General features: G+C 35.2%; 14 protein-coding genes, 3 long non-coding RNA genes and 5 pseudogenes across 20 annotated transcripts in view; 9 read left to right on the top strand and 13 right to left on the bottom strand.

Annotated features, from left to right (window-relative positions):
• Window positions 1-53391: 53391 nt before the first annotated feature.
• Window positions 53392-55212, top strand: LOC122604633 (probable sugar phosphate/phosphate translocator At5g25400). Its single transcript, XM_043777511.1, has one exon. The coding sequence runs from the start codon at window positions 53643-53645 to the stop codon at window positions 54690-54692; it is 1050 nt and encodes a 349-aa protein (XP_043633446.1). The 5' UTR covers window positions 53392-53642; the 3' UTR covers window positions 54693-55212.
• A 37250-nt stretch (window positions 55213-92462) lies between these two features.
• LOC122586078 lies at window positions 92463-93383 on the top strand. The gene is made up of 3 exons (XM_043758182.1): window positions 92463-92534; window positions 92617-92691; window positions 92975-93383. The coding sequence occupies exons 1-3, from the start codon at window positions 92493-92495 to the stop codon at window positions 93251-93253; spliced, it is 396 nt and encodes a 131-aa protein (XP_043614117.1). The 5' UTR covers window positions 92463-92492; the 3' UTR covers window positions 93254-93383.
• A 607-nt stretch (window positions 93384-93990) lies between these two features.
• On the bottom strand, window positions 93991-97468 carry LOC122585828 (pentatricopeptide repeat-containing protein At5g42310, chloroplastic-like). The gene is made up of 4 exons (XM_043757950.1): window positions 95639-97468; window positions 95386-95538; window positions 95221-95292; window positions 93991-94485 (listed from the first exon to the last, which is right to left on the bottom strand). Exons 1-4 carry the CDS (start codon window positions 97373-97375, stop codon window positions 94369-94371), a joined length of 2079 nt encoding a protein of 692 aa, XP_043613885.1. The 5' UTR covers window positions 97376-97468; the 3' UTR covers window positions 93991-94368.
• Window positions 97469-103056: 5588 nt separating this feature from the next.
• Window positions 103057-109953, top strand: LOC122602162 (3-hydroxy-3-methylglutaryl coenzyme A reductase 1-like). Its single transcript, XM_043774887.1, has 4 exons — window positions 103057-104076; window positions 107851-108032; window positions 108171-108517; window positions 109379-109953. Exons 1-4 carry the CDS (start codon window positions 103199-103201, stop codon window positions 109619-109621), a joined length of 1650 nt encoding a protein of 549 aa, XP_043630822.1. The 5' UTR covers window positions 103057-103198; the 3' UTR covers window positions 109622-109953.
• Window positions 109954-112593: 2640 nt separating this feature from the next.
• LOC122590820 lies at window positions 112594-113927 on the top strand (annotated as a pseudogene).
• Window positions 113928-118728: 4801 nt separating this feature from the next.
• Window positions 118729-121073, top strand: LOC122584235. Of its 4 annotated transcripts, none has more exons than XM_043756456.1 (4): window positions 118729-119045; window positions 119129-119203; window positions 119780-119865; window positions 120879-121073. In XM_043756456.1, the coding sequence occupies exons 1-3, from the start codon at window positions 118878-118880 to the stop codon at window positions 119831-119833; spliced, it is 297 nt and encodes a 98-aa protein (XP_043612391.1). In that variant the 5' UTR covers window positions 118729-118877; the 3' UTR covers window positions 119834-119865; window positions 120879-121073. The 4 variants fall into 4 exon arrangements, with proteins under 4 accessions (XP_043612391.1, XP_043612396.1, XP_043612403.1 ...); XM_043756461.1 differs by having other exon boundaries at window positions 120866-121073; XM_043756468.1 differs by lacking the exon at window positions 120879-121073 and adding an exon at window positions 120197-120470.
• Window positions 121074-122044: 971 nt separating this feature from the next.
• Window positions 122045-124651, bottom strand: LOC122607586 (germacrene A synthase short form-like). Its single transcript, XM_043780597.1, has 7 exons — window positions 124419-124651; window positions 124045-124315; window positions 123555-123930; window positions 123207-123425; window positions 122971-123109; window positions 122602-122850; window positions 122045-122484 (listed from the first exon to the last, which is right to left on the bottom strand). The coding sequence occupies exons 1-7, from the start codon at window positions 124548-124550 to the stop codon at window positions 122191-122193; spliced, it is 1680 nt and encodes a 559-aa protein (XP_043636532.1). The 5' UTR covers window positions 124551-124651; the 3' UTR covers window positions 122045-122190.
• A 3390-nt stretch (window positions 124652-128041) lies between these two features.
• Window positions 128042-130513, bottom strand: LOC122607613 (annotated as a pseudogene).
• A 6767-nt stretch (window positions 130514-137280) lies between these two features.
• LOC122590802 (secreted RxLR effector protein 161-like) lies at window positions 137281-137907 on the top strand. Its single transcript, XM_043762973.1, has one exon. It carries the CDS (start codon window positions 137281-137283, stop codon window positions 137905-137907), a length of 627 nt encoding a protein of 208 aa, XP_043618908.1.
• A 418-nt stretch (window positions 137908-138325) lies between these two features.
• LOC122607596 lies at window positions 138326-140785 on the bottom strand (annotated as a pseudogene).
• A 5441-nt stretch (window positions 140786-146226) lies between these two features.
• Window positions 146227-148615, bottom strand: LOC122607603 (annotated as a pseudogene).
• Window positions 148616-152089: 3474 nt separating this feature from the next.
• LOC122607632 (AT-rich interactive domain-containing protein 6-like) lies at window positions 152090-158337 on the bottom strand. The gene is made up of 14 exons (XM_043780652.1): window positions 158092-158337; window positions 156342-157518; window positions 156119-156252; window positions 155993-156032; window positions 155597-155649; window positions 155198-155243; window positions 155012-155107; window positions 154392-154499; window positions 153622-153664; window positions 153466-153538; window positions 153236-153302; window positions 153097-153147; window positions 152675-152767; window positions 152090-152571 (listed from the first exon to the last, which is right to left on the bottom strand). The coding sequence occupies exons 2-14, from the start codon at window positions 157509-157511 to the stop codon at window positions 152467-152469; spliced, it is 2079 nt and encodes a 692-aa protein (XP_043636587.1). The 5' UTR covers window positions 157512-157518; window positions 158092-158337; the 3' UTR covers window positions 152090-152466.
• A 5582-nt stretch (window positions 158338-163919) lies between these two features.
• On the bottom strand, window positions 163920-166140 carry LOC122579861 (cyclin-dependent kinase B2-2). The gene is made up of 8 exons (XM_043752122.1): window positions 165885-166140; window positions 165239-165380; window positions 165093-165154; window positions 164894-165005; window positions 164718-164811; window positions 164556-164625; window positions 164328-164466; window positions 163920-164227 (listed from the first exon to the last, which is right to left on the bottom strand). Exons 1-8 carry the CDS (start codon window positions 166100-166102, stop codon window positions 164135-164137), a joined length of 930 nt encoding a protein of 309 aa, XP_043608057.1. The 5' UTR covers window positions 166103-166140; the 3' UTR covers window positions 163920-164134.
• A 1624-nt stretch (window positions 166141-167764) lies between these two features.
• Window positions 167765-169751, bottom strand: LOC122585117 (cyclin-dependent kinase B2-1-like). The gene is made up of 8 exons (XM_043757215.1): window positions 169534-169751; window positions 168899-169040; window positions 168744-168805; window positions 168548-168659; window positions 168364-168457; window positions 168205-168274; window positions 167957-168095; window positions 167765-167857 (listed from the first exon to the last, which is right to left on the bottom strand). The coding sequence occupies exons 1-8, from the start codon at window positions 169749-169751 to the stop codon at window positions 167765-167767; spliced, it is 930 nt and encodes a 309-aa protein (XP_043613150.1).
• A 1647-nt stretch (window positions 169752-171398) lies between these two features.
• Window positions 171399-178132, bottom strand: LOC122590793 (annotated as a pseudogene).
• A 1918-nt stretch (window positions 178133-180050) lies between these two features.
• On the bottom strand, window positions 180051-181016 carry LOC122587589. The gene is made up of 3 exons (XR_006322152.1): window positions 180946-181016; window positions 180753-180826; window positions 180051-180233 (listed from the first exon to the last, which is right to left on the bottom strand). It is a non-coding gene; the product is annotated as an uncharacterized LOC122587589 (long non-coding RNA).
• Window positions 181017-181347: 331 nt separating this feature from the next.
• LOC122597815 lies at window positions 181348-182528 on the bottom strand. Its single transcript, XR_006323469.1, has 5 exons — window positions 182464-182528; window positions 181769-181852; window positions 181643-181696; window positions 181483-181552; window positions 181348-181391 (listed from the first exon to the last, which is right to left on the bottom strand). It is a non-coding gene; the product is annotated as an uncharacterized LOC122597815 (long non-coding RNA).
• An 8814-nt stretch (window positions 182529-191342) lies between these two features.
• On the top strand, window positions 191343-192750 carry LOC122590783. The gene is made up of 4 exons (XM_043762957.1): window positions 191343-191628; window positions 191808-192143; window positions 192227-192420; window positions 192511-192750. The coding sequence occupies exons 1-4, from the start codon at window positions 191343-191345 to the stop codon at window positions 192748-192750; spliced, it is 1056 nt and encodes a 351-aa protein (XP_043618892.1).
• An 8140-nt stretch (window positions 192751-200890) lies between these two features.
• Window positions 200891-202106, top strand: LOC122597312. Its single transcript, XR_006323417.1, has 2 exons — window positions 200891-201090; window positions 201889-202106. It is a non-coding gene; the product is annotated as an uncharacterized LOC122597312 (long non-coding RNA).
• A 17831-nt stretch (window positions 202107-219937) lies between these two features.
• Window positions 219938-226204, bottom strand: LOC122605080 (pyrophosphate--fructose 6-phosphate 1-phosphotransferase subunit alpha-like). Its single transcript, XM_043777961.1, has 19 exons — window positions 226042-226204; window positions 225226-225398; window positions 224662-224774; window positions 224442-224516; window positions 224242-224355; window positions 224076-224143; window positions 223920-224003; window positions 223669-223722; window positions 223390-223470; window positions 223212-223305; window positions 222715-222788; window positions 222526-222636; window positions 222400-222444; window positions 221910-221966; window positions 221700-221804; window positions 221496-221612; window positions 220952-221055; window positions 220627-220792; window positions 219938-220356 (listed from the first exon to the last, which is right to left on the bottom strand). Exons 1-19 carry the CDS (start codon window positions 226129-226131, stop codon window positions 220237-220239), a joined length of 1845 nt encoding a protein of 614 aa, XP_043633896.1. The 5' UTR covers window positions 226132-226204; the 3' UTR covers window positions 219938-220236.
• A 1421-nt stretch (window positions 226205-227625) lies between these two features.
• LOC122609794 (signal peptide peptidase-like) lies at window positions 227626-231316 on the bottom strand. Its single transcript, XM_043782738.1, has 13 exons — window positions 231219-231316; window positions 231034-231106; window positions 229992-230120; window positions 229778-229893; window positions 229521-229672; window positions 229321-229406; window positions 229070-229197; window positions 228873-228923; window positions 228701-228787; window positions 228541-228610; window positions 228274-228410; window positions 228002-228079; window positions 227626-227875 (listed from the first exon to the last, which is right to left on the bottom strand). Exons 3-13 carry the CDS (start codon window positions 230029-230031, stop codon window positions 227807-227809), a joined length of 1014 nt encoding a protein of 337 aa, XP_043638673.1. The 5' UTR covers window positions 230032-230120; window positions 231034-231106; window positions 231219-231316; the 3' UTR covers window positions 227626-227806.
• A 52391-nt stretch (window positions 231317-283707) lies between these two features.
• LOC122585759 overlaps window positions 283708-288358 on the top strand; it is a 10072-nt gene continuing 5421 nt past the window's right edge. Inside the window, exons 1-5 of the mRNA XM_043757916.1 lie at window positions 283708-284008; window positions 284188-287126; window positions 287221-287379; window positions 287476-287655; window positions 288221-288358. The exon at window positions 288221-288358 is cut by the window's right edge and continues 57 nt beyond it. Of these exons, the coding sequence (XP_043613851.1) occupies window positions 284202-287126; window positions 287221-287379; window positions 287476-287655; window positions 288221-288358 (3402 nt within the window). The 5' untranslated portion in view covers window positions 283708-284008; window positions 284188-284201. The remainder of the gene's footprint in view (window positions 284009-284187; window positions 287127-287220; window positions 287380-287475; window positions 287656-288220) is intronic.

Genomic DNA, 288358 nt, shown 5'->3' with positions numbered 1-288358 from the left:
TAGGATATTTACATTCTTGTATTATCTTGGTTCCGCAACAACCTTGTATTTTATTTGAACAAGTAATAAATAAAATACACTTGAAAATTACATATTGTCTCACCAGTTTATATACTCGTCATTATATTATTGCACTTATTTATATTCTGTAACTCCAGTTAACCTGGTACACGATCAATCTAAACTGGTCACTTCCAGATTAATTGATCGTGTTGCAAAGTTCACTCACCATCGACATAGAGGTGTCTTCAGCACCCATCTAGTAATAGTTGGGACTTAAAAGTGGTATCAGAGCGGCAGGTTGAATTGTTTCAATTCTATAACCTAGGTCTGCTTCGATGGCTGCTGAAGGTGAGAATGGTTCTGGTCCAAATGAATCTAATCCTAATATTGCTACTCCTTTAAATACTAACCCTCCTCCTCCTCCTACTCTGGGGCTAACCACGTTCATGTACATTACTCCAACTCTCCTGTTCCCAAATTCGATGGGAATGGTGAGACATTTGGTACATGGAAGGCTAGAATGCTCTTGCATTTTGGTGGGATAGAGAGGTATATGTTGAAAATCCTAAGGATGGACCATATATACCCATGTCCAGTGGTGTTAGCCCTCTTCTCGACCCCACTGGGAGAAGAGGCACCAGGGAAAAATCTGAGGAACATTGGTCAGATGAGGATCGCAGATTGGTTGATCTTGATACCAAACTGAAAAACATGATTCTTCTGCTATACTGAGGAACTAATCCCTACTCTTGTGTTGTTTCCAAGTGCAAATCTATGTGGGATGAATTAGTTCTCCAGTTTGAAGGAGGAAATGACACCATTGTCACTAGAAAGGTTGCTCTCACAAGAAGTATGAATCTTCTTTGCTCTTCCCAATGAAAGTTTAACTGGTACTTATACCAGATTTACCGGCCTAATTAATCAACTTAGAGGCTTGGGAGTGGAGAAGGATAAGGATATTCTTCTTGAAAAATTCTGTGATGTTTTGCCATCCAAATGGGCACACATGGTTCTTGTTAAGACAAGGAAAGACCTTGCACAGCCATACCTTGCTTTCCTTTATGGAGCCTTCAGATTCACTGAAGATAACGATGCTGCAAGATTGCTGGCTGAGCAAGATGCTTTAAACCATGCTCAGAGTTCCAAGGCTGCCAATTTTTCTGGGCAACCTTGTGCTGCTTTAATGTCTACTGAGAATGTCCAGTCACATTTGTGAAGGAAATGTTAAACAACCTTTTGAACTCTGGCCTGACCACTAATCTCAGTGATGGTTGTGAGGAAACTGACGATGATGATCTGGTAGCCATGATTGCTAAAACCTTTAATAGGTTTAAGCATAAATCTAATCGATTTAATGGGTCCAATAATGCTTCCAGTTCAATTTCTATGGATAAGGCTAATCTTACCTGCTACAAATGTGGTAAGAAAGGCCATTTCATGAAGGAATGCAGATCTAGTCAAATGAACAACCAAACTGGTCCTGTTGTCCCAAACTTTGTTAAAACTGATGACTATAAGGCCAAATACAAGAAACTTAAGGCCCAGATTGCTCTCATGTCTCTTGATCAAAATAATGAGAAAGAAAAGAACAGGTGCATGATAGCTCAGACTGAAGGGAAATGGGAACTCTCTGATGACTCATCTGATGATGAAGAAGAGATTAGAGATATGTGTTTATGGCATTGGAGAGTCAACAACCAGTGGTGAAAGATGATGTTGTGTCTGGAAGATGGGTTGATATCATCTTAAAGAAGGTAAGGGATTATGATATCGAAATTGATTCAGATTGAACTGGATATTGCTGAATCATTGAATGATGACTTATTATTTGTTGAAACCATGAGAACTGACTGTGAAAGATATTTAGAAACAGTTTGGATGAATTAAACAACATGAAAAGTCAAGTAAATGATTTGCAAAGTGTCCAGTTGGCTCTTAAAGAGTCAGATTTGAAAAATGAGGCATTAGAAAGAGATAACCAAAAACTAAAACTTGATCTTGAAAAGGAACATATGGTTATCAACTCATGGGTACAAGCATCTGGCAAAATTATGACGCTTTTTCTAAAACCATTGATGCTCAAAAAACTGCCTGGAAATCTGGTGATCTTCAGATGGCAGCTGTTTTACCATAATTCACCAATTGCCAGAATCTGTCAGAATCGAAACTCCTTATGATTCTTCTGACACACTCAAATCTGAATCAATTAAGACCAACCCTGTTGAGGTCAAAACTGGAGCCAAGAAGGCTAAAGCTCCAGTTAAAAGGAAACTGGTGATAATCCTTTACCTCATAAGTCGAGTGAGTCCTCTACTCTAAGACTAAAACCCCCGCTGTGCCAAAGTCCAAAGGCCAGCAGCCTGAAGAAAAAGACATTTTGGTTAAAATGGAAAATCAACTCCAAAATTTGTCAAGGCAGGTACAAAGTTGTACTGCCAGAATTAAAAATTTGGAAGGAGGTGCATCCTCTTCTGTTGAAAAACAAATTGTCAAAACTCCTCCTCAAAAACAAAAGATAAAACAATCTGCTCAGAAAGGAGCATACATCGAAAAGAAAAAGGAGGTCAATGTTCCACTGAAACCAATTGTTTTTATTCCAGAAACTGGAGAGAACCCTCCAGTTTCCTCATCCAGTTCAACACCTAGTCAAGCACATGGGACTTCTCAGAAGAAGTCTAGTGGACCCATCAAGAAAAGATGGGTTCACAAAAATAACTGATCACTAACTTGGGTGTGCAGGGCGATCGAAACAAAAATATTTGGTATCTGGACAGCGCAGCTGGCCGGACTATGACCGGATGTAAGCCCTGCTGGAAGAGTTCACTGCTTGTGATGGACCTGCAGTGACATTTGGTAATGATGGAAGTGGGAAAACTGAAGGATATGGTGTTGTTGACAATGGGCAGATTCAATTCACTAAGGTTGCATTTGTAAATGGTTTGAAATATAACCTGATAAGTGTCAGTCAACTTTGTGATGATGGATATAGGGTACTGTTCGACATTGCTCAAGGCACTGTTTTTAACAAGGATTGGAAGGTAGTAATGATTGCACCAAGAAAAGGGAATGTGTACATCATGAACATGGAGCCTGCTCCAAAAGAGCATTGTTTCTATGTCAAGGCTGATGAGGACACCAACTGGCTGTGGCATAAACGGTTATCCCATCTTAACTTCAAAATATTAACAAGTTGTCAAGAAAGCAACTAGTTGATGGGATACCTTTGTTTTCCTTTAAAAGGGAGAAGCCAGTTTTAAGAAAAGAGCCAGTTTTAAGACCAAACAGAATTTCAGCATCACTGAACCTCTTCACATGCTTCATATGGATCTTTTTGGTCCAGTGAATGTTCAAACTAAAGCTGGTAAGAGATACACTTTAGTTGTGGTCGATGAATACACCAGATTTTGTTGGGTGATATTTATCAGATCAAAGAGTGATGCATCTGGTGAAATTATCTCTCTCATCAAGCGAATTGAGCTCAAGTATACCAAGAAAGTGTGTCAGTTGCGAAGTGATAACGGTACAGAATTCATGAATAAAGAATTGGAGACATTTTGCACTGACACTGGCATCTCTCAAAACTTTTCGTCAGCTCGTTCTCCAGAACAAAATGGTGTGGTTGAAAGGAAGAATCGCACATTGATTGAAGCTGCCAGAAGTATGTTATCTGAATCTGGTCTTCCCACCTGTTTTTGGGCTGAAGCTGTGGCAACTGCATGTCACACCCAAAACCGGTCAGTTTATGTCAAGAGACACAGGAAGACTGCCTATGAAGTCCTCAGGAATCGTAAACCAAATATTGGATACTTCCATGTATTTGGTTGTCCAGTTTACATTTTAAACGATTCCAGTCAGTTGGGAAAATTTGATGCAAAAGCTGACGAAGGTGTCTTTGTGGGGTATTCAAATATTAGAAAAGCCTATAGAGTTTATAATTATAAACTCCAAAAGGTACATGAGACAATTCATGTCACGTTCGATGAATCAAATGAAGCAATCTACAAAAGACCAACCCTTGATTTATCTTCAGTTGTTCCAGTTGATTTTGGTGTATCTGATCAGGTTCATCAATCAGATAGTGCACCAGAAAATGTTTCCAGACATCAAGTTTTGGAACCAGTAATGGAAAAGAAGAACATGTGTGACACCTCGTTTTATCCTTCTATCAGTTTTAACCTACCTGAAAAACTGGTAATTGGATCTGATGTGCGTGCCACAACAACATCAGAACCAGTTCAAGCTTCTCCAGTTCTTCAAGATATACCTTTGTTTGAAGATAATCATGTCAACTCTTCAGTTGACACTGATGATGAAGTTGAGGTAGTTTGGACTGATCCTCCTCCAGTTGCTGAACCTGTTGGAGATCGTCATGTGTCTTGCACTGATGTTGTATTATACCAACCTAGTCAATACACTAAATGGACTGCTGCTCATCCCATTGAGCAGATTATTGGCAATCCAGATAGTGGGGTTCAGACTAGAAGAGCCACAAGTGATCAATGCTTGAACGTCACCTTCTTATCACTGATTGAACCGAAGAAGATTGACGAGGCTATGGCAGATCCAAGCTGGGTTGAAGCTATGCGAGAAGAACTCAACCAGTTCGACAGGAACAACGTTTGGGAGCTTGTTCCTTGTCCTCCAGGGTTAAAGAGAGAACCCATTGGAACGAGGTGGGTCTACCGGAACAAGATGGATGAAGATGGCAACGTTATCAGGAACAAAGCTAGATTAGTTGCCAAGGGTTATTGTCAAGCAGAAGGTGTTGATTTCGATGAAACTTTTGCTCCAGTTGCAAGACTTGAAGCCATCAGAATTTCTTGGCTTATGCTGCTCACTTGCAATTCAAGGTTTTCCAGATGGATGTAAAAAGTGCGTTTCTAAATGGCACATTGGAAGAAGAAGTGTATGTTACGCAGACTCCAGGCTTCATAAATGAAAAGCATCCACATTGGGTATATAGACTAAACAAAGCCTTATATGGTCTTCGACAAGCCCCAAGAGCCTGGTATGATACTCTAACTAAACATCTTCTCAAAAATGGTTTTCAAAGAGGTGCAATAGATAATACCTTGTTCGTTCTGAAAGAAAAAGGCATATCTTGTTGGTACAAATTTATGTTGATGATATTATATTTGGGTCAACTGATGATGGAATGTGTAAAAGGTTTTCGAAAATTATGTCTCAAGAATATGAGATGAGTTTAATGGGTGAATTAACATTTTTCTTAGGTTTACAAATCAAACAAACCATGGATGGTATTTTTATTAACCAAGAAAAATATGTCAGAGATTTGTTGAGAAAATACAAATTTGATTCAGTCCCATCAAAAACCACACCTATTTCAGCTCCATTAAATTTGGACTCTGACCCAAATGGAAACCAGTGGATCAAAAAGAATATCGTGGAATGGTTGGTTCACTGATGTATTTAACTGCCAGTCGACCAGATATAATGTTTGCAACATGTTTATGTGCCAGATTTCAGGCAAATCCAAAAGAATCACACTTGCATGCTGTTAAACGCATTTTTAGGTACCTGAAAGGGTGCCCTAGCCTTGGTCTTTGGTATCCCAAAGGCTCAGGGTTAGATCTAATGGGTTATTCAGATTCAGATCATGCAGGTTGTAAGATTGATAGAAAATCCACAACTGGTGGATGCCATTTCCTAGGGGGAAAACTGGTGAGTTGGACCAGTAAGAAGCAGACTTCGGTCTCAATGTCTACTGCTGAGGCAGAATACATTTCTGCGGCCAGTTGCTGTGCCCAGATTCTCTGGATCAAAAACCAGTTACTTGATTATGGCATGAAATTCACAAGAACCCCAATCTTTTGTGACAACACCAGTGCTATTGCTATATCTCACAACCCAGTGATGCACTCAAAGACAAAGCATATTGATATCAGGTATCACTTCATTCGTGATCATGTTATGAAAGGAGATATTGAAATACATTTCATCCCCACTGATAAACAGTTAGCTGATGTTTTTACAAAACCTCTTGATGAAAAGACCTTCAAACATCTCATCAGTGAACTGGGTATGTTAAATCCTCATTAAACTGAAGAGGCCCTTCAGTTGAGGATGGTCCAGGTGATCCTTGATTGGTTGGAGATTGAACGCCTTGATGTACTCAAAGACTAGTCACTGATCAAATGGATCACATTTTTAGGGGGAAAAAGACTCAAATATTTTTTTCAAATAAATTATTGAAAAATACAACTGAAGGTCATCAGTTGAAACTGGCATCTAAATTTTTCTTTTGGTTGCCAGTTTGGTCTTGTCTCAAAATGGTGGTCAGCCAGATTTCATAACGTTGTGTTTTACTTGGTGGATACTTGTGACACGTGATGTTACTCGAGTGCTTACCTCGCACTCACGAACGTCACCTGACATGTCTTACGTGTCAAGACTTTTGCTGAAATGTACTGCACTTTTTATGGGTATTGGTGAAGTTAGTGGGTGAGTGGGAATACCAGCCGTCGTAGCATTAAATGCTTGATGGGAAGTATTAAATATTTTGAATTTCAAAATTTTGGAAAATAACTTTTTACAAATTATTTCAAATTTTTGGAGACTAAAATATCTTTTCGTATATATTTGGCAATATTTTACTGCCTATATATACCCCCACCAATTTTCCGTCTCATTTACTTCTCTCAAAATTCCTTCATTTACTCTTTCAATCATTCACAATTCGAGATCCTTTTCTCTCTTTCTTCTTTAAGTCCAAAACCCTAAATCAAAATTCACAAATGGCTCCTAAATCTTCTTCTTCTTCATCTCGTTCTCGTGATGTGAATCTACTCACTGCTGAGTACATTCCATCACAAAATGTTGTTCGTGCCACTGGCGCTCCCATAAGCTCTAAGCTTATTAAACTAAATCCAAATAATCCAATGGCATCTCTTCAAGGGCTCCAGGCCGCTGACTCTCTTATCGGGAGAATCCAATCCTTTCTTCGGATTTCTCCCCTCAGTGATGCCTTCTCTTTGAATCCACACAAGCTATTCCATGATTACTTGTGTGAGTTTTGGTACACTGCCTCTCTTTCTGAGGACTGCTCATCCATCTCCTTTTCTCTAAAGGATGGGTCAGTCCCGTGTACCATCACCACTGGAACGTTGAGGGAAGCCCTTAACCTCAACTACTGGAGACATAATGAAACTCCAGTGGTGATTTCCTCCAATATCAATTTCCGCCAGGTCTTCCTTGATATGGGAAATAAGGAGATGGTGGAGGGGGACGTTTTGAAGACCAAGGGGTCCATTACAATGAAGGGGCTTTCACCATCCTGGAAGTTCTTTATGGTCCACTTGGTGGAAAGTCTGGGAGGGAGTTCTGGTGGATTGGACCAGATAAACTCCTTCCAGGCAGAGATGGCGTACTGCCTTTGGAATGGGCTGAGGGTGGATTTTGCAGGCATTTTGTTCAGAAGCCTGGTATTCAAGTTGAAGGGTAACAGGGGTCCTTGTGTTCCCTTTTCAAGGTTTCTGTCCCTTTCTGGGCAGAGACGAGTACAACAACATAATGATTTTTGTCCACTTCTGAACAACCTGTTAAGGAATCTGGACAACCTGGTGTCCACTTCTGATGAAGTCCAGATGTCCCCAAGAATGATTTTTGCATTCTCTCGAACTGATGCACCACAATCTGGTGAGTCAGAAAGGCAACTGGGTGGGCCTCAAAATAATGAGGGACCCACCGGTTTGCCTACAGAAGCGGTAACTGTGGCAGGAGCAGGAGTTCAGGCAGTTCCTAAAGCTAGAAGATTTTCCAAGAGCAGGAGATCAAGATCTGAACTCGCTGCACCTGACCAGTCACAATCTGTGACTGTGGTCTCTGAAGCCACTGCCAGTGACATTGCAACTGAGGATAGAGCAGTTGTAGTTGAGGCACCAGTCACCTCTGTCTAGGGAGAAGATGCTTCGGCAACGGATCCCAGAACTGATGATACCATTGAGGCAACTCAAACTGGTCATCAGGAGTCTGAACAACTTGTTCAGCCACCCCCAACATTTATGGATCTTGGCATAAATGAGGGTGTGTTTCAGCTTGAGTCTTCGGACTCATCTGAGACAGAATCTGACCAGGAGATGGCTGATGCAACTATACTTGATCAGCTCCCTTCTCTCCTTGGTCAACCCCAAGAACCACATGTTTCAGTTTCCCCAACTCTTGTACAAAGCTTAGAAATACCTCCAATATTCACCTCTCGCCAATCACCTTCTTCTATGGGTGTGCCTAGAAATAGACACATCCTAACCCCACCGTCGCCGTCGTTCACACCTGAGCATTCTCAGCATGAACGACACATTGAATCTCTTCCTTTCATTTCTACAACCACTCCTCTTCTATCTACTGATGCTACTGCAACTGGAGAACCAGATATTGTCATACCTCGTCCAGTTGCACCTGTAGCTTTTTCAGCTGGTCCAGTGACACCTTCTCCTCCGTCATTGGACAGCCAGTTCGTGTCTTTTCAAACCGATCTCTCGAACCTTCTTGCGAGGGTGGAAGAGATTCAAAAGACACTGGAGAAGAACACCAAGTCCCTCTCCAGGTACCACAAGGATCATCTGCAAAATATTAAAGTGGTTGACCTGGGGATTAACAAGTTCTCTGCTAATGAGGACTTGGTGTTTGGCAAGCTGAACGAGTTAGTGGAATCCTCCAATCAATTGGCAATATCTTTAAGGGAGGCATTCGCACTGACTCAATCTGGAGTCACATCCTCAATATCCAACCTGCTGAACAATACTGTCAGATCTTCAGAGGTTGATATTAAGAATCTGGAAAGGCAGGTGCAAGAGCTGTGTAGCAAACCTGGCCTAGATGTGACAGAGCTTGGAAGTCGGTTGGCCTCTTCAGTGGGTCTCAAGATCGAAGAAACTTTGGCTGCCAGTGAGAGTAACTTGATAGAAAAGGTGATATCTGAGATCACCAAGATTGCAGTGCCCCAGGTCGATCTCACTCCAATTACATCTGAGATTCATCGGTTGAGGTGCAGTCTGGATACGCTGGCTAGCAAAGTGTCTGACCATTCAACTGCCATATCTGATCTGACCACTGAAGTTGGCAAAGGAAGGGCGGTTGAGCCTGACAGTGCTCAGGAAGTCCCTGCAACTGGGCTCTCTTCAGATGATCTCTCCATTCTCAAACAAATTTTAAAGAGTCAAGAGCAGACAAGTGGAAATGTAATGACTCAGTCTCAAGAGATAAATCATCTTTGGAGGACAGTTCGCATGCTTTGTGGAGTCTTCAAAGAGTGTAAGACAATGCAATCATGGCAGCCTCTAGATCGTCTGCCCTCTAGTCATGCTGATTTTGAAGCCATCAGGCAGGGACTAGATGCTGCCAAAGGGGAAAGGTCGGTATATGCCCCTCACACTCTTGTGAAGACTTCAAGTAAAGGGAAGGAGATTGTGGTGGCTACCAGTACTGAGGCTGGTGAGCAAGGGTTTGAGGTGTTTGATGATGTGGTGGTAGGGAGTGTTGACAAGGGAAAGGCCATTGCTGATGAATCTTTGGAACCAGCCACCGATGCACCAATGTTGGAAACTGGCAATGTCGATTTGTTGCCTCCAGTTACTGAAAGCGAGAGTCAGAAGTTAGCAAGAGTGGGATACCTGGTCAAGGAAAGGAAGAAACAAATGAAGGTGAACCAATTCGAATCAAGAAGAAATCTTCCAACCCCTCTTGTTGATATCACTGATGCTCAACTCCTTGGCTTGACACTGGTTGAATACAAGAAGATCAAAGAAGATCCAAGAATAGTCAATGCACTGAAGGAGATGCTTGAAGTAGAGCTGGACAAACACTACCAGAATGATGAGGCTGAACTGGATGCAAAGTGTTTGAATGTATCGGTGGAAAAGGCCAGAGAGATCAGATCTGAAGGGATTCTCAAGAGGACTGATCAGGTAAAGAAGGCGGTCACCAAAGTATTGAATCCACCCAAGTCCAAAGGAAGAAAACAAAAGGTCTTGCCAAGAGATGCAAATCTGAGGACTTGGGTAGAACCATCTGAACCCACAACTGATGATATTCGAGCTGCTACACAAAAGCTAAGCACGAGCAAAATCAAATTGACAAATGAATCTGAAGCTCGCACATATTTGTCAGATGTACAGCGTCGAAGGCACAATAGAGGCAGGATTACTGATGTTAAGGTTTCGATTAAGCCTGGTGCCAAGCATTTTGTTGTTGAGGTACAATACTTTGGTGGACCTAAAAGGACTACTGAGAACCCAGATGTCAATCAGTATGGTCATTCCGAGCATGTTGAGATGTTGAGGCTGTTGGAGGGGAGGCAGAGGAAGAATAAAGTTGAAAGAGGCTGGGAGTATGTATTGCAAAATCTTATCAAGTTCAAGGAAAACATTGAAGAAAGATTAGGCCTTGATCCTGAGGATACTCAGCCGATTTCATCAGTCTCAAAGAGAAGGAAAACTGGCGAATGGCCATCTGTTTAAGTTTTCCTTCTAACTATTATCTGCTTGTAATTTTGTGTACTCTCTTGTAATTTATTTGAAATTGTATGTATATACAAGTTGCCAGATTGTAACCTACAAGTAAGATATCTGATAAGATCTACAAACACTTAAAACAAAATCCAAGACATTTGATGATCTATAAAAATGTCTTGGAAACTTAATAGGTTTTATCAAATTCAAGTATTTCAAACTTAAACTTGTATAGAAACAAGTTTGAAAATACTTGACAATATTTCAGGACAATTAGGGGGAATTTGTTAGGTCCAGTTTAAGCTAAACTAGAGCTCTCCAGTGACATCTGGAGAGCATGAGGAATTGTCCGAAATATTAGAGATTGGCAATGGCAGCGAAGCCCAGTTGACAATCTACCAGATCAATCAACTGGAGAATCCTCCAGTGTAAATGCTCTTACAAAGCTTTACACTGATTACGAGGAGGACCTTTTTACTCTACATCCTTTTAACTGGACAATGATATTGTCTTTGGATAAAGATACAAAGATGTAGAGTGGTTGAATAAAGTAACCTTTTGTCTTACTTTATTTAACACACACAAAGGATTATTTAAACAATACTTTTGTGTGCTGTCAACCATATTTGTACATCGAAGTTGAGATCCCCATGCTCAATCTTTGACTATAAATAGAGGGCCTTGCACAAGCTGTTTCGACAACTTTGCAAATACATATATTCTGCAATATTGGTGAACTTGTGCAATATTCTCTCAATCGTAAAAAGGAACATTTCACAACTCTAAGTGTTTCGATTGTTAAGGAGAATTTCCAAGTTTAGATCAATTGTAATTCATGGGTTGTTAGGATATTTACATTCTTGTATTATCTTGGTTCCGCAACAACCTTGTATTTTATTTGAACAAGTAATAAATAAAATACACTTGAAAATTACATATTGTCTCACCAGTTTATATACTCGTCATTTATATTATTGCACTTATTTATATTCTGTAACTCCAGTTAACCTGGTACACGATCAATCTAAACTGGTCACTTCCAGATTAATTGAGCGTGTTGCAAAGTTCACTCACCATCGACATAGAGGTGTCTTCAGCACCCATCTAGTAATAGTTGGGACTTAAAAGTGGTATCAGAGCCGGCAGGTTGAATTGTTTTAATTCTATAACCTAGGTCTGTTTCGATGGCTGCTGAAGGTGAGAATGGTTCTGGTCCAAATGAATCTAATCCTAATATTGCTACTCCTTTAAATACTAACCCTCCTCCTCCTCCTACTCTTGGGGCTAACCACGTTCATGTACATTACTCCAACTCTCCTGTTCCCAAATACGATGGGAATGGTGAGACATTTGGTACATGGAAGGCTAGAATGCTCTTGCATTTTGGTGGGATAGAGAGGTATATGTTGGTCACTTCCAGATTAATTGATCGTGTTGCAAAGTTCACTCACCATCGACATAGAGGTGTCTTCAGCACCCATCTAGTAATAGTTGGGACTTACATGTATGTTGAAATGACTTATGTTGATATGATGATGTTTAAAGTAGAAGTATATATGTGCATATGAAGTATGACGCTTATAATGACGTTGCTATGATATGTTTAAGATATGTGTTGTTATGTTGGTAATGTCGTTGATATGCCTTGATGTTTATATGTGATGGCTTATATTTGGGACTTAAGTATGATATTTCTAGTTCACTAGATACACGTGGGAATTGTTATGAGTTATGCACGTTAGTGGGATTAAATGAAAAAGTAGACGTGGGACTAATTAGGTAACGATTGTACCTAGTGTTAAAGTAAAATGTGTGATGTGGGAAACCGTTCTAGCCCTAGTGTTAGTGCGTAAAAAAGTAAGAAAGATATAAATACGTGGGAAATGCTATAGCTAAATATGTGAGATTGATTTGGGAAGTGTTAAGCTTAACCTATGTTAGTTTATGTCAATGTGAGTCCACCTACACAAGATGTTAATCAAGTACAACATATAATACGAGTATAATAATAATGACAATTATATAAAGTAACCCGACTGGCAAGTGATTCTAATCTAGATGAAGACTAGTTAAGAATCACGATCCAGATGATGGATATGAACAAGATAATTAAGAACAATTGCTTAAAACTATATAAATACTAAATATAATCAAGTATTATGGCAATGAGTTAAGATGTATTTTTTCAAGTATTTTATTTATTGCTATAAACAAAATACAAAGGTTGTTGCGGAACAAAGATAATAACACTTGTGAAAATATCTAAACAACCTAGAAATACAAATGATCTATCAACGAGGATTTACTCGTAAGAATACTTAGAGTAAATAACACACGTTGCAAATGCCAAAGTTCCAAGCATTTTTGCAAGTGTGAGAAGTCTTATATTTATAGGCAAACATGTCTTGATGACATGACAAATGCCGTACAAATATGGTTGGGTGCATTTATGGATTTGTTGGACAAATCCATAACATGTTTGTTATGGTAAAGTATGTAAGATTCTTTGATGTGACTTGACATACTTTATTCCCAACCTTTTGCTAAAACTATCACAATCCCATGTATAAAGGTATTAACCGGGTAAAGGTAGTTTAAAGTCTGCAAAAAGACTTCCTCGTAATCAGTGTAAAAGTGTTGTAAATACTTTTACACTGAGCCTCTTCATATTCGTCTTCAGATAAGATCTTCTCTGAGTTCTGCTTCTGAAATGATCTTCTTCTTCAGTCTTCAGTCTTTGACTTCAGTCTGAACGTCTTCAGTGTTGGTTGATTCTGAAACTGAAGTGAAGCTTCAGTGAGCTTTATTCTGAATGACTTCAGAATCCTGAGCAAGCTTCATTCACTGAACTTCAACTATTTTGAACAAATCATACTTAGTCGATTTTCGACGTAACAAATTCCCTCTATTTGTTCTAAAATAGTACATGCATTTTAGACTTCTATCTATACAAGTTTGTAAGCCTAAAAATGGAAGTTTTGGTTTAAGTTGTAAAATATTTATAAGGACATCTTATAGATCATTGATGCCTTAAGAAAATTTTCTTATTGTTATTCTAACTTAAACTATTTCCTATCAACTTGTTGTAACTTGCAACTATATAAATGATACTGAGATGAGTTCAGTTACAAGTACATGATAAAATGAAAAATATTTACAAGTACAAATATTTACAATGTAAACAAGCTACTTCTTTGCAGGCCTTGAGCCAGAAGGTGCATTAGTAGCCTTCCTCTTGGGCGAACCAACCTTGACAAACAACCTTCGTTCCATCTCCACCTTGGCCTTCATTTTTTGTTGAATTCTTGACATCCAAGCGCCAATCAGGTGAGACTTGGGCTTTCCCTTCAGAGCATGTATCATTTCTTTATGCTCAGAGATCCCAAACTCATGTACAGAAACTTGCTTATATTCTTCTTCTGCCCTTCCTTCTCTCCTTACAATCAAATCAAACAACCTCAGACCATCTTCTTTAACAACTTCAACATCCATAATCTTTGCAGGACTAGACATGTGTTTCATGTAATACTCATATTGATCTTTCTCATGTTTATTCTGAATCTGAACAGTGTTTTTAGAAATTGGTATGAAAGGTCGAAAGGTCAGAATCACGAGCATGTTTCCTTGATGATCTTGGGCCAGTAAGCTTTGGCTTCTGGGGTGGCTTGTTCAGTTGCCTCTCAACTTTCTAAACTTCAGCTAGAATTTCCTTCTTCTTTATCTCCATCTCACTCATTCGATTTTTGACCAAGTCCTCAATATACATCTTAAATGTGAGACTTTCTAGCTTTTGTTCCAAAGGTGAGTAATTCTTCCCACACTCATATTCTTCCATCTCTGCCAAGGCTTGTTGCACTCTTGGATCATTCTTGATCTTCAGATATCTTTCCAGTGAAAGACCAAGAGCTGCAGCATCCAAATGATCTAGGGTCCCCATCTTCAGATGTTGTTCCCTTTCTTGTTTTCGATTATCCCTCCACATAACAAATTGGTTGGAGACTTGTTTCTGCAAAGCCTCCAACTTTTTGTTGTCTACATCAAGATTATGCAGAGGGTAGCCTTGTTCATCAACCACAAGTCCAGAATCCTTGGACTTGGATTCTTCAACCATCTGGGCCTTGCCCTTATCCTTCTTTTCAGATAGTTGTTCCCCCTGAGTATGTCCAGATAGTTGTTCCCCTTGGGCACTCTTCTTTGTCTTTTCAATCATTTCCTGAGTGCTAGACAATAGACCAATTCCCCCTTTGGGGAACTCTGCAGGCATTTTGGAATAAGCATCAATTATGGCCTTCATGACCTTCAGAGGTTCCCAACTCTGTTGTTCTAGGCAATCAGAAATGCCTTTGCTCATGGTTGAAAATTGTGCCCTTAACCTGAAATTGGAGTTAAAAAGCAACTTCTCATGTTCTTGCACATCTTTGAGCATGTTTCGATCTTCTTCAGAGAACATAGCAGATGGAGGTGGGGCAACAACTTGTGGTTTCTTGATAATGGTCAGAATTTCATCCAACTGTTTTGACTGGTTCTGAATCTTTTGATCAAGGCTTGACATAGAATTCTTGACTTCAGTAACAGCTTTGTCAACCTTATTATTTATATCTTTTGTAAGTTCAGAGACCATCAATCAGACCTGCTCTGTAACCTTTTCTGTCACTGAAATTGAAATCTGAGAGATTAATTCCTGAGAGATTGCAGACTTCAGTTTCTCAGCCACATTTTCACCAAAAGAAATCCCCAGTGCTTTAACATCGAAACTTGGTTTCTTCACCAACTCATTGACTTTCTTCCCGACTGCCAAGACATCTTGTTTCATCATTTCAACTGAGGAAGTCAGATTTGCAACAATAGAATTCTGAACATCCCTTTTGGTCAGTCTGAAGGCTTCACCAATAGCCCTGCTGATGTTATTACAAGCATACACCAATTCATTTAGCTTCCCAGCCACCAATCCTTCATTGCCATCAATCTTTGTAAGTTCTGTACCCATAAAGATCTAGGCACCCTTAACATCTGCCAAGGACTCGGTGTTGGCGGTCAGAGATTTAGATAAGCCCTCAACTTGAAGAAGTAGGTTTTGGACTTCGGCATGTTGTTTCTCTAACCGCGCTTGCATGCTCAGAGGAGGAGGAGGTTGAGCAGAAACAGAAGCAATAAAGGGAAGTGTATGAAGACCAGTCAGAGTTTTATCCAACATAGCATCTGAAGGACCATCAGATTCAGTCTCAGAATCTAGTTCCTTTTCTTGTTCTTCTGGTGCATCGTAATTCCTTCTTGGTGGTACATCATGAATTTGTGGGTGAAGATGTAAGAGTTGTGGTGTGAATCTGGGAGATGTGACATATGCAGGAGTTATATTTGGTGGAAAGTAGGGGTGTTGGTGTGAAATTGGAGGTGGTTGATATGGAAGATCATCTTGTTAAAGTTGTAACATTTCTTGGTTATTTGGGGGAGGAGGCATAGGGCATTCAAGAGGTTGAAGGTTGGTTCAGAATCCGAATGATTCTCCTCCAATAAATCCTCATCGAACTCAAAATCAGTAAGAGAATCCAGATTCTCCTGAGTTGGCACATCTTCTTCTCAGATATTAGCCGAAGCTGCTATCTGATCAGATATGCCCTGGTCTAGATGACTAGCATTTGAACCAGCACCTGGTTCAACATCTGCAGCAGCAGTTGCATCGTTACCAGTCAAAGTAGACTCCACCGAAGCATCTTGGCCTGCAACAGTCGATACCGGAATTGCCTCAGTAGTTCTTGTGCTGTCTCCAAGAATCTCTTCATTGGCCGTAGAGGTTGAAACTTCAGTTTCCCTGGGTATCACCTGAGAAATATCAATAGTTTGTGCACAGAGAGAGTGTAAGATTTGTGAAGTTTCAAGGGGTGCTTGTGCAGACTCAACCTCTAACGTGTGTTGGGCTGACACACTTACATTTACTTCACCATCTCCTCCTAAAAAAGTTTTGGAGATGGTTTCTTGTGGGTTTCCCTTTTGACCTTCTCCTGAATCTTGTTGGGAAGATACAGAAGGCTGAGCTTGGGTACTAATATCCTTGGGTTGTAAGGATGGCTTAAATTTACGCAGTTTTAATAAACCCTTTGGTGATCCTGAGGAGTCTTTTGGGAGATCCTCAGGTTAGTCAGTGGAAGATGTAGGTGGAGAGGTGGAAGAACTTGATTTGGATTTAAACAAGTTCAACATTTTGCCACTAGATGCACTGGTGGGTCTCACATTCTTTTGTGACCCGCTCAGTGATCTTTCTGAGCCAGCTGGTCGTGCTGTGTTAGTTTTAGTTTTACCAATTACCTGAAGCATTACAGGAGATAGCTCAGGTTCTTCCTCAGATGTGGAGAGTCTGGAGAGATCTTTGCAGAATTCAGTTGCAGAGCTCTCCTGAAGATCATCTGCATATGCGTCTCCCAGAATATTGATAAAACAAATACTTAGGAACCTTGAGAACGCAATATGCACACTTCTTTTCCCTTTCAATTTTGACACCAACTGGGAAAACAACATTTCGGCATAATCAACATCCATTCCATGCCACAGATAATATCCTATCTCAACTTGGATCAAAAAGATCTGATCCAAACCACCATGGTTTCCACCAAGACATTCAACAATTTGAGTCCAGAAATACCTCCAACAATTTTTAAAGCGAGATAGAAAAATATGTCCAGAGGTTTTCAAATTTCCATCACCATCAAGCATTTGGTCATGGCCCATGTTCCACAAAACTTCCCTGAAGTTTGTTCCTTTCTTTCTCTTCATATATGTAGAGGATGGAGGCAAGTAGTTCAGATGTAGAGCCTCTCTGAACCTATCCAAAGTGATACTGCACTTCTTAGTTCCATCTTTAAGAGTGAAGGAGATAGATTTTTCATCTTTACTGATCTCCGCAGTGTACCAGAATTCTAATAGATACCTATGATATAGATTTTGGGGATCTGCAGTCAAAGCATAATGTAAAGGGCATAATTCAAGAAATCTGTTTATTCTGCCCATGAGAGTTTTGGATTTGGCATTTAGAGCCGCCTTGAAATTGTTCATATTGCACCTGATGGTTTTAGGTTCAAAGTTTTCCGGCCATGATGAACTTACCTTCACCGCCAGTTTAGGATGAGAGAATTCAAATGCTATTAGAGATTTGGGTTCCTTTGATTGTTTAGCCATTTGAAGATTGTGAATAAAAATGAAAGTGAAATGGATTTAGGGTTTGGGAATGTGAATTGAATGAAGGAATTTTGAGAAAATTTTGATAGAGAGAGAATGATGACTGGGGAGTGAATGAAAAATGAAATAAATGATGGAATGATTTTAGGAAAAAGGTGTTTATATTTTCAAGAGAATACGAAAGGATTTCCACGAAAATAAAAATAAAAAGATTTTGAATTTCAAACCTAATAAAATTTAAGTAATATTTTATTGAAAAGTAATTTTGATCGGGTTTGAAATCCGAAATAATTTTGGGTATACGTCCGCATTTAATGCAACAACGGTCACGACCCCACTTTTTCGAAAAGTATTCAATCGTTTTTAATGCAAAAGTAATGATCATTTTTCTTTACGGCGCAAGTGGTATGACACGTCAGCAAAAAGGTATCTTTGTACAGTAAAAATCACGTGTCCACTTGCCAACCAGGTATCCACTTATATAATAAAAGGTTTTGAAGGACTTCAGATTTAATTTATTTAAATTCTAAGAGAGGTTAAGGAAGTGCAATCTGAACCTTCTCATTTTCTAAAGTTCTGAAGTCTTCTCATACTCTTAGCTATTTCAGACAAAATAATTTATGAGGCAAAAATTCCCCCTTAGAGAAAAATTTCCTTTATTTGTAAAAATATTTTTGTCAATTCCCCCTGAGATGCTACACAGGATTTAGCATTCCTAACTCGCTGATGAGATGTCTAAAAGTTTTAACATCCAAGAGTTTTGTAAAAACATCAGCTAGTTGTTTGTCAGTGAGAATAAAATGTAGCTCAATGTCACCTTTAATAATATGATCTCTGAGGAAATGATACCTGAGATCAATGTGCTTGGTCTTAGAGTGCATGACAGGATTGTGAGAGATTGCAATAGCACTTGTGTTTTCACAAAAGATTGGAGTCTTTGTATAAGTAACACCATAATCAGTTAGTTGGTTTTTCATCCACAAAATCTGAGCATAGCAACTGGCTGCAGAAATGTATTCTGCCTCTGCAGTGGATAGTGATACTGCAGTTTGTTTCTTGCTTGTCCAACTAACCAATTTGCCACCAAGGAAATGACAACCACCTGTGGTACTTTTTCTATCTATCTTACAACCTGCATGGTCAGAATCTGAATAACCCATTAGATCTAGACTTGATCCTTTGGGATACCAAAGACCAAGTCCGGGGACACCTTTCAGGTATCGAAAAATCCTATTTACAGCTTTTAGGTGTGAATCTCTGGGATCAGACTGAAATCTTGCACAAAGGCATGTCGCAAACATTATGTCAGGTCTACTTGCAGTTAAGTATATGAGGGATCCCACGATACCACGATAAAGTGTGGGATCCACTTGTTTTCCATTTGGATATGAGTCAATTGAAAGTGGTGCTGAAATAGAAGTGTCTTTGGATGAAATTGAATCAAATTTATATTTCTTTAAAAGATCTCTGACATACTTTTCTTGATTTATAAAAATACCATCTCTGGTTTGTTTCACTTGAAGACCCAGAAAGTATGTCAGTTCACCCATCATACTCATTTCATACTCAGAGGACATGATTTTAGAAAACTTATCACACATTTTTCATTTGTAGACCCAAACACAATATCGTCTACATAAATTTGTACAAGCAAGATATCACCTTTATCATGTAAGATGAATAAAGTGTTATCTATGGTACCTCTAATAAAACCATTTTTCAGAAGATGTTTAGTAAGAGTATCATACCAGGCTCTAGGTGCTTGTCTCAGACCATACAAAGCTTTGTTCAGTCTATACACCCAGTGAGGTTATCTTTACTTTCAAATCCTGGTGGTTGATAAACATACACGACTTCTTCCAATTCTCCATTTAGGAAGGCACTTTTAACATCCATCTGGTAGACTTTGAACTCATGATGAGCTGCAAATGCTAAGAAAATTCTGATAGCGTCTAGCCACTGGTGCAAAAGTCTCATCAAAATCAACTCCTTCTTCTGGTGCATAACCCTTTGCAACAAGTCTTGCCTTGTTTCTGATTATATGGCCATCTTCATCCACCTTGTTACGAAAGACCCATCTTTTCCCAATTGGTTCTTTCTTCAGATTGCTGGGACATGGAACAAGCTCCCAAACATTGTTCCTTTAAAATTGGTTAAGCTCTTCTTGCATGACTTCAACCCAACTTGGATCTTTCATAGCCTCGTCAATCTTCTTCGGTTCTATCAGTGATAAAAAGCTGACATATAAGCATTGATCGCTTGTGGCTCTTTTGGTCTGAACCCCTCTACTTGGATCGCCAATAACTTGATCAATTGGATGTGATCATGTCCATTTAGAGTAATGACCAGGATGAACAATGATATCAGTGCAAGAACTCCTCTGGCTTACTTCAGGAGATGGTTCAGAATAAACCATTTCAGTTTCATCATCTTCATCATCTTGTAAATCACGATTTGCATCATGAAATTCTTCATTCTAAGGCATTTCAGGGGAGACTGATATCTGAGGAGTAGCACACACATCTGATCCAAAAGTCAATTAAGAAGGTAGTTTGAAAGTGACTGAAGGATAAAATGGAGTGTTACTTTGCTGATTATTAATTGGTTCTGAACTGAGATGATCAGAAACACGTTCAGGTGATTGATCAGTTTTATCATTATGATCAGATTCACCAAAACTGATAGGACTTTCTAAAGGTGGTTCAGAGACTAGTTTATTGAAAATTGCAGAATTTGATTCATCAAAGGTAACATCAATTGATTCATCAACCTTTTCAAGTCTTTTGTTGTAGATTTTAAAGGCTTTGCGAGTTGTTGAATACCCTAAGAAGTAACCTTTATCAGCCTTGGCATCAAACTTGCCCAATTTGCTGGAATCATTCAGAATGTATACTAGACATCCAAATACATGGAAATATCCAATATTAGGCTTTCTGTTTCTGAGCACTTCATATGCAGTCTTCTTATGTCTTTTGACATAAATTGAACGATTTTGGGTGTAGAAAGCAGTTGCAACAGCTTCAGCTCAAAGACCTGATTCATTCAACATACTTCTGGCAGCTTCTATCAGCGTACGATTCTTTCTTTCTACAACACCATTCTGTTCTGGTTTGTGTGCTGAGGAGAAGTTCTGAGATATGCCAGTGTCAGTGCAGAAGGTTTCTAGAGTGGAATTTCTAAATTCAGTGCCATTATCACTTCTGAGCTGACGTACTTTTCGCTTGTGCTTGAGTTCAATTTGTTTGATGAGGGCAATAATTTCAGCAGCAGCTTCACTTTTGTTTCTGAGGAAGATCACCCAACAATATCTTAAATATTCATCAACTATGACCAGATTGTATTTCTTCCCAGCTCTTGTCTGCACATTCACAGGACCAAAAAGATCCATATGAAGCATATGAAGTGGTTCAGTGATGCTGAAATTTTGCTTGGTCTTGAAGGATGCTCTCTTCTTCTTTCCCATTTTACACCCTGGACATGGCTTGTCTTTGTTGAAGGACATTGCTAGTATCCCATCATCAAGTTGTTTTCTTGACAACTTATTAATATTTTTTAAATTGAGATGGGATAATCTTTTGTGCCATAACCAGTTGGTGTCCTCATCTACCTTTGTGTCGAAACACTGTTCAGAAGTAGCACTATTCATGTCTACTATGTAAATGTTTCCCTTTATTGGAGCAATCATCACTACCTTCCAATCTCTGTTGAATATGGTGCCTTGCGAAATATCAATTAATACCTTGAAGCCATCATCACAAAGTTGGCTGACAGTGATCAGGTTATATTTCAAACCATTCACATATGCAACTTTTGTGAATTTAACTTGACCATTATTCACTACACCATATACCTCATTTTGTCCATTTTCATCATTACCAAAAGTTATCGAGGGCCCCTCTTGCACCCTATATTCCTCTAGCAGGGTCTGGTGACTAGTCATGGTTTTGCCAGCAGCACTGTCCAGAAACCATATATTCTTTTTCCGGTCACCCTGCACATACACAAAGATTAGTTCCTTTTGGGAACCCATCTCTTGATGGGTCAACTGGGCTCTCCCTTAGAAGCCTCAGATTTCTTTGGTACATACGGAACAGAAGGATCAAAGGGGATGTCGGTCATGATCTCAGATGAGATAAAAACAGTTGGTTTAATGATTTCTTTAACCTTTTTCTTCTCAGATTTGTCTTTGTTTTGTTTGACTTTCTTTGAAAAAGGTTTTGAGTTTTGTTTAGGATTCACAGGAGTGCTTTCAACATTCTTCAAACGTGCATTACAACTTTGCACTTGTCTGGCTAGAATTTGAAATTGATTTTCTATCCTTAACAAAATAGACTCTTCATTAGACACCTGAGCCCTACCAGAATCTGAGGTAGAAGGCTTAGCAGGGGAGACAGTTTTCTTCTTCTGATGGTTTTTGGAGACCATAGATGAAGACTGAGGGGAAGATTTCTTGGTCTTAGCTTTCTTTTCTGAAGCACTTGTCTGATGTGCCTCAGATTTACCCTCAGGTTGTTCCTGGGCTTGTTCAGTTACAATCTTTTGTTTACCAACTTCTTTGAAAATAACTTCAAGCCTCATTTCTTTAAGAAGAGCATCTAAATCAGTTATAACAGATGCAAGATGAAGATCACCAATGGCATATGCAATTCTTTGATTTTCAAAAGTTTTCTTAATGGCAGCTTCAGGAAAAGGTGATTTCATCGACGATTTAATTATTTTTTGTTCTTTTTCCAAAATAATTTTTAATTCTTCGTTTTCCAATTCAAGTTTGGAAACCAGAGATTGATAACTTTTCAAAGCCAGTTGAACATCTTTTAGTTCTTTTAGCCTTGCCTGACTGGCGTTCGGTTCAGAAGAATTTATTTCAAACATTTTAATGCTTTCTGAACGCACAGTTTCAACATATAAAATGTCAGCCTCTATCAGAGCTAAAAGATCCAATTTTTGTTTCTCATCTTTCTCAAAACCAAAAGCACTAACCTTCTTCATTATTATGTCCACCCATCGACCAGATTCCACATCAGCTTTCACAACATGACCTTGATCTTCACGAGCCACGAAACACATGTCCCTCACTTCTTTTTCATCATCAGAGGACACATCAGAATCCTCTCACTTTTCTGAGTCTGCCACCATGCAGCTATTCTTGTTGGATTCTTCTTGTGCCATCATTGCGATGTGTGCCATCATTGAAAAATAGAATGGTTAGGGGCATTTTGTGATGAAGAGGGTTGTGATGCTCTGCATTCCTTCATAAAATGTACTTTCTTTCCACATTTAAAACATTCCAAGTTGGACTTGTCAATGGAATTATTTGAAGAAAATTGTTTGCCATTTCTTTTGGATTTAAATTTGAAACGATTAAAAGTTTTGGCAATCATTGCAACAAGATCATCATTATCATCCTCATCACATTCATGTGATGCATAATCAGAAATACCAGCTTTCATTAATTCAGCTACCATCTTCTTCAGAGAGTCAGAATGATAACTCTCAGAAGATAGTAGGGCAGTGTCTTGGGGTTTAGAATAATGAACCAATGCAGAACTGGTTGAAGTATGATTCTTAGCATCTTGCTCAGCCACGGCTCTCTCAGCTTTATTCTCCTCATTGTATCTAAAGGCACCATACAAAGAGGCAAGAGTGTGACTGTCAAGGGTTTTTCTTTGTCTTAACACCATGATCAGATTTTCCCATTTAGAAGGTAAAATATCACAAAACTTTTCCAACAAAATTTATTTGTCCTTTGCGACACCAAGAGCTTTCAATTGATTAACCAAATTTGTGAATCTTAAATACGTGTTTGTCAAACTTTCATTTGGTAAAGCAAAGAAGGCTTCATATTTTTTATTCAAAGAAACTTTTCTTGTGACAATGGTTTCCTTTGTACCTTTAAAGTGAGTTAATAACTCTTCCCACATTAATTTTAAATTGTCAAGTAAAACTAGAGTGGGTTTTAAACTTTCTGCGACAACAAAGAGAATCATATTTTGCAATTTAGAGTCTAGGTCAGCCAATCTGTGGTCTTCCTTTGACCAATGATCTTTCTCTTTGGGTGTTAACCTAGGGGTCCCATATTGGTTAAAAACAACAGTTGAAGCATTCATTGGTACATAAGGACCTTCTAAGAGAACAGAGATCAAGTGTCTCTCAACCCCAGCGATATACTTGAGCATACAAGCTTTCCATGTGATGAATGAGTCACTATCCCCATTGAACTTAGGGACAGGGTTGTTAGGAAAGTGAACGTGTACACTGGGTTGTGCTGGTGGAGGTGGTGGTGGATTTTGATTCATATTGACATTTGGGTTAGGGTTACCATTAGGATTTGGGTTTGGTTGTTCGGTTCCAGACATCTTGTAGGATCAAACAGGTATAACAAGTTAATGATTTTAACCTTTGTGGCTCTGATACCAAATGTGAGTCCACCTACACAAGATGTTAATCAAGTACAAGATATGTTAGAAATCCAAAAATAATGATAAATTGTAATTTAAGTTAGTGGACTTACTTGTTGTTAAGTAATAGTTAAATGATTTCTAAGGATGAGGGACTAGATGTTATAATTAGCATAAATGTATAGTTAGACTATAAATACTCCCTCTCACCTTAGAAATCATAACCTTTTCACCCATTTTCTTCATACCTGTAACAATTACACACACTTAATTCCAATCATTCCCCCCCCCCTCTCTCTCTCTCTCTCTCTAGAAACACACACTTAAACACCAAGAACACACACACACACACAAAATCTGCCATTGAATCTGTGAATCCAGTGCTGAAATCGTGTTATCTGCATGTGGTATCAGAGCAAACATCATTTTTGATATCGATCCATCACTAAATTTGATCTCAGATTCATCCAAAAATCAAAATCAAAACCGTAGTTTATACCGTCGATTTTTAACCGATCAAATCGCATAAAATCATAGATTTTTGTTCATCAATAGATTCCTGAAAGTTTAAAACATAAGCTTGTCAAGTTTCAAGTTCCAAATCAATCTAAAACTCGAGATTGAAATTTTCAGTTTTTGGCACTAAAACTTGGGATTTGATTCAATTGTGTTTTTTGCTGAATTTTGTTTAAGGATTTGTTGCGGAGGTGAAAACAAACATTTTGCAAGTTATTTCAAGTTCTAACTCCAAGTAATTCAGAAGATATTTAAGTTTTAAGAAGTCATTAATGGAGTTTTTGAAAATGACTTGTTTCCTGATGAAGAAGATGACCACAAGACGATCCTCACTAGGACGATCTTCCCAGGATCCTCGTAGTGCTTGATACTTCATTTTTCATACTTTGTGATTTGTGGCTTGTAGGACGATCCTCACAAGATCGTTCTAGCAAGTGTTGTTGTGTTGAGAAGTGTTGGTTGTGGCTAACTAATCCTTACAGATTGGTTTGGTCAATTCAAAGTATTTTACTTTGAAAATTTTAAGACAAAAAGCTAAGACGATCTTGCCAAGATCGTCTCAGCTCCCTGGTACTAAGACGATCTTCATCAAGATCGTCTCAGTATTCTTCTAAAAGTTGGTGTGTTTGGTTGATCATTCGAAGTTGTTGTGATTGGGAATCACACACTTCTTGGGTAACTGATCTTCTAGATTGGTTTTGCTCAAATTCCTTTCCTTCCAATTCATATTAACACTCTGTATGATTTTGATCAAAATACTTAGAATTTTTTAAGTACTCTGAGACGATCTTCATCAAAGACCGTCTCATTTTCAAAATTCAAAACGATCTTCCTCCAAGATCGTTTCATTTCCAAAACAATTTTCTTTAATTCATTTCAATTTCCATATCTGAAATCCAAAATCATACCTCAATTTCAATTTCATTTCATACTTAACCAAATTCCACTCAAATTCTCCAAGACGATTAACTTCAAAATCGTCTTACTTCTTTCATACTAGGACGATCTTCTAGAACGATCTTGCCTAGAACGATCTTCTTTCAAGATCGTTTCATTTCCTGATTTTTCCAACTCTTATTTCATTTCAATTTTCAAATGAAATCAAGTTCAAATGGCTTCTCGTGAAGCACTGGCATTAGGTTCCGATACAAGACCTCCAGTTCTTTACCCTGGTTCCTATGGACTATGGAAGAAAAGATTTATGGACTATGTGGAATGTCGACCAAATGGTCACCTGCTTAAAGATTCCATCCTTAATGCACTTGCAGTTCATCGCCATCCCACTACCGATGCAATACTCACTCTTGATCTTTTGAATGCTGAACAAAAAGATCGAATAGTTGCAGATAACAGAGCTAGATCATGCTTATACAAAGCACTACCAGATGAAATCTATGGCACTGTGGATTCTTATGATACAGCCAAGGAGATATGGGATGAGGTGACAAGACAAATGGAAGGATCTGATGTGACTTCAACAATAAGATTGACAAATGTGTTGACTGAGTTTGACAATTTCAACAAATTGCCAAATGAATCTTTAGAGGCTGTCTACTGTAGGTTCTGCAATGTCATAAATGAACTTAGGAAGAACAATGTGAAGAAATCAGAGATTGAGTTAAACATCAAATTCATCAAAGCTCTTGGTCCAGAATGGGAAGATTTTGGAACACAGATTAAGCAACATCAAAATTTGACCAAGTTCACCATCCATAATCTTCATAAATCTTTCAAACTCAATGAACATCAAGTTCTAAACAAAGCTTCATCAAGCAAAATGCCAGAAGTTGTATCTTCTGATCCTTTGGCATTGATTGTTGAAAAGAAGGTTTTCGAAGCTCTTAAAAGGCAAATGGTAGTTGTTTCTTCATCTGATGAGGAGGGAGATGATATGATGGCTACAAGAGATGGTGTCTCAGAGGAACTATATCAAGCTCTTCCCGCGGTAACTAAGCATTTCAAGAATAAATTCTACAAAGTGAGGCCAACAAACAACAATCTCCGCACTTCTTCTACAAGTGCATTTCCAAAGAAGGAACACTATCATTCAAAGAGTTATGAGCAAGGTGAAGGAAGTGGATCAAATCATGGTGAGAAGAAAGAAGGATTTGAGAAACAAGTTGTTGAGAAGGGTAATTCATCAGATAAAAAGTGCTACAATTGTGGAAAACCAGGTCATTTTGCTATTGATTGCAAGCAATCTCGGAAGCGGAACTATAAGTATTACAAACAGAAGATGTTGTTAGCCAAACAAGTAGAAGTCGGTCATGCATTGCTTGCTGAGGATGACAAATGGTTATTACTCTCCGATGATGAAGATGAAGATCTCTCTGCTAATGTTTGCTTTATAGCAAGGTTGGCCAAGGACAAGGTTTTTGAAGCAGAAAGCACTGATGATGAGTACCCGGATGATGGGGTAAATCTCGACTCTACTTTTTCATCAATTAAGGATAAAGAGTCATGTAGATTAGCTTTGTCAAACTTGATAACTCATATTAAGTCTTTAGCCAACAAAAACAAAAAGTTGCAAAATAGTATTTCATTGTCTAAAAGTGAATTTTCAAAACTTCTTGAAGAACATTCAAAATTAATTTTTGAACATGATGCTATTAAACAAGACTTTCAATCATATAAAGACCAACTGTTGGTTAAAGAATGTGAGTTGAATGCCTCTCCTGATTCTAAGTTATTGAAAAAATGTTATAATCTTGAAAAGACCATTCATGATCTTGAAAAAGCCAATCAAGATCTTGAAATTCAAAAAACCAATGAATGGCTTCGGGCAAATTCTAGACAAATGGATGTTGATATTCTTAATAAAAAGCTCCAAGAAGCTAAACCAAATAGTGTTGAACTCGAAAGAAAGATTTCCGACTTAAATCACCCTTGTTTTCTAAAAGGCGTTGAGATTGAAAATCTTGAAAAACAAGTTGAGGAATTTAAAAATAATATATTTTTCTATCAAGAGAAGTTATATAAAGTTGAACAAAACCCTCTCTTGGATTTCACTGCCTATTTTAACAAGTCAAAAATTGACAAAACGGATCTTCTTCTCGGGTTGGGATTTGAGAATATCACTCCATTACAAAAAGCCAAAGAGGAAATCCCCCTTTGTATGATGAAAAATTTCTTCGACTTGGTATGGTACAACAATTTATTCGTCCATTGGATAACGAATTTGAGACTGATGAAGTTGAGAAAATACCTAAAGATGAATTTTTGATTAATTATGATGCTATAAACGCTTCATATAAATTTAAAGAATCTTCAATTTTTAAATTGGAAGAAATAGCATCAAATTTTCAAAATCAAGAGTCTGTTAGTAATTCACCTAAACCAACTAAAATGTATGTTCCAACCACAATTTTGGAAAAACAAATAGAAGGTTTGTAACAAAAGGTGGAATCTCAACAAAATGTAATTAATCACCTAAAGTCTCAAAGTTCGAGTTCAGAGGATTAATTTATTGTTGTTGATACTAAGAAAGTTTGTATGAATGTTTCTACTCAAAATGACCTAAGTTCTTTAGTAGACCATTCTACCCAGACTACATGTGTTTCATCTATCGATACCTCCACTCATACCTTGACTGATTCTCTTGAGTATACTTGTCAAAATACTGCTACATTTATAGCTTATAATTATGTGCAATCTGATTTATCTGATGAAGAACTTGCGCTTAGTTTAGTTTTGATATGGTACTTCTATAGGTTTTTCACATGCAATACTCTTGAAGCATTAGTAGTTCACCCTAAGCTTAGTGCTAGTATAGGTGTTGATACTTCTACTCATTTTTCTAGTGAAACCAAAATGTGTCAGTTCAAGTTGACCTAATTTCTGAGACTACTCGTGATGTGAAGTTGGAAACCAAGATCTCTAATTGTTCAAAACTTTTGAAAAAATCTAAAACAATTCACTCTCCAGTGCAATTTAATTTTACAAATGATTTCACTAAAGATGATTTTGATAAATTCATGGAGGGAGAACATGTTTTTGATTCAGAAACAGAGAAAAAGATTGAATCTACCAAAATCAAAGTTGAAACAAAAGAGAAATTGATGTGACTAATTTATACCCATTACCCACATCGTTATTGGCCATTTTACTATATGTTTTTAGTCGTTTTTGTATGCATTTGGCGCGTTTATGGTGTTTGTTAGTGTTTACAGGCTCTAAACAGGTTACGCGTCTATTTGGTACATTTTCGGGTGATTATTGGCCAGGAAGTATGTTATGTTGATGAGAGTTGATTTGAGTGGAAGATACGGCAGAGTTTGGCGAGTAATCGAGATCGAAATAAGTTGTCTCTATATAAGCTCGTGACTGCGCCGCAGTGGAGGTTGCCATGCCCACTGCACCGCAGTCCTGATCCACGGAAATTAATGGGCAAACCCCCACTGCGCCGCAGTGGGGATGGCTAGGATTAGACTGCGCCGCAGTCTGGTTAAGAAGAAAGGAGGTCGTGGATTCATACTGCGCCCCAGTGGTGGTCACACAAGCCACTGCGCCGCAGTCAGCCGAAGTCAAGGTCAAACAATACCCCACTGCGCCGCAGTGGGTGCACGGGAGAACAGACCTTGCCTTGTTTCTGCATCAGATTTTGGAGGAGTATAAATAGAAAACCCTAGGTCGAAAATCAGGCATCAAAAATCTTTCTATGAGCTGTTCTACAAGGGTTCTTCTTCCTCCAATCAAGATAATTTCTTAGGAGGATTCGTTGAAGATTCACGGGCACCCATCTAGATCGTATCTACTTATTGTCTTGCATTTTATTTTCTTCAAACAATTGGTACATCATGTTTCTCCTCTATTTTATTCAATATTGTGAATTGATCATGAGTGGCTAACTGTTTAATCATCCACCTTGATGAAACTAGACGGATAATGTGATTGCAATATTTTTAATTCAAAAGGTTTTATTTAATTATCGTTGTTCTGTGATCTTGATGATATTAATTCTTTTCATTAATTAATTTCGATATTGGTTGCATATGATTTTTCGTTGGTGGTACCAGTTGAATGTGTATGTGATTTTAAAACGGTTACTTGTTTATAAGTAATTATCACTAGTTCATGGTATGATAGTGAATATCGTTTTAAGAAAAGATTAATTTTGTCAACGTGATTGATATCGGTTGGTGGTACCACGTTTTTGTCACATAGGTTCAATTGATAATTTGATAGTCAATAAAACTGATTGTTAGAAGAATTGTCTTGGTTTTGGTGGTACCGGCTTGGTTAATTCGACTAGCAGTTAGGTGATTCGATAATTTGTTCACGGTTGGTGGTACCACGTGAGTAGCTTAATCTTGTCACGATTATCTTTAAACTTTAGAGAATTTGTTCTTCGTTAAATGCAATCACATTTGAAGTCGAGGAAAGTCAAGGTGGATGACTTTTAATTATATTGTCTGAACTGTTCTTTTAAATTTATGAAATCATTTTGCAAACCAATTTACTTTATTTGTCAGAAGGATTTCCGAAGCAACCCCTGTTTTTCAAACCATTTTACAAACAACTAATAATTTCTCAATCCCTGAGAACGAACTCAAACTTACCTCTTAACTATATTACAAATGATCGGGTTCACTGCCCGTGAGTGCGTAGTAGAAAGTTTTTGGGTAGTTTTTAGTTTTATAAATTTAAAGCTTGATTTTGCACATCAAGTTTTTGGCGCCAGTGCCGGGGATTGTGTGCCAATTTAGTTGTTTATTTAGTGGTTTGATCCTTCCTCACGCGTGAGGAAGTTATTTGCTTTATTAGTTTAGACTTGTTTTATTGAATTATCACAGGTGCATTTGACGTGTGGTGTTAGTTGTGATTTGCAAGATACTTTAATAGTTGATGATTTTGCGTTCTTCGGGGAAACCTCTTTTTAGTCCATTGAAAACTCCACCTAGACGCAGGATCAACTTCACAGCACCACCAGATTCGAACGAAGAAAGATTCTATTTAGAGGAATTCTTTGAGCTTGCACTTGTGAAAGAAGAAATGGGTGACAATCCACCAAGAGACCCAAATGACATCAAGTACGGGGACCGAGCCCGCAATATTCCTTCGGCTCATGGTTCCGCTATTAGAACACCGGCGGTTGATCAAAGCTTCAATTTGAAACCGAATCATCTAAAGAGCATTGAAGAGCAAAAGTTTGATGGAAAGAAGAAATGGGATCCATATAAGCACTTGGAGAGGTTTGAAAAGTTGGCACGGCTTTACCAATATGGCCAAAACCAAATGAATGCCGTGAAACTTGAAACCTTTCCTATCACTCTTACCGGGGACGCCGAAGATTGGTTTAATGATCTTCTCGAGAACTCGATTACAACTTGGGATCAACTCAAGGAAGCGTTTATTGGTGAGTTTTACTCGATTAGAACTCAAAGGCAATTGGAAAATTTGATAAGCTCCTTCATGCAAGAATATGGGGAAGATGTGGTAGATGCATGGATCCAGTTCAAAGAAATGTTGAGAAATTGCCCGGGTCATGAATTGACCAAAGAGAAGTATGTGGAATTGTTCTTTGATGGATTGACCAAGGCTTCTAAAAGAGAGATGGGATATGCGTTTGGTGGTAGTTTTAGCAAGATTACTCCAAACGAAGGTTTTGACATTTTGGAGCGTATGGTGAAGGATAATGCGGCCATGGATGATAAGAGGTTTGTGAAGAATGAGAGCCGATTCAAGCAAAGTAAAGTTGCAAGGGCCGATGGAAGCAACAGTTCTAGTGTCATTGATGAGATTCAAGCTTTATTGGCAAGAATGGATAAAGGGTTTGCTAACCAAGAATCACGGTTTGGATATTTAGAACGAGATGTGAAGGTACTTGCGGATGGGGTGTGATCATTGTGGAGAGACACACTATTCAGAAGAGTGTCCCAACCGGGGACCTGAAGATGTTAGCTTTGTTCAGAATCAGCAAGGAGGTTTTCAGAGAAACACCGGTTTTCAAAATCGATCATCAGGTAACAATTCTTATAACTCTTCTTTTCCTGTTAATACTTCTCGTTTTTCTGGTAACAGATGGTAAAAGAGCAATTATCAAAGTCAGCTAAAGCAGTAGGAGACTCAGCAAAGCCAAGGATCGGGTTCTTCCTCTTCTATTACCGATCCTAATGCCGAGTTGAGAGAAATGATGAAGCAGATGATGAGCAATCAGATTGAGACAAACACAAGTATCCAAAATATAAGGAGGATACTAGGGAGTTGATTGAGAGGCTAGACAGGATTAATGGTAAGGTGGAAATGAATGCCAAAAATCAGGATATTAATTTTAAGGATCTTGAAAGTAGGATGGCTGCTCTAACTAGGCCCCAGGGTGCTTTGCCTAGTAACACTCAGCAAAATCAAGGGTCCAACAATGGTCAGAAGTACACTCCACCGCCTGTTCGTCAGGAGCAAGCGAAGGCCATTACTACTCGTACAGGTAGATCCTATGCCCCTCCTCCTAATCCTAATGTTATTGTTTCAGATGTGCAGGATACAGGAAATGAAGAAGCTGAAGATGTTGATGAGGAGATTGTGATCGAAGATTAACCGATTGTGAAGACTCCGGTTACTCCACCGAAACCGGCAGTGACACCCGAGGCTAAGCCATATAAGCCTAAGGTTCCGTTTCCACAGCGGTTCAGGAAGGCCAAATTGAAGGAACAGTATGACAAATTTGTTAACATGATTAAAAATGTTCATATTAATGTGCCTTTAGTTGATTTGATACAGGGAATGCCAAATTATGCGAAATTTATCAAGGAACTTGTTACAGACACAGGAAAGATGGATGAGGTGAAGGCGACATATCTCAATGCTGAGTGTTCTGCTATCTTGAAGAATCAACAGATTCCGCCTAAGCTTGAGGATCCAGGGAGTTTTCTTATAACTTGTTCTATTCTTACTTTGACTTGTAAGGCATTGGCAGATTTAAGTGCAAGTATTAATTTGATGCCTTACTTGGTTTGGAGTAAGTTGGCTTCCGGTATTTTGAGACCTACTCGTATGAGTATTCGTTTAGCTGACCATTCTTTTCAGTATCCCATTGGGATTGCTGAGAACATGACTGTCCAAGTAGGTCATATAGTTTTTCTTGTTAATTTCGTGATCCTAGAAATGGAAGAAGACACTAAGGTGCCCTTGATTTTAGGTAGACCATTCCTTAACACCGCAGATGCTATCAGCGGGGTGATAGATAAGGAAATTTCGTTGGGTGTAGGTACTGATAGGATAGTATTTAATGTTGAATGATCTATTAAGCATTCTTACTCCACTGATGAATCTTGTTTCAGGATTGACGTTATTGATGATGCTTTGGATCAAGAATTTCAGGAATTCATGGAAACAGAAGTTGATGAAGAGCTCGTTTGCTTAGGAGTTGGAGATATTGGTGATGATGATTTGTTTGCAGAGGTGATGGCACTTGATATGGAGGAGACACCTCCAGAAGATGAGAGCTTTGAAAAGGTTGTTGTTGATGGAAGCTCGAGGGTACCGAATTCGGTTGATCTACCCCCTACTGATCTGGAGCTTAAGCCATTGCCTGCCCACTTGGAGTATGCTTACTTAGCAGGTAAATCTTCTTTACCCGTTGTTATCTCGTCCGCACTTTCGAGTGATGAGAAAAATCTTCTTTTTGGCCGTGCTTAAAGCTCATAAGCGGGCTTTTGCTTGGAAAACCACCGACATTCCAGGTATTAGTCCTGATTTTTGCATGCATAAGATAGATTTTGTTGATGATGTTAAGCCCGTTGTCCAGAGACAAAGGAGGCTTAATCCTAATATTAAAGAGGTGGTTAAGAAAGAAGTGATTAAACTGTTAGATGCAGGGATCATTTTCCCGATACCGATAGTTCTTGGGTAAGTCCCGTCCACTGTGTTCCCAAAAAGGGGGGCATGACGGTAATTGAAAACGAAAATAATGAACTTTTGGCCACTAGGACTGTCACGGGTTGGCGAGTTTGCATAGATTACCGTAAGTTGAATGATGCCACCCGCAAGGATCACTTTCCCCTCCCATTTATTGATCAAATGTTGGAAAGACTTGCCGGTAATGAATATTTTTGTTTCTTGGATGGGTTCTCCAGGTACTTCCAAATACCCATCGACCCGAAAGACCAAGAAAAGACCACTTTTACATGTCCATTTGGTACCTTTGCTTACCGGCGAATGCCTTTTGGCTTGTGTAATGCCCCGGGCACCTTCCAAAGGTGCATGATAGCTATTTTCCAAGACATGCTTGAAACCTCAATGGAGGTTTTCATGGATGATTTCTCGGTATTCGGGGATTCTTTTAGGTCTTGTTTGCATAACCTAGATAAGATGTTTACTAGGTGTGAAAGGGCTCGTCTAGTTTTGAATTGGGAGAAGTGTCACTTCATGGTGACCGAGGGAATTGTTCTAGGTCATAAGGTGTCTAGGGCCGGGATAGAAGTTGATAGGGCCAAAATTGATCTGATAGCCAAGTTACCCCCGCCGTCCAATGTGAAAGGAGTACGTAGTTTCCTTGGCCATGCCGGTTTCTACCAGAGATTCATTAAGGATTTCTCTAAGATTACTCGTCCGATGACCCACTTGTTGGAGAAGGACGTCCCTTTTGTTTTTGATGAATCTTGTTTAAGTGCTTTTCAGGTATTGAAGGAGAAGTTGACAAATTCTCCCATTATGGTGGGACCGGATTGGAATTTGCCTTTTGAGCTGATGTGTGATGCGAGTGACTATGTTGTTGGAGTTGTGCTTGGGCAAAGGGATGATAAGCATTTCAAGCCGATTTACTATGCTAGTAAAACCTTGAATCCCGCCCAGCAAAATTACACCACTACAGAGAAGGAGTTGCTTGCAGTAGTCTTTGCATTTGATAAGTTTCGATCATATCTAGTACTAAGTAAAACTGTTGTTTTCACTGACCACTCTGCTTTGAAGTATTTGTTTTCTAAGCAAGATGCAAAGCCTAGACTAATTCGATGGATTCTGTTGTTGCAAGAATTTGATATTGAAATCAAAAATAAGAAAGGTGCCGAGAACTTAGCAGCTGATCACTTGAGCCGGTTGGAGGACCAAAAACCGGGAGGAGCTTCAGGATAGGGAGATTAAGGATAACTTCCCCGATGAATATTTAAATGTCATTTCTAATTCTGATGAAGGTCCTTGGTTTGCTGACATTGCTAATTATTTGGTTGCATGTGAAATACCAAATGATTTTTCGGGTCAACAGAAGAAGAAGCTCATATCGGATGCTAAGCATTATTTCTGGGATAATCCATATATGTTTCGTGTTTGTGCAGATGGTATGGTCAGAAGATGTGTTGCAGGAGCTGAAACGAGAGAGATATTGGATGCTTGCCTTTACGGGCCAACCGGAGGTCACTATGGTCCGTCAGTTACAGGTAGAAAGGTTTTTGATGCAGGTTTCTATTGGCCGACAATCTTCAAAGAGGCCCAAACGTTGGTCGAAACCTGTGACATTTGCCAACGCCAAGGAAGCATCACAAAACGGGATGAAATGCCACAGCAAGGAATTCAGGTATGTGAGGTTTTCGATATTTGGGGCATAGACTTCATGGGACCATTCCCACTGTCTAACAAGTTTCAATACGTGTCTAAGTGGGCCGAAGCCAAGGCTTTGCCTACAAAGACACGAGGGTAGTCATTGAATTCTTCAAACAGTTGTTTAGTAGGTTTGGTTGCCCTAGAGCCTTAATTAGTGATCGTGGAATACATTTTGCTAATCATCAACTAGATAAGGTTCTTAAGAAGTATGGTGTTTGTCATTACTTTTCAACTTCTTATCACCCACAGACCAGTGGTTAAGTGGAAAACACCAATAGGGTATTGAAAAGAATTCTAGAGAAAACAGTCGGGGATAACCCCAAGGTTTGGTCGAAAAAGTTGGATGACGCCTTGTGGGCGTTTAGGACCGCCTTTAAGACGCCTATTGGCACCACGCCATACAAATTGCTCTATGGTAAGACTTGTCACTTACCGATTGAATTAGAGCATAAGGCGTATTGGGCGTTGAGGAATTTGAACCTAGACATGATGGAAGCCGGTGAACTTAGGTTGTTGCAACTTCATGAGCTCGGTGAGCTTAGATTAGGTGCATATGAAAATTCAAGACTTTATAAAGAAAAAACCAAGGTTTACCATGACAAAAGGATCCGTAGAAAGGAGTTCAAGGTTGGTGCAAAAGTTTTGTTGTTTTTATCGAAATTTAAAATTAAACAACCAAAGTTAACTTCTAGGTGGATAGGTCCTTTTGTGATTAAACATGTGTATCCATCCGGGTATGTTGAACTTCTTAAAAGGGATGGAAATGGGTCTTTCATTGTCAATGGTCATAGGAGGAGGGGATGGTTGAAGAAATCCCCATTTTTGATTCACAAGCTTGAAATGGTGATCGAGTCTAGCTCACGACTCGTAAATAAATTAAGCGCTTCTCGGGAGGCAACCCGTGTTTAATTTTGTTTTGTCAAATTGATTTTCATTTCGTTAGATAGGTTTAATTTGTTTTGTCAAGAATGTGCAGGTTCTAATGTGGTGTGAAGCGGATTGAGGTAAGTTTGTATTTAAAACCGAAAAATAATTTTTCTGGAAATGTACCCACTGCGCCGCAGTGGGGGTGGTAAAACTGACTGCGCCGCAGTCCATTTCCATGGCCTAACTTGACAATCAGCCCACTGTGCCGCAGTGGGGGTGTGAGAAGACGACTGCGCCGCAGTCCAAAAGCTCGGCCCTTATTGAATAAACCCCACTGCGCCGCAGTGGTGGGAGACCGAAGCCCACTGCGCCACAGTGGGCGTATTGACTGGTCAAGAGGGGGAGTTGGTTTTAAAGTAAAAAAGGAAAGAGGGTAAGATTTCACCACATATTCAACATTCAAAAACTCTCTTATCTTTTTCCTCTCAAAAGCAAAAACGATATCCCTCCCCAAGACACCCTTGATTCCGGAAATTACTCTCTAATCCACCAACACTTTGCACTTTTCTCTCTCTATTCTCTTAGCTTTTCATCTTTCAATCACTACCATGGGAAAGAATATAAGTTTTCCTTCTATATTTTGCTTTTAATCTTGCAAATTTTGATTTTTAGATTTTTGGGTGTAATTATTGAATTGGTTGGTGGGTTTTGTTAATTAAGGGGTATGGATGATAATGTAGTGCTCAATTTCACGAATCTAACACTTGTTCATCCGGATTTGAGTCTAAATCAAACCTAGGGTTTTTTAAAAAAATTGGGGCTTTTTGATGAACAAGTGTGGGGGAGGTTAATGGAAGGTTTTGTAGTTATAAATTGTTGAAAGATTGCTATGTAATTGGAATATTGCTCCCTGTTTCTGGAAATTCGTGATGAACACAATGAACCTGCCCAGAACTTCAAAATGACTGCGCCGCAGTGGTGGTGGGTTTGATCCACTGCGCCACATTCCATAGCTCGTGACCCGCACGTATTTAGAACCCCACTGCGTCGCAGTGAGGGTTGCTTCAGACCACTGCGCGGCAGTGGTAAACCTCGGTCAACTTTGGACTTAGCCTCATTGCGCCGCAGTGAGGAGGTAGTGATGCCACTGCGTCGAAGTGGGGCACTTACCTACACGAATTTTCTTTGATTTTAATACGGTTCCTGGTTTGTATTCCGCATTTAACATGTTTATTTGTCTTATGATTTGTGCTTGTCGGATGCATCAGGAACCGACAAGAGGAAGCAAGTTGAGGAGGGCCAAGGAAGCGGGTCGGCCCAGAAGCAAGCCAAAGCTTCTCGTGAGGCAGTTGAAGAGCCAACACTAAAGTTTTGGCCAGGGCAGTTAAATGAGAAGCATACATGGTTGGAATTTAGCAGGGTGAAACAACCCCACAAGAACAACTTCCTTAATGAGTTGTTCTCCATCCACAAGGAGGTGGTTTGCCCACCTAGATATCTTGCTCCCACTGCCGCTCAGCATTTCGGCATTCAAGCCAACATTAATGGGTGGTTTAGGATAGATACTCAGGTTGGTGATAGGTTGGTTGTGAGCGATATGTGGCATAATGTGTTCAACAACCGGGAGCCTGTGTATAGGGAGTTGTGTTTGGAGTTCTATTCAACTCTGAAGGTGACAAAAGAGTTGAATAAGGTGAAGGACATTTTTGAGGAGCGCTGTATGACATTCTACTGTGGGGGTGTTGCGAGAAAGATTTCTATAGCCCAGTTTGGCTATTATACTGGCATGTACACTCTGGACCAGTTGAAGAGCAGCGAGTTTCGGAGTTTGTTGAGACAGGGCCTATATGTTAAGCAGGCCTTTGATGGTGAGTCCATTCCTCAGTATTAGACTCGGATTACTAGTGGTGAAGCTTGGCCGTCTGGTGGGTCAGGTAGTGTTTCTAAGATCAGGAGTGTGCGATTGAGGATGCTCCATCGTAAGATTGTCACATTTTTGGTACAGCGGTCCACTCACTGGGACAAGGCGTACCAAACTGATCTCTGGTTGATGAAGTTGTTTGCTGAGGGGGCGCCTAGGAGGTTTGCTTTAGCCCCCATTATTGTGTTGGATCAGGTGTGGAACCACTCCGACTCAGAGCTGGTTTTGGGCTACTTTGTTACTATGATCTATCGGCGCATGGGAATTTTTGATACCGATGAGTGCCAGACCGATCTTTCGCCCCCTATCTTTCAGGAGACTTTGACTGAGGCCGAGTTGGTGAGGGCCAAGATTGTGAAGAAGATGACGCAGACGGAGAACTCTAGACTGCTGGATGACACTGGGTTTGTTGCACCGCCTCCCGTTGTGGAGGGAGCTGAGGATGTTGAGATGAGGGATGCTCCAGAGGAGCAACCTAGGAGGCGGGCTTCCACTGGTATAGACTTGACCCCGTTGAGCACCCAGCTCCAGCAGATCTACGATGGGCAACAGGCCAGCCGCCAGGCGTTCGATGACTACCAGCGGCGTATGGATCAAGAGGTGAGTTGGTTAGCGTCACAACAGGCCCATACTAACTACACTCTTGATTACTATCAGCCGATGTGGCAGGCCCAGTACACGGGGACGGAGTTTGTGCGGCCTGACCCGATTCCACCTTTCAGCTCTCCACATATCCGTGTCCCATCGTATCGACAGGATGGCAGTTCTTACTTCTTCACGCCAGCCTAGATATCCCCACGGGCCCATGACTTGGGAGGATCTCCCCGAGGGCCAGTTCAGTTTGGTCGATACACAGGTGGTGATGCTGGGATTTCCTCCTCCATGCCTAGTTTCTTTATAGGTGCCAGTTCTGGATTTGCTGATTTTGCTTGAGAATCAGGAGGATTCGCTGTTGGAGGTTCTGGACAGGGAGATGATCAGCTGGGTGGCGGATATGGCGGCTCAGGTTCAGGAGGTACACCAGAGCAGGCTACCAGCTGGGTGGATGATTTGTTTGGCCCACCAGGCGCTCCGTATGGTTATGATGGACAGCAGCAGTGATGAGGATGACTTCCATCTGGTACCATGGGATGGGGTCATATGTTGATTGATATTTATTCATGCTGATTGCTGGATTACTGTACTTAGATACATTATTTTCTTTCTTTATTTGTGTTGGTATCCACCTTACGAGGTGATGAACATTGTATTTGTTTCTGTTTCTTTTTCTTTTAGTTGTTGCATGAACAAGTAGATATACGTATTGCTTTGATCTATTTTGGGTTGTTTGATGGAATTTGAGCAGGTTATTACATTCGATGGCTATAGCGCAACTCAAGTGTGGGGGGAACCCCTTGGATTCTCTTCTCATCTATTCTATGGCATCAATGTGTTGATTGTGTGATGTGTGCATATGCTGGCAGTAAGTTCAGCGCCTTATTTGTATTGCTATGTTTGATGCACACACTACTCTCGCACCTTCCGTTTTGGCACAAGTTGTTTATCCTGCCAACCAAAGTGTCCTTCCTTTTTCGGAAGTGCCATTTGTGACATGGGGTCGATAACTTGGTTCAAAACGAAATGTGTCCTCATTCCGGTATGTGCTTTTATTTTTCTATATCGCTTACCCCTATTTACCTTTGTTTGACCGAATATGGACATTGAGGGCATTGTCCATCTTAAGTGTGGGGGGGTGGCAAATAGGTTTAAGCTACCGGGTAAATCACTTTTGTTGTTTTGACATTGATATTTCTATCAGTTTGGTTGATATGTCCCTCTCGTAGGCCTTTGGATTCTATCTAGGGATTTGAGTCTCTCTTTTGAGCTCTTAACTGTGATGTGCATGTTTGAAACTGGTGCTATCAATTTGGCGGGATAATAGAAGTTGATATTGATTTTTAAACTTGAGTGAACTTGTCCTTGTGGTAAATTGCTTTTGACACTTAATTGATTACTTATTAAGCAATTTTACTACAAAATGTTTCCTTGACAAAAAATTTTAATTGGCGAAGTGTGTCCTGAACGGTTATTTGGCTAGTCCCTCGGGATTGACAACATTACTTGCATACTCATATATATCCAAAACACCTAATTGTGAGATTTCATCATTTCATATATAGTGTGTCAGGTGACGGTTTTGGTTTGTTTGCTTAGTAAATACGTCCCTCTCTTAGGCTCTTGGATTTATTCAGGAGTAAGGGTTTTCATTTTGATGCCTTGCGCTAAGATGTGAGTGTTTGAGGTATTTCTAAGCCATTTCCGGGGTGTTTTCTTGATAAGAGTATACCGGTGATGTGTTGATTCTAGAACTTGGCCTGGTGATCGTGACGAGTACATTGGATGACGAATTGGCATTTAGGTTTGACCATACTTTTTATTTCCTTCTTTTCATTTTTCTTTTGTATATCCATATCCCTAATATACTACCTTATACTTATACCTATCTATATTCACACAATTTTCTTTTCTTTTATACCTTAGCAACATATACATCATTGTAACTCAACCATTTCACTATATAAATCCACTTATTCATGTAAACTTTACCTCATTATACCGTTAGTCTAATCTTCGGGGCCATTGATTGTCATTGGTTTGTTTGGATGGTTTAGGAGAGTTTCGATGGGTTGATTTGTGGAATATTCTTTTCTATGAGAATATGTTAATGGGTTAAGTTATTGAAGATTTTCTTGGATTGTTCAAACAAAGAAAGTGAAGTGTTATAGGCATGTTATTTATTGTAAGAGGGTATCTACTAGTAGAGTAAAAATAGTTCAAAAGGAATAAATAGAAAAAAAATAAAAATAAAGAGGAAAAGAAAGAACTTGGGCTACTAGTAGATATTTCTCAACTTTAAATGTCTAGAAAGTTGTTGTATCATTAATTTTGGAACATTTGGATGATTATAAGTTGTTTGAAGTTGATACACCACAATGGTGTCGGGCTTGCTTGGTATTTTGGAGGTGTTCTCGGGAAAGCATCTTATGGGTTAGTGGTTTGTTGGCAATCAATAGTATGGGTTGATTAGACTAATTTGTTCATATTCATTATAATTTATACTTTAAACTCTTACCTTTCACTTTAAATCAATAAACTTCCCATATCCTATTGTACATATTCCTTATACATAGTTTAGTTTACAACTACCCTTAATGCCTATTTTGACGATGTACTTGATCCTTGCGCCTTAATGGAGGAGTGACGATCCTGGTTCAAGCCTATGGTAAAAGAGTATACATCACAACTGAGCTATGAGTGATTCTTCATATATTCAACCCTGAAAGTAAGTTTGTTGGAGTAGAATGATATTGATAGGATCGTTTGTTTTCATTTATGCTTAGTTGATTATCGTGGCTTGCGGATTGTTCAGGTATGGTCAAACATTTCGAGTTTTCATTTAAGATTAAAACTGCTTCACCCATTTTCTGTTATTTGACATGCTTGGTGTTGCTTCTTTTTGATACTTGTCATTTGTTTGATAGTTTGATTGTCAAGGATTACTTTTTCTTAAATTCTGGATTTGCTTGAGGACAAGCAATGCTCAAATGTGGGGGGATTTGATGTGACTAATTTATACCCATTACCCACATCGTTATTGGCCATTTTACTATATGTTTTTAGTCGTTTTTGTATGCATTTGGTGCGTTTATGGTGTTTGTTAGTGTTTACAGGCTCTAAACAGGTTACGCGTCCATTTGGTACATTTTCGGGTGATTATTGGCCAGGAAGTACGTTATGTTGATGAGAGTTGATTTGAGTGGAAGATATGGCAGAGTTTGGCGAGTAATCGAGATCGAAATAAGTTGTCTCTATATAAGCTCGTGACTGCGCCACAGTGGAGGTTGCCATGCCCACTGCGCCGCAGTCCTGATCGACGGAAATTAATGGGCAAACCCCCACTGTGCCGCAGTGGGGATGGCTGGGATTAGACTGCGCCGCAGTCTGGTTAAGAAGAAAGGAGGTCGTGGATTCATACTGCGCCGCAGTGGTGGTCACACAAGCCACTGCGCCGCAGTCAGCCGAAGTCAAGGTCAAAGAATACCCCACTGCGCCGCAGTGAGGGAAGGCTCAACCCCACTACGCCGCAATGGGTGCACGGGAGAACAGACCTTGCCTTGTTTCTGCATCAGATTTTGGAGGAGTATAAATAGAAAACCATAGGTCGAAAATCAGGCATCAAAAATCTTTCTAGGAGCTGTTCTACAAGGGTTCTTCTTCCTCCAATCAAGATTATTTCTTAGGCGGATTCGTTGAAGATTCACGGGCACCCATCTAGATCGTATCTACTTATTGTCTTGCATTTTATTTTCTTCAAACAATTGGTACATCATGTTTCTCTTCTATTTTATTCAATATTGTGAATTGATCATGAGTGGCTAACTGTTTAATCATCCACTTTGATAAAACTAGACGGATAATGTGATTGCAATATTTTTAATTCAAAAGGGTTTATTTAATTATCGTTGTTTTGTGATCTTGATGATATTAATTTTTTTCATTAATTAATTTCGATATTGGTTGCATATGATTCTTCGTTGGTGGTACCAGTTGAATGTGTATGTGATTTTAAAATGGTTAGTTGTCTATAAGTAATTATCACTAGTTCATGGTATGATAGTGAATATCGTTTTAAGAAAAGATTAATTTTGTCAACGTGATTGATATCGGTTGGTGGTACCACGTTTTTGTCACATAGGTTCAATTGATAATTTGATAGTCAATAAAACTGATTGTTAGAAGAATTGTCTTGGTTTTGGTGGTACCGGCTTGGGTAATTCGACTAGTAGTTAGGTGATTCGATAATTTGTTCACGGTTGGTGGTACCACGTGAGTAGCTTAATCTTGTCACGATTATCTTTAAACTTTAGAGAATTTGTTCTTCGTTAAATGCAATCACATTTGAAGTCGAGGAAAGTCAAGGTGGATGACTTTTAATTATATTGTCTGAACTGTTTTTTTAAATTTATGAAATCATTTCGCAAACCAATTTACTTTATTTGTCAAAAGGATTTCCGAAGCAACCCCTGTTTTCCAAACCATTTTACAAGCAACTAATAACTTCTCAATCCCTGAGAACGAACTCAGACTTACCTCTTAACTATATTACAAACGATCGGGTTCACTGCCCGTGAGTGCGTAGTAGAGAGTCTTTGGGTAGTTTTTAGTTTTATAAATTTAAAGCTCGATTTTGCACATCAGAAATCCAAATCTCAAAATCCAATTTCCAAAGCTCCAACTTCATATTATTCAAAGAAACGAGTTAATTTCACACTCGTCAAGACTGAACCAAAGACCATCACAAAGATCATTAAGACTGAATCAAAGTGTCCTACCCCGGTTAAAAATGTCAAAAAGGAACAAGCTGAGACCAAACAAGCTGAGACCACTCCTAGAACAAAGTACACTAAAGTGAAACTTCCAAAAGACAATCCTAATGTTTCTTCATCTAACTCTCAATCTAGCTCATTACCTAAGGTGTCTAAGTCTAGCTCAATTTCGCTAACTAGGGATCCTTCTAATGGTGCAACTAGATATAGGGATAGATATGGATGGTTTTCTCATGATAAACCAAAGAAACAAGAAGTTTCCTCACCTCCAAAAGACTCTAAAAAGATGAAAGTTTTCAAAACTCCTCGTTCTAATCTTCTTAGTGTCAATTCAACAGGTGGAAAGAGCATAAATAGTGATAATAAATGGGAAGGTAGTAAGAAGAAGAATGTTTTCGTTAATTCAAACAATTCATCTTTTAAATCATCTTTGTTAGACAATGTTAATGGTACCAAGGCAAGGCCTTGTGTGTTTGTAAACAATGTTAATTCCTGTTCTCGTGTGATTGGTTTGAAAGCTTGTGGACATGTTACTTTTAATTCATGTGTGAATGTTCGTACTTTTTATTCAAATGTGCTTATTAATGATGTGCTTGTTAATGCTTATGTTGATTATAAAGCATGTTTGAATGCAATTCCTAAGTTATATACCGTGCCTGTGTTAACTAACCACAAAGGACCCGTCTTCAAGTGGGTACCTAAAGTCGGTTAAATTTCTTTGATTGCAGGAAATAACCATCTGTGTTTGGATACTCGATTCCGGGTGTTCAAAACACATGACTGTATTGCTCAAGAACTTTATCGAACGATTCATGGGAACTGTTCCATTTGGGAACAATAATTTCGCTCCTATCTTAGGTTATGGAGCCATTTAACGCAATGGAATTGTCATCAAGAAAGTTCATTATGTTGAAGGATTAAGTCATAACTTGTTCAGTGTTGGACAATTCTGTGACAACAATCTTCAAGTTCTTTTTGGGCAATCTCTTTGCAAAGTCCAAACTCTAGATGGAGTTGACATTCTTTGTGGCGACCACAATGATAATTTTTTTACCGTCAATCTCGATGATAACCAACCAACCGATAATATTTGTCTCATTTCAAAGGCTACGTCAAAGAATTCTTGGTTATGGCATAGAAGGCTTTCTCATCTAAATTTTCCAACAATCAATACTTTAGTCAACAAGCATCTTGTTGAAGGCTTGCCGGACTATAAGTATGAAAGTGAGTATGTCTGTCCTTCTTGTACTGTTGGGAAGATTAAGCGAGCTTCTCATAAACCGAAGAAATCTCCAAATTCGTTAGCACCTCTTCATTTGCTTCACATGGATCTTTGTGGGCCGATAAAAGTACAAAGCCGAAATGGGAAGAAATACATCTTGGTTATTGTTGATGATTATTCAAGATATACTTGGGTCAAGTTTCTTGCATCCAAAGATGAAACAACTCAGATTTTGATCGATTTCATTACTTCTACTCAAGTAATCTTCAACTACCAGTTCGTTACATCCGTTCGGATAACGGTATTGAGTTCAAGAATGCCGTTTTTGATGAGTTTTGTAAATCCAAGGGCATTACTCACCAATTCTATGCGGTTCGAACCCCACAACAAAACGGTGTCGTTGAAAGGAGAAATCGAACGCTAGTGGAAGCAGCAAGGACAATGCTTGCTTATTCCAAGTTACCATCAAATATGTGGGCTGAAGCTGTTGACACTGCTTGTCGCACTCAGAATCGGTCCATTGTCAATTAGCGTTTCAAGAAGACTCCTTATGAGGTTGTTCACAAATGCAAACCCAACATCAACTATTTTCACATCTTTGGGTGTGTTTGTTATACTTTGAATGATCGGGAGAACCTTGGAAAGTTCGAGAAGAAAGGTGATGAAGGTTACTTTGTTGGTTATTCCAAGACATCAATTGCCTACCGAATCTACAATCGTCGAACAAACACAATTCAAGAAACAATGAATGTTTGGTTTGATGAGATGTCGGGCATGATCTTTGAACAAGAAAGTTTGCTACCAACAAGTAATGGTGCAAGTGTTTCAAGTACTTCTACAAGGACTTCTACTTTAGCATCTAGATTCAACAAGTTTCCAACTCCAACAAGTGATGAATTAGATATTCTTTTTGAAGAATTCTACAATTCAAAACCAATTCATGATGAAGAACCTCGACTCATCGTTGAACCAATTCAGACAAATAATCCAGTTCCTGACAACAATCATGAATCATCATCAAGTTCTTCTAAGCAAGGTGCTACTTCTTCAAGTAGTAGTTCTTCATCCTCTTCTAATGATTCTTCTTCACTACCCTCTCCTAATAATTCTTCTCAAGTGAATGTTCAAGAACAACCTACCCAATTTTCTCAGACAACAAATCCGATGAACACTCCAAATGTGTATGTGCCACTTGACTTCGATCATCCATCTTATGAGGAAGTAGTTCTACCAAGCTATGATTTCATCTCTCAACTAAACTTAGGGTTTAATGATGATGATGTTGATATTCATCAACAAGATCCTCTTCCTCATGATCGCAAATGGTCACGTATGCTGAAAGATCATCCTACTGATCAAATTATTGGAGATCCACAAGCCGGAGTAACTACTCGTACTTTAGTTAACAAGTGTCTTATTGCACTTTCTCTTAGCAACAATGAACCCAAAGCTGTCTCTGAAGCTCTTTGTGATCCAGAGTGGGTTAAGGCAATGCAAGAAGAACTCGCACAGTTTGAAAGACTGAAAGTATGGAGATTAGTTCCAAATCCGAGAAAAGATGATCCAATAGGCACTAAGTGGATTTTCAAGAACAAAAAGGATGAGAATGGAGTGGTAGTAAGGAACAAAGCTCGACTTGTTGCAAAGGGTTATTGCCAACAACCTGGTGTTGACTTCGACGAAACTTTTACTCCTGTTGCAAGAATGGAGGTCATTCGGATTTTCTTAGCTTATGCCGCATTCCGAAACTTCACTGTGTTTCAAATGGATGTGAAGACAGCTTTCTTGAATGGTGACCTCAAAGAAGAAGTTTACGTTAAACAACCAGAAGGTTTTGTTGATCCTATAAGGCCAAACCATGTCTACAGGTTAGACAAGGCTCTCTACGGTCTTAAGCAAGCACCCCGTGCATGGTATGATTCCTTAATTACTTTCTTACTAAGCGGTGCCTTTACCAAAGGCACAATTGACCCTACCTTGTTCATTCGCAAACAAGGTAAGCATGTTCTTCTTGTCCAAATATATGTTGATGACATTATTTTTGGGTTAACCAGTCAAACATTTTGCCGAAACTTTTCATCTCTTATGGTTAATCATTTTGAAATGAGCATGATTGGGGAAATGAACTACTTTTTGAGTCTTCAAATCAAACAATTACCAACTGGTGTTTTTATATCACAAGGTAAATACATAAATGACATGTTGAAAATGTTTGATATGACTTCATGTTCTTCAATTTCTACCCCAATGGCTGCTCGAACAAATATAAATGCTGATAAAAATGGGAAACCATTTGACCAAAAGAGATATAGAAGTATGATTGGTTCATTGTTGTATCTTACAACATCTCGCCTAGATATAATGTTTGCAACATGTATGTGTGCTAGATATCAAGCTGCTCCAACTGATTTACATTTTTAAGCTGTGAAACGAATATTTCGTTATCTGAAGGGTACACCCAATTTAGGTCTCTGGTATCCAAGGGATACTGGATTCAATCTAACTGCTTATTCAGATGCAGATCATGTAGGTTGTAAGCTTGATGGCAAGAGCACTTCCGGTACTTTACAATTTTTAGGTGATAAAATTGTGAGTTGGTTTTCCAAGAAACAGAATTGTGTGTCACTATCAATAGCTGAAGCTGAATATGTGGCTGCGGCTAGTTGTTGTGCTCAAGTGTTATGGATGAAGACTCAATTAACTGATTATGGTCTAAAATATGATCATATCCCTATCTATTGTGATTCTCAGAGTGCCATTGCTATTGCTGTCAACTCAGTAAACCACTCTCGATCAAAGCATATTGATGTTAGATATCATTTTCTCAAAGATCATATTGAGAAAGGTGATATCGAACTCTACTTTGTGGGAACTGACTATCAACTTGCAGATTTGTTCACTAAACCATTGGATGAAAAGAGGTTTAACTTTCTTATCTCCAAGCTTGGCATGCTAAATCTTGTACCTTAAATTATTTTGTTCTAGATACATTCTAGAAAACAAAATACAAAACTTGAAAAGATAAAAGCAAATACAAAAATAGAAAATTTTGAAAAACAAACAAAAAAAATTTTTCAAAGTAGTTTACATATACTATGTATGTAACCCGAACTTCATAGTTTTATTTATTTCAAAGAGGCTTACATATACTCTATATGTAACCCGCTCTTCAAATACTTTATTTAAAGTTATCAAATTTTAAATCTTCATGAATTATTCATTTTTAAGATTCTATTGTTATACATATAGATTGGTATAAGAAAACAAGGAATAGAACGCCTTTGTGTACTTCTAAGTGATCTTATATCAAGATGTATGTGTCATAGCAGTTGATTGCTTTCGAAACAAGTTTGTTTAAATGTTTTATTGCATCCAACTTGTTAATGTAAGATGCGAAGGATTGAACGCTTTTGTGTACTCCCTAGCATTCTTACTATGAACATTGTTGTTGAAGCAAAACTTTATGTTTCTTAAAATTTTGTTCACTTTAGACTCTCAAATTTATCTGTATATATCACAACAAAGATTTTACTCTTTTTGATTTCAAATAAACCAATTTTTTCTCTACCTTTCTATGAAAAATATTCTTGATCTACTCTTGCATACATTAAGGGAGAGTTTGTGATTTCAAAACTTTTAAAATTTCAAATGTGGTTTAAATCTTTTTCATACACACATTTGATGATTTTCAAATGATTTTCAATCAATTGAAGTCCGGTGATTAGTTTTCACATGAGCGATTAAGTTCTTCTCAAAATTTACTCCATGAACTTCATCATCGCCAATAAGTTCTAACCCCGGAGTATTCACTTCTTTCATTAGATAGTGAAGGTATTTTGAGTGATGATGTTTTAGTGCAAATAGGATGGAGAGAGTAAAGTCGAAAAGTGAGAGGTTAAGGTGATATGTTGTGAGAAAAGGGTTAAAAGAAATGATACCCTTCCCTAAATTCTCAAATCGCCGGGTTAAACACATTTCTATCAGATGTCATTTGTTGATATCTTGATAAAAGACTTCATGGACCCAGTGAAGCGATGCACATCTTTACCTAACTACTCAAGTGTTTCTTAACAAATACTTGTTTCAATTCTCACGGAGATTTTCACACTTCTATTGACTCTTCACTTGGAAGATGTTGATATTGAATAAGGGCGACAGTCTGCTCCACTCCCTGACTTCATTTGATCACGTTGTGTTTAGAGCTATCTTGATTGATCATTATTTTGATCATTATTCATTTCTTTAAGACATACTCGAGTCATATCTTTGTGATATTATTGCTTATCTTTGTGATATAGCCGGAACATTTGTAGTGATATCTTTTGATATTCCACGATGATCAAATGAAAATCCTACCAATGCTAACAACTTATCCAACGTTGAACGTAGGTCTCATAATTACATTTATGTGATTCTTGAATTACAGAGAAGTCTAACAGGGACCTCGGATTTTACCTAAAAGTCTTTTGTTTTGGATTTTTGAACATTGATTTTTGAACATGTTAACGGATCATTCTTATCCGGTTTCATCTCTCATCTCACAAACACAAAAACCACCAACACCATACTTCATAAGAGACTTATCCAAAATTCATTCAGATGTTTACTCTCCAAAGTGTTCAAGTCAATGTGACATAGATCAAAGCTACAAAAAGTTGTAAGATTGGTTAGAAGATTCAAGACAAAGAAGTAATGCTTCAAAAGAGTCTTCATCAACATACTTCATTGAAGATCTTCAAAGTCATACAATAACACTTGTTCAAGAAGCTCCAATGCATATATCAAAGGGGAGAGTACAAGTTCATGATACTTTATTTCAAGAAGTTGATTTTCACTCAAGAATTGAAGATTGAAGAATCAAAGACAAGTTCATATCTTCCGCACCTCAAAAGACAACTCTGATTCATGATTCAACAATCTTCAAAAGTTTCAAGACACACACACACACATTTTATTCTCTATTCAAAAAGGAACATTGAGAATCTCTTCATGATTTAACTTCAAGAAGTCCAAGACCAAGACTGAATCAAGTTCACCAAAGACTTGTGTCTACATACCAATTGTCTTCACCACCAGGCTCATCAAATTCATTCCTACAAGACAAAGATAACACGTACTTCATTCATTACAATATATAACTAAGGGGGAGATTGTTAGAAATCCAAAAATAGTGATAAATTGTAATTTAAGTTAGTGGACTTACTTGTTGTTAAGTCATAGTTAAATGATTTCTAAGGATAAGGGACTAGATGTGATAATTAGCATAAATGTATAGTTAGACTATAGATACTCCCTCTCACCTTAGAAATTATAAGCTTTTCACCCATTTTCTTCATTCCTGTAACAATTACACACACTTAATTCCAATCATTCCTCTCTCTCTCTCTCTCTCTAGAAACACACACTTAAACACCAAGAACAGACACACATAAAATCTGCCATTGAATCTGTGAATCCGGTGCTGAAATCGTGTTATCTACAAGATATAATACGAGTATAATATTAATGACAATTATATCAAGTAACCCGACTGGCAAGTGATTCTAATCTAGATGAAGACTAGTTAAGAATCACGATCCAGATGATGGATATGAACAAGTAAGATAATTAAGAACAATTGCTTGAAACTATATAAATACTAAATATAATCAAGTATTATGGCAATGAGTCAAGATGTATTTTTCCAAGTATTTTATTTATTGCTATAAACAAAATACAAAGGTTGTTGCGGAACAAAGATAATCACACTTGTGAAAATATCTAAACAACCTAGAAATACAAATGATCTATCAACGAGGATTTACTTGTAAGAATACTTAGAGTAAATAACACACATTGCAAATGCTAAAGTTCCAACCATTTTTGCAAGTGTGAGAAGTCTTATATTATAGGCAAACATGTCTTGATGACATGGCAAATGCCATACAAATATGGCTGGGTGCATTTATGGATTTGTTGGACAAATCCATAACATGTTTATTTAAGGTAAAGTATGTAAGTTTCTTTGATGTGACTTGACATACTTTATTCCCAACCTTTTGCTAAAACTATCCCAATCCTAGGTATAAAGGTATTAACCAGGTAAAGGTAGTTTAAAGCCTGCAAAAAGACTTCCTCGTAATCAGTGTAAAAGTGTGAGTCTCTTCAGTTTCGTCTTCAGATAAGATCTTCTCTGAGTTCTGCTTCTGAAATGATCATCTTATTCAATATTCAATCTTTGACTTCAGTCTGAACGTCTTCAGTGTTGGTTGATTCTGAAACTGAAGTGAAGCTTCAGTGAGCTTTATTCTGAATTACTTCAGAATCCTGAGCAAGCTTCATTCACTGAATTTCAACTATTTTGAAAAAATCATACTTAGTCGATTTTCGACCTAACAGCCAAGCTTGTGTGTACGTGGTCACTTGAGTGGCTCCTTGCAGCATAGTTACGTGGGACTAGTATTTCCGGGTGGAGTGACTAACCACTAATGTTAAAAGCATGACGGGATACTATGGAAATGGCATTGCCTTTCCTAAAAGTTAAGAAGTGGGAAATCGTGCTAGTTGTAAAGCTAGTGCGTAATATGTAAATTGATTAAAGATGTAAGATGTGGGAATAAGTTGATTAAGATAGCTATAAGAAATGTGAGAAAGATGTACATGTAATTTAAGACGTGGGATTATAATATGACGTGAGATTAAGTAAGATATGTGAGACGTATGATTTAACGATGGATAGGCAAATTTAGGAGTAAATATTGTACATGTGCTATACGTATATATGTACTATGTTTATATGAGATATGTAAGTCGTGACATATTGATTAAGTTGCAAGTATATGTTAATATGATACGAAATGTGAAGGGATGTGGGAACAAGTAAATATGGGATTATCTTACGGTGTTTGTGGATGATATGTAATGTGATCATGTTTTGATATATATAATACGAAGAAGTTTTGTGAAATTAAAATGAAGAACGTTTTGTAAAATGTGTGTATCTTACTTAGCTAATTTATTAGCTAACACTTGTTTTTATGAAAATGTTGTGTCTTTTAGGATAAGTAGGTTTGAGCTAGGAAAGGATTAGCTCGGTGAGATGGTAGATGCAATAAAGAAGACTAGCATAGATTGTTGAATGCTTAAACTTCCCATAGCCTATGTTTCGGCTACCATATTTACGTTTATGATGCATGTAATAATGAATGGCATTTATGTTGGTGCCATGACTTGGATTTCATTTATATTATTTTGATGATACACTTTAGTAACACCATTTAATGAAAGGTACCATCCGGTTACGGATGAGCAATTTTTAAGTGATCTTTTCCGCTATGTTTAAACGCCGTTTGACAAGTTTTTTTGAAAATCCAGGTTTTTATATTGACGAGTGTTACAAAAACACCCGAAAACGTAAAATCGGTAACATTTTGATCAAAAACTCAATACATCAAGTGAGTTTCCAATTAACCACCCGGAATAGCTTTAATACATCTAATCAACATAATTCACCATTAAAATTTGCATCTCGATACAGTTAATCATCTCAATTAACGATTTTACTCACGAAAGCGTCGTTTTTAACTGAAAACATCAACTTTAAACAACCCCAACCCTCGAGGTCGAATCTACAGGGACCAAACCTACTTTAAAACTTAATCAACAATCAATTGATGATATAATAGCTGTAGGGTTGATTAATGGATCGAAAAGCAAGCGAAAACCCTTCCGAAATCACCCGAAATCGACTAGAAATTGTGGAATTGACCTAGGTTTTGTGTGAAAGACTTTTCTACGGTTTTAATCTGATTTCCCAGCCTTTAGGTCGCGGATGAGGCCATATATATACTGAAGCAACTTTAAAAACTTTACATCTAGGCCTTCGCACTTCCTTTTAACTCGTTTCGGCACTAAACGACTCGTTTAACGCATTCAGAAACACTTAACAACCCTTATAACTTATCAGGAACACTAATTGACTTTATTAATTTTTATCAACTTTTATTTCATTACTTTACATCACTTTAACACATATCTCATGTTAATCATTTAATTCACATAGGCACATATAAAACACATAGTAACTAACGGTCACTAACGACAAGTTAACGGTCAACGTAAAAAAGTTTTGGGATGTTACAAAAAGATTAAAAATAAAAATGGTAACCGACAACTTGTTTCCCATCCGGTTTCTTACATTACATAACCCAACAAACAAAGCTGGTTACACTAAATAGCTAGTCGAGTAATTGGTTATATCACAGAACCTTTTGGTTATATTTGGTTACACTCAGGTGCCATTATCCCATAAAAATAAAAGTGGTAACCGACAACTTGTTTTGTATCCGGTTGCTTACATTACATAACCCAAAAAACAAAGTTGGTTACACTACATAGCTAGTCGAGTAGTTGGTTATATTACATAACGTTTTGGTCATAGTTAGTTACATTCTCGTGTCATTATCCCTTTTTTATTTAAATGGTTAACCGAAAGTAACCGAATTTTTCGCGTAATCGAAATTAACGCTTCAAAATTTATATCTAGCGGAACCAAACCAAAACCGGAAAAATGGTTTAATGTTTTTATATCACCAAACAAAACCGTTTACAGCCCTAACATCTACCCAGCCCACACCTTAACACTTGTTTATTATTTATACAATCTAGTGTAATAACTCTAGTAGTGTCTCTTATATAATTGTTATTAAAAAATTACTTAACTAATCTTAATAAATTAATTTATACCCTTAAATTTTTACTTTTAAAACATGTTTACTACCGGTTTAAATCAATTACATTTATATCAAATATCTACATCCACCATCATCATGAGTCGGTCACCACCAATAGCTGCAGTCGGTCCCCCTTTTTCCTCTCGAAAACGCCACCTGGGGCGGTATTCATAACGTTCCCTAGACGTTTCCTAGCGTTTTTGAGCACTTTTGGACGAGTAACTCCTTACTCCTATCTTACGGATTATTATCGGTGTCAAAAAGCCATCTGTGCATCAGTCATTACCTACCCCGTATACAAAACGCAGACACAGACACCACTTTCACATTATAAAATCACACACTTCCCCCAAATCAAACGTTTTCTACTTCAACCCGTCACATCTGTTTAAAACCCCTTCCATCTCTCTCATTCTCAGATCCAAAACAAATTTCACAAATTTCCATCCAGATCCGACCCATTTTCAGAATGGGCAAAGGCGGATCATTAAGCGAATCCGTTCTCAAAAAGATCATCTTATCGTACACTTATGTCGCCATCTGGATCTTCCTTAGCTTCACTGTTATTGTATACAATAAATACATCTTAGATCGCAAGATGTACAACTGGCCATACCCAATATCTCTAACAATGATCCACATGGGTTTTTGTTCTTCTTTGGCGTATGTTCTTGTTTCTGTTTTTAAGGTTGTTGAACCGGTTCAAATGACCCGCGATATCTACCTTAAATCTGTTGTCCCCATTGGCTTGCTATATTCTTTAAGTTTATGGCTATCTAATTCTGCTTATATATATCTGTCTGTATCTTTTATACAAATGCTAAAAGCCTTGATGCCTGTTGCTGTTTACTCTATTGGGGTGTTGTTTAAGAAAGAAGGGTTTAAGGGTGATGTCATGGGTAATATGCTGTCGATTTCTTTCGGGGTTGCAATTGCCGCTTATGGTGAAGCTAAGTTTAATACTTGGGGGGTCATGTTACAATTAGGTGCTGTTTGTTTTGAAGCAACTCGATTAGTGTTGATTCAGATTTTGCTGACTAGTAAAGGGATCACGTTTAACCCCATTACTAGTTTGTATTATGTTGCCCCTTGTTGTTTTGCGTTTTTGTCTATTCCTTGGATGATTGTTGAGTTTCCTAAGTTGAGGGACACATCGAGTTTTCATTTTGATTATGTTGTGTTTGGGACTAATTCATTGTGTGCATTTGCGTTGAACCTTGCCGTGTTTTTGCTTGTTGGGAAAACATCTGCATTGACTATGAATGTTGCGGGTGTTGTCAAGGATTGGTTGTTGATTGCGTTTTCGTGGTCTGTGATTAAGGATACTGTGACACCGATTAATTTGTTGGGGTATGGGATTGCTTTCTTGGGTGTTGCTTATTATAACCATGCTAAGTTGCAAGCGCTTAAGGCTAAAGAAGCCGAAAAGAAGGCTGCTCAGGTTGATGATGAGAGTGGCAAGTTGTTGGAAGAACGAAGTGGGGAAAAGACCGTGAGAAAGAGTGAATCTGATGAGTGATATATGCAAGTTCCTATTGTTTTAAGGCTGATTACTACACAATTGGGGTTTTAAGTATATGAGGGTTAGCAAGTCCTACAATCTTTTTTGATGTATTTTATAGATGGGATCTTCTAAAGTTTTTTCAACTTTACTAGTAATGTTAAAAATCATTTTGACTTTTGAATGGAAATCAAAAGTCAAAATTCAAAGATCATCTTTGAATTTCAACCTTTGATTTTAATTCAAGTTTACCAATAAAGTTATAAATAACTTCAGGGGATCCCAATCCGTATTTTATAGTTTAGCTAAATTTACATGTGTTATCTGTCTATTTATTTAGAGGTAACTCATTGAGCCACTAATAAAATGTACTTCTTTGTGATAAATGGTTATGGAATTAAGTCTTGGTCTATTCGGGCAAAGACATTCCTTTCTGTTTGTTACAGAGTGAAGGAACTTTGGTGTGCCAGAGTCACCTTATTCTATCTTACTTATTTTACATTTTGCACTTATATGCAGAAAGATTCATCTTTTAGTATTTGTAATTAGTATTTACAGTTATGTTTATACAGATCCTAACATTTTGGTGATAGAATGTGGTTTGCCTAAGACTCGTCTATATCCCAACTTCCTCCAACATTGTCAAAAACGTTGTCAAATATTCACCATTCATCACTTGCTCATCAATGTATCCATGAATCTTCAACTGATGCCCAATGAATCAATGTATCCATGAATCTTCAACTGATGCCCAATGAATCCGTGATTCTGATTCTTTAAAGGATTAAAAGAAGAATTCAATAAATTTTGTTTAAAATATTTTCTTTCTTGATATGGGAAAAGAAAAATTCACTCCTCTTGCATCATCTCTTCTTTTTTTCCCCTCCTTTATAAAAAAAATTAAAAAATTAGCTTCCTGTCGCATCCAACACATGTATCAAGTAATCCAATAACTACAAAAAAATTTGGAAAATATAACATACTCGCTCCCCAGCTGAAGATTATAGTCCAACATGAAAATAAACCTTTATGAAGGAAAACCTCTTTACCGAAAGGCCTTCTGTAAACTGTTTTTTTTTTTCGAACGGCAAAAACAATTTTATTAAATAAAAACACTCTAGCAAGGTACTAGAGGTCTAAATTACAAACTTACAACAAAAATCTAGACTATATGCACTACCAAAGACTAGATTCTTCCCGAAAACATTAACTGCGAAGAATGCAAAAGGGTTGAAAAAAACTTGTGTCAAACACTGAGACACAAGAAAAAACCCCAAACATGAAGGCCGAGCCACCGGTTTTCACTTCGCGTTGTTTTTTGTGCATTCCCATACATGTTTCGGGGGAAGAGCCAACTAACTCGAAACAAGTGAAAAAAACTAACAGATCAAAAAATCTAGACAAAGAAAACCGACCAGCCATTAAGTTGAAGAAAAAGGAGACTCAAGCCACCGTTTCGACTCCATTTTACTCTTCTTGTCGCGGTTGTGAATCTTCTTGTCGCGGTTGTGAATCCACAAATGAGTTAAAGAGACTATTTCATTGAAGATGTTAGTAGATGAATCTTGCACATTGTTGTGAACCTTATTATTTCTAGTCTTCCACAAGTACCACCACCATACATAAAGGATTGCCTAAAGCATTTTTCTAGTCTTATCAATTACCTTAAGATTTTCACACCACTCGAGCACTTCTTCGGGTTTCCTGTTGGGAATATTAAAACCGGTCCAAGTACTTAGGGACCTAGTGTCTCTTGCATACTTGCAAAGATTGAACAAGTGGTTGATTGTTTCAACCCCATTTGGGCAGAGAGTACAACGAAAGGAGTTAATATCAATGCCCCTGGTGAAGAGATTAATACTAGTTGGAATGCCATCTCTTCTCATTCTCCAAACAAATAAATTAACCTTCTTGGGGACCAACTTGTTCCATTTCGATTTGATGACATTGAGACAATTAGATTTATCAATGTAGGTACGAACTTGAGCAACAGAGTAGAGAGACTTACCGTTAAGGTCCCAGATCCATTTGTCATTGTGGTTTTCCAGCCAGTTAGAGAGCAGCCTAATAAGTTGTTGGAGTTATTCAATCTTCCGGATGGAAATAAGGGGTCTTCGCCAATTCCAGCTCCAACCGTTGTTGCTGTCAAAACGGTCACTGATCGAGCATTTGCTGTCAACATCAAGCGCCTTAAGTCTCGGAAATCTGACACCCAATGTTTCGTCACAACACCAAACATCATCCCAGAATTTTGTGTTCCTTCCATCCCCAATTTTACGTTTCAAGGACTTTGCTACAAGAGGGACAGTTCTGTGTATGTCACGCATACAGTCAATCATACGGGACTAAACACCATTACTTTTAGCGATTAGAGATTCAAAACTCTGCTGACCATGGATAGCAGATAGAACCTTAACCCAAAGATTATTTGGAGAAGAGAGAGCGCGCCATCTTCACTTGTAAATAAGTGCTTTGTTCATTGCATCAAGGCTTCCAAGTCCGATGCCACCATCATTCCTTCTAGCAATCACCGAAGCCCATTTAAACCAATGGATTTTTCTTTTATTTTTAGTACCTCCCCAAAAGAAATTAGATCGAATAGGCTCCAGTATGTTGATCACTTTTTTTGGCATCTTGTAAATAGAAAAGAAATAAATACCCACTGAGCTGAGAACCGACGAAATGAGGGTCGATCTTCCACCTATGGACAATAAATTAGCATTCCATTCTGCCAAGCGTTTCTGGAATTTTGTAATGATAGGATTCCAGGTAGCGACCCTGGCTCAACTCCCCCAATAGGAATGCCAAGATAATTAAATGGTAAGGTCTCAACTTTGCATCCAACTCCACAGGACATTGAACGTACCTCCAACTCATCCACCCCAATACCAATGATAGAGGATTTATCAATAATAATCTTGAGGCCAGAGATGGTATAGAAAAACTTCAGGGCATTTGTGATAACCCACAATTTCTCTTTAGACCATTCACCTACTATTATAACATCATCCGCGTAGAAAAGATGAGAAACATTAACGTCCTTAATTTTTGCTCCGTTAAACAAGCTACCTTTGACCAAGTTTTTAATAGCCACATGTAATCCTTCCATTACAATGATGAATAAAAAAGGAGCCATTGGATCTCCTTGTCTCAAACCACACCGAATGTCAAACTCGTCAGTGGGACTGCCATTAATAAGCACCGAGGATTTAGCGGATGTAAGGCATGCTTTAATCCACCCTATCCATCTGTTACCGAACCCCATGGCTGAGAGAATGACAAAGAGATATTCCCACGAGAGAGAATCGTAGGCCTTTGCAAAATCAATCTTAAAAAGCATCAGTCTTTTCCGCTTATGCTTGCACCAGTCGATTAGTTCATTTAACAACAAAGGACCATCAATGTAAACTGTTGATATTAATATCTACTATATCTATATCTGATACTATATTTTTATTATATTATTTTTGTTAAAAAAATTGATTTGAACCACCCAAAATACCCTTTTTCTTATTCACTAATTACTAATTTAAACATCTCTACCTAATATATATATAATAAACTTGAATCTTAACCATTTATTTTTCTCTCTCCTCCATAAATCATTTTATTCCTCTAATTCATTCAAAATCTTTTATCTCAAAAATCGTATATCGATAAATTATAAAAGTTATATGGTTGTTATTAAAGTTTCATGTTCTTTCATTAGAGATGTCATTTGATATACTTTCGACGAATTTTTAAATCCGACGGTGGAGCCCGTACCGCTAAAGCATTTGGCTCACACTCTATGACTTATCACATCTTATGACCTATCACCCCACCGTAACGCACGAGCACTATCTCTCGTTATCTTATAAAGAAGGATCTTTTTTTTATTATGAAAAGATGATTTAAACTACATAAATTACTATTATTCTTTATTCACTAAGTTAAACTTATCTACCAAATATACCTAATATCTAATCTATCTATCTTTTATAAAACATTTTGCTTTTTTTGAAAATCTCAATTCATGATTTGAAGTACCTAATTTTTTTATTATTATTTTATTTTAGAACAGCAAGGGCCGGATCACGGGTATCCGGACTGGATACCGTGGACCTACCCGATCCCCTGCCTCCGCCCACCCCACCCGGTAAAAGCTCCACGAAAGCTAGGACAAAATCCTGACGGGCAATCACAAGCTGAGAGTATCGAAACTGTGACCTCTTGTACAAAAGTCCGGGTGTCCAACCAGTGAGGTAATCAGTGAAGGACTTGAAGTACCTAAAATACTCTCTTCTTTATTCACTAATTTAAACATTCTTAGCTAATATGCCTATAATACTCTTAAATCTCAACCACTTATTTTCTTCCCTCTTCTTAAATCTCAACCACTAATTTTATCTTTCTCTCCCATAAATCATTTTATTCATCTAATTCATTCAAAATCTTTTATTTCAATAACCATATATTGATAAATTATGAAAATTGTATGAGTGTTCTTAAAATTTCATGTTCTTTCATTAGAGATGTCATTCGATATACTTTTGACGAATTTTTAAAATGCGGGGGCGGAGCCTGTACAAATAAAGCATTTGGCTAGCAAACTCTATGACCTATCACCTCCTATGACCTATCACCTCTACAATTTCACCGTCATAATGCGCAGACACTTTCCCTCGTACTATCTTATAAAACATTTTGCCTTTTTTGAAAATCTTAATTCATGATTTGAAGTATCTAAAATATCCATATTCTTTATTCACTAATTTAAACATCTCTACCTAAACCTATAATACCCTTAAATTTTAACCACTCATTTTCTTCTCTCTCCTAAAATGTTAACCACTCATTTTTTTCACTCATCCATAAATCATTTTATTAATTTAATTCATTCAAAAAATTCTATCTCAAAAAATGTATATTGATAAATAATAAAAATTGTATGGGTGTTCTTAAAATTTCATTTTTTCTTTCATTAAAGATGTCATTCGATATACTTTCGACGAATTTTTAAATGCGAGGGCGGAGCCAGTACGGATAATGCATTTGGCTATCACATTCTATAACTTATCACCTTCTATTATCTATCACCCATACCATCTCATTGCCGCAACGTGCGGACACTTTCCCTCGTACCTTCTAATCTAAACCATTTATTTTCCTCTCCCCCTTCAAATCTCAACCACTCATTTTTTCCGTGTCATTCATTAATCATTTCTCTCCTCAAATGTTAACCACTCATTTTTTTCACTCCTCCATAAATCATTTTATTAACATAATTCATTCAAAATATTTTATCTCATAAATTATAAAAATTGTATTAGTGTTCTTAAATTTTCATGCTCTTTTGTTAAATAGGTCATTCGATATATTTTCCCCTGAATTTTTAAATTTGAGGGCGGAGCTCGTACGGCTAAGGTATTTAGCTATCACACTCTATGACTTATCATGAACTGGAGAATAGAAATAAACTGAAGGAAAGTGAACTGGTGATGCCATCTGAGCAAGCCATGTTGATTCTACCAGCAGTGGCTCATTTTAGACAAGTCTTCACTGAACCAGTCTAGTCGCCAGTGATAACACTTCTCCAGTGGAAGGGAGTTCCAGTGACAATACGCCGTGACGTGCCAGTAAAGTCCACTGAAGCACTCCAGTGGTACTGAAGCACTCTAGATGAATGCTCCAGATTTATATTCCAGTTTCCAAATAATAGAATGGTTCTGAAGTCACGTGACTGGTGGACCCAATAAGAGAAGGTGGATGACAGTTGTGATAAAGACAAAAAGAGGGGCGTGTGACAACGTTATTCCTAACGGTTTGTGGGCCTGGTTGCAAAAGGATTATTTCTAGAAGCTTTATGTGTGCTCTTTTTATTGGTCCATTTTGTTAGTGGTTGTCCCCACCATGTGTCAGCCTTTTATTTATTTTATTTCCTTATTATTTTTATTATAATTTTAATGATTCCTAGACAGGTAGTTATCTATAAATAGGGGCTCATTTTCCTTGTAAGAACAAATTATGTTGAACTGAATGAAATTAATAGAGCAACCTCTATTTCTTACAAAATCTTCATTTACCTTTATTGATTTTTGATCTTGGTGGTTTGAAGTGGCCCCTTTATCTATATTTGTGGTGACTTGTTCTTTATCAAATATAGTGGTGAGGTCTTAAATCTTAGATTCCTTTATCTGTGTTTGTGGTGGCTAGACCTTTATCAAACATAGTGGTGGGTTGAAGTGTTTCTTTTATCCTTGATTCCGGTGGCTTAGCCTTTACGAGTCTTGGTGGTGGATTCTTTATCTATCATTTTTACTTTTATTGTCTTGTTTGTTGTTTGTTTTCATACAAAATCAGAAAATACCAAATATAGTTGTTTTAAATTCCGCTGTGCTTAGTTTTTCGCGTGATTTACGCATCAAATTGATATCAGAGACAGGTTTGAAAAAGGTTTCTTAATCTTTTTATCCGTGGGTTTTGTTATCTTATCTGTTGGGTCAGATTAGATATGTTGGGATTGTGGTTTGTTTTGTCTAAATCTGTTATTGTTGGTGTTATTTTGTTGAATATAAATGGCTTATAGAAGAAATATGAGTCTAGAAGAAGCTCATAATGCTAGGAGGGATAGGCAGATTGCAGATCTACAAGAAACACTTAGTAGAGTTATTAACCTATTAGAAGAGGGTGGTTTAAGGTTGAATAGAGAACGTATTGTAGGTGAAAGAGATGATGAGTCTCCAGGTCCTAGTGAGAGATCTGATGACACTGACAGATCTTCTAGTGATTCTGATGAGTCTAATCAATCTAGAAGAAGGCATAGGAGGCATAAGGTTGATGACACGAAAGATATTAAGATAGATTCACCAGATTTCATTGGTTCTTCTAACCCAGAAGAGTTCTATGGGTTCAGGTGATGGATAGCATAATGTAGATAAAAAGGTATGATGATAAGAAACGATTTAAGGTTGCCATTATTAGGTTGAAAAAGTATGCTTCATCCTGGTATGATAATATGAAAAATGAAAGAAATTATAAAGGGAAAAGCAGAATCAAGACCTGGTCCAAGCTGAAAAAAGTCATGCAGAAGAGATTTGTTCCCCAGTCGTACAAGCAAGACCAGTATCTTTTGATGAATAATCTGAAGCAAGGTACAAAAGAGGTTGTGGAATATATTAGAGAATTCGAGCAACTGAAGACTTGAACTGGTGTGAAAGAAACTAAAGAGCATACTATTGCCAGATTCATTGGTGGGTTGAATGCTACCATTTCAGAAAAGATAGAGTTGTAGCCCATCTGGATGTACGAAGGAGCTTGCAAATTGGCTCTCCAGATTGAGAAGAAAGTCCAGTACAAACCTTTCACTAAGGTTTCGTCCAGTTCCAGTCAACCAGTTCTGAAGCCCAGTGCGACTGGTCAACAGTCCTTCAGAGGCAAAGAAAAAGAAACTGGAGGATCAAAAGAGCCAGTTGGAAGAAAATGCTTTAAGTGTCATGGGTTTGGTCACTTCCAGGCACAGTGCCCCAACTAGAGAGCACTCACTGCTAAGGAGATTGAAAGCTTACCAGATGTTGACACTGAAGAAGGTGAACCAGTGTATGATGATGATGAAAGTGAAGAAACATATGTTGGTGCAGATATTGGAGAAATGTTGGTCGTGAGATGAGTGATGCATGCGAATGAAGTTGTAACTAATGCCGCCCAGAGAGAGAATATTTTCCATTCCAGATGTACTGTTAAAGGCAAGGTGTGTGATCTGATCATCAATGGTGGGAGTTGTGCTAATGCTGCTTCTACTTACATGGTAGAGAAACTAGAGTTGCCAACTGTAAAGCATCCTCGTCCATACAAGTTGCAATGGCTAAGTGAAGGATCTGAGGTAAAAGTCAATCGACAAGTTACTATCCTTTTTCCATTGGATCTGTTTATGAAGATAAAATTGTCTGTGATGTTGTCCCTATGGATGCTTGTCATATTTTACTGGGTAGACCTTGGTTATTTGATAATTATGTATTTTATAATGGTCGTGCAAATTCTTATTCATTATTTGTAAGTGGGAAGAAGGACACTTTGACTTCTCTGAAACCCAATGAATTATTGAAAATTAATGGGAATCAACCTAGCAAGTCTTTATTTATGTCTCAAACTGAAGTTGAAGAAGAGTTAACTCGAGGCTCTCCAGTTATGATGATACTGGTGCTAGAGTGTTAGGTCCAGTTTAAGCTAAACTGGAGCTCTCCAGCGACATCTGGAGAGCATGCAGAATTGTCTGAAATATTAGAAGTCCAGTTGCATTGTACAGGTTTAGCAACTGATGACTTCCTCCAGTTGAGATCTGAAGACTAGAATCTGAAGACCTTCCAATTGAAGTCAAAGACAACAAATGGAAGACAGAGATTGGCAATGGAAGCGAAGCCCAGTTGACAATCTACCAGATCAATCAACTGGAGAATCCTCCAGTGTAAATGCTCTTACAAAGCTTTACACTAATTACGAGGAGGACCTTTTTACTCTACATCCTTTTAACCGGACAATGATATTGTTCCTGGATAAAGGTGCAAAGATGTAGAGTGGTTGAATAAAGTAGCCTTTTGTCTTACTTTATTTAGCACACACAAAGGATTATTTAAACAATACTTTTGTGTGCTGTCAACCATATTTGTACGTCGAAGTTGAGATCCCCATGCTCAATCTTCGACTATAAATAGAGGTCGCTGCACAAGCTTTTTCAACAACTTTGCAAATACATATATTCTGCAATATTGGTGAACTTGTGCAACATTCTCTCAATCGCAAAAAGGAATATTTCACAACTTTAAGTGTTTCGATTGTTTAGGAGAATTTCCAAGTTGAGATCAATTGTAATTCATGGGTTGTTAGGATATTTACATTCATGTATTATCTTGGTTCCGCAACAACCTTGTATTTTATTTAAACAATCAATAAATAAAATACACTTGAAAAATTACATATTGTCTCACCAATTTATATACTTGACATTTATATTATTGCATTGTATTAATTTACGTATTCTGTCACCTTATTACATTTACTCCAGTTAACCTGTTACACAATCAATCTAAACTGGTCATATCCAGATTAATTAATTGTGTTGCAAAGTTCGCTCACCATCGACATAGAGGTCTCTTCAGCACCCATCTAGTAATAGTTGTGACTTACAAGTGGTATCAGAGCAGGCAGGTTGAATTGTTTCAATTCTATAACCTAGGTCTGCTTCGATGGCTGCTGAAGGTGAGAATGGTTCTGGTCCAAATGAATCTAATCCTAATATTGCTACTCCTTTAAATACTAACCCTCCTCCTCCTCCTCCTCCTCCTACTCCTGGAGCTAACCACGTTCATGTACATTACTCCAACTCCCCTGTTCCCAGTTTCGATAGGAATGGTGAGACATTTGGTACATGGAAGGCTAGAATGCTCTTGCATTTTGGTGGGATAGAGAGGTATATGTTGAAAATCCTTAAGGATGGACCATATATACCCATGTCCAGTGGTGTTAGCCCTCTTCTCGACCCTACTGGGAGAAGAGGCACCAGGGAGAAATCTAAGGAACATTGGTCAGATGAGGATCGCAGATTGGTTGATCTTGATACCAAACTGAAAAACATGATCCTTTCTGCTATACCTGAGGAACTAATTCCTACCCTTGTGCTATTTCCTAGTGCAAAATCTATGTGGGATGAATTAGTTCTCCAGTTTGAAGGAGGAAATGACACCATTGTCACCAGAAAGGTTGCTCTTAACAAGAAGTATGAATCCTTCTTTGCTCTTCCAAATGAAAGTTTAACTGGTACTTATACCAGATTTACTGGCCTAATTAATCAACTTAGAGGCTTGGGAGTGGAGAAGGATAAGGATATTCGTCTTGAAAAATTCTGTGATGTTTTGCCATCCAAATGGGCACACATGGTTCTTGTCTTAAGACAAGGAAAGACCTTGCATAGTCATACTCTTGCTTCCCTTTATGGAGCCTTCAGATTCACTGAAGATAACGATGCTGCAAGATTATTGGCTGAGCAAGATGCTTTAAACCATGCTCAGAGTTCCAAGGCTGCCAACTTTTCTGGGCAACCTTGTGCTACTTTAATGTCTACTGAGAATGTCCAGTCACATTCTATGAAGGAAATGTTAAACAACTTACTGAACTGTGGCCTGACCACAAATCTTAGTGATGGTTGTGAGGAAACTGACGATGATGATCTGGTAGCCATGATTGCTAAAACCTTTAATAGGTTTAAGCATAAATCTAATCGATTTAATGAGTCCAATATTGCTTCCAGTTCAATATCTATGGATAAGGCTAATCTTACCTGCTACAAATGTGGTAAGAAAGGCCATTTCATGAAGGAATGCAAATCTAATCAGATGAACAACTAAACTGGTACCATTGTCCCAAACTTTGTTAAAACTGATGATTATAAGGCCAAATACAAGAAACTTAAGGCCCAGATTGCTCTCATGTCACTTGAACAAGAAAAGGAGAAAGAAAAGAACAAGTGCATGATGGCTCAAACTAAAGGGAAATGGGAACTCTCTGATGATTCATCTGATGATGAAGAAGAGATTAGAGATGTGTGTTTCATGGCATTGGAGAATCAACAACCAGTGGTGAAAGATGATGTTGTGTCAGGAAGATGGGTTGACATCATTTTAAAAAAGGTAAGGGATTATGATGTCGAGATAGATTCAGAATTGAAACTGGATATTGCTGAATCATTGAATGATGAATTGTTATTTGTTGAAACCATGAGAACTGACTGTGAAAGATACTTAGAAACAGTTTTGGTTGAATTTAACAACATGAAAGGTCAAATAAATGATATGCAAAGTGTCCAGTTGGCTCTTACAGAGTCAGATTTGAAAAATGAGGCATTGGAAAGAGATAACCAAAAACTAAAATTTGATCTTGAAAAGGAACACATGGTTATCAATTCTTGGGTACAAGCATCTGGTAAAAATTATGACGCTTTTTCTAAAACCATTGATGCTCAAAAAACTGCCTGGAAATCTAGTGATCTTTAGATGGCAGCTGTTTTACCCACAATTCACCAATTGCCAGAATCTGTTAGAGTTGAAACTCCTTATGATTCCTCTGACATTCTCAAATCTGAATCCACTAAGACCAACCTTGTTGAGGTCAAAACTGGAGCCACGAAGGCTAAAGCTCCAGTTAAAAAGAAATCTGGTGACAATCCTTTACCTCACAAGTCAAATGAGTCCTCAACTCATAAGACTAAACCCCCGCTGAGCCAAGTCCATAGGCCAGCAGTCTGATGAAAAAACATTTTGTTGAAAATGGAGAGTCAACTCCAAAATTTGTCAAGGCAGGTACAAAGTTGTACTGCCAGAATTAAAAATTTGGAAGGAGCTGCATCTTCTTCAGTTGAAAAACAAAATGTCAAAACTCCTCCTCAAAAACAAAAGATAAAACAATCTGCTCAGAAAGGAGCAAGCATCGAAAAGAAAAAGGAGGTTAATGTTCCACTAAAACCAATTGTTTTTACTCCAGAATCTGGAGAGAACCCTCCAGTTTCTTCATCCAGTTCTACACCAAGTCAAGCTCCTGGGACTTCTCAGAAGAAGTCCAGTGGACCCATCAAGAAAAGATGGGTTCACAAAAATAACTAATCACTTACTTGGGTGTGTAGGGCGATCGAAAGAAAAATATTTGGTATCTGGACAGCGCAGCTGGCCGGACTATGACCGGATGTAAGCCTCTGCTGGAAGAGTTCACTGTCTGCGATGGACCAGCAGTGACATTTGGTAATGATAGAAGTGGGAAAACTGAAGGATATGGTGTTGTTGACAATGGGCAGATCCAGTTCATAAAAGTTGCGTTTGTCAATGGTTTGAAATATAACCTGATAAGTGTCAGTCAACTTTGTGATGATGAATATAGGGTACTGTTCGACATTGCTCAAGGCACTGTTTTTAACAAGGATTGGAAGGTAGTCATGATTGCACCAAGAAAAGGGAATGTTTACATCATGGACATGGAGCCTGCTCCAAAAGAGCATTGTTTCTATGTCAAGGTTGATGAGGACACCAACTGGCTGTGGCATAAACGGTTATCCCACCTTAATTTCAAAAATATCAACAAGTTGTCAGGGAAGCAACTGGTTGATGGGATACCTTTGTTTTCCTTTAAAAAGGAGAAGCCATGTCCAAGGTATGAAATGGGAAAAAAGAAAAGAGCCAGTTTCAAGACCAGGCAAAATTTCAGTATCACTGAACCTCTTCACATGCTTCATATGGATCTCTTTGGTCCAGTGATGTTCAAACTAAAGCTGGTAAGAGATACACTTTAGTTGTGGTTGATGAATACACCAGATTTTGTTGGGTGATATTTATCAGATCAAAGAGTGATGCACCTGGTGAAATTATCTCTCTCATCAAGAGAATTGAACTCAAGTATACCAAGAAAGTGTGTCAGTTGCGAAGTGATAATGGTACAGAATTCATTAATAAAGAATTGGAGACATTTTGCACTGACATTGGCGTTTCTCAAAACTTTTCGTCAGCTCGTTCTCCAGAACAAAATGGTGTGGTCGAAAGGAAGAATCGCACATTGATTGAAGCTGCCAGAAGTATGTTATCTGAATCTGGTCTTCCTACCTGTTTTTGGGCTGAAGCTGTGGCAACTGCTTGTCACACCCAAAACCGGTCAGTTTATGTCAAGAGACACAGGAAGGCTGTATATGAAGTCCTCAGGAATCGTAAACCAAATATTGGATACTTTCATGTATTTGGTTATCCAGTTTACATCTTAAACGATTCCAGTCAGTTGGGAAAATTTGATGCAAAAGCTGACGAAGGTGTCTTTGTGGGGTATTTAGATATTAGAAAAGCCTATAGAGTTTATAATTATAGACTCCAAAAGGTACATGAGACAACTCATGTCACATTCGATGAATCAAATGAAGCAATCAACAAAAGATCAACCCTTGATTTATCTTCAGTTGTCCCGATTGATTTTGGTGTATCTGATCAGGTTCATCAATCAGTTATTGCACCAGAAAATGTTTCCAGACATCAAGTCTTGGAACCAGTTAAGGAAAAGAAGAACTTCAGTGACACCTCATTTTATCCTTCTATCAGTTTTAACCTACCTGAAAAACTGGTAATTGGATCTGATGTATGTGCCACAACAACATCGGAACCAGTTCAAGCTTCTCCAGTTCTTCAAGGTATACCTTTGTTTGAAGAAAATCATGTTAACTCTTCAGTTGACAATGATGATGAAGTTGAAGTAGTTTGGACTGATCCTCCTCCAGTTGCTACATCTGTTGGAGATCGTCAGGTGTCTTGCACTGATGTTGTAGTATATCAACCTAGTCAATACACTAAATGGACTGTTGCTCATCCCATCGAGCAGATTATTGGCAATCCAGATAGTGGGGTTCAGACTAGAAGAGCTACAAGTGATCAATGCTTGAACGTCACCTTCTAATCACTGATTGAACCGAAGAATATTGACGAGGCTATGGCAGATCCAAGCTGGGTTGAAGCTATGCAAGAAGAACTCAACCAGTTCGAGAGGAACAATGTTTGGGAGCTTGTTCCTTGTCCTCCAGGGTTAAAGAGAGAACCCATTGGAACAAGGTGGGTCTACCGAAACAAGATGGATGAAGATGGCAACGTTATAAGGAACAAAGCAAGATTGGTTGCCAAGGGTTACTGTCAAGCAGAAAGTGTTGATTTCGATGAAACTTTTGCTCCAGTTGCAAGACTTGAAGCCATCAGAATTTTCTTGGCTTATGCTGCTCACTTGCAATTCAAGGTCTTCCAGATGGATGTAAAAAGTGCGTTTCTGAATGGCACGTTGGAAGAAGAAGTGTATGTTACGCAGACTCCAGGCTTCATAAATGAAAAGCATCCTCATTGGGTATATAGACTGAACAAAGCTTTGTATGGTCTTCGACAAGCCCCAAGAGCCTGGTATGACACTCTAACTAAACATCTTCTCAAAAATGGTTTTCAAAGAGGTGCAATAGATAATACCTTGTTTATCTTGAAAGAAAAAGGTAATATCTTGCTGGTACAAATTTATGTTGATGATATTATATTCGGGTCAACTGATGATGAAATGTGGAAAAGGTTTTCGAAAATTATGTCTCAGGAATATGAGATGAGTTTAATGGGTGAATTAACATTTTTCTTAGGTTTACGAATCAAACAAACCATGGATGGTATTTTTATTAACCAAGAAAAATATGTCAGAGATTTGTTAAGAAAATACAAATATGATTCTATCCCATCTAAAACCACACCTATTTCAGCTCCATTAGATTTGGACTATGACCCAAATGGCAAACCAGTGGACCAAAAAGAATATCGTGGAATGGTTGGTTTACTGATGTATTTAACTGCCAGTCGACCAGATATAATGTTTGCAACATGTCTATGTGCCAGATTTCAAGCAAATCCAAAAGAATCACACTTGCATGCTGTTAAACGCATTTTCAGGTAACTGAAAGGGTGCCCTAGCCTTGGTCTTTGGTATCCCAAAGGCTCAGGGTTAGATCTAATGGGTTATTCAGATTCAGATCATGCAGGTTGTAAGATTGATAGAAAATCCACAACTGGTGGATGTCACTTCCTAGGGGGAAAACTGGTGAGTTGGACCAGTAAGAAGCAGACTTCGGTCTCAATGTCTACTGCTGAGGCATAATACATTTCTGCGGCCAGTTGCTGTGCCCAGATTCTCTGGATCAAAAACCAATTACTTGATTATGGTATGAAATTCACAAGAACCCCAATCTTTTGTGACAACACCAGTGCAATTGCTATATCTCACAACCCAGTAATGCACTCAAAGACAAAGCATATTGATATCAGGTATCACTTCGTTCGTGATCATGTTATGAAAGGAGACATTGAAATACATTTCATCCCCACTGATAAATAGTTAGCTGATGTTTTTACAAACCCTCTTGATGAGAAAACTTTTAAACATCTCATCAGTGAACTGGGTATGTTAAATCCTCATTAAACTGGAGAGGCCCTTTGTTAGAGCACATAAAGTGCACAATTTGTTGTCCGATGCAATAATTCTAAAAGGCTGAGAAATTCGTACAATTATGCTTACGAAGTTTAAGTTCGTAAGAACTATTAAGTTAGTAAGGCCCAGCCCGTTTGTACGAATTTGACAGCCCAGTCTGTTTGTACAACCTATAAATATTAGTCTTAGGTCACGAATTTAGGTTGATGATTTAGTTGCAACATAAAGTCATTCACTAGGTTCTCGAGGTAGAGATCTATACCTCGAGATACCGCCCAAACTATCACGATTCGTCTCAATGATTGTAATCCGTAATCATTGTAGATGTTGTTCATACGGTTTCGGCATATTGATATCAGGTATCACTGAGTAAAAAGGCGGGAAATCTCGAGTAAAATTTACTTTCTTCTATGGTCTTAGAAGTGGATTTTTACGTAAGATTCAAAATTTGGTAATGGTCGAAAAATTTTGGTCCGTTTTCGCGCATATTTGACACGGTTTCGGCACAAAATTTCGACAATCATCAATTTTTTCCTAATTTATGTGAATACCAATGTTTCACATAAAGGTGTTTTTCCCAGAAAATTTGGAGGGAAAATGGTGTACCCTGTTACCGGCGAAGAGTTTGCAGTTGTTATATGCTCTAGGCCATTTGGAACCTCATACAGGATAGGAGATACCTAAGACAGGCTGAAGTTCAAGATTTTTGCAGAGAAATGGGGGGGATAAAACTTTCAGTCCTCGGTATTTCTAAGCAAAAATATGAACTACTCGACATATATTGAAGATCAAAGGTTATTCTGTTCATTCATTCATTTTAACGGTTGATGGTGATTAAAGTATTATAATGTTCGAGTTTGAAGATCATCATGTTATTATTGGAATATTATTAGAAGTTGATCTTTTTGATATAGCGGTTTGAACTGTTGAAGTGTTGGTGCAATGAAGCTGGTTACTTGTTGTTGAGTATTTGAAGATTGAATCTTACCTATATTCCAAGACATAAAGATGATATCAGGTGACTGAGAGGAGCAGTCACGAAGATAAAGATCTTTGTATATGGCAGCGTATACAACTGAAGAGGATATCTGATTAGAAAGGCTTCGGGTGATTGGTAGAGTTGTGAAGATACAAGACAGAGTCAGACACTGCTAGATGAGACAGGATTCATGATACTACAGTTTGTGATTCAAGCTACAGAGTTTCTTATTTTTGTGAGAGCTGATTGATTTGATGTTGATTGTTGGAAATTCAACTCCGCTATTACATGCCAATTAAGCAAGATGAGCAGAGTCTCCGGCAATAAATCCTAGGGTGGAAGATTGCTGATGTTTAATTTGGAGGTGCTAGTACTGAGGGGGAGAACTACAGCGAGAACTGTTGGGATGGTTAGTTTTCATGAAGATATAGAGATTTTGCAGGTTGAAGATCAGATTGCAGTTTCAGAAGATCGAGTCTCAACATTGAAGATCCGATATCTCAAGTTAAGGGGGAGGCTATTCATTTAGACTTTCTATAATTAATATCGGTTTGTGAAGAATTGATTGCACCGGCCAAGGGGGAGTTTGTTAGAGCACATAAAGTGCACAATTTGTTGTTCGATGCAATAATTCTAAAAGGCTGAGAAATTCGTACAATTATGCTTACGAAGTTTAAGTTCGTAAGAACTATTAAGTTAATAAGGCCCAGCCCGTTTGTACGAATTTGACAGCCCAGTCTGTTTGTACAACCTATAAATATTAGTCTTAGGTCACGAATTTAGGTTGATGATTTAGTTGCAACATAAAGTCATTCACTAGGTTCTCGAGGTAGAGATCTATACCTCGAGATACCGCCCAAACTATCACGATTCGTCTCAATGATTGTAATCCGTAATCATTGTAGATGTTGTTCATACGGATTCATCTTGTAATCATATGATTAATGATAGTATTTTTGTGTTTATCTCCTGTTCTTATTATCTTCGTGTGTGTTTATCATGATAATCATTAATTAACCCTAAAGACGATCATAGACGGATTCCGCACATCTATGATTGTTAGATCTCGTGTTAATCGATCCGGGAACGTGCTGAAACACGTTTTCACACCCTTCAGTTGAGGACGGTCCAGGTGATCCTTGATTAGTTGGAGATTGAACGCCTTGATGTACTCAAAGACTAGTCATTGATCAAATGGATCATATTTTTAAGGGGAAAAGACTCAAAATATTTTTCAAACTAAAATTTGTTTTATTGAAAAATGCAACTGAAAGTCATCAGTTGAAACTGGCATCTGAAAAAATTTCTCCAGTTTGCTAGTTTGGTCTTGTCTCAAATTGGTGGTCAGCCAGATTTCATAACGTTATGTTTTACTTGGTGGATACTTGTGACACGTGATGTTACTCGAGTGCTCATCTCGCACTCACAAACGTCACCTGATATGTCTTACGTGTCAAGACTTTTTTGCTGAAATGTACTGCACTTTTTATGGGTATTGATGAAGTTAGTGGGTGAGTGGGAATACCAGCCGTCATAGCATTAAATGCTTGATGGGAGGTATTAACTATTTTTGAATTCTCAAAATTTCTGAAAATCAATTTTTTACAAATTATTTCAAAATTTGGGGACTAAAAATATCTTTTCGTATATATCTTGGCAATATTTTACTGCCTATATATATACCCCCACCAAATATCCTTCTCATTTACTTCACTCAAAATTCCTTTCATTTACTCTTCCAATCATTCACAATTCGAGATCCCTTTCTCTCTTTCTTCTTTAAGTCCAAAACCCTAAATCCAATATCACAAATGGCTCCTAAATCATCTTCTTCTTCATCTCGTTCTCGTGATGTGAATCTACTCACTGCTGAGTATACTCCATCACAAAATGTTACTCGTGCCACTGGTGCTCCCATTAGTTCAAAACTAATCAAATTAAATCCAAATAATCCAATGGCATCTCTTCAAGGGCACCAGGCTGCTGTCTCTCTTATTGGGAAAATCCAATCATTTCTTCGGATTTCTCCCCTCAGCGATGCCTTTTCTCTGAACCCAAACAAGCTGTTTCACGACTACTTGTGCGAGTTCTGGTACACTGCTTCTCTTTCTGATGACTGCTCATCCATCTCCTTTTCTTTAAAGGATGGGTCAGTCCCGTGTACCATCACCACTGAAACGTTGAGGGAAGCCCTTAACCTCAACTACTGGAGACATGATGAAAGTCCAGTGGTGATTCCCTCTAATATAAATTTCCGTCAGGTCTTTCTTGACATGGGGAATAAGGAGATGGTAGAGGGGGATGTTTTGAAGACCAAGGGATCCATTACAATGAGAGGGCTTTCACCATCCTGGAAGTTCTTTATGGTCCACTTGGTGGAAAGTTTGGGGGGGAGTTCTGGTGGATTGGACCAGATAAACTCCTTCCAGGCAAAGATGGCTTACTGCCTTTGGAATGGACTGAGGGTGGATTTTGCTGGTATCCTGTTCAGAAGCCTAGTTTTTAAGTTGAAAGGAAACAGGGGTCCTTGTATCCCCTTTCTCAAGATTTTTATCCTTCTATTTTATTCATGTTCTGGGCAGAGAAGAGTACAACAATACACCATCCTTGTTCTGTGCCAGAACTTTTAAGGAATCTGGACAATCTGGTGTCCACTTCTGATGAAGTCCAGATTTCCCCAAGAATGCTTTTTGCATTCTCTCGAACTGATGCACCACCATCTGGTGAGTCAGAAAGGCAACTGGGTGGGCCTCAAAATAATGAGGGACCCACCAGTTCGTCTGCCGGTGTTGTGACTGTGGCAGAAGCTGGAGTCCAGGCGGTTCCTAAAGCAAGGAGATCTTCTAAAAGTAGAAGGAGATCCAGATCAGGACTTGCTACATCTGACCAGTCACAGCCTGTGACTGTGGTCTCTGAAGCCGCAGCCAGTGATATTGCAACTGAGGATAGAGCAGTTGTAGTTGAGGCACCAGTTACCTCTGTCCAAGGAGATGATGTCTTGGCAAAGGATCCCATAACTGATGAAACCATTGAGGCTACTCAAACTGGTCATCAGGAGTCTGAACAACTTGTTCAGCCACCCCCAACATTTATGGATCTTGGCATAAATGAGGGTGAGTTTCAGCTTGAGTCTTCGGACTCATCTGAGACTGAATCTGACCAGGAGATGGCTGATGCAACTGTACTTGATCAGCTCCCTTCTCTCCTTGGTCAACACCAAGAACCACATGTTTCAGTTTCCCCAACTACTTTACGAAGCTTAGATATACCTCCTATATTCGCCTTTCGCCAACTACTTTCTTCTATGGGTGTGCCTAGAAATAGACACATCCTAACACCACCGTTGCCGTCGTTCACACCTGAGCATTCTCAGCATGAACGACAAATTGAATCTCTTCCCTTCATTTCTACAACCCCTCCTCTTCTATCAACTGACGCTACTGCAACTAGAGAACCAAATATTGTCATACCTCGTCCAGTTGCACCTGTAGCTTTCAGGGCTGGTCCAGTGACTCCTTCTCCCCCGTCACTGGAAAGCCAATTTGTGTCTTTCCAGGCCAATCTCTCAAACCTTCTCACGAAGGTTGAGGAGATTCAAAAGACACTCGATAAAAACACCAAGTCCCTCTCCAGGTACCAAAAGGATCATATGCAAAATGTTAAAGTGGTTGACCTGGGGATCAACAAGTTCTCTGCTAATGAGGACTTGGTGTTTGGCAAACTGAACGAGTTAGTGGAATCCTCCAACCAACTGGCAACATCTTTAAGGGAGGCATTCGCACTGACTCAATCTGGAGTCACATCTTCAATATCCAACCTGCTGAACAACACTGTCAGATCATCAGAGGTTGATATTAAGAATCTGGAAAGGCAGGTGCAAGAGCTGTGTAACAAACCTGGCCTAGATGTGACGGAGCTTGGAAGTCAGTTGGCCTCTTCAGTGGGTCTAAAGATTGAAGAAACTTTGGCTGCCAGTGAGAATAATTTGATCGAAAAGGTGATGTCTGAGATCACCAAGATTGCAGCGCCCCAGGTCGATCTCACTCCAATTACATCTGAGATTGATCGGTTGAGGTGCAGTCTGGATACACTGGCCAGCAAAGTGTCTGAACACTCAACTGCTATATCAAATCTGACCACTGAAGTTGGCAAAGAAAGGGAGGTTGTTCCTGAAGGAGTTAAGGAAGTCCCTACAACTGGGCTTTCTCCAGATGATCTCTCCATACTCAAACAAATCTTAAAGAGTCAAGAGCAAACAAGTGGCAACGTTATGACTCAATCTCAAGAGATCAATCATCTGTGGAGGACAGTTCGCATGATCTGTGGAGTCTTCAAAGAGTACAAGACAATGCAATCATGGCAGCCTCTAGATCGCTTGCCCTCCAGTCATGCCGATTTTGAAGCTATAAGGCAAGGACTAGATGCTGCCAAGGGGGAAAGGTCTGTTCATGCCCCTCGCACTCTTGTGGAGACTTCAGGTAAAGGGAAAGAGATGGTGATTGCTACCAGTACTGAGGCTGGTGAGCAGGTGTTTGAAGTGTTTGATGATGTGGTGAAGGGGAGTGCTGATAAGGGAAAGGCCATTGCTGATGAATCTATGGAACCGGCCACCAATGCACCCATGTTGGAAACTGGCAATGTTGATTTGCTGCCTCCAGTTACTGAAAGCGAGAGTCAGAAGTTAGCAAGAGTGGGATACCTGGTCAAGGAAAGGAAGAAACAGATGAAGGTAAACCAATTCGAATCAAGAAAAAATCTTCCAACCCCTCTTGTTGATGTCACTGATGCTCAACTCCTTGGCTTGACACTTGTTGAATACAAGAAAATCAAAGAAGATCCAAGGATAGTCAATGCACTGAAGGAGATGCTTGAAGTTGAACTGGACAAACACTATCAGGATGATGAGGCTGAACTGGATGCCAAGTGTTTGAATGTGTCGGTGGAGAAGGCCAGAGAGATTAGTTCAGAAGGGATTCTCAAGAGAATTGAGCAGGTAAAGAAAGTGGTCAGCAAAGTATTGAATCGACCCAAGTCCAAAGGAAGAAAACAAAAGGCTTTGTCAAGGGATGCAAATCTAAGGACTTGGGTAGAACCATCTGAACCCACAACTGATGATATTCGAGCTGCTACTCAAAAACTGAGCACGAGCAAGATTAAACTGACAAATGAATCTGAGGCTCGCACGTATTTGTCTGATGTACAGCGTCGAAGGCACAATAGAGGTAAGATCACTGATATTAAAGTTTCGATCAAGCCTGGTGCTAAGCATTTTGTTGTTGAGGTACAATACTTTGTGGACCTAAGAGGACAACTGAGAACCCGGATGTCCATCAGTATGGCCATTCTGAGCATGTAGAGATGTTGAGGTTGCTGGAAGGGAGGCAGAGGAAGAACAAGGTTGAAAAGGGCTGGGAATACGTATTGCAAAATCGGCAAATTTTATCATAAAACAAAGAGTGGAGAGATTGCTTTATTTGTAGAGTTATTAACTCGGCAAATAATTGAGATAATACCTCTTGGATATCTTGGTTAAGTGTTTGAATAAATTGTTCAGTTTGCAGAGATATTATCTCGGCAAACAAGTGAAGTTGAGAAACTTGGTTAAGTGTTAGTGATCTGTTGGTAATTGTACTAGTTGCCGAAGTAGAACCTCGGTACTCAGTTAAAGTTGACCTTGATCAAAACACTTTGTGTATATACCAAGATATTTGCTCAGCATCCTTAACAACTCTACTTTTGTCAAAAACAACTTCTTCTAGTTGCCGAAGTATAAGCTCGACATTCTTAAGAAATCCAGTTTCAAAAAAAAAAAAAAACTTAAACTTTTTGTTTTGTTCTCAAATCTTTTAGTATGGCTGCAAGAGAGGCTTTGGCTCTTGGTTCGGATGGAAGACCTCCAGTATTGTTTAGTAGGTCAAACAAATGACAACAAGTCATTATATGTTGTTAATCAACCAAGTCGACCATATATGTTATAAATATATACATATGCTTATGACAAGTTTGTGTCGGCAGTGAAAAAGCCCTTTAGCTTACTAATACAATGGCCCAACCCATTGGCATCAAAAAAGACACACTCACTTGCCCATTTAGTTTATAAACACCTTCATCACACATGGAAAAAAAGGCATTCAATATATTCATTCATTCACTCACACAATCAATCATTCATAGCCTACAAACACACACATTTCTATCCTCCAAAGATCGAAGAATCTCTTTGGGAAGATCATCATTCACCTTAGGTTCGTCAAGAGCTTAGTAGGTTTGCACTCTTATTGAGGAGATTTTGATGATCTTCGTAGTTAAATCCATTCGTGATTGAGCTCGACAATCCATGCTCAAAGAAAAGGCATTTAAAATATACCTAAAACACATTAACACATCAATCATTAAGACATTAAAGCATTACACATGTATCACATTAAACATATATAAGCATTAAATATCCTAGAGACTTACAGACACGTACTGTTGACTTAACGACTCAAGTCAACCATTATTTAAAAAGTTTGGGATGTTACAAATAGGAATACAATAAGAGCTCAATTGTCTTTCTGAATTGTATTATTTTATAACTAACGGATTTAAGAATAAAAAATATAGGTATCTAACTATAATTTATTACTTCAAATGTTTTAAAAGACTTACTTTATAATATATCTAGGGCCAAACTCTTTATTAACGTAGGTTTGTGGACCTACTTTATACCTAAAAGAAACATCCTTGTCTACGGCTTAGGGCTTCCCCTTGAAAATTTTCCCGACGGCGAAGGAAAAGGCAAGGTTGAAGAGGAAGAAAACTCTTCAACTCAAACTCTCAATCTTCTCAAAACCACAGGCTCTCAATCTCATATCTGGATTTAGAGAAAAATAGTTGAGTGATCATGAGAGTAGATCGTTATTGTACTCTAAGTGCCACGTAGGAGAAGAGCTGACCTGGAGGCTTAGTTAGGATACACTTAGGATTCATTGTTAGGTCCAATTTAAGCTATAAATTGGAGCTCTCCAGCGACATCTGGAGAACATGCAGAATTGTCCGAAATATTAGAAGTCCAGTTGCATTGTACAGTTTTAGCAACTGATGACTTCCTCCAGTTGAGATCTGAAGACTAGAATCTGAAGACCTTCCAGTTGAAGTCAGAGACAACAAATGGAAGACAGAGATTGGCAATGGCAGCGAAGCCCAGTTGACAATCTACCAGATCAATCAACTGGAGAATCCTCCAGTGTAAATGCTCTTACAAAGCTTTACACTGATTACGAGGAGGACCTTTTACACTACATCCTTTTAACCGGACAATAATATTGTCTCTGGATAATTGTACAAAGATGTAGAGTGGTTGAATAAAGTAACCTTTTGTCTTACTTTATTAAGCACACACAAAGAATTATTTAACAATACTTTTGTGTGCTGTCAACCATATCTGTACGTCGAAGTTGAGATCCCTATACTCAATCTTCGACTATAAATAGAGGTCCTTGCACAAGCATTTTCACAACTTTGCAAATACATATATTCTGCTATATTGGTGAACTTGTGCAATATTCTCTCAATCGCAAAGAGGAACATTTCACAACTTTAAGTGTTTCGATTGTTAAGGAGAATTTCCAAGTTTAGATCAATTGTATTTCATGGGTTGTTAGGATATTTACATTCTTGTATTATCTTAGTTCCGCAACAACCTTGTATTTTATTTAAACAATCAATAAATAAAATACACTTGAAAATTACATATTGTCTCACCAATTTATATACTTGTCATTTATATTATTGCATTGTATTACACATTCTGTCACCTTAATACATTAACTCCAGTTAACCTGATACTCAATCAATCTAAACTGGTCATATCCAGATTAATTGATTGTGTTGCAAAGTTCACTCACCATCGACATAGAGGTGTCTTCAACACCCATCTAGTAATAGTTGGGACTTTCATTCATTTTTCTCACTAATAATGTCACGTAAGCCTATATTTATCTTCTCTTAATTATATATAGAGATAGAGATATAATTATCAATGATGACCCCAATAAAAAATATATGTATCAATCGTATTTAGATATTGATTTCATAATGTTTATTTATAGCAATAATAATAATCTTTAAAACTTGAAGTATATTTGTAAGGAATAAACTTGAGCTTAATTGAAGGTTTAATGGTGGAATTAGGGTTATGTGTGTGTTTGAGTGTGAGAGGGTGATAGGAGGTGGAAGATGAACTTAGAGAGAGAAAATAAGTTTAGATAGAATGATGTATATAATTATTGTCAAAGGCTTACCACAAGGTTAGTCATGAATGACTTATGGAAGGGTATTTATACAAAACATCTAATTAACACTAATACCCCTTCAATAGATAGAATTTATAATTAAACACCACATTTATAATTCTAACAATCTCCCCTTTGGTATTGAATTGTAAATGTTGCATTGTCTTTGGTCTTTAAATAAACATGATGAGCCCATTTGTTGAAAATCTCCAATGTTGATTGGACTTTGAAACTTTCTCATTGTCTTCAATGTCTTATATCAACCTTGACTTGAATCTTCCCAACAAACATAAATTTTTGACGATGACTTTCTAAAGCTTGATATTCTCTTGCAACTTTGAATACTTGGAAGCATCTTTGAAATCTTTATAGCTTTTGAGCTTTCACAACTTGAACTTTTGAATGTTGATTTCAACTTGATGTTTCTTGGAGAAGTAAGTTGAATCTTTGAGTAGCATGCAGAAGCTTGATTTTGATTTTGAATTATTTTGGATTGTGGAAGCTTGATTATCTTGAATTCTTTTGGCATTGCAGAAGCTTGGTTTGACTTTAAATTTTTTTGGCATTGCGGAAGCTTGGTTTTAGAACGCGGAAATTTGATTTGACTATGAGACTTCAATTCTTGATCTAACTTGTCTCTGAATCACAATCATCATGGAGCATTTTATCCTTGAATTCTTGATCTAACTTGTCTTTGAATTAACAATTTTGCTCCCCCTCAAACAAATATCTTTCTTGGAGCATTTCTATCAAATAAACGAATCATCTTCAGATTTCTTGCTCCTCCTCGAACAAATAATCATTTCGGAGCATATTTAACACTTCATGAATTTTCTTTTGCTCCCCCTCAAATGAACAATCTCTTCAAAGTTTGATTATTTGTTGAATCTTATCAAGGCAATGAACAAACTTAATTTTATTTGAGTAAACTCCATCTAATCTCAAAAAAAAATTTCAAACATTATTCAATCTCAAACTTTCCTTATCAACAAACAATGGTCATTTATCTAACAAATCTTTCCATTATCGACAATGAACTTTCACCAACTAAAGTCATCTGGAAAATTCTCAATCTCGACACAATCTTTCAACTTATAACAATAATTATTCACTTTCTTCACCTAAACTAATGATCCTTTTGTAATGTGTGCAAATTGTGTAGTGAACCTTTTAAGGGAAATAAGGAAAGTAGGTATTTGAGAGAAAGTAAGTATTAGAACTATAATTAATATATGGTGCAAAAAGGTTGGTTTTTCATTACATGTGGGGGTTTATATAGCCACATAAATTGCACTTAAACCCCCTTCATAATTACAAGTAAGTACATAAGAAATTACATGACAAAACCCTTATCTAATCATAATAGACTCAAAGGACAACATAATTACTTAATTACAAAACGAGCACTACTAAATATAAAGCTAACAATCTCCCCCTTAGTGCCGTTTTGTGATTGATCATCGTTGAGCTTTCTTCTTTTTCCTTTGACATCTATTTCTCTTCTTTGTTGATGATTCGGGTTTGTCTTTGAAGAAGGTTTGAGACTTGAATGCTCTCTTCTCATATTGGCTCTTGGCTTCCTTCCAGTACTTTCTTGGTATGAAATGATATCTTGGATCAGCAGGCCTGTTGGATGGTTCAATGATGTTGTCGGCGAAGTTGACAGGAGGCATGTTATGCAGACCAGGCTTATTGTTTGGTGAATAGATTACCCAAGATCCTTCAGGTACATGAATGACGCCAGTTTGTTCATTTGGAAGCCTTGCTGCAATGATGGTTCTTGATCTTTCTCTATGCTCGAGCCTTGATTTGAACTTTTTAATCACCTTCATTAGTCTTTTCTTTTCTTTGTCCGACTCTTCAAATTCTTGTAAACTTTCAATAACTCTTAAGCATTGTTTGAGTGTCCCATCAGAATACTTGCATAGCTCGTCGAGTCGGATGAAAATCTTATGCCCCTGATCACTGACGAATACAACTCCTCTTGGGTTATCAAATACAGCCCCGATATGAAAATTATCAAGATTTATGCCCCTTATTCTTTGGTTGGGAGTGGTGAGGTTCACTTTCTTCCTTCTCTTTTCGATGCCCAATTGGAAGTCTCTTTGGGTTTGACTGAGTATAAGACTATCCATATATCTCTTTATTGCATAATAAGCCTCTTGATTCTCTGGATCTGGCTGGAGAAGCTTTCGGGCGAAGTAATGGAGAAGAATGATGAGATCTTCAGCAGACAGTAAATTGAAACGAGCTTCTGTAATCACATACTTCCGACCATCTTCCCTTTTAACAATCAACCAAATTAGCCCAGGTGGTCTAGCAAATCCCGGTTCGCGCCGTTCTTTGAAATGAATGCTATCCACATCAACAATCTTCAATTTAAACTGTTTCTTCCATTCTTTGTTCACCTTTTTACTTTTGGCCTCAATCAAGTCTTTTAAGTATTTAGCACGTTGATTCTCAAGATCATAGGCCCTTCTAGCTCTTAATTCATCAATATCGATCTTTTTGAGTTCATCTTGACTTGAGAAGATTTGTGAGGCCTTTTCTTCCAAGAATCTTGTTAGGTGGAATAATTGAGAAGGGATTGCAAGATAGTCTATTTTGCTTCTTTCATTAGCTTTAAATCCTCCTTCATTGATTAGAACATGGGGAGCAGCGGTGGTGTTTTGAAAACGAGGATGGTTGAGATGGTGAATGAGTTGGTAAAGGTTTAAGTGACTGAGATTTGGATTTGGTTGAGGAACAGAGGCATAATTGTCAAAGCTGGGGGGAGGAAGATCATCATTATCCGAAGAGTCATTATCATCATTAGGATCAACATCGTTTCCATCGATAAAAGGATCATCAGATTCTTCATTCTTATTTACATTATCCACCATCACTGATTAAGCATCATCTCTTACAGCCGAGCCAAGTCTAATCTTCGTATCAGCACTTGCTCCTATAGCTGATTCAACAACATTCACAACCTCAGTGTTATTAACATTTTCGCTCATAACTTCATCATCATGAGGGGCATCTCTTGTTTGTGCTTCATCTGCACCAACTTCATTGCTTCCAATAATATCTGTTTCAGCACTGGCCCTTACTTCAGTCGTCGCGTCTTCTCTGTTCTCCCCCTTGTGTTGATCCTGATCATCAGGGTCATCACGTCTATGATGGACGACTGTAGCGGCTTTGCAAGAATCTTCTAATTCAGCAATTCGTTTCATTGCTACCTCAAGTTGAGCGTCAGCAAGAAACTTTTCTTGTTCGGCTTGTTGTTGTAGAAGCAAGAGTTGTTGTTGATGGTCAAAACGGGCTTGAAGAGTTGCAAGAATGGCTTTATCGAAAGAATCGGCTTGAGTGTCTAGAGAAAGAAGAGCAGCATATAGATCGTTATATAGAGAATTGATGTTGGAGCGAATTGATGCATTAATATGTGGAGTTGAGTGATGAGGAGAATGATTGTGATGTGAGGATGAAACGGAAGGTGAAGAATGTTGTTGTCATGGTTGAGGATTAGAATGAGGAAGAAGTCCAGCGGCTTTTAGTTCTTGGAAGAGTTGCCTTTCTGCAGGATTAGCTTTAAGCCGAATGCCGTCTGGATTTGGAAGAGGACTAGAAGTAGAAGAAGATGATTGAGAATTGGCAGGGGCTTTTCCTTTATCAAGAGTAGGACGGAGCACTGCGGTTGGTGGCAGTTGGGTTGTAAGAGCAGGAGTGACCGACGTAGATGTCGTTTGCACAACTGTAGGCTCCGTTGTGTTTACAGTGTGGCCTGAATGGTGTTGGCCATCAGGACTTCCCAATGATTTATGAAGCGAAAGCTCTACATTGGTTGTTTCAGAACTTCTTGGCCCAACACAAGTGTCGGGCACAATGTTCCGGATGGTGGGACTTCCGGGTTCTCCAAGATTGCCCGTTGAACTGGGAAATGTATCCCCAGCGCCTGTCATATTAACATGAGCAGGACTTCCAGACATTCCTTGAGAAAGTGGAATCACCGTCTCTCGGTCTGTTGTTGCAACATTCAAAGAATGTGCGTGCTCAGAAACAAGTGATCTTAGTGGCGATCTAGACTCGATAGTGTGAGCAAATGAACGTGGGAGAGAGGCAAGAGTCTCCGCGACTTCAATATCGACATCCTCCGAATGAGGAATTGATAATGGGCGTGGTTGGTGCCTGTGCAGTGATGAAACTGGATCCTGTAGAGAGAACCCAAAGTGGCGGGAAGGTGAATCATGCGAGGGTGGGGAGTCCTCGGCTTCTAACCTATTGGTGGCATCCCGGCTAGTTGTTTCAAGTGTCGGAGGGCCATCGTTTTCTTTTTGCCCTGTACCTAACCCAGACCTCACATCCTCTCCACTTTGTTTTTCAACCCCTCTCTCAGGACCGCCTTGTCTCTCCGGAATGTTGAACACAACGTCGTTAAAAGGATTAGAACCTTGAGAATCGTCACGACGTGTGGAAGGAACAAATTCTGGGACATCCTCAAGAATTGGATTAAGAGTAGTCCTGACCTTTAGAGTGATTTTTGGAATTGGAGGGCGATCAGCAGATGATGATGATGATGAAGAAGAAGAAGATGGAGTTAGAGGAGAAGGAGCAGTGAAGGAAACAGAACGAGATTTTGACTTTGATTTCCTTATTGATTTGGCGCGGTGGTGAGTTTTCTGTTTCTTTGGTTGAGACTGAGAAGGAATGTCGGTTGATTGAGATGGAGCAGAAGTGCCAGGTGCCGAAGCGTCAACAAACCCCTCTTTTCTTTTTCTTCACACAGGACCCTCACTAGGCGACCTATGCGGGCGTGGGGAAGGCACAACTCGGTGTTGAGTGGCCATACTCCCGTCTATATACACTCTGTAGATCCTTAGGTCAGATCTTGTGGCACCCGGCTCAAAAGAGATTCAGGGATCGGCATGAAAGGAAGATGAGAAAGACGATCATTTGCATAAACCGATCAGAAGCTTGATATAGCGATGCGTTGTGAATTGGGGAATCTTTGGATGTTGTTGTTCTTGGTGATGAAATGCTGCAAGATAACAGATAGAAAACGAATAAATGCAATGTATTTCTTATTAGCAGTAAACTTCCCATTTACTTGAAGACGAAGATGATCAAAGGCTACGGCAGCAAAATCAATATGAAGATCAAATGCGATGCCAAACAGATATGTGATGGTGGCCTTTGTGAAGTCGTCTTGTCCTTTCCTTGAGGGAGTGAAGCAGTTGTTGATGATGGAACATAAAGTGTGCCACAATGGATGAAAGTTCTTCTTCTTGACATCTTTTAGAGCTGAGATGTTGCCATCGTATCCCAACTCCTGAACTCTTTTCAAGATTTCAATCATAGGAGGAAATTCGATGAAATTAGATAAGCCTTCCCTTGAATCAGGAGTAAAGGAACTGGAGAATTCACCTGAATTCTTCAAGATTGTAGGTGAACTCTTGTTGGTCTCCATTAGTTGTGAGCAGAGAGAACTTAAAGAAAGAGACAGCGCTGCCACGTCCCGGTACATATTGGATCGTGCGCCATAGCTCAAACAGTAATTGTTCTTCGATTTCTGAAGCAGTAATGGTGAAAGCACGATGTAGTGGATGATGTGCGATCACAACCGGGATAATGCCATGTTGGCAGGAGAATGGTAGCATCAATTGCAGATTGTTTGGCATATTGACAGTGGCACCATCAACGAGGAAATCCATTCTGCGATTGACAAGTATGCGAATAGGAAACATTGTTTCCAAGGTTAATTTATTTTAAAGAGAAAATTGAATCGTACGCCGTTTTTCACAAAAGATGTAAAGATAGTACAACAAGGCGTTCTATATCTTACTTCTTGTGGAAAAACAGTGTAAGATAACTATTAGTACTCAGATATGTAGTAACAAAGAAACTAAAGAAACAGACCATACAACTGGTTTTACAGAAGATGCGAAGGCAGTACATCAAGGCGTTCGATGCCTTGCTTCTAAGGAAAACCCGATGTATGATAAGTTTTTGAAAGAGTATAAGAAATCACCGTTGATTATACACCGGTTTTCACAAAAGATGTAAAGGCAGTAGAACAAGGCGTTCGATACCTTACTTTCTTAGGGAAAATCGGAGTATAATTAAATGTTGGTAAAAGCACAGGAAAATAGGGCAATAGCTGTTTGTGAGTCCAACCAAGGTTTTTGAACATTAGATTATTCATAAACACGAAATATTAAGGAAGCACAAATTTATATGGAAAATCTTGAAGGAAAATTTAATGTTTTATGAATTGTGTAATTTATTGAAGGTTTTGTATTTTTGTTGAGAGAAAAATTGGACAGAGTGTCCCTTTAGGAAAAGTGTGTTTTCAAGAACTAATACTGGTAGGAAAAAGTGCCAGTTTTTTGCAAAGCATCAAGAAATCAAGTGAAAACTTGAGATCAATGCACTTGCTTATTTTGTGAAAGCATATTATGTAAGCATGATAGAGGATAACCAGGTAAACATACACATACAGCTCAAAAGTAAGTAGTTCAAATATGATAGATAATACAGATAAATGGCAATTGATCATGAAGACAATCATGGAAATGAAATAAGATACCCGAATATGTGGATAAGACAAGAAAGGGCACACGAAAATGACACGTAATCAGACCTAAAAGGGAAAATTTACAAATTCCAAGATTTTGTAAGTGAAAACTGGTATTAAAGCATGTAAAAAAAAAAGTGAAAATACCGGTTTCTGAGAAAGAAACCCGGTATTGGCACAGTATTATAGGAAACCCGGTTTCTAAGAAAGAAAGCCGGTTTTTGGGTTGAAAACCGGTATTAATATTATTAAAAGTAGAAATACCTGAAAGCCGGTTTTCGAGAAAGGAAGAACAAATGCCGGTATTCAAAAGGTTTTGGTACAAAGTTTGAAGGAAAGCCGGTAAGAATGCCGGTTTTTGAGAGAATTCAGGTTTTAGTGAAGGAAAGAAAAAACTTAGAGAAAATTTGGAAAGTTTTATTTGGGGCCGAAGTCCGGTATTTATAGCGGTCAATACCGGAGTTGACTACCGGTTTTTTGAAATCCGGTATTTATAGGAAACCCGGTTTTTTTTTTTTTTTTTTTTTTTTTTTTAGTAAACTTTGCAAGCCAAGTTGATTTTGGAAAAGTTTCTATGAGGATGGTAAACAGAAAAATAGAACAAACTATGCACCAGAATACAAACTCCCCCTAGACAGAAGCATGCAGTCAAGAAAGAAAATAGTTAACTCCCCCTAAATTCATGCATTCTACCCTTTTTCTCCCCTTCAAACATTGCACGTAAGAGCATAGAAGTATACATCAAATGTTTGACAAGCAAAATAAGTTTAGAATGAACAGCACAGAAGCAGTTAAGTATCTAAGTTCAACATACCCAGCTTGGTTTTCAATAGATTAAATCTTTGTTCGTCCAAAGGTTTAGTGAAAAGGTCAGCAAGCTGGTAGTCAGTCGGGACAAAATATAGTTCGATGTTACCTTTCTCCACATGATCCTTGATAAAATGATACCTCACATCGATATGCTTCGTCCGGCTGTGTTGAACTGGATTGCATGAAATAGCAATAGCACTTTTGGAATCACAGTATATGGGAATCCGATCATAGTTGAAGCCAAAGTCAGATAGTTGTGTTTTCATCCACAGAACTTGTGAACAACAACTAGCAGCTGCAACGTACTCCGCCTCTGCGGTTGAAGTGGAAACACAATTTTGTTTCTTGGAAGACCATCCAACCAGTTTATCTCCCAAGAACTGTACACTACCAGAAGTGCTTTTCCTATCAAGTTTGCAACCTGCATGATCTGCATCTGAGTAAGCTGTTAGTTCAAATCCGGTATCTTTTGGATACCATAAACCAAGATTCATGGTGCCCTTAAGATACCGAAAGATGCGCTTTACGGCCTGAGCATGACTATCCTTAGGGTCTGCTTGGAATCTTGCACACATGCAAGTGGAGAACATAATATCGGGACGGCTGGCAGTTAGGTACATTAATGAGCCAATCATGCTTCGATACAGTTTTTGGTCAAAGGGTTTACCATTGGGGTCAGCATGAATTTTAGTTCTGGCTTCCATTGGTGTACCAATTGGTTGACAATTAAGCATTTCAAACTTTTTCAACATATCCTGAATGTATTTGTTTTGACAAATAAAAATCCCATTTGAAAGTTGTTTTACTTGTAAACCCAAGAAAAAGTTTAACTCCCCCATCATGCTCATCTCAAATTTGTCAACCATAAGGGCAGAAAAGTTTTTGCAATATTTGGGGTTGGTAGACCCGAAGATGATGTCATCAACATAAATTTGAAGGAGAATAATGTCACTTCCTTGTCGTTTGATGAACAAGGTCGTGTCGATTGTACCTTTTGTGAAGCCATACCTCAGAAGATAGGTAGATAGAGCATCATACCAGGCACGTGGAGCTTGTTTGAGACCATATAATGCTTTATCTAGTCGGTAGATATGATTCGGGTGTTTGGGATCCACGAAACCTTCTGGTTGACCGACAAACACTTCTTCTTTGAGAACTCCATTAAGAAAAGCTGACTTGACATCCATTTGGTAAACAGTGAAGTTCTTGAATGCCGCGTAAGCAAGAAAAATGCGAATGGCTTCTATTCGAGCAACGGGAGCAAAGGTTTCATCGTAGTCAATGCCGTCTTGTTGAGAATAACCTTTAGCTACCAATCTAGCCTTATTCCGGACAACAATGTCGTTTTCATCCTTCTTGTTCTTGAAAATCCATTTTGTAGGAATTGTAGCTTTGTTGACATTCGGATTGGGAACAAGTTTCCATACCTCCAGACGATTGAATTGTGTTAGTTCTTCTTGCATTGCACGAACCCAGTCAGGGTCTTTTAGAGCTTCGTTAACAGATTTTGGTTCTGCAATGCTTAGAAAATTGACGAATAAACATTCGTTGGCGAAAGCTGAGCGAGTTGTCATTTTGGCATTTGGGTCTCCAATGATTTGAGATGGAGGATGTGGAAGCATAGAGCGGGACCATTTACCAGAGTGAGGATGAAGAGAAGCAGGTTCATTATTTTCATCCGGATTCAGAAATCCTGCAGAATGTTGATCAACAATTTGTTCAAAAGAAGGTTCAGTCGGAAGGACATAATCAACATCAGGATCAGTGTTATTGTCATAAGGATGATGAGAATTGCTGGAGGAACTTTGTTGGGAGGTATCTTGAGATGAACTATTTGGGGCAGGGGATCCAGAAGGAGAGTCAGGCGAAGATGGAGGAGATGATTCAGAGGATGAAGATGTTGATGTATTATGCGGATGGAAGCTGGAATAGTCTGACTGAGATGAGGTTGAAGATGAATTTTCAGGAGAGACCAAATTTGTTGGTTGACTTGGAGGATGATCATGATAAAATTCATCAAACACAATGTCTAACTCAGCAGGTATAGGAGTCGGAAAAGAACTATGAGTAACAGATGGAGTGGAAGATGCGGAATTTGATGGACAGTTGAGTGAAGAGTCAGAACCATGTTCAAGAACCATATCAGATAGTTCATCAAATTTGACATTCATGCTCTCCATGATATGTTTTGTTTGACGAAAGTAGACACGATATGCAATGGATTCTTTTGAGTACCTAATGAAGTAGGCCTCGTTCCCTTTGGGTTCAAATTTACCAAGATTTTCACGATCATTCAAAACGTAGCAAACACAACCAAAAATATGCAGAAAGTTCACGTTGGGCTTCCTTTTGTTGATCACCTCGTACGGAGTTTTGTCGAATCGCTTGTTGATGATTGAGCGATTTTGTGTAAAACACGCAGCTTCGACAAGAGTCCGATTACGTCGTTCAACAACCCCGTTTTGTTGTGGAGTTCTGGTGGCAGAAAACTGATGAGAAATGCCAACGGAGGAACAGTAAGCTTCAAGAGTGGCATTCTTAAATTCAGTACCATTGTCAGAACGGATGATTCTCACGTTTGATTGGATGTTGACTTGAGTCTTTTTGATGAAATCGATGATAACTTGAGGAGTTTCACTCTTTTCTCGAAGGAAGAAAACCCAAGTATAACGAGAATAATCATCGACAATGACAAGAATGTACCGTTTTGCATGAATGCTCTGAATACGCATCGGGCCACACAGATCCATATGAAGAAGATGTAAGGGAGCTTCAGTACTTAGGTGTTTCTTTGGTAGATGCGACGCTTTCTTCATCTTACCAATGGCACAGGCGGAACAAACTGTGTTTGTCTCAAACTTAGCATCAGGAAGACCATCAACCAATTGTTTACTTGCGAGAACATTAATGGTGTGAAAATTGAGATGAGATAGACGACGGTGCCATAACCAGGTTTGTTGAACAGAAGCTTTGGACACAAGACATATTTCAGATGAAGGAGTGGGAAGTGAGTTGAGATCAATGGTGAACAAGTTGTCATCACGGGTTCCGGTAAAATATCAACACCGTCTTCCGTTTGAACTTTACATTCATATCGACGGAAGAGAACTTGAAGATCATTATCACATAATTGACCAACACTAAACAAGTTATGTCCAAGTCCTTCAACATAAGAAACATGTTTGATTGTAATCCCATTTTGAACAATATCTCCATACCCAAGAATAGGAGCAATGTTATCATTACCAAATCGAACAGTTCCCAAAAATTTCTCAACAAAGTTCCTTAGAATAGATCGGTTGCCAGTCATGTATCTCGAACATCCGGAATCGACGTACCAAACACAAATAAAGTATTCCTGAACGGTTGGAGAATATGGTTTTAGGTACCCATGGGAAATTGGGTCCATGAGGGTTAGGGAAGCACATGCAGAGCATTTATTTAAGAAAGAAAAGACTCACGAGATAAAATGCAGAATAAAAGCAAACACACACAAACAAGAGAAGATAAAGCACTTAAGCATAAAGGTACATTCATTGAAAATAAAGGAAACATCACACAGACAAGTTCAAACATAAAAGGTAAATTACAGTCATCCATAGTACTTAATGTTTCGAAAAACTAGTCCTATCAGATCTAGAACTAGACACATAAGGTCCACGAGCGATCCATTCTTGTTTCACAGAGGTGGTTTTCCCATTAGTCTTGACAGTCCTAGTAGCATGCAAAAATCTATCCTTAGGAAGCCACCTACTCAAAGTGTCTAGGCGCAAGTCACCTGAAACATGAAAATGTTTGTTATTAGTAGGGGTTTTCTTATGTGAAGTAGCTACAGGTGTTTTTCTAACGGGTTTCTTCGAAGTAGTTGTAAACCAACCATATTGATCATGGTATCTAGCTGATCCTAAGGTCTCATCTCTAACAACTGTCAAAGTGCATTTAGGGATGACAAATGATTCCTTAGAGAAGCTAGAGTACTTATGATACTTAGGTTGGGTAGAAGCAGAATGATCAAGTAGAGCCTTAGGTCTTTGATGAGAGAAATTATTGCCTTTCAGAGGTGATCTATGTAATGGAGACTTTAGAGTGGTCTTAGTGGAAGGTCTAACAAACTTGGAATCTTTAACAACAGAAGGAGAATTGTTGTTCTTTGGTTTTGAAGATTTACTAGTTGAAGAAACTTCTTTCTTTTGAAAAACTTTCCGATATTTCTGTGTACCTTGTTTTGAAACAGGAGATTGCTTTGTTTTTGAGACAGAAGGTTGATCTTGTTTGGAAAAAAGAACCTTTTCTGTTGTTTGTTCAAAATGTTTTTCAAAAACTGGATCGAAAACAAGATCTTCCTCAAGAAAGTTAATCAGATTTGGTAAGGTCGAACAATCCATTTTGACAGATTTAGACGTAGACTTTGATTCCAAGTTTACAGTGGGAACAGCAGAGGTAGAAGGACAGAACTTGTTAGTTGTTGTGATTATTGGTATAAAAGGGGAAGGAGAAGCTTTGGTTGAGTTTGAAGAACTTGAAGACATTGGTGTAGTTACAACATTTTGCTTTATTGGAAAGTTGCATGTTGTGAGCAAACTGAGAGCTTTTTCAAAGTTATTGTTAACAAAAGCTTGGAGTATAATGTTTTTATACTCCATTTCCATTTTAAGTTTGTTGCAATCTAAAAGCAATGTCAATCGTTTATCTCTTTCATTTTCAAATTTCTTTGTTAAGGTATCAAGTTCACTGAAAAAGGCTTGAGTTTCTTCAGTAAACTTAACTGATTCATCATTATTTGGAAAGAAATGATCAAATGAAGCAGTTTGATTGACCGTCTTCTCAGACTCAAACTCAACCAAAGGATCAATGGTCTCACTGTAGCATTCATTGTAGTCATTGTCATTGTCAGTTTGGATGGCAATGCTACGAGTCTCAATGGGGTTACCAACATCTGAAAATGGGTCATTGATCTCATCATGGTCAGTTTAGATGGATACACTTCGAGATGTTGTGGGACTATCCACATCAGACAGGGGATCAGAATCACTATCAGTTGCTAAAGGTACATCAACCAGTTCACAAACAGATTTGATTGTAGAAGAGAAAGTAGAAGAGGTTTTCAGCACATCACAAACAAGGCAATTAGGATCAGTACAGTCAGAAGAATTATCAGAAGAGGTAGGAGGATTGTCATGCATTCTGGAGTTACAATGACCTTGAGACACCAGAGCATCTATCACACGTTGTAGTTCCAAAATGGTTTGTTTCAAATCGGCCACTTGGTTTTCTAAAACTACTTGAGGAATATAAGGTCTTGTTAGGCACACAAGATGAACAAAATCAATCCATGGATCATTCACAAGTTGTGATTTTGCTCTGATACCAAATGTAATGTATGTAAATTGTGTAGTGAACCTTTTAAGGGAAATAGGGAAAGTAGGTATTTGAGAGAAAGTAGATATTAGAACTATAATTAATATATGGTGCAAAAGGTTAGTTTTTCATTACATGTGGGGGGTTTATATAGCTACATAAATTGCACTTAAACCCCCTTCATAATTACAAGTAAGTACATAAGAAATTACATGATAAACCCTTATCTAATCATAATAGACTCAAAGGACAACATAATTACTTAATTACAAAACGAGCACTACTAAATATAAAGCTAACATGGAATGATATGAAAGTGCCTCTACCATAATGTGCAAAGTGTTCTTTCATTTTTTAGTCAAATAAGTTCATGTAATCTTTATCCATCATTTCTCTACATATTCAAAGCCAGTTGCTTTCTAACTTCCATTCACATGAATTATTTTCCAGGCTCTGTTTATGCCATATGATCACAAAAATACAACTCCTGCTGGACTGCATTCTGAGAAGATGAAATTGATACTTGAAAAATTAAACCACCATCATTGTGGTGACCGTTGTGTAGTTGGATCAGGAGGAGGATCGGTTGGGTTCGTATTCTTTTATCTAGTTATACTCTACACTGCTTTTCTTTTCAAACAAAAAACCCTCACAAACCTTTGTCTCAAGTGGGACATGAACCCCCAACCACTTGGTCGGCGAACATCTAGCATACAGCTGGCTACTGCTAGGCCAAAGCACTCTAGTGTTGGTTCATGTTAAATGAATGAAATTCATAATCACGTGATTCACGTCTATGTAATCTCAGATATCTGGCACATGGTACAACAACAGATTACATGTTCGACGTTGCAAGAGTCCCCATGACTTTCACATTCGAGGTATGTAATTTCACAACATTCTTTGCTAATATATAGTTGAAACCTACAATTGAATTTCCTGACATATATCATTGATTGCTAGATATATGGAGATGAAAAAGCATCCTCAAATGATTGCTTTAAAATGTTCAATCCTGTAGACACTCCTACCTTCAATGTAGGTGACATAATCCCCTTTATGCTTTACGGTTTTGATGAACTCTTCTAGACATAAATGGGACCCAATTTGACTACAAAACTTTACTTCCTTGGCTCCAACAGGTAGAGGTAGCAACATGGGCGGGTTGGGATGGGTAACAGGTCAAAGTGAACCCATAATGAAACAAGTCATTTTTAAGTACATCATGAATGGTTGTGTAACTGTATTGACCCGCTAACACTCTTGTCCTTTTCTCTAAGTAATAAATGTGTTTTATGTATATTTAACCTGGTGGCCACAGAGAGTACTAAATGGGTGGTCCGCTGCACTCTTTGATATGTTTGAGATGGGAGCACACCAGATGAACTTCTTGCAGGAGAAAACTCCTTTTAATGTAGATAACTTAATATCAGCAGATGACTATTTAAAGGGCTATTTATCAGAGAGGAAAAGTAGAAACGGGGAAAAGGAGTTGCTTGAATTAGGTTTGCAAGGGATCAGAACATATTTCAGGTTGTTCTTGATATCGTCAGTTTTGTTAATGTTCATGTTTTGTTCAAAAATCACAAAGAGTAAATAGATCACTTACGTCTTCCATTTCTCTCTAACCCCACGGGACAATATCCCAACAAAAAGTGTGAATCATTTTTCACTTATTTATGGTATTCTCTAATGGTGTCGCTTAACTTGCAAGTATATTATATAGGGACTCAGCTCATAATGCAATTATATTCTTGTTGATTGATTTTGAGATCCAATGTGCTCTCTATGTCTGTATTTGTGTTCTTCTTTAACAAATTGCTAACATTTTTCTGTCTGTTTAGATTCCATTTCACATGTCTTAATGCATGGCCAATGTATCTATGGTTGAATCTTACATCTTACATACATATAAATATAAAAGATGATATAATATGATATCTAATCATGTTTGAGACCTGACAATGCAAGGAGATGATAGATATTCGTAAAGATGTGAAGAAACAGATTAGCACAATTGTTCATATTTTCCTTCTTTACTTCACATCTTATGCATCTCTTCCTATCAAGTAAATAACACTCGATATGTTCATTTACTTTAATGAAACCCTTAAAATATACAAATAACATTGGTAAGTTTTCAGGCTTGTGGTTCTTTTTTTTTCTCTTTTTCTTTGGAGTTTTAATCAGATTACGGTTTTAAACACACAAACACATAAATATCAGAGGTGTAAGCACTTAATTATGTTGAAATGCTATCAATTAACTATGCCAACAATTAACATTGAAATTATTATAAAATGTTGTATTTAAACAAGAAGACAACAGATGTTCTGCTGCAATAATCAACTCTGCTAAAATGTGTAGATAGTTCGTGAAGTTCAAAAAATGGCTTTTATTTGTGCTTTGTTACAATATGCATTTTATGACTAATGGTCAAATATCATTTCGATATGTGCAAGTATGCTACAAAAGTCTCGATTGTCAAGAGATAAGAAAAGGGCTTTTTGATAAGTCTTGATTATGTACTTTGACGTGTGAATAGGATCTACAAAACAAAAGGATAATTGCAGCAATACCTGCTCTTAGCTGAGATAGATGTGCCAAACCCTGTTGACCAAGACCCAGACTGTGCATCTGCTGTTGGTGTACCATGTTTGATCTTAATGTTGATATCGGCACTTTGACCTAATTAAAGGGTTTTGTGATATAAAACTATGCTTTCACTTTCAGTCTTTGTCTCATGTACTTCAGTGCAGACCGTAACTTGGCTCTGGCTTTACGGTCTGGTGTGCACCCAGACAATATCATTTCTTCATAAACGGCGGGCACCTGAAAGTCAACACCAAAGTCAAAGGAAGGGTTCTAACTTAAATCAGCTAGACGTATACTTATTTTTAATGCCTTAAATGCCCACTAATAACTATGAGATACATGACGAATCTAACGGATGAAATTATATTGGTGAATAGTTGATGGACAAATAGGCCAATCTAGATTGTGACTTAAAATTTCAGAGGGAAACAACACAGCTCTGATCTAATATGGTAAAAAAAGATACTAGAGAATGTTTACGTGTATACATTACCCTTTGTCCCATGGAATAACTGTGATTGTCATGAGATAGAGATATTAGGTCATTATGTCATATATGATATACTCTTTGTTTGAATTAGAGGGCCCACCTTTGACGTTTCAGAGTCAAACTAGTGTTCTTCCAATTAACATTTGAAGTTTTACAAAATCTATTTTCCGTATGACTGTAACACTCTTCCCATCGAAAAGTAATGTTTGAGTATGTCATTTAGTAAAGTTTATCAGTATTGCACAAAACTTCACAGCATTTAAGGGAACCAAATAATAACTAGTAGAGTAGCCTATAGACTGATCAATGTCACAACTGTTTTGATATGATTACCAAATGTCAAGAAGGTAATCTTAACAAAATACATATATTTATAGTAGATCAAGAACAAATATCTTTAATTTTATCTATTGTTTATTGAAGTATGGAATATGTTTCTTGGATTATCGTTCTAACAAGAAAAAAACATACGAAGTCCATACCTCGTCAAATTTCTCAACACGAATTAAAGCCTTCATCAGAGTAGTATACGTTACTACATCCGGTTTCAGGTCCTGTAATAGGAAATATCACGATGATATTCAATAGTTGCTAAAGGACTATTAGGATAATTAGGTAAGTGCTTAAACAAGCTTTAGGACACTTACATTTTCCTTCATTGACCGTAAGACTGCAAATGCTTCGGCATCTCTCCTATCTTCACAAAAAGCATTTATTAACGCATTAAGAGCTAAATTACTTGGTTTCAAACCATCACTTCTCATTACCCTAAACGCATTTAGTGCCTCCTCAGATAGACCCTGCTCATTAAGCAAATTTCAATAATGTTCATTTTAGTCATTCAAAACAAAACATATGGTTACAATCAAACATAGTTGAAAAGGTGGATGATAAATATACTCTTTGAGCGTAGGCATTAATCAGAGCATTATAAATTGTTGAGGTCGGCTTCAAACCAGCAGATTTCATATCCTCCAAGCATTCAGTGGCATCGATAAACCTCCCTGCTTTTCCATATATGTCAACCAGTGTAGTATAGGTTATCACATTAGGCTCTAAACCTTGACTTTTCATCTTTCTTAACAAGCTTCTCACTCCCTCCCATCTCTCTTGTTCCCCAAATGAGTTGAGCATAATATTAAATGTGGCAATACAAGGCAAACAACCACTTTGCTGCATTTCAACAAACAGTTTCTCTGCTTTACTATGATGCCCGGATTTATAATGACAATCAATAAGTGTATTCCATGTAACCGTATCTGGCTCAATCCCTTCATCTCTCATCTTCTCCAATGTCGCCAACGCATTATCAAGACAATTGTACTTCCCAAACGTATCAATCATCACATTATAGAACTGCCTGTCTGGTTTCACACCACAAGTCTGCATTTCCTTCAAAACCTGAAACAATCTTTGCCACTCACCTCTATCACGATACCCAACCAAAATCCTACTAAACACAAACGAATTCGGCTTCACATTATTCACTTCCATCTCTTTCAACACTATCCTTGCACTCTCCCACCTGCCTGCACCTCCATAAGCATCAATCAAAAGACTATACGTGTATTCATCAGGCGCAACTCCATTCCTCTCCATTTCATTCACAATCCACTCTGCATCCTTTAAACAACCATTATTAACATATGCTTTCAACACACCGTTATAAGCTCTCGTTCTAGGTCTCAATCCACCATCCTTGATCTCTTCAAAAACCGCTTCAGCCTCTTCGGCTCTCCCCAAACTCCCCAACTCCGATATAATCGAAACAACAGTCGACGTTTTAGCACTCAATCCATTCCCTTGAATCACACCTAAAAAATACAGAGCTCTATCAACATCACCTGACTTAACAAAACCTAACACTATATCATTCAACAACTGCACATCCAACTCAATATTATCCGAAATCATATCATCATATAACCGTTCCAACAAACCGGAATCTATCTGATCATTCCGAACTAACGACTGAATAATCAAACTAAAATTCACAAAATCAGTCTGGTAACCTTCAGACCGCATTTTATTCAACAGAATAACCGCTTTTTCCAAATCATCGTTACGCGCACACGCGCTAATCAAAACATTATAAGTTAACGGCGTAAGTGTGTGTCTCTGTGAAAGCAAAAAACCTTCGTACACTTTCTCGGCGCGTGATAGCGCGTGTATCAAAATCGAATACATAAATTCATAAGAAACACATAAATCATGCTTACTCAGCCAATCAACAAGCGCGTGAACCGTAGAAATCGACTCAGACGATGTATCTGAAGTAGCTAAGCTTTTGAGTAAATAATGCCAGAGAGAAGGTGGAACTAACCGGTATGAGTTAACGAGTTGCGACTCAGTGAGCTCTGATGACACGGTCGAATTTCCGTCGCCGGAGGTGTGATTTGAGAGGAAGTTGAAGAGAGGTGAGAAATCGTAGCGGCGGTGAGACTGTGGTGAAACGTCGTCGTTTTGAGTAGTGACATCATCTTCTGATAAGGTGAGTGAAGTGAGAGAAGATGAACGGAGGGGCGTGTGTTTGTGTGACGTGGAGGTAGCTGTGGTGGTGGAGAGTGGTTGTTGTTGGGAGAGATTGCGGTGGCGGAAGACGGTGGTTGATGGTGGAGGGAGAATGAGTGTATTCATATTATTTGCAAAAAAGAAATAATCTGCAAAATTGGTGGATGGGGGGAAAGCAACCGGTTTATCCGTTATGTAAATTTGTAACTTCAGTACCTACACTATCAAGATGTACCGTTTATCTATTCTAAGTTTGTAACTTAAAAATGTGATACGGGTACTTTATAAGTTTATTTTTACTTTGCTAAGCATAGCCTCTTAAAATAATTATTTTTTTTTTTATAATATATACTAGATTTTAGACCCGTGTCAAATACACAGGTTTACGAAATTATAAAGATAACATTATTCGGGCTTTACGACATTATAAAGATAAAATTAAGTTAGAAAAAGCCTACTTTAGATGTAAAAACTTATTAAAAAACAATCTGATATAGATGTTAAAAATGTATTTAAAATCAAGACATGGTTGAAACATTAGAAACATGTATCTTCAAATTTTTACTCTTACATTAGAGATGGTCAAGTTAACTTATGCCCTGGTCAAGTTAACTCCTCATATATCATGATCTCTTCAAACTGTTATACGTCAAACTTGTGGTGCAACTAATATGATTCCAAAGTTATCGTTATTTGCATTACTTACATTCCGGAAAAATATAAGATACTCTTTTTAGGTACAATTAAATCCACATATATTTTTTAGCTCGACACCACAAATTGCTTTTTAATAGCTAAGCGTTGTGTGTTAAGCCTAAAAAAGGTCAATGATATTACGTCATATATTCTTATCACTTTTAATGCATATGACCTCATATCATGTTTACTTTAGTGTTCCTTAGGGAGATCCTCATAGTGATAAACAACTTTCATCATCTGATAGCTCTCAAAAGCATTCTTTAACGCCAATATTCATTAATAGACAATTATCCATTATTCTTTCCTTTTCAAGAAAATCACAGTCCCTAAAGACCTGCATTAACCACAATTGCCCGAATGGTCATGTCTTATTTTGGGAGGATCATCAATTAATAAATCATAGAACGACCCTAAATCATCATCAGGAATCTCCATTGACATAAGTTCATAAACCCAAGTGTCAGCAACAATCAATCAATAACACAAATTAATTCTACCATCATTATTTGACTTGTTGAAAACGATGTTGGAAAATACAATAATAATGATTTAATTAAATAGACAAATTAATAACAACCAACCCAAGTTTAATCAATCAATAACACAAATTAATTCTACCATCATTTTTTTATGTCCACATTGTTATTAAATAGACAAATTAATAACAACCAACCCAAATTGATAATGATTACTGTTTCAATTTCCACCATTTTCTCTTTTAAAGCTCTTTTTACCATTTTTTGATTTGTTGGAGGGGGTTAAATTAGAGAACTTCCATCATATTTGCGCCTATTGGGGGAGGCTTGGCACCCCCCAGCCCCCCCTGTCTCTGCTCCTGTGTTTGAGATTTGTTTTATCTAAAGTGGAATAAGATGAGAGACTAAGAGAAAAACAATGTGGACATAAAAAAAAGAGAGTGAAATAAAACTACCCCCCCCCCTGCCCGCCCGCCCACCCCCCAAAGGGTGACATGCGTAAAAGAGCATTTTTTGGACATGTAAATGGTTAATATGATTTAGTAAATCTAAGTGATATTGTATGGTGAGCTGATATGCAATTCGAAAAGATTATTGTAAGCAAAAAAATTACTAAAAACCCATTCTATAGCGTTATTTAATACTATGGGTGAACGTGATTCAGTTTGGGTCGGTTTTAGTTTTTAAAAACCTGAGACCGTGAGATTCGGTCTTTACATGATTCGGTTTCTGTGTAGTTTTGGTTTTTGTAAGATGGTTCACATTTCAAAAGCAAACTACTTGTGACATGTTTTTGGTTGAATAACGGTATAAAAGCAGCAAACCTAAACATAGTACCCACCGCATAAAAGCAGAATGTAGATACAAGTATACAACTAATGTTGCTAACTACTTAGGGCAGACGGAGTGCCGTGGGGACCAGACCGGTACCCGTCCGGTACTGGATTGAACACCAATCCGTCCTACCGGTACCCGTAGGGTGAGGAGGGATTTGGGGAGGGTGGTGCTGGTTACGATGCCTATCTTTTGACCGTTAACAAAAAAAATGAATTATGAGCGTGGCCCACATGCAAACGGTCATCTATCTCTCTCTCTCTCTCTCTCTCTCTCTATCTATCTCTATTTCCGTTCTTCTTCCTTTTTCTTTTATTTTTCTTTCTTCCCTTCTGCCTTCATTCTACCGTTTTCTTCTTCCTTTTTTTCTTTTATTTCTTTCAATTAAACAATCAAACAACTACAAAAATCACTAAAATGAATCGAAGGAGGGGTAATCCAAGACAAAAAAAATCTAGTTTTTTCCAAACTTCCAAAAAGTCACAAAAACCCACCGTCCCCAAACAATCGCGATTCAATGCCACCTCCTTCTCTGCCACAAAACACCGCCAAAAATGTTTACAGACAGCAACCCGTTAATGATTTCTTGAGTCAGGTGGATCCCACATTTTTTGATACTAGCGGGTTTTCGAACTATGTGGGTGAAGGTTAATCCGGGTTTTTGCAATTTGCGGGTGGTTCATCACAACAATACGAAGATGTAGAAGAAGAAGAAGAACATGAGCTCGAGGAGGAAGAGGAAGAAGCAATACTCGAGACCCAAGTCCCGGTTAAAGGGGAAAAAAGTGTCGTAATTGGGGGAAGGATGAAGAGGCGTGTTTGGCAAAAGCTTGGTTAAACGTTTTTGATGATCCATACACCGGAAACGCCCAAACAACCAGATTGTTTTGGAGGAAGGTGAAGTTTGAGATGGAAAAACATTTGAAGCGTGATTTGGGGCGTAGCCCGGAAGTGATTCTGTCAAAATGGAAGGATTTGAAACATAAGGTTTCGGGTTTTGTGGAATTTACAATGCTAAGAAGAGTAATATGTTGAGTGGTCAAAATGCCGATGATATGTTTAAAGCGGTCGTGACATTGTACATGCGGAAATATAATATCAAGTCCGGGTTTCCACAAGTAGAGGTGTGGAATATTTTGGAAAACGGGCCGAAATGGGCAGAAGTTCTTACCGTGGAGGGGATGGAGGATTCGGGGAACAAGAGGGCAAGAACAAAAGGGTCAAATGTCAATGTCCATTAATGAGCGTCCATTTTGTGATAAAAACCCTTATTGAAATGCTTCATTTCTATGTCTAAATGAGTTAATATTCCGGAACTATTGGTATTTAATGAATTGTATGTTTATGCAGGTTCACGGAAGATGCAAGAGAGGGTAAATGGCATCAGGTAACTCGAGATGAAGTCCTATGAAGTTACAAGACACAAGGAGTTGATTTGGGAGCCGAATGAAGACGCATAAGCTGCAGCAGGAGTAACCAGCGCCGCTTGTGAACACCAGCACTGCTAGCCCATGCCCAGCACCGCTGGCAGGCCCAGCCAGCGCCGCTGGGCGGACCAGTTCAGCAACCGACTTAAACACCTATATAAGTCAAACTAACCCTTAAAACCCTAAGAGATATCCGATTTAGCAGCCCTAGCCGCCCATGTTCAACCCTAGTTTGTAGTTGCAGATTCCAAGAAGGTTTTGGAGCTTCTAACGCCTTCCGATCTTCATCCGCGATCTAGATTTACTTTCTTTAATTTACTTTCTTTTGATAAACAGTGTCTTTCATCTTTTCAGACTTTGTTATTCCTTTAATAATGTCAGGCTAGTTGGCTGAATACTTGTTTGGATCGATGTGATCATGTAGACGTTTATGTTTTACTTTGTTAGAATTTGTTGGAGTGTGTTATACTGTTTATCGTAGATCCATGTTTTACTAGTTCTTCACATTATTATCCGTTTTATATCTGAATATATTAGTTTAATTCTGATGGTTGTCTATGGTCATACACTAGGACTAATATGCTAGGATGGAAAACACTAGTTGGTCTATAACTAGTTGTAAAAGGCTATTCACTTGTAATCGAGGGATCAAAAACCATAGTAATTAGGATGAATAGAACATGATGCTTAACAATGTCAGACACGATCATTTGACTTGAAAACGAGCACTATGGTCACCGGAGATAATTATTATATGGTCATGGCTTAAGAGCCGGGTAACTAAAAGATGAATTAGTAACACAAACTTTAGGTCATTAATGCTTAAACAATGAATCTAACGAGAATTTGTTTATAGGTTAGTGTGAGTCTAACGACAACACTAGTAATTAAGCAAAGTGAATCTAACAAGAATCTGAGCTGTGATTAAGTTTCCAACAGTCTAGCAAACGGATAGAATAGTATTCGGCCGTATCATGAAATCGGAGATGCCAAACAAGTATTTTAATTTAATTACTGTTATTAGGTTTTCCAATTATTTACGTTGTTTCTTTAAAAACGGTCTGCCCCGGTAATACTGGATATTTACTTTTCAGTATTAGTTTATTAGGAAATCGTGACAAAGCCCCAAAACAATTACATATATTACTAGATTAGATAGCGTTAAGCGTCCCTGTGAACGATCCTGTAGCTTATCACTAGACTATACTACACTGTCCGGGTTCTCTGCCCGTTAATGGTGTGTTTTCAGATAGTTACTTGTACAACATTTTATAAATTTAAAGATATAAATAAAAAACACCATCATCCGTTCATCTGGGGAGGCGTCGATCCATTTTGACTTAAACGAGGACCAGTGTGATCAGGAAGAAGAAGGTGGGAACGACGTTGATGCACCACCACAACCTGCTAGACCCGTGCCGCCCCGACGTAGAAAGTACGGGAGGAGGAGATGACACGTATGGTCCAAAGTTAACAGCGACATAACAATTTGGACCTCGTCATCAGGTCACACAATCACCTCACCGGGCTGATGTTGGGGATGGTATTGGCGCTGAAATACGAGATTTGTGCGAGATACGGATGGCCGATGTCCTAGTTTATATGTTTAAATTGTTTATGTTTAAGTTATTTATGTGTTTTAATAAAAGTTTATGTTTTTTAGTTGTATTTTTAATTTATTAAATAAAAGTTTTAATTATTAGTTGATTAAAAATAAATAGATCATAAATTAAATAAAAAAAAAAGGTGGGGAAGGGCAGGGAGGGGCGGGGAAGTATTCCTTGCAATTAGGGAACAAGCACCACCTATTGAAAAATAGAGAGGGCGGGGAATATAGTAAGGTAATCCCCTCACATTTAGGGAACACTTCTTACAACAATATTTTCTATCAAGCAATAATACAATTGAGATATCTCGAACTTTGTGTATAGAGAAGCATTCTTTCACAATTGAATTTTGAAGTAATGGTCAACCATGTACAAAAGAAAAGTATATTAATCATACAGAGATTAAACATGTCATTGTGAATCAATGTTAGCTTTATTAACCGACTATAACCGGTAAACCGGTCAACTTTGGGTCAACCATGTTAAAAAAAAGGTTTGTGGGTAAAACTCATCAATAAAAAAATATAATGACAACCGTGTACAAATGAAAAAATATGTTGGTCTTTCCGTTCGAACCGCTCTATTCAGTTTAAAAAATCCAAAATAAACCAATCGATTCGATTAGGTTTTTGAATATTTTGGTTCAAAGTTTTTCAGTTTTTCTCGATTTTTTATTTTTCAGTTTGGTTTTTCCGTCCTAATCGATACAATCGTCGACATTCGAGAATGTCAAAACAATAAACACCTGCTCCCCATATAACACCAAAACTAAAGTCAAGAACAAAAATTTCAATACTCGAACGCGTAAACATCATTACCGTACAATGCTTCATCCACGTCACCCCCATAAACACGAATACATATATATAGACACAAATCCACCGCCGACTTCCCTGAACCACCATCATGGATAACCGCCCTCCAAAACCACCATCATTCCGTGACCGGAAACCCATTTCCACCTTAGAATCACCACCAATTCCCAAACCTTCCGACGCATTACCATTACCTTTGTATCTAACAAACGCTATATTCTTCACTCTGTTTTTTTCCATCTCTTATTTCCTTCTTCACCGGTGGCGTGAGAAAATCCGGTCATCTACACCACTCCACGTCATCACATTTACAGAATTAACCGCCATTATTTCGTTAATAGCTTCTTTTATATATCTTTTAGGGTTTTTCGGTGTCGATTTTGTCCAATCCCAAAACGAAGTCGTGGACCATTCGGTACCCAGTTCAAAACCCGCCTCTAAAACCATGAATCATGATCTGGGTATTGATCAAAATTTGACCTTGACTAAAAATGATGAAGATATTGTGAAATTGGTTGTTTCTGGGGCGATTTCGTCGTATTCTCTTGAGAAGAAGCTGGGAGACTGTCGACGAGCTGCTGCGATTCGTCGTGAGGCGTTGGAAAGGAAGACGAGGAGGTCGTTGAGTGAGTTGCCTTTAGATGGGTTTGATTATGAGAGTATATTAGGACAGTGTTGTGAAATGCCAATTGGTTATGTGCAGTTGCCTGTTGGGGTTGCTGGACCTTTGTTGTTGAATGGTGATGAGTTTATGGTGCCAATGGCGACCACTGAAGGATGTTTGGTTGCGAGTACTAATAGAGGTTGTAAAGCTATACATTTGTCGGGTGGAGCTACTGCAGTTTTGTTGAAAGATGGGATGACTAGAGCTCCTGTTGTTAGGTTTGGTAGTGTTGCTAGAGCGGCGAGTCTTAAATTTTTTTTGGAAGATCCGATTAACTTTGATACGTTGAGCATCGTTTTCAATAAGTAAGATTCTTTTGTTGATGTTATTGTTTTTATCTTGTTAAGATAGGTAATGATTGCTTAGTCAATATTAATAAGTACAATTCTCCTAAATGTTGATAAACACACATGTATTTAAAATTACAAGGACGGATCAGGATTATGCTCATTTTAATGTGAAAAATATTCCCTTAGTTTTGCTAAGTTTAGGTTTGGAAACATGTATATTTGATCATCTAAGGACTGTAAGTTTGTAATAACATTATTGGGTTTGCTCTAGCTATAGTTTTCTGTTACGATCCTAAATCGGCCAAGTATGGGATTGGTTGATGGTTTATAAGCCTAGGTGTCCCCTCTTTCTTTGAGATAGTTTTTGGGAGTAAGTTCTACACCTAGCTTATTGTTATGATCCGTCATCGGCCAACTATGGGTTTGGTTGGTGGTTTATAAGCCTAGGTATCCTTTCCTCCTTTGAACTAGCTTTTGGGATGAGTCCTATACCTAGCTTATGGCTTAATGCGAGCCTATTATGGGATGAGTTAGTATCAATTGGTATTCGAGCCATCCCTACCTTTCGAGGTTCCAACACTCGGAGTGGTGGCCTATGGAGTGGTGGCTTGGACCGAAAAAATAAGGGTGTCAACCGTGACCAACGAGCTCGGAATGATGGCCTATGGAGTGGTGGCTTGGACCCAAGAGAAGAAGGGTGCCAATTATGATCAACATAGCCTTGACCAACAAGGACGTTGGCTCTTAAAAGGGTGGGTATTGTTACGATTCTACATCGCCAAGTATTGGACTGGTTGGTGGTTTATAAGTCTTGGGGTTTGTAAGCCTAGGTGTCCCCTCCTTCTTTGAGCTAGCTTTCAGGAGTGAGTTCTACAGGCTTGTTGTGGGAAGGGTTCGTATCATTTTTCTTTAGTATAAATATTTCGCTATTAGTTATTTATTACCATGATAAGGAGGAAATGACAAAAGTTACATGTATATACTTCTTGACTTGTTAACTATTATGTGTATAATTTTGACATTAATGTCTATTCTCTATATCTCCAGTGCTAGGTCGCTTTTATGCACCCTTAGGTGACATTTCTTTTTTTACTTTGTTCTATAAACTCACGTCCTTCGGAAAGGGGTGCTCATCTATGGGCAGGTAAGGATGACTAATCTCCAATGGTAAGGGCTGGTACGGGCATCTAAGGGCTGATCTCCTAAGGGTGCACTAGAGATAGTCTTAGGTAATGGAACATTTCCAATGGCAGGTTATGATTTAATGCTAAATTTTGTTTGATTTTGTCACATGTTTTCACTTTAGTTTTGATACGTTATGCATGGTTTTCAATATGGAAGTATGTAAGATCCTTTGTTATGCTTCCTGTTTGGACTTGTTAAGATAGGAAATGATTAAGTATATTTATTATTAACATGAACTATTATTCAAGATATTGCCAAACTAGCTATACTTTCTTTCAGAGGTTCGAGGTTGAACTTCCAAGAACAGATTAGGATGATTCGTAAATAAAAATGCCTTAAGTTCCAATCCGTTTAGGTTTGAAAACATATATATTTGATGCTTTAAGGACTAACTACAGAATATTAGGGCTTTCTTTGGTCTAGTAATATTCGAGGTAACCTTATTGAAGCCTAATTGTGGATAAGTTTGTAAAGATGTGGGAAATATGTTCTTCAAAAAGTTATTTATTACTCTTAGAATACACCAAGGCCCAATCCATGATGTGTTATGGGCCCGTAGGGTTTTTAGCAACTAGGGTTATGTGTATAAATAGATGTACATTGTACAATTGTAAAATACAACATCTAAATCATTTACCTTCATACTTTGCCCCAAGCCGTTGCCTCCCTTTCCTCAAGAGAGTGCTATCTTACTTGCTAATTTAGGGCTTTGTCATGGTACATCTTTTTGTGGCAAACATGTCAGATGCAGATATTTTGGTTTTCTCTGGTGTTTCGCAGGTCGTGGGCTGCCTGAGTTAGGTCCTCAATGGCGACACAATTGCACATTGTGGTGGGGTCACCGTGTCAAAAACGCCACACAGTACAGGTTGGTGATTGTAGGGGCGTAGTGGATTTGTCCAACATAAAAGGCATATACATATATAGAAAACATACAAACCAATGTCTCAACAAGACCCTATGAGTAACAATTCTAAGGTGGGGCCTTGTTGAGACATTATTTTGTATGTTTTGTATTTATGTATACGCCTTTTTGGTTGGCCAATCCCCTACGCCGCAACAATTGCTCGTCGGTACTGTGGCGGTGCCTTTAACGTCAGTGACCTCGCCAACACCACATGAATTGTGCTTGCTACTGAAGGCCTAGTTCTGGTAGCGAACGACTGGTGACACCTTAGAAAAGTCATCTGTAATCTATGTAATCTGTCTTTAGATGTACCACGACAAAGCCCTAAATGGGCATTATAAGATGTCACTGTCATGAGGAGAAGGATGCGGCGGCTGGAAGGGTAACCTGAGCCTTAGGGGAAAGCGTGTTTAACAGGCAAAAGGTGACAGTTTTAGATGCAACATCTATGTCTGAGGGTGAAGATGTGTAATGGTGAGTACCGCATGCCAATTTTGTTTTATGTTTAATAATTAGTGGTAAGATAATGAAGTATACAAATTTAATTCTATTGGGGGAACCCATTGTAGCAAGTGAACCGATCTTTCTCTCTGGTTATTAATTGTATATTTTTTGCCATATATATATATACATATAAACTTAGTGTAAGATTTTGATATTGATGTCTATTGGCTATTTCCAGTGGTAGTATATGATGTAATGCTTACTTTGTTACATTGTGACACATATTTATACTTTATTTATTGCTTGATTGTTTTGTTTGCATACCAATGTTTTTATCACCTTATTGAGAAATATAGCCAGAGAAGCCTGTATTTCCTTTTAGAACTTTTAACCTTAGATTTCAATTACTAAAGAGTAAAGACAAATTGCGACTAAGACTATGAAAACCCCCTACAGTTCAACTAAATTCAGGTTCTAAAACGAGTGTATTAGATGCTTAACGGACTGTAACTACGTTAGATCAGAGCTTGCTTTTGGCTCAACTGGCTGTAGTAATGCTTATGGAAGTTTTCAGGTAAGTATCGATCATTATGATGAGGAAAGATAAATAAGTCTTCATGTGTAACTTTTGGACTTACACGGTTATCGATTTTAATAAGTTCCCTTATTAGTTATTGGTGTTTTGGTCTTTTTAAGATCGAAAGTTATATGCAGTTATTAATAACAAGATTAGTTGTTTGATTGCTGTAAAACAAGCCTGCATTCTCTTTTAGAAGTTTTGAAACATGAAGTTCCGTTCTAAAGACAGCTTACCATCATGTGCAAAGTAGTGTCAAAACCCTACTTTAGTTCCACAAGTTTAGGTTCGAAAATTAGGTCAGGTTGTTGCTGTAAATTATGATTCAACTGGATATAGTTTTTCCTTTAATAGAATCTTCTGCAAATAGTCATGACTCATGAATAGCATGATGTGGAGTAAATGACAGAAATTTAATCGTGTGTACTTTTCAGTTTTCAGCCTGGTAGTGACATTTACCCTGTCTGATTTGGGAATGAGTTGTTTTAATTGGTTTGTATATGATTTATCAATTGCTTTGTTTCGTTGCATTACATGTCTAGTTTAAGTCAGTGCTTGATTAGTATGTTTTAATGTTTTCAGATGTGTACTGTTCCTGGTAGGGATAATATAGACCTAGGTTTTGAGTGTATTGAACTATTGATTGATGACCAAGATATGTGTTCCATTTTCTCAGATCGAGCAGATTTGCCAGGCTTCAAAATATTAAATGCGCAATTGCTGGGAAAAATCTATATATCAGATTTACTTGCAGCACAGGTGATGCCATGGGGATGAACATGGTGTCGAAGGGTGTCCAAAATGTTTTAGATTTTCTTCAAGTTGATTTTCCAGACATGGATATGATTGGTATTTCTGGTGAGTCTGAAGTTCGAGTAATCTAATAAAATGGCATATGTTAGACTATTAGCAGTTGTGCATCTTGCAGGAAGAATAGAAGTTTTTGATAATCTGACGATTGAATCATGTTGTGACATGTGTTTCTTGATTGCACAGGAAACTTTTGCGCAGATAAAAAACCCGCTGCTGTAAATTGGATTGAAGGGCGTGGAAAATCAGTCGTCTGTGAGGCAGTGATCACTGAGGATGTTGTGAAGAAGGTGTTAAAAACCACAGTGTCTGCTCTTGTTGAGCTTAACATGCTTAAAAATCTTGCTGGTTCAGCTATTGCTGGTTCTCTTGGAGGCTTCAATGCTCATGCTGCTAATATTGTTTCAGCAGTCTTCATAGCCACTGGTCAGGACCCGGCCCAAAACATTGAGAGTTCTCACTGCATAACAATGATGGAAGCTGTCAATGGTGGAAAAGATCTCCATGTCTCTGTTACCATGCCTTCCATTGAGGTACTCAGTATTCTACAAGCTGTTCATTATTATCAGTACACGTCTTTTGATTTAAAATGCTTCTTATCAACTAAAGGTGGTGACTTGGGAGGCTCGTATGAGCTGGGTATGGGTCAAGATATGTAATTGTTGCTGCAGGTTGTGTTGGCATGCAATGATTTTTGTCCAAAATCTAAACTCTAAAAATATACGAGTAATTAGTTTGTCAATTATGATACAAATGCTATAAGTATTTATTGATAATATCATATTGTGAATAGACCCATTGATGCATCAAAAGTGCACTTTTGGCAACTTTCAACCCGTTTTGCCCATTTGACCTATTTTCATATAATAATATCTTAATTTTATCAAAGATACATGGGTCAAAATTGTCATCTGTAGTGTCACCAGATAATTATAATGTGAAGCCTCGAACTTCATAGTGGTTTACTGGATCCTGGGTTTTCACGTGTAGAATTATCTTATCATGAATTCATTAGATGTTACCATGTACCCTTTATATCCCGTGAAACAACTTGCAACACTTGATTAAACACAGGGTTCTACTAAAGCGTTGTGTCTAACAAGAACATATCATAAAGTTGAAACATTGTTACTTTCTTGCTTGATAATTCTCCTATTGGAACATATAAGTAACTATAAAGATTAAAATATTCCCTCCGTGGCTCCATCTTATGAATAGCTAGTTGCAATATTGGCATTTAAACAAGTGTTTTAACTGTTTTGTTCTTTGGGAATCACTTGACATTTGAAAATATGACCAGATAGAGAGTTATTCAGAAAAGAAAATCGTGCAGTTTTTATGTGACGAAGGGAATGCGTATAATGTCTGATAGGTAAGTTTTGGACTTTCTGTAGGTAGGTACAGTGGGAGGTGGGACCCAACTAGCATCTCAATCTGCTTGCTTGAACCTACTAGGAGTTAAGGGTGGAAACAAAGAGTCACCAGGGTCAAATGCGAGGCTGTTGGCAACAGTAGTAGCAGGTTCAGTGTTGGCTGGTGAACTGTCTTTGATGTCTGCCATTTCAGCAGGGCAGCTTGTTAAGAGCCATATGAAATATAACAGATCAAGTCGGGATATGGCAGCAAATGCGTCTTAGTTGAGTAAATAAATGTCAGTAAATTAAAGTAGTTGTAACAGACATAACCATGTGATCTCTCGAGCCATACTAACCACTTTCCCCTCACAATCATATTTCTTTGGTCGATTTTCAACCATTGTCCACGAAATGTGTGTTTGTTCTTAGTTCCGGTTGTATTTGTTTCGGGGAATGTAATTTCAGATAGAATAATGAGGGTGTCATTCTTGCTCCGCTTTTTTGATTTGTGTAGCGCAATATGGACAATTGCAGATTATGAGGTATGTACGAATTGGATGTTACAAATGTATCAACATCAGACGATTAACTTGTTATGAACCTAAGTTTGTCCATTAGTTTTTTCATTTATGTTATATGCTCGTTGTGTTTTACCAAATTAATGTAGTAATCAATGATAACATTTTTGGGTTGGAAACAAGCCGAATAGTTTTTATATGGCATTATGGCGTCTACGAAGGATCAATAGACATGAGATGTCAGCTAGTACCGGATTTAGTCAACCTTGGCTCCTAAGAGTCAACCTGAGCTTGTATGCTTTGAGCTAGTGGTCTACAAAAACTGGTTTTTATTCAACCCGACCCGGTTTTCTGGTCAACGGGACAAACCGGGTTTGATCCAAGCCGAACCGGTTTGTAAGTTGTAACCGATTTTGGGTCAAACTTTGACCGGGTATTGACCAGGTTTGACCGATTTTTTTACCAAAAACCGAACCTGACCCGATCTCAACCCGATAAATAAACCGAAAACCCAAACCGGTTAGTAACCACCGGGTTGGGTCAAAACCGGGTGTTCACCAGGTTCGGCTACGGGTTGACTTTCGGTTTCGGTTTTTCTTTACACACCTACTTTGAGCGTTTGTTAGACTTAACTTGAGTTTGTTAGACTTAACTTGAATTGATAGCAGGACAAGTCTTCATAATGCAAGCTAGATTGAAGATCTACGAGTATATTAGAAGATCAAATATATAAATGTAGTTCTCTGTGTTTTTATACGCCGTTGCCACCACCATTCCACCGTCACATTGCGTGGGCATGCGATATCGCTTATTTTACACATATTTATTTTACCTAATATCATTTCTTATATGTATGGGATTATTCTTATTTTTATTGGATTTTGATATTTAAGACATAATTTTGTTGAATTGTAGGATCATATGATATGCTATTAGAAAAGTTCCAAATTGAGGTGATTTAAAGAAAAACAATGGAAGAAACAAAATTTAAGAGAACATGGTCTTATGCTTACACTATTGTGAATTGTGATTACAAGTCGAGTTAGCTATTCAAGAATTAATGGATATGGAATGTGGGTAGGATGTACCTACGTGCGGGGAAGCTTAAAAAAGAGCAGAAGTTATTTTGGTTTTGAAATTTAATTTGGGCTCCCTCACACAAGCCAAATTTCTCGTTAATTATGGTTTTCGGTAAAAAGGCCACAAGCCCCAATCGACTTAGACATACAAAAAAACTATTATTGAGGAGCCTTACTACGAGGGATTTGGCAGAGAGTTGGGTAAGTTGGTGAGAGGAGCCGCAAGAGACAAAAACGCTAAAAAGGTTTGGTTTTTTTTTATTTTTTATTTTTTTATTTTTTATATTTTTTTACCTTTGTTCGTCAACTGCAAGCAGCCAGCCATCAATCAATCTGTTCTATCCTTTACTTATTTTATTATTATTACTCTTAATGTTATCAGTTGTTAGACTATATTATCGTACGATTATTATTATGGATTCTTTTCTATCATTAATTGTTACTGTTATTGCTGTTATTTGTCTAGCCGTAGCTAATTTTCTTTACAACTACTTGGATGATATGAGTGTGTCATAGAGTTGTCACTTTGTTACTTATGATTGTTGAACACGGTTTTTACGTTTAATCTATGATCCATGTACATCTCAAATCTGATATCCTATATATATATATATATAGGGAAGCAATCAAATAAGAACAATTTTAAAATAAGAACGGTGAGAACACTTAAAAAACATCATTTTGATGCATTAAAAGTCCATAAAACTAACATAGTGCTTAACTAATTATCATTATTTAAGTGTTTAACAACACATTGATCCGTCAAAAGTGAAAAAATCACATTTTTTGTTGGATGCATCATTTTGATGAATATGCATCCAAGATGGATGCACAAAACAAAAAACGTGATTTTCTCGATTTTAACAGATCAATGTGTTGTTAAACACTTAAATAATGATAATTAGTTAAGCACTATGTTAGTTTTATGGACTTTTAATGCATCAAAATAATGTCTTTTTAAGTGTTCTCACCGTTCTTATTATATATATATATATATATATATCTTTTAAACAATAGGCTCTTTGTTTTTCCTTTCTAAATTTTTTTTTCCAGGTCGACACTCTCTAATTGAAAACCTATTCGGGTCGAACAGAAAAATGGCTCATACAAAAATCCGGCTACAAACGAACAATGATCACAAGCTCAATCTGGTTTTTCATAACATAGATATATATGAACTTAACAACAACAACAAGGTACCCAATCCCGACATAAGTCGGGCTATGGGAGAGGTATGATGTAGACAGACCTTACTCCTACTCAAAGGTAGAGAGGCTGCTTCCAGATCCACCGGAGTGGAAGGGACCTCCGGCCCAAAAGTGAAAAATAGGGTTAGATCCACCGGAGTAGAAGCCTTAACTGGATAGGGATAATCTCGATCTCAAACTCTCAATCTCAATCCCACTCTTCGGATCACAAATTCAAATCTTAGATCACAAATATATGAACTTAACACATACTCCAAATTCTATGTAACCTCAAACACTGGTGCTTGATTAATGTTGTGCTTTAAACACCTCAGAGTTTACATTACCGATTTGTATGAGAATGTTTATGTTGGGTAATTTATATAAGTTCAAAACATCATCTGTATATATATAGTCTAACTTTGTTTTCAACCGTGTTCGTTTTATTTGCCGACAAGATGATGACAATGATGACATCAACAGAGGAAATGCAGGGTTTAGAGAAGATGTGTGCCTTGGTGGACGCGGCCATACATGAGAAGGACGTGGGTCCAAAGGCTGCTGGGGATGTTTTTAACATATTGGATAACGCGATTAATGAGATTTTTAAGTATAATGCCACCAGCCTTGGCTTTGAAGAGCTTTACAGGTTTCTTTTTTACTTTGAAATACTGTGTACTCTTAGTTATATATATGTACCTTGTTGATTGTTATAACTGCCTTCGTTTTTTTCAATTTGGTTCAGCAAAGCATTCTTCGTGGTGTGGCATAACTTTGGGGAGATGTTATACATTAAAATTGCATCAACAATTACGTTTTACATAAAAGAGATGGCAGCATCAATTGAAGCTTCTGAAGGACCTTTGTTTCTCGAAGAATTGAACAAGAAATGGTTGGAACACAGCAAAGCATTTGAAATGTCAAGGTGCATATTCTTGTGCATGGATAGAAGGTGTACTTACAACACACATAAGGCTCATGTTTTCGAGCTTGGGGTTCAACTATGGGTGGATAACGTCATCCACGGTACTAGAATCCAAATGAAGCTGAAAAATGCACTTTTGGAAATTGTGCAGAGAGAAAGGGATGGTGAATTTGTTTGGGGATTTGATCAAAAGCATTCTGAAAATGTTAATGGATCTCGGTCCCTCTATTTACCAAGAAATGTTTGAGATGCCTCTTCTTGATTTATCAACCAACTTTTACCGAGGGAAATCCCAGCATTTGATTGAATGTTATAAGCGTGGGGATTATCTTAAGAAAGTCGAGAAATGTTTGAATGAAGAGACGGAGAGATTGTCTGACTACTTAGGTGCGAAATGGGTAATTACAAAGACGACACCTTTACTGGAAACGGGAATGGTTGAAAGCCACAAGCCCGGAGCATATAAACATCACCCTGCGTTGGTTGCAAAAAGCATAGCAAAGATAAGAAATGTGCTGGAAAAAGAAATGATTGAAAGTTACATGGCCAGATTAATTAACTCAGGGTTAGTTATTGATGATGGGTGCAATGACTCGTCACATTCAGGAAACAGGTAAGCAACCGGTGCCCGATCCAGAAAGCAGTTTGTACAACGTGTATCGGAAGACAAAGATAAACTTGACAAGGTCATCAACTTTGCATCTAACAATGATATTTCATTCCAAAATGCTCTTAATTCTTTGTTTGAGTACTTCATTAATTTGAATCCTCGGATCTTTGGAATTCATTTCGTTTTTTTGGGGTAACAAACTCGGGAAAGGGGTCAATGAAGATGATCTCAAGATTGTACTTGATAAGGTGATAATGCTTACTATTTAAAGTTAAACTGTTTATGCCGTTTAAAAGCATTATTTTTCTATGCCTAACTTTAAGGCCCGTGCTTATAGGCAGGCCGTCCTCAGGACTTCTTGCCTGTCACGTCAGTATCACATTTCTCAAGACTCTCCTCAGGACACTCACTGCCTATAAGAACAACTTTTTCAAAACTTCTTCACCACATTATTAATTCTTTTAACATTTTTTAATTACTTAGACATAAAATTAAATAACTATTTTTTTGATATTAAAAATCATATTTAGATTAATAAAATCTAAAAAATATAAATAAAAAATAATAATAAATTAATGTTAGGGACTAAATTGATAACTTTTAAAACTCAAGAGTTATTTAATAAATATTCTATACTATAGGGGTAAAAATGAAAATTGCTTATTATATAATATATGTATATATGTGCGTGAGTGCGTCTTCCTCAGCTCCTCCTGCAAACCACAAAGATCAAATACATATATTGACATATATATACACTATTACACCATATATATATGTTTACAAACCAAAAAAAAAAAAAAATGAAAACATCTCTATGGCCCCACCTCTCCTCCGTCCTCCAACTTCTTGGTGGAGAACAAGTTCTAGGACGCATGCAGCCGCAAGGACGATGGGTGTCATTAAGCCTTGGAGCGTCTTGAACCTCGAGGACGCCGCGGGGGACTTCTATAAGCACCGGCCTAACAGTATACCTTGTAAGGATGCTGTCTCTTGAATTGATACAATTAATACCATGACATGCTCAGTCCATTTGGACGCATTTGATATGTTTTGTGTTAGTCGCTTGATCCTGTCATCTTCCTTTTTCTTTTGTCCAGTTTGCAACGACTTACCTGTAATTTTTGAAGGACTTACCATAAACGAAACTTCAATCTGCAAGACCAAAAAGTTGTTCCATATTAGTGTTATACTCCAAATTAACTTCAGCTATGACTTTAATTAGCCTGGTTATTTGTGTGAAATGACTCTCTAGCGAAATCTGGAGATGAAACAACTATGGTTGTTTTACTTTTACTTCCAAGTCTAAGTGTTGCAAGTGAACGATAGGGGTTTGTCCGTTGCTTACCTGTAAAAGGTTAATTTCCAGCAATCGGAAAAGAGTAAGGACCTGCTGGAAGCTGAAAGTTACGACGGCTGGAGATGGTATATATACACATAGAAATATATTAGAAAGATATCTAGATAGTAACAAGATTAAGCTTGAATAATCCATGGGGTTTTAGTAGTTTTGGGTGCATTTCATTCTATATTATTTATATCCAACTAACATTGGAGTATATATTGGACTAATTTAATCTGTTGTCTTTATATTTTCATCTTTTATAATTATAAAAATCAATGTATACTTTTCAAGTTTTAATTATATATCTATACATATTATATATTATATATATATATATTGCGGGTAGAACAGGGAGAAAAAAAGAATGAATTCTCTCGCTTCTGATAGGTTGAAAGTTTTATTTTCTTGTATTCTGATTGGTTGGATTATATTTAGAAACTGTTTTTAAATGCCTTTTGTATATTTGGTAACAATTATATTTAAAGGGAAACTATAGAAAATATATTTAAATTCTAAATTAGCTGGAAATTTTTTAATATAACTTAACATTCATAAACTCATACTTATGTAATAGATCTGTACATTAAAAATTTCAAAAGGCAAATGATATTTTGTTTCTAGCTAACATATTAATCAACTTATATAAACTATTTATTTATCAACAATGATTGATTAATTTCTCCCCACTAAAATAAACATTAAATTAATTAATATCAAATACGTTCTTTTCTGTTCTATGATTATAAAATTAATTAAAAGCCTTTAATCTAATACGGTACATGTGCTTCTAAAATTTATTTAAAGTTGTTTTGCTTAAACTCTATACTCGTGGCATTTCACATTTTAGTGAAATTGGCTTAATCTGATGGTACGTGTGTTTCTAAAAAGATTTTAAAGTTATTTTTGTCTAAACTTTATCCTCGTGACATTTCACACTTTATTAAAATCATATCGAGAGTTGAAGAGTTAGCCCTGATTAATTAATAGTCTTTATCTTATTATTGGCATGAAATGTTTTGTAAAAAAGATCGTATAGAAATAACCCAAGTTATACAATACTTTTACTACTATAAAATATAATATAACTAGATGTCCATTATCAAAAAGCTACAATTCTCTTAAACAAATAATTGAACTTAAAAAAAATACATAATATCATTAACAAACTTAAAACTTTGATTGGCGGGTCGACTTAACAACTTGAAAACTCAGCCTTAACCGATCATGTTGATAGGTTAACAAGTTGAAAATCTCCGATAGTTTCAAGTCGAGTCGGGTATTGTGTTTCAGGTTGAGTCGGGTATTTGTCAGTCTGGTTATTGTCTCTAAACTACTTAATCATACATTTACAACATTTTAACGGAGTAATGTATATATACCCTATACATATACAATAGTTAATATTTGGTAAAACTATTTATGATAAATGTTTCAAATTACAATTATAACTTTTTTTTTTCAATCATAATATTTTAGGATAAGTATCCTGGAATGTAACAAATTTTGGACGAATGTCTATAGTAGGAAATAACTAAAGTTTTGTGTATTGTATGCAAACAACTTTAAAAAATGTTTATTGTAAGTAAGAAAACATACGTGGCAACCATATAGAGGTGCCACTTGTCTGATTTTAATTGGTTGAATACATTTTCTTACATACAATAAACATTATTTTCGAGTTGTTACATACAATACACACAACTTTAGTTATTTCCTACTATAGACATTCGTTCAAAGTTTGTTACATTACAAGATACTTATTTAAACTATAAAAGGTCATAAAACTCTCTTTGTATCTATCAAATCCATTGTATATATACTATAGCTGAAATTGAGCAAGTGTTTAAAGATTATCTTAACCGTATGTTCGCTTTCATACTAAACATCATTTTGCTATATGATAAGACGTATATTTCTTGCAATGTCTCAGGTTATTATGTAACTTCTATCGACCGGGTATTAAACTAGGGCCGAGTTGAAATTAAAGATCAGACACTTCAACCTTGGACCCGACTCCGGTCAACCCGAGTTGACCAAACTAATACATGGGTTGACGACTTCGCGGATCAATCAATAACTTATTTTAATTTTCAAATAAAAATATTAAATCAATCTTTTTTTTGTGTGGAGACATTTAAATAACCACTATTGTTAGTAAGGCTGTCAATAGGTTTGGGTTGGTGGGTAAAAAACCTGTGACCCTGATCCAACCCACTAAAAATTTCAAGTTAGAAATTTCAACTCTTACCTACAACATGTCAACCCAAACCAGCCATCAACTTGAAATAATTTGGTTTGGCGGGTTAGTAGGTTGAGTTTTGGGTTGTCGGGTCAAATAGGTCGGTGGGTTGACGGGTTGGCGACTTAATTTCACGTCAAATAGGTTATATGAGTAGGGTAGGTGGATTGATTTCAGGTCAAATGGGTGGATGGGTCGACCTGTTAAAAAATATTATATAAACTTAAAAATATTTTCAGGTTCGATGGTTGACATGTTAACCTAATAGGTCAACTGTAACCTAACCGAAAAAATAAGAGTGAGTTGGCGGTTTGGGATTTCACAACCCTAACTGTGTTGTTTTCGGGCCGGTTCCAGTCTTGGTTTTGGGTTGAGTCGAGTATTGACAGACGTAATTGTTATGGCTGTCAATCAGATTGATCTGTATCGAGTTGGCTTTGGATCAAGTGGGTTGACAAGTCAAATAGGTTATTTTCGGGTAACCCGGTCACCGACCGAGTATTAATCTAGTTTATATTAGTACATGACATTAATTATTTACATGGTGTTATTTTCTTTGATATTGTTACGAGCATAAAGGCCTCACATGGGGGCTTAGGCATTGGACGAAGTGGACGACCGAACGAGGTCCGATTTTTTAGGGGGCCCGACATTTTAATTTTTTATCTATATATATAAAAAAATATATGTTGTTAACTGAGCCCATAAATTCTCAGAGACGGCACTGAGGCCTCATGTATTGTCGTGGGTTTTTGGTGGGTTTTTGATGAAGTGTTTTTTAACGGTAAATTAAGCTCAACAACATAGTTCTTTGTATACCTAATTTCAATTCTAAAATGAAACACATGCTGTGAAAATCTTTAACTTTATTCGTGAGAGAATATTACTCATATCAAAATTTGAACCTAAAATCTCCTAATCTCATGTTCTACCATATACCAATCATTGTCAAAGTATACATTTTAGTTGTAAAAAGAAAGTTCTAATTTTTGTACATCACGCTTTTGGTCTGGGTGAAGTCTTTGCATTTATCCGCATTTATTTTAATTTTTATTAAGGAAAAGAAAAGAATTGTTTGCTTTTTGTGTGTGGCCCGAAAGGAAAAAAAGCTTGTTTGTGTTTAACTCCAAAGGAAGAAAAGAAAGCCCGACGATTGAGCTTGAGAATCTCTACCCATTTAAAAGAAAAAGTCGACTAATTGTGATGTTGGGCACAAAATAGGCCAAAACATTATATGTTACATATGAAAATGATAAATTAACTTAATTTATATGTTTAAAATCAATCTAACTTTAAAAAATTGAAAATTGGTAAGTGAATCTAACTATTATTTTTTTAGTATTATCTATTAATTTTTTTACATGTGATTGATTTTTATAGATATAAATTAGATTGAAATTTTTAAAATGAGTTCTTCTTTATAAGTTGAGGTTATAGATATAGATTATAAATTATTCAATAATAAATATATATTTGAAGTGAAGAGTCCGAACAACACGAGACAACTTGGAAAAAACACCGACCCGACGAAAAATCAATTCCTGCAAGAAATGCTTTTTTAAATAAAAAAATTATTCAAAAGGGGAAAAAACCCTAATTTGAAATAAATCTTAAAACCCTAATTAATCAGTGAGAATGGCAAGTAGTGGGTGGAAAAAATCAATCGGAAATGTACGATCAGTATTCGGAAATGCAATGGGCGGCCTCCGTGGCGGATCCAATCTGGCCTCTTGGGTGGTCGCCGGAACCCTAGCTTACTTTTTATGGGTCAAACCTTCACAAGACCTTAAAAAAGAACAACAAGTATTAATTCATTCATTTATTTCATTTCATTCTGTTAATTTTATTACAATAACTATATTATATTGATTATGTATTTATTTTAGGAGAAAGCTGCACTGGCTGCTGCCTCTGATCGTTATCGATATGTCGAGAAAGTAAAACCGGTCCCCGATCTTCAGGTTCGATACTTTTTAAATACTTATTTGTTCATGAATTCTGTTTTGAGATAGATATATTTGTTATACTTATCACTTGTGGAAAATTATGGTGATGTTGTTTTGAGGGTGGGTGTGAAAATGCGATTGTGCAGGGCATCGAATAGAGTTTAAGTAGAAAGTTATACATGTTTGCAGTTAGTGTCTTCATTTTTTGGCTTACTGTGAAATACTGTCGTCTTTGAGGGTGTGTGAGAAATGAAACTGTACAGAGCTATCAAATTGTTTAAAAGAGCCAAAGTGGTTTATTTCTTGTATGGCAGAAATACTGTCGTCTTTGAGGGTGTGTGACAAGTGTGACCGTACAGGCCATCAAAATGTTACATAGAGCCAAAATAGCGTATTTTTTTATGGCAAAATACTATTGGCTTTGTAGGGTGTGTGAGAAGTGCTACTGTACAGGGCTTCCAAAAGCTTAGAGACAGTATGTAGGCTTTTTTGTTGATAAAGTTGTCGTTTGGTTTTTACGACTTGAATTGTGGTCAACTATAATGTGATAACAGGATATGGGATTAACAGAGCTTGTTTTTGATCTTGTAGGAAACTGGGCTTATATATGGGAACAAAAATAAAACAAATGATCCTGAAAAGTGATGGGAGTGTTTTTGCCGAGGGTGGAATTTAAGGTAATTTTGTTATGTTTACAGTCGAAGGGTTCGATGTAGTATTCAGTGATCGTGAAACTTTTGGTGGTATGTTAAGAATTATACGGGCAAAAGAGATATAGTTTATTCAGTTTTTTTGCAGAGGACTTCTGCGTTGTAATAATGTCCATGTAAACGTTCATGAGGGCCAAGTTAATATATGCCAAATCATATATGTTCAGTTTTACTCACTTATTCAATGTCTAATCTACCATGTTGGTGTAACTTGATTAAGAAATCAATCCGAAATGGGTTGTGTATTTGATTTTTTTTTATGCTTTTAATAATTTGTCGATTAGTTTTGTTCTTGTAGGTATTTAGTGTTGATAAAATTCTGCTAATCATAGATGGTCACAGTAATTCACAAGCTGCTTGATGCAATGATGCCTAACACTCTTTCCATGTTTAATGTGATAACAAGGTGGTAAACATGATGAGAAGTTCCATTGTCTTTGTTGAGTCTTGTTTCATTACTTTTGGTGTCTCTGATATTTTTGTTATGTTCGTCCTGTTTGCTGTTTGTGGTTTCTAACTGACTATTGATTTCTTAAGAAGCCTTGGAGAATGAACTATATAGTTTATATGAACTATTGATTCAGGAATGAATCACTCTTTTTACTCCCTCATTGCATACTACTAAGTGGGTTAAGTAATCGAAATTATATGAAGCACGGTCATGCATGACCTGATTCCTGTCTGACTATATAAAAAATGGTTTTTTTCTTTAACTAAACGTTTTTATCCTCTATATATCTTCCTTCATGTCTGCTCTGTTGAAGTGATTCAATTGACTCTGTTTCCTTAGCATACAAAGATTCTGCTTGTTTCGTTTGCTTGCCATAGTTAAGTACTCCATATATTCGATTGGTCATGGTGTGGCTTTGTGAGATTAACAAACCCAGGGGTGAAGCTCTTTCCGTAACAAATTATCTTTGGTGAAATCTATATGCCTTCAGAAAGTTTATGATTTAATTTTGTGAAGTTAACGGAAACAGGGACGAAAATTGTACAACAAGGATGATTTGGGCAGAAAGTTATTGGCATGGATGAAAAGGGCGATTCTGGCTGGACACAGGAACATTTTTTTTTTACTTCACCCAAGGATATACTGTAAATAGCAAGTATTCATTGCTAAGCGCACATTTTTAAGATAAATTCATGAATCTAGTCTTTTGTGTTTCTCTTCGATCTTTTGGCTCTTCCTATGATCCTATCCTCTCGTGGCATGATAAAAACATTACCAACAAATTGATCACTCAAATTGTACACATGTAATTTCTATTTCAACTTCATACTAATTTATTTGCAACTACATGTATTTACTAAAAAGAGCTAAAGCATGTGAGTTGTATTTGGAAAGATAAAAAGAAAAAAAGACGACGAAGATAAATAAGCCAGCTGCCATAATAGAAAATAAGAAGCCATAGTGGAAAAATGAGTGTGGGCCTTTTTAGGTGATATCTGACCTCGAATGGAAAAACAAAAACACATTATAATATTAATTAATGGTTTGATATTTTGTATTCTCGACAGATAGGTATAAACACTTTATCCTTTTACGACTTTTACATCTTCCTGGCCGGAGGTCTTTATGGAAACAGTCTCTCTACCTTTGGGTAAAGGCAAAACTGTGTACAGCTCACCTCCCCCATACCCCTTTCAAGGATTATGTACAGTAATTGTTATCAAATGGGAATCAGCTAGCCAGAGTGCCAAGCTGACTAGAATCATGATTATTTATTATAATTCAATGGTTAAAATTCCTACAACTTGAACAGAGAACTTGAAGAAATCTTCATCCTTAAAACTTTATATCTATATGCTAGCTAGGCCTTACCAGCTGGCCTACAACAACATAGGATGAAAACATGGCATTACAAAAGTGTGACTTACAAAAGTGTGACTTGAAGTCTTGAACATAGAATGAAAACATGGCAATACAAAAGTGACTTAATTTTTCACCATAAATCATTTTAAAATATCCTCTTTACATTACTTGCGATATCTATTTAATTTTAACTTCATCAGTAATTTATTTGCAACTTCATGTATATAACTCAAAATATACATGTATCCTACATATTAATAAAACATCATAAAGTAATGGATATAAACGATATAAATGATGCTTCATTAGTTATTAACAACGTACAACTATAAATTGCATAATCTGAATCATATCATTAATTAAATCAAACTCATAATAATATTTCGTACAAGGTATCTTATTCAATCCTTTACTGGCAAACGCCTTATAAACGAAATCGAAATAATAAAAAAAAAATGGATCAGATGGTTTGATTACGATTACACGGGCACAGAAGCCTCGAATAAGAGACTAATGTAGTCTTTCAAAGTCAAGTCTGAGAAGGTGAACCCATCATTAAACCTATAGGCCACATAAATCACCCGTGAAAGATTAAGGATTGGATAGAGCAATTCCATTGACACTTTAGTTGGCTTTAGACATCCCTCGTTGATGTCTTTCCATGCATTGTCAATCATTTCCTTGAGTTCTTTGACAGCTACATCTTCGGTCACCCTAAAAGTCCTCATATATGCATCTATACCCGTAGCTCTATGTTCTCTTTCACGCTCAAACTGCATTTCATTAAAGATAATCCATCATATCATTAGATGATTATTGTTTCTAGTATTGAAAATCTGAATTTACTATGAATAAATATGAAGTAACATCAAAATATGTTAGTTTAGTACCTCAAAGCTTACAACATCATTATGGAGTCTTGCAATTAGTTCTGAGGCTTCAAGAATTTTTTGATGACTTTCATACCATGCTAAAGCTTCTTCATCAACAATTTTGCCCATGCCTATCAAACAAGATTTTGCAAGAAGATTGTAGGTAGAAGTTACCAATCCATTCTCATAGTATTCTTGAAATGATGGTACAGTTCCACTATGTCTCCACTCGGCTTCCCTAAGATAACTCCTAGCTAGATCCTGAAACTGATTGTTATGAACGAAGTTTAGTTAGTTAATCATCAAGTCAAAATTATATTAGATGTAGAGTTAACAATATTGGACTCATATATTTTATATATATATAAACTTATAAAGAAATCATACTGCTTTTTTTGAAGCATGGACCACATTTTCTCTTCCTTCTTTAGCAAGCTGTTTCTCCCATTCAGCATACTCATTGAGCAGAATTTGGTAAAATGGTTTAATATATTCTGGAAGTTGCTCCATAGAGCTAATTTCCCACCTGAAAATGTCATTATGTTAGATTAACTAACCCATATGATATATAACATGTACATGCAAAAGGGAAGATTTAACAAATGTTAGGCATTTTCAATTACCTGCTTATGGCATCAGTAAGAAGTCGGAGCTCTTCAATAGTTGCATATGCATCGAACGTATCATCTAACACCAACACTAGCTGTGCAATTTTTGTAGTTATGAATCTGGCTTCAACGTGACGAGGCTCTAAGAATACGGCTAACACCCATAGGTACAATTCCGGCATTTTATCTCTTGTATATGTAGCTATCGTTTGGAAATTCATGTCCTTAGACCACCTATCAAACAAGAGTTATTGTTAATTAATTTATATATAGCTTCACATCAGTATTTAAATTTTAAGTGAAATGTAAACCTCATGTTGATAAATGTTAAATATTAACGCATCTATGCATTGGTGAACTTACTTTGTGAGTATAGACAATTCCTCCTTTTGCATCAGTTGAAAGTAAATGAAATGTGCTTTTGCAAGCTTCGGCAGTGGATCGTATTTTGAACATTCTTCTTCAAAGTTGGAGAAATACAGCCTTGCCTCTACAATCGGCAATCCTCGTTGAGAAGCGAATTTCAGCCCTTGTGTCACCTGTTTTGCGAGAGTCCCTTCAAGTGTACCCACCACGCTCTTTAAATGCGATTCTGTGAATGCCAAGGCCTCATCCAAAATGGATTCGCCCCGTATTCCTAAATGTGTGCATTCATAAAAGCACAACATGCCCTTCACATCGGTTCTAATGTGTTCCTTGAATTTTCCGGTGCTAAAATCCTTGAATTTGTTAAACACATCTGCATGTAATCAAAGCATATATATGTAAAAATTATCATTTGTATATACACAAACTAAATAAATAGTGTTTAAAATTATGATTATGAATGGGGTATCACCATATAATGCCTTACCACAAGATAGTTTGTGTCCATATTGTCTAAATACAAGAAAGTTCACTGAAGTTGTGTAGAGGTCAAATTCATTATACTCTTCCATATTAAGCTCCTTGAAAAGCTTTTCAAGTTGAATCTCGATATCTTTGATGAAAAGATAGCTTAAACCAAGACGAGACACGCAGTTGATCAAACATAGTTTCTCATTTGAGTCCATGTTTGAATCAACGATTAATCTTTGTATCTCATCAGTTGGTTCTTTCATGGCTGCAACATAATCATCCAATTCCTGGAAATCAATGAAAACAAAAACATGTGTAAGTCCTTGATAAAACAAAAGGGAAAACACGTACTATAGCATGCATTCGGGTGCACCATATATGGTGGCTTACCAAGTTGTCGAGGTTGAAAGATAGGAAACGATCACCCCATAAAGAAGGAGGAAAGTTAGCAATAGGACGCACAATGCTGGTTTTGGTGTTTCCTTGGACAGTAGAAATGTTGGTGTCAACCATGGCCGCCATTGATCTTAAATCAAAATATGAAGTATGTTAAAGTCTTGAAGGTTTGATTGTTTGAGACTATATAAGTTGTTAAAATGAGTATGTGAAGATTACTTGTTATGTTGTGGCTATTTATATATACACTTATTTTCGAAGTTACGCAATCAATATTTCTTTTTGGCCGCCATATGCATGCATTTGAGAATGCCATCCATTTAAGACTAGTAAATTTATATTTTGCCAAAAGGCCGTTTAAGACTTGGTGTCTATCAACTTGGTGCACGTAGCCAAAATTTCTTGTTAGGGGGCTATACTATTCAAAAGTACCCATAATATATAACTTGGTGGATTATTACAACTAAGAGCTAATTAATCGGAACAGTTTAGCAAAGTGTAGTACTAATACTTTGTCTGTGATCGATAAATGACATGGTATTCAAAGTTAATTATTTTATGATTGCACTTTGAATGGTTAAACAGTAAATGTCATAAAATGGGAAATGGAGGGAGGCTGGGTAAGAAAATCTTTTATAGCACGTTGTTGACTATACGTCAAACTTGTAACGAAAAACATGGTTGACTAGGGAGGGCTGGTTGTGGGTACCAAGCACCTTGTTCCACGCCTATCAACCGTAGGATATTTACAATTTTTCATATTCATTAATTATTAAGTGATCACTAAAGTTTCTTCACATTCATTAATTATTAAGTGATCACTAAAATTTCTTCAAAGCCAAATAGCCTAGTAGTTACGAAGATATATAGCTGTTAGACTCTTACGAGTCATAAGTGGATTTTTACGAGTCAAAGTTAATTTAGACTGAAAACGAAGCGACTTGTTGTGTGACTCTTTTTTCTCCTGACTCTTACGAGTCGATGCGTGAATTTGTAACGAGTCAATACGAGTTACAAACTTATGATTGTTGTAGTTTGATAATATGGTTATATATTATATATCATATTTATGGTTACATAATTTTGTATGTTATATATGTATTTTTGATTATTTTAGTACGAATTTTAAGATAAACAATAAATTTATGACTTAAAAGTATCAAATATATGATATTTTGGTAATGTATTATGATAATCAACTTACAATTAGTTTATAAATACGTCATATATATATATATACAATATTATGTAGTATATACAAATGTTCGGGCTCTTACGAGTTGAGTCAAGAGTCAAAAATCAAGTTTTCCAGTCGAGTCAAAAGTTACGAGTTGACAACTATAGTTACGAGATCCTTTCCTTGAATGTCGAAGCGTTGTAAATTTTTTAGTGCTTCATATAGCCTACTCGGTTAATAAGTCCCAATGTTTTGTTGTAATTTTTCGATACCTTATCAAAATGTTCTTTTATATAAAAATAGAAAATGTTAATGACAGATTTAAGCTTTGTCACTAGTATCATATGCATAAAAAATTAGTACTTTATACATAAAAGTCATCCCTTGAATTTTTACATGACAAATTACAAATTTTAATGCACTCAAATAATACATACTATTATTAACATAACCCATAAAATAAAATATAGCTGTTCAAAAAAGTATATACATATATATGTACATTTTAATAAAACTTCCAAAAGATAGGATATGATTTTATTTTTCTTCATGATTATCAACGATCTTTTACTTTTGCTTTTCAAAGTCGATTTTGTATCACGATTATGACACCCGATAACATGGATACTATATAAACCGGTAAATTATGTGTCATTATATGTTTTGTATTATTGAGGTTTTGTTAACTCATGCTCTACAAGTTAGTGTATGAACTCAATATAATATATAATAGAAATTGAAAATTATGTATTTTTGCATGATTTATCTTAAGAAAAATGTTTGGGCTTCACTTAATGTACATAAAAACATTGTACATTTTCACATTAAAAGTTCACCCTTTAAATTTTATGATAAGTATACATGCAATATTTAATGCACCTTAACGAAAGTTCTTAAGACTTCGTTTAACAAAACCCTTTATCTTAAAATGATATATATTTGATCGAATATATAATTATAAATTACATTTTTACATTGAATTAACTGCTTTGTTTAAAAACTTGGAATTTATTGAATATGCAATAATTTTAAGTTCATTGTACTGTCGGAGTATGAGTGTCGGCTATAGTGGATTGAAACCACAAAGTAAAATAGAAGGAAATAAATAAATAAATAATAAAGCCATCAAATATTAATAAATAAGAAGGAAAAAAAAAAAAAGTCGCGCTTGGAATGGAATCGGGTAAATAAATATTGTAAACATGCTGCCCAATTTGCTTCATTTTTGACCAACTTAACAAAGGAAGTAGCAGCGTTGCTTCCGATAAATTTCCGACCCACGGACTCACAGGGCAAAGAAGTAAGGCTGCTTATTTATTAACGACGAGTACAATATCTATAAACCTTCATAAAAGAAATATTATTCATTTATGATATTATTTAATTATATTTTCTGTATATAAACTTACAAGTAGTCTAAATTATACTCACAGATTAACTACATTTAATAGAAATGTTCATAAACATTAAATCAAACTTTTAAATTTTCTTAAATATCATATTGATCGATATCATATTTTAATAGCTATTTTATTTATAATTTATTATTATTATCTATATTTCTGTATTTAATAAAGCAAATAACTTTTTTTCTTAAACTTTCGCGGCTTTTGAAAGACCAAAAATACCTCTTTTATATATCTATTCAATAATTTAAAACATTTTCACCAAATAAACTTATAATACACTTAATAAAATAATTTACAATATACATCCTTTAACCTTTAAAATAACTACACAATCACATTTAATATCAATATTTTTTATATTTACCACCACCGCCGCCTCTATTGCTGTGCCCCCACCACCGTCAACGCTACCACTGCCGACACAACCACTGCTACATGTAGCAACCACCTCCGCCACATGACGTGGCCATCATTTCCCCCACAGTATTTTGATTATTATTATTAGAAACTATCTAAAATATGATAATCTAAGTTATGATTAATTTCAAAAACATAGTAAAACATTAATATAAGTTATTACTATTTACCAGTAGTTATTTTTTTTGAACGATATTAGTTTAGTTTATATTAGTAAGGATTATAAAGTTACTGTAGTATTTTTTGGTTGCATGAAGATATCTTATTCAATCCTTAATTTATTTAAAAAAATCTACAAATAAGAGAATAATATATTCTTTCGGGTAGAAGAGAAGTTTAAATCCGTTTAACAAAGCCGTGATTATCATAAAATGATGGAGAGAGTATAGTTACTGTATAAATGATGATGCTCAACCAATTATATATTAACGTACGTACAATAAAGTGAATGTAATATTCATCTTATCATTGCGTAGAAAGAAATCTTATATGATGATGCTTAACCAATTATATTCATCTTATCATTGAGAATAGATTGGTGACTTCTACGTACAATAAAGTGAATGTAATTTTCATCTACAATTATATGATGATGCTTAACCAATTATATATTGCGTAGAAAGAAATCGATCTTATTCAATCTTTTATTGGAAGACTTATATCAAAAACGACATTACAGGACGGTTGGATGGTTACATATATGATCGATTACACAGGGACGGATTCCTCGAATAAGAGAGTAATATAGTCTTTCAAGGTCAGGTCCGAGAAGGTGAACCCATCATTGAACCTGTAGGCCACATAGATCACCCGTGTAAGATTAACGATCGGATAAAGCAACTCCATGGACACTTTGGTTGGCTTTAGACATCCCTCGTTGATGTCTTTCCATGCATTGTCAATCATTTCCTTGAGTTCTTTGATAGCTACATCTTCTGTCACTCCAAAGTCTTTATATATGCATCTATTCCCGTCGCTCTATGTTCTCTTTCACGCTCAAACTGCATTTCATTAAAGATAATCCATCAAGTTCTTGTTGTGACATGATCATTACTATTAACAAACACAAATAATTAACTACTGTACAAAATATATGTAAGTTAATTAGTACCTCAAAGCTCACGACATCATTATGGAGTCCTGCAATTAGTTCCGAAGCTTCAAGCATTTTTGGATGACTATCATACCAAGCCAGAACCTCTTCATTCACAATCTCGCCCATGCCTATCAAACAAGATTTTGCAAGAAGGTTGTATGTAGAAGTTGCCAATCTATTCTCATAGTACTCTTGAAATGATGGTACAGTTCCACTATGTCTCCACTCGGCCTCTCTAAGATAGCCTCTAGTTAGATCCTGAAACTGGTTGTTATAAAAAAAAAAGTTTAGTTAGTTATTAAGTTAAACATTAGATCGATATGATGTAGTAGGAGTTTACACTATTGGAGTTATATATAGAGAAATCATACTGCTTTTTTTGAAGCATGAACCACATTTTGCCTTCCTTCTTTGGCAAGTTGTTTCTCCCATTCAGCATACTCATTAAGGATAATTTGATAAAATGGTTGAATATATTCCGGAAGTTGCTCCATACAGCTAATTTCCCACCTGGAATTAACCGATACATGTTACATATATATTTGCTTAAACACACATGATATATAACTTGTATATGCAAAATAGATCGAGATGGTCAAAATAAGAGATTTAATTACCTGTTTATGGCATCAGTTAAAAGTCGAAGCTCCTCAATAGTTGCGTATGCATCAAATGTGTCATCCATCACCAACACTAGTTGCGCAATTTTGGTAGTCATGAATCTGGCTTCAACGTGACGAGGCTCCAAGAATACCGCTAACACCCATAGGTACAATTCTGGCATTTTATTTCTTGTATATGTAGCTATTGAATCGAAATTCATGTCCTTCGACCATCTAAATTAAAAGACAAGATTTATTAGTAAAGATATTTCATGATATTTGAAATTTTCAATATCATTAATTATTGGTAGACTTAATTACTTTGTGAGTTTTGAGAGTTCCTCCTTTTGCATCAGTTGAAAGTAACTGAAATGTGCTTTTGCAAGCTTGGGCAGCGGATCGTATTTTGAACATTCTTCTTCAAAGTTGGAGAAATACAGCCTTGCCTCTACAATCGGCAATCCTCGTTGACAAGGGAATTTAAGCCCTTGTGTCACCTGTTTTGCGAGAGTCCCTTCAAGTGTACCCACCACGCTCTTTAAATGCGATTCTGTGAATGCCAAGGCCTCATCCAAAATGGATTCGCCCCGTATTCCTAAATGTGTGCATTCATAAAAGCACAACATCCCCTTCACATCGGTTTTAATGTGTTCTTGAAATTTTCCGGTGCTAAAATCCTTGAACTTGTTAAACACATCTGCATGTGACAAAGCATATATATGTAAACAACTAGCAATGCTATGTATATATAAACTAAATATGAGTGTTCAATTTAAAATTAATTTGCTTCAAATAAATTATGATAAATTTATATGCATGTGTAACACCATAAGTAGTCTCTTACCACAAGATAGTTTGTATCCGTATTGTCTAAAAACAAGAAAGTTCACCGAAGTTGTATAGAGATCAAATTCATTATATTCTTCCATATTAAGCTCCTTGAAAAGTTTCTCGAGTTGACACTCGATATCTTTGATGAAAAGATAGCTTAAACCAAGACGAGACACGCAGTTGATCAAACGTAGTTTCTCATTTGAGTCCATATTTGGAGCAACGATTAATTTTTGTATCTCATCAGTTGGTTCTTTCATGGCTGCAACGTAGTCATCCAATTCCTGAAAATCAATGGAAACAACCACATCAGTATATAGCTAAAGGCAAAAGTAGAAAATGTCTAGAAGATGGTGGCGTACCAAGTTGTCGACGTCGAAAGACAGGAATCGATCGCCCCATAGGGAAGGAGGGAAGTTAGCAATAGGACGCACAATGCTGGTTTTGGCCGCCATTGATCTTGAATCAAAATATAAAGTGTTAAAGGCTTGAAGGTTTAATTGCTTAAGACTGAGTTTTGTTGAAGTGAATGTGTGAGGAATTCCTTAATATGTTGTGGCTATTTATAGCATCCATACACACTTTCAAAGTTACGTAATCGATATTTCTTTTTGGCCTAGTTTTAAGAATATTATAATATTATCCATTTGAGACTTAGTTTATAATTTGTTGAAGAAGCCATTTAAGACTTATAGTCCAAAATGAATTTGAGAATACTATCCATTTGCCACCTAGTTTTGTTGGCTAATTGTTTTGCGGGTATTATATATATATATACACACTAGGTTTTTGACCCACGTGATGCGCGAACTGTATAAAAAACTATATAATACACTTTATATATGAAGAAACGATAGCGAACATATTTCATTAGAATTACGTGATGTGAACTATATAAATAGTTTAATAACATATAAATATATGGTTGAACAGAAATGGATTCAACCAAAAGCTTGACAAAATATGAACTTAAAGAGATAGAATGACTTAAGCTATTAGGCTATACTTTAAATTATCATTAAGAATTTAGTAATATGTTTTTCTTCTAGTAATTCTAGTAATTTGCCTTTTGTTGCCACTAAATGATCTACATCTAGAACATGTATCATGTAGTCGTCTTGTTACAACAGAACTCAAAGACATACAATTTGATCCTTAATGTAGAGTGACAATTCCACTACATTTCTCTACAAAAAAGTTAAAAGTCACATGAAAAATTACAATTGGTTGGATATATAATTCAAAGAGGATAATTTGACTATGCCTTATGTGTTGAATGTTCTTCTTAACATCCAAAAAGTAAAACAGTTATATTCATTTGAAGGTGTTGCTGCGATTTTTATAAATGGATTATCAATACCATGGTGGTTTTAATTTTTGTTTAATCTAATTGACTAATCCAGAAGAGGTAGAATGTGCCGTTCCAAAAGAGAAAGAAAAAGAAAATTAGATTTCTACAATATATTTATTTATTAATTAATTAATATATATAAGTTCATTTTTTTTTCTAAATATATAGTTTATTTTTAAAAAAAATATGGAGTTGACACATAGGATAAAATCCTATGTGACATTTTTTCAATATAGTTTTAGATTGTAAGAGGGCTTTAAAAAGCTTGATTAACTACTTTTTTATAAGAGTTATCGATATAATATGGTGCGCAACTCCATGGACACTTTGGTTAACTACTTTAAAAATATGGAGGTGAACCCATCATTGAACCTGTAGGCCACATAGATCACCCGTATAAGATTAACGATCGGATAAAGCAACTCCATGGACACTTTTTTAAAGTACACTGAAATTAATATTTATATAAAGTTAATTTTATATGTTTCATTACTTAGTTTTCGTATTGATTAAATTGTGATATTGGTCATAAGGATTTAATATACTTAAATTCCAACTGTTAGTTTTGATTAATATATTTTAAGACAAACCGTCCATTGGACGGGCCTGTGCATTAATTATATATATCTTATGCATATACGTATAGAAAAAATAATATACAAAAAGAGTAGAAAAGAGTGGCGGGTAAAATATCTCCAAAGAAAATATGGTGCGACGAATGGACTACTTAACTTTTTTAGTAGTCAATCATCATTCTCTGTCGAATAGAAATATGGTTGTATCCTTAATCTAATGGGCTAGCTGGTGGCTTTCTTTGACTACATGCATGTCAAATAAATACAAAGTTTGCTGGGAGTGTGTAACAAAGTAAGAAAAGTCAATTTAATAAATAATGTTTCCCTCTTTGTACAATTGTACATGCTAACGATCAAAAATTTGAAGAATAAGCCTAACCAAAGCACGTACGTGAGTTATTTGAAAAAGAAACAACCAAAATTATTATTAAATACGCATGATGATATCTTATTCGATCCCTTTTTAGAAATATTTTTACAAATAAAAGAATAAATATATAGTAATTGATAGAACAAAGTGGTAATTATTATGAAAAATTAAAACTATTTGATCATGGCTTATGAAATGAAATTATGATTACACAATGATGGAAACCTCAAATAAGTTGAAAGTAGTTAATATGGAAATAGTTTTGATGGTTCGGGTCTTCAAAAACACTCAAAATCGCTCGATATATATATATATATATATATGTAAATTTGTATATATAATACGAAATATAATGAGAGAAGAAAATAAGAATTGTTTTCCATAAGAGACATTTGCACTTAATGATGTGCAAAAACTGTTTTTTTTTTAATCAAAAACTAAACCCGACTTGATTTCAACCTGGTCTCAACCCGATCTAAAAACCCAAGACCCAAACCGGTTTCAACCCGCTGGGTTGGGTCAAACTCTGTTGTTGACCAGTTTTAGGTTCTCGTTCCAGCCTTGTTTTTTTCCTACATGCTTACATGCATTCATTCAATAGAAGGAAATGTTTTATACCAGTATATATTTAAAACTTACACCATTTCATGTGTGCACAACTCTTATTCTAAATAACCGGAACGCTATTAACATAATCTTTTACCCGACCAATGTATGCTAAATCTTCCTTGAGATTTCATTACTCCACGTTCATCTCTAAACTCAATTAAACTCACATGCTAATAGATTGAACATACTATATAAAGTAACCTACTAAATTACCCAAAAACAAACTTACTAACATACTGAAGGCTAAAAATGACCCATTGACCCCGAAACTAAGATTAACCCATCAGTTTCAAAGTCTTTTTTCAAAATTAAGTTGAACTTGGGTAGGCTTCAAAAAAACTGATCGATAAGTTAGCGTTACCAGAAGTCCAGAATAGGACCAAATTTGTAAGTAGGAGTGAGGAGTGTGGGTGATGTGGCTGATATGCCACGTAATGAGTAATGTTTGATTTAATCAAATAAGTTCCTGCGTGTATGGTAACATCCTTGACCGATTATTTTGGTGGAATATGGACGTTGGAAGAGTGGGTCGAGATACTAGGCACGTGGGATTATGGAGCAGATTTTTAGGATAGTAGTTGTTTTGTTTTATCTATTTAAAGTTCATTGTTTTAGTTAATTCCTTAATTCGTCGACAAAGTCTTTTCTCTCTATTTCACTTTAAAGTTGTCAGTTTGTGAGTCTTTCAATAATAAGAGAAAAGCTTTGAGTTTCTTTCGATTTACTACTTTTACCTTTGTTATTTTATGTATGTTTTTGTTCTAAATATCCAACATTTTGGTATCTAGAGCCAGGTTCCTGATTCATAATCTCCTGTATGCCCAAGTATCCCAAATTCACTACCATGTCTATAGTTACTGGTTCATCAAACCCACCAAAAGAAAACACCCTACCCTTTCAAGTTCCTGTACTCACCTCTACAAACTACACTACGTGGTCGATCAAAATGGAGGCAATTCTTGATGCTCAAGGCTTATGGGAAGCTGTTGAGACAAGCGAAGACACCGTCGTTGATGTGAAGAAAAGCAAGACTGCCCGTGCCTTCATTTTTCAAGCGATTCCAGAAGAGGTTCTTTTGCAAGTAGCGAAGAAGAAAACCGCAGCAGAGGTTTGGGAGTCGTTAAAGACGCGGTATGTTGGGGCTGAACGTGTGAAAAAGGCCCGATTACACACGTTGAAAAGTGAGTTTGAGTCGCTCTGTATGAAAGACGGGGATACCATTGATGAGTGTGCCGGAAAGCTGTCAAGTATGATTTCAAAATACAACAGCGTGGGTGCGGTGTTGAGTGATGAAGAGTTGGTGCGGAAATTGTTTGATACGGTGACTGAAAAATTCATTCATCTTGTAGCGTCGATGGAGCAATATTCAGAACTAGAAGAAATGCCGTTTGATGAGGCCATCGGGAGACTTAAAGCGTATGAGGATCGATTAAAGCTTCGTCAATCTGGTGCGGAAGCGACTTTATTGTTTTCAAAAACTGAGACGAACAATAAAGTCGGTGGTAGAGGTGGATCAAGAGGCATGGGTAATGGAGGTGATCGGGTGGTAAACAAGGATCGAAAGGAAGAGGTCGTGGAAGAGGACGAGTTCGGTCATTAGGGGAGACTAGCCGTGGTCAAAAGTCCCGAGACAAGTAGGGTGTAAGATGCTATAATTGCCAATTATTTGGTCATTATGCATATGAATGTAGAAACGAAAAAAAACAGGGGGATGAAGTTCACCTGGCAAAGAAAGAAGATGATGAGCCTACATTGTTGCTTTGTGTATGTGATAAAAAGGATGAAGACGTGGTTCTCTTGAATGAAGAGAAGGTTTTTCCTGCTGTTCATGAAGTCTGGAATGATGCAAATCAAGGTTTGTGGTACCTTGACAATGGTGCTAGCAATCACATGACTGGGAGAAAAGATGTGTTTGCTGAGTTGAACGAGAGCATAAGAGGAAAGGTGTGGTTTGATGATGACTCGAGAGTAGACATCAAAGGCAAAGGAACAGTAATATTTCAATGCAAAAATGGTGATCAACTTACCATTAATAATGTCTACTACATTCCCGCACTTAAAACCAACATCTTAAGCCTTGGTCAACTTACTGAAGTGGGGTATGATGCTAACTTGCACCGGGAGCATCTCCGACTTTATGATAAAAGAGGTCGGCTGGCTATGAAGGTTGAAAGAAATCAGAATCGTATGTACAAGATTCTGTTGATGACAACCAAACCCATTTGCTTGTCCACGGTTTTAGACGATGACACGTGGAAATGGCATGCACGTCTGGGGCATGTAAATTTCTTTGATCTTGAGTTAATGTCAAAGAAAAATTATGCAGTGGGTTTACCAAAGTTGTTGCATGAGAAGCAGCTATGTGAAGGCTGTTTAGTAGCCAAGCAATCGAGACAACCATTTCCACAAGAAGCCCAATGGAGAGCTTCAAAGCCATTAGAGTTGGTGCATGTTGATTTATGTGGAGCTATTACACCAAAGACACATGGAGGTAACCTTTATTTTCTATTGGTTGTAGATGATTTCACTAGATACATGTGGGTATATTTCCTGAAATTCAAAGACACTGCATTGGCACACTTTAAATCTTTTAAAGCAAAAGTAGAAAAAGAAAGCAGATTTAAAGTAAAAACTTTAAGAACTGATCGTGGTGGTGAATTTAATTCACTAGCGTTTGATGCATATTGTAAAACCGAAGGAATCAAGCATCAAACCACTGCACCCTACACCCCTCAGCAAAACGGGGTTGTAGAACGCAGGAATAGAACGATTCTAAACACCACACGATCACTCTTAAAAACTATGAATATGCCTGATGAGTTCTGGGGAGAGGCTGTTCGCCATGCAGTTTATATACTGAATAGGTTACCAACAAAAGCTGTGAAAAATGTGACACCTTTTGAGGCTTGGAAGAGTAGAAAACCAAACTTAAAATATCTTCGGGTGTTTGGGTGTTTAGCATTTGTCAAGAACATGAAAGGGCATTTGACTAAATTAGAAGATAGAGGTAAAATGATGGTGTATCTGGGAACCGAACCAGGTAGTAAAGCCTTTAGGCTTTGTGACCCTATAAAAAATTGCATTACTGTGTCACGTGATGTAAAGTTTATTGAAAGAAAAGGTTGGAGTTGGAATATGGGTCATGAAATGGGTAAAGAAAATATCATTGGAATTGACAAGCTACTTTCACATGATTTGTCAGATCATGAAAGAAGATATGTGGATAATGTTAATGAAAAAATGGTGAGTCCCACATGTAGTAGAGGAGGCGTGGCTTTCTCTAATGCCAAAAATGAAGAGTCTGATTTTTGCAATACATAAGCAAAATTGTCAAATACTCTTGACATTAACGAGCAACCTATTCAAAGTTATCAGCCTTTGACCAAAATTTATAACAAGACACTGCCTCTTTCACAAGAAAAAGTAAAAGTCCTGTATGAACAAGAGGGCTTGTTACTTGTAGAAGATGAACCAGATTCAGTTCAAGTGGCTATGAAGAGCAAAGAATGGCAACTTGCAATGGAAAGTGAACTTGCCTCCATTGAGAAGAATAAAACATGGCATTTAACTCAGGAGCCTAAAGATAAAAAGGTGATCGGGTTAAAATGGTTGTTCAAGTTGAAAAAGGATGCCAAAGGAAACATCACCAAACATAAAGCCAGGTTAGTGGCAAAAGGCTATGCTCAAGATAAAGGGGTTGATTACGAAGAGGTATTTGCACCGGTTGCAAGAATGGAAAGCATTCGACTCATCCTTGCATTGGCAGCTTCGAAACGTTGGCGTGTGCATCATCTTGATATCAAGTCTGCGTTTTTGAATGGCGATTTACATGAAGATGTGTCTGTACGACAACCAGAAGGTTTTGAAGTAAAAGGCAAGGAAGGTTGGGTGTATAAGTTGAAAAAGGCGCTTTATGGGCTTAAACAAGCGCCTAGAATGTGGAACTCGAAGCTAGATGAGACGCTAAAAGAATTCGGGTTGGTCAAGTGTGTGCATGAACCTGCTGTTTATACCATCAAACGAGGTGACTTAATACTCGTTGTTGGTGTCTACGTTGACGATCTTATAGTGACCGGGTCAAGAGAGAAAGACGTGATCAAGTTTAAAGAGTTGATGAAAACTCAGTTTGAGATGAGTGATCTGGGTTTACTCAACTACTATCTGGACATTGAAGTTGAGCAAGGTGATGGGTTCATTACGTTGAAGCAAACAGCGTATGCAAAGAAAATCTTGATGTTCACTGAAATGGATAAGTCTAACTCAACCAGTTATCCCATGGAACCGAAACTGCAGCTGACCAAAGATGAAGATGGAGCATGTGTTGATGCAACGTTCTACTGAAGTGTGATTGGCAGCTTGAGGTACTTACTACATACTCGTCCTGATCTCAATTATAGTGTCGGTGTAGTTAGTCGATATATGGAGAAGCCAAAAGAAAGTCATTTAGTGGCCATGAAGCATATTTTGAGGTATTTGAAAGGTACTGTTGATTTGGGTTTGAAGTATGACGCAGGGGGAGATTGCAATGTGATTGGTTTCTGTGATAGTAGTCATGGTGATGATAAAGAAGGCAGAAAAGGAACGACAGGTCTGATCTTTTATTACTCGGGTAGTGTTATCACATGGTTGTCCCAGAAACAACGCACTGTTGCTTTTTCTTCCTGTGAAGCCGATTTCATAGCAGCTTCTTCGGCTGCATGTCAAGCATTGTGGCTGCGGAGTTTGGTTAGTGAAATCAGGGGGTTAATGCCGAGGCGTGTTAAGCTATTTGTTGATAATGAGGCTGCGATCGCGTTAATGAAAAATCCGGTTTTTCATGGTCGTAGTAAGCATATTGATACTCGTTATCATTTTATTCGAGATTGTGTTGAAGATGGCTCGATTGAGGTTGAACATGTTAGCGGGAAGCTCCAGAAAGCTGATGGTTTCACCAAAGCTTTACCGAGGATGAAGTTTGCGGAGTGGAAGCTCATGATCGGGATGTTTGATCACCCACATCAGGGGGAGTGTGTGGGTGATGTGGCTGATATGCCACGTAATGAGTAATGTTTGATTTAATCAAATAAGTTCCTGCGTGTATGGTAACATCCTTGACCGATTATTTTGGTGGAATATGGACGTTGGAAGAGTGGGTCGAGATACTAGGCACGTGGGATTGTGGAGCAGATTTTTAGGATAGCAGTTGTTTTGTTTTATCTATTTAAAGTTCATTGTTTTAGTTAATTCCTCAATTTGTCGACAAAGTCTTTTCTCTCTATTTCACTTTAAAGTTGTCAGTTTGTGAGTCTTTCAATAATAAGAGAAAAGCTTTGAGTTTCTTTCGATTTACTACTGTTACCTTTGTTATTTTATGTGTGTTTTTGTTCTAAATATCCAACAAGGAGTGCACGGAACAGAAGGTCACATTCAAACTTATCAATTTGAATATGATATTCATCTTACCATTACATCAAATTTATAGAAGTATTGCGTAGAAAGAAATCTTATTCAATCTTTTATTGGAAGACTTATATCAAAAACGACATTACAAGACGGTTGGATGGTTACATATATGATCGATTACACAGGGACGGATTCCTCGAATAAGAGAGTAATATAGTCTTTCAAGGTCAGGTCCGAGAAGGTGAACCCATCATTGAACCTGTAGGCCACATAGATCACCCGTGTAAGATTAACGATCGGATAAAGCAACTCCATGGACACTTTGGTTGGCTTTAGACATCCCTCGTTGATGTCTTTCCATGCATTGTCAATCATTTCCTTGAGTTCTTTGATAGCTACATCTTCTGTCACTCCAAAAGTCTTTATATATGCATCTATTCCCGTCGCTCTATGTTCTCTTTCACGCTCAAACTGCATTTCATTAAAGATAATCCATCAAGTTCTTGTTGTGACATGATCATTACTATTAACAAACACAAATAATTAACTACTGTACAAAATATATGTAAGTTAATTAGTACCTCAAAGCTCACGACATCATTATGGAGTCCTGCAATTAGTTCCGAAGCTTCAAGCATTTTTGGATGACTATCATACCAAGCCAGAACCTCTTCATTCACAATCTCGCCCATGCCTATCAAACAAGATTTTGCAAGAAGGTTGTATGTAGAAGTTGCCAATCTATTCTCATAGTACTCTTGAAATGATGGTACAGTTCCACTATGTCTCCACTCGGCCTCTCTAAGATAGCCTCTAGTTAGATCCTGAAACTGGTTGTTATAAAAAATATATATATAGTTTAGTTAGTTATCAAATCATATATGATGTAGTAGGAGTTCACAATATTGGAGTCATATATAGAGAAATCATACTGCTTTTTTGGAAGCATGAACCACATTTTGCCTTCCTTCTTTAGCAAGTTGTTTCTCCCATTCAGCATACTCATTAAGGATAATTTGATAAAATGGTTGAATATATTCCGGAAGTTGCTCCACACAGCTAATTTCCCACCTGGAATTAACAGATACATGTTACATATATATTTGCTTAAACACATATGATATATAACTTGCATATGCAAAATAGATCGAGATGGTCAAAATTAAAGATTTAATTACCTGTTTATGGCATCAGTTAAAAGTCGAAGCTCCTCAATAGTTGCGTATGCATCAAATGTGTCATCCATCACCAACACTAGTTGCGCAATTTTCGTAGTTATGAATCTGGCTTCAACGTGACGAGGCTCCAAGAATACCGCTAACACCCATAGGTACAATTCTGGCATTTTATTTCTTGTATATGTAGCTATTGAATCGAAATTCATGTCCTTCGACCATCTAAATTAAAAGACAAGATTTATTAGTAATTAAGATATTTCATGATATTTGAAATTTTCAATATCATTCATTATTGGTAGACTTAATTACTTGGTGAGTTTTGAGAGTTCCTCCTTTTGCATCAGTTGAAAGTAACTGAAATGTGCTTTTGCAAGCTTCGGCAGCGGATCGTATTTTGAACATTCTTCTTCAAAGTTGGAGAAATACAGCCTTGCCTCTACAATCGGCAATCCTCGTTGACAAGGGAATTTAAGCCCTTGTGTCACCTGTTTTGCGAGAGTCCCTTCAAGTGTATCCACCACGCTCTTTAAATGAGATTCTGTGAATGCCAAGGCCTCATCCAAAATGGATTCGCCCCGTATTCCTAAATGTGTGCATTCATAAAAGCACAACATCCCCTTCACATCGGTTTTAATGTGTTCGTGGAATTTTCCGGTGCTAAAATCCTTGAACTTGTTAAACACATCTGTGAAACCCCAATATATATGTAAAGAAATGATTAGTTCTATATATAAACTCATTAGTACTGCTAGCTCCTTTAAATTGAATTCTTTTGCTTAAAGTTATGATTATGCATTATGCATGTGTAACACCATAAGTAGTCTCTTACCACAAGATAGTTTGTATCCGTATTGTCTAAAAACAAGAAAGTTCACCGAAGTTGTATAGAGATCAAATTCATTATATTCTTCCATATTAAGCTCCTTGAAAAGCTTTTCGAGTTGACACTCGATATCTTTTATGAAAAGATAGCTTAAACCAAGACGAGACACGCAGTTGATCAAACGTAGTTTTTCATTTGAATCCATGCTTGGATCAACAATTAATTTTTGTATCTTGTCACTTGGTTCTTTCATGGCTGCAACGTAATCATCCAATTCCTAGAAATGGAAAGAACAACATCAGTAAGTCTTTCATAAAACAAAAGGTGACACAAAATAGAAAGTATTATTCATGTTCAAGATGCTGGCGTACCAAGTTGTCGACGTCGAAAGACAGGAAACGATCGCCCCATAAGGAAGGAGGGAAGTTAGCAATAGGACGCACGATGGTGGTTTTGGCCGCCATTGATCTTGAATCAAAATATAAAGTAGTGTTAAAAAAGCCTTGAAGGTGTGAAGAATTCCTTAGTATGTTGAAGTGAATGTGTGAAGAATTCCCTAGTATGTTGTGGCTATTTATAGCATCCATATACACTCACTTTAATTTCAAAGTTACGTAATCAATATTTCTTTTTGGCCCTATGCATGCATTTGAGAATACTGTCCACTTGAGACTAGTTTATATTTTGTCAAAGAGGCCATTTTAGACTTATAGTCTACCAACCGTAAGATATAAATATAAGGGAAATATTTCAACAATATCATTATACACTTATACACTCCATAATACGAGTAAATTTTTTTTTTTTTTTCGATAATTAAAACTTGTTGTATGAATATCACTCCCCTATTTATAATTGTTTCAAAGTTCAATAAAATATATACTAGTCAGTCCGTGTTATGAGTAATTAGACGGATGCCCATGAGATGCAGCAAAAATGGTCTTATAATGGTGGAAACGAGTGGTGGTGGTGATGATGGTGATTAATGTAGGTTATTAATATAAAGGTAATTGATATAAAAAAAAAGTAATTGATATAAAGGATATATTGTGAATTAATTCATTTAGGATACTTTTGATAAACCAAGTTTGTTAGCAGTTAAATGTGTTGATTTTATATAGTCTACTAGAAGGATATCTGCATAATACGGTGATGGTAACGGTGACGGCGGGTAGCGTAAGTAATTGATGTAAAACTTATTGATTTAAATGGAATACTGTATGTATTTTAGAAATTAATGGGTGAATGATGTATATATTTATATATAGGGATTATTACCTATGAATGTAACTAACTATGACTAAATGTCTATGTTATGTAAAGATCTTGTAAAATATCTATGTCATGTAATGAACTTTCAAATCCCGATTATTGGATGTATCTGACCAATCAAAAACTTACACGTGACAGCTTATATGCTTGCCACATATACCAAGGTATATCTAATAACCAGGATTTGAAAGTTGATTACATTACATAAACATTTTACGAGACCTTTACATAGCATAGACATTTTGTCATAGTTAGTTACATTCGCAGGTAATAATCTCTTATATATATATGTGTGTGTGTGTGTGTGTGTGTGTGTGTGTGTGTGTGTGTGTGTGTGTGTGTGTGTGTAGGAAAAGGTTCAAATGAAAACCATTTGAATTGGAAGAACCTTTTAATTATAACTTGTTGTTCATATGTGAATAGTCTATGTGAACAAATTCATGCACATATGAACATGTCAAGATATAACTAATATTACCTATGTTCATATACGAATGGTTCTCAAATGAATCTACGTGAATGAATATGTTCACATATACCTATCACATATAAACAACAAGTTATAATATAGTGGTTCTCATGGTTCTTCCAATTTAAATGGTTCTTAATTAAACCTTACCCTATATATATATATATATATGGGATGGGAATATAAGGCTGTCGGGTATCTAAGCTTAGGTGTGGAACACTCACATATTGTTTTTTTTAATCCATAAAAATTATGGGGCCCATGCATTTATTAATTAAACAAAAAATAATAAAATATTAGTATGTTAGGGGTTCCACACCTAAGCTTAGGTGCCGGACAGCCTTATATTCTCTTTTCCCATATATATATATATATATATATATTGGTTTTCGTATATCCCAAAAATCTAACTTTTCAATATGACGGTATACAATTTTTATATAGTTGTATAGATGTGTACATAAATAACTTTCAAAGAATAAGATGATTTAGGATGATTTGTATGAATAATCTCACATTTCATTTTTCACTATATTTTATCGGTTTTTATGTTTGCTTTTCAAAGTCGTTTTGTATCAAGAATATACCATCTGATCATCAAATGAAAACTATATGAAGCTATAAGTAATGTTAAGTTATGATATTACATCATTAAAATCTTGCTCACTCGTGTTCTAGACATATGTTAGTATGCGTTTAATGAATTAAAAAAAATTAAAAAGAAAAAATTACTGATTTATAGTTCATTTTAGAATGGTTAAGTATTAAACTAAATTAATAATTATTAAATTTATCTTTGTTTTGAGTCATTGAAAGCTACCGGTGATGACAATATTAACTAGACATGGGTGAAAGTACAATTGACATAATTAAATGAAATAGAAGAAAATAAATAAAAACTATATATAATGATAAAAAGTCATACTTGGATATCAGGCTTATAATAGAATAACACTTGTACTATGGGTTTTCTGAGATTGGAATATATATATATATATATATATATATAGTAGAAATGAGTAACAATGATTCTTGCTGACCAAATAGTAGCATCAAATATTTTCGGATAAATTAATATCCGACGACCCACGAAGAAAAAAAAAAAAAAAGTTGGCTCATCCTCTATATATACACTAACTATTTTATATATTATAAACTAATGCTCAGGCCTGTTCAAGAACAGGTAATCACAAAATATATTAATCAAAGCTAAATAATTAGATTTCAAGTATATTAAATAAATATCGAACTTGGCTTTGTGTTTTGTGATCTTATGGAGATTCTTTGTGCCCTATATATATTATCAAGTTTGCGGTATATGCTTCGATTTGCTCTTATATTATCGTATGACTTGTTATCGGCACTTTTAGAACTTGATTTGATACTTAAACCTACGAACTCACCAACCATGTGTTGACTCGATTTAGTACACTTTTCAGGTGAACAGGTAGAGCAAAGGTGTGTCCCATGATAAGCTAGGATTGGACTTGGACTATTTTCGATCCGTGATCCTTTGATTTCGCGTATAGGTTAGGCTTAGGATCATTAGCCATCTTTTGAACTATATTTCTGTGAACTATTGATGGTGTTGTGCTCCTTATGCTTACTTTTGATCTGGAACTTATACTTAACTTTATTTGTTGAATGGATAGTCCAATCCTTTGTTGAATATAGTTTGTCTCTACTTAATCTCCATGTCATGTTGTGCTTTTCTCGACATCCCATGTATTCCGTCTTGTTGGGTGTTACAATTTCACTACTACTATATCAAGCTATCATTGATCTATTTACTATCAAACCACAATTGGGAGCAAATTCCTATTACTAAATGCATGTGCCCTTTTCATATCTCACATTTCATCCTTGAACATATTAAAATCATATGTATGGACCTGGTTTCTTCTTTGTTATACATATGATAGGTACAACACCACAATACCTATCACTCCCCCATAGTTAAGTTAACATCATAAAGTATTGTACGTTATATGAACACTACATGTGATGCTTAGCCAATTATTAACGTACAATAAAGTGTATGTAATGTTCGATCACCTTATCATTAAATCGAATTCATAGTAGTCTAGCGTAGAAAATAATCTTATTCAATCTTTTAATGGTTAAATTTGATGGATTACACAGGGACGGATTCCTTGAATAAAAGAGTAATATAGTCTTTCAAGGTCAGGTCTGAGAAGGTGAACCCATCATTGAACCTGTAGGTTACATATATCACCCGTGAAAGATTAACGATCGGATAAAGCAACTCCATCGACACTTTAGTTGGCTTTAGACATCCCTCGTTGATGTCTTTCCATGTGATGATGTACCCCTCCGGATCTCTATCTCCAGAGGTAAATCTGCCATAATTACGAAGCTCACCTTCGTCAGAACGGAGCTCACCTCCGTCAGAACGGATGTCACTTTAGGAAAATGGAGCTTATCCATCAGAACGGAAATAGAGGAAATCTCTTATTATCTTAATCCTAAAGCAAAGGTAAGTTTTCTTATCTTTTGTTATTATAATAGATCTATAATATGGCATGTAAATCCTATAAACATGTCATACTATATCTTGTACCCACATAACACGAGGGTATCCCCCTAAAACCCTAACTTATCCCCCAAGGTAAGTTAGTCCTATAAATAGAGGTATTCCCTCACGAATAGGATAAGTTCTCTCTACGAGATACGAAACCTTATTCACCCGATCACCTAAGGTGGACGTCTCCTCTATGGATTCGTCTCCACCACCCACACAAATACACCCGATCTTGTGGCGTTAAGCTTCTTAAAGCTTTACACCGATAGGGAATCGCCAACGAATCGGTTAAAAACCCTCACCTTAGTGGATCGGAGGACCGTACGGTTATTTGATTCATCACCATGCATTGTCAATCATTTCCTTGAGTTCTTTGATAGCTACATCTTCAGTCACTCCAAAAGTCTTCATATCTTTTTTTAAACCATAAAAACTATGGAGGACAAACATTTATTCAAAATATTAAAATATTGGTATGTGATGGGTTTTTCACCCAAGTTGGGTGCATAACAACCTCATACTCACTTTAATCTTAATCTAACTAGATTTTAGACCCATGTCCAACACTGGACACGTGGTTCACGATATTATCAATATTAGATGTTCATACATTTAATTCATAAAAGCTTATAATTTTGAACGTATACAGTTGTAAGTGTTATACTTTGCAAATAATTTCTCTATTACCAGTATTGGCATGATGCTACAATAATTTTTCTATTATAGAATTTTTGAAACCAGTTATATTAATAATTTGATATTATTATTAAAGATAATTATGAATTAAAATATAAACATATTTGTGATCTTGTACTTGACATTCAAGTATATGTATTTGATCATGATGCGGAATCATAACACGCTAAAAATAAATATAAATTAAGTATTAAGGGCTAAGAAGTGTAAATTATTGATGGAAAACAAAAAAGTGTAAATTAATGAGATTTTTTCTACAAATTAATACCAATACTAATATAATAATATATTTGAATAATGATTATTAGAGTTTTTAATTTATAGCTAATCTAAATGATGACATAAGCAAGAGTTAATTTGATGAAATTGAATGATTTGATTGGTTAACAAGTCATTAGTTCAACTGTCTTATAGTATATATTAAGATTAAGATCGTTTTATATATTTTTTTTTCTCTTCTCTTGGCTCTTTGCCTCTTTCTACCTATATACTCGTATATGCTCTCGTGGCATAATAATAAAATTCTAACACAAATTGATAACTCAAATTCCTACACTTAAATCATAATTTTAATCATCAGTTTGTGTTACGGCCTTAATATACGATGAAAACAACGTATTGTTAGCTTTTATGCTCTCGTATCTTCAACTCACAGTTTGGTAAAGAATTCAATTCCACTGTGAGTTGAAGATACGATGAAAACAACGTATTGTACGTCACCATAATCATTTTATAACATCGTCTTTGCACTTGTAGTTTCTATATGTATATTTCAACTTCATCACTGATCGAATTATTTGTAACTTCATATATCTGATTCCATGCATATCACATGTATGTATTACATAATAATAAAATGAACATCATAAAGTAGCTAGTGTATGTTATATGAAAACTATATATAATACATATGATGATGCTTAACCAATTATATATTAACGTACGTACAATAAAGTGAATGCAATATTCATCTTACCATTACATCAAATTTATAGAAGTATTGCGTAGAAAGAAATCGATCTTATTCAATCTTTTATTGGAAGACTTATATCAAAAACGACATTACAGGACGGTTGGATGGTTACATATATGATCGATTACACAGGGACGGATTCCTCGAATAAGAGAGTAATATAGTCTTTCAAGGTCAGGTCCGAGAAGGTGAACCCATCATTGAACCTGTAGGCCACATAGATCACCCGTGTAAGATTAACGATCGGATAAAGCAACTCCATGGACACTTTGGTTGGCTTTAGACATCCCTCGTTGATGTCTTTCCATGCATTGTCAATCATTTCCTTGAGTTCTTTGATAGCTACATCTTCTGTCACTCCAAAAGTCTTTATATATGCATCTATTCCCGTCGCTCTATGTTCTCTTTCACGCTCAAACTGCATTTCATTAAAGATAATCCATCAAGTTCTTGTTGTGACATGATCATTACTATTAACAAACACAAATAATTAACTACTGTACAAAATATATGTAAGTTAATTAGTACCTCAAAGCTCACGACATCATTATGGAGTCCTGCAATTAGTTCCGAAGCTTCAAGCATTTTGGATGACTATCATACCAAGCCAGAACCTCTTCATTCACAATCTCGCCCATGCCTATCAAACAAGATTTTGCAAGAAGGTTGTATGTAGAAGTTGCCAATCTATTCTCATAGTACTCTTGAAATGATGGTACAGTTCCACTATGTCTCCACTCGGCCTCTCTAAGATAGCCTCTAGTTAGATCCTGAAACTGGTTGTTATAAAAAAATATATATATAGTTTAGTTAGTTATCAAATCATATATGATGTAGTAGGAGTTCACAATATTGGAGTCATATATAGAGAAATCATACTGCTTTTTTGGAAGCATGAACCACATTTTGCCTTCCTTCTTTAGCAAGTTGTTTCTCCCATTCAGCATACTCATTAAGGATAATTTGATAAAATGGTTGAATATATTCCGGAAGTTGCTCCACACAGCTAATTTCCCACCTGGAATTAACAGATACATGTTACATATATATTTGCTTAAACACATATGATATATAACTTGCATATGCAAAATAGATCGAGATGGTCAAAATTAAAGATTTAATTACCTGTTTATGGCATCAGTTAAAAGTCGAAGCTCCTCAATAGTTGCGTATGCATCAAATGTGTCATCCATCACCAACACTAGTTGCGCAATTTTCGTAGTTATGAATCTGGCTTCAACGTGACGAGGCTCCAAGAATACCGCTAACACCCATAGGTACAATTCTGGCATTTTATTTCTTGTATATGTAGCTATTGAATCGAAATTCATGTCCTTCGACCATCTAAATTAAAAGACAAGATTTATTAGTAATTAAGATATTTCATGATATTTGAAATTTTCAATATCATTCATTATTGGTAGACTTAATTACTTGGTGAGTTTTGAGAGTTCCTCCTTTTGCATCAGTTGAAAGTAACTGAAATGTGCTTTTGCAAGCTTCGGCAGCGGATCGTATTTTGAACATTCTTCTTCAAAGTTGGAGAAATACAGCCTTGCCTCTACAATCGGCAATCCTCGTTGACAAGGGAATTTAAGCCCTTGTGTCACCTGTTTTGCGAGAGTCCCTTCAAGTGTACCCACCACGCTCTTTAAATGAGATTCTGTGAATGCCAAGGCCTCATCCAAAATGGATTCGCCCCGTATTCCTAAATGTGTGCATTCATAAAAGCACAACATCCCCTTCACATCGGTTTTAATGTGTTCCTTGAATTTTCCGGTGCTAAGATCCTTGAACTTGTTAAACACATCTGCATGTGACAAAGCATATATATGTAAACAACTAGCAATGCTATGTATATATAAACCAAATATATTATATATGATTATGTATGTGTAACACCATAAGTATAGTTTCTTACCACAAGATAGTTTGTATCCGTATTGTCTAAAAACAAGAAAGTTCACCGAAGTTGTATAGAGATCAAGTTCATTGAATTGTTCCATATTAACATCTTTGAAAAGTTTCTCGAGTTGACACTCGATATCTTTGATGAAAAGATAGTTTAAACCAAGACGAGACACGCAGTTGATCAAACGTAGTTTCTCATTTGAGTCCATATTTGAATCAACGATTAATTTTTGTATCTCATCGGTTGGTTCTTTCATGGCTGCAACGTAATCATCCAATTCCTGGAAATAATTAATGGAAACAACAACATCAGTGATTAAAACAAAAGGTGACACGAAAAAGAAGGTATATATATATTATTCGGGTTCAAGATGGTGGCGTACCAAGTTGTCGACGTCGAAAGACAGGAATCGATCGCCCCATAAGGAAGGAGGGAAGTTAGCAATAGGACGCACGATGGTGGTTTTGGTCGCCATTGATCTTGAATCAAAATATAAAGTAGTGTTAAAAAAGCCTTGAAGGTGTGAAGAATTCCTTAGTATGTTGAAGTGAATGTGTGAAGAATTCCCTAGTATGTTGTGGCTATTTATAGCGTCCATATACACTCACTTTAATTTCAAAGTTACGTAATCAATATTTCTTTTTGGCCCTATGCATGCATTTGAGAATACTGTCCACTTGAGACTAGTTTATATTTTGTCGGAGAGGCCATTTAAGACTTATAGTCTACCAACCGTAATATACTCCATCCGTCTCATATTAAATGTTTAATTTTGACTTGTCAAGTCTTTTGTTTGCAACTTTGACCATAAATATCTTTTTTTGTAGTATTTAATAGTATACGAAAGTTATATTAATGAAATGTACATTGAAAACTCAATCTGTCCATATATTTTATATGAAGTATTGTATAATATACACAAATATTTTTATGGTCAAAGTTTAAACCAGAAGACTTAACAAGTCAAAGTTGGACATTGAATATGGGACGGAGAGAGTATTTATTATTGTTTCAAAGTTCCATAAAACATATACTAACAGTACGTGTTATAAAAGTAACTAGACGGACGCCATGAGATGCGGCAACAGTGATGGACACCATAAAATATATACTAACATTTCGTTTTTCATTATATTTTATCGTTTTTTACTTTTGCTTTTCAAAGTCGTTTTATATCACGAATGTATATAGCATCTGATAATCAACATGGAAACTACGTGAATCTATAAAGTCATGTTAAGTTATGATATTACACCATTGAAATCTTGCTCACTCGTGTTCTAGACATAAGTTAGTATGCATTTAACGAATTAAATAGAAAAAATTGATGATTTATAGTTCATTTTAGAATGGTTATAAGTTTTAACCTAAATTAATAATTTTTAAATGTATCCTTGTTTTGACCTATTGAAAGCTCATTACTGGTGATGACAATATTAACTAGACATGGGTGAAACTACAATTGACATAATTAAAATGAAATAGAAGAAAATAAATAGAAAACTATAGATAAAGATAAAAAGTCATACTTGGATATTAGACTTATAATATAATAATACTTCATACTTTGTACAAACAATATATGGGTTTTCTGGGAGTGGAATATATGTAGTAATGATTCTTGCATATTTTGTTGCTGCCTTCATATTTGACCAACTTAGTAGCAGACTAGCAGCAATATTTTCGGATAAATTAATATCCGACAACCCACGAAGAAAAATAAGAAAAAGGTGGCTAAACAGAATAGGTATTAGTCATCCTCTATGTATACACAAACTATCTCATAAAATCATACTACTGGATAAAATATGGTTGGAGATCCTTAATTATCTAAATTGCTTTTTTGACTACATGTCAAATCAAATATATCCTAGGTTTGTTTAAATTATACTCCATATATATATAACAAAGAAATTAGAAGAGTCAATATGTTCATCCTCTTCGTGGGTGCTATATATATCCAAATTAATAAAGGATAAGCCAAACCAAACTAAATTCTCTTTGTAAGTTGTATTTGGAAAAATGATAAAGGAAAGGCAAAAAAACAAGAAAAATTTAGCCAGCCATAATAGACAATAAGAAACGATCATAGTGGAAAATTAAGTGTAGCCAAGAGAAAAGTAAACAGCCATATATAGTAGAAAAAATAGACGCAGAATATTGGAGGATGGTGTGGAAATTATTTTTTATCTTATGTTGTTACTTGTTAGTGCGTACTTTTAAATGAATCTGGGCCGTTTTAGATAATATCATTTAGACCTCGGGAAAAATTTATAATATACTAAAAAGTTATGTGAATGTACAAGTGTTTTATACATGGAATGTACAATTTTTTATAACATATAGTATTTTTTACCATTCTTTCATTTTAATCCCAACTTTCTATCTTTTAACTTTTGTCTCACGTTAAAGTTTTCGTTTGTATTTTCCGATATTAAATTTTGGATTCTCATATTTTTATCAAATAACTTTCACACAGTACGGTTTTACTTTAATTTTCATCCGCCTTTTTATATATCTAATGTTTTTAATATATTCCTAAAAGCCTATGTAAATGTACAAGTTAAATATACAAGTTTCTATAGTACATAATAATTTTTACCAGTTTTCAATTTAACCCCTTAAAGTTTCTATATTTTCACTTTGTCCCAAATCAAAATTTCATTTTTATTTTATTGACATTTAACTTTTTGATTCTTATGTTTTTACCAAGAAAACTTTCACACAATTATGGTTTTACTTTTAACTTTTATCCATTTTTTATATATCTAACGTTTTTAATATATAATAAGTTTTATCATCTTTACGTCTTACGTTCATGTAATATTTAAAGCTTTCATATAACGCATAATAATATTTACCAATTTTCATTTCTCCCTAAAGTTTCTATCTTTTAACTTTTGTCCCACTCAAAGTTTTCATTTCATTTTCTTGACACTTAATTTTTTGTTCTCATGTTTTTATCAAACAACTTTACACAGTTACGGTTCTACCTTTAAACATTTGATTTTTTATATTTTCATCTGTCTTTTTATATATAATACATTCATGTAACATTTAAAACATTAATATAGTTATTGTTTATATTTTATATATCTTATTATTAATTTTTTATATTTTTTTTATTGTGATTGTTATATGTTTAGTTGTCTTTTTTAAATTTCGGTTTAAATATTTGACATAAATCCAGGTCTAAAATATTGTCGTGTAAAAGCGTATCCCTCAACAACGCGCGGATTAAAAAACTAGTTATACACTATATTTGCAATAATTTAAAATTTAATATTATTAAAATCTACTGTATTCTATTTCTATATAGATATTAAACTAGTAATTACACTCTCGTAATGTAAAAATTGTAAAACAACATTTTATAGATACTTTTAAATTACTAACAAGTATATTATTGAAAACTTTTAAATACTCATATTATATATTTATATGATCAATCTCCCATTTTTGTTGTGCCTGAGAGACAACTTGGTAGATCATTGTTCGAGGACATAACGGCTCGCCAAGGGAAATGTATTGTTATGTTCCTTGTCCCAAGTTGATCACTTATAGAAGAGATGTGTATCTAAGTGAAAACCTTCTTTAAATAATTACACGTTTTTTGGACCAGTGTATAGGCCCAGTCCAAGAACAAAGCAGGACTTCTAGGATGTACGGTTACCTTAAGAATTGTAATCCAAGTTAAGGTCTGTTGCATTACAGTTAGACTGTATCCAATGACTCGACATGAATACATTGAACCTGTGACCTTAAAGTCTTCGGAAAGAAAGCACAAATTAAGGTCCTCGTCATATATTGAGCTAAAACAACTCATTTAGCACAGGTTCTGGTCCCAAATCGAACCATAAACTGCAAACATGTTTGGGATAATTTGCGAGATATAAATGCAATATGACAACCATAAAGGCATAAACTGCAAACAAGTTTGGGATGATAAATCCAATACGACACCCTTTAAACTCTGATAAATACATAACTATAGAAATCATATATTATCAATTATTTATAGCTGCAAACCAGTGCAGGTCTTGTCTCATTTCATGTGTTCACATCAGAAGTAACAATAACTAATGTTTAAGCACAAATACAAAAGTCCAGCAAAAGTTTCTCTAGCCTACAAATGAAAGCCATAAGCGGCCTTCACTTTCTCAGTTTCTCTGCAACTGGAAGCTTCAAAAGCTTCACCCATTGGCATGTTCAGAATCTACACTACTGATGGTAAAGCTGCATGGCAAGACACCTTGCAAACCGTTTTTTTAAACAATCAAATTAAAGCTAAATATCTGCCTCTGCCTACTTTAAATGTCCTAATCCTGATGCTTATAACTTATAGGGGTAAAAGAATTCTAGATATTTGGCTGCTCAAAAGGCACACGAACCAAGAGCCGTCCATGTAGGCTGACAATTGCTGAGGTGCGAAGTGGGTCAATTCTTCCTGGTAAGCTGATCACCTATATATATATAGTATTAACCAAAAGATTAAACATAAACTTTACAATGACTCAAAACAGAGACTTCAGTTTTTTGATTGAATACTCAATTTGAAGGACAAACCTTCTTGAAAGCTGTAATACCCCATGGGTTGTCAAGTTGCTCAGGTTGACCTGTGATGACCAGACGTCCAGCTGGATCTGATTGAACACGTACCTAAAATCCATCACAAAACCAGGTCACATTGTCAACTTTTACCTGAAGCTTTAATAACATTCACGTTTTATGTCCTTAGAAAGATGAGAGCATGAAAACACAAATACTAAAGTGACAGTTGTGTTTCACATTATCACATATTATAAAAGCTCAAATATAGGATTTCATTACAAAACCGTTTAAAATCAAGGAAAGCACCTTATTTACAAAAAATAACATATGATCTAAATAAATTACTCTTTCACAAAAAGCAATTGAAGTATACTTGAAAATTTCATACTCAAGAAACGTTCATCTTATATATGTATATCAGTGGCGAGTCAACTAACCTCTTCTCGCAGAAGCCCTGGAACTAACGCATACACCTCAAAGCAATCCTTCTGTGAACGATGAGAGATGTAGTAAACTTAGACATCCAGTAACTGTCAAATTGAGATACATAAAAATCAGTAGTTCTGCAATACTTACAGTTTCTCGCACATTTACTTTTACCCAACTAGCTGGAGGACCGATATCAGCAACTGTGGTGACAACTCTATCACATTTAAAAAGATAGGTAAATTGTCAAGGCACTTGTAGAAAAACTAGAGACTACGGATTAGAGTATGAACTAATGAAAGTAACATGCAACGCGAATATAAAACTGAATGTAGAAAGTGAACAGATAATGATATCAACGATGAAACTTGAGCCTTAACTGCCTAGATGTTTCAGTCCGAGCAGCTTTCACAGAATGCTCCACTTCACTTGGTCTCTTTTGTTTCAGCGAGCCTATATGTCACATTACTCAATTAAGAACATATCCTATATAGATGTCGTATAATGTTATACCATGATGTAAGAGTGGGCCTTACCAAGGCTTTTGAAACTTTTGTCGCGCTTCTGTGAATTCTTTTCCTAAACAAGAAGAGTTGCAAGTCAATTTAGTGTGTGCATGACCCCTTCGCAGTTATCATGATTATAAAAAATATTGATTTATAATGAACCGAGATCACGCTACTTTGTGTTATATTTGTTGTCAAAGGGTAACAGGCCCTGTGGCTGCCCCCACCAACAAGTCTCATGGGAGGACCGACAATGAAGTTGTGCGAGGTTCGCAACCACACAACAAACGCCTTCGAAAGTCAGGGATTCCAAATTTTATTTTTTCAATAATATAGATATAGATTTTATACAAAATTATATATTAATAAAAATAATACTTTATAACAACTGAGTTGGATCGCTGAAGAATACGTTGCCCATGCATAACTTTTGGCAACTATCATTGACTTGGGGCCACCAAATTTTTATCTAGAGGCCTCGTTTTATACTTCCATAGGGCCTCTAAATCTCAACATTTTTAGGCTATTGCCATCTCACGGCAAACATGGGAGTGGTAACTGGTAAATCGCGTAACACTGTGGTTAAAGAGGCATGGGAATGGGATTTGATTCCTAAACCTCTTCTTTTGTCGCACAAGCTAGGCTACCATTACGGGGACTTGTTTTTACTATATAGCATTGTAGAGATATGACAGATGATCAAAACACTATCTGGAAATTTGGCAAGTCCACTGTTGAACTTTTTCTTAAAAGCATATAAAGACAGGTCTCAACAAACTGATGACGACTGACTTACTAACCTCACCAAGGCCCAAGAGACGTTGGGAGTGCCAACCCTGCATGGCTCGAGATGCAGCATCCCTCCGTGCCCTGCCCGATCCTGACCCCGGGGTCAGATGACCATTTGTCTACAAAAGCATTCATATAAGCAGATTATGAAGTGAAAAAAAAGCAAGATGTAGTCCTTATATATCTTGTTCCTTCAGATCATTATCAAACCAACTCAAAAGAAAGCAAACGAACACCCTTCCGAATTTCAAAAAATTATGTATTAACATTTTTTGGCTGTATATGTTGGAAGAAATTTCCAATTGTTTTTAAAAGAAAAGAACACTTAATTCAATTCTCTAATGTGAAAAAGTGTATGTGAGATAGATTTATTTTAGCTCCCAGCCTTTCAAAGACAATAAAGAAGAATGAAAGCCAAGAACTTCTCAAATCTCAACTTGAAAAGTTAAGGTAACCATATTTTGTGAAGTAACCATGGTGGTTACTTGACAGTTGTTTCAACAAAAGAAGCTTTTACACCCATAAAACATGAAAATAAAACGATACTGTATAAACACCCAGAACCTAGATACAGACATTCTAAAATCGAGTAAATATGTTAAAAGTCCAAGCACTAAGATTTTAAGCTGACCTCAATTTCAACGGCAGGGGACTCTGGGTAGGCAATCGCAAGGGGTAGTTCAACCTCACCAGTTTGAACCTTATGCCTTTCGAATTCAAGAAGTGCCTACAAATAATAACAAATTACACAATAGACATAAAATAATCAGTCTCACTAATCGGTTACTGAATATAACAGAAGTAAAAGAACCATTACCTTTTCATAGAATATGCGAAATGTCCACGAGACAGTTGTGCACGTCCTTCAGGATGCATACCATAAAGGATTAGTAGGAAGATACTATAAAATACCATGTCTTGAAAAGACACAGAAAAAATGACTCAAAAGGGAACTAGTCAAACAATTGAAAGTCGACCAAAGTCCATTTTTAAGCATACCACATCTTAAATCATTTTGATCATAAGATAAGATTATCCTAATAAAATTTTATCATTATCTGAATAAACGCATATTAGCCAACCATTAACAAAAATGGAAACCTGCCAACCCAGCCATCACGCCACTAACATGACACTCAGTCCATATTTGATCATTTTCCTAAGTTATTTTTAAAAGTAAAATAGCAGATGTTATAAAGATAACATATTCTCTTACTTGGGTGGATGGAATGCTTCACCTACTTGACGCCACCATTTGGATCCAGTTACCTAAACATAGCTAAAATAAGTCAGATAGTAAAGCACCAATTTAACACCTATATTAACATTATCAATATCAATTTCCATTAGAACTAAAATTAAAAAACCACATTGCAAACAGATTTTGAATAGAGTACAGTATATTATGTCAAAATATCTATAAAAAATATGTCAAACAAAAAGATTGAAGACACAAACTTTAAAGCACAATACTAACAGCTGATGTGAACCATCATTTCTGGCAATTATGTGTTAAACTAAAAGCATTTCATACAAGCTTGCTTTAAACTTCAAATAAACTGTTATGAACTATCTACTGAACTCATGATGCAGAAGAGAAGAGTGTGCATACCCGGTCATATCCACCCAATTTGATAACGGACCTCCATAACCTATGCACAGAAGTAGAGCAATAGAAAATGAGTCATCACCGAAAATCATAAGATCATGAAACCAAAATGGGAACCACAAAACTTACTTCAAGCAATTTAAATGTTGTCCATAAAACTTTGGAGGCTTAAATTCAATCCCTTTTGCCCTATAGAAGGCTTCCACCTCTCTCATGAATGTTTCTTGTTCCTCAGCGGTCCCTGATTCATAGCCCTCATCTATCTAAACATTAACATAGCAAAGAGAAACATAAGTAACTCAAAGTAAATTCAAGATGTTGATGCAGCTTCTAAATTTAATGTAAAAACTACCTTTGTGTACTCTAGCTCACTCTTCGGCGTTTTTGCACTATGATACTCGACTTTACTAGGTGAATAATTCACTAAGGCATTCGGTGTAGGAAGCTCTTGATGTTTTTCATCTCCCGCATTGTCTCCCACATTGTTACTCTCTGGAAGCTTCATAGAACTATCATAGTCAGTTTCTTCCATCATATGGCGATCCTCATCCATATCTGTAACATCAGTCTTGCTACCGTCAACCTTAGCATCATGACCTATTTCTGTAGCATTGTTTGTACTATCATCAACTTTATCATCATCAGCCGCCATCGTAGCATCAATCTTACTATCGTCAATCTTATCATCATCACCCAATTCTGTTGCATCATTCTTATCATCACCGGCCATCACTATAGCATCACTCTTGCGTTCGTAAACCTTATCATTATCACCCTTTTCCGTAGCATCGTTTTTACTATCATCAATCTTATCATCATCACCCATTTCTGTACCATCGTTCTTTCCTTTATCAATCTTATCATCATCACCCACTTCTGTAACACTGTTCTTACTATCGTCAATTTTAACATCACTAACTTTTTCTGTAGCATTGTTCTTATGATCATGTATCTTATCATCATCGGGTGTCACTGTAGCACCATTCTTACCATCATCAAGCTTATCATCATCGCCCAAATTCGTAACATCGTTCTTACAATCATCATCAGCCGTCTCTGTAATATCATTCTTCCTATCAAGCTTATCATCATCGGCCATATCTGTTGCATCATTCTTACTATCAAGCTTATCATCATCACCCAAATTCGTAACATCGTTCTTACAATCATCATCAGCCGTCTCTGTAATATCATCCTTACTATCATTAATCATATCATCATCAGCCGTCGCTGTAGCCTCATTTGTGTCACGAACGATTTCATCACCCGTTGAGATAACTTCTTTCTCACTATCCTGTGGCGTATCCAGAGGCAAGTTCTGCTCACTTACGTCAGTCTTTATCTCCTCTGTGCTAATCGTACTTACATATTCTTCCTCTTCTTGCCCTAGCCCAATTTGTTTCGGGCTGTCCCCTGCATCTTTACCAGCAAGCTCGTCTTTTTTCAAACATTCTTTACCATCCACCACTTCATCTTCTAAAATCTTTCCAGCATCCTCCATCTCGACATCCTTCTGATCCATAATAACCCTACAAAAAAATATTAAAAAATAAGCCATTCCCAATTTCCCACAAGACGTTAACTTATCAAAACACAAATTTACGTAAATACGCATACAGTTTTTTGTTTCTCCCTCACACTCTTGCTAGGTCTTTCTGAAAGCAGTCTCTCTATAAACACTAGTTTCTTTTTGAAATAATATTATTTTTTTCATCCAAACATCTTTTTTAAAAAATCAACACAAACAAAAAGAATCAACCTTCATGTTCACCCAAATTCCCAACAAAAAAAAAAAAATTAATTATTATTACAAGTAAAAAAAAAATTGTATCTTTACAAAACACATAACTTACAAAGATAATAAAGATACTTTTTTTAGGGTTTTGAAACTTTAAAACAATATTAAATTTTGTTTGTTTTTAGGGTTACTCAAATTCCTATTAATTTAGTCAAACCAAAACTACAAATTCACAACAAACACACACACACACACACACACACACACACACATATATATAAACACACATATAAATATATATAGATATATAGATTTAATTAAAATTATATGTAATTATTGTATAATAAGAAGTGATGAATTTTACCTGTGTGAGCTAGGAAACAGTAATTAAGAGAAGTTTTTTTCTGTTTTTTAAATAACAGAGAGGGGTACAGGTGGCGGTGTGTGATAGGTGGAGAGATATATATGGTAACACGGTGAAATTCAGGCACGGCGATGGGGAGTTAGAGATATAGAGATAGAGATAGATATAGAGATGTCGGAGTATTTGGGTTCGATTATCAGGTTGCCGGTGGGTTATTCGTCTAAATCAGATAACGGGTCTCTCCTTTGTTACTAACTTACTATTATTATAAATAAAATAAAAAAAGGATTAAAAAATTACATAAATATGGATATACATGTTATAAACTTATAATTTCTAACTTTAACCCCCACCATCAGCTTTGGCTAATTTTTTTTTTTTTTTTTGTTAAATACAATTTGGATCACTCACTAATAAGGTTGCGGAACTCGCAACACGTTCCCAAGTCGGCTAACTAGTGAATTGCGAGTACTCGGGTCAATGCGGCGAGTACTCAGGTCAATGCAGTGAATACTCGGATTAATCAAACGACTCAGGTCACGTCACCTTTTACAATCACTATCATCCTCAATAATCTTTTAAGATTAAACCCAAATAATTGAAAAAAACACCTGCTTGCAAGACTCGAACCCATGGTGTATACATATTCGTGATGAGATTGACGATTTAATAAGGGATGCACGTCGTCGATGATTTGTTAATAGCATTTTATATTTGAATTTGTTTTTAAGTGTTTTTTGCATTTACTTATATATGTGACATTTTTATAGTTATAATATTTTGTCCTTTTTAGCCATTTTACACTTTTAAGTTATAGCTACAGTTAATATGTCAAACGCTTTTAAAAAGCTAAAGCTCCTATTAACAGCTTTGATGAACAGCTACAACTACTAGCTACAACTAACTTTGTCAAACACACCCATCCAAGACATCTATCACAGATCCTACTTTGAGACTCAGCTTTGACTAATTGACTTGTTATTATGATTTTGTTTTTACGTAAAAATAGATAGTATAAATAGATAGATGACTTTCTTAACATCAAATAAGTTTAAATCGGGTTTTGTTTTCCTTTAACTTGTTATTATGATAAATAAATATGTCACTTTGTCTTTATTTTACTTTAACTTTACTTTTACACTAGCAAAACTAAGAAAAAATAATAATCTAAATTAGAGTTTAGAGAGCCTTTGAAGGATAAAAAGTTTTCAGAAAGAAGTTGTGTATTTAACGAAAAATATAACTCATAAATATATAAGATATCCGTTGATGAAGCTAATTTAATTTTTTAAAATAATATTTAAAGAATTAAAGCTATTGAATCATCAACCGCTTTTCTAAAAACCGTTTCAAAAAGTATCTTAAAAATAGTCATTATTAGAGCTAGTGTTTGTCATATGGGTCATGTTCAATCCTAATCTGGAATTGCTAAAAGCTATTAGAGGGTTGGCAACCCATCTTTCATCTTTTTTCTCACCACTCACTTCTAACCAATGAAAGCATGTCACCTCAACTTCACCACTCAACCAAATTTCATTGGTATCCGACCACTCACTTCACCACTCATTTTACAATTTTTATTTTATTTAAACATTAAATTTCATTAAACTAAAAATATTCAAATACATAAACATTACATAAATAGTTCTTGGAAACCTTAAAACAAATAATAAAAAAAAATACTAGAAATACTTAAAAGATATAACATAAATAATAGAAATATGACAACTCCTCATCATCGTCGGACTCAACGGCGTTCGCAAACACCTCTAAACTACTATCGTCGGACCATTCGAACGGTTCGTCGATGATTGTGGTGGAACCAATACGTTTTTGCATTTTTTTTAGTGTGTATATGTTTGAGTTGTAGTGTGTTTTTTGAAAGAGAAAGTGAATGTGGTGTGTTTGTTTTGTAGTTGTAGTGTGTGTGTTTTGTGTTGTGAGTTGTATGTATATATAAGTAATAAAGTTTTAAAAACAAAAAAAAAAGAAAAAAAAAACCAAAGTTGGCCGTTAACTAGCCATTGCACGCAAACCAACCAGCGAAAATGGAGTGGTAGACCGCGTGGTGTGACCACTCGTTTTCACCCCGCCACGCATGGTTAGGCGTTGGCGGCGGTGTTCCGTCGTGGTGTCGCAGTGACCACTCGTCTATAATGCTACCGTTGCCAACCCCCTTACCAATGTATTGTTACATTCATCACATGTTAGTATTTTGTATTTATTTAGTAAACTATTGAACTACAAGTACAAATATTAATGCGTGTGATTTTAATGTTAACAATAAGTTCCGAAACAATGAGTTATTAAACTTAACAAAAATTATAAGTATAGATAAACTACTTTTCCAAAATTATTATAATTATAAACATAGATTAACTACTTTCCCAAAGTGCCACACAAGTTAAATTAAAAAGGTTGTTAAACATTAAAATCACACTAACTCAACTTTTCACTAATTGTACCTATAAAAGATATCCATGTTTAACATCAAAGCATATGAATGCTTATAAAATCTCACAAAATCGTTTGCTTTAGTTAGAATATTAAATGCTTGAAATTAGTAAATTAAAAAGTAAACAACTTTAGATGAGTTGTATGTAGTGAACTTTCAAATTTTGCGCATTATATGTATATGACCATTCAAAAACTTACAAGTGACGGTTTATATGGTTAACACATATACTCAGATACTTAGAATGTACAAAATTTGAAAACTCATTACATGCAATGCACTTGATTGAAGTTTGATACCTACTATCACAATTAGTGTAAATTTATTTACATTTTAATATACTAATGTAACATCCCAGTATTTTAAGGTAATAGAAAATTAACCATTTTCGTAGTTTTGACATCTAATTAAGTTCCTAGTATTTTATTTTGAGTGAAGGGGTTAATTTAGTTGGAACTTTAGTGGCTAGCGGGTATTTTACCCACAAAATGCAAGGTGGGACGTGGCTAGCAGGGAGAAAAGCCAACCACTATGTTGTTGATCCATGTTTTCCCACTTCAAGTTCACTTCTTTCCCTACTATCCCTTTTGTCTCAAAATTCTTCCATTGTCCATGCAATTGAATCTTCATTCATAAATTTAAGAATTTCAATCCTGCAACTATATCAACAATCATCTCCTATTGTGTTAGAATTGTGATTTGGGGCTTTCTTGGAGGTGGTGGTGACCGATTCTTTAAGGAGGAAAAAGAGGAAGAATTCCAATTTGAAAACCCTAATTCTTTGTTTCCCATTCTTGAGGTATAGATTTCATAACCCTAGTTTGATTTGTCATTAAAATTAGGGTTCTTAGCCTTAGAGTTGGGGTTTTTGCTTTTGGGGTATTCAAGTAAAACTCTAACTAAATTTGAATGATATATGGATTATTGATTGAAAGAATTTGTTGTTAGTGAGAATCCCCTTTGGTAAGAATCTCATGGTGTTTGGCTAGTGTTATAAAATAAAGCTTTATTTTGAGAAATTGAAGATTGGTTGGAAAGTGTTTAGTAGCCAAACACCATAATCTTAGAGTTGTTGAATATAAGTAGTTGAGTCATGGAACTCATAGATGATATGTGATTACTCTTGTATAGGTGTTGAAGATTAAATTGTTGATCTTGTAGCCTTGTTGTGTCAACTAGCCAAGTTTAAGGTGAGTGTATATGCATATAATCATGTTCTTGTTACTAGAGGTCATAGGTGGGTAAATTTCTATGACCCATTTGATAGTTGTTTGTTAGAACTAGTAGGTGGGTAAATTCCTACTAGTCAATTTGTTTATAAGAGCTAGTAGGTGGGTAAATTCCTACTAGCCAAATTATCCATGGCCATGTTGAAAATGAATGTATGTTGTTTGAAATGTATGAAAAGGCTAGCTTGCTAGGCTTATATGGTGCTTGATGCACAAAGTTGAAATGACATGATTATGATTATATGTGTATGCATTCACTAAGCGTTGCTTATGTTTTAGTTGTTTAACTCTCTTATAGGAGTTGGTAGTAGCAAAGGTAAGGAAGTGATCAAGTGAAGTTAGAATTTGGAAGCTCTTGCCTTTTTGAAAGGTTGGCATTTTGGAGAATTTGGGTAGATGATCCCTTCTGGTACCCATTGGCTTTTGATACATGTTCTTTGGTCAAATTATTTTGGATGAACTTCTGAAAAGTTGTAGTTGCGTTGGAAACTTTAGTAATAGTAGAATTTGTAACTAACTTGACAATTACCCAAGTTGGGTTATTGATCCGCTTGGGAAATTTTGTAGTCAAAAGTCTTGTAAAAAGGAATGATTTCAATGTATGGGTGATTTATATGCTCTAAAGGTCGTGTTTTGGTATTCGGAAATGTTAAAGTTGAAATGGCGTTTTGGGCTTAACATTTAGAGTTAAGTGCGGGAAAACCTGATTTTGAACAAGTGGTTTACTGCAGGTAGCCCCCACTGCGCCGCAGTGGGAGCCTGTTTTAGGTCACTGCGCCGCAGTGGGCTTTGGTTAATTGTTGCCGAGAGATATCACTGCGCCGCAGTAGGTGTGTCCTGCCCCACTGCGCCGCAGTGAGTTCTCTTTCTCTTAGACAGATATTTTCCACTGCGCCGCAGTAGAGGTGTCTCGCCTCACTGCGTCGCAGTGGACTTTTAAAAAAAAAAAAAAAAAAAATTTTCTTTCGATTTTCTTTAAGGAGGATTGGGTCGTTACAACTAATACCTAAATGTTTTGAAAGTGTGAAAATTATGTCTAGCATTACACTTTTTTCATCCCAATTTATGACTTTTAACCCCAAAGTTTTAAAGGGAAAGTACTCAATTCTCATAATGTTCATTAGAAGAATAAGAGTATTAAAAAAATGTACTTTCTACTTAGACTTATATAGTTATAAGAATTAGTTTTATAAAATAAAATAAAAAGTATTAGAGGTAAAATAAGAAAAAAAGTTACTATATTAAACATTTATTTTGAAACAAACAAATTAAGAAATATAAATAGTTATCATTAAAAGAATGGAGGTGAAAAATAGCCTAAAAATAATGTCGTAAGCATTTGACATGTGTAATCCACTTATTATCTTTATTTATCCCCCCTAGTTTTTTACATGTGACATTATCTTATGATTAGGAGGGTTTTTAGGCTACTTGGTTAGCAAGATTAATCATTTCCCATTTATTAAATACTTCTTTCTAAATTGGTCTTGATGAGTTTAACATTCCATATGTTTTATGCGTTTTGATCATGACATTTCTGCTGTTGTGCCAAATTTAGGAACCAAATCATGTGGTTGGTGAATGCAAAAGCATGAATTGGAGATGGTTTGATCATATGTTTATGCCATGATCATTACCTAAATGTTCGTTACATGTGACTTTTTTTCACAATATATTTCATTGGTATATCATCTAATGGTAATTAGCGTCCCAGTTTGGCCCTCTTCCCAAGACTTATATAATTAAAAGGATTTATGCCGTTCAAAAAAATATATATGTACAATTAAAAGGACATATAACATAGTAACAAACCACGCTGATTGGAGATACCATCTTGTGTTTTAGGCACAAGTGAAAATAACATCAAATTTTATCTAATGGGAGTATGAATGAACATAAAAGATCAAGAAATTTTTAACTTATTATGGTGCCTCTACTGTGATCATATCCAAGATTAAGTGGACATATCATTAGAGAGCTTGAATCCGAAAGATCGGTTATATAACTTAGCAATCCTGGTAAAATAACTCAGTTTGAGAATACTGTATTACTCTAGCTACTAGCCATCAAGCAAGTATGCATACTGACAGTCTGGGATACATTACAGATCAAAGCAATATAAGAAAAACTGTAGTTTGGAACACTTTTTCACTAAGATTGGAAAATTATTATTTAAAGAAAAACTTTAATCACAACAAAACCGTTGCAGATCAAAGCACAATTGCTTCATATTAGATTACTGAATAACACATGTTGACAACACAGTCAACAGATAGAACTTTGTCAACAAGCATACTACGATCAAATTAGATGTCAAATTTAAACATATTGGAACGAGACAAGCAACAGGTAAAGCATTTCAAAGATGGGTCTTGTCGAGATCATCAAAATATGGATGTTCCATTGCTTTCTTAGCTGATATCCGTTTTGATGGTTCATACTCCAACAGTTGCTGTAGAAACACAAGTAAAAAAGTTTATCATAAAGATTATGCATTTTATATGGAAACTGTTGTCTAAAGTCAAAAATATCAAATTGAATTTTTCATTTACCGAAAGGAGATTGAGGCCATCGTCATCAAGATTTGGGACAGATGTTGAAATGAGCTTAGGTTTCCATTGGGGATACTCATGCCAGTCCTTCAGCTTGCTCACTCCTGGCCAGATTTTCTCATCGGGAGTACCCAATAACCTGAACAAGTGCACAATAAAATGGTCAAGAATTTGTGTTAGATGATTTCAAATAATCAGAAATGATATTTCCCATTACGAGTTATCCACCTGAAAATATGAAGCAACTGTTGAAGCTCAGAATCGCCAGCAAAAAGAGCAGTCTTGGTGATCAATTCAGCTAAAAAAATTAATAAATAAACCACTTAATCAGAAACCATGAACGCAGTTGCGATAAACAACCATAGATACATAAACTTGTCTAACGCTTACCAAAAATGCAGCCAACAGACCACATGTCAACAGCTGTTGAGTAATGGGTAGCACCCAAAAGGACCTCAGGAGCCCTGTACCAAAGGGTCAGAATCTGCAATGACGGAATTTACAACCAAATTGTAAATTTAAATGCTTACGAGATATAATCAGTAAGTTGATAGTAAACACAATACCTCATGAGTGTACTTTTTAATTGGTAAGGTAAACGCTCGGGCAAGCCCAAGATCTGCTATCTTAAGCATCAATGTCTTCCTATCCATCAAAAGATTATGTGGCTTAAGATCCCTAAAACAAGCATACAAGTGAAATAAGAACATAAAAACATACTTAGTTCAATATACTCATCAAGGGAGAAAGGTATAAAAGATAAACCTATGCAATACACCATGGGCGTGACAGAAAGCAACACCTTTACAAAGCTGATACATCAAGCTCTGCATCGAACACCACAAAACAGTTATAAGAAAATGTTGTGCATAACAAAAAGACCTTAAAAAGAACCCGGATTACAAACATACCTTGACTACGTTGGATGGAATGTGTTCACCAGTTTGACGAAACGATCTGATAAATTTCTTCAGATCGGTTTCCATATACTCGAAAACCAAATACAGAACTGTCTTACCCTCTTTATTAACTCCTTGTTTCACATCCATCAGTCTGTTAATATCATCAATCAACAATCAATTTTACAATTAATGAATACCCAAATCATACATATGCATACATAGATGTACAAAATATAAAGCCCTAAATTTTATCAATACCCAAACACATATAAGTGTATATATATAAAGCTATAACTTTTATCGATACCCAGATCAGATATATGTATGTATAAGTGTAAAAATATACAAAGCCCTAATTTTTTTTTAATCATATAAATGTAGAAATAAGTGTAATTTATAAATCCCTAAATTTTATCAATACCCAGATCAGATATATGTATATATATAAGTGTACAAATATACAAAGCCCTAATTTTTATCATATATGTAGATATATATATAAGTGTAGATATATAAGCCCTAATTTTTATCAATACCCAGATCAGATATATGTATATATATAAGTGTATAAATATAGAAAGCCCTAATTTTTAACATGCCCTAGTAAGACTAAAATCAAAAAGAGAGAGATAAAGAAATGAAATCGAATACATACTTAACGACATGAGGATCACGAGAAAGCATACGCAAGATCGAGATCTCACGAAGCGTAGTAGGGGGGACGCCTTCTTCGTCTTCAGTAAGTTTTGTTTTCTTGAGAGCAACGATTTTGCCAGTGGCTTTTTCTCTTGCTTTGTAGACTTTGCCGTATGTTCCTTCACCGACTTTTTCGAGTTTCTCGAATGCTTCCATTGCGGTTTTTGTTGATTCCATTATTGTTTGATATGAAAATGAATTTTTGGTTTAGGGTTTGAAAGATGAAATGAAGAATAAGAAAGAAGGTGGGGGGTGGTGGGTTTTATATAGCCGTTGAGAGGAGATACCGCTCTCGTTGTCTAACGGTAAGTCTTTATTCTTTTTGAAATTTGAATTTGTGTATCTGGATTTTCATTACATGTTAATTTAACCATCAATGTATTTTGGGGAAGTTATACATATTATGAGATCTTGAATTTTAACTCGTGTGTAAGAAAAATACCTTTTTAAGTTAGATTGAGGATTTTTGTGAAAATAAACAAATTTATTTCAAGTTGAAGTTGCATATATAGATAGACAATATCGTTAGAACATAATTGAGGATTTTTGTGAAAATAAACAAATTTAATTGAAGTTGAAGTTGCGTATATAGATAGACAATGTCGTTAGAACACAAAGCTAATGACATTATACAAATGCCCTAATCATATTATTTTATGGAAGTGATATATCCTCCTAATAAATAACCTAATAATATTTTTAAAACTTTAAAACACTAAGTTCGTGTTTGTTTCATAGTCATTGATTAAATTGGATTAAATTTTACTCCTTAGTGCGTTTGGTTGTTCAAAGAATGGGGAATCACATTCCGTAGGAATGTAAACATTCCATCATTTGATGGAATCTCCATTCCTTAGGCGGCTTTTGGTTCGTGAAATTCTCAGGAATTCATAGGAATTGTAATTTGAATTCTATACTTTACCATGTTTGGTTGGAAGAGTTGATGGAATTGGAATTGCAAATTTTCCCTCAAATTCTCTAAATTATGGAATTCAAGATTCCATCACAAAATGAATGGAATGTTTAATATTCCTACGGAATGTTTACAAATTTACCAAAATGCCTTTAACTAACATATATTATTACTTATGTTATGTTATTATTATATTATTTATATATTTATATTATTATTATTTTATATATTTATAAAAATATTATATGAAACTAATAAATAATAATAATATAAATAATATAAAACAACAACAACAACAGGACCCAATCCCTGCGGGGGGTATGGGGGAGGTAAGCTGTAGACAGTCTTACCTCTACACAAAGGTAGAGAAACTGCTTCCATAGGGACCTCCGGCCACAAAGGAGTGCAAGACGGAAAATGAGAATTGTTTAGAAAATCATACCTGTCTGCCGAGAATCCGAAAAGAAATAATAATATATTATTTATATTATTTTATATTTTTATAAATAATATAATAATAATATATGTGACCTTCAACATCTCTGAGCACTCAGGACATTTTGAAAATCTTGGTTAAAATTGGCAGTAACACATAATCAGTTGATCATGATACATTTGTTACTTTTTATCTGCATTATAGCATGATATAAATATACGTGTCTGTAAAAACGAACAAGACTATGTGCAGTCATGCAGAACTACCAAGCACAGGAGAATACAGTTATCGATTATTGATGTGCTATTAAAAGTCACAGCATACTAAACTACAGCAATACAAGCTCAAAAGATTGAAATTTCTCTACTCCCAAGTTTTGTTCCAAGGAACGATCAAATGTACCAGAACTACTCACAATTCAGAAGTAATTTTCAGTCGGATAAAAAAGTCAACTTTGCTCGAGGCAAACAATATATCAGGCATTTGCATTTCAAAGATAGGTCTTGTCAAGATCATCAAAATACGGATGTTCCATTGCTTTCTTAGCTGAGATCCTTTTTGATGGGTCACACTGCAACATATTCTGCAGAAAAAGTAACAAAAAAATTTGCCAAGAGAATATAACAAAGTTAATTCAACAGTATAGTTTAATGAAAAAAAATAAAATGGATTTGCTATATACCCAGAGAAGCTTGAGGCCATTTTCATCCAGATTTGGGACAGCAGTTGAAATGAGGCTGGGTTTCCATTGGGGAAACTCATGCCAGTCCTTGAGCTCGCTCACTCCTGGCCAGATTTCTTCATTGGGAGTACCCAACAGTCTGAACATGCATAATTATCAATCAAGAGTTCATGTTAGACGAGTTCAATGTTAGACGAGTTCAACGAATGACAAATAGTAACTCTCTAGAAAAGTTATAAAGTATGAACCTGAAAATGTACAGCAATTGTTGAATCTCAGAGTCTCCAGCAAATATGGCTGTGTTTGTGACTAGTTCAGCTACAAATGTTTGAAACCATATGTGATCAGTTAGTTCTGCACACCAAGTGAAGCTGATATAAATGATAATTAAATGGTACTAGACATACCAAATATGCATCCAACAGACCACATGTCAACGGCTGTTGAGTAATGGGTTGCACCCAAAAGGACTTCAGGAGCCCTATACCAAAGGGTCAAAATCTGCAACCATGGAAATCACTATTAGTAGGATACAAGACACAGGTGTTTTACTCGTTAAAGAAACGCATAACCAGTTAACAAGTACAATACCTCATGAGTATACTTCTTCATTGGTACAGTAAAAGCTCGGGCAAGTCCAAGATCTGCTATCTTCAGCCTCAATGTCTTTGGGTCCATCAAAAGATTGTGGGGCTTAAGATCCCTAAAACAGATCCATCATGTTACATAAATACCAAAAGGATATATAATGCTTCTTTCGGTGTCCCAAAACACGAAAAACAATCACCTGTGTAACACTCCATGGGCGTGAACGAAAGCAACACCTTTACAAAGCTGGTACATCAAGCTCTACATACCATATGTATAAAAAATTGATTATTTCCCCGAAAACCAACAGGAAAAGAAACTAGAATACTAAAACGAGTTATGAACAACAGACACCTTGACAATTTGGGGTGGAATGTTATCACCATTTTGGCGATATGACCTGATAAACTTCTTAACATCGGTCTCCATGTACTCAAATACCAAGTAGAGAACAGTATTCCCTTTCTTATTCACACCTTGTTTCACATCCATCAGCCTGTTTGTTTCAATAATTGTCAGCCAAAAATCCAAAAATCAGTCAATCTCATATTCGATTACAATGCCATACCAAATGGATCTTCGAAAGTATATATCCGGATAACAGACAAAAAACCGCAACAAAATCCTAACACACAAACATTATTATATAAAACTTACTACTCCTGCCTCGTTTTAGAATTCGCCTTTTCTGTCATCTAATAAAAATATTACACATCATCAAGTCTAGCACCACCGCCGTCGAAAAACTGATAAACTGGCAAAAACTATACGCCACCACCGGATTTTGGACCGGCACTAAACTATTTCGATTAAATAAAACCTAAACCCTAGAAATGGAGACAAATCAATAAATTCCTGAAAATCGGAATAATCTAATTGAAGTTGTTAAACAAATCATAATTAATCAAAACGATCTCTGAATCAATTCATAACTATATATATATATATATTTATAAAAAAAAATTAGAAGTGAATTATGAAGAACATACTTGACAATATGAGGATCATAAGAAAGCATACGCAAGATGGAGATCTCGCGAAGAGTGGTAGAGGGAACGCCTTCTTCGTCTTCATGAAGTTTGGTTTTCTTCAGAGCGATGATTTGACCGGTGGCGCGATCTCTCGCTTTGTAGACTTTGCCGTATGCTCCTTCTCCGACTTTCTCCAGCTTCTCAAACGCCTCCATTGCGCTTTTCGTACTCTGCATTTTTGTATTTTTAAAACTCCGTAATTTTTTTTCAGAATTGAAATTGTGATGAACAAAAGGGGGACTTTGATTAACGGGTTTTGAAGTAGAATTTTTGGGCGGGGTTTTGAATTTCGTTTCTCCCCCCTTAACTTTCTTCAATATTACAATTTCCAATTTTTATGTATGTATTATAGTGATTGGGCAATTGGGGTAGCAACTTCAACTCAGGATTCGGTATAGTAGTCGTGGGAAACATTGTAACGTTTTTAGTGGTAGGCTGTAGGCTTGTAGCTCTCTCCAAATAAATATTTACTTTTGATTTTTAAAAATGGATTATTATTATTAGACTTTCTTGAATATTAGTAATAAAAGTTATTTAGATATTCATATTAATATTATTTTATAATTTATAAATATCATAGTAATGTGTTTTACTATCCAGATTCGACGGTTTGTATCGACAAACGTCAAAAATACAAACATCACTTTTTGACGCATGTACTAAATTAAGTTTTCAAATACTATGTACACTATAAATTATTTAATATTTTTGTTAGTTTCAGAAAGTGGCAGCAAATCCCAAGTGGGACCAAGGCCAGGACCTATTTTTGTTGGTTCTCATGATTTGGGACTGCGGACCAGAAAATTGTACCAATATGTGGTATCGAATTTCACGTGAGACCAATATCAATACCATGTTTTTGGAAATAATGGTAATGGGGCTAGTATGCATGTGTGTATATATATATATATATTATCACAATGTACAATTTTCATAACAGGACGTAAACGTGCAAAAATGTGGTATATTGATCAAAATAGTGTATTATACCCCTTATAAAAGCAGAGATATCTATACTACTATATAAAAGTTATGCACCCATGTTGAAAAGTTAACATTTTTAGGACATGCAAAGTTACTATTTTACCCTTAATGAATTAACTTACACAACCATTCCATTATCTTCTAAAAGATATCCACTTCTCTTTAAAATCAAATAATTTTAATCAAATACGTACACCACTTGACGCATATGTTGTCGTCACCATCCGTCGATGTCACCACATCACTTTCATTGTCATTACCGCCGCATTGCGCGGGTACCATGCTCGTACATTATGGGATGTGTCATGTGTGTTTGGGCCACATTTTTGAAAAAGGTCAAGTCGTCTACTTGTTAAACTTGAAGACTGTGTCCCCAGTGATTTAAGTTTTAACCCTGGTAACTTGGTAAAACGTTTGAATCTTTTTCAGATATGATAGTCGTGTGACTTCTTTTCTGTGCCATTTATAATGAAACTGGCGATTATGGGTTATATTTTGCGTCGAAGATAATATATATCAAGTGATTTACTTTTCGATATTTATGTGCAGTTGAGCACCATATATATAGTATGCCACACTAAAACAAACTTCATCAATCAATATGTATGTGTAACTGGGCATCAAAGGATGCCACACAGAAACAAACATCAAAACGCTTGAAAAGTTATATAGGCTCGGGCAGACTGGGCAATTGACAGTGCAACAAAGAATTTTTGAAATCAGATCAATCTATGCTTGTTTACTTCTTATTCGATCAACTGAAAGCATCCCAAACATAGCAAGTTTCAAACTAGAACCCCGTCAAACCAAACAAAATATTCTCCTATATACCTTGGCACAACCCACAAAGAATTTACAAAATGGCAGCATTTCACCTCCTAAAATGCAGTCATCTCTCATTATTCAACTTCCCCAGATGATCAAATCTGATGCTAAAAGAGCTCATTATACAATATGAGAAATAAACGAAAGTTACAATAAAATTTGAAATTAGCAACAAAAGTCATATGTAATGACTTCAGATGGTGCCATCTGAAGGAGATGACATAACAGAAAGAATGTCTGTCACCGAAGCCATAGCGCTTAGAGCGGCTTTAAGAATGTCCTGAGAACAACCTGGTTTCACAATGCTTCGTACCTGCAGCAATAGAGATTAACATCAGGTCAAAACATGCCATCACTTCATTTTCATATACTACTATATACTGTATATAAAGAAACTAACTAATGTGTCAAATCTTGTATATTAGTATGACAAAAGAAATTATAGGGTGGTTGTAAGCATATGATTGACCTCTTTCCTTTTTAGTATATTTATTTGACCATATTGAATTGTTATTTATAAAATACACACCACATCGTACCTTATCAAGGTATACGTTTAGTTCTTTTATCCGGCCCATGTAATCCAGGTCCTGAATATTCAAGGTAACAGTCCTAGAGTAAGCACCTGGACCATCAAACTGAAGGGGTCCCGGATTTCTGTAGACATCATCCATTAAAAATTTTGTTGCATTTTTTCTAAGCACCCTGCAGTTAGTTAAAATAGAGCTTAGTCTGCTTCAAGGACCAGATTAGTGGTTTAAAAAAATCCAAATCAATCAAATACTTTTGTCCTTTGTCATTGAAAAGTTTGATATGCGAAGATCAAAGACATGGAAAACTGGATGTTGAAAGACATACTCGTATACTTTGCCTCTCAAGTCCACAGTATCATGATGAACAACAGGTATTCCAATCGTCATGGAACCAGAAGCACCCCCATAATCCCTTACGGCCATCATAGCCTAAAAAATTGCGAAGTAATAAAAAGGTAATCAGTCCTGTATTCATAAACAGGCTTCAAATGGAGACAAGTCTATATAAGATCGGAGTGACGATTTTGATCCATTTGCCAGTAAATGTACAGATATGGGTTATGCACTTAAGCTTTATGTCAACCAGATCAATTAAAATCTTAGCTAATAGGGGAACACGTTGAAAGTTCCCGCATAAGACCTCCTAAATAGTTCTTTATTCAGAGATGTATCTTTTGTTTTTTTTTTTGATAATATTGAACTTGTAATTGGAATTAGCACATTCATCATCTAAAGAAAATACAAAAAAGAGTGATTGCACCTCTTACAATATGTTTTGATCCAATATCCAACCTTCCAGACCCACCCATATTGCAACCACCGTATTTAGAATGAGGAAGAAAATATACCGTTATCGGAGCTGCACCACAACGCCAATTGCATAAAGAATCCTTCAAGTTAGTTACAGTGGCCATGTAACCATTCAGACCATGCCAGGATATGATAACAAATATGTCCAAGCACCTACATGAGTATTACCTCATGACTGGTTAGAGAGTACTTAATGTATAACACATAATATGTAGTGCCTCAGAAGCATACATAGGCATAATCACAATCGAAGTTTGAAGGCAGAGAACCCCAGAACTGATAGCCCATAAAGTAGCAGATAGCAGTGAATTTCTTCCCTTTGTAAGTCCCTTCTTTCTGTCGACATATTTCATAGATAATGAGTTCTTGAAAACCATGATGATACTAAAAGTAATAATGATACACTTTGTACAAAAACAAATAAGTTATGCCCAAATGGCTCATTTCGTACCAGTCTCTTGCTCATTTCTGCTTCTACAAGTACAGCAAGAAGCTTCTCAGTTTCAATCTGAGAGTCAAAACTCAATAATCAATGATTTTGAAACACAAATAACATCCTTTCCATTATAGGTAGCAGTCTTGACCCGTTTACTTGGGAATAGTTGTTCGGGTGATGTTTTATATGTAATGGGGTCAATCACTCAAATGGAAAAGCTTAATCTACTAGGATACAATAACTTAATGCCAAAATAAATATACACCTTGTCGAAGATATCGATGAATTTCCTGAAAACACAATAACTTAATGCCAAAATAAATATACTTATCTTCAAACCGAAACAAAAGACATTATAGATTAGTCACCTGCAACAATCCATAAACCTCGGGAATGCTTTCTATAAGCCCTTCTGGAAGTAGGATGACTCCATGAAACTTTTCTGTCCCAATAAACAAACTATTGAAGAGAAGCTGATAATACTAACTACCACGTTGACAATTATAAAGTTTGGTAAAATGTGCAGTCAGACAATGTGGGTAATGGGTCAGATTCGGTTCGACTGATCTGTAACACTTTCTATTCGACAGTAAATTTATTTAAATATATGATTAAAAAAGTTATATTAATTGAAGTATTAACAATTTTTTTGATATATGATTATGAGGATTCGTGAATTATGAATGAAACACTTTGGGTCTTTTAGGAGTCTTACAACCCGCTTGACCAGTTCCTTTTTACGCTATTTCTGTCAAATTTCATCTAATAGATAAAAATAACCCGGGTCAAACAATTCTTAGGTAAATGAACTGAAACTGTCACCTCTAACAATAGCGATACCACAGACCACCACTGACCTTTTTCTGCCCGGGCTTGCACAGCATCACAGATCTGTTTCGTTATGTCAGAGATGGTTGATTTTGAAGCAACAACTTCTTCACCAAGAATAACCTACAGAGAACACATGACAAGAATAAATACAAAAATGTAGGCATCTGATTTCTAAAATTAGTATATAGTGCTAAAGATTGTGCACCATATTAGGATGTGACTGCAGAGTGCATTCCAAGATGACATGAGAGGCCTTCTGCCCCATGATTCGAACAAAATAGTAATACTGGAAGAAACAAAAATCATTTAGATATTGACAGACGGGAATATAAGTAACAGAAAAATTAAATAATTAATGTCTCTTGTTATGCATATTTGATTCCTCTTATTAGAAAACAAACCAAAAAACACTAGGCTATACTCAAAAATCAACAATGGTGTAGGAAGAACAAAAGGATTTTCTGAATTAAGTGCATTACCTTCTCAGCTGAAACAGCATCGATGCAGAGATTTATTGATGAGCTCGGAGTTAACCTAAACCAAAAGCAAGAAAGGTTTAGTTTCTAAATCGGTGAATACTAACTGCTTCATTATCGGATCCGCACTTTCTAAACGGTATCGAAACCAACATTAGCTTCCAGAAACTAGTTCTTGAGATCTCCATTTTAAGTAACAGGTACTACTACTACCTTCGAGTTTGTAAATAGCTTCAGGATAAATCTGCCTCAAGCAAAAAAAAAACATTTGAGTTTATATTTGTGTAGCTTTGTAGAGCACTTTTCTTGAGAAAAAGTTTCAGCAAGGTGAGCAGCACCTGTGTTTGATCTTACCCTTCCAGTGTTAAAAAACAAAAAACAGGATTGTTAGATAAAACACAAGAGGCAAAATAATCTCCGTTTCTCCGCTATTGACAATCAAACCCGCTTTTTTGCTATTGTTCATTGATCAATCCCGCTATTATGTTGTTGATAATCACGATCGGCTACCCCGATGTTGACTATCACTCTGGCTAATCCGTTGTTGATCTTTAACTACCCCTAACCCAATCTTCTAAGGATAAAGATCCTCTAAAGTTGTTTTCAAGTTCATAATATCCAATGGCAAAATTCTATTTAAAACAAATAGATTTGCACCTACTTTATAATCATAAATAGATAGGAAAATTTAGCACAAATTGGAGTTGTTTGTGATATAAGTTAAAAGTTTCTTTAACGGAATATATGGCTAATGTTTATAAAGGAAAGATCCTTTCATTTTTAAACTTTTGAATTTTTAATTCCGGAAATTCATGAATCTAAATAACACCATTAAGTTAATTAGTTTTAAGAAATTGTGGTACGAGTTGACAATCATGTGTGGGACAAGTAGCAGACCAAAGCATCGCACTAGACGAGGGTATGAGACTTAACAAACCAGAAGTGTATATATATCTCAATGCGCACCACACACAAACTATAACCTAAATGTGTATATATATCATACACTAAAATAGACTTGCTGCTTAAAGTCCGGAACTAAGATGGCGTAGTCTGGAAGAGCCACTATATGTGTCCAAACTTTTTTTTTTTTGTTTTTTTTCTTTTGATCATCCCTGTTCTACAAACACTATTTAAAATAACACAAAAAAATCCATCCTAAATAATCTTATAAGGAGTGTTATCTTGATCAAACGCGATGTAGTTGAAATACAATTCATCTTCCGGAACAATTCCCTGTTGTTGATCATTGTTCTCTTTCAGATATTCTTCTAACCAGGCAAATTCCTCGGGAGTAAAATCAGCAACGGGAGTCCCTCCTTGAACACCAGCACTAAACTCAAAACTTGGCATATCACCTGGTGAGTTCCACGGCCCGCTACCACCTTCTCCACCTTCCGAAGGCAACTGACTGCGGTGATCATCTCTATTCATATTCAAATCATCATTTCCAGAATCCAATTGGTCACTACTAAACACTAAAGTTTCAAAGTCATCAATGTCCTCAGGAGCTAAATCCGTCCCTTTTTGAAGACCGCCACTACCTTGTCCACCTTCTGATGAAGGCAATTGATTACTAGGGCCTCCCAAAATTACACCAGTACCACCCATAGGGTAACCACCTCTGTTCACACCCGAATCATCAGAAGGTGCAACCTCGCGATCCACTTGTTTAGCTACCGCAATTGGTACATCTTCCCCTAGTCCAAATCCCTGATACTCGCCACATGTATGATGGTGTTGGTACTTCACATCAAATGTTAATTCATCCCATTTCGAAGTAGTTATGTGCTTCTTGGCCGGACAATTCTCTCCTGTGCAATTATAGTAACGTCTAGAATGCATACAAATACAGTTTAGTGTATATGAAATCAATAACAGATAGTGGACATAAAAATAGAAATTATAAAACAAATGATCATCATTAATCTTCAAAGAGTAAACTTTCCCTTTTGGAATCAATTCGATCCTTTAAATCGAATATATATGTTTCTAAGAATCTACTCGTATTGTTTTACTGTCCCTACCTTTGGGATTCATCGATGTCCCTGGCCCCGCTAAATCTTAATACAAAAATATGTTACTTTTAATATTAAATTGTTTGTTTTATAGTTTTTAAATTTTTATATTTTTTGAACAAAAAAAAATTGAGTCAAGCGAACGGTTCGGTTTGTCAATTTTGAACTCGGTGTGATTATATATATATATATATATACTATAAGCAGATTTTCCCTAGATTTTTAACATTGAACTTGAAATTTTCAATATTGATTTTAAGTATTTCCTCAAAATTTCCCTCCTATCTATTATCTATTATATATTTATATAATACTCTTTCTCTCTCCCCAAATCTTAACCAATCATCTTTTTTTTCTCTCCTCTATAAATCATTTATTCCTCCAATTCATTCAAAATCTTTTATCTCAAAAACCGTACATCGATAAATTATAAAAATTGTATGGGTGGTCTTAAAATTTCATGCTCTTTCATTAGAGATGTCATTCGATATACTTTCGACAAATTTTTAAATCTGAGGGCGGAGCCCGCACGGCTAAAGCATTTGACTATCATACTCTATGACATATCAACTCTTATAACCTATCATACTCTATGACCTAGTATCACCCTACCATCTCACCGCCGCAACACGCGGGTACTTGCTCTCGTATATATATATATACAAAAAAATTAATTCTTAAGGTTCCATATATATATATATATATGGAACCTTGAGAATTAATTTTTTTTTAAGAACGTAAGAACTCTTAAATTTCATATTGGATCACATGTCTTTTTTGCTTATTAACATGTGAAACTTCATAAAAATATATGTTGTAGAAGAATTTTTTTTTTCAAAACCTTATATATAACTGGTTATCACTTGTGAACAAAAAACTTCATAAAAAGACTATTTTGAAGGTTTCTTAAAAAAGTTTTTATACAACATATATTTTTATATTATTTCACATGTGAATGAAAAAAAAATGTGAATAAATACATATTTTAAGAGTTTTCATGGTTCTTAAAAAAAAAATTTGGTTCTCAAAATAAAAAAATTATATATATATATATATATATATATATATATATATTTGGTTCGGCCCCATAAAATAAAACCCAATATATTTCTTCAAGAAATGTCAAGAGGGGAAAAAGAAAGCTAGAGCTAGATAATCGAGTTGAAACCTTAGCTGTTTTGTTCCCAATTTGTAACGAGTGGGCTTTTCCCACAGTAGCCCATCAGTAGGAATTGTGCCCGGTTCATAAACACGTAGAGTTTTGGTGTAAGTTGGAATGAGAGTATTAGCTTTACGCTTCTTTTTGTGAGGTGTTGTGGGTTTCAGTTGTTGTATCGAGATCACTCCTTGAGGTTGCTGTGAAGAACTGGCCTCAACGGGTTTAACCATGACCGATGATGGTGGTGGTGATAATGGTGGTGGGTTAATGATTGGTTGTTTTAGCTTTTGTTGGTCTTGTTTGGATGATGATGAACCAACAACTTCAACTTCATATGTCAATGCTGTTATCAAGTCAGTCACCTTGGGTACGAGGACAGAATGTAGCACATGGAGAGCTTCACATGGTGTGTAGCTATCAGTTAGAAGGTCATCATAAATCTGACGACCTTCTTCCATCAACTTTATTATTGACTTGGGTTTCATCGTTGTGGCCTTGCAGGTGGTTTTTTCCTGGCTTCTTTCAAAAACTTAAGGGGTTTAGGTTTGAGTTGAGTTTTGATGACTGAATGTATATACATCTCTGGCTGATGATGAGTGTAATTTATAGACTCTGAAATGTGGGTTTGGTTAGCCATAGTTTGGAAAAGGGAAGGGAGGGGATTGATAAAGCTGGAAGGGACGGAAGCTAGTAAAAGTGATCCCGGATGCCATGGATTGTGTTAATTTGCATAATCTATAATATATATATGAATGATGATAGTGATACCATGCAGTTAGTGGAGTCACCATATAACGTGATACCAAATTACCGATAATGGTCAACAAAATCAAACTGTACTATTTATTCCATTATACAGGTTTTGGGTTGTGAAAGAAATTTAATTTGTAGAACTGTATGAGCTTTTGGTTATGGAGAAGGCCGAAGGGTAGTGTAGTTAGTTTTAACAAGCCATCGTAGATGTTTTTTTTTCCCGGGTAAAGGTTACCCTAATGACCTTTTGTTATAACAACAATCAAAACGGTTTGTTACAAATAGCACGGTGGACTTGCCATACTAATTCATACTACATGTATGTTAACAAATAAAACCTAATGAGTCAAAGCCAAAAACCAATATACCTTAATGCTAATATCAATTATTGACATAACATACATAATGGATAAAACCAAAAGATAGAGTAGATCATCATCGGCCATTGATAAAGAAAGAATTAATCACCATAGGTACCCCAAGCCTCGAGCAAATTAATGAATATATCACCTTGTTAAATCACAATTCCACGTACAGAAAATGTTTACTATAAAGTTTGCCATTATTATTTGAGTCTAATCACTTTTTTCATTTGAAATATACACTTCCAAAAGAATTAAAGCTAGTTAAATGATTCTATCACAATATGTAAACACTACAAAATTAGCCAAACTTTTAATTAAAGAATAATACGAGTACCATTTACCAATAGTAAAACAATGATAAAATAAAAGATGGAGGAGAGAAAGAGACAAAGTACGGGTCCCTTTTCACCCAAATACTCATCAACGCAACACTATTTCAATTACTCTACCAAAGTCACCGTTGAAATTATCCCCCTTTTTTCTCCAGTCCCTCGATCGATGTCTTCTCTACTTTTCCTTTTTTTTTTTCCTTTTCCATGTGGTTTTGAAAGTAGGGTACCAGCAGCAATTAAATGTTAGAAAATGTATTACGATGTGGAGAGGTTATTTTCATGTCACCCAAAGACTCACATATTAAAAAAACAAAACTCAGAAACTGGAATAAAAAGTTTGAAAGAGAATCGAGCATAACCAAAAGGAAGTGAGAACATTTAATTTTTAAGTGTGTACATTTCTGTATATTTAATTTGCCACAGTTTAAAGGCTAAAATAGATAAGTAAATTTGGATTGACATTCTGTGAGGTGATTCTTATTTGCATATATATTTACCGAATTGCATGCGATGCCTTTTTTATAGCCAGTTCAGAAGTTATTGAAATCTTACATTATGTAAAGTCAAAATTGCGGTAGGGCCTTTGGGGACAAATTAAAGAATTCGATACATTCATGCACTACAAGATAATTGACATTTAGTGACTGAAAAAACGGGTCACTAATTCTTTAGAAACAGTCACTAAATCCATTTTGGCTATCTCCCTCTAAAAATCTATTATGTAAAGGAACGGTAGCTAAAAGTCTATTAATTGTTACACTAAATTTCAGTCACAAAATGTCAAAAATTATAGTGTCTTAACTTTCTGTCATTGAAAGTTGTGAAGGCAAAGGTTATAAAAGAACCATTAGTGGCAGAATGTTATAGACCGAAGAGTCACTAAAAGTCTTTTTCAATTAAAAAACTAAGATTATTCCAGAAATATACAAATGATTTAGATTTTAGATGTCACAATAAAGCAATAAACTGAAGTGCTATCATAACAAAGTGAACAAATGAATAGAGAATAACTTTCGATTGGTACTCAAATTTGTAAACTTAAATAATAATACAATATCAATCGTTTCATACTATATCTAATAATCTACAGAAACAACAAAATATGTCCGGGTGCTTGGCTGTATCTGCATCTCCCTCTGTTAAGTAAAAGAAATTAGATCTTGGAACAAGAAAAAAAATAATAGATATTTGGAATAAAAAAGTAGATATGCATTCATGCCATAAAGTAATTCAGCTCTATTTGAGGGGAATATCATTTGTTGAATATACGAATCAAAATATTATACGAAAATACATAAATAGACGGTTAACCCAACCCGACCTACTAGACCTGCAAAGCTTTCTACTCCCGGAACTAGCTACCCAATCTATTCCATCTAGTCTTTACTATTAACCATGATTTGGCGTATAATCTCTTACGGGTCAAACATTTGGATGTTAGTTTGGTTGGCAAAGCAAGTTCAACTCAAACATCAGCCATTCAACAACCAATCTTAAAAGTCACATATAGATGAGCAGGGGACATTAAACATAATAGATGAACTAGTGATTCGGGCATAATAACATTTTTTTAGGCTAATTAGTTAGGAGGATTAATCACTTCCCTTTTTAAAATTACCATATGAAAACTCAAAGTGATAACAGGATGAACTTACTTTCTGAAATAGCAAGCCAATAAAGCATTATGAGGGTGGTCTGGTTCAAGAAAGGATAAAAGCATGTTCATCAACTGCAACGACATGAAGAACTTATTTCTCAAGGCAATAACAGTTATGCAACCTGGAGAGTGAAGAACCCTCCTGATTCTTAACTTAATAACCTAAAAGAAAGGGATCCATTGTTACATACCTCCTCATTCTCAACCAAGGATTTGAGAATGATAATGATTTGACAAGGGAAGATCTCACAAGCAATAAAAGGGAACCTCTAACATAATAATACTCATTATCTAATAGTTATGTAGACATAATAGGTAGACCCCTGTCCACTAATACAATTATGAGAATAATGGTCCACAAAAACCTACTTGAAAGTTGTTGAACCCGAGTCGTCTCCATCAAACTACAATTGACAGTAAGCGCACATTCTATAAGTTGGGGTAACTGATTTAGTCGGTATTCGAGGTAGCTGTGATACAATATCATACTACTATGTGCTTGTTCTGTAACCAAAACAAAAGAATGATCACTTGAAAAAAAATAGGCATTAGTTGTAAAATGGGTCTCTAAAGTTGTGTTGTGTCAAAAGATACCTGCCAGAGCTTTGGTGTCTGGATTGACCATGATAAGCTTGTTCTGTAACCAAAACAAAAGAATGATCACTTGGAAAAAATAGGCATTAGTCATAATGGGTTTCTAACGTTGAGCTATGTCAAAAGTTCATTACCTCTTTATGCATAGATACAATCACACCTCGATAACTACATACATGCCCATATTGAAGTCTTCCAAGTATCCTACAGATGGCAAACACGAACCATGAGAACATTTTTAGCATAAAAATAAATGACAGAAATTAAGCTACAAAGTGTGTTCATTAAACTTACTTGACAGAAATTAAACTACATACATGCCCATATTGCATCACCAAATCGTGCAGCCTAAGTAACAAGGCAGGTTTCAGTTTGTATCTTGACAGAAATTAAGCTACAAAGTGTGTTCATTAAACTTACTTGATCAGGTTTCAATTTCATAGGATGAATCTTGAAAATGGCATCTTTATGCGGAACACCCACAAGAAGAGCAACACCACAACCCTGTAAAATTCATCTTACAAAACTAAGTACGATAGAATAAAAATCATCGATATGTAGCATGTAAAAACAAGGTAATGCATACATCGTGAACACACTTAAAAGCTGAGATCATAGCATCAATATTTCAATCTTACCTTCAGCAGCTAGCCTGATTGCAAATATATCATTATCATTATGTATGATTACATATACATGCCTAAAATTTTTCAGACTAAAAGATCAAATAAAAAAAAGAGCTTAAAACAAGTCCCACAACCAAGGACACAAACTTTGCAACTAGCACATTCTTTGCACTCTCAAGCAAAAATAAGGACATGATCCCCTGTTCACATGCATCATTAAAAATCTATTAAATTATTATGTTAAAAAATACAACAAACACTAAAACAAACACATTTAAAATTAATAAGTTTAATCACTTAAAAATAATAAATATATGCTTTAGTTTTATGACTCGAGGAGATGACCAATAAAACATAATGTTTCAATCTTACCTTTCCCTCAAGCCAATATAAACCTAACTAGAGAGATATTATATTATGAGGGAGTCTTTAAGTTTCATAATATTATATATATTATCACCGGTGTAGCTAGAGTGGATTGTTCAATACCTTCGGCACAAACCCATTTTTGTTTCAACCACCGATACGATCGAGTAACACCAGATATAATTGACTAGTGACATGGAACATATCAATTAACTAAAATTTAATATGTGCGCGATAAATCTCTTTCATTTAATATGTGCGCACATATTAAATAGATAAATAGTCAATGAATTCCCATTCATTTAATATGTGCGCGATAAATCTCTTTCATTTATCTTAAAGGGAGTTGCGTTGGTGTTCCTCTGTTGGTGCTTTTTTGATTAATTGACTGACTGATAATTATTTTTCCTAACTTAACTTTTGGTGTTGTTTCGATTAATGTGAAGTTGCCTTCATGTTGTTTGACGTAACTCGTAAGTTCCCAAAATGTTTTGATTAAAAGTCTTTGAATTTTTCCTCCATATATATAATTGATTTTTGGAAGATCAAAATTAGATTTTCATGGGCTCCAGTTAGCAAATTACTGTAACTCTTTTACATATTTAGCATGTACATGTTGTAAGTATACTATAAAATATTTATATTAATAACCCCTACATTATGTTTTCACACATGGAATAATAAACTATACATTTTTGTTCGGATTAATGATAACTATAATCCCTATTATATATACTTTGATTATTTGTGTGTGTTGCTAGCTTCATCAACTTTATTATTATCATGTAATACTATCTTGCACTATGTTCTCAGTTGTAATATTTGATTACTATGCCAAAGTCAAATTAGTTTATGTTTAAAGTAGGGGAAAATAAGTTTTTAGTAAACTATATTTGGTTATCTGGATTTTATTAACGGTAAAGTTAGTTAGTTAGATATGATTAACACACGAGTTTAATCTAGTAATTAATATATATATATATATATATATAGATCAACCAGTCAGTATTCGATATCAAGGGACACCTCACCATATAATGGTGATGTCTTGCACGTACTCTAGACTACGAGATGTAGACCATAAGTCATTACAAGTTATTCAAAAGAAAAACCCTCTGGACATGTCACTCTAAAGAGTTGAACCCATGACTTGAGGCAAAACCAAAGATGGCTCCACTAATATATGTTACGAGAGATACTTTTCATGTCCAAAGCACAATCAATTTTATCAATGAAAATGTATCCAAATCTTGCAAGAGATTTATAACGACAGTTTAACTTTTACAACAAAATCAATGGATTTAAACCAACATTTGCAAATCAATGGATTTAAACCAACATTTGCAAATATATAATATGGTGGATATTATTATACTAGTAGACTGTATTGGGGGCATAAATAAAACATATCACACATCATCTCAATCTATCTTATATACTAACAAAATTGCAAAAATTAATTAATAACTTGTAACTGAATGTATTTACATACCTTGTTAGTCATCGACTACTTTTATTTATTTTTTCAGTAAATAAATGGTAAAAATAAATAAATGGTTTGATAATACTCCAAAGTATAACCATGCATAATTTCATAATCCATATTTAAACTTCTATCATCATGGCTTAGTCATCAAATACTGTTTTTAGTTCACCTAAGCATAAAAAGGATCGTTGTGTGAACAAAAGTGTGGCATAAGCAAATAAGTATAAATAAAGTTAATGATATGCATCATTGTTGTCATTGCCTTTTATTATTGTTTTTTGTTTTGACGAGGTCATTTAAAATATTGGGTGAGGGCATTGACATATTTGGGCTATATTTTTCTTAATAGCTTAAATCATATGCAATAAATAGTTTAAAGTTAATGGGGGCACTTCCCCACTAAGGTAGATCTGACCCTAACTAAAATAATATTTATAATAAAACTAAAATAATATTTTAAATAAAAGATCAATTTATAAAAATATAAATAGTATGTTAGAACATCATAAAAATTATAGTATAAAATCCTAAAAAAAGCCTAGCTACCAAAAGAAAATGATGCTTGAAAGTTGAAGCTTTTTATCACTTGCAAGTTGCAACCAGTTGTTCACCCAACCTTTTTATTCACTTGCCTTCCTTTCTCTCCTTTGACAATCACTCAAACACACATGGAGTAGAAAAACCAAGATACATTCTTATATTAGAACAAGCAATTCTATCCGGGAATTTATCTCGGGAGAAAAACAAAACTCTCGTGATAAAAATTAAAAAACATTAAGCTGAAAACCAAATTTTCATGCCAACAGTTATGAAACTTTGGTGGATAAAATTAAAAACTCAAAGTTATGCGTAAAAGAGTAGCTAAGATGTAACCCTGGCGGCAAAAGTTTAAAAACCATAAGTTATGTAATAAAAACAAAACAAAACTTTTGTGGCAAAGTTAAAAGAATAAAAACTTTGAACAAAGCTTTCGTGACAAAAGTAAAAAAAGAAATTAAAAGTTATATGCCAAAAAGTAAAGCGGGGAAAAATAAAAAAACAATGTTCCTGTGGTAAAAGTTTAAAAAGTTAAAGTTACGTGGTTAAAATAAAAAAGAAAAAAACTTTATGTCACAAAAAGTAAATAAGATGAAACTTTTTGTGGCAAAAGTTAAAAAAAACTTAAATTTGAGAACAAACTTCGTTAAATACCTTTTTGTAATTACCGTTAGTTACCTAAGCTACAACTAACGAAAGTTAAGTCCGTTATATATCTTTGGTCATGCAATACAAACTTGTACCCTTTGCTTAAAGGATGGTATAATTCCTTTTTGTTCATAACCCCACTTGTAAATAATCTTGTTACAATATTTCGGGTGAAAAGCAATATATACTGGTTTAGTTCTTTGGAGTTTCTTTTGTTGTGTTAATAATATGGATGACTTTTTAGCTTGCTTAGTCTATTTATATATGCATGCATTTCTATAACCGTAGATATTGCCACACAAGTAGTTCTATCAAAGGTCATGTTGTTCATTTATTAATTTGCCATAACTATGCTTTTAATTATATTATCCATAATTAATGCATCCATCATTTAACATGAATAGTTACATATTATTCTACACATTATATTCCTTAACTGCAGACTAAAATTTAATTTTGTTTTATCACTATTATATTCATACTTTATCATCAAAATTAGTGTAAGGTTATAATTAGTTACTTCAAACGTAGAGTTTTTTTTTCCAATGAGTGTAATAAATAAACTTATTTTCACCAAATTAGTATAGTTTTTAAAATATTTACCAAATTAATTAGTGTATTTATTAAATCTAGTTAATTTCATTACATCAGTTTGCCATATTATCGATCAAGATGTGCCAACCTCATTCAAATCTATCTTCTTAAGATATTCCACCTTTTATCCATGCTCCAGCAATTTTCTTCACCGACGTCCATCATATACTACTATCATATTACAAACGTAACTTACGATTATAAGCATTATAAATTTTTGTAGACCTTATCGGTTGTACAGTGCACACTGTAACATCCCGACAAGGCGGAATCACGAGAGTTACATACTAAACACGGTACGGCATGGAAATTAAGTAGAGACACTTTTAAATGCATTAAAAGGATTGGAAATCCCTACAATTCCATCAATTATAATCTCAAGATCATACAAAAATGCATAAGGAGCACAACCATCAATCGTTTATAAAAGAGAGTAGAAAAGATGGCTTATGATCCTAAGCATAACCCATAATCGGGGACTATGAATCACGGATCCACGGTAGAGTCCAAGTTTAATCCTAGCATACAAATTATTAATCATCATCCAATACGTCTTTAGTTCACTTGTTCACCTGAAAAGTGTACTGAAACGTGTCAACATAAAGTTGGTGAGTACGTAAGTTTAAATAATGAAAATCAAGTGTCAGGATATCAACCGTTAACGATATACGAGGATTAGAATACCTAATCACGTTCACACAAATCAACACAAGTCAACGTTTATGTTTAATAATGGTTATAACGGCACGACTTACATAATGAATAATGCGCGATAAACCGGCACGACTTACATGATGAACAATGCGCGAAATACGTTTCTAGCACGACTTACATAATAAATATTGCGCGATAAACCAGCACGACTTACATGATGAACAATGCGCGAGGTACGTTTCCGGCACAACTTACATAATAAATAATGCGTAATCATAAACACATACAATCACGTTAATAAGTGAAACAAGCAAGCATTCAACATCTCGTTCCATATCATAACAAGTGAATCAACCGACAACTATTTAATAACGAGTACACTTTCCACCCCAATTAATACAAACGTAGGGGCTACGAAACTCACATTTGCCTTGAACGTCGAGTTATACGTAAACAATAAGTGTTCAACGAAATTTAATTGTCCCGAATTCTTCAAAGTCCACGGCCTATCAATACGTTTTCATAACATGTGTATATTAATATGTAAGTATATCGATTTGTATATATTAACGGGTAATTATATTAATTAGTAAGTATTAATACATAATTATATAAATTTGTATGTAATTATATTTAATTTAAATTGTTTAAAAGAAAAATAAAAGGATAATTGCATATATCCTCAAATATGTCATGTAAATTACAAATTTCCCCAACTAAAATTTTAAATAACAAATATACTCATTATTTCTAATTAAATAAACATATTTATCCATCTTAATATATACTATAAGACAGTTGAACTAATGACTTATTAACCAATCAAATCTCTCAATTTCATCAAATTGACTTTCGCTTATGTCATCATTTAGATTAACTATAAATTAAAAATCCTAATAATCATTATCCAAGTATATTATTATATTAGTATATATATTATTTTGTAGAAAAAATCTCATTAATTTACACTTTTTTTTATTTTTCATCAATAATTTACACTTTTTAGCCCTGAATACTTAATTTATATTTATTTTTAACCATCAACTTGAGAAATTTTTTTTAAAATTTACAATCATTTAATTAGTTAAATTTTTTTTATCAATATATTAAATATTGTTTACGAAAAATTATTTCAAAACCTAATGACTTATTAACAAATATTAGATTAGATTTTTATAAATTATAAATATTAATATATAGTTTAATATTTAATAAAAACACAATTTGAACTCTAGATACATATCCAAAACATAATAACAGATGACGATATATAACATCCTTATCTTAAACACAATAGGAACCACAAAACATGAAACGGTCACAGAACAGAACACAGGGTTACTTGAATACTAAATCGAAGTCAATATGAACTCTATTCAAGTTGCATTATATCTCTCAAATCAAAAAGGTACATATATATATTTGTATATTAGGTTTGCGTATTAATGTTTAAAGTTACCATTGTCACTCAAATCAAGAAACTTAATTGTTATCAAAGAGTATGAAAACAATCTTAATTGTTATGTAATTATCATAGGAAAAGTGATTGAAAATAAACATATGCGTGTTATGGGTCCGCATCATGATCACATACATATATTTGAATGTCAAATACATGATCAAAAGTATGTTTATATTTTAATTCTTAATTATCTTTCATAATAATATCACATTATGAGTACAACTGGTTTCAAAAAGTTATATAATAGAGAAATTATTATACCATATGCCTTGTGGAATGAATACGACAAACAATTTCATCAATATATCTCAGCTAATAACGACAGTGACAAACATATGATTATTGTACTACAACTTGCAAAGTGTAACACTTAAAATCTTATATCATCAAAATTATAAATTTTATGACTTAAATATATGTAGATCTAATATTGATAATATCGTAAACCCCGTGTCCAGTATTGAACACGGGTCTAAAATCTAGTTTACATCTATTTCATCAATTAAATTTTATTTTATGACCATTTTATCCTTCTTTACTTAAACCACTTTGATTCATCACTAACCACTAAAATCAATAGCAAAACTTACGAACTTCTTTTGAGGCTAAACTTCATTTATGCGGTTACAAAAATCCATCGGTTCTAATAGTTCTAATAGCTAAACTTTCTATCAAAAGTCCACTAATAGACCATAAAAAAAAATCTATAATCAAACTACCAATCCTAAAAAAATAAAAAAATCCATTTCTTTTAATACCATCAAAGAATGGATCTATAATCAAATTCTGAATCAATTAATTCCTTAAAAGTGTCCTTCCTTCTCAATGCCCGGGCATCCATCCAATGCATTCTTTTCGATCTTGCGGTACACTGAAGTCTACAACCTTACTAATAACTAAGAAAGGTGCTTTCCTTTACTAATGCAAGACTCCTCTCATTCTCAAAGTAGCTGTCTCCATCCCGATATTCCTGCTTCTGGAATAGAGTAAGCTTCTCTTCTTTCGCTGTGTGGCATACAACTTTGGACCTAACGGCCGACCGAGTAACGTATCAAGTGATACGTGAATTGCTCAGTAGTGCTTCGCCACTACCGTAGCTGGCGGAAATAAGCTTAATTTGTAGAGCATAGCCTTGCCAAGGCTGAGGTTGAGGGTTCAAGTCCCTCCTTCCGCTCCCGGCTTCGCGCTCTATCATTTCTTCTTTCTTTCCTAGCCTACTCAAAACCTATTTAGGAAGGGCTATCATTATATACGCAATTAATAAAGGATGTCGAATCATCCACCGAATCCTATGTTTCATCAATCTTATCAACATCATTATAATCGAGTTTTTAACATTGTTTTATAAAACCAAACTGCTACCCCGCTGCGGTTGTCAATACCCGACACCCCCAACTGCTACCCCGATGCTGCTACGTCTATATCTTCCACCGTCTACATTTCTCAACGTGCTGACGATGTGATGGTGGTGGTTGGTGAGAAAAGAAACGGCGGGCAAATCTGAGTGGTGAGAAAATTATACACTTTACATATATGTAGATAAAGGCTGACGTAAAGAGTAAAGATCTATCGAGTATACAGTATATATATGAACATCTGTTTGTGTTTGTAAGTATATCTGCTTGAGACAATTTCTTATTTGATAAAGGGTATGATTGTGTAATTCATATTAGAAAATAAGATTGTGTATATTTGTAATATACAGTAAAATTTTTGTTGAGGAAATTTGTAATTTACATAGTATTATTGGATATATTTGCAATTGTCCAACTCATCCTTTGACTAATTGACTCTAAGCCGGCCCACCCCCATTTACCATCATAAGGGAATATGAGGCTCCCTTCCACCGATTCATTTATATATGTGTATATAGTTTGTAAAGTATCTGTATCTCCATCTTCCTAAATCAGAAAATACACAGACTATATAGCCGCCCCCTTTCCCATTTAAAATAGCTTTTCAATTTCTATTTTGACTCTAGAGGGGTTTCCATGGAGTTTAGATACGAGCGCAACACAACCCGAGATGCATCGAGACAGGCTGGTGGTTTTCAGGAAACAAGAAAAGGAAAGCACCGTCTTGGACGGCACAAAGCAGCGTCCCACACGGTGGGCAGAACTTCCGGCCAGCGTGTCACACGGTGGTGACCACCGTCCCAGACGGTGGTCTGGAATTTGCGTTTTCACCGTCTCTCCTAGCGTAGAACAGAAGTTAGGGGCGTCTGGCTAGCGTAAAGCTTAATTTGAGAGATGCAGGGCACCGTCTTGGACGGCCACCTGACCGTATGAGACGGTGGAACAAGGGAGAACAGCGTCTTGGACGCTCAAAGAACATGGCAGACGGTGGTAGGGAGTTGGGCAGAAAAATTGGGCAGTGTCATGTGATAAACACAGTTTCCATGCTACGATTCGTCCAGTCGAAGTAACAACGAACTTCGAATGGGGTTGATCCATATCATCTTGACTTGGTTCTGCTTCCTCTATTTTTTTAATAATACCGGGTCGGGTTCTTCTCCTACCCGTATGACTTTTTAGTCAACTTGACTTTTGTGCATAAAAACCCTAATTCGAGCTTATGAAATCGATTTTAGAAGGATCAGAACATGTTTTAAGCTTTAATAATCTAGTGGAATGTTAGCAAAATCCAAAACCTCCCTCGAATCGATCAGAATCAACCCATTTCATAATCAAGTTTGTTTTTGACCAAAATATAAGTATATATATATTGAAAACCCCAAATTTCGGGTTTAATTGGTTTTAAATCGGATTTTTGGCCACATGTTGTTTCTGATAGACTAGAAATGAGATTCCAAACATAACCCATTAAAGAATTTGACTCCATTTGACATTCAAGCATAAAACCTGGTTTTGACCCATTTGACCACTTAGAACTCTAATTTTTTACTAAAAGGATTTTTTACTTGCAATTTGACCCAAGATTACTTGCATATAAAATGAAGCTTTTGAGTTAGATTTACCTTACAAACACCACCTCCAAGATCAAAACCCGAATTTGAACTATTTAAGAATATTTCTTGCACCTTGACTTTTAAATTTTTGAGACGATGATTAGGCTAAATAGAGTGGGGCAGAATCCCCCTATTTTTCGCCTAAAACTCGCCCAGCACAACGCCCCCCCCCCCCCTCCGAATGCGCCCCTCTTCCCTTCTGGCGAAATATATATTCCGCCCAAAACACCTTTGACCAAACAATTGGTTTCCGTGTTTTTGGTCTCCAACGGCTACTTTGAATTTTTTTTTTTTCTTCTTTTCTTCCTGTATATATACTACCCATCTATATTTAAACCAACACAAACCTAACAAAAAACTAAAACAAAACCAACATCCCTTCCAAAAATTATACAAAAAAAAACACAACATTATTTAACAAATATGGAAGATATCGATGAGTTTTCATCTTTTAGTTCTTCGTCAAGTGGTAGTTCAACCGATCTAGACGAGGCTATTGAGCAAACAGGCGTTTTGACGATAAACACGATGTTAGAAGCCGCAAGAGTAAAAGAAGAAGAAGAAGACGAGGGGGCGCACCAATACCACGTGAACCCGGAAGTAGGCGTAGGGCGGTTCTAGATCGGAGATGGCATGAGGCAAACGAACGGTTGATGCGTTTTTACTTTGTTGACAACCCGGTTTATCCACCAAGGGAGTTTAGAAAGCGTTACCGTATGAGTAAACGTTTCTTTTTGCAAATAACAAGAGATTTGGAAGAGAAGTATAGGTACTTCCAACAAAGATACGATTCTCGTGGGAAGTTAGGTTTCACCGGGATACAAAAGTGTACTGCGGCGCTTCGCCAACTAGCCTACGGGAGTACCGTCGACTCATTTGACGAAAATTTTGAGATGTCTGAAAGGGTTTTACGAGAGTCACTGGCCAACTTTTGTGAAGGTATCAATCTAATATTTTACTTACGTAGTTTTACATTTTATTATAACATACTTATTATAATTTAGTTACGTAGTTTTACATTTTATTATAACTTAGTTGTTATAATTTACTTACGTAGTTTTACATTTTATTATAAATTAGTTATTATAATTTAGTTACGTACTTTTACATTTTATTAGGTGTTAGGAGTATATATGGGCCAACCTTTCTACGTAGACCTACTTCTAGCGATATACAGCGGCTTCATGATGTGCATGAGCAGCTACATGGTTTCCCGGGCATGATAGGTAGTATTGATTGCATGCATTGGGCGTGGGAGATGTGTCCTACCGCATGGCGTGGTACGCATACACGAGGGGATATTGGGCAGCCATCCATGATACTTCAGGTTGTCGCATCGACTGATTTGTGGATTTGGAACGCTTATTTTGGGCAGCAAGGTTCAAACAATGACATCAACGTATTTGAGTCCTCGCCCATACTTGAAGAACTTATTTCCGGGTTGGCACCTACAGGTTAGAATTACAAAACTTGACATTATAATTGGTATACACTTCAACATTATATGATTATAATGTATTAAAGTTATAAATTGCAGATCCTTTTTATGCAAATGACATTTATTACAAAGCCGAATATTATTTGAGTGATGGCATCTATCCAGAGTATGCTACCTTCGTGAAGTCATTTACCGACCCAATTGATGACAAAAGAAAATACTTCAAGAAAAAACAGGAGTCGGCGATAAAGGATATTGAGCGAGCTTTTGGCGTGTTGAAGAAGCGTTGGAAAGTTATTAGCTTTCCATCACGGTTTTGGACCAAAGAGAGGATGCATGACGTGTTATATACATGTATTATTTTACATGACATGATTTTGCAGGATGAAGACAAAGCTTTCTGTCAAGACTTCTACGAGCACGGCCCGACTTTGTACGAGGAATATTGGATGCAAGAAACTCCAATGGAGAAGCGGATTGAGAACTCAAATGCGGTTAGAAGCAGGGAAACACATAACATGTTATTGGCTGATTTGGTGGATCATGTATGGAACTGCACGAGGGCGGACGAAGAAGAATACGTGCCGCCTAACGTTGAGTCCTACTTTAGCGATGACAACTAGTTTTTATTCTAATATGTTGTATGGTGTGTATTTGAACTTTAATAATCATGTGTTTGAATTTTATGAATCATGTATTTGAACTTTATAAATTATGTAATAGTTAGTTATTTGAATTCTATTTATAGGAAGTTGGATATTTTTTAATTAAAAAAATTGTAGGTGAAAATAAAAAAAGAAAAAAAAATCATTAGAATGTGACACATGGCATTTATCCTCCCACTCCTAAATATGTCTCACTCCTCCATTTTCCCACCAAAAACCTTTTGCTTACATGGCGCCACATGGCGCCACATGGCGGATAACCCCCCACCCTTAAATATGCCTCACTCCTATTAGTCTTACTTGATGTTAATCATGATGAATTTATTACCAATCTGACTAGAACAACATTTAATGAGGGTGAGAATTTTGTGAAAGAGAGGAGGGAGGTCAAGTATGGTGGTTCATAAGTCATGAGTCAACCTATGAGTCACCCGATCACACTTCTAGTTGATTTAAACGTCATGTTACGTCATATACCGACTTAATACCGTAATATAATCCCGACTAGTATAATACACGTCATAAAATCATTAAATAACATTTAAATCATTTCATTATCCAAGAATAAATTAAATTAACACACGTCACATCAACGGGTCAACTTAAATAGAATTTCACTAAATCGAGATTTTAAATTACATTTAGTCACGTTAATTACGAGTCAAAATTTGCGAATGTTACATACCCACAATTTATATTATTGTCACATGTAAACCGATTATGTTTCATAGTAGTCAGCTTAATTAGTTTAATAACTAGTCGATTTGATTATATATATTGTAATTAATAACTCTGACCTCTTTTTTTCTAAGTGAATGTGAGATTGCAAAACATAATTTATCAAAAATATATAATTTCATATCAGATTACTCATATCTGTATAGCAAATAAAATCATTATTATCATAACATCCAAGTGTGTATATTATTACATTGAATAGTGTTAGACAACTTATGCAATATGAAGAATCACGTACTATTGCCTTTAATTGAACAATCATATGTGTGAACTAATTTTAACTCTTAAAAGTAATTATGATAATAGGTGTAAATGAGTTGTGACTCATTGGTAAGATATTTGACTTTGGAAAAATTTATTTAGGTTCGAGTTTCACTTTTCACATTTGATGGGGCGGATTAGTAATGATTTTTTAAAAATCCTCAGTAGGAGTAAAATAGAAGGACGTACTAAAAAAATTATAATAAACATGATGATATGAATCACAATTAGTTTCTACTTCCAAATAAAATTTTACACGTTGCAACTTTTACCTTTAGACCGACCTGTTTGGCAAACATATATGATAAATGTTGATGTCAGATAAATACTAGATTTTAGACCCGTGTTCAACACTGGACACGGGATTTATGACATTAACAATAATAGATCTTCATACATTTAAGTCATAAAAGATTACAATTTTAAAAAAACACGGTTTTAAGTGTCATATTTTAAGTGTTAATTCCATTAATTTGTAAGTTATCTTAATGATGACATCATCAAAAGTCAATTTGATGAAATCGAACGATGTGATTGGTTAATTAGTAATTAATTCAACTGTCTTATAATATATATTAAGATACTTGTAACTATGATGAATTTGATTTTATTTTATCTTTATTAATATCCAATGTTTGTGGCTAGGTGGTTGATTTTATGTGAATATGTATCTATTCATTTTTGTAATTGGAATAAAATGATAATTTGCTTACCATAAAGATATAATGATAAAAGAAATATCAAAGTTGATAATATGACAAACATTAAGGGCATGTAATGAAAATATTTATACTAATTTGGTAAATAATTTTGAAGTTATACCATTTTGGTAAATAATTTTATTCACAACACTAATATGATTAAAAAAATCTCCAAACTATATATATATATTACTAGGTCTTTTACCCGCACGATGTGCGCGTGGTAAAAAAGTTGAAAAAAAAGTAAAGATTGTAAATATTTTTAATATTAAAAACCCGTATAAAACATAAAAAGAAAATGATTTCTCACCCATCGAATAAGAAAATTACTTGGAATAAGAAAAAGGATAAAAACACAAGTTTTTGATATATAAATACTTTCCAAATTTAAAAATATAGGTTAAGTTTATACCTGTTTTAGTTTTGGTATGAGATTTGATTATGTTATTTTTTTTTAATGTACGTGCTTTAATTTTGATATGGGATTTGATTTTGTTATTTTTTCTTATAATTATGTGTATATAAAGTTTTTATTTAGTTTAAAGTACTTGTAGGGAATCCTACGTATATCCAAAGTTAAACTATTATATTTTTAATTTTGTATATCTCTTATATAAATAAAAGAGAATTGTTTCTACAATGTGTCAAACTCACAATCTTTCTTACAAATATTTTTAGAAATTATGACATCATATTTAAAATTATAATTTTAGCAACATTTTAGTTTCTTAAAAAATTAATCCATCTTAACATTATCTTAATTATTTTATTAATTTTTCATATAACTTTATAATTTACATTTTAGTCTTGATGAAACTTTAATAAATATAGACATTTTTCTATTTATTTCCAAGTAAAAAGAATATTTTAAAGTTTAAAATATATAACTACATATTGTTTTTTTTACATGCTAGGTATCTTATATAAAATAAATAAATAGCTTGATTTAAGAAGTTTAAGTTAAAAAAATTATCATCAAATATATTAATGTTTGTTGTCTAAGTACATCAAATATATTTGATACAGAAAAGCTTAAAGGTAGCTATATGCATTTGTTTATCAAAACTAAAAAATGTTGTAGTAAATAATCACATAGATATTTCAGAATAGACTCAATCCATTTCGTCGCAACTTCAGCAGGATGATCATACGCTTTTAAAAAACTATTATTAATATGCCCGGGTTGAACCCAGGTTAATTAGCTAGTTAGTCTTTATTTTAATATTTAAATTCTTTTTTGACATATATAAATAAGATAAATATTGTAAAAATATATGAAGATGACACATATGATGTAATCCTAGGTGACAATATTTTAAAATAGGTTTAATTTTGAGGAAGACTTTAAAATTTAGGATTCTTATTCTTTTAATATAGATATAGATATATTTTCTTAAATTTTCGTATAATATATAACAACTAGACTAAATTTATTTATGAGTTCTAAATTATAATTGTAAATGGATAATTTAGTTAGGGTATTATAATTATTCTTACTCATGAAATGACCTCAAAGTAGACAACTATAAGAAGAGATACGGATTCTATTGTAATAACACAAGAGTATATATATATATATATATATTTTTTTTATATAGATATATATCTCTAATATATAAATAAAACAAGATTTATATACATTATTTTCTAAATAATGTTTAGTTGTTATTATTAGACTTATTTCTATCAATTATTTCTTTTTTATTTTCTTGATTTATGACATCATCCTATAAAAAGTTTAAATCATTTTCTAAGTAATTTATGACTTATTTCATTTTTAACAAGTCTAATGTAAATTAAAATGTAATTATCTAATTTACTTTTTTTTTCTTTAAACGACTACATGTCAATTTTTAAAAATAGTATCACCATCTTTTTTCGTCTTAATATTATCAATCAGCCCGTGTATATTAAATATAAAAAACATTTTTTTATAAAATCATCATTTTATAAAAATAGCTTAATTGTCATCTCTTAATTTTTTTTAAGTTAATTCTTTTTTGTTTAATTTTCTTATTATATTATAAGCACTTTCCTTCTTTAAGTTTATTTAATTTTTATTTTTGTTATTTATGATGTCCTTTTCTAAAAAAAAAATAAGTTTTTATTTTCTTTTGTAAACTCTAATATTTTATGCATGGTCTTTTAAATTTTCAACTAAATAGCATCTAAATAGTTTTATAATAATAGATTTTTAAATTATCCGCATATTATGCAGGTTAATAAGCTAATTATATATATTCGAAATATAAGATATACTATTTCTAGATTATGAGTATTGTTGAATTATCTCATGGTTCTAAGACGTAAGTTAATATTATCACACTTTTATTGATAAGTCCGGGTTGAACCCGAGTTAATTAGCTAGTATATCTTTTTTCCTGATAAAAGAGGATCCCAAAAGAAACTCTTTTTTAAAAATTTGCCACGTGGCAGCTGAATCCTTTATTTCCAAAACAGAAAGGTAATATATGCTTCTCAAGATGTACTCTAATTCACGTTTCCCTCTTTCTTCATCACTTTTCTTCTTTTTTAATTCTTTGAGTGGACCTTCCAAGATTTTTCAAGCTTCTTCATTTTTATTGATGGATATATTGACGAATAGATTTGATTTAAAGTCATTCCAAATACTGTATATTTTCAATTCAATTTTGGTTTTTTTTCAATTTTTCTTTTTTATGAATTTAGGGATTTTTTGGGGGAAACAATTATTATTTTTGTTATTGTGAACCGATTGCTTACAAATTTAATTATTTTATATTTGTTCATGATAACTATCAATCAAGTAGGGAATTTTATTTGTTCCTTTTTAGATTCTATTGGCTAGACAACATAAGTGATTGTTTTTACCTTATTTGTATTCTACATATAGGTTACACATTTAACTATTATCAATCGATAAATGAAGTTAGTTAAAAAGGAATATTGTTTTTTTTTTTTTTGTGTTGTACTAGTGCAATTTTTTATTTGGATTTGGTATACCATATTGCTAACAAGTGTGTTCCAGACTTCCAATGTTGGCTTGTATGGATGGATTTAAAAAAGGTTAGAATTAATTCATGAGTGATAGTTTATATGAATAGCAACTGCTTGACTAATTCTTTTCAGTAATGCTCCAGTGAAGTGAGTTAAATTTTATATAAATAGGATAGTTTTAACAAATTACATCCAGCGAAGGATGTTAGAATGTTGATTGTCCCTATATATTTTACTAGCACGGTACCCGCGCAATGCGGCGGTGGTCGGGACGACGATGGTGTGGTGGTGGAAGCGACTGTTGGTGGTGGAGGCGGCGTCAAGTGATGTAGATAATTGATTTAAAAGGTTAATGAAGATATTATAAAAGATAAATGACTGGTAGTGTAATTTATTTTACATAATTTCCTCATGTAACATTTAAAGAGATAGTTGTTTTTTTGTATTAGATAGTATAAAAGTATAGATTAGTGTATAGGAGAATTAGGATTAAGAAATAGGGGTATTTTGGGTATAAAAAAGTGCTGAAATTTCCTAAAATAGAGAATTCAATATGTTTTATAAGGGGTTATAGATATGTAATGTGGCCATGAAACCATCGGTTCATGTTTTAATCCAATCACACTAAGCAACTTAATCAATGGAGCGATAAATATATATTTTTTAAAACCTTATAATGCTGACTGTAACACTCGTGAGTTTTGACCCTGCTGACTTGTACCTTGACTTTACTAATTAATGATTATTTGGTGATTAGTGAAGCTATATGATTAATAAATTGTCGAGTCAACCTTATTTCATGTGTGTATTTGGTAACGTGTTATATTTACATGATTAGTCAGGATGCCTTAAGGTGGAAACTAGCTAGTGTGTGGTGTGTGATGTGTATGCCCAAAACCCTCCTCCCACCCATTCATTTTACTTTTCCATTCCTCTCTCTATCTTCTCTCACTCTCTCTCTAATACAAGACCAAACACCTTCCCTACATTTTCTTCTTCATTTGTCTTCTTCTAAATCCAAAATTAAGGCTGTGGTAACATCAAAATTGTTAGTAAATCTTTGTTCAATAATAATCTCTTGCAAAACTTCAAGATTTTTGGGTATAAGTTAGTGTTCTTCATCTCTAAAGCTCCAAATCCGAATCTGAAGCTCCGAGTTGTTTTGGTAAGTGTTTCTTAGCTCAAAATGTTCCTCTTAACTAGTAGATAACTTCCTTGTGTGGAATTTAAACGAATTTGGGTCGATTTGAGAGTAAAATGGGTATTTTTAATTAAAAACGGGTTTAATGATGAATCTAAGAATTTTGGTAGTAGGTTTGTGAAACAAGACGTTTTTATAGTGTGGTTATACTTGTATTTGATTGTGTTAAAGTTTGGTAACCGGATTTGGCTTCTAAGGTTGTCGATTTTGGGGTCAAAACCCGTATGTGTTCTTTAATTCTGTGGATGATCTGCAGATTGGCGGATGATCCGCATCCGTCATAGCATCTGCCATATCGTCCTCCATTCGTTGTCTTTTCTTTGACGTTTACGTTCGGTTACCGGTCGACTTTTAATAATCCAAAACTTGTTTATTAGTCTTATATCATCTATCTAAGGTCAACAAAATTGATTAAACACATTTTTAAACACTTTGATTTTCAAGTTGAATTCTGGTGCTAAGTCATAGAACCGTGTTTACCAAAACTTTTCAATTGTCGTTAAACGTCCTCAAGTCACTACTGAAACACCTAGAGGGAGTTGTGGTATTGTATAACAAGTGTTGATCATGACTTGTATTGTGACACATATTGTTAGGTTGTGGACATTTGACGATCGTTGAACAACTTTAACTTAATTATAACTTCTTATTGCCGATCAATATGAGTTTCGTAACTCCTTACTCAATTGAGATTCGGGCTGAAAAGTGTACACATACGTGCTTGTTTGGTTGTCTGGTTAATTTGATTGATGACTTACTGTTTGATTAATTGATGGATAGTCTTGATTGATTGTTTTATTGATGGAAGGTCTTGATTGATTGAATGATGGATTGATTGACACGTTTGGTTGATTACGCATATGATTGTGATATTGTGATTATTTAGGATAGATGTACCTACATGGAAGTCGGTTATACCTTCAAAGAGTTTGACATGTGGAGGGTTAGCCGCTGGTACATCCTGTATACAAGCATCAAGAACTCATTGAAAGTAGAATCCTCCTAAGTGTATCTACACATAGCTTTGGTTGGTTGATGATTGATGGCTTAAGATTGAGGTAGACGTGCATTTGTATTGACGTGGTTATTGACTTGACGTTTGCACACCCCAAGCTAATGGGAAACGTGAGCGAGAACGTTCGCACCCCTTTGTATGGGAAACGTGTGCGAGGCCGTTCGCTCCCCGGGGATTGGTGCACTTTTGATGATTTTGTACTGTCGATGTGGTTATTGATGAGATGTACGTAGCCCCAAGCTAATGGGAAACATGAGTGCGAACGTTCGCACCCTTTTGTATGGGAAACGTGTGCGAGGCCGTTCGCTCCCCGGGGTATGTAAACACGCATACATATTGATATGGTTGTTGATGAGACGCAAGCACCCCCAAGCTAATGGGAAACGTGAGCGAGAACGTACGCACCCCATTTATATGGGAAACGTGTGCGAGGCCGTTCGCTCCCCGGGGGACTTGTACACTTTTGATGATGGTTGAGAGACACACGATATACACTCATGCATTGCTTGGTCATGCTGCACACACATATACTTTATGCATTCCTTATTGCATCGCATACTCTTTGGCGTTGATATTACTCATGCATAATTGTGACACGCTTCTCTCATTCTTGTTGATTCATTATTGGTTGTTATGTGATGAGGATCATCTTCAGTTACCTTACTTACTTATCGTGATATTTGTCGATGGTTACTCGTGAACCATTACTACGAACTCACCAACATAGTATTGACTTTGTTTAGTGCACTTTTCAGGTATTCGTGTGAAGTTGGAGACTTGATGACCACTTGTTATTCTGCTTGAGCTTGGACAGAGACTTTCATGGATCTGTGATCCGTTTGTCCAATTAGGATTTACGTTTAAAACTTATGAACTTAGTCCCCTTGTCTTGGATCTCTCATGACTTCTTGTTTATGTGCATCTTGTATCTTAAATGTTGGTTGGGTTCACCGAATCCTTTTAATTCATATAGTTTATGTCCTACGATAATTCCACTGTGTGCTATATAATTTCCTTGATATTCCGAGCTCTAGTTCGGGGTGTTACACTGACACTAATATCCTTTAAGGTTTAACTAAAATCAACCTACTGATTTTTATCAAATATATAAAGATTAATATGAACACCTATATATATATATATATATATTACTCGGTTTTATACCAATCTTGATTACCATACCAATTACGCCTTTTGTTTTACTATCTATGCATCTCTTATCATTATCAGAATCAATTACGTATATATCAAACGGAAATGGCTACTGAAAACCTATCTTTGCTCAACGAAATACATTGGGGAACTGAAGCCTGAAGGACGAATGTTAAGATAATCAGGCTTTGGAAGAAGAATTGTAGCATCAATCCTTTGATTTTGGCAAGTATTGAGATGGTTATGACAAGCAGGTACACTCACCCACATTATTTTTTACAAACGTTTTTAACATTTGTTGTTTATATTGTTAATAGTTAATCAACCCGGTTGAATCTAAACATTTTATAAAAAACGTTTTACAAAACATATTAAAAAAGTAACTGTGGTGTTAGGACTACAATTGTGAGTGTATGTGTATTATAGCATAGCTCAGATAAGCAATCAATGAGATTCTCCTTTGAGTTCTGCAAGTAGAGGTCATTGTAGGCACTAGGCACTTAGTAACAGATAAATAGAAGCAACAATTACAGCCCATTTACTTGCAGGTGGGTTGAATTGAGTTGTTATTTATCCAGTGAGCCAAATGATATCAAGATAATAAACAAAGCCGAAATAAGTGTTCACCCAATTGAACGCCATTCATGTTGTATCCAAACACAAAAACAACTGCTAAATTTATTCAAAATAAAAGTTCAACACTTACTTTATATTGCCAAAATAATATCTATTTAATCACGTTATTTTCATTCATGCTGGGAGGCTTTTGTCATCAACCACTGTCTACTTAAATGATTACTATTGGGAAATATATCAATTCAAGGATATTGATATCAAACAAGTGAATACATGTTTTCTTTAGCTAAGTGGCCAATTTCTGTATGGTTAAGGTTGTATTTAAGTGTAATAGGTGTACCAAAAATACGAAGAGTATCAAGACTTTCAAATACATGTACTTAAATTATGAGAAACTTGCCATATGAGAGTTACATCAAATAATTAATTTAGTTGTGTTTAAATTTAATTTTGCTACCATTACATGAATTGGGCAGGCTACCGGATGCGTTATTCAAGCAAAGAAAAGTACTGCCTCGAGTGCATGTTAAAAGAAAGTGGCCGAACATGATGATCTAGATCCAGATTTTCATAAAATCAAAATCACAAAGCTAGAGAAGTTTTAAATACTTCTCATTACCACAGGCGTCATGTTCATATTTTCATTTTTGATTGAGACTTTTTTATATAGTTTAATTTCCACATTGCATGGTTAGATTGTTTCGCTATTGTTGTACTCTTTATTGTGTTGCACATGACTATTAATTTTTCATTATAATTGATTTGGATAAATGTCGTAGTTGACTGAATAAACGCACTAACAAGTTTTTGAGTTGTAAACATGCGGTAATGATTTTATTGGGAGCCATTATTTATTAATCTGATGCATTACCTTGAGTATAAAGATGTGAGACATAAAAGTTTTAATTAGATTAATAGTAATCAAATATAAAAGTTAATTTATATTTTGCTTCTCATATCCGGGTAGTCACTCGGGGTGATTAGCTAGTGTATATATATATATATTACAACAGTAGGAAACCGAACGATTCTAAGCTCTTTTAATTTAAAACCTAGCTCATAACATTGACACATAAGACTTAATCTTAGGTGGCATTTTCTTAATTAATTTGAATTATTAAATACAAAAAGAACTTTTAAACACGCGGACCTAACCCGGCTCCTAAACCGAATCATATTTTTCCCCTCGATTATTCCTGCTTTTATGTTAAACCAAACTCTAATCTCCTTTTTTGTTTTTTTTGTTCTGTCGCCATACACAAATACACAATAAGGTATCTCAATCTTTTGTTAACACTTATTTCTCTTAATCTCCCTGTTAAAATTCTTTCAACTCAATTATTAGTGTTCTCATTCTCATGGCAAAAAGTTTTCAATCATAATTTTTCTTCGATTGTATAATAACCACAATTATTCAATTATAATTTGTAGGATTTTCGCATTAGTTGTTTTTTAGGTTTTTTTTTTCCCGCTGAATTTTTTGATGTATATTTTTCTTTATTGATGATACATAGACATTTCATGGCTACTATTTATTTCCTTTTTCTGCTTTCAATCCTTAATATTTTCAGTTCAATTATTCAGGGGGTTCAAATTGGCATTATGAAAGAAAATTGTGATACTGAATAGTCATAACTCTTGGTAGCGTGGAATGTGGATGAAATTATGGTTCTTCATATTTTGTGTAACACCCCAACTAAGGCGGAACAATGAGATGTACAGAAAGTCGAGTATTCAAAACAAAGGATTATAAATAACATTCACCATAGTTTTATTTGATAAAAGAATTTACAAATGTACACGCATGTGAACCAATTTCCAAGTACAAATGCGTCCACCGTACTTGAATATTAAGTTCACGAAACAAATAACAAGCACATGAAGTAGTATACTACAATGATCAAGGCGGATTCCATTGCCTATCACAAGGTTTGATCTTTGACTCCAAAGGGCAATGCAAATATTCATGAAGCATATAAATCCTCAATGCTTAAGCTTATTTCCTGAAAAGCATGAAGAAAAAGTGTCAACTACGAAAACGTAGTTGGTGAGTGCATAGGTTTTTATATAGATCTTGGTACATCACTGTTTTAATACTTAGAAAAACTGATTACTATTACATTTCGAAATATCCAAACCATATGATCGACAAAGTTTTCATATTATGTTATCAAGTTTCCAAATACCATAATGTCATATCAAGACTTGGAGAATCTATAGTAAAATTTCAGGTTCTCATTTGTCAAATCATCATGAGAGAAAAAGTATATAAATTGATTAATCGTATATCATACCAAAATCATTCGGTTACCAAAATCATTTCAATATCACCAATTTCAACGTCTTTCAAGATATCACATGAGGGACGATACCCAATCCGTATGTCCAAACAATTTCCAACTATCAACAATATTAATATCCCTTTCACTTAGCCACAAGGGCATAATTTACATAATTTTGATGAGTAAATGCTTGAGCCACTACTACTACCATTTTATTCAAGTCCGATTACAATCCAATAATTCAATTCATAGCACAAGCTGTCAATCAAGTGTCGTGGTAATAATGACAATAATGATAATGGGTCGTGCCATGGAGACGCCCGATTATCTTTAGGTAGTTAGAACACCCGGGGGCCAGACTAGAAGTGGAGGTTGTCACGAAGGCAACCAACCTTCCAACGGTACGCTTTGGGTGGGCGGACGAAACCTAGTTGCGCAACTAACTAACTACAGGCCTCCACTTTCGGAGTAAATAGTAGTGTACCGAACGCCGCGGTTTGACAGAACTCAAGCTCATCACATAAATCCTTTATTATCATTTCATACTCATATATCAAGAATCATTTCATATAACAAACTCTCTTTCAAGAAACATTGCATATATAGAAAGTAGTTTCATTTATCATGCTTTTCACCCCGAAAGTAAAACACATAAAAGAGTTTGAAAGGGGGCTATGACTCACCTTGATATGCGGCATATTATATTCACTTATCCAAAATGGGTACTTTCCATCAATCGCTCCATCATACATCCGTCACGTTTCTCAATCACATTTGAAAGCCAAGACTATCCCTACGATAGGACTAATACATGTAAGTTCATATCTTAAGCCATCACTTAGAAATGCCACTTTCATTATATTGCTATCAATTGTGGAATCCAAGTATATTGCCAACATTCGCATTGTTTTGGTTGTAGCGATTGATGGTGTAAAATGTTACTTTAATTACATGCGTAGTTATAAGTTGTTAGATTTTTGGTAACTTGGCTTCATTTGTGGTTTCACTTGGCATCTTAGGTCATCATGTAGAAATATCATATTAAGTTATGTTATCCTTGTTCATCATTTGTTGTGTAATCGATTTTAGCGTGAATTAACATTTGTGATATCAATATATAGCTTGGTTAACATAATTACTTATGTCAATCCCACTTAATTATCTTTGTTTTATTTTGATTACACTTATCTCATGAAATTCTTTTTAAGTGTTATGGGCCATTATCAATTGGGCCTTAGGTGTCATGGGCTTTTAAATGTTTTGGGCTCACATTAGTTATTGGGCTTTACCTTATTTGGGTTAGGTGCATAATGGGTTATAGTGGTTATTGGGCTATAAGGCTTATTGGGCCAAGTGGGCCTACTGATTTGTGTTCCTTATGGGTTCATTATTTGGGCCGGGTTAGCCCATTATGGTTCTTAGTTCATTACATAGCCCATTATGCCATTTATAAGATTACTTACAAATTTTCTGTTTTATACTTTATTTTTAAGAAATGTTAGCTACTATTTTGGGGTCAAGACGAATTATTTGGACCTTCATGATTTTTACACAGTGACTTATATGTATATAGTATTTTTTTGAATTTTTGGTGAATTTTTAGATGATGTTTGGTGTCCGTAAAAATTATCCAAACACGAACTGTCCCGAATGGGCACTGCTTGCGACATCAGAAGTTTTATAAAAGTTCTTGATGTTCTAATTGTTAGAAAAATCCCATGATTTTATTTTAAGTTCACAACACATTGAAATTACTTTCCACCAAGTATGACCTCCTAGAACTTTATGGATTAGGAGATAAAAATTGTTTAAGTTCATAAAATATTCATACAAAATTACAGTTTTGACCAGTTTCAGTAGAAAAATCATATCTTTCGTTTGGTTTAGTATTTTTGAGTAATTCCAGTTGTAGGTTAATCTTAACTCATTTGTCTACAACTTTTATTTTGATAGTTCTTCTTGAAAATGTCCTCAAATGTTCAGTTTATTCGTTACAAGACAGAAGACCAATTCTGTCAGAATGTTTATTGGTTAATGCATCCCACCAATGGTTTTGTTTGCTTGCTTTAACTTCTAGATTCCCACTAACAAAATTATTACTTTATTTTGTATCTCTTAACATCAAATATACAGATTTCAATCAATTTCAAGTTCATCAATCATCCTTAAAAGATCCATCTCAAGTCCCATATCAAAACCAAATTAAACTAGTGCAAATCTTATCATGCATACACTAAATCCATTATTATCTCTTGCATTCATAATTATTTCTTCTAGATCACTCTTTTAAATATGCATGCATGTGAAGATCTATGTGTTTTTAGTGATAAAAATGAAAGATAAAGAGAGTGATAATCAAAAGATTACGAGTTATCAACCTTTGAAGATCAAAACAAGAAGATTAAGAGTGTTGTTGGGTCTTGTTCTTGAGGGCAGATTCCAAGCTCCTTGGGGGCTGTGATGACACGAAAATGAGAAGGAAAAAGGGCAAGAAGGTTACAAGATGAAAGCACAAGGAAGAGACAACAAAGAGAAGCATTAAAATCAACCTTTGATGATGTAAACTAATCAAGAAAGAGGGCTGTTCGGACCGCAGTTGAATCACGATTTTGAGAGCTCTTCGGGGCTGTTTTGCTTCTCCATGCATGCTCCAATCCACCATAGCTTGATCCCTTATTATGTTATTATGTTATTGTTGTTGTTTCATAATTTATTGTTAAGATTTGGGGGTGTTTTTACCCAATTTTTCTGCCAAGAAGGAGAGGAGGGGAGGAAGAGATAGTTGAGAGAGTTTGAGAGCATTTCTTGATGTGTGTGTGTTGTTTGATGCAAATGAAAGTGGGAGGGGGGCATAGCAACGTGAATGGGCAGGAGAAAGGAAGTAGGAGGCATGTCCATTGGTCTCTAGAAGTGGTGGAGTGATAGCCATTGGTTAGGAGGTGTAGTGAGTGGTGTGGAGTTTGAATATGGTCTCAATTTGGTCTAGGTTCATGTTAAGGGTGATTTTTGGAACAAATTGTGATGTAGTGGTTAAAATGATATAAATTTAACTTGTGTAAGTATAATTTGATTTATGCTAGATATTAGTTTTTATGAAAGTATGTAAATATATACACATATTTCGTGTATATGCATGTACATATTTGTAATTGACTTGTTAATTTCATTGATGTATATTGTTGTGCTTTGAGTTGTTGAATAAATTTTGGATATATAGATTTTGTTTATTTAAGTTACGTTCTCATAAGATTGTCATAATTTAATCACATTAAGATTGTCTTAAATGATTAGTTATTGTTTATGGCAAATCTAAGATAACTAATCATCTATGGTATTTCTAAGGCATTTTACTGGTACTAGGAGCAATTATCACTATGCTTTGAATATCTAGAAGGTCAATTCTCTTAGCAAACCTCTAGGGATCGACACCTAGATAAATTTAAGTAAGTAATCCTAATTGGAAATTGAGGGTTGTTACATTTTGAATGGATGGGTTGATCTATTGATGAGTATTTTGGTGTGTGTGTTTTTTTCAGTTGCTTCTCTTTTCTCTTTGGTAATGAAAAAATATCTGAAATATTGATGCACATAACTAATTGCTTATTGCTTATTGCAAATCAGGAGTGAAGGTTGAAGATTTTGGTCTTGCAAGGGAAGAAACTGTTACAGAGATGATGATGGCGAAGATCGTTGGATGGCACCTCAGGTATGTTGTTGGCATGGCGAATTCATCTCTTGCTCTCCAATTCCGTTGTTAACTATCCGTATGCTTTTCTTAGCATCGAGTCATTTGTTTATAAAATGGTTAAATATAATTGTCATCCTTTTAGATCGAGGTTGCAAAATAGGCTGGTAGGGTCGAGTTGGAAATGGCTTTGAGTTAAAGAACACCATTCATAAAAACAAGTCAGGTCGAGTTGAAACAAATTTGTTTTATTTTATTTATAAATTTTAGTCGAAACAAAAAATTGAAGGCAAAAAAGTTGTGTTGATTTCCATGAAGTTAAGGCGTAACTTATGTACATTTTAGCTAAATATCAACCATTCTTATAATAAGTATTGAAAACTAATAACAAACCTTTGAGATGTGATTCATGTTTGTTTGTAATCTTTCTTGATTGGAAGTACAAAAACCTTTCAGTTTTCTTGCTTAGTTATGTTAAGGTTCTGGTTATTTTTCATTAGCATAACATGTGTACATATATATGATTTTTGGTTCAGTTTTCTTATTAGTTATCTCGAGGTTTTGTTTATTTTCCATTAATCATTAGCATATGGATTTACGTAACATATTGTTTGTTTAATAGTATTGTTAATTAAGAACTTACTTTCTTTCTACATGGTGGCATTTGTTGCTTAGTGGTGTTGTTATTTTTTGGGTGTAGTTGTGAGACAAGAGCAAAGATTGCAGCTGCAGTGCGAAAAACATAGGATAGACAGCGTTTCCCCCATAGGATCATAATACGTTTTCATCGTGACTGGCTCGATTTAATTCCATAAGCATTGAATCACAAAAGAAAAGGCCCAACCAGGGGTACGAGCCCTTAGGAGCCTTGAACAAAGCAAGAAAATCTTAGAAGCCATTGCAGCCAAATGGTTCTGACGCTGTAAGTTCCTTATAACAGAATTTGGGGCCTTTTTTATTGTGATATTATAATTTTATGGAATAACAATTGTGTCTTTTTGTTCATATGTGTATCACATCAATATTGAAATGGCTGAGGTAGTCAAAACAGATTTGAGCAAGTAAATACAACTGACCTTATATGAGTGTGTGAAGTTGTGCCTTTTGCATTTTTTTTTCCAAGTTTTAGTCAGTTTAAATCAATATAGCTATTGCTATTTGCTTAATTTCATTGTTTATTTAAGAATTTTACTTAACTATTTAGAATTAATGATGGGTGTTTGTTTTCAGGTGTTTTAAAATTTGATCTTTGTTGATCTTTTTACCATGTGTTAATCCGTGTAGTGTAGAACTGCACATGCTCATAAGTTATGGGTTAAGATTACCACGTCTAACATGAGTTGTTAATGTTTTTTACCCTCATTTACATAAAGCCGGACAAAGATGTTTCTACAAAATTACATCATTAAACTAGATATATAAATTTTAAAACGACCGTGCATCGTGCGAGTTAAATACCCTAGTATATATATATATAGGGTAACACTCCAGTGAGAACAGTCTTAAAATAATAACGGTGAGAACACTTAAAAAACATCATTTTGATACATTAAAAGTCCATAAAACTATCATAGTGCATAATTAATTATCATTATTTAAGTGTTTAACAACACATTGATCCGTCAAAATCGAAAAAATCACGTTTTTTGGTGGATGCATCCTTTTGAAAAATATGCATCCAAGATGGATGCACAAAACAAAAAACATGATTTTTTGTTGATTTTGACAGGCCAATGTGTTGTTATACACTTAAATAATGATAATTAGTTAAAAACTTTGTTAGTTTTATGGAATTTTAATGCATCAAAATGATGTTTTTTAAGTGTTCTCACCGTTCTTATTTTAAAACTGTTCTTATTTGATTGTCTATATATATATATAGGGGTGAGTTATTTTGAGAACCACTAAAAAAAAAGAACGCGAGAACCAATCTCAGCCCTCCATTCATCAAGATTAGGAAGGGCATGTTTGTCATTATTAAAAAAGTTGTTCAGCACTCTCTTTCTCTCTCCTCTTATTAAATCAAAAAATATCTAAATCATTAAAAAACTTTTATCTCACAAACCGTACATCGTTAGACGAAAAAAAAAAGCATGGGTAGTCTTGAAATTTCGTCCTCTTTCATTAGAGATGCGATTCGATATACTTTTGATGACTTTTTGAATTTCGCTTTTTTTTCATCACGTTCATCCTACACATGTGTAAGTACAACCTACACATGTGTAGGAAAGACCTAGAAGTAGTGAGTTGTATAACCTGCCCAAGCATTAGTACAACCTGCCCATTGGTAAGTACAACCTACACATGGGTAAGTTACTTATAAAATTCAAAAAAGATGAGGACGCATTGTAAAACCCTAAATGCTAAACCCTAAAGCTTAATTTCTAATCCGAGGGGGAAGCTACTTTCTAAAAACCCTGGAAAATGTAAACCTTAAATGTTAAACCATAAAAACCTAAAACGGATGAGGGTTCTCACTCCAGGGTTTAGGGTTTGAAGCCTAAGGGTTAGCCTATCGACCTTCAAACCCTAAACCCTAGAGCGGGTACTCGGTACGCTTTAGGGTTTAGGGTTTGAAGTTGTAGGGTCTAGGGTTTAGGGTTTGAAGCCCGAGGGTTACGGCTAACCCACGACCTCCAAACCCTAAACCCTAGAGCGAGATGTATTAGGGGTAAGTACAACTTGCCCATGGCTAAGTACAACTTACACATGTGTAAGATGAACGTGATGGAAAAAAAAACGAAATTTAAAAATTCGTCAAAAGTATATCGAATCGCATCTCTAATGAAAGAGGATGAAATTCTAAGACTACCCATGCTTTTCTTTTCGTCTAACGATTTACGGTTTATGAGATAAAAGTTTTTTAGTGAATTAGATAGAATTATATTAAAGTAAGAGAGAAAAAAAAAAAGAGTTGACGAAAATATCCCTCTAGTGTTGAGAGGAGTTTTTTTTATTTTTAATCTTGTCCATCCATTTTCTTTGATCTAAGTGTGTAGAGGAGTTCTTGAGTTCTTTTTTTTTTAGGAGTTCTCAAATAATCCCTCCTCTATGTATATATATATAGTAGGTCATTTACCCGCACGATGTGTGGATTTTTTTAAAAGCAATATAATAATAAACTATATTATGAAACATGAAAAATATAGTGACCTCTAATCCTTGGATGATAGATTATGTAATGTGAACTCCATGCATAATGTTTTAACATACAAATAGACCTAAATTCATGTTGAAATTTGGCATTGAGGACTTTGGCTATACTTTAAAGAATTGTTATAGTTGGTCGAATACCCGCAACATACAATTAGGTCAACAAAACAAAACAATGAAGTGTAGTGTAGACCTACATGTAAAGTTGAAACACGCGAATTCGATTCATTGGAGTGCCCAGAGTATATGATCAAGAATTAGGTGAAGATGTCTGGACTCTGAACCAACCCATTTTGATACATCTATTATCGTCTATTAATTCATATAGAGTATATTATTTCCACATCTTGATGATTGAATCTTTTGACTACATAGAGCTTGATAAATGTTTAACTATTTGTTAAATAACAATTATATAAATAAACAAAATAAAGCTTAAAAAAACCCTTTTTATAGAATTACTAATGTGATTAGATTATATCATCATTCATCCTAAATACATACAATTGAACTCAATAACAAATGAATTTGTAATCGTACGTACAATTCTAACAAATATAAGGATTTAGTAATATAGAATTTATAATTGTACGTACAAAGTGACGATTTTATTAAAAATAAAAATATAAATAAATAAATAATAACAATAATAATAATAATAATAATAATAATAAAGGGTATGTAAGAATTTGTGGATTTGTAATATTCTTGCCAAATTAATGTTGACCAATCCCATAAATATATTATTTTTCATATACGATATATCCAATTTTATAGTTTCTATATTCTAATTTATACTATATTTTCTATAAAAAAAGATTGATAATTTAAAAAAAACATGGAGATGCCACATAGGATAAATCTTATGTGGCAACATTTAAGCATAACTTTGATTTAGAGAGGATAGCTTAAAAGGCTAAGATTCTTACTATTTTAATATTTATATAGATATATATGATGCATAGAGGTGCATACGAAAACAATAAAAACCGAACCATCACAATTTACTCAAATTGCGGGTAAATTACATATGACCCAAACACTTTAAAAACCAAAACCACGACCTTTATATATGGATGATGTATTGCCGTATTGGGCGGTACCGTTTTGACAACAACCCGTATCCAAAAGCTAAGCAACCTGCGGCTCCACATACATGTCTTAAACGTATCTCACATTGTATTGTATAATCATCTCATTAAAGGCAAATGTTATGAACAGTATCAATTTTGTTTTTATATGCATTTTTTTAAATAAATATAATATTTGTATAAATATTAACAAATTGATCTTTGGTGGAGTGGTTTGGCCGCTGCTTTCTATCCGGAAGGTTGGGGGTTCAGAACTCCCCAGCCCCATATATTTTTTTTTGTTTTGTTATTGAAGGATTTAATAACTTATATTTTGCCCCCTTATTATTTATCTTTCTTTCCCTTTGCTATTTGTTTTTTGTTTTCTGCCCCCTCTGATTTTCTATTGTACTTTCCTTTTTAAACTATAAAAGTTTTATACTTTATAGAAAATAACATAAATTATATTTTACTTATTTAACATTTTATTTTTTTAACATTTTGTTTTTTTAACATTTATTTCCTAGCTTTTGATGTATATTTTTGTTTTTTTTTTTATTTTGTTTTCATGACTTTTGTAATATTTTTATGTTGTAATATATTTGTTTTACATATAATTTTTTGAAAATTTTTGATACTTTTTTGTTAACTTATCTGTATTGATATTGTTATTTGGTTTTATTTTTTTAGTACTTTATTTTTCTTTGTGGGTACGGTACCATAATTTTCCTTTGATTTGGTTTTTGGGTTTTATTTAAAAAATTTCTTGCTGTGATTTTCGAACTAAGTTTATGATAATGTCATTCAAGAAATTACTTTTTTTGGCGTTGCCCATCGGGCGGCCCCAAACTTTCTAGTTATATTGATTTTGGGTAAGAATGTTATCATCTTATCTTAATATATACTATAAGACAGTTGAATTAATGGCTAATTAACCAATCACATCGTTTGATTTCATCAAATTGACTTTTGATGATGTCATCATTTAGATAAACTACAAACTAAAAATCCTAATAATAATTATCCAAATGTATTATTATATTAATATTTATATTAATTTGTAGAAAAAGTCTCGTTAATTTACACTTTTTTTCCATCAATAATTTACACTTTTTAGCCCTAAATATGTAATTTATATTTATTTTTTGCCATCAACTTGAGAGAAATTTTTAAAATTTACAGTCATTTAATTAAATAAAAAAAAATTTAACATATGAAAAAAATTATTTGTGATCTTGCGCCATCAATATGTCTAAGCTAATAATGACAGTGACGAACCTATGATTATTGTACTACAACTTACAAAATATAACACTTAAAACTGTGTTTCTTTAAAATTATAAGTTTTTATGACTTAAATGTATGGAGATCTAATATTAATAATATCGTAAATTCTGTGTCCAATGTTGGACACGGCTCTAAAATCTAGTAAAGAGTTAAAAGACGTCTTCACATCTCACATTATATTAGCCAATTAAAATTTAGGTACATGCTTCAAATAAAAGTGTAAAATCCGAAAAACTAACCAAATTCACTTTTATTTACATCAAAAATATACCAACCACCATTAACGATTATTGAATTAGAGAGAAAGAATAAAAGGAGACAAAGGGGCAAAATACAAAGGTTCCTTTACATAATCTTTGTCTACTTTTCCCTTTCTTTTCTCTCTTTTTTCATGTTAGTGACGGAATGCAGATGATTGAGTGGGAGAATATGTAAATTTACATAATACAAAGCTTTAATTTTGACTAGATTTTTATTACTATTGTTGAGGGGCTTAGTGTATTTTAAGTTAGGACTTCATATTAAAAATGAAAAAAGTCAAAAAAAAAAAAAAACTTATCCTTTGTTTTAACTGAGCTAAGGTCGGTTTGCTCGTCCAATTTTTACTAAAACTACCCATTTCTCTATCGTACCAAAAATGTCCATTAAGAAAATTAGAAACAAACTAAGGAGGCTTCTTAAACATCCATAAAGAAAATAATAAATTCTCCTAAACAAATCATGATATTTAGAAAAATAAAAAAATGAGATTAAGAAGATAATTAATGAGTGAATTATACTTGGCATGTTTTAAAATTTCTTAAAAAATTATTAAGTTATTTATTAGGAGGATAATTTATTCATCCATAAAGCCACTCATGATATAGTAACTAGGGGACTAATTAAAATTCGCCAAACTGACTTAGAAATATATACGAGACCAGCTTGTAAAAAACGTAAGACTTGTAAGCCTATATAGCATCTCAAAGACAAATTAAAACTTGAAACAACGAAAGATTTTGCAAATAACACAATAAAATGCGATAATGCGAAAGTGGTGATGGAGGTGGCGACCGGTGTGATGATGACGACGGCGAGTAATTTACGGTAATTAATGTAAATGTATCTAATGTTAAACGGGTAATTTTAAGAATAAATTAAGTAAAAGTAAGTAAGTAAGTAACACCCAATGCCGTTTTCCACGAGTTTTGGGTCCCAATACCTCGACGGTGTATGGGGGAGGTTAAGATGTAGACAGTCTTACCCCTACCACGACGGTGTAGAGAGGCTGCTTCCAGGTTCTATCTAAAGATAGAAAAGGACCTTCGGCCTTGCAAGGGGTGAGGATAGAACCCATAACCTCTGTCTCCAGAGGTAAGGGTGTTAACCACTTAATCCAACCTTGCTGCTTTTTTTCTTCATAACTTCATATATTTTTTTTCTTCAAATATATATCGGTTACGTACAGTTCTAATTTGTATGGAGATTTGAGATAAAGCTAGCTTATGCATATACGTATTTACATTTTATTTATATTTTTCATATGAGTTTTAGTATTAATTAATATGATGCATTAAAATTTGTACTTTGTCTTGCAAAAATTCAGGGGGCGGTTATTGATATATAAAGTACTAGTTTTTATGCATGTAATAAGCTGTTAATGACAACCCTTAGGGCTGTCATTATCATTTTCCCTTTCATATATATATTTTTAAACATAATATATAAAATCAATTATTTTGTTGTAATATCAAAACAATGACCTCTATGGCTATGTATTATATGTTCATTTCTATAAAGATCTTAACATAAGAAGTCATAAAAAGGTCAATATCAAGTCAGTCCTTTTAGCTGTATGATGTTTTTGAAAGAAGGTTATAAATTTTACATGTTACCCTACACAATAAACATTTCTTGTGTATCCATTATAATATTATACTAATCTGAAAGTAAAAAACAATGACATCTATGTATAATCTATTGTAACTAGTTATGTCACTTTGACATTGTCTCAGGACACAATATTTACAAATCACTTATTCTAGAATTATTGTAGTCTTCCGAATGAAAGCTCTTGGATCAAACTGGATATTCCTAATACGACACTTGATGAGGCTCTCAAGTGGTGTGACGGTTTAAAATTGTCGCGTCAAGTTCGAAATAAGATAAAGAACCCTTCTTTTGTCATGATGGTGGCACCTTTGGAAGGCCCGAATAGTATAGTACATAACAATATGCGTGAGACCTGTGATGAGATGTTTAACTCCATGGTCGCTTTAACTTACTTATGGATTCATAATAGAGACAAGAAGAGCACGTCGAACTGGGATGGCTGGAGAGAAAATCCAATTCATGAACTTTAATTGGGTCTTGGCTTGTCTCAATGGAGAAGTTTGGACTATCCTTTCTTTTTTTTTTTTTATGTTTTTTCGGTTCTACTTCCCCACCCCGGATCTTGTTTGGGGAGCACCAAAAACATTACGAAGTGAAAACCGGTGGCTTGGCCTTTGTTGATGGGGTTTTTTCTCATATCTTGGGTCACTGTAATTGGCATTAGTTTTTTCTAACATTTTTACAACCTTAACAGTTAAAAATTCAGGTATCAACTAATATGTAGTTTTTGTAAAGCTCTAGATTGTAATTTTTATATTGGCCGCTAGCAATTTACTAGTTTGGTATATGTTATAATAAAATTTATTTTAACGTTAAAAAAAAAAAACAATATTTACATCCTCACAAAGAAAGACAATATGATATGATACCTAGCCATACGTTATAACATATGACGACGATTTGACACTTCGATAACAATGGCATAATGTGTCATTAAGATAACACGTATTATTAATAAAGATAGAGTTAATTACATAAATCGTCCTTGTCGTGGACCTCCACCTGCAGCTTTTGTCCTTAAATTTAATAAATTACTGTTTAGTCCAAAAAACTTTGTCCCGTCAACACTTTTGGTCCTGGGTAGTAACGTCCGTTTAAAAACCCATCATGTGACAGCCACGTGATGAGTAATTTCATTTTTTAATGACACAAGGACCAAAAGTGTGGTCTTTTTCTTACCATAGGACTAAAAGTGTAATTAACAATAAACTTTTTTAATTAACTTATATCAAATTTGTATTCATATTAAACATAATCATCAAATCTATATCTATATCTTATCAACATCATCAAAAAGTTTTCAGATCTTAAAAATTTTCCAGATCTTCAAAAAATTTAGTCTTCAAACCTCAAAAAAAAATAAATAATAAACCCATAAATACAAACATAGGGTAACACTCCGGTGAGAACACTCTTAAAATAAGAACGGTGAGAACACCTTAAAAACATCATTTTGATGCATTAAAAGTCCATATAACTAACATATTGCATAACAAGTTATCATTATTTAAGTGTTTAACAACACATTCATCCGTCAAAATCGAAATAATCATGTTTTTTGTTTTGTGCATCCATCTTGGATGCATATTTATCAAAATGATGCATCCAACAAAAAAATGTGATTTTTTCGATTTTGATGAATCAATGTGTTGTTAAACACTTAAATAATGATAATTAGTTATGCACTATGTCAGTTTTATAGACTTTTAATGCATCAAAATGATGTTTTTAAGGTGTTCTCACCGTTCTTATTTTAAAACTGTTCTTATTTGATTGTCCCCCTACAAACATATACATAGAAAATTTATATCTAAAAATCATATCTATATCCTCAAACTTTTTCACATCATCAGCATCTCAATTTTTTTTTTTCTAGAAAAAAGATGAACCCCACCCCTACATACACATATATCACTCATATTGACGTTAAACTAGTTTTGTTAATGATGGTGCTAAATGATTATGTTGATGGTGGTGATGAAAGAAATTCAGGCATATAACATGTACTTTATTAAGAGCTTTCTAAGATGTCAAAAGAATTTTAAGGAGTTTGGATTTGGGCTATTGTTTATGGTGTTGTAGTTTGGATTTGGTTAGTTTTGATTTTGGATTTGGATGGTGATAGTGGTGGTGAACAGTAGAGGCGGTACCAGAATTTTTTTTAAAGGGAGCAAAACTTAAAAATTCGTAAAAAATAAATATAAAGTGAGTCAAAATGTTTAAGACCTATAAGAAATTTTTAAAAATTGATAGAAAAATTTAAAAATACATGACAAAATCTAAATTTAAAAGGGGGCATTTGCCCCCTTTGCTCCCCATGTGGTACCGCCACTCGTGAACAATGACAATGTTGTAATTTGGATTTGAATATATGTATAGATATGTAAAAAAAAATTATATATGAATTATTTTAGTTTATTGGGTATGAAATTTGAATTGGTTTATGTCAGATGATTTCGTTTTGTGTAGATGTATCGACATAGAGATAGATATAAACTGTGATGATGGTTGATAATTGTTGTTAATGATGAATATATGGGGGGAAAAAAGCTAGAAAGAAATTTGGACTAAAAGTGTAAAAAATGAAAGAAGAGAAATGACGAAAATACTCATCACGTGACTGGCACGTGATAGGTTTTTAAACGGACGTTACTATCCAGGACCAAAAGTGTAGACGGGACAAAGTTTTTTGGACTAAACTGTAATTTATTAAACTTAGGGACGAAAGCTGCAAGTAGAGGTCCACGACAGAGACGATTTCTGTAATTAACTCATAAAGATAATATTTGACAATAACGATAATAAATGCAGCTAAACAATTACCGTATTAATACAAATGACGAAATTACTTCTTAGTTGGCTCAAGTGGTTGAGCACCTGCCTTACAAGCAGGAGGTCTTGGGTTTAAGACTTGAGAAGTACATAGGAAGTCTTTCTATGAAGGTTTGGCTTGGATATACCCAGGTTCAAGTCTGAGTAGGCAGGGTTTACCCCTATTGATCGTCGTGCCTTCGGGCGGATTAGTAGGGGGTTTTCCCCCATCGGATATTTGAAATAGGAATTTCTACTTCGAGGGTGCTCTCTAACGCGAACCCGGTTAAGACGACGTATGTTAGACCTCCCACTGTCGAATCGCGACACGAAGTTCTCAAACGAAATTCACCTTTCAAAAAGAAAAAAAAATACAAATGACGAAACTTAAATAACATTAACTATATTAATACTCTAAACGACAATCTCATAAGAATATTTTATTATGTCAATAACTATCAACAGAAAATAAGAAAACAAAACATTTGTGACCAAAAGAATAATAAGTAAAGTCGAAAACCAATTTTTGCATATGGTACAGGGACAAAACCACAAAAAGATTAAAAAAAACAAAAATTGGAATCGTTAAAAAAAATTTAAAAAAATTATAAAATGAAAAACAAAATAAACTCAATGTTTTAAATACCGGTAAATACCGGCCGGTATTACCGGTACCGGAAACCACGCCGGTATTTTAAGTCCGGTATTTTTCTGGTATTTTCACTATTCAATACCGGCCGGTATTTCCGGTATTCCCGGTATTTTCCGGTATTTTCAAAAAATAAATTTTGATTTTTAAAAAAATTTATTTTTATGATACTTTAATGTTACTTTTTGTTACTTGTGAACTTTAAAACCTATATTTTGTTATGAAATACATATTTGGTGTTATTTTTGAGTAAATTATAATTGCATTTTGACTATTTTTGTTAAATTGTAATAAGTTTTGTAAGATTTTTACACAAAAAAATATAATAAATTAAAAATAATCATACCGGCCGGTATTTTCGGTATTACCGATAATACCGGTAATACCGGAAAATTTTTCCACGCCGGTATAACTAAAATACCGGTTTTTAAAACATTGAATAAACTAATATAATAAACCGGCACGCAATCTGGTACTTTTCATTTGGTATATATATTATATTAATATTAATATTAATATTAATTAATTAGTTGTTGCATTTGCCAGCCATTTGGTACCAAGATACAAATGGCAGCGGACCCTCCCTTTTAACTGTCAATTTATTTTGATTTTTATTCTACTTTTTACGATTTTCCGGAGACTATTTCAACGTGTCACTTGAAATTGTGAAATCAAAAACAAGAAGAAAAGATATACGAGGCTCTTGTTTGACATAAATTCCCATTCCTTTCATAGATTCGTCTTTAATTTGTCAAAAATAAAAAAAATTTGTTGATATTCTTGTACTCGAACTATGATAAAAAATGTCTTACGATGTGGAGAGGTTATTTCTTGCCCCCAAAAACTCACATATAAAAAACTCATAATATGGAATAATAAGTTTGAAAGAGAATCGAACATAACATATAGGAAATGAGTAGTAGTAGAAAATGTCGAAGAATGCCGCCTTACAAAAAAAAAAAAAAAATGCCGACTTAATTGTAAACGTGTACATTTCTATTTACTTTGCTACGTCAAAATTTAAAAATAGATGAGTAAATTTCAGATTGACATTCTGTTTTGATCAAGTTGGTCAAATGAACTATTCAAAATTTTATAGACATGATAAAAGGTCCATCACCAACTAAAATCAAGGCCTACTAGTTTCCTACTCATAAATTTCAAACTTGGGAACGCTTGAGGGAATCCTAACTCGTAAATACTTTCATTCTTGTGTTATTTCTTTTTATATATACAAAATGTAAAGGAAAGGAAAGACAGCAAAATATAGTTTTTTGCATTCAAATACTTTCAGCCCAACATTTGGGATTCGTTTACACATGCTGACTACCGTTGCAAGTTGCAACGTTTACTTGAACTACTGGTCGCAAGACGTGTAACTCTACCATGATCAGAATTCAGAAGTTGTGACGTGATCCCATTGTTGCAATTCAGATAGGATAGTCGTGTGTGTTCATTTCTGTGCCATTTATATGAAACTGGCGATCATGGGTTATATTTTGCGTAGAAGATAATATTTATCAAGTGATTTACTTATCGATATCACAATATGTATGTGTAAACGGCCATCATAGGATGCCACACCTAAACAAACTTCATCAATCAATTTGTATGTGTAACTGGGCATCATAGGATGCCACACAAAAGCAAACATCAAAATGCTTGAAAAGTTATATAGGCTCGGGCAGTTGACAGTGCAACAAAGAATACTTGAAATCAGATCAATCTATGCTTGTTTACTTCTTATTCGATCCACTGAAAGCATCCAAAACATAGCAAGTTTCAAACTAGAACCCCATCACAAAGCAAACAAAATATTCTCCTATATACCTTTGCACAACCCGCAAAGAATTTACAAAATGGCAGCATTTAACCACCTAAAATGCAGTCATCTTTCATTATTCAACTTCCCCAGATGATCAAATCTGATGCTAGAAGAGCTCATTATACAAAATGAGAAACAAATGGAAGTTACATTAAAACTTGAAGTCGGCAAAAAAGTCATATGTATGACTTCAGATGGTGCCATCTGAAGGAGATGACATAACAGAAAGAATGTCTGTCACAGAAGCCATAGCGCTTAGAGCGGCTTTCAGAATGTCCTGAGAACAACCTGGTTTCACAATGCTTCGTACCTGCAGAAATAGAGATTAGGAGCAGGTCAAAACATGCCATTATATATATATATATATAATACGAGTAACTAATTTGTCAAATCTTGTATATTACTATGACAAAAGAAATTATAATAGGTAATATAATTTTTTTGAGGAAAGTTAGATAGGGTGGTTGTAAGAATATGAACACCCTTTTGGTGACTTTCAATACGATTGACCCGTTTCCTTTTTAGTATATTTATTTGACCATATTGAATTGTTATCTATAAAATACAAACCGCATCTTACCTTATCAAGGTATACGTTTAGTTCTTTTATCCGGCCCATGTAATCCAGGTCCTGAATATTTAAGGTAACAGTCCTAGAGTCGGCACCCGGACCATCAAACTGAAGAGGTCCAGGGTTTCTGTAGACATCATCCATTAAAAACTTTGTTGCATTTTGTCTAAACACCCTGCAGTTAGTTGGAATAGAGCTTAGTGTGCTTCAAGGACCAGATTAGTAGTTTATAAAATTCCAATTATCAGATATTTTTGCCATTCACCATTGAATAGTTTGATATGTGATAATGTGAAGATCAAAGACATGGGAAACTGGATGTTTAAAAACATACTCGTATACTTTGCCTCTCAAGTCCACGGTAGCATGATGAACAACAGGTATTCCAATCATCATAGAACCAGAAGCACGCCCATAATCCCTTACAGCCATCATAGCCTAAAAAATTGCATAGTAGTAAAATAGTAATCAGTACTTATTCATAAACAGGCTGACAAGGGGAGACAAGTCTATATAAGATAGGAGTGGCGATTTTGATCCATTTGCTGGTGGATGTATAGATATGGGTTATGTTTTATGTCAAACAGATCAAATTAAATCTTAGTTAAAAGGGGAACACGTTGAAAGTTGCCCTACTTTTCACGAATACGGCCTCCTAAATAGTTTTGTATTCAGAGATGTAGCTTATTTTAAGTAATATTGTACTTGTAATTGGAATTAGCAGTTTAGCACATTCATCATCTAAAGAAAATACAAAAAAGAAGTGATCGCACCTGTTTCAATATGTACTATAAATGACCGGTTGTGATCCATTATCCAACCGGCCAGACCAACCCATATTATCAACCACTGTATTTAAGATGAGGAAGAAATTATACTGTTATTGGAGCTGCACCACAACGCCAGTTGCATAAAGAATCTTTCAAGTTAGTTACAGTGGCCATGTAACCATTCAAACCAGCTGCCAGAATATGATAACAAATATGTCCAAGAATCTACATGAATATTACCTCATGACTGGTTAGAGAGTACTTAGCGTATAACACATAATATGTAAATTAATGGGTGCCTCAGAAGCATACATAGGCATAATCACAATCAAACTTTGAAGGCAGAGAACCCCGGGACTGATAGCCCATGAAGTGACAAATAGCAGTGAATTTCTTCCCTTTGTATGTCCCTTCTTTCTGTCAACATATTTCATAGATAATGAGTTCTTGAAAACCATGATGATACTAAAAGTAATAATTTACAGAAACAAATAAGCTATGCCCAAATGGGTCATTTTATACCATTCTCTTGCTCATTTCCGCTTCTACAAGTACAGCAAGAAGCTTCTCAGTTTCAATCTGAGAGTCAAAACTCAGTAATCAATGCTTTTGAAACACAAATAACATCCTTTCCACTATAGGCAGCAGTCTTGACCCGTTACTTAGGAATAGTTGTTCAAGTGATGTTTTATATGTAACAGGCTCAATCACATGAAAAGAAAAGCTTAGTTTACCAGGATTCAAATCAAATGAGTCGAATGAGTCAAAAATTACCTTGGTGATTATATATTGCATAAAACATCTCAAATCATTATATTCAAAAAGTTGTGTTATTGTTAAAATAATGTTTATAAGCACATCAATTATCTTCATAATTATATCGACTCACGTTTGTTATATATAAAAATTTAAATCTTTTGGAAAAAAGTGTTTCTACAGCACCACCTGTACTTATCTTTAAGACAACCCACCTATGTTGTCAAATGTTGTGTTATCACTTCAAACAAAGTACCTGAGATAACTGTGCAGAGTCATCTGATTCAGGATAAAGGAGAAGCTGCAGTATTGAGGTCATCTATGAGCAATAATCTGCATAAAAATCTAAAACATGTGCAAAATTATAGTCTTTAAAATTAACCTCTTCTCTGATAAAGGGTGGCAAAAATTGAAATAAGGCGGATGCCCAAGGTGACAGTTTTGATGATATCTTATCAACAGAAACACCTTGTCGAAGATATCGATGGATTTCCTGAAAACACAATAATTTAATGCCAAAATAAATATACTTATCGATAAACCGAAACAAAAGACATTATGAGTTAGTCACCTGCAACAATCCATAAACCTCGGGAATGCTTTCTATAAGCCCTTCTGGAAGTAGGATGACTCCATGGAACTTTTCTGTCCCAATAAACAAATTATTGAAGATAAGCTGATAATACTAACTACCACATTGACAATAATAAAGTTTGGTAAAATGTGCAGTCAGACAATGTGGGTAATGGGTCAGATTCAGTTGGGCTGATCTGTAACACTTTCTGTTCGACAGTAATTTTATTTAGATATATGATACAAAAGTTATATTATTTGAAGCATTAACAATTTTTTGAATACATGATTTATGAGGATTCGTGAATTAAAAATGAAACACTTTAGGTCTTTTAGGAGTCTTACAACCCGCTTGACCAGTTCTTTTTTACGCTATTTCTGTCAATTTAAATCATGTCATCTGCTAGATAAAAATAACCCGAGTCAAACAATTCTTAGGTAAATAAACTGAAACTGCCACCTCTAACAACAGCGATACCACAGAAAACCACTGACCTTTTTCTGCCCGGACTTGCACAGCATCACAGATCTGTTTCGTTATGTCAAAGATAGTTAGTTTTGAAGCAACAACTTCTTCACCAAGAATAACCTGCAGAGAACACATAACAAGAGTAAATACAAAATGTAGGCATCTAATTTCTGAAATTAGTATATAGTGCTAAAGATTGTGCACCATGTTAGGATGTGACTGCAGAGTGCATTCCAAGGCAACATGAGAGGCCTTCTGCCCCATGATCCGAACAAAATAGTAATACTGGAAGAAACAAAAATCATTTAGATATTCACAGACGGGAATACAACACCATAATCAAATAAATTAATGTCTCTTGTTATGCATATTGGATTCCTCTTTCTAGAAAACAAACCAAAAAAACACTGGACTTAAACTATACTCAAAAATCAACAATAGCGTAGGAAGAACAAAAGGATTTTATGAATAAAGAGGTACTACCTTCTCAGCTGAAACAGCATCGATGCAGAGGTTGCTGATGAGCTGAGAGTTAACCTAAACAAAGAGCAAGAAAGGTTTAGTTTCTAAATCGGTGATTACTAATTGCTTCATTTCAGAAATGCTAGAAAAATTAATTTTATTCAAGTTTGGGAATAAAAAGGTTATTTACAGTAAAACAAATGCGGCAGTTGTAATTCTTTTAGTATTAAGTCATTACAGATAGAAAGTAATTAAGATCATCGGATCCGCACCTTGCAAACTGTATCAAAACCAACATTAGCTTCCACAAACTGGTTCTTGAGATCCCCATTTAAAGTAACAGGTACTCCTACTACCTTCAAGTTTGTAATTAACTTCAGGATATATTTACCTCAGTCAAAAGTACATTTCGGTTTATATTTGTCTACCTTTGTAGAGCACTTTGCTTGAGAAAAAGTCTCAGCAAGGTGAGCAGCATCTGTGTTTGATCTTACCCCTTCAGTGTTAAAAAACAAAAGGAGGGATTGTTAAATAAAACACAAGAGGCAATATAATTTCCATTGCCGTAATCATATAACTATAGTTCATGCATACCTCCAACAATTACAAGACCATCCAGCTTCAGAGCCTCACATGCAGCCATTGCAGCATTGACTTGTTCTTTTGTTCTTATTTGATCTTTTGTTCGTCCCAATAGATCGTAACCACCTTCAGAGGTGAAAATAATTAAACAAGTTACTTTACAAATAAAAGAGAAACCGTCACAAAGTCTTTGCTTGTAAGTACTCTAGTACCTTGGTTTTTGTAGGTCAAAAGAACATCGTCTGTGATCTCGAGTGTTCTTTGAGCATATAAACCTTCAGAACCACCTAATCACATCCAGGAATGAATATGGTAAAGATTTTAAATCATTATGAAGAAGACAAAAAAAATTGTCATAAGAACATCAGAAAGGTTATATGATAACAAATATAGAAAGAAAAGCAAATATTAACAGCATGCTTTAATGCTTACCCAGAAATCCCAGCAAGGTACTTTCAGAGTTATGGATTTTGAGAGCTTCATGCAGGCCCCACACAACATTATGTCCTCCAGGAGATTGTCTACCGCAGAAAACCAATCCAACCCTGAAAGATAGCAATTAACACAAGTTCATTGCTAAGCATACTATACAGTGGAAAGTTTTTTTCAAGTTCTGTTTGATACCTACAAAAAGGTAGCAACATGGGCAGGTTGGGTAATGGGTCATTAATAGTGTTGCGGGCTGGGTTGACTCAAAACACTTCTGTGTCTATTTCTCAAACAAATAATGTTTTAATAATGATTACGAAACTTAATACTTCATAATTTAAATAATTCATGAAGTCTTCGAATACAACGAGTTAGGAGGTTGTATGCACTAAAGCGAGACTCCGGGCAACTGTAAACCCATTCGATGCGTCAACTGACTTTTTTATTTGACTCGTTGGAAAAAATACAAACCAAATACCCTCAGTCATTAGTAAATGGATCATATTGACACTTTTACCAGCAATTCTGGTAAATTTGTTCATGTAAAACTGCAATGAAAAAACGGACCTTATTGCAGGATGCTCACTAATGATCTGTGCATTAGGTACATTGGATTTGGCTCTAAGAAAATGGGCCAAAGGTTGACCATAAGTGTGAGGAAATGATCGACAAATGGCACTAGCACCAGACGTATCAACTGCAGTAGTTGCATCACCAAACTCAACTCGCACAGTAGTTCCCTTCAAAATTACCAAAGAGCAATGAAATGTGATTTGATGCACGCGATGACACCAGACCAGTAGTACGTACAAACGAGAGGGGAAAAAACAAAATAATCACAAAGAATAGAATTGCCACAAACTAGTGAAAAAGAAGGGTGAAATGACATAGTTTGTGAATTACTTGCCAAATATAGCATTTCTTAACCCAAATAACACTAGTCGGTAATTGTGTCACATACGTACCACCAAAATAAGAAAAACATGTGTGCATATGCACCAATACTCGCACTGTGGTCCATATTGGTAAAATTATAAACAAAACATTCCATTTAGTACTTTGTAAATATTACTTCAAACATGTTTGAGTTTTTATCGAGTCGACTTCATATTCCAGACCCACTTGCAGGATCAACTACATGAAACTATGAAGATCAACATAATAAAAAGTACAAACAACTTTTTAATAATAATTTCTAACAAAAGTGATCATATGATCAACATAAACAATCCAAGCCATCAAAATACCATATGAATACAAATATTGCATTACATGATACATGGTGCATAGACACATATATAGAGATACATCATAGATATAGTCATCTATACATACATACAGAAATGAAATGAAAAAATATATTAGTCAGTATGAAGGTAAAACCTGTAGACAGGGTGGAAGTGGTGGTTTGTAAAGTGATCGAGCTAGTTGTAGATGAGACAGGTCTCTTGGAACTCCATAATCTGATTCCATTTTTCTATATATCTATATCTATATATATTTGGTGTATATATGTATCTGTGTGTGTGTCTTGAAAAAGTTAAGTGTTAGCTCTGTTTTAACGCAGTTGCAAATAGAATAAAATTAAAGTATATATATATGTGCAGGGACTGTTGTTGTTTAAGGAATCTGTGACTTGTTTCTTATTCTTTATTTCTTTCTTTTTTAGTTTTTATAGTGTTTTTGTGATCAACAAACAATGGGGGGAATGCGCCCGTTGAATATGGATGTAAATTTTATACAAAAACCAGCACCCCATTAGTCTATGAATGACTATGCTATAGAAGACTATGACACCCTCTATTTTTTTTTTACTTTTCTTTCATGTCATTTTCTATAACCTAGAAGAATAGGTAATATATTCTAAATCAAATTTCTACAAAATCCTTAACATGTTACATGTATACATCATAAATACATAATGATGACACTTGCGGGTTGAAAAAGAGGGTTCTCAAGTTCGCATTTGATTCAAGCTAGCCAGGTTCTATCACCGGAGGATTGGTAAAACTTCATATGGGATCGATATACTTTTAGGGAGATGATATTCGTACCATTATTTTTGATAAATATACAATATCGTACAGATTTTACATCTGAATGTACAAACCAATGATGCACAATTGTGATAATATCATCAAAATTGTGGTACTAATATCAATTCCCATACTTTTATCTTCAACAAATGGTCCCGCATTCAATGCGGGAATACTAATGATTTTGATGGGCTTAAGCCACCCATCATTATATCTATATTAATCATTAAATAAAAAGTTAAAAACCCTCTAAAAAAACCTAGCCCACAATCTCACATACCCACGCCCAAGAACCTATTAATGCATTCTGGCCGTTAATTAAAGCCTAACTTTATGAAGAATTTCCCACTATTAATATAAAAAGTTCATACACCATCATCGTCCAACAGCTTCAATAGTTAAAGTCAAGTTTGGAATAAACTACTGTAATATACCATATTACTTGTTCTAAAATAATCTTAAACGAATTGTATAAGTGAGATAATATTAGAGTTAAATATGGCTAGCAAATCAACTAATCAAGCTATAAGCCCATAATTATAGAAATAAAGAAGATGGCAAAAATAGTCCAACTCAATGGAGAATCAGCCAAACCCTGTTTGACCAGGGATGGCCGATGGGGAATCTTTTGCGAAGATTGTTCCGATGCTTATCATATCATAAAATGGAAGGAATAGAAACCAGAAAATTTTCAACAGACATTAGTAATTATCAGTAATTTTAGATGACTTTATTTTTTAAAAATAAATATCCATTTACATAAAAGGTTCGAGCACACTAATGATAGTTAAAAAAGTTGTGTGCATATTTACCCGAACTTAAATAGTAAGGTCCTCAATATAATGACAGAATTTAATTTGGAATTGTATAGCAAATTAACTGGAAATTCAAATGGTAACTTTAGCTATTTTCTTGGTTGGCTTGCAGCAAATATCAATAAACATGTGAAATAAGATAAATCAGAAGCTATCACTGATACAGTAAAGTAAATACATAAAAAACCAAAATATATTAATGGTCGAAAGGACTATAGAAAATCTAGTAAACGTCTATGAAAATTGCATAAGTTAAATGACCTATTGTAAGAAAAACAGATGTATCGTTTCCAAATTTTACTCCAACTTCTTGCTACTTGTTTCATCTCCTGAACTAGCTGTTTTTGACTCGTCGAACTCCAACAACTGTGTGACCAATAGGCATGTCAGTAGTGATACAAACCACTTGTATGGAGTATGGACCCGCAAACTTAAAAAAGGCTAAATGATCGAAATTGAAATTAAATTTGGTGTTTAAATGTTAAGTCATACCGGTTTGACTTCTCCATTCCATATGCAATGAGCACCCAAGAACCCAATTACTCCTGGAACGATATATAATAGAGCCGGCTAAAAAAAAAAAACCAAAATTAAGTTTCAATCAAGATTATCTTCTTTTGTCATGATCACAAGGGGAAGATACATAATTGTATCATATTACCAGCCCAAAACTGGAATATTAATTTTCAAGGGACAAAAGAAAGTAGCACACTGCTACTTCATGGCTCATCTCAAAAAAATTTGTTGTAATAAGGATTACCAACCTGTGCAGCTTGGAACCAGTTCATGACAACAATTGTGGCGACCAAACCTACTGTATACCCCACAAAAGCACTTTTAAAGTAGTGGCTCTGCTTCCCTCTTGACACATCATATCGTAATGCCAACGCTACAAAGATTCCTAAAAATAAGTAGCCAGATCCATACGTTAAACAGTATCACCACTAAAGTGCTCACAAATTTCCATCTGTATATACCGAGCAACCAACTTCAAAGATTAATTAAGGGTCAGCCACCTATTAAGGTCATACCTGGAATCACAATGTCTCCTAGACCAAGCATGGAAAAGGGGCGTGCAACGATTCTTGACGGGAACAGAAGCTGGAAAAAGAGGAAAGCCATCATGTTAAATAAAAGCGATTTTCACACACAAAAAAGTATATGGAGATAAGTTACAGCTTGACATACTACCTTGATAGGTGCATCAAATGATTTGGCAACGCTGACCATCACTGGTGTGAAAAAAACCCAGAATATATCATATACAAAAAGACCACTCTGCAATTTCAACCAAACATTATCAGAATATGCACATCAACAAAATAAACTCCTGTCATATTTTGAACAATAAGAACTCCCTTACCAACAAAATGGCACCAGTCTTGAAAGAGCCAAGAGAAAGCATTTCGATTCCCTACAAAATTTTAAAAGTGTATCAAGTAAACATCCAAAGAATGCAAAATATCATATATCTGTCACGTAACATATGTTCAGTGTTCACAACATTCTTCCTAAGATTTATAGAGAATGACTGTTTCAACCAAAAAAAAGAGGAGAAACCTGAATGCAGAACGCAAGACCCAATATGTTGTTAGCCAGCCAATGCTTCTGTGCGGCATACCATGCGCAAAAAAAGGTACCAGGGATAGCAGCAACAACTTGAGACCTTGTGAACTCAATCTCCAAAGCTGTTTAGAAAGTGTTTAATAAACATATCATTCTGCAGATCACATGATAAATCAAACAGCTGCAAATAACCTATGGGTTGCTAAACAATTCTTGCAGCTGGGAGTATAGAGGATAATACATACAGCGAAAGTATGGGAATCGCCATATTATTACATCATCATTCCACTTGTTTGGTAGAAACCGTGCAATTGCAGGTAAGAGAGTGGCCCTGTGACAAAGAAATCAAAACCGAATAAATATGAATTGTAAAGAATTATGTAAACTACTTTCTGCAAAAACAAACACAAAAGATGGAAGTATGATTCATACAAAAAGAACATACGAAAGAGCAATGATCCCAAGTATGAAGAAGTAGGCAGTCAGGACTGCGTTCACCAAGTCTTTTGATAAGAATTTAAAAAGCAAGAACAATGACAACAACATTGCACTGCCAACGAACGGAAAACGCATTGCATGCTCACTAGTCATTGTCTCCTGAGGAAAAAGATTCAAGTAATTGTAATTTAAAACAGATAAAATAAAATCAAACTTTTCAAAGAAGATTTGTAACATGGTAGCTGCCTAGCTGAGTATACTTACCGAAGGAGGTGTTGGCTTGACAGAACGATAGCATCCCACGTATACCGTGAGGCATGCGGTTAATATAACATTTACATTTGTATCTACTTTCACAACTAATGGCGCCAATGTTAGAACTGCACCACAAGGTGAAGTATGTGAATTAATCTCTTAATTATGAATTAAACTTTCAGATAAGTCATGTAAAGTATGTTGATTAGAGGAGTAATCAAACCGGCTAAAGCAACATTTGCAGCTCGCTCCCCATTCTTCATTATCACAACTACAAATAAGTGATTTCAGAAGAGCTATGCTACAGATAATGAGTTAATCTTTGGTTGCTAATTGGAAACCGAATTATGACCTACAGTTATCACAAGTATAACTTTATAAGAATGTAGGTGAAAACCTAAGAAAACGACTTAAACTAGAAACAGTGGTAACCACATCCTTTACAAATAAAACTAAAAATAAAAAACAAAAGAAGGAAACACAACTCAAATGGGAGGGAACACACGGAGCCAATGCCACTTGTTGCATTAATTATAATTTACTTAGCAATTCACAACAACGGTAGATAGATATAACAGCTAAATCAAATACGGCACTAAAGTATGTCTGCAACCAAGATGCAAAAGCAAATAAAGTGCTCAAATGTCTAAGGCCACATACACAAAAATCTTATAAACATTTGACAAAAACTTAATTCTTGATGCATGTATCAACTGAATCTCAAGAAGGTCTACCACATATAACTATACAAGTTATGCATGAAATGCTTTACAGCAACACCACTTCTGTATTTCCAGAAAAATCATTAGACTTTTGAAAACTATTCATGTAATCACAATCTTTTAGCCCTAGAAATAATCTTTATGCAGGACCTTACGTTTAGTTTAATACACTATATCTAAATTTTTGCGTATTACTCCACATTCTAACGTTCCCCTCTAGTCGTGAGATTATAAAAAACTACAAACTCATCCATCGACCATAACATTATCAAGAAGTCAAGATGTTCCTATATCGGTGTTTTAACATTGCCAACACAAACCATTTTTAGAGTCACCAACTTATCATATGTTTCATTAGTCCAATTATAGCAAAAATTTAACACCTTTATTACATATTCACTATAATATCACACTATCATCTCATTAATATGTAAATAAACTATACATACATACAATTATCATTATGATATAAGCATATATATATATATATAACTTCAGATCCTTTACAAAATATATTTACACGAAAACAGAAAATTTACTGACCGGAACTGAAGAAAGAACGAGATTATCTAACCGCCGTAAATAAATCAAGAGATCGATCGATCCGTTCCTGTAACTGTAAAAAAGTAACAAAATTTAATTTAATTATGAAACCCTAGGTCAAAACGACATCGGATCGATGACTGTATCAAAATTTAACAATTTTTTATATAGCAGAAATGAAATACCGGCGCCGGCGGTGGTGGTTCTGATGCAGTTCCGGTGCACTACTACTTTGAATGTTGATATTATCTGCACACTAAACGATAATAAATAGTTATATATTTATTATATTTTTTACAGTGTTTATGGCAATTTCAGTTAAATTTACATTTATTGAGTGTTGGTGTCACTCCATGTCATTGTAACCAATTATATCATGACACGTAGATTTTATGAGGAAACTTGTTTCTTGTATATGTTGCATATCGAGGTTCTTTCTAAACTAGATGTCTCCAAGGCGTTGTTTCGGGAAACGATGTGTTTATTGTACGTAAAAATAGTTGGTATGTACTTGACTGATTGTCATTGTTTCTTTTTTCAATTGAGACTATAAGGCCTCTCTTTATAGAAGGCGCTTCATCCCTGTTTCTTACTCACTTCTTTCATTAGTTTTCTCTTTCCAAGAATATCCCAAGAACACTCTCCTCCTTATACTACCCACTTCTTCCACTATTCATCTATTATTTAATTATTCCATTTTTCTTTTACACAAAATTAATAAAACACATTTTATTATTAAAACAAACACATTACATTTATTATAAAATTAAACATTACACTAAAAAACATAAAGTAAATAAATTATGAAAAACGACATTATTAGCAAATTAAAAACTAGACATCAACGTTGACGGTCGTGTTTCGGGAGGTTCCAAACATGTTCGATCAGAGCATTGCGGAGTTGATGGTGAGCCATTATATCGCGAAGCTCCCCGTTGGTTATAAATTTTGGTTTAAAAAATGTTTTTTTTATTTTGGCAACGGCTAATCTCCATTTCGAGACCCACACTCACCTTTGTCACTCATCTAGAATTGAGAGAAACAAACAAGACGCAGGCCAAGACGCTGCGGTGCTAATAGCGGCGACACCACGCCGCGCGGCGGACGCCGGAAAAACGTCCTATAAGGACGGGTCTAATAACCTTTATATAAGTATAGATGAAAACGTAAGTTAATGAAGTAGTACTCCAGGGAGGAAAACATTCAAATGCATGTAATGTACATATAAAGTTACTTACATTATATAAGTGTTAGTCTAGTTGCATAGATCATATAAAGGTTACGTGGTTAGTTAGCATCTTCAACCTGAATTTCAGTAGGTAGAGGTTGGGTGATGTCCATTTCAATCAGGAAGTTTACGTGGTTAGTTAGCAGAACCAAGAAATATGCACTCATCGAAGTAACTTTATTTGTCGTTTAACGTCAGTTTTTAGGAAGTGAAACTTGTGTGTCAACCCGGCGTATTGTCACATGATCCTGTTTTCAAAGCTAAAAAATAGTTGACCTAAATATATAATGTATACAATCATAACAAAAATTATGATATTAATGATATGACATCTTACGATCATAACAAAAAAGATTATGATATCAATGATATGACATCATATGATTTGTCATATATGAAAATAACATATAACAACAATTAAATAGATTAATGTAAATAATAACCCTTAAATAACAATGATGTAATGACTAAATCTTCTTTATATAACATACTAGCTTATCATTCCGGGTAATACCCGGGCATTCATAGGTATTTAGGTGATAAGCGTACAAAATATGTATACAAAAATAAAACACTACTTGCACCTTTATCAAAATTGACGATAAAAATAAGAACCATAAACCCGTTATCATGTTACAACTGGAAATTCTAAAATAGGTGACTAATACTCAGGCTAAGATGTTTTACATAGGACGAAAACGTAAAAATGTTGATCAAATAGATCATAATTATACATCTTACTCGTAATTCTTTTATTATACGATAATACGAATGTGTAAGAATCATTATTAAACTCATGTTAATATAAACAGAACATATTTAAGAAAACAAAATGAAATTAACTAACGTAACACGTGTTTTTTGAAATCAAATTAAAATTGCAAGAAATGATAACGATCAAGTTAAAAAGAAAATAAAGATAAAAATAATTATATGTTGTTATAAAAAATTGATACATGTAACATGGATAGATGTTCGAAAATATGTTATTTTACACTAAGTTTGATAATTTTGGAGAAACTTCTTAATGATGGATTAAAAATCAAAACTTAATATGATGTCACAATATACATTTTTATAAAAAGTTAATTGATAAGAAAAAACCTAGATATGCCAAGTAAGATTTTTCTTAAAAACAATGATGTAATCAAAATGTTGCTTTATTATATAATAGATAGCCAAAACTAAAAGAGGTTGGGAAACAATCATAAAAAATATACATTTTAAAGAAGGATTTTAGTATAAAAGAAGAAAAATAAAGAAAAAAATATTAAATATTAAATCTTTTTCAATGTGAAAATTAAATATAACATGAACCCTTGCTTTTATATGAAATGCAATGGATATTGGATAATTATGTAAGGAAAATAAAATAAGAGGCTGCTACTTTCTTTAATAATATTGATTAATCTAGAAAAAAAAAACAAAACAAAAACCTCAAGAGAAAAAAGAAAAGCAAAAGTAGTCATACCTGATGGGAAAATCCGAAACCCGACATTTGTGGTCCGGGTTTGCGGGTCTCGGGCCGGGTATGGGTGGTTTTAATTTTTTTTGCGGGTCTGGGTATGGTTTTTGTCAAAAACCCGTATACCAGAAACTCATACCCGTATACCCGACCCGCAAGGATTGCATCTATCTATAATATCAATAGTTCTTATTCTTATATTCCCAAGGTATTTAATCTATAATCACCACCTGTGGACGCTGTAAAGATTTCCCCCAATCCTATTTTGAGACTTTCCATTCTTTTAAACTTTTGTCTCCCCCAAAAACCTTTCGATATCCAAATCTTAATAATCAATGGATTATAAGGATTATAAATCTAAACTCATGCTTCCTGGCAGACCATTCATATGTCAAGTTCTGGGTTTTTGCTTGATAATAAGGTATGTAAAATTGATAATATTGTTGCTCTTAAATCTAAACAGGTAATCATTCATTTGATTATGTTTATAAAGCTATTTTATTTGTGACCCATATCTATAATGTGCTATCATATTATATCATCAAAAATTTGTTCAAAAGAATCTGAAGCATATTGTCAAACAGTGGATTATGATTATGATGATGATCAGGTAATATTTAGTGAATGAGTCATTTACTTGTATATTTATGTTTTCTCTCTTTATATTAATAGTGGTTTTTGAAAAAAATTTAATAATGTAGGTGATGAATGGGTACGGAACTTGAGAAATCAATGGCATATTGGAATGAAAGACTTGTGACATGAAGATCAATGTTATTTCTATGTTTTAGAAATGTAGTTTAGTTTTAGTCATTTGGATTATTTTTTGTTTTCGATTTTGTGATAATTTAAACATAAAGAATCAGTTGGAAACTTGAAAATGTTAGAAGTTCATTATTGTTTAATGATGTTTAAATTGGTAACTTATGAATGAATCATAACGGGGATCCCCGATACCCGTGGGGAAACCCGTTAACCCGACAGTTAGTTAGTAAACGGGTCCCCGTCGGGTATGGGGGCGGGTATGGGACGGAGTTTTTCTAACCGGTCTGGGTCCAGGATTACCGTTACCCGGACCATACCCGGCCCGTTGCCATCACTACACATGAATTTCCGTACTTTTGATTTTATTATATATACTAACTAGTTAATCAACCCGGGTTAACTTATAAACATTTTATAAATCGAATTATATCCGAATAGCTTTAAAATATGTTGTCATGTTAAAAGTATAGAACCTACGTTAAATAAATTGAAAAGTTGTGATAAGTTATTATGTAAATAAAATAAACGGAAACAAAACTTGTGGAGTTGTGTAAACGAAAAACATATTGGTGATAAAAACAAAAAAGTAAAATCTATCGTAAAAGAAAACATAATTTTCAACCTATTATAAAGAAAAATTAAAGTGATTTAATTACATAATAATGTGAGCATTTAATAAAAATCTACATTAACGATATATAAAAATGAAGGATTTTAAATTAATAAAGTATGACGATGTCATAATTAAATTAAAAGGATGTATAGGAGTACACTATTTAAAAAATATTATGTCATCAATTAATTTATTTATTTATATGGTAGATATGGATAGAATACACATAAAAAAGTCGACTAATATTTAGAACGGTAAAAAACCAAACTTATAAATGACCGACTTAAAAATTTTCTCTATATTTTATGTAAAAAAAAGTTTAGAATATTCATATAAAATATATTATATAGGTAATTTTCATATACAATATTACAACACTCCAAAGCGGATTTGGTTATGTTAGATTGTGACATTGTGTACAGATGATCGCCCATTCAGCATAGGTGGGCTTGACCGTTTGAGTCCAAACATTGATCAATGTTTTTCATACTCCGCAAATTTTTTATCTGCATTGGGCCTTTTCGTACAAACTAGATAGTTTGGGCCATGGCTAATTGGGCAATTGGCTAATGTACTGGTAGTATCATAGATAAGTAACCAATGAGATCGACTGACAAATAGTAAATATTTTGGTATTGTGAGGAGGTTTTCCTGATTTTTACTCATAGATTTTGAGTTTTACTGTAAGTCTATAAGGTTTTTTCCTTGAATTTTTTGGTTGAGTTTTGTATACTACCCTGCTGGACCCAAGAATTAAACGTTCAAAATGAATATTAGATAAAGTAAATTTGTAACCGTGACAACCAAATATCGGTAGTCGTTAACTTTTCACAAAAAATGTAAAATTGCCCCTAATATTCAAAAATAAGTATTGTCTTATTTTCTAATATGGTAGGAACTGAGTTACAATATACCGTATTTTCTTATAGTTAACCCGAGTTGTTGTTAGCAAAAACTCTTCAAAGGGGGCGGATATTACAGTTCTTGTTGGGAATGCATACACAACCGGGAAAGTTAAAAGTGTACATGCCGAGTTATTTCATTTGTAATGATAATGCACACTGGAGTTAAAGTAACGAAAAGGTTTCACCGTTAATGCCGAAACACTAAAAAGTGGTCACATTCAAGAGTGGGAGTACATTACTAATACAAAAAAATTGCTCATCATTGTATTTAACTTTTGTACAACATTATCGTTATTGTATCTTATCAATAGGGTGGTCACTAAAGAATCAAGATAACAATATTGGTTCAAAGCATGCCTATTTTTAGGGGATGGACCACACAAAAACTTTGCTTTGTGGTTAGAAATGAGATGATGTGTATTAAGTGAGAATTTGGGTTATGTGACATCTTAATTATGGATGGGTAATAATTCATTACAAACATTACATAATACTATAACGATTTGTGTATAGTCGATTAAATTTGGTGTCATTATCGCTTCTACATATGTCACTTGAACTATCAAAAATTTTATAATAGGATTATCAATTTCCAAGTTAAAAAAATTAATTTAGCTCTCAATTGCATTGATTAAATTGTAGTATAGTGTTTATCTCATTCTTATTTGATGCCATTTAGAACTTAGCATTTGTTAATATAAAGTTTTCTTGTATGATGTATGTAACGCAATATCTACTTATCTGTTTTATGATGAGTCTAATATTAGCTGGAGTAATTGAACTAACTTATAAATAGATATATATAGACGCGTATATAGATATATACGACTGTACCCGATCTATATATATCCACTCGCTTTTCAATCCTAATGGAGTGGAAAAGTTCAAGTGTTTCTCTTATTTATAATTCATATCGCATCATGTACGGTCTTGTGAGTTGTGATAATGAAAGGTAGAGTGCATTTAACACTCACACAAGTTCAAGTGTTCAACTTTATTTTGCTTCCATTTCTGCGAATTCTGAAGGGTAACGTAACATACATAAAAAGAAGACACTTAATTTGGCATGTCAGAATGAAAGGGAATCACAGCATATGGAATGTTTGGTTCAAAATGGTAACCTTGAAGTGGAGGTTTTGGTCCAAAAAAGTGGTGCAACTTAACATGGCTTTTGGAGAAATATATACCCACGCCAAATCACCAAGTATATCCATATTCTACCAGGCATCCTATAAAATAATACGGTAAGGTGACGGTGCTAACGATGAGATGTGGAAGGTAAATGGCGACGGGTGGTGGCGGTAGTGGACCTAATAAGAGTTTCGTGGGTTAGGAATACTGAAATTTGGAAAGGTATTGTACGTATTTTAAAAAACGAGAGAAATGTACCTGCACATTGTGGCGGTGACATGTGGTGGTGAAGGTAGCGCTGATGGTGGCGATGTAATGGCGGTGGCGGTAGTGGCGGTGACAGGTGGTGGTGGTGCGCAGCAGTAGTGGTGGCGGCGGCGGTGATTGGTGTTGGTGTCGGTGACATAGTGGCGAGTAGTGTAGGTTATTGTTGTAATGTGGTTTAGATGTATTCTATATTTTGCATTAGCATGTGTACATTGAAAGTTGAACTTAAAACCCTATTTGTTTTACGAGAAAAAGGTATACGCGCGTTGCGGTGGTGATGGAGGTGATGGCGGGGTGGTGATGTAATTGCGGTGGCGGTGATGGGGTGATCTACTTGACGGGCTCCGCCCTTAGCCGTACGGGCTCCGCCCACGGACTTAAAATTTCGTCGATAGTATATCGAATGACCTGTCTAACAAAAGAACATGAAATTTTAAGAACACTCATATAATTTTTATAATGTTATCGATGTACGGTTTTTGAGATAAAAGATTTTGAATGAATTAGAGGAATAAGATGATTTATGAAAGAAAAAAAATCAATAAAGAGTGGTTGAGATTTGAGGAGACTAGGGGGTATAATAGTTATTTTAAGTAAATATAGAATAGATAGAAGGGGTATTTGGGGAAAGTAAATGTTAAAACTTAAGACAGAGGTTATTTGCTTTATAATATAAAATATAAAAATGAAGGTTAGATGGTAAAATTTTAGAGAGAGATATTTTAGACATTTCAATCTCTCAAAACCAAGGTTGCGGAAGTCGCTAATCGCTCTCAGGTCGGTAGACAAGCTAGTTGGGAGTACATGGGTGTATGTGATGAGTACTTGCGGGTCAAAGTGGCCAAGTCGGGGAGTTCTCGGAGTAATCGGTTGACTCGACACCCTATCTTATAAAGAGTACTCGGAAAGTACTCGCCTCTACTCGGTGAGCTTTACAAGAGTGCTAAAAACTCAAAAGGAAGGAACAAATTAAATGTTTTATAAGATACTAGATATGCAGTTGATGCAGTCGCGACATTAAACATCATACGAGGTACATTGACAACGTTAATACCTGACCAAACACTTATGTAAGAAAATAATAACATAATACCAACACAAATCATAGTAGAGAAAATGTTGAAATTAAAATAAAAAAAAAATCATTTCAAATTTAAATAATAGATGAACACTTTTTTTTTTCTTTCTATATATGTTCAGACAATTAATTAGACTTGCTTCTTAACAAAAAATTGTTATAAATTCTTTTGACAATCGTGAATAACAATCAATCTGTGTCGCGCAAAAATTAACAACGTTATGATCATACTACACAAGTACACATCTTTATGCTCCATGTTATAATTGATTTCATGTTAAATTATGTTAGTCTTTCTATGTATATGTTATTATGTTCGGCAAAACTGCAAAAGGGGCGGAAAAAAAACAGACTTGCTTCTTCACACAAACTAGTTATACATTCTTATGCTATTAATGAATAAATATAAATTCGTGTCGTGTATAAATTAACAATGTATATTGATCATATTACACGTCTTCATGCTTCACTTCTTTCCTACTTTAGACTTTAGAAATCAAAAGATATGAGTTGTCAAAAAGTCTTTTTGAAATGACTTATGATGTTAATTTGTATAAACCTATTAACTTAGTAAAATAAATATGAATTTTCATGTGTAGATTCCACTTTGACTATAGCTATAACTATTTTCGCTTACGAATATTTTTTTAATCCAAGCTTTTGATTATATAGTAGAATATCGATAGATCAAGATAAGTACTTTTAAGTCAGATGCACATTGTGTAACTAATATTTATCTTTTATTTCTTTATAGGGGTTTGCTAAATACAATCTTTAGAGTTGTATTTAAGGTGCATAAATTGTTTGTACATTTACTTTGAAAATCAGGGGGCGGACTTTTAATATGGAAAGTACAAGTTTTTTATACACGTTAGGGCTGTATTTAACATTTCTCTTCTTTATAAAACAAAATTATTATCTTTTCGGCCACCCCTTATCTCCATCAAATATATTTATATTAACCTTAATGAAATTATTTACAATATAAATTACTCAAAACCAGGGACGGAGCCAAAAATTCTTTTGAGAGGGGGCAAATTTAAAAGTCGTAGGTTATATATATTAGAGAATAAAACAAAAAAAAAAGTTGGGACCTGGTTAGAGAAAGATAGACTCTAAAAGAATAAACTTATATTCGCTGCATTAAATAATTTTTTATCATTAACACCGATATTGAAATCTCAATATATTTATGACATATTTAATAGTCCATTGGTAAGTAAATCCTTTTATAAAGGTTTGGATTTGGGGAGACTCGGGTTCAATTATAAAGAGACGGGGTTTTTCCCTAATATTGTTTTTGTGTCTTTGGAAAGACTATTAAGGATTTTTTTCCCTCCTATTAGGTATTGGGCGAACGACTCTCTACTATGAACCGGTTAAAATAAAATACTATAGAAAAGCCGTAGTGATATTCGATTCGTATTTTTCAATAAGGAAAAAATTATAAATTTATCTAACTTCAAAATGAAGTTGTAATACTTTTTAATCAAATTATATATAGGTTAAAATTTCAAGCACTGAAATGAAAATTAATTTAGATATGTTTGTTTGTACAGCTCATTTATCTGCCACATGTTACATACTATATAATAATGATATAAAATTAAAACAGATCGTCTTCTTCCCATTCTCCTTCCCCACCACATATATACTACCTGCAACTTTTCCTACCAAAATAATTTTTTGTTGTAGAAAAATTTAAATTAAAAAAGGTTTAACCTTTCAAGGTCAGTGATTAATCTCTATTTATTTATACATTTTTTTCTTTTTTTCCTATAATAAAATAACAAGTATACCGTATATATATATTTATATATATGTAATTTTTTGTATTAAAATTGAAGTGGGGGCAATTGCCCCATGCTAGATCCGTCCCTGCTCAAAACTCTTAAAATTGAAATTGTCTCTTGAAAACTTGCAAATGAAGAGGAGTATTGATTGTATTTCTGTATCTGTATGTTAGTATGTATTGTATACTTAAAAAGTAAAAGTAACTGCTCAGTGCTGCTTTTGGCAGGTTTTGAGCCCCAATATTTTGACGGTGTACGGGAGAGGTTAAGATATACGCAAACCTTACCTCTACCTAAGCAGAGAGATTGTTTCTAGTTTCTACCTAAATGGTAGAAAAAGCCCTCCAACCTTTGCATGGGATGCAAAGATTATGGAATGCAAAGATTGGAGGACCTTTTCTATACTTCTATATGTATATTTAAAGAGAGTGTGGTTTCCTGAAATTGTGCGAGAAATTAAGGTGTTCACATAATGCATGTGGGAAGCATCACATCAAACTTGCATCTTCGCAAATACATTATTTATTGCAAGTTTGTAATTAGTCAATTAACATGCTCAGTTATGATTACTTGATGTATTAGATTGATAGTTTATTTGACAATTTTCCGAAGTCTAGAATTTGTGAAACTAAAACCGCAAGCTATAAAATGTGAGACCAATTTTATATTTCTAAAAAATGCCTAGCTAGTTTATATTGAGAAATAAACCACCATCAATCAAGACGGCCACTGGTTAATCGTTTTTTTTTTTTCTTTTCACAAAAGGTTTTAGTTTGAGACCATTTTAGGTAATTAAACATTTGAAGGTAGCCACACAAATGTTTGGAAACGGTATATGTCCGGTTAGACCTCACAAATTACACTATACTATTACAGTAAGAAAAAAACTAGCTTATCCGTGAAAAAAACCTTCTTAGTTACAGGTTTTAAACCTTTTTATAAACAAAAATTAATTTGTTATAAATCCAGGAAAGGAAGCATGGGGCATTTTAACTAAATTAGACTAAAATTTAATATGATGTATCGTTACCCTTTTTATTTCACTTTTTCATTATTGCATGTATATTTGTGATTATTGATTTGTGGAAAATTGATAATGAAAATTCTAAAAACGGTCGTTAATAACTTATTACATGTATAATAATCGATGTTTTATATAATGAAAATAATTTTGCGGATTTTCCAACAACAAATTAAAAATTTTATTGACTTAAATGATTTTTATACTGATAGTCCTAAAGTTTGTTATTAACAATATCCTTGATTTGTCGATAGATCACATATGTTAACAAAACTACGTACAAAACCAAACAAACAAAAATTGGTTCGGTCGTTATAAGCCATGTCGTAAATAAATTAAAAGTTGATTTATTTAGCTTAATGACAGGAACTTTACTTAAGAGTATTTTGTTTGTGACGTATAACTGATTTTCGAAAAGGTCATAACCCAACAACTGTGTCATTTTCGAGTATAACGACAGATAAATTGAAATAAATTATATTTTTGTTGGTAAAGGTCTCTCATTTTCATTCTCTATAAAGCCATATATATTACGTACATTACAGAAGGATTTAGACGTGGCAATCTTGACGACACAAACCTATACTGAAGATATACGGCCATACGGGGTTATGACTTTTTGTTGTGACAAAATGAGTTTGAATATGATAGTCGACATGGTTAACACGTGTGATAAACGAGTTATATTTGGGTCGAACATGCTAGCCCGTTTACAATACATCCATCTGTTGGGTTATATAACTATTTATCAAATCAAATCACAAAGCACGCAGCGGAAGATAAATCTATGTAGTTAATTAATTAACCAAGAGAGAAAACGTGTACCTTAAATTGGAGAGAATAAAGTAAGAAACTTTATAATAAGGTTTAAAATTAAACTTCTATACGATCGCACACACAACGTTAGAATGTAGGTATGCTAGTACTTGATCATGAACCGAACAACCTTTGTTAATCACCCTTAATATCAAACGAACCAAAACCCGAAACCCTTTGTGTTTGGTAGAAACGGCCGAAGCCAAGAGAGAGGAGAGAAGAAGGGATTTTTAGGGTTTTAGAAAACCTTAAGATTTGTGTGTATTGAAAACAATTAGATTAGCCCTCCTTATATAGGAGTAGGAAACTTGATAACCAAGTTTAAGTTTTAAAACCCTTCAATTGCCCCCCCCCCCCCCCCCCCCCCCCCCCCAAGAGGATTCTAGAGGGTTTCCTAATTACAACTCTCTTTCGTTAACTCCGTCAATTAAGTACCGTTAACTATTTAACATTTAACGGACGACCGTTAGTTTTTTGTGATCTAATTAATTAATAAATTACATTTAATATATTAATTAATTATAGTTACATTCGTGTTGAAGTGTGACTCCGTAGGCTTAAATACTTTTCAAACATACGTTCATTTTACGTAATCATATTCTAACACCATCTACTCGTATGTAAACTTAACAATATGAAAGTTAAACATCAGATGTGTTTTTTAACTTGTGACCCATGTTACAAGTGTTTGATTAATTTATGAAGGGATATTTATGTTCAAAAAATTAATTACAAACACATTTTTACAAACTCATTTATTACCAATAAAATAAAAAAAGAAAATGAAGAAAGAAAAAATACTTTTAAATGAAACTGGCCCACCTAATTTGATACATCAATTTGTAAAAGTTTACTTGTTATTAGTTTGTCAACATAGCATTTATCTAATTTATAAGATAAGATATAGATAAGAATAATATAATTCTAGTTATCAACACAGAAAAATGACGGCTAGTCATGTAAATCATACTAACATTCGGTTAGTCTATCAGGACTTAATTTGATTTTGTTATATGTAAAGCTAATACGGGGGAGTACTTTTTCCCCTTTTTACCGAAAACATAAATAGTCGTAACCATCTAACTTTTCACCATGTATGCTTTATACACATTCGGTTCTCGTGTATTGTACAAACATGCTTAGACTAATGAGTATATTTAATTTGCATCCGCAATAAAAAAATATATATATCTTTGTTGTTTAAAAAACAACAATATACAACTATATATATAGAACATATATAATGGTGGATATATATTCTAAGTTTATCAACCTTTATCAAAATCCATACTTTGACACTATGTGTTTTTTCCTTTTATTTTTACCTTTTTCATGACTTTAATTTTTCAAGGCTTTACTTCTAAAAATGTTACAAACCATATAGTACGCTTTGAACATCTTCTAAACACGTTAAAAACGAGTTCACTTTGTCCTTGCCTTTTCTTCCTTATCTTTTTTCATTTACTCTTTTAGTCGGTGCCCAAAGGAATGTTCAAAAAAAATCTCTATCTCTATCTTTATCTCTACTACATTAGGCTGGACGGAGTACCCTAGGAAGGGGATAGGTACCGGTCTAGTACCTAAATTGAACATCACCCCGAGATACCAGTACCTAATAGGCGGGAGGAGGGTGGGAAGGGTGGTTATCGGCTCTGTCTCCACCCTTATATTCTTTTATCTTTTTTGTCTTTTGTCATTATATGAGTAGGGAGGGCGAGGAGGTATTCCTTGCAATTAGAAAGCGGGCGGAGAGGAGGAGAAAGGCGGGGAAGTACTCCCTTTACGGAAAGTTTTTGTTTACTGTTTAAATTTATAAAAGTTGTACAAGTAATTATCTTAAAACACACACCTTAACGGACAGGAGACCCGATCAGATGTAGTATAGTTAAGTGATAAGTACATGATTGTTTGCAGGGACGCGTTGCTTTACCTAATTTAGTAATACGTGTAATTTTAGCAGTTGGGGGATGCCACAATTTCCTAATAAACTAATTAATTTACTGAAAAGTAAATAGAAACCGCAACCACTTATTCAGCGAGAGGCTTAGTCTAAAAATAAGTTTGAAAAAGCAAATAACAGTAATAAAATTAAAATACTTGTTTGGCATCTCAGATCTCGTGACACGACCAAATATTACTCTACCTACTTGCTAGACTTTTAGAAACTTAATCACGGCTCAGATTCTCGTTAGATTCACTTTGCCTAAATAACTAGCGTTGTCCCTAGACTCACACCACTTCTTTAAACAAATTATCCAACTAGCGTTGGATACATTGTTTAAACATTAATGACCTAAAGTTTGTGTTACTAATTCATCTTTAAGTTACTCCGGCTCTTAAGCCACGACCATATAATAATTTCCTACGGTGACCACAATGCATGTTTCAATGTCACTGGATCGCGTCTGACATTGTTAAGCATCATGTTCTATTCATCCTAATTACTATGGTTCTGGATCCCTCGGTTATAAGTTAATCACATTTTACATCTAGTTATAGACCGACTAGTGTTTTCCATCCTTATGTATTAATCCTAGTGTATGATTATAGACCGATCATCAAAATTAAATCAATACGTACAGATTTAGAACCGATAATAATATGAAGAACTAGTAAAACATGGATCTACGATAAACAGTAAACACACTCCAACAGATCTAACAAATAAAGTAAAATAAATAAATGTCTACATGATCACATCGATCCAAACAAGTATTCAGCCTATTAGCCTACCACTATTAAAGGAATAACAAAGTCTAAAAATATGAAAGACATTGTTTACTAACTGAAAGTAAATTAAAAGAGTAGATCTAGGTAGAAGATGAAGATCAAAATGTGTTAGATGCTCTAAAACCTCCTTGGAATCCTCAAAGTCGACTGAGGGTTTGATGTGGGCGGCTAGGGTTACTGAATCGGCTCTCTCTTAGGGTTTTGAGGGTTGCTTTGGCTTAAATAAGGTTTAAGTCGGTTTGCTGAACTAGGCCGCCCAGCAGCGCTGGCAGCTCTTGCTGCTTCTCGTTTCACTTCGTTCGGCTTCTGAATCATCTCCTTGTGTCTTCTAACTTTATAGGCCTTCATCTTGAGCCACTTAACGCCATTTACCCTCACTCGCATCTTCCGTGAACCTGCGTAAACATATAATCCATTAAGTACCGATAGTTCTAGAATATTAACTCATTTAAGACATTAAAATGAGGCATTTCGATAGGGGTTTTTATCACAAAATGAACGCTCATCATCCCCCCACTTTTATAAAGCATTTGTTCCCGCCAATTTTTTTTAACTTTTCAAATTATAGGAAATCTCAGCAACTCATTTTCATCTTTCTCTTCAAATATCAACTACTCATATTTTCCCTCTCCTCCATAAATCATTTTATTCCTTTAATTCATTCAAAATCTTTTATCTGAAAAACCGTATATCGATAAGTTATAAAAATTATATGGGTGTTCTTAAAATTTCATGATATTTCATTAGAGAGGTCATTCGATATACTTTCAACGAATTTTTAAACCCAAAGACGGAGCTCGTACGACTAAGGCATTTCGCTATCACACTCTATGACTTATCACCTCCTATAACCTATCATACTCTATGACCTATCACATTCTATGACCTATCACCCCTACCATCTCACCGCCGCAACGTGCGGGTTTTTTCTCTCGTTAAATAAAATACATATTCACCAAAATATTTTAACATATAAATAGAACTAGTAAATTTCGGACCCCGTGTTGTGGGGCCTCATTTGTCTTGTTGAAACGCTTACATTATTTTGGTGTATTTCCGTTTAATCTTTAACCACTTATTAATTAAAAATTATCTTGTCATGAATATGCTCGTTTAAAAGTGTGCAAGAAATCAAAAAGTATTTCGTAGTAGAAACCAGAATGGGATATGATATAGCAAAAACATCAAGATATTAGATATCAAGCGGATGCGACGTAATAAAATGAAAATAGTGGTACGGGGCATGTCACAAAAATATTGGATGACTTAAAAGGAAAATAATGGGGGAAAATAAGCAAAAAGTATCCCGTAGTAGAAAATCCGGAAGAGGTGCGATTTTCAAAATCTGAATAGTGGTACAGGGTGTGACATGAACGAATAGCAACTCGCCACGTGAGTTACTATGCAAAAGTATATGTGAAAAAACTCAAATGTGATCCGATATGACAAAATCTGAATAGTGATACGGGGTGTAAATCAACCATTGATCAAGTGACACGTGGTAGGCATTGATTAGTGACATGTGGCAGAAGATATGTTGTAGATAAAAAAAATTTCAAAACCTTATATATAATCGTTTAACACATGTGGAAAAAAAACATGAACAAATTCATTCACAAGTTCACAAAAGGCTATTTTGAAGGTATCTTAAAAAAGTTTCTTCTACAACATACATTTTTATATTATTTCACATGTGAATGAACAAAAAAAAAACATTTGAACAAATCCATATTTTAAGATTTCTCATGGTTATTACCAAAAAAAGATGGTTCTCAAAATAAGGAAACTATATATATTAAAAAAAAGGATAGTTCTCAAAATAAGAAAACTATATATATATACACTAAGTAATACCTACAGTACCTAAGTATGATTATTATTGTATTTTGTTGAAAAAGTATAACACAGTCATTTATTATTTGCATTTATCAAGTATGATTATTATTGTATTTTGTTGAAAAAGTATAACACAGTCATTTATTATTTGCATTTATCATAACAATTAGTACTTTTTATAATAGCTTAGTGGTTAAATATCAGCTTACATGTTGGTGGTCTCGAGTTCGAGACATGAAAAAGACATTTTAAAGAATTTCGCAAATAAAGTCTTCCAGTGAAGCAGGTATGAGTCCTGTAGAATGGACAAGGTTTTATTTCAATTCAATGTTGTGTCTTCGAACGGTTTCGTTGGAGGTTTCTTCTCCTACTAGGTATTGAGGGTGAGGAGACTCTCTAACACAAATCGGGTTAAGACAACGTAAGCTAAATCCCTATTGCGTAAAAATGATTCACCCATTCAAAAAAATAATTTATCATAACAATTACATTTTTTTTTAGCTTTGCTTTTCTTGCATCATTTTTGTTAAAAACTTAGATCAAGGACAAAATAAAAATAAAAAAATCATCAAATACAACTTGGGCAAGTTCTTCCACTTTCTTTTGATTTTGGTTTCATTTTGTAAAAACAAATAGTACAAGCTACCAAAATATTTAAGTTTATTATGTGTTTTTCATATATGTACTTTAAATCACTATCATATGATTCTAATTTCAATTTTTTGGACAGGTTTAATAATTAATATGTGGTTTTGGAAAATTTGACCATTGTGGCTTAAAGGTGGATTAAGATATATTTACTATGTAAAGTATCGTAGAAATTGGAGTTTTGATGAGTTTTTTTTTTCTTCACGTATTTGTATAAGTCAAGTAACATGTTGATATTTTAAATTTTTTAACATCAAAGATGTTAAATTAAGAATGTTAAAGAAATTGTATCTTCACATATAAAAGTACATTTTTGAATTTTATGATATGTGTATAACTATTTAATACATTTTTTTTCTTTTTTTTTTTATTAGAACGGCTATTTAATACATTTTATTAAAGGTGTGGATCATTTGCTCGCAATAGAGTATCTAGCTAACGTTGTCTTAACCGGGTCCGCGCTAGAAAGCCCCCTCACCCTCATTACCTAATAGGAGAAAAAACTCCCAATTAAACCGTCCATGATAACTTAGGACTATGTTGGTTCTATGTGTGATATCGTATTATGAATGGGGATATCGTTGAAGTAATTAATATAATTGAAGTGTGAATATCCTCATGATACGCATGGTGAGTTATCAGGTTGTCTAATGAGCTTGATAATGATGATTGTGATCATGTAGCGTGATGTTGAATTCCACTTGACCTTAGGATTGTGATGAAGAAAGGGATGTATATTATTTAAAAAATGTCGTGAGAAGATTTCGAGGACATAATCTTTTTAAAAGGAGGGGGTTGTAACATCCCAAACTTTTTCGCGTTTGCCGTAAGTCAATGTCTTTTTCTGTTAAGTCACGTGCCTTAAATGAGATTAAATGATGTATGTCTATCATGATGATGCTTAATATGTTTTAAATGTAAAGATTAAGGTGACGTTATAGTTTAAATGTACGTGTTTGATAAGTCATTATGTAACTCGTTTATGGTTTAAGCCTTTTGTGTAAAGTTGTTAAGTAAAGGGACTAAAGTTTGACATTTCTAAACTTCTAATGGCTGGATAATTAGGGTTAGGGCACCCATAAGTCTCATATTTCAGTTTCTAATCCAAGTTATAGCCTCTCTCAAGAACCCTAAATAATCCTTAGGAACTTTCACAAATTTGGTGGTGATTTGATGGTAGTTTTGGCTTGAAATCGTGTCCTATTGATCATCTACGGGTATAGTAGATAAAATCCCTTTGATTGATTGTCATTTGAGTCATTTATAAGGATTCATGTGAGTTATATGGTTTGGGGTTGATTCGATTGAGTTTTCTAAGTAATTAATCATGTTTTCTGGAGATTAAATATCACTGGAATGTTTGAAATCAATTAATAAATCAATGGATGTTTTCATAGCATTAAATAGGCCTTAAAAGTGTGAATTTTATGTGTATTAGTCGTTCATGGGATTTGGATGGGTTTAAAGTTCGTTCAATGATGATAAACAAGTATTTTTCCCGACCAGCAGTAAGTGTGACGCACCCATAGGGGTGGTGCGGCGCATTATAGGGTGCCAAGGTGAAGTGCGGAGGTCTGGTGCGACACACCTAGTGGTGTTCTTTGAGGGTGCGTCGCACCTAGTGTATTTTCCATGGAGTTTGTTATTCGATGCTTAGTTCATTCATGTTTCATTATAGGTTTGTTGGGAGTACGTTGCAAGCACAGTAAAGTGGTATATAACCTACTGTGAGCCGTTCTAAGGTAAGATAACTTATTTTGTCACGCTGGGGAACACAATAAATGTAGGATTTAATAAATAATCGATTTGACAAAAATGTAGACATCTCATACTTATGTAGGGTTATGGGAAGCACGTGGCGAACGATATGGGTGCTTTAAGAGGTTACCTTTACTATGCTTATTATGTGGGACGGGAATGAGATTCTATATGATATATGAATTCATAGCAACTAATATTTCATCCCTTAATTACTATGTAAAGTTGTTATATATGAATGTTGATTATGCAATGGCTATGATGCTTAAGACGAATGCCTTATATCAAATATTATTCCTTATCATAGGAATAGAATGTAATGTTGCTTTGCATACGTTTTGATTATGCCAATGATTAATTGAACGTATGTTGCTTGATGATGTTGTTGTTGTCGAATAACCTTGATATGTCTCAATTTATACATGTTTCCCTCATACAAATTGGACGTTTTAGACCCGTTTGATAGCCGTTTATACATGTTTTGTGGTGTTTTGTGGTATTTGCTAGTGATTTCAGGTCTAAAGCAAGTTTATCCCTCACAAATGGTAGAAAACGACTTAGGAAAGGTCCATATGCACTAACGGATGAATATTGGTGATGAACGAAGCTGAAATGGCTGATACTGGAAGACCTAGCAGCGCTAGCTAGCTGGCTAGCGGCACGAACCACTGAACCAAGTCCAGTAGCGGCGCTAGCTAGGGTCCTAGCGGCGCGAGCTTTGACGTTCGTGGATCAGAATTGCTCAAAAATGCTCCTAACGGCGTGAGGAAAGTATCTAGCGGCACGAGATCGAGCTGACATCACTATTTTCTCTCTCTTTGGGGTATAAATACCATCCACCACTCCTCCCTAACCCTAGTCTTGGACATTGGAACACACACATATCATTTTCAACTGTTTTTCTAAGGTTTTCAAGGGATTTCACTACCCCAACATCAATTGAAGACTTGAAGGTTAATTTTGGCTATTATTACTCATTGTAGCTCGATTGTGACCTCGATTTGGATTATTACTTCATATTTGGTACATTATGTTTTCCTTTTTATTTCAATCTTTAGCTCTTAACATTATGAGTAGCTAAATCTTTATACATTTATGAAGATGAAGTGAAACAATTAGTTATGGTTGCATAATATTTTGATTCAAGTTGGTTTTACTTAACATTTTGTCAAGATCTTAATCAAGTGATTTGTTCTACTTAAATTTGTGTTCTTGGTGAAATTTGTGTTCTTCGATAGTGGTACTAGTTGAATGCAAGTATTATTTTAGTTGTTTGTCTATGAATAACTTTTACTAGGTCATGGTATGATAGTAAAGAATACAAGTCTAATAGAATTACCTTGTTAAGTGGATTCAACGGTTGGTAGTACCATTCTTTCACAAAGATAAAATTGTTATTTAAATAATCAAAAAAACTAGTTAGTTCAGGGAATTGTAATAGGGTTGGTGGTACCACTTGTTGCAAGGAATTGAGTTGATTAGGTGATTTAGTCGATTTTACAAACGTAGTGCACCCGTTTGTGTTGTTATCTTATCACGATTATTATTTCCAACTTATATGAATTTTGAGCTTAAACCATATGCAACCTAGACTTTTTATGGAGCGGATTCGACATAGATGGCTTTTTAATTATTGTTAACAATAAAAACCATTTTCGATTAATTCTTCGGAATTACTAACTTGCTTTAATTTCGGCAAACTAACTTTTCTAAACGCAAAGTGACAACTCGGTCACAAACCAAACTTTCTCTTGATTTACATTTTTACAATTTTAAGTACAACATTCAGTCCTTGTGTTTGATCATGGTCTTACTAGTTAACTATATTACATACGAACGGGTACACTGCCCGTAAGTGTGTGGCAGTCAGTAAGCGGTAGATCTTGTTATAAATTATTAAACTCGATTTCACACATCAGCCTATTACATCTAGTTCACTAGAATTAAATAGGAATGTTATGTCACAATGCGGGATAGGGCCTTAATGGCAAATGATGTTGATGACGAGTTAATGATGTGCACTGAGATAGTCTTAATGTCGAATTAATGATGTGTCTAATGAAATAAAGCTATGGACGATATAATGATATGAGATGCAATAACAATTAACGTGTTGGGTCGATTTGAGATGACATGTGTTGATATGTGTCGTTATGTGATAATATGTGACGATATGTAATGATTGTGACTAACTAAAACGAACTCAAGTATAAGCTTGGACGAAAAGTGTTAAGCTTAATCCATTCTAGTCCTTTGGGGCTAGTGTGCTGAGTCGATCACAAGGGGGTAGAAATGATATCTTCCGAGTGACCCATATTTGTCGATTGAGTATTCCATCTGCTGTGATCAACTAATCTGTGACGAATGAATTCTCAACCCTATATTGTGACGATTAAGTAGCATAAGCTACTTAACTTTATGTGACGATCAAGTAGTGTAAACTGCTTGACTTTATGTGTAGGCATGATATGACGATGATATAATAAAGTCAATGTGTGATAATTAAGTAGCGTAAGTTGCTTAACATTATGTGATGATGAAGTAACGTAAGTTACTTGACTATATGTGTAGATAAGATCGATGATGTAATGATATGATGATAAAGATGATATGTGACGACTAAGTAGTTATAATTGCTTAGCTATATGTAATGATGAAATTGTGTAACTTGTGTATCTATATGATATGTATCTAGATGATGTAATGAGGTTAATGTTGATAACTTAGATAATGATGAATGCGACAATTATGAAGATTGCAGGTTATAGGCACAATATAAGATTTCACGTCCTTTAGACGATGTTTGATACGATAATGATGACTTAGATTGATATGGATAAGGGTGTTCATGGTCCAAAAACCGGACATGTACAGGACCGAACCGAGAACCGTTTTTACAAAAACGTAGAACCGAGGACCGGACCAATGTCTTCGGTCCGGTTCATAGTTGGTTTTTGGTTTTGGAAGGTTGGACCGAGGACCAAGTGTTGGGCTGTAATATTTGTGTCATGTTTGTTTAATTTCTATTCATTAATTACATGTTGTGTTACTTTTATGTGATTGATGTGTAAAATCTAGTCTTAAATTTATAAACAAGAAATACCCTAGAACTGACTACTACACACTCTTGGGCAGTAGACCCGTTCGTATGCAATATAGTTTAAAAGTAAGTCCAGGATTGAACACATGGACTGATAAGAGTTAGCGAGTTTTAAGTAATTTAAAAAGAGTTTGGTTTTTAAAGACACCACGTCATATTGATTTTAATTTGAAAGTTAGTTGATTGAAAGAGTCAGGAATTCCGTAAAATTTATCGGAAAGAAAATTGTCTTAAATCAAATAAGATGAGAAGATAATCCACTTCGATTCCATGATACACTTTATTTAGGTTGCATATATTTAAAGTACCAATTCAAATATGTTGATTTTATAACCGAGAACTAACAAAGACTCACCCCGTACCCGTCAAGTTTGTTACTTTATTAAATTCCCTTAATTAACTAGTTCCATTACTAAGACCGGTACCCCATGACGTCTTTCATAACTTTCCTAGCCAATTAATTGTTTTGGTTATTTAGATAACAATTATGTTTATTGATTGTACCCAACCATTAACCCGTTAACCCTTATTAACTATCAATTACTTCCTACCGTACCCGTCATAGAAACAATTGCTTCTAACCAAGCAATCAAAATAACTTCTACACAACCTAGTTACCACTGAAGTTATGCAAAAACTATCCGCAATTGAGAGTTAAATAACAAAGAATTAATAAGTTAAGATTATGACACAACGTTAAATCAAACCAACTTGAATTCAAAAGATTTATGCAACCATTATTCAATGTATCACTTCATCTCAGTGGATGACGAATTATTTAGCTACTCATAATCAAAAAGGAAGAACAAAGAGTAAAAATATAGAAGAACATATTGTACCAATGTGTAGAAAACAAGTAAACGCTAAGAAAATCGACAACCGAATGCCTTGGAGATCACGAACAACCCTTAGACCTTGATGGACGAAAAAGCTGCTAAGAATACCCCCAAAGAACCCTAAAGTCGACTAGAAGTGATTGTGTGTCGAATGGGAGGGTTATGGCCTTGTATTTATAGAGTTTGCAAGAGGTCTTCACAAACCGACCTACAGGTTCGACGCACCAAGCTTCAGGTGCAGCGCACCTGGCCTTGTTACCAAATTCGAAGCTGCCCGATATGCGACGCACCACAGGGTTGGTGCGTCGCACCTCCCTGCTTTCCAACTTCTTCCAAGTTTCTGAATAGAAAATGCTCCGCACCTCCTGACATGGTGCGACGCACCAACCTTGTTTTCAGCCAAAACTTGTAGTTTCCATTTCATCTTCACTCGTATGCATCCACGAACCATCCCAATGCATCTTAAAGTCTTCCAACAGTTGTTTCTAACCATTTTACCTGTTCCAAGCCTGAAATCACTAGCAACACCATCAAAGCATCAAATATACATATAATTCACACATAATTAAGCTTAAAACGTCTTAGAAACAATTTAGGAATATGCATATAAATGGACTTATCAAATCCCCCCATACTTAAGCCTTGCTTGTCCTCAAGCAAATTCAGATTTCAAAACATTCATTCCCTTGGTTCTCAATTGAAAAACATGACATTATTCCAAAAAGAAGCAAAACCATAAGAATAGTTAAGTAGTTTTAATCTTAAATGAAAAATTGAAATGTTTGACAATACTTGAATGATCCATAAGCCTAGAAAACACGACTAAGCACTTTAATCAAATGAAAGAAGAACATCTCAACTAACTTTCTCCAACTAACAAACTATTGGGTTGAAATATTGTAACAATCACTCGAAGCCTAGTCGTGATGCATATATTTTAACCATAGGCTTGTAATAGAATCGTCCCTATGTCGCCATGGCGCAAGCACCATATAACGTCTATCAAAAGAGGCAAGTAATACGGTTGTAATGTACAAAGGCTTACAAGGGTATTTAACAATGTGTATGGAAATTTAGGGATATAATTGGTGTTAAAAGAAAATAACACAACAATTAACAAAGTTTTACATATAGTCTGATCCAACACAACCCATATCACTAGTTGCCATCTATCCATAACGCAAAAGACGTTCTCCCGACTCTACTCCCTCAATAGACCGATAAAAACCAACACCATTGTGGTGTATCACCTTCAAACGACTTCTAACCACCATTACATACCACTATCAACTTTCCGCACATACCATCTTCAAATGAAAAGTATAATCAATCTAAGAACCTTTTAGTTGGTTTAAACAAACGTACCAACTCAAACACCAATCTTTAAACAATTGTTGGTTTAATTTAACTTACCAACTTCCTTAGATTTAACAAAAATGAGGGAAATACCAACTGACAGTCCAAGTTCGTTTTTTCTTCTTTTCTCTTTTTTTTTTCTTTTTTTTTTTAATGAACTACTTTTACCCTGCCTAATTGGTACCCCTTTTACAAATTTGAAGTGCAATGTCAAATCAATACTCTTACTAATTAAAACAATCTAGACTTCTCCATAATTATGCCGAAATCAATCTACCCCCAAATAAACGGAAATCTACCAACCCGACACAACCACGACAACCCCAAATCATCCAACTAGTATAGGCAACTAATGATCAACCAAGGATTTCGACTATCGGTATGGTGAGGATAGGTTAAATATTTAAGTGGATTTAAAACAAATGAAAAGGCTAGGCTCAACAAGCTATCTAAGTATATCTTGCACTAAAAATGAGTGCAAACAAGGGTTTAACAAAGGAAATTCACTAACCAATGTGGTTAGCTACTAAAACACATGCATGCTAACATGATTAAACAATGATGAACATAAACAAAGGGTGAATAACAAAGAAAACGGGTTTAATCCTAAATTTACCTCTTTATTATCTAGCAAACTACGGGACGATCAACTAAGACAAGTTCTAGAATCAACGCAATCACCGGCACACTCATATCAAAGAAAAAAAAAGCGGAAATGGAATAAATTAACCTCAAACTTGCACATCATAGTTCAAAGCTCTAAAAGAGACTTTTACTTCCGGATAAATCCAAAAGCCTATGAGAGGGACAAATTTACAAGGCAACTAAACTAAAACCGTAACACCTATCAAATCTATAAATGAATCAAGATCTCACATATTTGATGTTTTGGGATATAAGTGTGCTAGTCATATAATCAATGCAGAAGGGATTTGCCTATTAAATCATTCAAAACACATTTCACAATTTAAAAATTTTACCAAAGGGAAATATAGTTTAATTACTAATATGATTAAATCCTATGTGAAAAAGCAACTAAACTATAAGGACAAGCAAGCAAAAGTTTCAAAAAGTCTCAAAAATCACCCGGATTTTTCCTATTTACCTACCCCCCATACATGAGTTGTACCATGTCCTCATTGTACAATGAACTAATAAAAACTATGGGAAATAGGAAAAAGAAAATAAAAACAAAAGAAAAGAAATACGAAAACTTGTCGGATGTTGGTAAATGTTGGAATGCTAGGTAGATTCGTCACAATTAATGGGCGCTGAACTTACTGCCAGCATATGCATATGAATAACTCCTCTCCAAAAGCATAAAAAAACAACCAAAAACAAACTCAACAAAAGAAGCATTAGAATATTAGCTAAACGAAATAACCATCCAACCCCCCCATACTTAGCGTTTACCGTACATACCAAATAAACTAACCTAAATACGGAAAAGTAAAGATGTATGATTGCCAACCAAGGGCATTACAACCAAATCGAACATCAAATGTGCACTGTTTCAATACCATCAACCAAAGTGAACCAATAAAATCATGATGACTCAATGCCCACGGAATCCGGCACCGCCATCCAATCACCATAACATCCATAAAATCAAGGGTCGGGGAACACAGAAGGAACACTGTCAGAACCGTCAGGGTTACGTTCAGCAGCAAACCAATCATCTCCCGGAGCAACATGGGGAGTACCCATACCCGTGTGTCCTCTAGTCTCACCTCCACCCGGTGTGGAGTAACTAAAGAAATCGCCTCCATATCTAGGAGCACCGGTATACATCCCATAACCCGAAGTATGGGTAGCTGCATCAAACTCGGGAGGTCTGTACGAGTACATGTCCTGCTGATAACCCTGTGAAGGAAAGAGATAATCAAAGGTACCTTGGCTGGGAGGCACTATCTCATGAGGGGTAAAAGTAGGAATCTCTGGGCGCTCATCTTCATCAACTTGGCTGTACTGCTGCTGGTGAAACTGCTCATACTGCCTCTCCCACATCGGACGAAAGTGCTCTTGTTGACCAAGCACTCGGTGAAGCATACCGTTTGTCGTCCGGGCATTATCGAGCAACATGTCCGTAGACCCTTGAAGACCAAAAACAGCCCCCTGCAAAAAAGATAAATCAAAAGATGATGAAGAAGAACCGGCTGCAAACTGAGGGACACTAGATCCATCATCCTTACGCCTCTTTCCCACCGGTCTCTGCTCCTCCGGTAAATCCCCCACAAAGACATCCCGACCATCTACCTCAAAGATCAAACCAAAGCTTATCAAATCATTGATTCCAAACCGACTACATGGAATCTTCACCAAACTTCTTGTGTTCCGATTTGTATCAAACCCCAACATCACAAAAATCTTGCAAATAAAATTTCCACAAACAAGCACACGATCCTTATGTGTGGCAAGATACTTTGCCAACACATAGGGTGCACAAGCAAAAGTGGAAGGAGAACCTTCATAGAACAACCTCATAAGCCATGCATCCGTTGGGGAAACTTTCTCATTATGATCATTGCGAACCAAGAAACAATGTGTAATCATCCGATGAATAACCTTCAAGATAGGTACCTGAATTTCGGATACCTTACTAACCGCCATGGCCAACTTACCACTTCCACCTATCTCAAACCAAAACTCCTTAGTCGTCTTATCATCATCAAAACCTGTAATGTCTTTATCAACCACACCTTTCCTCAAAAACTCATATGTATCCATATCATTCAACTCGGTTCCCGAAACCATCCCAGTTAGATAAGCAAATTCAGGCACCGTACAATGCCTTTGAACTCCCCCTGCTCTAAAATGAATCACCTTCCTAGTATAGAAGTCCTCCCTTTTCAAATTCGAATCAACTCTTATTGTACACAAAAATTTGAGACACCATTCACGAACCGGTGTAATATCACAATTAAAGATATTCTCCCACATTCTATATGTCTTAATCTCACCATTGGCATTCCTACTCTTGCAAGTGATCATTTTCATAATCGGCTCCCTAATATTTAATTTCTCAAAATCACCCCAACTAACAACCTTTGGTTCCATAACATGCTTATAACGAAGGTCTTGGAGACGATTCATATAATGAATTCTTTCGTTACCTGTAACTCCAGGGAACCGTAACCACTCATGTGGTTCAGCGGGGTGGGTTTTGGCACTCATTGTAAGCGCACTATCTCTGAAACGGTGGTTGTCATTCGGATCAGGTTCTCCAAAGTCATACCCACGTCTTATGCCCGGAACAAACTCTTCACTTCTACTGGAGCCTTCCACCTGCTTCCCTTTCTGTGAAAATAGACAAGAACAACAAAAGAAGTAAGCATAAGTCACGAGAAACAAGAACGAACAAAAACAAAAATTTCAGACCACCTGGTGCGGCGCACCCCCAAACTGGTGCGTCGCACTTCCTGCATTTTAGAAATACTAAACCCCCCGATATGCGTCGCACCCCACACATGGTGCGGCGCACCTCCTTCAGAAAAAATCGTTTTATTTTCAAAATAATTCCAGAATATCTTATGAATAAACAAACAATCTTCCCTCTCTATTTCAAATACATGTCACTGTCAAAAAATCTCCTTAACCATAATCAAAACAAGCAACATAAAATTACTCTAAATTAAAGCCATTGAACACTAATTTAAACATCAACATACCATCCTAACCCATCTAACATCAAAAACCCCAAATTATTTCCAAATTACTCAAGAACCCTAATCCGAATTTCTTCAAATTGAACGAAATTACTAGTTCATTAATAGCTCAAATGATGAAAAATACAGAACCCATCCAAAAGATTCAAGTAATTTCGTCTTAAACTCATTAATTTTTAAAAACACCTTTAATCCGGATTAGAGATGAACAATGGAGAACAATGGAAGAATACTTACCTTGGAGAACAATCCCCTAACCATCTTGAAAGAAATAATAAAAAGAAAGTGAAATTGGAATTGGAATTTGATTTTTAGAATTTGAAATCCTTTAGAAAGCAAGTAAACAAGAATACTATGAGTGTGTGTGTGTGTGTTGTGATGTTCCAGAGGGAAGAAAAGAAAACAAATGGGTAAGCTTAGCCTCTAGATTTTCGGCCCTACAAGAATCCCAACCCAATCCAATAAGTCAATGCAAGTCAAACCGGGTCAAACTGGTCAAAACACTAGGTGGTGCGACGCACCACTTCACTTGGTGCGGCGCATTTTCTATACAGAATCTGCCTTCTCCTGAAACACCTCTAGGTGCGACGCACCTGCCTTCTGGTGCGGCGCAACACTAACCAAACTTACCTTTCGCACTTACCTTGTCTCGTTATGACTTATCGTAACACTTTGGGAACACTTTGGAACCTGCACATCTCAACAAAAAGCTATAAAAACGAAAAATAAACAAAACTAAACTAACAAAACGAAAATCTTTTTGGTTTTTTTGATTTTTCAAATGTTTTTGGGTTTTTCAATATAAGGAACGAAAATGAAATAAACTAAAATTAAAAACACACGGGTTGCCTCCCGAGAAGCGCTTAATTTATTAAGGAGTCATTAGCTAGACTCACCTTCCCAATCATTTGTCAATTTCATAAAACGAAAGTTTATCCACCTCAACTTTCTCAACACACTCTTCTTCATTAAAAATCTTCAACCTATGACCATTGACAATAAACGTTTCCCCATTTCCCTTATACAATTCCACATGCCCCGAAGGATAAACATGTTTAATGACATAGGGTCCCATCCATCTTGAAGTCAATTTAGGTTGTTTCAATTTAAACTTTGAAATAAACAACAAGATTTTATCACCTACCTTAAAATCTTTCCTCCTTAACCTACGATCATGCCAAACCTTTGTTCTTTCTTTATAGAGCTTTGAATTTTCATAAGCATGCAATCTCAACTCATCTAACTCATGCAATTGTAACATTCTTAATTCACCACTTTCAATTAAATCCATATTACAATTCCTAAGAGCCCAATAAGCCTTATGCTCTATTTCTAAAGGTAAATGACATGTTTTCCCATACAATAACCGATAAGGTGTAGTCCCAAGTGGAGTTTTGAATGCGGTCCTAAAATCCCACAATGCATCATCTAATTTCTTGGACCAATTCCTAGGATTATCACCTATGGTTTTCTCTAAAATTCGTTTTAATGCCCTATTTGTATTTTCTACTTGGCCACTTGTTTGCGGGTGACAAGAAGTAGAGAAACGATGATGAACACCGTATCTCTCCAACACCTTAGCAAGTTGGTGATTCGCAAAATGAGTTCGACGATCACTTATTAAGGCCTTAGGACAACCAAAACGACAAAACAATTGTTTCAAGAAATCTATCACTACCCTTGCATCATTTGTTGGCAAGGCCTTAGCCTCGGCCCATTTAGACACATAATCAACCGCCACTAAAATGTAAAGACACTTATTTGAAGGCGGAAAGGGTCCCATAAACTCAATACCCCAAACATCAAAAACTTCGCAAACCTGGATAAAGTTTTGAGGCATTTCATCTTTCTTTGTGATGTTCCCTTGATGTTGACACGCATCACAAGTATCCACCAAAGTTTGAGCTTCCTTGAAAATTGTTGGCCAATAAAAACCTGCATCAAACACTTTCTTACTAGTAACGGTTGGTCCATAATGACCACCGGTTGGCCCTTGGTGACATCCATCCAAAATCAAACGAGTTTCTCCACCCGCAACACATTTTCTAATCATTCCATCTGCACAAACACGAAACAAATAGGGTTCTTCCCAATAATAATGCTTAACATCGGAAAAGAACTTTTTCCTTTGTTGATTTTTCCATCATTTTGGAAGTACCCCTGCAACGAGATAGTTAGCAAAATCTGCATACCATAGAACATTAGATTCAATACTCATTAAAGACTCATCCGGGAATGCATCATCAATTTCATCCCCCTTAGGTTCCTCATGGTGAGGATCCTCTAACCTACTCAAATGATCGGCCGCCAAATTTTCAGCCCCTTTCTTATCCTTTATCTCAATATCGAACTCTTGCAAAAGCATGACCCAACGTATGAGACGAGGTTTAGCATCTTATTTAGCAAACAAGTACTTAAGGGCCGAATGATCGGTAAAAACAATAGTCTTACTAAGAACCAAATACGACCTAAACTTATCAAATGCATACACAACCGCAAGTAACTCTTTTTCAGTATTAGTGTAATTTTGTTGAGCACTATTAAGAGTCTTGCTAGCAAAGTAAATAGGACGAAAATGATTACCTTCTCTTTGCCCTAAAACTGCTCCAACTGCAAAATCACTCGCATCACACATTAGTTCAAAAGGTTGAGACCAATCGGGAGAAACCATAATGGGTGAGTGAGTCAAACAATCTTTCAACAAAACAAATGCCTTCAAACAATCCGAATTAAATTCAAAAGGCACATCATTCTCAAGCAAACGAGTCATAGGTCGGGTTATCTTAGAAAAATCTTTAATAAACCTACGGTAGAACCCGGCATGACCTAAGAAACTTCTAACACCTTTAACATTAGTTGGTGGAGGTAATTTAGCAATAACATCAATTTTAGCCTTATCTACCTCAATCCCCAAACTAGACACCTTATGACCCAACACTATGCCTTCTTTAACCATAAAATGACATTTTTCCCAATTAAGAACAAGGTGTGCCCGCTCACATCGCTCAAGCATCTTATCCAAGTTGGAAAGACACTTGTCAAAAGAGTCACCAAAGACCGAGAAGTCATCCATGAAAACCTCCATAGATGTTTCTAACATGTCTTGGAAAATCGCGATCATACACCTTTGGAAGGTGGCGGGAGCATTACACAATCCAAATGGCATCCTACGATAAGCATATATGCCAAAAGGACATGTAAAGGTCGTCTTTTCTTGATCGTTGGTGTCAATGGGTATTTGAAAGTACCCGGAAAAACCATAAAGAAAGCAAAAATACTCGTTTCCGGCTAACCGTTCGAGCATTTGGTCAATAAAGGGTAAAGGGAAATGGTCTTTACGGGTTGCATCATTTAATTTCCTATAATCAATACACACACGCCACCCGGTAACCATTCTAGTTGGTACAAGTTCATTATTCTCATTAGTGACAACGGTCATTCCCCCCTTCTTTGGTACACAATGGACCGGACTTACCCATGGACTGTCAGAGATAGGATAAATAATACCGGCATCCAAAAGCTTAATTATCTCTTTCTTAACGACATCTTTCATATTCGGATTTAGCCTCCTTTGTCTTTGAACACTTGGTTTGAAATTTTCATGCAAATTAATCTTATGTTTACAAAATTCGGGGCTAATTCCGGGTATGTCAGTTGTACGCCAAGCAAAGGCTCTTTTATGAGCCTTCAACACAGTCATTAACTTACCTTTCTCATCATCCGAAAGTGATGATGATATGACAACGGGAAGAAGCGACTTACCTTCAAAGAATGCATACTCCAAGTGCTCGGGAAGTGGCTTGAGCTCCAAATCGGTTGGTAGATTGTCTACCGAACTTTCAATCTTCAAACCATCCCTCTCAATTTCCTCAAAAGTCTCATCTTCCAGCATTGATTCATCCGCGCTTACCTCCATAATCTCTCTTACCATGTCCGCAACCATCACTTGTTCCTCTTTACTACAAGCAAGCAAAGCTTCTCCCTCATCCGTGTCCAAGAAACTCATTAATTCCATTTCCAAAACTTCGTCTTCTTCAATTACATCAATCCTGAAACAAGAATCATCGGTAGAATAAGGATGTTGCAAAGCTTTTTCAATTGAAAACGAAATTCTATCATTTCCTATGCCTAATGAGATAATCTTATCCTTAACACGAATGATGGCATCGGCCGTATACAAGAAAGGTCGGCCTAAAATAAGAGGAACCTTAGCATCCTCTTCCATCTCAAGAATAACAAAATCGGCCAAAAAGACAATATGGCCTACTTTCACACACAAACTTTCCACAATCCCCATGGGATATTGGAAAGAATGATCGGCGAGCCTAATGCTCATCCGAGTTGGCTTAAGAGCCGCTAAAGACCATCGCCTATAAACCGAAAAAGGCATCAAATTAATGCTTGCACCAATGTCGGCCAAAGCATCACAATTAAGCTTATCATCTAGAGAACAAGTAATGAGAAAACTCCTTGGATCTTCAAGCTTGGGAGGAATTTGGTTTTGCACAATCGCCGAACACTCCGCATTGAGGAAAGTAGCCTTAGCTTCCTCTAGCTTCCTCTTATCCGTTACAAGATCCTTGATGAACTTAGCATAATTCGGCATCCCTGAAAGCAAATCAACCAAAGACACATTAATATGTACCGATTTAATCATGTCTACAAACTTACGGTATTGCTCCTTGAGCTTCTCCTTCCTCAATCTTTGAGGAAAAGGAATCTTCGGATTGTATGGCTTGACTTGAGGCTCATCAATCATTGGTTTAGCTACCGGTGTAGCAACCGGAGTAGTAAATGTAGATGGAACGGCCGGTGATTTCACGGCTTGGTTCGGCTCCATTACAATCTCTTCATCAACTTGTTCATCTTCTTCTTCATCCTCACTATCAACCTGCGTATGAACATTAGTAGCACTAGAAATAGGAGGAGAAATAGGAGAATTAACTACCTTTCCCGACCGAGTAGTAATGGCATTTACAGGCTCATTCCTAACATTCGGGTGTTACCTCCATCATTCGAACCGGAAGGCTTAGGATTTTGTTGGGTATTACTTGGCAATGAACCTTGTTGACGATTAAAATTACTCATTCTATCAAGCCTTACTCCTAAATCCTTGATCGCCGCTTGTTGACTTTTGATATTTTGATTCAACTTATCATTCAAAGCGGTGATATCGGTTCGGTAGTTTTCATTCTTCTTGTCTTGATCAACCATGAACTTCTTCATAAGATCCCTAAGCTCGGCATTAGGATCAACAACCTCTACCGGTTGAACCGAAGGACCTCCTTGATTTCTTCCTTGCCATGAAGCTCCCAATGTGGGCCTATAATTTCCTGCACCATTAAAATTAAAGTTAGAATTAGAATTACCTTGGTACCGGTTTTGATAAGCTCCATTCCTTTGAAATAGTCCTCGATTTGCAAACGGTGGTTGATATTGATTTTGAACATAATCAATTTCTTTGTTCCGTGGTGCCTTATACAATCCTCCGTGTAATGCCTATCACCACAAATATCACAACCCGCAACCGTCGTCTTCAAATCTTTCTCAATCAACCCAAATCTACCATCCATGCTTGCGAATTGCTTATCCATGTGACTTGCCAATGCCTTAATTTCAGCCACCACTTCATTACCACTATCAACTCGAGCCACACTTCTCCTTCCCATTTTCACAAGATCCGGTTTAGTCCTACCCGCTTCTCGAATTAGACTAGTACGAACCATATCTTCCATAATCTTATAGGCTTCATTGTAAGTGACATTGTTAATGTTACCTCCACAAGCCCAATCCAATTCCCTTTGAGTACGGCTATCTAAACCCCGGAAGAAAATAAGAATGTGCTCATTCAATCGAATACCATGCCCCGGACAATTTTTCATCAACTCCTTCAATCTCTTCCAAGCATCAACCAAATCCTCACCACTAATTTGCTTAAAAGCCCGAATCTCCAACTTCATTGTTTCAACCAATTGAGCCGGAAAGAACCGCTCAATGAATCCTTCCCTCAACTCTTCCCATGTTTCAAATATGTTGTCATCGAGATTCTTATACCAATTCGCCGTCTCTCCCGTGAGAGACAACGGAAACAATTCGAGCTTATCAAGTGGCATTTGAGTCTCCCCATACTTGAACAATCGACAAACTTTTTCAAACTTCTCCACATGATCATAAGGATCCCACTTAACAACCCCATCGAATTGATTCTCTTCAACCCTAGACAAGTGATTACCTTTGACATTGAAATTTGGAGCGGTGGTTGGAGGACGAATAGCCGAGCCCCTATTAGGTGCAATGACTCGAGTACTCTCCCCAATAGTCCTATCAAAAGGGTGAACCATGTCTTCGGCCATGTTTCTTGGTGTAGTAGGAGGTGTAGAGGGTGGAGTGGAGTTTGGTGTTGAGTTTGGTGAAGTCTTTGGTGGAGTTTGAGGTTTATTTTCCGGTGGTGTGGAACTTTCGGCTTCAACGTTTAAATTTAAGGTATCTATTTTGCTAGATGAAGGGTTAACGGTTTTAGATGGTTTCCTTCCTCTTCTCATCATCTTTCCCGGATTTGATTGAGGGCTTACTAGTGGAATACCGACGCACCACAGGGTTGGTGCGTCGCACCTCCCTGCTTTCCAACTTCTTCCAAGTTTCTGAATAGAAAATGCTCCGCACCTCCTTACATGGTGCGACGCACCAACCTTGTTTTCAGCCAAAACTTGTAGTTTCCATTTCATCTTCACTCGTATGCGTCCACGAACCATCCCAATGCATCTTAAAGTCTTCCAACAGCTGTTTCTAACCATTTTACCTGTTCAAAGCCTGAAATCACTAGCAACACCATCAAAGCATCGAATATACATATAATTCACACATAATCAAGCTTAAAACGTCTTAGAAACGATTTGGGAATATGCATATAAATGTACATATCAGTGATCGATTCATTATTTAATTGCCACATAAGTGTAGTGCTAATCCATATGTATGTGCTATAGCATAAGTGTATTGAATATTGTTAGTGTGATATAAAGTTACATACTGGCCATAATTTGATCGTGTATGTCTACTAATGTCCGATTTTCAGTGCCAATATTAATAAGATATAGACATAAGTATTTACATTTAGGTTTAATGTAAAGTTTGTAACTTGAAGAACTAACTAATGAAGACTTCTTGTAGAAAATCACGTCCATTAATATTCATTTAAAATATTTAGGCTAAATAAAAGGAATGTGTATTAAATAAAAAGAAGATAGAATCGTAGAATCCTAAAATAACTGAAATTCCATCACTTTTATCGATTCTTCGGTCCACCATGTTTTTTTTCGGTTTTAACCCGGACCGAACTGATAACCGATTGGCATCATATATGGGAACCGTGGACCGGACCGTGACTTTCGGTTCTACTCGGTTTCGGTCCAACTTCGGTTCGGTTTCTCGGTTTTGTCGGTTTGGACCGTGTTATGAACACCCCTAGATATGGACATCATAGGATTTGATATCCGTTATATTGATTATTATGTAGATGTAAGTGATTCCAATATGCCTTACATATGATGATATGAATCTGAAGTAATGTTTTAAATGGTGAACTTTTGTAGAACTAACCGGTTATCTTACTCAACTTTAATTAGCTGACACTTGCTTTGTTGAAATGTGGTGTGTTCCTCAGGTTAGTGGTTGAAGAATGGCGAGATGCATGTGAGGTTAGGTAGATGATTAAAGATGCTTAGCTACCTGCTAGTGACATCAACTATTTAGACGACATTTATGAACCTTTATTATGATTATCGTTATGTCTTGAGTTTTACAAGACAAGAGCATATGTTGACTTGTTTGTCATTTAAGTAGTTAATGACATTTGTGGATTTCTTTTGTTGTTGCTATGATATGGATTCGTAACACCAGTTTTATTGAACAACAATTCTTACCGGAACTGTAAATGTTTAGTTAGATGCTTCAGCTTATTTTGACGCCGTTAGGCGAAGCTTTTGGAAATCCATATTTTATAAACGACGGGTGTTACATTTATTTTAAATTTTTGAAAATATAGATATGGATATAAGATATATGTATATATATGTATGTGACGGTTGTACAAGGGTAAGGAAGAAGATGACCATAAATTATTTATTGACTATTTTCATTGTCAACCCTCAAGTTTGATATTTATTTCCAAACTATCCAAAAAAAATATATTATAGTTACTAGGATTATTATTACTTTTATTATTTATTATCATTATTTAATATTGTTATTATTATTATTTATTAAAATTATTATTAGTAGTTTTAGTTAATGTAATTTAACATAAATTTTATTTTTAATGAAATTTAGTTTTAAAAATAAAATTATAGTGAGTGGTGACAATGACAACAAAATTTAAAGGAGTGGTGAATGAGTGATGGATTTAATATGATATAACATGATTGATTGAAAGTGAGTGGTGATCGGAGATGATACCAAAACCCTTATGAATGAAAGCAATATTTTATTTGTAAAATGGATCTTTCATATACAAAAAGCTGGATAAAAAAGTTCATTTATAATTTTTGTGTATGTATTGAAAATGAAATAGGGGATTTGGGGGGTGGGGCCGTAGGGGTCCATGAAAGTGAAGTGAAACGAGGAAATAAAAACTCGTGTATCTGTCTATGTAAAGGACGCGGAAATACAAATAAAAGACGGGTCCCATATGAAATGTTACGTTTGAAGGACGTCATCACATGTTAGTAGTACAGCTAAGAATTGAGATTTTGTTTAATCACACGGTATCCATCGGCATTTTGCCTTTCACTCTCCATTGTGCATTGTCTTTGACTTTTTCTTCTTATACATAGTGTTGATGACCGGTGAGTGCCCGAAAATAAAGCTTTTTAAGCATTTTAGAATGAAAAATGATCCGTATATAACAATTTTTAGTCATATACAACACTGAATGCATTATACAGTTATACAGTTTAACCGTATAATGCATATATTTTTTGTATATGCCAAGAATAAATTGTGTAGGGATCACTTCTCTTTTAGATTTGACTTGGCAAAAAATAAATAGTGCATACAATTTATTTTGAAAAGTAAACTTCTATTTACTTGACTATTTGAAAATTGAAAATAGCAACTTTTCAAAAGTCTAATTTTAAGAATCTGTAAAAAGAAAATAAAACATCATACCTAATCTTACTATTACGTAGCCTTAAAGATTTTTGTGCCCGGAGTGAGTGGGGAAAAATAACTCATAGGCAAAGTGGAAAATAAGAACTTGTGAGAATATAAACGGTGAAAGAAGTCCCACCAAAATTCGACATGACGAAACTAGAAGACATTATTTTATCGTTGTAATCACCTAATCAGAATGCACATAGTTAATTATTGAATACATACATCCATACATATAATTTAAAATATTTGTGCCTCCAAAAAATTGGACCCTGAGGTGGTCATTTACTTCGTCTAAGCCGTTCATGATGTATCCTTTGAATCTATATATTTGTTTAATGGATACTATATGACAGATATATATATAGGTGATTCGTAGACTATCAAATATGTTTCAAATAATTCTATAATACTATATTTTAATTAAAATACATGATATAGATCAGCATCCAAGAAAGAACTAACACAAGATTTAATAACTTATTTATAAAGACATTTTATTAATATTGTATTCAAATTCTGTAAAAAAAAAATGAAAATGTGAATACAAAAAGTTAACCAGTGCAATCAACGTTAAGGACAATTGCCTTACACAATGTGGATTATATATTATCTTATCACCTTACACAATGTGAACGATTTATTATCTTATCTTATAATATGAAATAAAATAATATATGTTAATCCTTTTTTACACGTTAAACTATTTTTTTAATCGGATGTTATAATGTGTTATGTGTTGCTTGTTATATGCTCTACCTAATTCAGTTTAAATGGTTGCGGTTGTCGCAAGTAACCATTTTAAGTTTTGGGACGATTATTGAGAAATGGTAGTAAAAATTCACATATTAGTATATTACTAGAATCTTATCGGCACCGTATGCAATAATAATGGATTTCTATATAAAAAAAAAAAAAAAAATGTTAGTGTAATTTAAATATAACTATAAAATTCATAAATTTTACTTCGTACATATTTAAAGAAATGACAGTGACCTATTGCTCTCGCCAACAACTTGTTTTAGATTGTACTGACATATAAGGTTGTACTCGTATTGTTATTTGTTGTGAATATTTAAGGCGTCTGGTGACCCGACCAGTATTTTAGTAAAATGACCACACTTTTTGCAGCGACCCTCGCTGTAAAAAGTAGATGTACGAAATCGTACACTGTGGACTTAATGGTCCACAGTGGAGTTTGTTTTTATCCACTTTTTGCAGCGAGACCCTCGCTGCAAAAAGTGGATAAAAACAAACTCCACTGTGGACTTAGTGTACGTGCGGTTCTATATATGGAAACTCGTGGCGTCCGCTTTTCTCACAATCGCTTTCAAGTTGTAAACTTATTGTTCTTTCTCACAATCGCTTTCTATCTGTTCTTTTTAATTGTTCTTTCTCACAATCTTTAGTAAGCTTATTCATTCTATCTATATTATTCTTTCTATTATTGTTCTTTCTATTTCTCACAATATACATACGCGCATATATATATATATTATTGTTTTCATTTATATATATAGATATAGATATATAGATATACATTAGATTTTATTTCAGATGGATTTTGAAAGTATATGGGGCGAAATGGGTGCGGAAGGTTTTGAGCTTCACTTAGAAGAACCTGATGAAGAATTTGACATACCAGAGGCGGCCCCTCATTTTGACTACGACGCTAGGGTTTTCCACACCGATCAGGTATCCTCGTTAACTTTAAAAAAAACTAATTTAGGCAAATATCATTATTAGTTTATATTTTAGTAGTATTTAATTTGTGTTCTTTTGTTAAATTTATTGCATATTTAAAATGTTATATATTTATTAGTATACAAATTAATGATAAATTTTAGAAAAAAACTAATTTACGCAAATATCATTAGAATATTTATATTTTAGTACTATTTGATTTGTGTTAGGATGTTAAATTTATTGCAATGTTAAAATATTAGATATTTATTAGTATACAAATTAATGATAATTTTTATAAAAAAACTAATCTACGCAAATATCATTAAAATATTTATATTTTAGTACTATTTCATTTGTGTTAGGATGTTAAATTTATTGCATATTTAAAATGTTAGATATTTATTAGTATACAAATTAATGATAATTTGTTAAAAAAAAACTAATTTAGGCAAATATCATAAAAATATTTATATTTTAGTAGTATTTAATTTGTGTTTCGTTGTTATATTTATTGCATATTTTAAAATGTTAGATATTGCATATTTAAAATGTTAGATATTTATTAGTATATGAATTAATGATATTGCTCAAGGACTAATAATACTAATTTAGGTGTTCGATTCACACGAAGAATTGTTCAACTGGGCCAAAAGTACAGGATTGCAGCTTGGTTATGTGTTAATCAAACGACGAACAAATTCCAACTTAGCTGGTGTAAGAAATAAAGTGACGATAGTCTGTAATCTTTCTGGGAAAATGGATGATAGGATAAGCGGCCTCGTTAAAAAGACACTTAAGTGTCAGTGCCCCTTTAGATTAATCGGTCGTTTAACTGATGATGGTTGGAGGATAACCGTTGTAGACGACACACATAATCACTATCCAGCTGAGAATCTGGAGGGTTACGCGTACGCAAGAAGGTTGACTGAAGAGGAGAGATTATTTCTGGAAGAAGAATATCATCGTGGTAGTACGCCCCGTAGGATGTTAAAGCTGTTGAAAGACAAATTTCCAGGAAACTTGACCCGCAGTGATGACATTTACAATTTCCAAAAAGCTATGCGGAAGAAGGCGGCCGAAAAACATGGGAACACTCCAATGCAGGTATATCATATCAAATTTACATATCTTTTTATTTATTTACTATGATAAAGTATCTGAAACGACATATGTACGCCATATTGTTCAAACGAAACAGGTTATGTTCAGTTTGCTTAAGGAGCATAATTACTTGTATTATCATACAACAAACAGTGTATCTGGTCGGTTGGAGAATTTGTTTTTTATACATCCGACAGCATTTAAATTGTGGCGTGCATTTCCTTATGTTATCCAAATAGACGCCACGTACAAAACGAATATGTACAACATGCCATTGGTCGAGATCGTTGGTGTCACTCCAACAAACAGGACCTTTAGCATATCATATGCGTTTATCATAAGCGAACAAGAGCATAATTATAGATGGGTGTTGGAGTGTTTGAAGTCGACGTTAGGTGAAGGCTTTGCTGTGCGTGTTGTACTCACGGACCGGGATTTGGCCCTAATGAAAGCATGCAAAACCGTTATGCCTGAAGCATACCATTTATTGTGTAGAGTGCACATATGGAGGAACATAGACAAATTTAGCATGCCATCGTTAAAAGGGGAAGGGAAATGGGGGCCTTTTTACGGATGGTGGAAAAAACTTTACGAGTCCCGCACACTAGAAGAGTACACCAACAATTTATCATATTTAAAAGAGAAGATGGGTCCCCGTTTAGACAGTAAGTGAAGTGCTTTTGAAGTTTTTTTTTTTCTAATTTTTGGTAAATCATATATACCCACACACGCTAATCACATGTTAAATTGACAGAGGTTTACAAATACCTGCAGAAGGAGTGGCTTTCCCCGTACAAGGAAAAGTTTGTGTCGTTTTGGGTGGATCAGCACCTCAACTACCGTAATTACACTACCAACAGAGTTGAGGCTGAGCATTCACTCCTCAAGTCCGAGTTACAGGGGAGATGTACATTTCAACGAATAATTCAGTGTGTTAATGATGTCCTCCTCGGACAAGATACAGAAATCAAGGGCCAACTGGAAGAAAGCAGGATTTATAGAGCTGGTAAACACAACTACCCATGTTTGAAAGACCTGCTTTGTGTCGTATCTGTGACAGCTCTTGATATAATGGTCGGTGAAATAAAACGATTAAAAAATGAGATCGGAAAAGACTTGAGAAAATGCGGGTGTAAGGTGTGGACTAGTTGTGGCCTTCCATGTGCCTGTCATCTAGCTGCGTACATGCATTGCAGTAAGTTTATTGAAATATAGGCAATTGCTTTTTTTTATTTGCTAAATGCACAAATATTTAATACATATTTTTCGTCAAAAATGTAGACAAACGTGTTGAGGTGCATACCATAAATGACTTTTGGAGAAAGCTAGACCTGACACCGTCGACATGCCTCCGGACAACGATCATCGAAAAGACTCTGACGATGACGAAGCTATCGACCAATTAGTAGAGGATGTTAAAGTCCAGTTTAAGGATCAACCGAAGTCAAATCGCAAAAACTGGATTTCTAAACTAAAAGACATCGTCTATCCGGGGCGAACGAAAATCAAGGACCCGTCTATTATTAAAAATAAACGTGGAAGACCAATCGGGTCAAAGAAAAATATACCTCAAGTATGTCGGATCATAATTCTAACTACATTTAATTAATTGACAATTTTTTTTTTTTGTTAATTGCCCCCTATTTGTTACTATACTTGTAAGTGTAATCTCTTATTTAATTTTTTTTTTTGGCAGGCGCCCGAACAAAACAGACCAGCGACAAACACAGCACCCTCGGGTCTTCAAAAATCCAGGTCGATTCAATTCTCTGATCAATTTTCGCAGCCGTCATGTACATTTGGAGAAGGCCAATATGCGAGACACAGCGAATACGTGAGCACCCAATCACGTTTTTTTGAAGAAAGGGAAAGTCAACCACAATCACCTGAAAGTCGTAGACAGAGTGATTATGTGGGCACCGGTTCATTTTTCGCGGAAACACCATCACGTTTCTTCAATGAAAATGAAAGCCAGGCACAATCACCTGAAAGTCGGAGACAGAGTGATTATGTGGGCACCAGTTCTGTTTTCGCGGAAACACCATCACGTTTATTCAATGAAACTGAAAGCCAGCCCGAATGGGGTCAGATTGGGAGACAAAGTAATTATGTGGGCCTATCAATGAACGTGCCAGACAATGTAGACGAACCATACAGCGAAGTAGTATGGGGTCAAAGTGGTAGGCAAAGTGGGTATGTGGGTTATGAGTTCAACATCCCGGGAAATACAGATTCCTTTGGCGAACCTTATAACAAACTATACTGGGGACAAAGTGGCAGACATAGTTCGTATGTGGGTACCGATTCACGTTTCACAGACACACAAAGTTATTTCGGAGAGCAGAATAACCAGACGCAAGAAGAAACATATAGCTTTGTTGATCAATTGTTCTCGACACCCACTACACAGAATACACAAAATCCCCAGAACAACCCTGAACCGTTTACACACAACTTTTTCCCGAGTGAGTCTACATCGTTTGACATGAGTCATTACCTAGGCCAGCTCCCTAAGTTCTTTCAAAGATACGTTGTAAATATAAAAAATGTACAGTCTGATGGTAACTGTGGGTTTCGAGCACTGGCTGTTGCTTTGGGTGAAAACGAGCAAAAATTCGAGTGGATTCGCAAACTAATGCTAGAGGAGTATGAGTCCAGCGCGGATACTATGAGGGTGCATTCGCTGGTGACGCTAAGCACATACACACTTTGCTATCAATGTCTTATCCAAATGGTCGCCCACACGATTACTGGATGATGAATCCATATTGCGCTATGCTGCTGTCTAATGCGTTGGGGGTAATAATTATCTGTTTAAGTTTAGAGGAGAACATCACATGTTTTCCTTTCTGGAAGGGGCCAGGCGAGCTATACGTAGATGACCCGATATGCATTGCCCTGGTATCGGGGTCGACACATTTTGTTACGGTTGTTTTAGATACGGACTGCCCAATGCCTTACACCTCAGCTTGGGGACATGATAAACCTGCATCGCAGGCCTGGGCAAGACATCCGAAGTACAGAGACCGTTTGGCTGAGTACCACAGACATGTTCAAGCTAATAAGGCACCTACGGGATATAAGATCCTTGAATAGTTTATTTATATCATATAATTGTTTGTTTGTAACTCTTTAACGTATGTAATAATAGTTATTACAACTAGTAGATATCGTTGATGTATTTTTTTACATATATTTGCTATAATGACTACTAATAATAGTTGACGTATTCTATAGCTATCTTTGATGTTTTGTTTTTAAAAGAACTAGATATCGTTGACATATTCTATTACTAATAATAGTTGACGTAAAAAATATATTGTTTATAACAAAAAAGTACTAATCATGAGCACCATCGCTCTCATCATCATCATCATCGTCATCATCGTCATCTAAATTGACATGATACGATCCGCCTGAGTACTGAGGGGCTGTGGGCAACTGCTGGGACGGCTGAGGAGGAAAAGGAGCCTGTGCATAACTAGAATAGTTAAACAATTCCTCAAATAAGGAGGACGTCTGGCTCGGCCGAGGTGGGTCATTGTTCAAGTCGAATGATGCACGTGGCTGTCCCTGGGTAAGATGCGTATAGTCATACACCTCGGTACCCATCTGCCTGATGACCCGCCCTATGCCTCGACGATGCCCCGCCGGGGTCCCCGTACATCCATGACAATGTCAGGATCTGGTGTGGGAACGGGGTCCTGTTCAGCCTCCTCCTTCTTCTTCTTGAGCTGAGACTGTAAAAAACATTACATTATACATAAGGTTGATTAATTAACATTTAATACTAAAAAAATATAAAATCTTACAGAGAGACACATACATGTATTTCTTCAGCCATCGGGTGTTCCCATTTTTTATCCTTCTTCTTCTTGTGCTTAATCTCGAACAAATCCACCAAGTCCACGTCCTTGTTTTTTTCAACCTGTAAACACATCAATTTATCATAAGACATATACATTCTTTAATTTATACTTTTAAACACAAGTATTTATATTTAATACATATATATATAAGAAATATAATTATTAAACTTATACTTTTAAACACAAGTATATATATTTAATACATATATAATTCATAACTAACCTTCTCCTGGTGGACGTACTGAGAGTAAGACTTACGACCATGGGTCCCCGCAAGAACTTGCTTGCACCTGTTCGTGCTGTTTCTCGCCGACTGCTTCACCCGGTCCTCCCTCTGGTAATACCCCAACAAAGCTCTCCAGTCCTCCTGTGACATACCCTCTGGAGGAACAACCTGTTCCAACTGGGGAACTGCATCCAGGCCCCCCTTTTTGGAAAAGTGGGCTCTCTTGAACTGGCTCTTTCGGAGCCGATACTGATCGGAGCAGTCCCTATCAACACACAGCCTGAACCCCCGCCTGATAGGATCCTCGGGGTTAGGAATCTGAATGAAGTGGTCTAGTTTGAACCGAGTCTGCAATTTATAAAAGTAAAAGTTAGCGAAATTAAAAATTGATACAAACATCAAAGAAGAAGTTAAAAATGAATAATATTTTACGTTCAGAGTCGGGATGATAAAATCCTTTCTCTCAGCAGGCACATGGTCCCAAGAGTCGTATGTCTGAGGGATGTGGCGGACCAAGGTGCCGATGACGCTCTTATACATAGAAGAATTTGGGCCGATCGCCTGCCACGTCTTTAAGTTGTTCGTGTCGAAGTCGATCGACAGGCGGCCCTTTTTCGCGAACTCAGCCTCCAAATTTAAATTTTGACATGGCCCCCTCCCCTTTCCCTTTCGAGGGGCTAGAAAAAATTAAAAAAACAAGTTAGTAAAAAAAATATTAAATTAAAATATGAATTATAAAGAACCAAATTCTAAAAAGACAAGTTAGTAAAAAAATATTAAATTAAAATATGAATTATAAAAAAACCAAAATCCTTACCGCCGCTGCCTTTGCAGCCCCATGTAATCTTCCACCATGGTTGATGTGGGTCTTCATTGCCGCCATCACCGCCATGGTAAGTCGCCATCTATACTGGAAAATACAAATCATATTATACGTTTTTTGCAAAATACAAATCATATAACAAAATTATCACAAATTTAATTACTTTTATATATATCTTTTTTACTTGATAATAATTTTTAGAACTCCGTTTATACAATATAAATTTACTTTTATACTTTTAAATTTAACTTTATAGTAATTTTTAATACGTCTAAGGTAGTTTATTTAATCAAAATTTTTAATTCAAATTTTTAAATAATTTTGTATATTTAGTTCAATACATATATTTTTAACATAATCTTGGCTATTTAATTTAATAAATTTTTTAACAAATTTTAATCTACGTCATTTTTTTTTTGTCAATATTCTAACCAAAAAGTAAAACACCTAACACTAATGACTAAAATATTCTAACAAATCAATATATTAACTTTTTAACTAAATTTTTTATACTTTTGAACTTAATTTTTTAAACGATTACTTTTTATGTATATTTTTGTTGAACTAAATTTTATTACGTCTTAAGTAGTATATTTAATCAAAATTTTACATAATCTTGCCTATTTATTTTAATCAATTTTTTAACAAATTCTAATCTTCTTAATTTTGCATTTAAAGATATATATTCTAACAAATCACTAACAAAACAAATTCGTGGCTCCTAACAAATCACTAAATTATCAACAAATCAAAACTAACTATAGTAACAAACCTATTCAAATCCTATAAACAACTAATAATCCTAACAAAACTAATAAATATATACAAAAACTATACTAACATACCAATATTCTAACAAAACTAACAAAACTAATAAATATACAAAAACTATACTAAACATACCAATATTCTAACAAAACTAACCAATTAACAAAACTAACAAAACTAATAATAACATACCAATATAATAACAAACCTATTAAAATCCTATAAAGAACTAATAATTCTAACAAATTAACAAAACTGATATATGTACAAAAACTATACTAACATACCATGGAGGTCGAATTTTTTCACTTTTTGCAGCGAGGGTCGCTGCAAAAATTATATAAACAATTAATAATTCTAACAAATTAACAAAACTGATATATGTACAAAAACTATACTAACATACCATGGAGGTCGAATTTTTTCACTTTTTGCAGCGAGGGTCGCTGCAAAAATTATATAAACAACTAATAATTCTAACAAATTAACAAAACTGATATATGTACAAAAACTATACTAACATACCATGGAGGTCGAATTTTTTCACTTTTTGCAGCGAGGGTCGCTGCAAAAATTAGTAACGGTCTAGATAAAAAAAAATAATGGTTTGGATATTGGAAAAAACATAAAATACATACCAAAATTTGAAATGGCTTGAAAATTTGGGGGAAGACGACCGACCGGAATTTGGGGGAGGATAATCCCGACACTGGCGATACTGCGGTGGCGGTGGACGGCGGCGGCGGCTGGCGGTACTGCGCGGTGGTGGCTGGCGGTGGACGGTGGTGCCTGGCGGCGGTGGCGCTGGACGATGGTGGCTGGCGGCGGTAATGCAATAGATAGTGGAGGAAGAAAAGGCTGGCGGTACTGCACGGTGGTGGCTGCCGGTGGACGGTGGTGGCTGGCGGCGGTACTGCAATAGAAGGGTGGAGGAAGAAAAATTGTAAAAAATTTTTATATATTGAAGGGAGGAGGAAGTGTAAAGTGTAAATGATAGAATAGATGGAACGGTGGATCGGTTGTTAAAACGCGTCGGTTGTTAAAACGCGACCCTCGATGCAATAAGTGGAGTAACGGTCGGGTCAAACATTTAAAGCGGTGAGTGAAAAGCTGACGTGGCTAGGATTTTGCAGCGAGGGTCGCTGCAAAATGTCCCTGGTCAAATTACTAAAATACCTGGTCGAGATACGGGGCGCGATATTTAAAGATGAAAATGAGTAGGTAATGAATAGAAGATCTCGACTTATAATAATTAAATGTAGATCTTAGTGTAAAATTAATTAAATAGGTCGGCATAAGTAAATTATCTGTGTTGGTGCAAATTTTTGACACCATTGTTATATGAATTGAGTTTGGGCTAAAGTAAATGAACGTATCAAGATGATGTTAAGATTCAAGTACAATTATCATATAAACAATCACGAGTACGCAGCGGAAAGAATCATATGTAATAAGCAGCGGAAAGAATCATATGTAATAAGCAGCGGAAAGAATCATATGTAATATAATTAATTAACAAAGTAAAGAATTGAAAATATTTTACTTTCAAAATCTTTATATTCGTTTTTTGTTGAACAACACGTAAATCACATCATCGCTATCTGTATTCAATCTCCCAAACAAGCTTATCATATCTCATCAAAAATACTTATAAGAAAAATCTTCAGTTTAATTTCTAGATTGATTCCTCTACTTTGATTCATATGATAAAATTAATGATAAATATAATGAAAAAATCTAATAGATCCATGACTTTTTTCTTTTTCTTTTTAAAAATGTCTCAAACCCTCTATCCGGTGAATAGCAATGTCCGACCTATCTTCCAAGATTATTAAGCATTTAAGGTATCAATTTTCCTATTTCAATTAACGAGTTTTTGAGATTTCAAATTTTAGGGTTTTTATAAATTTTAATATTTTCTCGAATTTCCTTATTTAAATTAAAGTGTGTTTCAAAATTTATTTACAATGCATGAGTTGGTTTTAGTGTACTCGACTTTCGATTTGGGTATTTTTCCTTTGCTGCATCTTTCTTATTATCTATTACTTACGAGTGATTTTGATGATTCAACAATATAGTGAAACTTGATCTTTAATGATTCTATTGTTGCATGTCATAAAATGTTTTTAATATATATGTTTATTATATTTTCGTTTTTTTTTTTGAATTTTTTATAAAGGGGAGATTACTTTTGTTGACTGGGTTTTTTTTGCTTTGACAAGAACATGAAGATTGGTAAGGGTACTTTGGTTTGTTAATATAGCTATCCTTTCTACTGTATATTTTAATTACAGAATAATGATGGGTTATCAAGTTGGTAGGTATTCATGGGTTATCAACCGGAAGAAATTTATAATTTAATCTCATGTACTTGGAACATTTTGCGTTCTCTATTTTTTCCCTGGTCTCTTTTCCACATATTTGTATGATCAACCTAGCTCCTTGCTAGAAGTTCATATCAATAAAATCCTTTTTGAATGTTCAAAAAAAAAAATAAAGGTATTCATGGGTGCCTTTGCAGGAAATTATTGTTATATCATAATTGAGATATATAGTCTTCATCCATATTTATAATAGCATAGTAATTTGTCCTTTCTATTTTGGTTAGGGATTTAAAGCTTGCAAACGAGTTTGTTGTTATATTCGGTTTTCTTGAATATCAGGTATTTAATTATGGGTAAATGTCCATCTTCATTTCCGGAACATTAAACTCTGTAACTTTTTTATTTGTTTGCGTATTCTGGATAAATCTCATTATAATATATATTTTCTCTATTTGAAAAATGGGTCTATCAGTACCAGTCCATTGCAGAGTGTAAATCTCATTTTTGTATGTACACTAGCTCATGATATTCCCATATTTAGAGTAATTTCAAAGTACCTGGTATTTAGTTATTTGGGGAATGAAATCAGCTTACAACGAACTTCTACAGCTGCACACTTTCATTTGTGTGCTTCTTGCAACTTACACTGTTCCCTACTTTGTCATGTGGAAATTGCTGTTGTTTCTTTATGGCTTATGTCAAAGGATTAAACACTTAAATTTCCAAAGTACGTACCTTAGGATTCTGCTATGTCTTATTAGGTATGTATCATACTATTTTTGTACTTACTACAATATTGATAGAGAAAAATCAATTCATCACTTCTGTTAATGCAACCAATTTAGCAAAATTGGATATGTGAGGTATTCGTTCTTCATTAACTGCACCATATTCTTGATTAAGCTCTTCCCTTCTTTTGGCATTCGATAAAATTTCTAATGATGGTAATGTTTCTGAATTGTCAGGTTCCTACAATTAATCCGAGGTCTTACATGGAAATCTAAGATGTACTTTTAAACCATGTCAGAAGTCATAAAAGGTAAACACAAACTAATAGCGTATTACTTTACAAAGTAACCTAAGGCGTTAAGGTAATTGGCCTTCTTATGTTGTTTAAATCGACTTGTGACTTACTTTATTATTCCAATAACACCTAATATGTGATTTTCCATTGATTCACAGATGATACTATGTAGAAATTACATGAAGAAGCTAACACTCTTTATGGTAGTGTTTAACAATGCACAAGAAGCCCTTATAATGTTACAAATAGATTGCTTGGTAGTTCAACATTAATTTATATATCAACTCTACTAATAAAATATATTTAAATTCGTTAAACTTATTTATGGTCCTATAATATCTTACATATCTAGCTTCATACCAGACATTTCAAATCTATTATATTGGGCATACTAGCTACACACATTTACTTACTTTATGTTGCTTAATGGTAGATAAGCTTTTTCATACGCGTCTCAAATATTACCCTGACTGTTGCATTATATCCACCGACTTTTTTGTACGCGTCTCAAATTCAATGCCGACGCTTGAATGAAACACAATCGCCCCGCCAATCAGTTGTACTTATGAAAGTTGAGCTGATTTAGTGCAAGCGCACAAATCAATGATAACCCAATAACATTTTGTACATTTTCTAAAAAGGATTGTAATTGTCTTCTCTCTGTGGATATGAAAAACCTATCGTTACTTTAAGTTATCATTAAGTGGTTTATCTTTTGGATACCAAACTATGTAATTAGCTTTCGTTTATTATGTGCTTTTGTTTTTGAATAACAACTATTTGTTTCAGTTTGTAAATACAGCCATACAGGTTATTTAATCATGGTCTGCCTTCTATTTCTTTTTACAATAATAGTTGTGTTAAATACATCATATCATATACAAATCTATTAAATTTATACTTTCCTAATCCTGTTCGGGTATACACCCGGGTTAATTAGCTAGTATAATAATTAAATGTAGATCTTAGTGTAAAATTAATTAAATAGGTCGGCATAAGTAAATTATCTGTGTTGGTTCGAATTTTTGACACCATTATTATATGGATTGAGTTTGGGCTAAAGTAAATGAACGTATCAAGATGATGTTAAGATTCAAGCACAATTATCATATGTTTATCACGAGCATATGTATATCACAAGCACTCAGCGGAAAGAATCATATGTAATATAATTAATTAACAAAGTAAAGAATCGGATATGTACCTTTTAGCTTAGGTTCCAATAAATAATTAATATTATTTAGGGTTTAAAGTAAAACCCATCTACGATTGCACACACGACACGTCGAACAATACTCAAAGATTGCTGGATCTTTAATCACCAAAAGCCTAAAACTCGTAGTTTACTTTTATTGTTAGTTTTTATGGACACAATAAAGAAATAAATAATTTATTTATCCAATTCATTCAAAATCTTTTATCTCAAAAACTGTACATCGATAAATTATATGGGTATTCTTAAAAATTCATGCTCTTTTATCAAAGATGTCATTCGATATACTTTTGACAAATTGTTAAATCCGAGGATGGGGCCCGTACGACTAAGACATTTGACTATCATACTCTATGACATATCAACTCATATGACCTATCACACTTTATGACATATCACACTCTATGACCTAGCTATTACCCCCACCATCTCAGCGCCGCAACGCGCGAGTACTTACTCTCGTATATATATAGGTTATAAATATATCCTCAATAACTTAACCTTCAAGCAATATTATTTATAAATATAATTTGACTTGAATTAGGATTTAATTAATAATTACGTACATTTAATTATTAATTAATATTTTTATTTAATAATTAATAAATCCATATTTATTAACTAACAAATAATTTCATCTAACATATTTAGTTAATAACGTCCAATGTAATTTCTCTCCATTATGGTGATTATAAATATGTAGATACAATATGTACATATTACCAGATATTTAAGTGTCATCGTGTGTGACCTCATAGGCTTAAACATTTTCAGACATACATTTATTTAACGTGATAATATTCCAACAGATGAACCCGTAATCCGTCAATCCCAACATTACATTATGCCACCCTAAAGTAAAAAAATAAAATTAAAATAGATTGTTCTTAAAAACTTAATAATTAAAACAAATACTTAAATACTTTATAATATAGTTTAATATAATTTAGAAATGCAAGATGAGATTATATTCCTGAGTGATGTAATTACATTTTCTTCTCCCAATTCTAAGTGTTTACGCATATACAGTATTTTGTACTTTTTAATAATTATAACAGTAGGTCTATATGTTTACATTCATGATAATTATAAACATCTAAATAAAATAATTTGTATGTATGATCAAATTTCTAGGTTATTATATTAACCGACTCATAAGTAAGAAAAATAAATATGCTTTTTAAAAAGGAAAAAAAAAATAGATGTATATCCATATATCTATTATGTAAAAGTTATCATCAACTTCCTGTCACATCTTTTTATTAAGTAGTAAACTATATTATCCATATTGTTACACTTTTTAAATAGCTTTATCCATTTATGATCATTTAAGCCGTTTACTGCTTTGAAACCAGCCATAAGTTTTATAAGTAGCTTTGCAATACTTAAAATGAGACAAAACTCAAAATCTATAATCCCTTATACCCCTAATTACTTTTTCTTTTTCAACACTTTTTATATATATATTTTTTTTCTAATCCTAACTATGTATATATCCATCCTTAAAACATATCTTAAATCATAACCCTAAAACATCCCTAAAACACCAAACCATTGTCGTTAATTCCATCGCTGCGATTTAATGTACGCAAGTAATTTTATACGTTTCTTGCTGTTCAAAAAAACATTTATACGTTTCTTTGTTTATGTCGCCCTGATAAAATGGTATCCTAAGTTCTAATTTATAACAAAGATACACAATCTATCCTTTTATGGATATACTTTATACTTTACAAAGAATATATTTGTTTCATTCAAGATATGTGATTCTGCAATACTTTCTTTCTATACATTCTTAAGTACACATTGTACCCTTTCACTTACAAACTATTCTGACCCATACTTTACTTTTCTGCTTCCTTTCTTTTTGAGAAATTTTATAATCTTGTTTTATGTTTTGGCATTTTCACAAAAACACAAGCTATAAAACACTTTAATAGTTCAACCTATTTTACATTTTGCCATAACAATATAGTGTGGTGGGCAGGGGACAAAATTAGCTCTTTTACGATTTCGCAAAGTGATAGCATATCCTATAAACTATTTAGTAATGTAATATACGGAGTGGAGAGTTTTTTATTTCTTTTATTTTTAGTGGCAGATTTGGATTACTGACGAAATATCGAAGTATTATCGTGTTAATAGGGTACAACCCGATCATAACTCCACTAGCCAATAATTACAATACACTGATTAAAAAGGAAACTCAATAATTATGAGAAAATACCCTTGGTCAAATTTGAACACATGACTTTATCCTTAGTAAAAAACCATGCATAAGTCTAAACAAGAGACTAACAAGGTTTTACACCACCAAGATGCTACTAAGCTAGGTCTATTACTACGGTTAAATTATAATATCATCTTGACAAAAATTGATTCACAATTGTGACAAAAAATAATGTTAAAAGGGGGAATATTTTTGAAATAGAAAAAATGTTTTTGTGTATGTTAATTGTAAATAACATGTATTTAACTGAAATGTAAGCAACAAAATCTAAGTATCTCATTTTGAACACTTTTCATAGCCAACTTTTAAACTTTAAAGTATTAATTATACCTAACCTGTCTTTCACGAGGTACGGGGAGATAAAATGTAGACAATCTTACCCATTTATTGTTATCTTATTGTTTTCTAAAGGACTCCCGACCATTTCGCATGGAGCAAAAAATCAAACTCTTTACCATTGTCTCCAAAAACAAGGTTGTCCGCTTGATCCACATACCTACTTGTTCTTGTAGCTTGAAGGTGTTTTACCTAAACATTTTTGAACCTAATAAAATTTGTTAACTACTAGGCAATTTTGTAGCAGTTGAGAAGAAACAATATTGTTGTATAGCATTTCTTTGAAACAATTAGTCATCACCAAATGACCAAGTTATATGAGTCATGTTTCATTATAGAAATTCTGAAATTTAAACTCTGGTTTGTATAAATATCTTATAACGGCCAGATTAATGGCTAAACCGATAAAATAAACCAGGTTATGCTACTACATCTAAGTCAATAAACGACTCATCATTTTCTATATAAGCTAAATAAAAAAAAAACCTTTTCCGTATTAAAGAAAATAGTTTGGGACAAAAGTATCAAGTTTTAACTTAAGAGGATTAAACGAAAATCAGGTAAAAAGGCGATACCTAGGAGAGTAGGAGAAAAAGAAAAGAATAACAGTTTGGGGATATAATACTCGTAAGAATTATCATGTTACATTACAATTACAATAGTATAAAAATATAAATATAAATAAATAAAAATTTAATAGAATTAGTGAGAGAGACGTGAAGAAAAAGAGGGCCAAAAAGGTTTTTATTTTTCCCCGCCAGCTGTTCCGTTTCAGCAAAACCACCACTACTCACTATATACAAACTCTAATCTCTTCTTCCTTCTGTTTATGTATAAATATAAATAAATAATATCTGTCTGTATTGTATCTATATATATCTATATATATTCTGTGTGTGTGTTTATAAGTATATATTTTAGACACAGCCTCACACACACAGACAAAATCTAAAAAGCGAAACTAACAGAAAGTAATAAGAAAAAGAAAGAGAAAGAGAGATCTCCCGCCCCCAATCTCTCTTCTCTTTCGAATTAACACAATAATACTAACAATAATTTTAAAATTATAAAAATAATTAATAATAATAATAATTCTGCATTTTTCGTTTTGTCAAATTACGATAGTGCCGTTACGTCACTCGATCCGTTAGATTCTGATTCGGTTTATGTTCGATCTGGTTTTTCGCATCTGGATCATACCGAATCCGAATCCGGTATGTACAATTCGGATCTTTTTTTTTTTGTTTTAATTTAGCTGCATTTATTTAATTTATGATTTTTAGTTAATTTTGATGTGATTGAATTATGTAATTATGTGTAATTTAAGATCATAATTGTGTGTGAATTTTGTTTAAAATTTGTGTAATTTTTTGTTTAATTTATGATTTTGTAGAGATCAGTTTGATAATGACGGCTGGTAATGATTTAGTTAGTAATGAAGTTGTTATTAATAAGGTTGAGGATAGTTTGGATGTTAGTAATGTGAATGGGAATGGTGATTGTGATAGAGGTGGTGGGGACGGGAAGGACGAATCGGATGATTCGAGTTACGTTTTTGTGAGCGATGGAGGTGTTGATGTTGTGTCGAAATCTGATTCGGTTGAGGAAGTTGACTTATTTAAGAAGGAAGAGAATGGAGGGATTAGTGTTGGTGATCAGTTGGATTTGGAGACAAATGATGTTGAGAATGAGGTTAAGGATGTTACACAGGAAGCGTGTCTCGAGAATGGATCTGTTGTTAATGTGAATGAGTCGGCGGAGAGTAATGGTGTTGATCTGGATGTAAAAGGTCTTGTTGGGAAGGCTATACAGGAAGAAACGGTGGAGGATGGTAATGAGATCGCAGATGTGGAAGCTAAAACAGATGATCTTGTTTCTGCAGTTGGTTCAGATACAGAGTGTATTCGGGATCCAATAGAGGGTTCAGAGTCTCAAGACACAGTCAGTCAGTCGGTTTCTTTGCCTGATGTAACCAATACAACAGATGGTAATGAGATTCATGATGTGGATGATGCAGAGTGTATTCGGGATCCAGTAGAGCGTTCAGAGTCTCAAGACACAGTCAGTCAATCGGTTTCTTTGCCTGATGTTACCAATACAATAGATGGTAATGAGAATTATGATGTGGAAGCTAAAAGAGAAGATGTTGTTTCTGCAGTTGATTCTGATGCAGAGTGTATTCAGAATCCAGTAGAGAGTTCGGAGTCTCAGGTGACAATCAGTCAGTCTGTTTCTACACCTGATATAGTCAACGAAGTTGCTACCCCCATTCCAGTTGAGAATACAAATGGAGAAGTGATGGTCTTCGATGGGCCAGAGTCTGTTAGCGACATGGTTGAAGAAGCAGAATGTGAAGTTATAGCTGATGGGTCTGGTAAATTATTTGAAAATTTGGAATGTCAAGTGGCAGTCAATGGGTTAGTATCGTCTGGAAGTTCAATCAAGGAAAAAAGTGAAGTAACAGTCGACGAGTCTAGGAATCCATCTGATGATTTGGAATGTCAAGTAACAACTGACGGGCAGGAAGCTTCTGGAAGCTCAATGAAGGAAGAAGAAGCTCAAGTAACAGCTGACGAGCCAGAATCTTCTGGACGTTCAATGAAGGAGCAAGAAGCTCAAGTAACAGTTGATGAGTCTGGTAACCCATCTGAAGATCTGGAAAGCCAAGCTACAGCTGATGGGCTAAAATCTTGTGGCAGTGCAATCAAGGAACAAGATAGTGAAGTGTCAGTTGGCAATGTATTAGACAACCAAGAATGTCCGGTATCAGTTGATGAGTCAGAACCTACCGGTAACCCTACGGAGGAAGTGGATGATAGTTCCATAGTTATGGAATCAAATGGAAAGCCAGAAGAGGAACATGAGTTGTTAAGTAAGGCCTTAGAGGTCAATGTAGAACCTGAACTAAATCATGTTTGCAATGGGATGAGGTCCGGGCATGTAAACGAGTCCTTATCAGCTTCTCACCAATTTGAGGACAAGAAATTTGAAGGGGCATCTGCCACAGAATCTACAGAGTATCCAGACTCGGGAGCTGTGATGTCTGTGTACGCTGATGATCTGGCTAATAGGCAAGTCGTAAATTTTGATGGAACTTTGGAAAATGGAGAGATTCACATTTCTGGAACAGAGGCCGATGAAAGTGTACCATTACGGTTTGATGGTGAATTGGCAAAACCAGAAGAGAAGTTTGAGAAGCAAGCAGAAGAAAGTTCTGAAACTCTTGTCGAAGTTACAGAATCTGTAGAAATCATGGCGAACTCTGAAGAGCTGAAGGAGCAGGTCAAAAAGGAGGATGAGATTCAGCAATCTCAGATACTGGCTACGGACAATGTACAAGGATACTTGAATTTGGAGGATAAAACAGCAGAATCTGCAAATGAGGCTGAAGTACCATCAGAGACAGAAACTAACATTGAGCCCGTTTCACATGATAACACAAGGTCTCAATCTGAAGTCAGCAATTGCAGTGACAAACCTCAAGAAGGCTTCCAAACGGACGGAAGTGCTGAAATTGTTGTAACGAGTGATCCTGTGAAATCAGAATGCAATAATGAAGATTTGCTAGCTGAGAAGGACAATGATGCTCTTTCTAATCATGAAGACTTGACAGTAGTAGAAGAGAAGGTTCAAATTGTAGCTCATCTGGGTACAGAGAACGAATCTGCTGAAGACATGGGTTGTGGAACTGGAACTGAAACTGCTGATGTCCTTGACGATAACGAAAAAGAAACAGAAGATAAGGATGCTCCTGTTGAATTAGTAGCTGATCTGGTTAAAGAGAATTGTTCTGCTGATTCTGGAACTGAGATTGAAAATGTCGATGTCCCCGATGATCCCGAAAAAGAAACTCTAGCTACGGATGTTCCTGTTGCAGATCATTCCACATTAAGTTTCCCGGACACACCTGTAGCTGTTATCGAGTTTGGTTCAATTGGGCGTCACGAGACACTTCCCAGTATATGTAAGATTGATATGATTTCTTCATCTGATGCCCCAAATGGGGATGCCAAGTTTGCCTGCGGTAATGACAGTGGCATTCCTGAACAAAATGTCGATGGTTCACATGGAGATAGAAACAGCGACAAAATGTCTTGTCCAGAAGTGGAAGACATGGATGTCAGTGATGAGATTCCTACCTCTTCCGTAGATGGTTCTGTAAGCGATGCTGTACGAGACGAAGAAGTTGAGGTTCGAGCATATAACTTCTTGATCAGGATTCCTCGATTTGAGGATGAAAGTTTTAGGGAACAGATTATAGATGCACAGTTGCTAGTTAAGGAGAAGACAGACCTCAGAGATGCTATCCGAGATCAGATCATTAAAATAAGGGTGAGAAATCCTGAAATCATCGATTGCATATTTTAAATTTGAAATGAATTTAGAAGTTTTATTCATGCTTCTAGCTTGATGTTTCCTTCTACAGGATGTGTTGAGATCCCACAATGAGGCATATAAGGCAGCAAGATTGGAGGAGACCGCAGCAAGGCGGTTGGTTAAATTAAAGCGGCAGGAAATAGACTCTGTGCAGGATGAAATCAACAGGTTGAAGAATGCTATGTCTGTTGAAGATATTGATGGCAGGGTACGAGTCGTATCTTTTTCAATGCTGACCCAATTTTGATCATAACTTTTGTTGCATATTCTAGTATAGGATTCTGAATTTATTTTCTTAAAGCAGATGCTGAGTTTAGAGCATATGATACAACATGAAACATTGGTGTTAAAAGATGAAAAGCAATTCATTCGTGAAATTAAACAGCTTAAGGCTCTTCGGGATCAACTAGCTAAAAACATGGGAACCCCGGAGGAAGTTCGCCAGGCTATAGACAAGAAAGATGAAAATGAGGAGCTTATGAAGGTAGGTGTATCTCTTTCTATAGTTCTGCAATCAATAGTTATTATGTGGTGCAGAACAATTACACTACAATCAGTTTGCTGCTTTATTTAAAGTTTGTGATATAAGTGTACGGTGTAAATAGCCAAAATTTCATCAAACTTATATATTTTTTGTGCAATGGAGAGAGTATGATTGTTAAGCTTATGATCATGTTTATATTGAAGGAATTGGGAGTTTCATATAATCATATTTGCTTGACCAAATTAAGAAGTTTTTTTTCTCTTGGATTCCATCAGATTTGTTACATAAAAGAAATGATCATTCCTTACCAATGTGGATGCAAATGATCAGATATAAGAATTTTTGGCTAACGGAATACAAAACATGTTGTATTCCAATTCTCTATAGTATGAATATCTGAGACCACCCACCCCTTCAAAAGTTTATCTTCTAAAGCACAGTCAACCTTAACTGATTTTTTTTATCATTATTTACATTCATTATTTTGTGGCTTAACATATATTTATTATCTTATTAGTCTGAACTATTGGATCTCAATCATTTATTTAGTTTTTATTATATATAGACTTTAAGGAAGGAACTGGACTCCTTAAAAAGTAAGGTGTCAAAAGCAGAAGCTGTTGTCAATGCAGTGGGGAAAAAGTACGATGAGGATAGTAGAAGGGAAAGAGAACTGCAAGCTCAGTTCAGAGCTGCGGATGAC

Source organism: Erigeron canadensis, chromosome 1 (genome assembly GCF_010389155.1).
Source record: "Erigeron canadensis isolate Cc75 chromosome 1, C_canadensis_v1, whole genome shotgun sequence".
Taxonomy (NCBI): domain Eukaryota; kingdom Viridiplantae; phylum Streptophyta; class Magnoliopsida; order Asterales; family Asteraceae; genus Erigeron; species Erigeron canadensis.
This window is presented reverse-complemented; position numbering and strand designations above follow the sequence as displayed.

What these genes read in the sequence shown, in the direction of transcription:
- LOC122607632 (XM_043780652.1), bottom strand. Translation starts at nt 157,511, where the DNA reads ATGGATCAGAAGGATGTCGAGATGGAGGATGCTGGAAAGATTTTAGAA. An exon ending in GTCTCTTGGGCCTTGGTGAG is followed by an intron (nt 153,665 to 154,391) that starts GTTAGTAAGTCA and finishes CTTCTTGTTTAG; the next exon opens with GAAAAGAATTCACAGAAGCG. An exon ending in CGGACTGAAACATCTAGGCA is followed by an intron (nt 153,303 to 153,465) that starts GTTAAGGCTCAA and finishes TAAATGTGATAG; the next exon opens with AGTTGTCACCACAGTTGCTG.
- LOC122585828 (XM_043757950.1), bottom strand. Translation starts at nt 97,375, where the DNA reads ATGAATACACTCATTCTCCCTCCACCATCAACCACCGTCTTCCGCCAC. An exon ending in TTAATGCCTACGCTCAAAGA is followed by an intron (nt 95,539 to 95,638) that starts GTATATTTATCA and finishes CTTAATGAGCAG; the next exon opens with GGTCTATCTGAGGAGGCACT. An exon ending in GTGTTGAGAAATTTGACGAG is followed by an intron (nt 94,486 to 95,220) that starts GTATGGACTTCG and finishes GTTGACTTTCAG; the next exon opens with GTGCCCGCCGTTTATGAAGA.
- LOC122590783 (XM_043762957.1), top strand. Translation starts at nt 191,343, where the DNA reads ATGCGTTTTTACTTTGTTGACAACCCGGTTTATCCACCAAGGGAGTTT. An exon ending in TTCCGGGTTGGCACCTACAG is followed by an intron (nt 192,144 to 192,226) that starts GTTAGAATTACA and finishes TATAAATTGCAG; the next exon opens with ATCCTTTTTATGCAAATGAC. An exon ending in TGTTGAAGAAGCGTTGGAAA is followed by an intron (nt 192,421 to 192,510) that starts GTTATTAGCTTT and finishes ATGATTTTGCAG; the next exon opens with GATGAAGACAAAGCTTTCTG.
- LOC122584235 (XM_043756456.1), top strand. Translation starts at nt 118,878, where the DNA reads ATGGCAAGTAGTGGGTGGAAAAAATCAATCGGAAATGTACGATCAGTA. An exon ending in ACCTTAAAAAAGAACAACAA is followed by an intron (nt 119,046 to 119,128) that starts GTATTAATTCAT and finishes TATTTATTTTAG; the next exon opens with GAGAAAGCTGCACTGGCTGC. An exon ending in AACCGGTCCCCGATCTTCAG is followed by an intron (nt 119,204 to 119,779) that starts GTTCGATACTTT and finishes TTGATCTTGTAG; the next exon opens with GAAACTGGGCTTATATATGG.
- LOC122609794 (XM_043782738.1), bottom strand. Translation starts at nt 230,031, where the DNA reads ATGAAGAATGGGGAGCGAGCTGCAAATGTTGCTTTAGCCG. An exon ending in AGGAGACATTGTGATTCCAG is followed by an intron (nt 228,411 to 228,540) that starts GTATGACCTTAA and finishes ACTTATTTTTAG; the next exon opens with GAATCTTTGTAGCGTTGGCA. An exon ending in ACTGGTTCCAAGCTGCACAG is followed by an intron (nt 228,080 to 228,273) that starts GTTGGTAATCCT and finishes TTTTTTTTTTAG; the next exon opens with CCGGCTCTATTATATATCGT.
- LOC122607586 (XM_043780597.1), bottom strand. Translation starts at nt 124,550, where the DNA reads ATGGCGGCCATGGTTGACACCAACATTTCTACTGTCCAAGGAAACACC. An exon ending in GAATTGTCTATACTCACAAA is followed by an intron (nt 123,426 to 123,554) that starts GTAAGTTCACCA and finishes CTTGTTTGATAG; the next exon opens with GTGGTCTAAGGACATGAATT. An exon ending in CTTACTGATGCCATAAGCAG is followed by an intron (nt 123,110 to 123,206) that starts GTAATTGAAAAT and finishes TGACATTTTCAG; the next exon opens with GTGGGAAATTAGCTCTATGG.
- LOC122585117 (XM_043757215.1), bottom strand. Translation starts at nt 169,751, where the DNA reads ATGCAGAGTACGAAAAGCGCAATGGAGGCGTTTGAGAAGCTGGAGAAA. An exon ending in GCCCATGGAGTGTTACACAG is followed by an intron (nt 168,660 to 168,743) that starts GTGATTGTTTTT and finishes GATCTGTTTTAG; the next exon opens with GGATCTTAAGCCCCACAATC. An exon ending in CAATTGCTGTACATTTTCAG is followed by an intron (nt 168,096 to 168,204) that starts GTTCATACTTTA and finishes ATGCATGTTCAG; the next exon opens with ACTGTTGGGTACTCCCAATG.
- LOC122579861 (XM_043752122.1), bottom strand. Translation starts at nt 166,102, where the DNA reads ATGGAATCAACAAAAACCGCAATGGAAGCATTCGAGAAACTCGAAAAA. An exon ending in CAGTTGCTTCATATTTTCAG is followed by an intron (nt 164,467 to 164,555) that starts GTGGATAACTCG and finishes GCACTTGTTCAG; the next exon opens with GTTATTGGGTACTCCCGATG. An exon ending in ATGGCCTCAATCTCCTTTCG is followed by an intron (nt 164,228 to 164,327) that starts GTAAATGAAAAA and finishes GTGTTTCTACAG; the next exon opens with CAACTGTTGGAGTATGAACC.
- LOC122602162 (XM_043774887.1), top strand. Translation starts at nt 103,199, where the DNA reads ATGGATAACCGCCCTCCAAAACCACCATCATTCCGTGACCGGAAACCC. An exon ending in GGATATGATTGGTATTTCTG is followed by an intron (nt 108,033 to 108,170) that starts GTGAGTCTGAAG and finishes TTGATTGCACAG; the next exon opens with GAAACTTTTGCGCAGATAAA. An exon ending in TTACCATGCCTTCCATTGAG is followed by an intron (nt 108,518 to 109,378) that starts GTACTCAGTATT and finishes GACTTTCTGTAG; the next exon opens with GTAGGTACAGTGGGAGGTGG.
- LOC122604633 (XM_043777511.1), top strand. Translation starts at nt 53,643, where the DNA reads ATGGGCAAAGGCGGATCATTAAGCGAATCCGTTCTCAAAAAGATCATC.
- LOC122586078 (XM_043758182.1), top strand. Translation starts at nt 92,493, where the DNA reads ATGTTCGACGTTGCAAGAGTCCCCATGACTTTCACATTCGAG. An exon ending in CCATGACTTTCACATTCGAG is followed by an intron (nt 92,535 to 92,616) that starts GTATGTAATTTC and finishes ATTGATTGCTAG; the next exon opens with ATATATGGAGATGAAAAAGC. An exon ending in TAGACACTCCTACCTTCAAT is followed by an intron (nt 92,692 to 92,974) that starts GTAGGTGACATA and finishes TGGTGGCCACAG; the next exon opens with AGAGTACTAAATGGGTGGTC.
- LOC122605080 (XM_043777961.1), bottom strand. Translation starts at nt 226,131, where the DNA reads ATGGAATCAGATTATGGAGTTCCAAGAGACCTGTCTCATCTACAACTA. An exon ending in TGGTCTTGTAATTGTTGGAG is followed by an intron (nt 224,144 to 224,241) that starts GTATGCATGAAC and finishes TTAACACTGAAG; the next exon opens with GGGTAAGATCAAACACAGAT. An exon ending in GTTTTGATACAGTTTGCAAG is followed by an intron (nt 223,723 to 223,919) that starts GTGCGGATCCGA and finishes CTCTTTGTTTAG; the next exon opens with GTTAACTCTCAGCTCATCAG.
- LOC122590802 (XM_043762973.1), top strand. Translation starts at nt 137,281, where the DNA reads ATGGAGAAGCCAAAAGAAAGTCATTTAGTGGCCATGAAGCATATTTTG.